The sequence below is a fragment of the Elephas maximus genome, chromosome 10 (genome assembly GCF_024166365.1).
Source record: "Elephas maximus indicus isolate mEleMax1 chromosome 10, mEleMax1 primary haplotype, whole genome shotgun sequence".
NCBI lineage: Eukaryota > Metazoa > Chordata > Mammalia > Proboscidea > Elephantidae > Elephas > Elephas maximus.
Genome location: NC_064828.1, coordinates 113,156,779 through 113,400,571, shown reverse-complemented (window position 1 = coordinate 113,400,571; position 243,793 = coordinate 113,156,779). Strand labels below are relative to the sequence as shown.

Genomic DNA, 243,793 nt, shown 5'->3' with positions numbered 1-243,793 from the left:
AGTAAGGTTTGCTTGCAAGTTTGACTCCACCAAACACCAGCTGCTGTAGAGTCCACGCAGATTCAGTGTGCTCAGCTACTAACCAAAAGGTTGGAGGTTCAAGTCCACCCAGAGGCGCCTTGAAAGAAAATCCTGATGACCTACTGCTGAAAAAAATCAGAAACTGAAAACCCTATGGAGCACAAGTTCTAGTCTGATACGCGCGGGGCTGCCATGACTTTGACTCCAGGCTCAGACAAACACGAGAAGGAAAGTGGAGATGTGACGATGACTCAGGAACTCTGATGACCGGTGGATGGTGAGGGAGGGGCAGCAGCTGGGTAAGGGAATAGACACCCAGAGACCCGAACCTCAAACTATCCAAGAAGTTGGACTATATGAAGAACGGGGCATCAGGATTGGAGCAAGACTCATTAACAACCTGCAGTAAGCAGATCACGCAACCTTGCTTGCTTGCTGAAAGAAGACTTGAAGAACTTACTGATGATTATCAAAGACCACAGCCCTCAGTATAAATTATACCTCAACAAAAAGAAAACAAAAATCCTCACAACTGGACCAATGAACAACATCATGATAAACAGAGAAAAGATTGAAGTTGTCAAGGATTTCATTTTACTTGGATCCACAATCAATACTCATGGAAGCAGCAGTCAAGAAATCAAGACACATTGTGCAAATCTGCTGCAAAAGACCTCTTTGAAGCATTGAAAAGCAAAGATGTCACCTTGAAGACTAAGGTGCACCTAACCCAAGCTATGATGTTTTCAGTTGCCTCATATGCTTGTGAAAGCTGAATGATGAATAAGGAAGACTGAAGAATTGATGCCTTTTAACTGTGGTGTTGACGAAGAATATTGAATTTACCATGGACTGCCAAAAGAAGTACAACCAGTGCTCCTTAGAAGCAAGGATGACAAGACCATGTCTCATATACATCATGCTTGGTAAAGTAGAAGGTCAGCAAAAAGAGGAAGACCCTCAACGAGACGGATTAACGCAGTGGCCCCAACAATGGGCTCAAGCGTAACAATGACTGTGAGGATGGTGCAGGACCAGGCAGTGTTTCATTCTACCGTACATAGGGTCACTATGAGTTGGAAGTGACTCGACGGCACCTCACAACAAAACAACAGCCTCCTAAATTGTGGAGAGTATACATTTCTCTTCGTTAAGGCCATCCACTTGTGGCATTTCTGTTATAGTAGCACTAGATAACGAAGATAGATGGATGTGTATTTTAAAAAAAGAGAAAACCTGGATGACCAACTTTGTGCTGTGTGATACCAGTGTGATTTTTGCATTTCTAACAAGTTCCCAGATGATACTAATACTGCTGGTTAGGGACCAATTCTGAGAACCACTGGTAGAGCAGTGGTTCTCAACATTTATTACGTATAAGAATCACCTGGGATCTTATTAAAATGTAGATTCCAATTTAAATATGTCTGAGGTGGAAATGCAAATTCTCAGCAGGGGTTTGAACCTGAACGAACTGGTTCGAAGTCCTGGATTTTTCACAGGCTGCGGTTTGGGAGCAGGACTCTTGGAGGACTGGAGGACAGGGGTCTTCAGATGTTTCTATGGCCCCCAAGCAGCAACGCCAGGTCCCAGCTCCTGCTCATTCACAAAGACCTCGACACCTCGAGGACACCAGCTGCCTCCTGTGTCCCAGGTGGTAGGGCACACAGCAGGGCCAGGGTAGGGGAGATCCTCAGGCTACCGTGCATCCACCTGCATCCTCAGCAGCCTCTTTGTGTTCGTGGGGGCAGTGGCGTCACCAGGGCTGCTGTCACCCAGTGTGGTATCTCATGGTATCACCCACTCCATGGACCTCCTCCTGTACCAGTCCATACAGGATCCTTAATAATGTTTTTGTACTAATGTCACCGATAAATCGTAATTCAGGTATATCACTCCTTCTTGTCCTTTAGTTACTACTTCATTCTCAAAAAAAGTTACTGATACTGGTTCACAAATACTAATTACCACAACACTGTACTGAGACACCAGAAAACGTGACGAAATCGGAGACTATAAAAACACCGGCAGCTACGAAAAGAGTGTGCTTGTAGCACGTGCAGACATAAAGCACCTGATTCGAAGCATCATTGTAATTGGGTAATAACGAGCTCTGACCTGAGCGCATTAGAAGGCTCAAAAAGTAAATCAGCGTAGAGTTTTAGCCTTGTATGTGTATTGATACATGTAAGCTGGGCTTACGAAAGATGTTTTTATTATTATAACTAACCTTTTTTTGGTTTTTATAGGGATATTTTTATATAAAATAATAAATTTCTGTTAAAACACTACACAAAAATTTGTGTAGTGTAGTGTACCAGCGTCACCTGGTACAGTGGGCACCTCCACACCCTCCGAGTGACACCACTAGGTGGAGACACCTCAGGAGGCAGGAATGGGCCCTTCACGTGCTGGCACCCTCGCCCTCGTGAGGCACCATACCTCATGACCCCGCCCTCCCGGCCCCGCCCACAGCCACGCCCCTCCCGGCCCCGCCCCATAGCCCCTCCTTTCAAGGCCACACGCGTGGCTGCCGGCCCCACCCCTAGCTGCCGGCCCCGCCCCTCGCAGCCCTGCCCCTCCCGGCCCCGCCCCACAGGCCCTCCTTTCAAGGCCACACTTGTGGCTGCCGGCCCCGCCCCTCGCAGCCCCTCCTCTCAGGCCCCGCCCCTCCCGGCCCCGCCCCACAGCCCCTCCTTTCAAGGCCACACTCGTGGCTGCCGGCCCCGCCCCTCACGGCCCCGCCCCTCGTGGCCCCCGGCTCAGCCCCCCGGGAGAGGCGCGGACGGAGAAGCCCCGCGCCTTTTGTGTCGGGCTCCGGCCGCTGCGCGCGCACTTACCTCAGCGGCCGCGGGCTGAGGGGCCCGCGCGGGCACTCACCTCAGCGGGCGGGGGGACGCGCTCGGGCACGCCCGGACCCGCCAGCTCGGCGCCCGGGCTGAGGGCCGCCCGCGCGCGCCCCCGCCTGTCCCGTCCGCGGACTCCGCGCCGCCGCGCGCTCGCCGGGGGCCGCCGCCGCGTCCGACGCCGACAGCGCGCGCCCCCCTCGCCGCGGCGCCCGGCGCGCGCGCACCCCGGCCCGGGCACGCGCGCCCGCCAAGATGGCAGGGGCCGGGGCCCAGCTGTCAGCCGCCGCCGCCGCCGACCCGCCCCGCGGCTAGCGGCCCGGACGCCGCCCGAGAAGATGCGCCCCCGCTGCCGCCCGCAGCCCAGCGAGACGCGGAGCCGCCGCGCCCGGGGCCGGCTCCCCCGCTAACGCCCGCGCCCCGCCGCCCGCCGCCCGCCCGGCCCGCGCCACCCCGGCAGCGACAATGAGGTGAGTCCGGCGGCCGCGCGGGGCGACGACCGGGGGGCGGGAGCCCGAGCTGGGGGGGTCCGGGGGCGCCCGGAGCCGCGTGGAGGGCGTCTGCGGAGATTGGGGGCGGCCAGAGCGCGGGAATGGCTTCGGGAGAATCGGGGGGCGTCGAGAACGATGGGAGGGTTTTGGGGTGTCTGGGTGGGTGGGTGCGCTGGCCTTCGGGGCTCGCGGGAGGCACTTCCAGGCAGCTCGGCACCGAGGGAGGTCGGGGACACCTACCCTCCGCAGGTGTGGCCGCGCGATGGCAGGAGTTGGCCGGAGCCCCCCGTCCGGTGCCTTTCAGCGCTGAGGGGGCCGGCTTGAAGCCCCTCTGGCCTTCCTCTCGGGGGGCTCTACCCACGGAGAAGCCGCGTGTTCGGGGTTCACAACATGCCCCGTTTCGGCTTACTCTTAAAGCGATAGTTTCTCCTGGATCTGAAGCTGCTCACCCCCTTTCGTCTCCCCTTTCTCAACGCCTTGTCCTTTATTCTTGCGCCTTGGTAAAGTGCAAACCCCAAAAATGTATCACTCGTTGATTTGTCACCCAGGCAGCCAGCACTGCGTGTGGGGGTATCAGGTCAAGGCGGAAAACGCCACCAGCCCCCAGCCGCCTCGGTGCCCTCCCACTCACCACACCTTAGCTCTCTCCCCAGGGGTCACCTGATCCTGACTTCTTGGGTCATCATTTCCGCCACATAGGCTATAAAAAATACAGTGTTTATAGTTTTATTTTGCCTGTATGTGAACTTCTCCTAAACAAAATAATGCAATGTATGTTCCTTTGTGCCTGGCTTCTTACACTCAAGATGTCTTTCAGATTTCATCCATTCTTTTATAACTATCGTTTGTTCGTTTTCATTGATCTGTAGTATTCTATTGTAGGAATACATCATAATTAATCACTTCTACTCTTGGTAGACATTTAGGTTGTCTCTAGCTTTTGTTGTTGTTAGGTACCACCGAGTCGGTTCAGACTCATAGCCACCCTGTGTACAACAGAAAGAAACACTGCCCAGTCCTGTGCCATCCTCACAATCCTTGCTATGCTTGAGCCCACTGTTGCAGCCAGTGTCAGTCCATCTCGCTGAGGGTCTTCCTCTCTTTTTCTGACCCTCTGTTTTACCAAGCGTGATGTCCTTCTCCAGGGGCTGATCCGTGGACTGATCCCTCCTAATTACATGTCCTAAGTATGTGAGATGTAGTCTCACCATCCTTGCTACCTTTTAGGTATTAAAAATAATGCTGATATGAATATTGTATGTCTCCTGGTACATTCATTTAAGTTGCGTATAGATCTAGCAGTGGAATTTCTATGTCAAAACTAAGAACATCTTCAACTTTAGTAGATAAATGCACATCTTCAACTTTAGTAGATAATATCAAACTTCCAGAGCGGTTGTGCCAGTTTACACTCCGTCAGCAAGTACACGCGAGTTCCTGTTGCTCCACAGCTTTATCAGCAGTTCGTATCGTCAGTCTTCTTCATTTTCGCCATTCTGGTGCGTGTGAAATGGTATTCGCTTGTGGTTTTAATTTGTAGTTTTCTCTTGACTAATCTTTTCATGTTTATTTGTATCCTCTTTTATGAAGCATCTGTTCAAATATCTTGCCCAGTTTTTTCTTGGGGTTGCATGCCTTATTCATTTTTAGGAGTTCTACCTTGAAAAAAAAAATTTTTTTTTTTTTTTACCTTGAAGTCAAGAAGATAGTTTCCTACAACATCTTCTGGAAGTCGTAATATTTGCCTTTCACATTAAGATCTACAGCCCACCTGGAACTGATTTTTGTGTAAGGTGTAAGATGAGTTAAATTTCATTCCCGTATGGATATCCAGTTGTTCCAGCAGTGTTTATGAAGGACCGTCATTCCCCATAGCCCTGCAATGCCACATTTGTCATCTTCTGACCTTCCACCTGAGATCATTTTCTTTCTCCCTGAAGAATACTCTTTCGTATTCCTTTAGTGCAGGTCTGCTGATGATAAATTCTTACGGTGTTTGACTGTTTGAAAATGTCATTATTTCTCTTGCATTTTTCTTTTCTTGAAAATAGCTTTATTGAGATATAATTCACATAGCATAAAATTCAGCCATTTAAAGTGTACGATTCATGGTTTTTACTATATCCACAGAGTTGTGTAACCATCGCCATAATCTAATTTTAGAATATTTTCTCCATTTTTGAAGTGTCTTTTCATTAGTTACAGAATTCTTGGTTTGCATTATTTTTAAGCACTTTATAGCTCATTGTCTTCTGACTTTGATTGTTTCTGTTGAGAAGTCACTTGTCAATCTGTTGTTCCTTTGAAAGTAATCTGCCTTTTGTCCGCCTCTCCCCGCCATCCTCCAGCCCTGCCCAGTCTGGCTACTTTTAAGATGTTCTCCTTGTCTTTGGTTTTCAGCGATGTTTCTATGCTGTCCGTGGCAGGGATTTCTTTTTATTTATTATTGGGGTTCTTAGGGCTTCTTGAACCTGTGGCTTCATGTCTTTCATTAGTTTTGGAAGTTCTCAGTCGTTAGTACCTCAGATATTGCTCTGCTCCATCCCCTTTCACCTTTTACTTCTGGAACTGCATGTATATTGTAGATCTTCTCAGTGTATTGTCTGTGTCTTTTAACCTTTCTCTTGTGTTTTCCATCCTTTTGTCCTTCTGTTTTTTTATTGTGCATATCTCCTACTTGTTTATCTTCCAGTTTACTAATTCTTCTGCTGTATCCAACCTGTTATTAAACTCACCCATTGAGTTTTTAATTTCAGCCATTATATATTTTTTGGGTTTTAGTTCCCATTTGGTTCTTTTTTAGTGTTCCCAGGTATCTGCCAAAATTATCAATTTTGCCTTTTTGAACGTAGTAAGCATAATTGTTTTAAAGTCTAATAACAGCAGTATCCGAGCATCTTATCTGTACGACGCTAGAAAGTGTCTGTCTCTGTTGGTTATCATTCATGTTGTCTTGTCTCCTTATGTGCTTGGTTGCTTTTTTTCATTGTATACTAGACATCATATTTGCAGAATTGTGTGTGGAAATAGTCTGAGACCTAAGATGGTGCTTTCTCTTTCAGAGGTAATTCTCACTTAAACCTGGGGTCACTTCAGTTTAGTTTCAGGGACTGAGATGTTTCTAAGACAGGCCATGGTCCTTGTGAGGACCTGTGAATTTTGTTCACCTTTACTCCTTGTGTTCAGCTTTTTGCCAGTGTGTTCACCCCAATCCCAATGCCAAGCTGTTTAGCATTCCCTTCAGAACTGGCAAGCAGCCCCAGTGGGAAATAGCCGTAAACACTGAGCTTACCTCTGTGAGCCTCTGATGCTCTCCCATGCCTTCAAACAGATGTTTATTCTCTCCACCACCCCTCCCCAGCTTTTCTGGTTGTCTCCAGCTGGAGGATTGTTCTGACTTTTTTAGTTCCTGATTACTGGAAATCTGAGTCCCTGATGCTTGCATTTGTAGGGGCAGTCAATATTCAGTTCTGGAGGAGATGTAAGCTACCGGGTTATGGAAGCTGTAGAGAACAATAACAACTAATTTATTGTGTTTCTTTTTAACTATAATGTATTGTCTTGTTGGAAACCCTGGTGGCGTAGTGGCTAAGAGTTACAGCTGCTGACGATAAGGTTGGAGTTCAAATCCACCAGGTGCTCCTTGGAAACTCTGTGGGGCGGTTCTACTATGTCCTACAGTGTTGCAATGAGTCGGAATCGACTCCGTGGCAGTGGGTTTGCTTTGGTTGGTTGTATTGTCTCATTTGTGAAATGCTCTTGGAATCAAGATAACTTTAAGAATAAATCTTTAATTTCTTTAAAAATATAATTAGTTAAAAATAGCAGTTTAGCTGAGGTCAGTACTGTGAAGTGTAAAGGGTTTTGGAGGCAGACGCTTTTCTCCTTTTTGTGTTCATTTCTTTCTCTGGTCTTCATTTCTTTAAATGTTTATTTGATTAAAAAAATTACCCTTTAAATGACCCTCTTGAATAGAACTTCTTTTTTTAATCAACAATAGCGTAATAACATTTTCCATTCCAACTCTTTTGGATCAGGTAAAAAGACATGGTTGTAGAAATGAAGGTTCTTAAATGATTATTCCAAAATGAGTCATTCGGTGTTTCTTTTTTCTCTTTTTCTTTTTAAGATACTTGGTTTTTTAAAACCCTGTTGACAGTTTAGCATAGTTCTCTGTTATAGACTGTTCATAGTTAAACATTTATATATACATGTACCTGAAGTCCTCAGCTCTTGCAGATGGTCTTAAATATGTCAAGGGGATCTATGTGTGATGAACACATCTTTCTGCCTCTGTTGTCAGCCTGGCTTGATTTGGGTATTATTTGTAAACAATTTGGTTCGATGATGAAAAAACACTTTTTTTGTTTGTTTGTTTAACCATGAATTTTTAAATGAAAGTAGCACATCATTTCTTTCTCCTGACTGATAATCTCATAGGAGTACCTAGCTATGACCAATTGATAAAGTCTAAAATGTATTCTCCAAGTCTTTGTCCCTTTTAGTGTATCTCAGGCAATGCATTCTAAAAAATCGACTGAATACTTGAGGCACATAACCACATATTTTAGCAAGAAAGTACAGGTAGTTCCCAACTTACGACATGATTCCATTCTGACGACTCTGATGTAAAATGGTTCTGGTGTAAGTTGAATACCTCATTTTTTTTTTTTTTTTTTTAGTTTTCATTATTATTGCCTTTTATTATCAGTGTCTTTATAAATCTGATCTTTATTTGTCTTTGGGGGCTGGCATGAGAATGATAACATCAGCAAATTACATACTGCAACCTTGTATGTAGTATATGTTACTAACTGTAAGATGTACCAAAAAAAAAAAAGGATGATCCTAAGTGCGGTTTGTCATAACTCGAATACATCGTAAGTCTGGGACTACCTGTACTTTTGAATCAAATTACTCAGATAATTAAGGCTGTGTCTGAGTTTTTCTTTATTTTCTAGACTATTGTCTGGTTTGTTTCCCTTTTCCTAACAGATCCTAGCGGATCATGTATTTTCATGTCTTCACTTAAAAAGCATTTTTTGAGGGGTTGCTGTTGCCTGGTACTGGACTAGGTGAGTAAGAAGGTTGGAAGGAATCAGATCAAAAATTTACTAGGTCCATTTCTGCACCTACTTTATAAAACAACAACAAAAAAGCCTCACCCACGCATATACAATATGCGGTGTATTTCTACTTATATAGTTTAGTCATTTTATGTATTGGGAACTTTCTCTTCTATGAACATTTTCCTTGTCTGCATTTTATTTTTTAAAGATTTGATTTATAGAAGTTTAAAATTTTTATGTCATTAAGTCGTCTTTTTCTTTGTGATTTTTTTGTATCATTTTTAAAATTTAGGGTAGCATTCTTCAAAATTGCTAATCAGTGACTTGACTATGACAGGAGTTTCTACGACGGGATATCAGCAGTGTTTTCTAGGTTGGATGCCAGTGCACACACCTGAACCCCAAAATCCTCTCCAGGGGTGACCAGTTGCAGATGGTAAGACCTGAATGAGTGAGGATCACCTCCCATCTTGAGAAAGCTTATCTGCCACCATCAGAACAAGTCTTGTGTATGAAAAGCATGACCAGTTGTAACGTGGTGTTAGAAGCCATCTGCGTTCATGCGGAGAAAAGAGAATCAGGATAAGCCCAAAGCTAATTCCTGTGAGGTAGAGGTTAGAAATACCTCCATGCTCCAATTTTTTCTCCTTTTCTGTACCAGCAGTCCTCTCCATGGCACTGTCTATTTCTGCTGGGTTCCATAATTCATTGCAATGGCCACGTAGAACTCACAGGCTCTACTCATGATTGTGTAGTTTTTTAGGGAAATAATAGGCTATTAGTGAAAAACAAGGCTCCAGAAATTAATGGAATATCAATTGAGATGTTTCAGCAAACCTTTGCAGCACTGGAAATGCTCACTTGACTATGCCAAGAAATTTGGAAGACAGCTGCCTGGCCAACCAACTGGAAGAAATCCATATTTATACCTATTCCCAAGAAAGGTGCTCCAACCAAATGTGGAAATTATCAAACAATATTGTTAATGTCACATGTAAGCAAAATTTTGCTGAAGATCATTCAAAATCGGCTGCAGCAGTATATCAACAGGGAACTGCCAGAAATTCAGGCTGGTTTCAGAAGAGGACGTGGAACCAGGGATACCATTGCTGATGTCAGATGGATCCTGGCTGAAAGCAGAGACTACCAGAAGGATGTTTACCTGTGTTTTATTGACTATGCAAAGGCATTGGACTGTGTGGATCATAACAAATTATGGATAAAATTGTGAAGAATGGGAATTCTGGAGCACTTAATTGTGCTCACGAGGAACCTTTACATAGATCAAGAGCAGTCATTAAGACAGAACAAGGGGGTACTGCATGGTTTAAAGTTAGGAAAAGTATGCGTCAGGGTTGTGTCCTTTCACCATACCTGTTCGATCTGAATGCTGAGCAAATAACCTGAGAAGCTAGAGTATATGAAGAAGAACAAGGCATCAAGATTGGAGGAAGACTCATTAACAACCTGTCTTATGCAGATGACACAGCCTTGCTTGCTGAAAGTGAAGAAGACTTGAAGTGCTTACTAATGAAGTTCAAAGCCTACAGTCTCCTATATGAATTACACCTCAACATAAAGAAAGCAAAAATCCTCACAATTGGACCAATGAGCAGCATCATGATAAATGGAGAAAAGATCGAAGTTGTCAAGGATTTCATTTTACTTGGATCCACAATCAACAGCCATGGAAGCAGCAGTCAAGAAATCAGAAGATGCATTGCACTGGGCAAATCTGCTGCAAAGGACCTCTTCAAAGTGTTGAAGAGCAAAGATGTCACCCTGAAGACTAAGGTGCGCCTGACCCAAGCCATAGTATTTTCAATGACATCATATGCATGTGAAAGCTGGACAGTGAATAAGGAAGACCAAAGAATTAATGCCTTTGAGTTGCGGTGTTGGAGAAGAACATTTAATATACCATGGACTGCCAAAAGAACGAAAAGATCTGTCTTGGAAGAAGTACAACCAGAATGCTCCTTACAAGCAAGGATGGCGAGACCACATCTTATATACCTGGAACATGTTGTCAGAAAGGATCAGTCCCTGGAGAAGGACATCATGCTTGGTAAAGTACAGGGTCAGCTGAAAAGAGGAAGACCCTCAACGAGCTGGATCGACACAGTGTCTGCAACAGTGGGCTGAAGCATAACAATTGTGAGGATGGTGCAGGACTGGGCAGTGTTTCGTTCTGTGGTACATAGGGTCATTATGAGTCAGAACCAACTTGATGGCACCTAACAACAATGACAACAATAGGCTACAACTTGTGATCAGGATCAACTTGGAAGTAACAGGATACAGCTCAGTTTGGCCATCAGGACAGCTTGCAACCAAGACAGCTCTTAGCTTTTTCTTGGCCGTGCCCACAGGCAGACAGGCCTTGTCTTAGCCATGTCTGCAGGGGGCCATCTCTTGGCTGTGCCCTGCTTGGGCAAGTGTTAGAGCTCTTTACCTCTGCTGACAAGTGCCTAAAGGCACCCTACTCCACCAGAAAGCCTCCTGCCTGTAGGTGCTCAGCTCTCTCTCTCCCTATGGGTGGGCAAGCCCACTGCAGCTGCCTCGTGCCGACCTGCTGCTTTCCAGTACAAGGTGCTGCTTGTACTGCTCCTGCCATTCCTTTGGTGCTGAGCTCCGCTGTGGTTACCACCATCTCATGCCATCTCCAGTGTTACAGCCTCTATCACCTGGGTCTACGAGGTTCTCAGCACAGGGACCCTGGGTCCAAGTGACGCACTCTGCTCCAGGCTTTTTTTAATGGTAGTGAGGTATGCCCTTCACACTCTGTGCAATTAGCCCTTATGTGAACATTTCCCTTGTCAATTTCAAGTCATGGCCCTCCCACCAGACCATGACTTGACCAATCCCCTTGGTAGGCCACAGTCCCTTAATTTGCTTAGTAATCAGCCAATTCCCGCAAGGTCATCTAATCCTATTGAGTAGTTTTATGCACTCTATTTATTTTTTTATGCTTAGTAGACTGACCAATCCCTACAAGGTGCATACAATAGACCAATCACAGGTCAGGTGCAGCCCAACCAATTATTTTTGGCAGAATGATAAACCCAAGGCCAGAAAGGCCACATGTAAGAGAAACCCATTGCACGGCACCAGTCTAGCATGTAGCCAGGTCTGCTTGTGGAGCAGGAAACCACCTCATGTGAGCCAAGGTCATTTGATCAATCTTGTTTATACAATATGCACAGCCATTGTGGGGTACAGAGAGTCACAAATGCAGTCCTTGTTTATCACCCTCAGTCTGTACTAGCTAACACAGTGGGATCCAAGTACGTTTTTTTTTCCATGAGTAGAGTTTTGTTTTTTTAGCTGTGTTTAAGTGAAAGTTTATAGCTCAAGTTAATTTCTCGTACAAAAATTTGTACACATGTTGTTATGTGATACTAGTTGCAGTCCCTACAATGTGACAGCACATCCCCCCTTTCCAACCTGGGTTTCCCATGTCCATCCAGTCAGCTCTTGTCCCTTCCTGCCTTCTCGTCCTGCCTCTGGACGTGCATTTGGAGCCGTGCGTTTGGTCTTGTGTATTTGCTTGAACTAAGAACCACACTCTTCACGAGTATCATTTTATGTTTTATAGTCCAGTCTAATCCTTGTCTGAAGAGTGGGCTTCGGGGATGATTGTAGTTTTGGGTTGACAGAGCATCCGGGGGCTATGGCTTCCGGGGTTCTTTTAGTCTCAGACTGTTAAGTCTGGTCTTTTTGCGTGAATTTGAGTTCTGCCCTGTATGTTTCTCCAGCTCCGTCTGGGACTCTCTCAAATACATTTCTGAACTTAGTGCTGCAGAATAGGGGGAGGAAAGCATTCCTCCAGATGTCTTTGAAAGTCATGCCAAGTAGATCAGCTCTAGGGCCCATGGGACTTTTCCTGTCTGTGTGTCTGTGTGTCTGTGTGTGCCTTTTTAGGCTCTGCTCTTCTGCTGTTCTGTATGCCCATTTTTAGCCCAGTGCCACACCGTGTTTATCTTGTGGACGATGGTTTAATTTGAGCAGCATCATCCTTCTATTTAAAGTAATGTCCTTTTGCCTTTTACTGTTTTTGTGGTTTTGTTTGTATTTATAGGTTTGTTTTGCTTACTTAGTTATATAGCGCAAAGAAATTCAAACTAAGTTTTATATTTGTACCTGTATAAGTTTTTAAGTTGTGTACCAATAATTTAAATCAGCATTGTTTCACACACACACACACAAAATTCCCTCTAAAGGGGATCTGTATTACCCAAGTTTGAGAAGCCTTGCAGTAGACTGTAGGCTTGACGAAGGAACAATGAGTTGTTAAATGGATACGTCCTAAGTGTTGTGGCAAAGTACAGAGTGATAGTGACTAGAGAAAAACACTTCCAACTAATGTCAAGGCTGAGGTGGAGAGGGATCTGGTCCCATTGTAAACAACTGTGAATAGAGTGTTTTCCCATTCCTAGACAGAAAGAATATCAACGTAGAAGTAATTTCTGGTTGCAATTTTCTCATACTCCTTTTAAAATGTCTTTTTTTTCTTATTTAAATTTGGTATGTGTTGAATGTGGAGAATTTGAAACATAGATATAAATAAAAATCAGCAGATCCTACTTTTTAGGATAACCACATTAAACACATCTTTTTCATGGTTAAGTGTAACATTTTTACAACATTGCTATTGTACTGTATGTTTGTGTGGGGCATTTTATATTTAACATATATACATTCCCTCCTCATTACATATTCTTTGGAAACATTTTAAGTAGCTGAATAATAGTGTATCATATGATATATGGTAATTTATTTCCAGCTCCCTAATTCGGAGGCAGTTAGGTTGTTTTTAAGGAGCCCTGGGGGTGCAATGGTTAAGCACTTGGCTGCTAACAGAGAGCTCATTGTTTCCAACCCACCAGTCGCTCCACCGGAGAAAGATGAATGTCTGTTTGCATAAAGATTACAGCCTGTGAAATTCTATAGGGCAGTTCTACTCTGTCATATAGGGTTGCTGTGAGGTGGAATCCATTTGACAGAACATAAAAACAGCAGCTTGTTTTGAGTATTTCATCATTGTAAAAAACACTGACAAATATCTGTGTGCATGCATTTTAGAGTGCATTTCTCATTATTTCCTTGTAAGTTAGCAAAATGCTATTACTGGTACTAAAGTATGAAGTATCTATCTATTGCCAGGATGTTAATTTTAAACAAAGAAAAGGGAAAGAAAGAGATAAAGTTAATAAAAGGAAGTTTAAAGCTTGTCTTAACTTGTAGCTCCCCCCTCAAAAAAAAAAAAAAAAACAAAAACCCAGTGCCGTCGAGTCAATTCCGACTCATAGCGACCCTATAGGACAGAGTGAACTGCCCCATAGAGTTTCCAAGGAGCGCCTGGTGGAATCGAGCTGCTGACCCTTTGGTTAGCAGCTGTAGCACTGAACTACTACACCACCAGGGTTCCCCCACTACAAAGGCAGGGCTAAAAAAGGTATCTGAACCCATTGCTGTCAAGTCAACTCTGACTCATAGCGACCCTATAGGACAGAGTAGAACTGCCTCATAGGGTTTCCAAGGAGCGCCTGGTGGATTCTAACTGCCGACCTTTTGGTTAGCAGCCATAGCTCTTAACCACTGCGCCACCAGGGTTTCCAAAAACAGCTGGTAGGTTCGAACTGCTGATCTTTTGGTTAATAGCCAGCTCTTAAGCGAAGTAAATGGATTATTTAAAAAAGCGAAGTAAATGGATTAAGGGGGGGAAAAAAAATCACAGTAGTCTTCTTAGAAACGGTGTAGTTCCACCTGCTCACCAGTGGAGGGAACCCTGTTCCCGATTCCGCTCTGGCTGTTGTACACGAAGATGGACTGTCTTTGTCTTCAGGGCTGCGTGAAAGGCATGTTCTGCTTTTGCGTTTGGCGTTAATGTAGGTATGGGAATGAACTTTTTAAAAATTTTGAGTCAGGCTACGTTTTACCTCATGTGTTCTGAGCAGCTGAGTTTCAGAGTCAGGCACCCCGGGATTCTGCCCTGCTTACCAGCCACCCCTTACAGCCGACTGAGTGAATTACCCTTTGTGGGCCTCGTCTTTCTCAGAAATACGTGAGGATGATCCCACCTCCTTCACTGTGGTGTTGGCAGGATGAAATGAGAATATATGAAAAGTTCTTAGCTTGTGATAGCCAGTAAAGGTTCATGACCTATCCTCTACCTCCTTTTTCCTGGTGATTTGTTGTATCTGTGATGAAGATTGGGAGCCCTGGTGGCGTTGTGCTTAAGAGCTTGGCTGCTAACCAAACTTGGCTCCTTGCAAACCCTATGGGGCAGTTCTGCTCTTTCCTATAGGGTTTCTATGAGTCAGAATCAACTTGATGGCAGTGGGTTTTTAAATGATTAAGATAAACCTTGGAAAATCTGGGACAATTCCGATTTCAACTAATTTGCCGTCTTGTCAGATTGGAAACCTTGGTGATGTAGTGGTTAAGACCTATGGCTACTAACCAAAAGGTCGGCAGTTTGAATCCATAAGGCACTCCCTGGAAACCCTATGGGGCAGTTCTACTCTGTGCTTTAGGGTCACTCTGAGTCGGAATCAACTTGATGGCAGCGAGCTTTTTTTTTTTTTTGATTGTCAGATTACTAGATAACGTATCTACCACACGGGATGATTTTATGGTGTAGAAACCGTAGTTGGTATTGAAGCTTCACCTTCTAAAAAAAGATTCAGGGAAGTTCTCTGTAAAAGGCAGAAAATAGGACTGTTGAAATAAAGACATAACACGAGCCGTATTGGAAACCCTGGTGGCGTAGTGGTTAAGTGCTATGGCTGCTAACCAAAAGGTCAGCAGTTTGAATCCGCCAGGTGCTCCTTGGAAACTCTATGGGGCAATTCTACTCTGTCCTATAGGGTTGCTATGAGTCGAAATCGACTCGACAGCACTGGGTTTAGTTTTTGGGTTAGGAGCCATATTATTTGGGGGGTAGGGAAGGTAATTGTACCAGAAAACTTAAGTTAAAAAATAGTTTAGCTGTGAAATTCATGGAAATCCATGGCAAAAACAAAAAAACTTGAGCCAGTGTGTGCTTCTTATTATGTGGTAAAAGAGAGACATGAGTTTTGTTTGTTTGTTTGTTTGTTTTTTTAGCTCTAAAGACATGTTTTCTGTGTATCTTTAAATAAGAGACTGTGGACAGCTTACCAAAAGCTTGTATTTGACAACTTTTTATACACCTTTTCCCTTGGATCTATTTGCCCAGGGCCCCCTCCCTTTGTTAAAAGCCCCCTGTGCCCTTAAACATCCTTGGGCCTCCCCCGACTCTAGTACTCTCTTTATTGAGCAGATTTCATTGTTCTCATTTTCTCTTTTCCTTTCTCTCTAAAAGAACCCTTAAATTAGAAAACATCTGATGAACATGTCACAGGAGCTTAAAATCTGACCACTTCCTTTTCCTCTTTACCTTGTCAGCTTCTTCACCTTGCAATTTTAGTTCAGGTGTCAGTGCCTCAGGGAGATAATCCTTGACCCCTAGTCTAGCCATGGACCCTTCCCTATTGTCTGCTGCTGTGGTATCCCATATTTCCCCTTCCGTAACTCTGTATAATGACTTAATGATAAAATTTTCCTGCTACATTGTAAGCTTCGTAAAGGCAGGGATTATGCCTATTCTGATCTCTGTTGGATTCCTAGAGCCTAGCACCGTGCCCGGCACTTGGTAGATCTTAATGAATATCGGCACCACCAGTATACCTGAAATGGAGAGTATACCATGGCATTCATGGCAGCTTGGCATGGATCCTTCTCACTACAGCCTTCTAGGCAGCCACCCCCAGAGGGTAGAAGCTGGCGCTCAGGATAGAAACTGTTGCGGTATGTGCGTAAAGAATTAACCGACGGCTGGGGCGGCAGTGCCTTTAGTCCGTTGTTTCCTGCTGCTGCTGTGAGAGGTGATTTGTTTGATGCTGTGTGGGCAGATTTTTTTTTCCCCCCGTGTTATTTCTTTGTAAGGACATGATCCCTTCTAACTCTCAGCATTCCACTTGCTTCTCAAACTTAAAAGTGCATAGGAATCCCTGGGGGAAGGGGTATGTGTACCTGCCCTTGCAGAAATGCAGATCTCAGGCCCCATGCTCAGGGATGAATGGATGCTTTTTAAAAATATCTTCGTCCTTTCTTTCTAATTAATAGGCTTTGTTTTTTAGAATAGTTTTAGATTTACAGAAAAATTGAGCAGATGGTACAGAGAATTTCCACATCAGTACGCTTCCCCTGCGCCCCAGGTTCCCCTATTATATTATCTTACATTAGTGTGGTACATTTATTACTGTACCAATATTTATATGTTGTTATTAACAAAAGTCCATAGTTTATTCATATTTCCTCAGTTTTTAAAAGTCCCTTGCCAGAGCCCTGGTGGCACAGTGGTTGAGAGCTCGGCTGCAAACCAAATGGTTGGCAGCTTGAATCCATCAGCTGCTCCGTGGAAACTCTGTGGGCAGTTCTACTCTGTTCTATAGGGTCGGAATTGACTCCATGGCAAAGGGTTTGGTTTGGCTTTGGTTTTCTCACTCCAGAATCGAATGCAGGACACCACATGACATTTAGTTGTCATGTCTCCATAGGTGCCACTTGTCTGTGAGAGTTTCTCAGATTTCCCTTATTTTTGATGACCTTGACTGTTTTGAGGAGTCCTGGTCAGATACGTTAGAGCCTGCCTCTCTCTTGGGATTTGTCTGATATCTTTCTCATGATTAGACTAGGGTTATGGGTTTTGGGGGGGAAGATCGTGGAGGTGAAGTGCCATTGTCATCCCATCATATCAAGGGTATGTGCTACCAACATGATTTACGACTGTTGATGTTGACCTTGAGCACCTGGCCGAGGTAATAGTGTTGGCCAGCTTCTCCCCCCTCCATACCGTACTCTTTGGAAGAAAGTCACTGTACACAGACCGTACTTGAGAATGGGGGAGTTATGCTCCCCTCCTGATGCATGTTTTTCTAACTTAATAATTATGTATTTATTTTCATATGTATTAGAAAAATACTTAGCACATCAAATCCATGGTGTTTTAGCTGGGTTCTTCAGAAGCTGTACCTGAGGCAGAGGCTTATGTGTGAAGACTTTTGGAAGGCAAGTTACCCCGGGAGCAGGAAGGAGGGGGGAGGAAGAACCAGCACAGGCGCTCATTGTTGTTTAGGTTTCCACCACAAGCCAACTGGCTGCTCAGTTTCCCAGGCCCTCACATCTGAGGAGAAGAAGGGAGACGTATGTACCCATAGGCTGCTGTTGCCGTTCATGACAGGATTGCCCCACAGGGCACTCCCCCACCTAGCTGTGTCCATGTGTGAGTACTGAGAGGGCTCCCATGGCATCCCGCTGGGGTGGCAACAGAGAATCCTGGAGCGGGCTTGCAAAGGCTGACCTTGCCAGCTAGAGGGGAGCAGGCCAGAGCCCGGGTAAAACTGTTGCTTAGAGGGTGACTGGAGTAAAGAGACAGCTAAGGCCAGGAGGAGCTGAAATGATGCAGAAGAGGTGTTTAATACGTGTGGTTTTTGTAGGTATTAGTACTAAATAAAAAGTAAATACATTTCATTATTTTTCAGTTTTTTTCCTTTATTGCTCTCGATTTTCATTCAGAGCTGAAAAAGTTTTCTCCACTCTCAGATTGAATTCACCCAATTTTTTCTTGTACTTGTGTGGTTTCTTTGCTTTTTCAAATGTCTAACTCTCTGATCCATTTGGAATTCAGCGTATGGTTTGAGGGATTGACCCACTTCTGTCCTTTTCAGTCTGGTTATTCATTATCTCAACCACTTATTAAAAAGTCCGTTTTCTCCCAGTTTTCTGAGTATCATCTTTTGTCGTATATAATAAATGGGATATATTTCTGTATTTTCTGTTCTGGTCCACTGACCTATATTTATTCATGGGCCAACATATCACTTTTAATTAATGAGACTCTATGTTTTAATATTCGTGGGGCTAGTCTTCTCTTCTAGGAGCCCTGGTGGCACAGTGGTTAAGCACTTGGCTGCTTACCAAAAAGTTAGCAGTTCAAACCCACCACCTGGTCGGTGGGAGAAAAGACCTGGAGATCTCCTCCCATAAAGATTGCAGCCTAGGAAACCCTATGGGACAGTCCTACTTTGTCACATGGGGTCACTATGAGGTGGAATTGACTCAGTGGCACACAAGAGCACAATCTTCTCCATTGTTCTACTGAGTTGATTTTAAAGAAAGAGTTTAAGTAAATGATAGCACTCGTGTTAAACGGAGCTGCTGAGCATCACGACCGACCAAAGTACGGCAAACGGTGCTTTAGTCCAAAGGAACGCATCCAGAATGGTGTGGGTTAGGCATCTCTGCACCCTTTGGCGAGAGCTCCCATTTATGGCCCAATGCATGTGGCTTTTGAGCATGAGTCTCCAAGGGGGCGTGAGTGTGGCTAGAGGTCACTCTCAGGCAGTATGACTTTTCAGGATAGGATGTTAGCACAGTTAAGGCAATCCCTTCTCCCCTGTCCCCGATCATTCATGAAACCACAATTTATTTTGGAGATTTTTAAAAATTGTAGTGAAAATGTACATAACAAAACATAACACCATCTCAGCAACTTCCACATGTACACTTCAGTGACACCGATGACATTCTTCAAGTTGTACAACCATTCTCATTACCCTTTTCATTTTGGAGATTTTTGACCTGTAAAAAATAGCCATTTTTAAAACCACCAGAGGCTAGATTCAGAAACACGGGGCCATCCGTCTAAGTACAGAGAAACATCAAAGGGGCCCTCCTCCCCTCAGAGGGGGCCGGGACTAGACTCTGGTTAAGTTGGTCTGGGGTAAGGTTTTGTTTTGTTTTTGTTTTTAAACCTCCATCTTATTTAAATGTGCAGTCAGGAATAAGAATCACTGATGTAGCCCAGAGGTCAGGGCTACGTCTGGTTCGTTCAGCCTTGTGGTCTCAGCACCTACTGCAGTATACTGGGCGTGTAGAAAGTGCTCAGTAATGCCGTTGAATGGTGACCGCATCCCGTTGCTTCACAGACGGGAAGACAGGCATCTAGACTCTGGAGAAATCACTTGCTCAGGGCTCTCGAGTCAGTGGGGTAATTGGGACATGAAGCCCAGATTTCGTGTCCCCCAGTTCTGGGCTTTTTTGCTTTCCTCCATCCATATGTTCTCTGTCATCACAGGCCAAAGTAGGCCAGGGCACGTGCTGCCTTGACGCATGTGTTGTCCGTTTTTATGACCTCAATCCTAGGTCCTGCTCTGATCAGAAAGGAAACACGAGAACGAGCCTTAGACTTGGTAGTAAGATATCTGGACATGCTGACAGTTCACCCTCCAGGTGGGGGCTGGGGGGGGACAAGAGAGAAGGAGGCATGGGAACAAGGAGCATGTAGTATCCCTTATGTATCGGCCCTGTACCAGGCTCTGTACTTAGGGGCTGACAGTTGTTATCTTATTTTTTGGAGGGAGTGTTGCCCCTCTAATTCATAAAATTTATCTAGTAAAGTGTGTTAGAATTTAGATTAGGGTGCATGAAAATGTTATTTAAAAAAAAAATTTGTCAAAAATATACACAGCAGAACATAACACCCATTCCACAATCTCCACATGTACAATTCCGTGACATTGATTACCTTCTTTAAGTTATACAACTGTTCTCGTCTTCATTTTCTGAGTTGTTCTCCCCCATTAACTCACTGCTGCCTAAGTTTCCTTTCTAAAATCTCTAGTTGCTGTTGTCAGTTTGATTCCAAAGAACACAACACAACACTCAAGGCAGACATTCTTTACTAATTAAGCTAAACTATTTTTTGGTTTAAAGAAGACTTCAGGGGCTATTTCATCCAGCCCCCATGGCTTCAGAAAATCTGGATTCCATGAGAATATGAAATTCTGTTCTGCATTTTTACCTTATGATCGGGGTTAGCTTATAAAATCTTTGATCAAAATGTTTACTAATGGTAGTTGGGCACCATCCAGTTCTTCTGGTCTCATTGCAAAGGAGGTACAGTGGTTCCTGGAGGCAATTAGACACACATTCTATTTCCTCCTCCTATTCCTGACTCTCCTTTCTCTGTTGCTCCAGGTGAATGGAGACCAATTGTCATACCTTGGATGGCCACTTGCAAGCTTTTAAGACCCCAGACACTGTGAAACAAAGTAGGAGGTAGAACAGAAGCATGAAACACAATATTAGGCCAGTTAACTGGGATGTCCGATGAAACCATGACCCTAAACCTCCAAATCAAGAAAACAAATCTCACAGGGTGTTTTGTTTTACATAAGCAGCCTCAGCAGCTGCTCTTTTTTTGTTGTTGTTGTAAATATCACCGTCACACATTTGCCAATTCAACTTTTTGTAGGCGTGGAACTTACTGATATCGATTTCATTAATTGGCTGTGTAGCCTTTATCCTTAATCAGTGCAATTTTTCCATCACCAAAAAGCAGAACTTAGTGCTTCATAAGCAATGTTGTTGTTAGGTGCCATCAGGTTGGTTCCAACTCATAGTGACCCTGTGTACAACAGAACTTCCTCACCAACATTTCTTATTTTCTGTTTGTTTGTTTTTAATCTTAACCATCCTAGTGGGAGTAAAATGGTATCTCATTGTGGGTTTGATTTGTACCTCTCTGATGTTTGATGACTAATGACATTGAGCATCTTTTCATGTGTTTTGTGGCCATTTAAATCTCTTCTTTGGTGAAATGTCTATTCAAATCATTTGTCCTTTTTTGATTGGGTTGTCTTTTTGTTGTTGAGTTGTCGAAGTTTTGTATGTATTTTGGTTATTAGGTTCTTATTGAATATAGGGTGTCGTGGATTGAATTGTGTCCCCCCAAAATATGTGTCAACTTGGTTAGGCCGTGATTCCCAGTATTGTGTGGTTGTCCTCCATTTTGTGATTGTAATTTTATGTTAAAGAGGGTTAGGGTGGGATTTTAACACCCTTACTGAGGTCACATCCCTGATCCAATGTAAAGGGAGTTTCCCTGGAATGTGGCCTGCACCACGTTTTATCTTACAAGAGATAAAAGGAAAGGGAAGCAAGCAGAGATGAGGGGACCTCATACCACAAAGAAAGCAGCACAGGGAGCAGAACGTGTCCTTTGGACCCAGAGTTCCTGTGTGGAGAAGGCGGAAGTCCAGGGGAAGATTGATGAGAAAGACCTTCCTCCAGAGCTGACTGAGAGAGAAAGCCTTCCCCTGGAGCTGACGCCCTGAATTTGGACTTCTAGCCTACTAGATTGTGAGAGAATAAATTTCTCTTTGTTGAAGCCATCCACTTGGGGTGTTTATGTTATAGCAGTACTAGATAACTAACACATATGATTTCTGAAGATATTCTCCCAGATGGTAGCTTACCTTTTCACCTTTTTTGGTAAAGTCTTTTGATGAACAAAAGTTTTTAATTTTTGTAAAGTCCTATTTATTTATTTTATCTTTTGCTGTTTGTGTATTTGTTATCATATTAGACAATCCATTGTTAAAAGCTAGGTCCAACAGCCTTGCCCCTGCATTTCTTCTAAGAATTTTATGGTTTTAGTTTTCACACTTAGGTCCTTAATCCATTTTGAATTTGTTTTTGCGTATGGTGTGAGGCATGGGTCCTGTTTCATTTTTCTGCATGAGAAAATCCAATTTTCCCAGCACTGTTTTTTGAAGACACTCTTCTTTCTCTATTGAACGGACTTAGCACCCTTGTCAAAAATTAATTGACTATAGAAGTTATGAGTGGTTTATGCTAGAAAGTTCCCTTCTGGTTCGGTTTTAAACAAAAAGCTGTGAGCCTGCCACTTATCCTCGTGTATATTGTCATGGTTGTAAACATCTTTGTTTATAGTCCAGTACTGTGTAGCTTTTAGTTTGGGTCAGAAGAGAAATTGGAATGATGATCACAGACTTTTAGAATTTAGAACTGGAAGACACCCTAGAGATCAATACTTTGACCTTACAGTTTTTATCTTTGAGAAAAATGTACACTGGTGTTGGTTTAGACAATGTAAACACACATGAATCTTATTTATACAATGAAGGCAGTGTGATGGTTAAGATTGTGCATCAACTTAGTTGGGCCATGATTCTCAGTGTTTTTGGTAGTCGTATAATTCTGTGATCCCTTCCCTGTTGAGATTTGATATAATCACCCCCATGATGGGAGCTGCTGTGAGTAGCCAGTCAGTTGAAAGGGAGTTTCCTTGAGTGTGCGGCTCGCATCCAAACATAAGCTGACATTCTGGCATGGCTCAGGGGCTGTTGTTCGTTCTGGATCCTGCAGCTGTCTCCTGTTTGTCTGACCTCTGGTTCTTGGGACTTGAGCTAGCAGCTTACTTGGGGTCTTGGCTGCTGGTCTTGGGATTCATCAATCTTCACAGCCTGTGAGCAAGAGCCCTGCTCTCTGACCTGCCCATCTTGGGATCGCCAGCCCCTGTGACATGAATCAAGAGAAGCCGCTATCCTGATCCACGGACTTGGGACGTCTCAGCCTCTATAACCACATGAGCCACTTCCTTGATATAAACTTTTCTCTCTGTATATATTTATACACTTTACTGGTTTTGTTTCTCCAGAGAACCCAGACTAAGACAGGTGGTATTACATATTTATGTAAACATAATTTTAGTAAATGTGAATACTTTTTTAAAGTGTAGACTCATTTTGTACTATAAATACATGACTACTCTTATTTATCTGTTTTCATGTGTCGTATTTGCTTAAGTTCTACTTGACAGATATATTTTAAGTACCTATTATATGCAAGACAGTGAGGTTAGGGGATAAGGCTACAGAGACGAGTGAGAGTTGAGCTTCAGAGAGAATATAGCCAAGACAGAGCATGGGGCATCTGAGATGAAAGTGACAGAAAAGTGGTATGAACAGTACAGATTTTGGTGGGGGGGACATAGGGCAACTGGCAGGATTTTGACTGAGCGAGGGTATAGTATCTTCCGTTCTGGCTGTTCCTTTTTACACTTCATTAAACAGTGGTCTTCAGGAAGTCTTACCTTTTCTTGGTTAAATGTTCCTGGTTCTTACGGCCATTCATAACTTATCTCTAATTAGTGGCCCTTTGAGGGTCTTCCTTACACTGAGCTCTGACTTGGTGAAGTCTATTAGTAGTTTCGATTCTTTAACTTTGGCTTGAACACAAAAGATATTGGGCCTGGCACTGAAGCCCTAGTGTAACCTTTACACAGAATGGAGGCCAGGGGTTCAAACTGGTTCATTCTGCTTCGAACCCCTGCTGAGAATTTGAATTTCCACTCCAGATATACTGAACCAGAATCAACAGTTTAACAAGATCCTCAGATGATTCTTATGTATAATAAGTTTCGTGAACCATGGCTCTACTAGTGGTTCTCGGAATTGGTCCCTAACCAGCCTCAGTAGCATTGCCTGGAAACTTGTTAGAAATGCAGATTCTCAGCAGGGGTTAAAACAGGAACTAACAGGTTCAAAGCCCTGACAGAAACAACCACATCTCAGAACCTATCTGCAAACAGATCAAAATCAAATGTACCCACTGGCACTACTTCCTTGTGCCAGCTGAGATTTCTAACTGAGCAGCTTCAGGGTCCTGTTTATAACACTTCCTTTCCTTAGAAAAAGGAAAATACTCTCTTCAGTTTGTGTCACTATGCAAAATAGAACTGTATGCAACAGAATGAATCAGATAAAGAGAGACTGAGTCCCAAATAGAGGAGAAGCTCTAGAAAGAGAACCAGCTGGTCGCTTCATGAGAGCAGATAGGGGTAAGCTTCAGAGTGTCCAAGTCTTTGAGTGATGAGGCAGCATGATTGTCCATTGCACAGATGGGTAGTAATTCATTCACCATTTATTGAGTTCGAGGTATTGATCCCTGGGCCAGTAGAAAACATGGTTTTGTACACATGTAGCTTACTCTCAAGGAGATAGGGCACAGCTACCTCAAATTCAGCATATCTAAAACTGGTAATTGATTTTTGACAACCATGCCAGGACCTTTCAATAGGAGAATAGTCTTTTTCAACAAATGCACTGGGACAACTGAATCCCTACGTACAAAAGAATGAAGTTGGACCTCCTACCTCACACCACACAAAAATTAACAGAAAAGGGCTCATCAACCTAAATGTAGAGCTAAAACTATAAAACTCTTTGAGGAGAAAATGTAGGCGTATGCCATGGAAATGTCTGGCTTATGCCTGTTCTGCCATTGTACCTTTGGAAGCAGGTAACTTGTATTCTAGGTTTCACAGATGATGAATTTTTGGATTTTGGACTTAGAGTTAAGACTTTTGCTATGATATGATGGGATGAATATGGTTTGCATGTTGCAAGACATGAATTTTTGGGGGCGAAAAGGTGGAATGTAATGGATTGAATTGTGTCCCCCCCTCAAAATACATGTCAGCTTGGTTAGGCCATTTGTGGCTGTCCTCCATTTTGAGATTTTCGTATGTGTTATAAATCATAATCTCTGCCTGTGGTTAAAAGGATTAGGGTGGGATTGTAACACCATCCTTATTCAGGTCACCTCCCTGTTCTAATGTAAAGGAAGCTTCCCTGGCATGTGGCCTGCACCATCTTTTATCACTCAAGAGATAAGAAGCAAGCAAGAAGCTCATACCACCAAGAAAGAAGCGCCGGGAGCAGAGTGCGCCTGTTAGGCCCAGGGTTCCCGCACAGAGAAGCTCCTAGTCCAGGGAAAGATTGATGAGAAAGAGGTTCCTTCAGAGTCAACAGAGAGAGAAAGACCTCCCCTGGAGTTGACACCTTGGATTTGGACTTTTAGCCTACTTTACTGTGAGGAAATAAACTTCGCCTCGTTAAAGCCATCCACTTGTGGTATTTCTGTTATAGCAGCACTAGATGACTAAGACACACTGGCACAACTGAATCTTTTCATGCAAAAGAATGAAGTTGGACCCCTACCTCACACCACACAAAAAAATTAACTCAAAAGGGATCATAAACTTAAACATAGAGCTAAAACTATAAAACTCCTTCAGGAGAAAATGTAGGAGTAAATCTTGTGACCTTGGTTTCTTAGAAGTGTCACGAACAGCATGAACAACAAAAGAAAAAATAGATAAATTGAAGTTCATTGAAATTGAAAACCTTTGTGCTACAAATGATACCATCAAGAAAGTGACTAGACAACCCAAAGAATGGGAGAAAATATTTGCAAATCGTATATTTGATAAGTGACATGTATCTAAAAAAAAAAAAAAAAAAAACTAGTAGAGTATACAAAGAACTTGTACAACTCAATAATATAAAGATCACCCAGTCAAAAAATGGGCAAATAATTTGAACAGACACGTCTGCACAGAAGATATACAGGTGGCCAATAAGCACATGAGAAGGTGCTCAGTGTCACTGGTCAGAAGAGAAAAGCAAGTTAAAACCTAGTGAGATACCACTTCACATCCACTTGAATGGCTACCATAAGAGAGGGAAGCTGGCAAAATTGTCACGAAAGGAGAGACTGAAAGGGCTGACTCAATAGGGGGAGAGCAAGTGGGAATATGGAGTAAGATGTATGTAAACTTATATGTGACAGACTGATTGGATTTGTAAACGTTCACTTGAAGCTTAATAAAAGTTAATAAAAAAAAACGGATGGACAATAACAAGTGTTGGTGAGGTTGTGGAGAAATTGTAACCCCCTTTGAACAATCTGAATGTCTGTCAACAGATAATATGAATGGATAAACCAAGTGTGGTCTGTCCATACAATGCAATATTATCTGACCACGGAAAGGACTGAAGTACAGGCCACAGTGTTGGTAAACCTTGAAAACACTGTGCTAAGTAAAAGAAACCAGTCACAAGGCCTCATATTGTGTGAGTCTATTTATGTAAAATGTTTATAGGAGTCAAATGGACAGAGAATGGTGGTTGCTTATGTGTTTATGGGGGGGAGTGAAAATGGGGAGTGACTGCTAATGGGTACAGGGTTTCTTTTTAGGGTGATGAAAATGTTCTGAAATTAGATTGTTGTGATGATTGCCCAACCCTGTGGATATACCAGAAACCACTGAAATGTACACTTTGATGGGTGAATTTTATGAAATGTGAATTATATCTCAATACAGCTGTTGTGGGGGGGAACTGAACTCACTGCTTTCCTTCCCAGACCTGTATTCTTCCAGAATTCCCAATCTTGGTGAGATGTACTGTGTGACCCAACATAGAACCGTGGGAGGCTTGATGGAGTCATTCAGTCCTCTCCTGCCATATCCAGGAGGACATGACATCACCTTCAAGCCTCTTGTGTCTGCCCCCTTCTCCATAGTGCCACGTCACTGATAAGTCAGGTCTTGTTGTCATGATTAAAATGCCATAATTACATTCTGCTTTTGTTCTCTACCTCTTAAAACCTTTCTCTGAATTTTGTTAAATTGTTCACACAGGTCTTCCTAAATTCTTTCAGGATGAAGTAGCATAGTCTGTAAAGCCTTGCATGATCTTACCTCTCCATATTAATCTCCCCTGACTTCCTTGTTAGGAGGAATCCATTCTCACGTGGTTTTTATGATCCACGACCGCACATGGGGACCTCTTCTACCTGATGGGTTCCTGAAGACCCAGCTCCAGTTTCCCTTCTGTCCTGGCACGCTCTGTGACTGCTGCTGGCCAGGTCAGCCATTCCCTCTCATCGGCTGCCCAGGCCGCTGTTAGAGCGCGTGTCTGAGAGCTCCACGTGTGCACCGGAGCTTTTGGGGGGCTGGGGCTGCTCTGTGCCTGCCTTTAACCCCAGAGCCTAGCACAGGGCTTGTTTGTTTATTGGATCTCTGTAGGTGTTTGTTGACTGAAGCAAAGCCACAGAAAGAGGAGTGCAAATGACGTGTGGCAGAGTGATAAAGTTTGGAGCAAAGTTTAGGTTTCGCAAAACAAAACAACAACACAGTAGTCCCCTCCCCAGGGCAGAACTGCTGCATTAGGTTGCCAGGCTGTGATCTTTACGGAAGTGAGAAGCCACATCTTTCTTCCGTAGAGCAACCGGTGGGCTTGAACTGCCTGCCGACCTTTCGGTTAGTAGCCGAGCGCTTAACCACTGTGCCAGCAAGGCTTCTTTTAGGCAGATACTATTATTCCCTTTTACAGTTCAGGAAACTGAAGCTCAGACACAAGAGATGAGCCCCAGACAGCAAAAGTAGTATTTGGGTTAACCGAGCATCCTACCTAAAAGCAAGTTGTCATGTGTATCATAGTCCTAATTTGCAAGGAATTATACTCATTTAAAGATTCCTATAAAATATTAAATTTTGAAAGGGTGTTCTACCCAATATAGACATCTGCTTTATAGCAATAAATGGCCCTTTTATTTTATAAAAATAAATTCCACCCGTGCACTCCTTACCTCCCCTATTCTGTTTATTTTTCTCCGTAGCCTGTATTTTATCTGACATACCGTTTACTTGTACTTGTTTGTTGTTGTCCTTTGGTTATTAATGGCTGGCATAGTAAGCACACAGTAATTATTGTTGAATGACTGAATGTAACAGTGGGTGTTATCTATGACAGTCTGTCCCATGAGGGCAGGTACTTAATTTTGTTGGCAGAGCTGCACTGTCTAATACAGTGGCCGCTAACCACATGGGGCTACTTAAATTTAAATTAATGAAAAAAAAATTAAAAATACAGTTCTTCAGTTGCACTGGCCACGTTTCAGGTGCTCAACACCCACATGTGGCTGGTGGCTATCCTGTTTCCATCACTGGAGCAAGCTCTGTTGGACGGTGCTGGTCTAGATTAATGTCTGGCATGGTAAGCACTCAGTGAATATTTGTTGAATGGATAAATGCAATAGTAGCTGTTGTCTACAGCAGGCAGCCGCTCAGCTTCTGTTTTAATACTTCCAGTGGGAAGATGTTTGCTGTGTCCTGAGGCAGCTTATTGGATCACTAAACCAGCCGGGGGTCTCTTCCTTCTGGTTATACGTAGCCAGTATTTGTTTCTGTGAAGTTCCTACTGATCCATCCAAGTTCCATGTCATCCAGTCCAGCGCCCAAGGTGTTAGAATATGACAGTCATTCCCCCAAGTCTGCACTGCCGTAGGTTAAACGTTTTGCTCACTTGGTCAGCAGGCTCCAGTTTGTCAATGATTCTTATGAACTGTGGAACCCAGATACGGTCAGGCCACTGCAAAATCAGGACTCTGTCGCCCCTCTTTCTGACACCACATTTCAGTTTATGCCAGCTCAGTTGTTAGAGAGCCTGAGTATCCAGCACAAGGTTCAGCAGCCAGCACGGTGCCTGGCCCAGTGAATCAGCCTTGAATGAATTTCAGACTTTTTAAGCTTTTCTGGGAGGGCATAAACCGCTACTCTAGAGTGTTTTCTGCTATTGAGTTTGTGGTTAAGTAGATCCTAATCGTCCTTAACTCAGACTGCTTCCTGCTTCACTGCTGTTAAGGCACCTCTCTCTCTCTTTCTTTTTTCTTTTAATCATAAAAATACTTGGTCATTGTATAAAACTTAAAGAATATGAATAAGCAAGAAAAATAGAGGTACCCATTATCCTAGCACCCAAAGATAGTCACTGCTGGCCTTTACGGTGCGCCCTTATTCCCCCACACACGCGCTTTTTAACAGAGCGCATCTTGTGGATTCATGCTCTGTGTGCTGCCTCGTAACCTTTTCTTCTTATTTACCCCAAAACATTGCATTTCGTGGCACATTGTGTCATTACGTAGTCTGCTAGAGCTTAATTTCTTTTAGGGATTCTTTATGAGAATTTTCAAACTCAGAAAAATTGAATGAATTATCCGGTAAACACCTATGTACCTACCATGTTTCACTGTATTTGCTTTATCGCTTCTCTATCCATATACCCATCCCTCTCTCCATCTATCAACTCATCTTTTTTTGTTTTTTAATAAGAATTTAAAAAAAAAAAAAAAAAAACTCTGGTACAACCACTTTGGAAATCTATCTGGTGTTATCTTAAACAGTTAGAAATAGAACTACCATACAACCCAGAAATCCCACTCCTCGGAATATACCCTAGAGATACAAGAGCCTGCACACAAACAGATATATGCACACCCATGTTTATTGCAGCTCTGTTTACAATAGCAAAAAGCTGGAAGCAACCAAGGTGTCCATCAACGGGTGAATGGGTAAATAAATTGTGGTATATTCACACAATGGAATACTACGCATCGATAAAGAACAGTGATGAATCTGTGAAACATTTCATAACATGGAGGAACCTGGAAGGCATTATGCTGAGTGAAATAAGTCAGAGGCTAAAGGACAAATATTGTATAAGACCACTATTATAAGATCTTGAGAAATAGTATAAACTGAGAAGAACACATACTTTTGTGGTTACGAGGAGGGGAGGGAGGGAGGGTGGGAGAGGGTTATTTACTGATTAGTTAGTAGATAAGAACTACTTTAGGTGAAGGGAAGGACAATACTCAATACATGGAAGGTCAGCTCAACTGGACTGGACCAAAAGCAAAGAAGTTTCCGGGATAAACTGAATGCTTCAAAGGTCAGTGGAGCAAGGGCGGGGGTTTGGGGACCATGGTTTAAGGGGACTTCTAAGTCAATTGGCAAAATAATTCTGTTATGAAAACATTCTGCATCCCACTTTGAAATGTGGCGTCTGGGGTCTTAAATGCAAACAAGCGGCCATCTAAGATGCATCAATTGGTCTCAACCCACCTGGATCAAAGGAGAATGAAGAACACCAAGGTCACACGATAACTATGAGCCCAAGAGACAGAAAGGGCCACATGAACTAGAGACTTACATCATCCTGAGACCGAAGAACTAGTTGGTGCCCAGCCACAACCGATGACTGCCCTGACAGGGAGCACAACAGAGAACCCCTGAGGGAGCAGGAGATCAGTGGGATGCAGACCCCAAATTCTCATAAAAAGACCAGACTTAATGGTCTGACTGAGACTAGAGGAATCCCGGCGGTCATGGTCCCCAAACCTTCTGTTGGCCCAGGACAGGAACCATTCCCGAAGACAACTCATCAGACATGGAAGGACTGGACAATGGGTTGGAGAGAGATGCCGATGAAGAGTGAGCTACTTGTATCAGGTGGACACTTGAGACTGTGTTGGCATCTCCTGTCTGGAGGGGAGATGGGAGGGTAGAGAGGGTTAGAAACTGGCAAAATTGTCACGAAAGGAGAGACTGAAAGGAGGGAGCGGGCTGACTCATTAGGGGGAGAGTAAATGGGAGTATGTAGTAAGGCGTATATAAACTTATATGTGACAGACTGACTTGTAAACTTTTACTTAAAGCGCGATAAAAATTATTTAAAAAACAAAACAACTCTGTAATACCTTGATGGATGGATGTATCTAGATGTCATAACCAATCCTCATTCTTGGATATATGGGTTATTTTCCATTTATGAACAACGCTGACAAGCATCCCTATAAATGTACCTTTGTATCTAATTATTTCTTTAGTTTACATTTCCAGAAGTAGATTTGCTAAGAGAAAGGGTATGCAAAGTGCTAAGGCTAATGATACATATTCACAAGTTATCTTCCAGAACATTTTAGTAGTTGTACATTTCCACCGTGGGTGCTTGTTTTACCAAATCTTCCTCAATACCTGATGGTTAAAAAAATTGACAGCATGATATATGACAAATAATACCTTGTTGTTTTTAAATTGCATTTCTTCGAATACTGGGAAGGTTAACATTTTTTCAACTGTTTATTGGACATTTATATTTTTCAAGTGAATAGCCTATATGTCCTGGGCCCATTTTCCAGAGGGGTGTTGTCATTTTATTGTTTTTTAAGAACTCTTTATTCACTAAGGTTATTTCTTATCATATACACAGTAAATAATTTTCCCAGTAGTTTGTCAGTTTTTCTTGAAATAAGGTCTGTGTGTCCATAGTCGATAACAATAAATAACTCTAAAAGATATATTTGAAAAAGTAGCAGTCCCCTGTTCTCTGTTCTCCTGTTTTCTTCACCAAGAAAGCTGATTAAGCGTTTACTTCCGTGTGTCTAAATAATATGCCTATAATACTACTTCTTTATTTTTTTAATTTAGATAATAAGTTTTGATTTCCCAGTATGGAAGATGAAAATGTAGTGTCCTTTCCTCCACTTCCCTTAATTCGTGTGTTTCTTTCCCATCCCTACACCTTCCCGATAGAATTAATTAGGTCATGATTTTGATCAAATCAGCATTTGGTGTTTAGAATGTCATGAAAGTATAAACAATTTTTAGAGTGGGATCATGTAATAAACTTTAAATACCTTTCCTTTCCTTTTCTCTCCCTTGGAGCCATGGTGGTGCGTAGTTAAGAGCAGTGGCTGCTAACTAAAAACTCTGCAGTTTGAATCCACCAGCCACCCCTTGGAAACCCTATAGGGTAGTTCTCCTCTGTCCTATTTGAATCAGAATTGACTTGACCGCAACGGGTTTTGTTTTCTTTTCTTTTCTTTTCCCTGGAGTTTGTACTTAAGTTGTTGGTGGTGCTGCTGGTTTAGTTCCTAAATCTTCTCTCATGATGTTCAGATACCTCAGGTATTTGATGAGTTTCGCCTTCCAGAAGAAGCTTTCTAATATGCTCTAATCTGGATTGCTTACCTTCTATGGCTGGTGCGAATCTCAATCTGGACTCTCCTTCACCACGATCCTGAGGACTCCCTTCACCTCTCTGCTGCAATGAAGCTGTTATTTTCTGTTTCCCGTGACCTCCTTTTTTTTCTCATTTTGGTGAAACATCTCATCGTCTCCTGAGAAAGGAGGTAGGAGGCATGCCATTTTGGGTCCCTGCATTCTGAAATTCCTTCAGAATTTTAAGAGCATCGCTCCATTACTTTTCTCGTTTCCAATGCTGCTGTGGAAAAGTCTGAAAATATCCCGATTCCTGATGTTTAGTATGTGATCTGTTTTTTTCTCTCTGAAAGTTGGTAGAATTCTCTCCTTATCTCCAGTATTCTGAAATATCATGATAACGTTCCTTGGTGCTAGTATCTTTTGCTTCGTTGTGTTGGGTACTTGATTTGGAAAGCCGAGTTCTCCATTTCTGGGAAATTTCCTTGAATTATTTCACCGATTATTTCTTCCCCTCTATTTTTTTTTTTTTTTCTGGAAATTATTGGAATTATCAGACTTGTTGGCTGGTCATCTAATTTTATTCCTGTTTTCCGTTTCTTTTTCTTTTTTCTGGAAGATTTCCTCAACTTTATCTCCTAACTCTTCTACTGAGTTTTTAAAAAAAATATTTTCTTTTGTTGTTTTGTGCCATCTAGTCAATTTTGACTCATAGAACTCTCCCATAGAATTTCCTAGGCTATAATCTTTATGTGAGCAGATTGCCTGGTCTTCTCTCCCGTGGAGCCACTGGTAGGTTCAAATCACCAACCTCTTTCCTAGCAGCTGAGTGCTTAACCATTGTGCTACCAGAGCTCCTATTATTTTATTTCATTTCCAAAAGCTTTTTTGTTGTTGTTGTTGTTGTTTCCCAAATATTCCTTTTTTAATAGTATACTGTTCTTGTTTCCTAGTTATAACAAATACTCTTATTTCTCTGAGGATATTATAGTTTTCTTTAAAACTTTATTTTCCCATTATAATCTTCATTTGCTCTAAGTGGCTTTTTTCGTTTGTTTATTTTGGTCTTCCTTTGCTCTAATTTAAGAGTAGAGAATTGAAAAGCTGATTAGGCTCTCAGTAAGAGGGACTTGTTGCCTGAGAGCGTCTCTTTAGTATGGTCTGGCTGGGCTGTTTAGTAGGAAAATCGCCAGTGTGGTATCTTTCAGTCTCTTCTCTTGGATTGGTCAGATTCCACGGGAAAAATCTACCAGTCCCCCACCTGAAAGATAAGACCCTGACTGCCAGTTGTCTGGGAGAAGATGCCAGGGGTTTTAGTGTCTCGGAGGCAATCACTGACTTACTTCCCACTATTTTCAATATGGTACTTCTGCTTTCAACTCTGCCTGGTATCCCCAGACCGTGTTTTAGCCAGTGCTCTCTCCTTTGAAGTCAGCGTTCCCTGGGGGGAATAATTTAATTCTTTCCTGTACTTCTTGAAAATGTGATTAAATGTGAACTTCAAGTTCAAAATGCAGTTTGGTAAAAAGACGTGAACCCTTTTTTTCTCAAAGAATGCCCTTAATAATAACAGCACCTTATATTTATGGAGTATTTTTTACATGCCGTGTACTCTTCTAGGCACCTGGTGTACATTAGCTCATTTCATCTTTGCAGCAACCCAGGAGATAGGTACTATTCTACGCCCTTTTTAGAGCTGAGGTACCTGAAGCGCAGACAGAGAAAGTGCCTTTCCATTTTGCCTGGAAAGTGGGGACCCCAACAGATCCCAAGCTTGGGAGTCAACGCACTGCACTGCACTGCTCAAAAATTCCCGGCCCAGGACTTCCAGATGCTCTGGGTTCGTGGCTTAATCTGTGATTCGGGCCTTCTGCTTGCACAGGATAAATTTCCCCATCTTTATCTCATTTATTTTGTCTTCATCACTTGCAAACATACTTGTTTGTCAAAGTGTGACTTCTTTGGTATTTCTCATATGACTGACTTAGATATCTGGTCTCTGGTTGAGAATTTCAAGCTTGGAGGAAGTTAGGAAGCCGGACGGAAAGGATAATGTAGATGTTTAGTCATCGCAATGCAGTTCCTTTTGTTCAGTGGCTATTCTTGCCCAAAGGGCAGAGCGATGACCGTCCTAGCCGTAGCGATCAGCGTGTAGGCGTCCTTTAGGTAGTGGGCAGGGCGATGACCGTCCTGGCCGTAGCAGTCAGCGTGTAGGCGTCCTTTAGGTAGTGGGCAGGGCGTTGTCCATCCTGGCCGTAGCAGTCAGCGTGTAGGCGTCCTTTAGGTAGTGGGCAGGGCGATGACCGTCCTGGCCGTAGCAGTCAGCGTGTAGGCGTCCTTTAGGTAGTGGGCAGGGCGATGACCGTCCTGGCCGTAGCAGTCAGCGTGTAGGAGTCCTTTAGGTAGTGCGCAGGGCGATGACCGTCCTGGCCGTAGCAGTCAGCGTGTAGGCGTCCTTTAGGTAGTGGGCAGGGTGATGACCGTCCTGGCCGTAGCAGTCAGCGTGTAGGCGTCCTTTAGGTAGTGGAAGTTGGGGGGGGTTGAGGTTTTTACGGCCACAGTTGGTCATATACTATATGCCCAGTGTCCTTGACCAGGATACATGGCTTTGATTCTGGGGGAGGGAAGGATTAGGACAGGGAGAGTTTTGGGAGAGAGAAGGGAATAGGGTTGTTGTTAACTGGAGGCAGATTTGAAGTCAATAAAAAGGAGCCCTGGTGGTGCAGTAGTTAAGCTTTCAGATGCTAACCAAAAGGTCGGTGGTTCAAAACCACCAGCCCCTCAGGAGGGAGACCTGGCGATCTGCTCCTGTAAAGATTACGGCCTAGGAAGCCCTCTGGGGCAGTTCTGCTCTGTCCTGTAGGGTCTCTATGAGTCGGAATTGACTGGATGGCACACAACAATTTGAGGAGTAAAATGAAGAGAGCCTTGGCCTTGGATTCCGGGAGCTTGGTGATTCTAGGCCTGCTCTGCCTGAGCTCACCGTGTGACCTCGGTAAATCGTGTTCCTTCCCTGAGCCCGGTCATTACCATCTGTTCGTGAAAGGAGGGGATTGAACTAAATGATCTCTAAGGGCCCTTTTGGTTTGGTGACAGGCCTCTTCAGGTACTGGACAATCAAAACAAGGACAGAACTAAGTCATGTGAGGTGACATGGGGTCACCATGAGTTGGAATCGACTCGAGGGCAACTAACAGCAATCCACAGTTGCCTTTCTGTAGTCAAGCGTGGTTGGAAATAACAAGGTTTGACTATGATTAAGTCACTTAACCTCTTGGATCTTCAGTTTCCCATCTGTAAAATGGGGTAGTAATCCCTGCCTTGTCTACTGTGGTAGAGGATTCTTTGGCCATAGGAGACAATGTGTGAAAATGCTTGAAAAGAATTCTCTAAGTGTTATCTATTACGAAGGTGCCGCATAGTAGGAGCAGAACATGCAGCTTATGTAAGAGTTTCAGCTGGTGGCACATCAGGCAAGTGAACGCTTCTTCCTAAATAGCTGGAAGATGTAAGGGTCCTCGTCTTTATCGTTAGAAGAAAACAGCACAGGCACTCAGCACTTGGGCCAGCTAGCGCATTCGGTGCTGTAGCAAACGAGAGGCTAAACGCCCAGGGCTTCTTGGGAGGCAGATCAACTCAAGGCAGACTTTATTTGCAGGGATACAGGGATTCCGGCTGTTCTGGGGAAAGTCGAAAGCTCAGTAAGTCATTCGTAATTAATAAAGTCTGAATGTTGGCCAGATTTTAAAGGCTACCTGAGTTTAGTTTGTTAGACCCGAGAGGCTGTCAAATAAACTGACAAAAAAACAAAACAAAACCCCACAATAATCATAGTCCTCCTATTTTGTATCCTATACAAAAAGCTTTTGCATAATTATCGCGGTATCCCCTGAGGTAGGTAAATATTACTCTCATCTTATAGATGAGAATACTGAGGCTCAGAGAAACAACTTGTCCAGCATCACACAGTTTGTCATTGGGGTAAACTGTCATGGGACTGGGGAAAAGCAGAACTAGCTTTTATAACACTTTCGCTAAATGCAAACTGCCTCCACACTTACTGTCTCATTTAATCCTTTTACAGTCTTATGGGAGCCCTGGTGGCACAGTGGTTAAGCACAGGGCTGCTAACTGAAGGGTTGGTAGCGCAGACCAACCAGCCACTTCTCGGGAGAAAGATGTGTCAGGCTGCTTCCATAAAGATTACAGCCTCAGAAACCCTACGGGGCAGGTCTCCTCTATCCTACAGGGTTGCTGTGAGTCGGAATCGACTTGACAGCAATGGGTTTTTGTATTTATAGTCTTACAAAGTAGGTACTATCCAATTTTATAGATGAGGAAACTGAGAATCAGAGGAGATAAAACTAATCAGTTCAAGGTTAACAGCTAAGAAATGACGGAGCTAATATTTAAATCCAGCTCTCTTGGGCTCCGAAACTCCTACTGCTGTGCTACACTGCCTCTCGGTGCGTTCATTCAGCAATATTTATGATCTGCCTGGCTGCTTCCAGCTCTAGGGTCTCCCTCTATCCATCTTGCTCTTTCTGCTTCCTGTGGATCTGCCATTTGCGATATTGGCTAGACATTGCTCTAATCACTGGGATAGAGAGGAATGTGTTCATGGTGTCCAGACGTTCTCATCTGTGTGCTGGGAGGACATATGTATATATTTTGTAAAAATCATATTTATTATAAAAATTGAGTAATAAAGAAAAATACAAAAAAGTACAAATCACTTGACATTCCCTGGAGATAAGCATTCTTAGCATTTTGGCTAATATGCTTCAAAACATCTCTTTATGCGCACATATACACATACAAAAATGTATAATAATAATGATGGACCGGTATGTTTACCAGACCAGTATGTTTATCGGCTCTGGGCTGAGCAGCTTTACACGTATTTTATCATTTGATTCATGCACACACACACATACACACACACACACACACACAACAACCCTGTGAGATAAGTAATGTTGCTCCGTGTTACTCAGGAGGAAGCTGATGTTTAGAACAGTGAAGTAATTTGCCAGGTCAAGGAGTGGTAAGGTCTGCCTGAATCTAAAGACCACGCTTGTAGCCACTGTGCTGTGTTGCATCTCATATATATGATATTGCATAGTGAGAAAACAGTGCACAGTCTGTGCTTTTCTGTAACTTGGTTTTTTGTCTGATTTGTGGAGGTGGTTATTATACAACAATAATTAATAGTTTATAATAATCCTCTGTAATGTTTTATTCAACAGTGGATCATGGGACTTTGTCTATGAAATAAATGTAGGTTTATATTTATAATGACTGTCTGGTGCTCCGTGTGCTGTATTTGACCAATCCTGTGTTTATAGTTAGTTCCGGGTTTTTGCTATCCTGTGTCACAACAGGAATAAACATCTTTTTGCTCTTTTGGGGTTAAGTTGTAAAGAGAACCATGTACTGTAGTGGTTACGTACAGAGTCTGGAGTCAGGCAGCCTGAGTTTGAGTATGATCCGTTCTCACATTTTTGTGTAATGTTGGGCACATGACTTCACCTCTCTGTATCTCAGTTTCCCTATCGGTAAAACTGAAGAAGTTTTGCAACCTAACTCCTAGCCATTCCCCCAAGGATTAAATTATTTGATATATGTAAAGTACCTAGAGCAGTACCTGGGACATAGTAAGTGTCCAGTAAATGTTAACCCTTATTTATGGGTGATGGAGGTGGCCGTGGTAGGAACTCTTCATGGAGGTTCCATGGATCGCTGCTGGGGGGAGCTGTCTGTGGGTCCTAGGCCGTACCTGCCCTGTGAGACCATTGGCATGAAAATTTGTATTTTCTCAGATCAGCAAATATCATCAGGGAAAAAAGGGCTTTATCTGCTCATTTACCTTTGAACCCTTGTTTTTCTCTTCAGTTTTAGTCTAGTAATTCCTTACAGTCTTGACAGCAGTTTGATGCCTTAGAGGCCTGGGATTTTTTGGTTTGTTTAACTGTTTACCTGGCTTTTTTGGTTTTTTTTCCACTAGAAGCATAAAATGCATGGATCTGAAAAACCTGATCTGTCCATCATTACTGCAAATGGAGTCACTCTGACGATAGATTTTGTTTTGTTTTTAAAATCAGTGATGCTTTCTAATCTTTAATCACATGCAGTACTCTGGAAAATAAAATTTGTGTGGCATGTTGAGGAACTAGATGTCGCTGCCTGCAGTAGGAGTGACTGGCCTTGAGGGCTGGGGTTCTGGCCTCACAGCTAGCCGAGGAATCAATACGTCAGGTCACCTGAGCCCTTGGAAGCACAGCGTTTCACTCAGAGAAGTTTCAGCCAGTTCTTCCCTCCCACTGAAGGGAGTGGGCACTTTTAGAGAGGGAGAGAAACATTGACAACTTTTCCTTCTCTCTCGGGGCCCTGGTGGTGCCAGTGGTTAAGTGTGTTCGACTGCTAACCAAAAGGTCGGTAGTTTGAATCCACCAGCCATTCTTTGGAAACCCTGTGGGGCAGTTCTACTCTGTCCTATAGGGTCGCAATGAGTCGGAATCAACTCCCCAGCAACGGGACTTTTTTTTTTCCTTGATTTCCTGGTACAGGTGTAGAGCAGGGTATCTTGACCTTTGCACAGTTGACGTTTGTGCCAGATCTTTCTTTGTTGTAAGACCTGTCCTGTGTATCATCGGATGTTTAGCAGCATCCCTGGCCTCTACCCACTAGATGCCGGTAGCACCCTCACTGCTTGCCACAACCAAAACTGTCTCTGGACATTGCCAATGGCCTGTAATGGGGCAGACTCACCCCCAGTGAAATCTCTGGCGAGAGCAGGCCGTGGTTCCCAAACTTCAACATGCTTCCCAGTTACCTGGAGGCCTCGTTAAAGCACAGATGGCTGGGTTCCATCCTGGCGCAGGACTGGGCAGGGTTTCATTCTGCTGTACGTAGGGTCGCTATGCGTCGGAACCGAGTCGATGGCACCTAACAGTAACAACCTCCCAGAGTCTTCGATCAGTAAGTCTGGGGAGGGGCCTGAGAATTTTCATTTTTCACAAGCTGCCTGGTGATGCTGATCCTACTAGTCGAGGACCTAACTTTTGAGAACTGGTGGAGAAGAGAAGCAGTGGAGTTAGAAACCAGGAGACTTCAGCCTGACCCTGCCTGTGAAGGTTGCTGTGGGAGGCTCGGCAAGGCGCTGTGTGTTTCTCTTTCTTTGCATAAAGTGAGGAGATTGTGCCGCCATTTTTGTTAGGTCACTTACCACATTAATGAAACCTGTGGAACCCGTCAAAGTGCATGTTCTTCTGATGTATTACAGCGGTGCTCAAGGCGTGCGTCACTCAGTACCTGTTCTCATGTCTGAAGGCACGTGGCCTTTTTGCACTTCTTCTTTCTTTATTGCATGTTTGCTCTGGGGTCTAAGGAAGGTAATATCGTAGGAGAGTTGAATGGTTTGAGAATGCAGCTTCGGAAACAATCAAGTGCTCAATGTTTTCATGTTAGTGAGAAAATATCCTTTAAAAAGGAACTGCAGCGTCACGTAGTCAGCTACCTCACAAACCCCAGCATGACATTAGCAACCCATGGGAAGGTCTTAATCAGTTTGCACTCAGACTGTTAATTTAAACACCATGGTTGTAGGTCAGGTGTTGGGGCCTTTCGTAAGGAGCAACATGCCAAGACTCCTGAGATGACAAGAACCCTTTTGGAAACTAAGAAGCAGTGCTATTTTGGATGAGGAAAAACACCGCCTTGTACGTGTTAGTAGGAAATCAGAAATAGGCCTGATTATCAGAGATGGAATGTGAGAAAGAAAAACTAGCTTTTTGAAGGAACAAAACACGTTTATCTAATGCAGGACTTTTCAAATGACAGCTCTCTTAGGCATATATTTGTGTGGTTTCTTTGTCATTATCTCTGCTTCCCGTCTAACTCCTTCTTTGATCAGAACGTGTGTTAAGTGAAGATTTTCCTTCTAGTGCTTGCACATTAGGAAGGGGCTTCATGTTCAGATTAGGCGCCGAGACTCCAGACCGTAGGTGTTCAAAACAGGGCCTACTACTCTCTTCGAGGGCAGCGTAGCGTGGCCTGGCTTCAGATGTCCGTATTTTATACCCTGCCTTTACATCCTTTCCTTCAGAATAAAATATGCTCGTTCCTGCCTTGCCAGTAGGTGCTTGACATTTCTACACTGTTCATTCATTTGATCTCTATTTCTGAAGCACTTCACTGGACTAACCCATTGATGTCAATTCGATTCCAACATGTGGAGACCCTATAGGATGGAGTAGAACTGCCCCATAGGGCTTCCTGGATCTGAAGTACCTATCTTTTGGTTAGCAACTAAGTTCTCAACCGCTGTGCCACCAGGGCTCCTTTACTGAACTACTCCCCAGCAATTCCCTTCCTCACTCAGTTTCTTAAAAAACACAACAAACACAGCAAAGCCTTGGGAATCCATTCATTCTTTTACTTCATTTAGTCCATTTAATTAATTTGTTTGTTCATTCATTCCAATTCCCTAGCCTCTTAGAAAATGTAGATAGAAACAAGATATTCTCTGATTTGTAGATTCTTTGTTAGTTGTTGTTGTTAGGTGCCTTCGAGTCAGTTCTGACTCATAACACAACAGAACAAAACACTGCCTGGTCCTGTGCTATTCTCACAATCGTTATGCTTGAGCCCATTGTTGCAGCCGGTGTGTCAGTCCATTTCATTGAGGTTCTTCCCCTTTTTTTGAGGACACTCTACTTTACCAAGCATGATGACCTTCTCCAGAGACTGGTTCTCCTGATTATATGTCCAGATTACGTGAGACGAAGTCTTCTCATTCTTGGTTCTAAGGAGCATTCTGGCTGTACTTCTTCAAGACAAATTTTTTCATTCTTCTGGCAGTCCCATGGTATATTCAATATTCTTCACCAACATCATAATTCAAAGTCATCAATTCTTATTCAGTCTTCCTTATTCATTGTCCAGCTTTTGCGTTCATATGAGGCGATTGAAAACACTATGGCTTGAGTCAGGTGCACCTTCGTCCTCAAAATGACATCTTTGCTTTTGAACACTTCAAAGAGGTCTTTTGCAGCAGATTGGCCCAATGCAATGCATCTTTTGATTTCTTGACTGCTGCTTCCATGGGTGTTGATTGTGGATCCAAGTTAAGTGAAATTCTTGACAACTTCAACATTTCCTCTATTTATCATGATGTTTCTTATTGGTCCACTTGTGAGGATTTTTGTTTTCCTTATGTTGAGGTGTAATCCATACTGGAGGCTGTGGTCTTTGATCTTCATCAGTAAGTGCTTCAAGTCCTCTTCACTTACAGCAAGCAAGGTTGTGTCATCTGCATATCGCAGGTTATCAATGAGTCTCCCTCAAATCCCAATGCCCGTTCTTCTTCATATAGTCCAGCTGCTCAGATTATTTGCTCAGGATACAGATTTAATGTATTTGATTTCATATTATTGTGCCTATTAGTGTGGGTTGTATTTATTTATACCTCTGTTGCATTTGGTTTGTGACTTCCAAAGACTGTTATATTGGAAATAAAGGGATGGCAGGGGTGGGTTTGAAGACTAGAAAATTAAGGTTAATTATGGTAACTGTGGCCAAATCATCAGAGCCTCCGGCAGAAGGGTGGTTTAGGAAGCCTGGGAATCTGATGTTGCATTTTTATCTTTAAGGAGACCCACAAGTGAGACAGTTGGAGAGAATTTGGAGAAGCACTAAGGTCTCAAAGTTCTGGAAAATAGGATCCCCTGAAACTCTAGGGTGATTTAACCTAAGAAGACTAAGCAATAATTTAGAATGGACTTGAATTGTTTGAGGAATTTTCACAAATAAGGAGGATGTGAATGAAGCATAAGCAAAAATAGACCAGATAGGAAAGAACTTCTTATTAATCAGTTCCCTGGAATGGTTAATAAGCTGTGAGTAGGTATTTTAGAAAAGTTATGTAAAACTTGGAGAAAAGGCAAAAAGATTATTGTGAGTGCCCTTTCAGTATTACTCAAGAGCATTTGTCTAGCAAGCTCGCACTGGGACATCTGACATTCTTGGAGAAGGGAACTATTTGACTGACTTTTGATTAGGGTCCAGACTCTGTAAAGTTAGATATTAACTTGTAGAAAATTGATGTTACAAATAGTTTTTGTCCAGTAGATGCCTACATGATTTCTGTTCCGTAGAAAAGATAACCCCAGAAGATACGGTCTTCTTGCTCTATAGGCCATTAACCAGTTTTGTTTCTAACTTCAAAAAATTATTACATTATCCTTTTTTCTCCACCGACTCTACACGTCTCAGTTCCTTGTATTACCTTTGAACAAGCTTTGTCATCATGCTAGTTCCTTCATTAGTGAGTTAAATCTTTGACACATGCATATTATATAATTATATGAGCCATGTTTTTAGCTTTTAAAAACTTATGCTTTGACAAAAATGAGTACATATTGAGGATTTAAGCATCTTATATGGTTCAGAAATAGGGTTTTGACTAAAGTAACTTTGAGGTCCTTTCAGCCTTGCATTCCTACAATTATGGGTGTTTGTCTGAATTTTCTTAGTCATTTGGATAGTAAGTAGAATTTATGGATCACCTACTTACATGGTGTTATGGATAGAATTGTATCCCCCCAAAAATATGTATTGTAAACCCTAACCTGTAGATATAATCCCTTTTAGGAATAGGGTTTTCTTTGTTATGCTAGTGAGGCCATATCAGTATAGGCCATATCAGTGTCTTAATCCAATCACTTTTGAGATATAAAAGGAGAGATTAGGCCCAGAAGCAAGCAAACAAAAATAGGGAAGATAGGCATCACATGGAGGACCGACACCAGGGAATACAAAGAACAACACTGGAGAAGCTGAGACAAGGATTTACCCTTAATTAGACAAGGAGAGCTTTCCCCTAGAGTCAGTACCCTGAATTCAGATTAAACTGTGAGAAAATAAACTTCTGTTAGTTAAAGCTACTTTAACAAACACCCACTTCTGATATTTCTATTATAGCAGCACTGGGAAACTAAGACACATGCTCTGGATGAAGACTTAAAATTGCTGCCTTTTCAAGATCTCAGATGGCACAAAGTGGAAAGGAATAACCTCTTTTGTTAATAATAGTACTGCTATTGATTTTTATAGCACTTACAGTTTACAAGATACTGGCTTACCTGTTACTGCATTTGATCCTCTCACACTCTTTGTGAGGGAGCAGGACCAGAATTATTACTCATGTTTCATAGGTGAATAAACTGAGGCTCTGACGGATTAAGTGACTTGCCAAAAAGCACTGTGCTGTTAAGGAGGGGAGCTAGGACCAGAGCCCAGATATTCAAATTCCAGGATCAGTGTTCCATCCATTCAACAACTGCATGATGGAACCAAGATTCAAGAAGATGTTGGAAAGAACAGTGAGTAGAAGTGGGGGAAAAAAATGAATATTAACAGAGTAAATATAAAACTCTATCATAGCTTCGTATACCTTGCATATTAAAAATCTTTACTGATTATCATTTAAATTATTTTGAGCGAGTGTGCGGTATTTCTAACTGTGTTTTAAGGGCCTGAACTGTGTCTTAATCTTCTCTGACCTCCCTCTCCTCCCAAGGAGAGAACAGTGGTAGACAGGTAGCAAGTGCCCAGTAAATATTTGATGGAATACATGAATTTGCTTTACATGCCTTTTATCTTCTTGATTCTCTCCGTTCCTGGAAAGACTTCCCTGACAACGTTCTGCATATCAGGGTGACATTGGAGCAGCTGCACTGTTCGTTCAAAAGGATAATCTGTCCTTTTATTTGATGCTTGTACCAGAAGGAGCACTGGTGACTTAATCCGGTTTCATCTTCTTATGAAACCTTCTCTTTGAATCCACAAACTGTTGATTCATTAAGTCAGCAAGTATTTATTGGATAGTTCTGGGTACCAGATCTTGAACTAGAATGGCAAAGATGAGGCAAGGTCCTTGCTGTCATGAATCTTACATGCCTTTTGGTATGTGATCCTGGAGCTGTTCTTAGTATTTCAGTGGAAATATTTTCAGTCTTTGCCCTCTTTCATTGGTAATCAAAGAACCACAGATAGAACAATTGAGATGTGAGAAAGACTGTCTCCAAAATGTGTCAAATCCATCAACTTCTCTCTTGTCCACTGCTACCACCTGAGTCCATTCTCCATCTTTTACCTGGACCCCCTAGCTTCTAACTGGTCTCCTAGCTTCCATTTTTCTTTCTTTCTTTTAATGTAATATTTTTAATCATTAACTCTTTGGCATAACTCTAAAGAATTTTTTACTCTAAATTATTATGGCTACATACTCTTTGATTATGTCCTTTTTTTGGTAATAGTTTTATTAAAATACAATTCACATATTATACAATTCATCCATTTAAAGTACTATATAATTCAGTGGTTTTTGGTATATTCACAGTGTTGTGCAGGTATCATCATAGTCAATTTTAGAACATTTTCTTCACCCCAAAAAGAAACGCTGTGTCCTTTAGCAGTCACCTCCCATTTCCCCACTGTCCCCAGCCCTAGGCAACCAGTAACTTACTATCAGCCTTTATACATTTGCCTATTCTGGACATTTTATACAAATGGAATCATAAAATATGTTGTCCTTTGTGCCTGGCTTCTTTTACTTAGCATGTTTTCAAGGTTTATCCATGTTTTGGCTTTTATCAATACTTCATTCTTTAAAAAATTTTTTTATTTTAAAATGATTTTAGAATTATGGAAATTTGCAAAAATAATACAGAGAGCTTATTTATAGCCTTCACTCAGCTTTCTCTAATGTTAACAGTTGTCATAACAATGTTCAAAACCAGGATATTAATGTTGGTACAACATGGCTAAACTATGGACCTTATTCGAATTTGACCAGTTTTTTACACTGATAGCATTTTTTAAAATTTGGTAAAATATACATAATAAAACATTTGCCATCTCAACCATTTTTATGTGTACAGTTCAGTGACATGAATTATGTTCACTAATTATTAATTATGTCATTAATATCACAGAAGCAAAACTTTGCTGAAGATCATTCAAAAGCAGCTGCAGCAGTATGTCAACAGGGAACTGCCAGAAATTCAGGCCGGATTCAGAAGAGGACGTGGAACCAGGGATATCATTGCTGGTGTCAGATGGATCCCGGCTGAAAGCAGAGAATACCAGAAGGATGTTTACCTGTGTTTTATTGACTATGCAAAGGCATTCGACTGTGTGGATCATAACAAATTATGGATAACATTGAGAAGAATGGGAATTCCAGAACACTTAGTTGTGCTCATGAGGAACCTTTACATAGATCAAGAGGCAGTTGTTCGGACAGAACAAGGGGATACTGATCGGTTTAAAGTCAGGAAAGGTGTGCGTCAGAGTTGTATTCTTTAACCATACCTATTTAATCTGTATGCTGAACAAATAATACGAGAAGCTGGACTATATGAAGAAGAACGGGGCATCAGAATTGGAGGAAAACTCATTAACAACCTGTGTCACTCACATAGCACAACCTTGCTTGCTGAAAGTGAAGAGGCCTTGAAGCACTTATTGCTGAAGATCAAAGACCACAGCCTTCAGTATGGATTACACCTCAACATAAAGAAAACAAAAATCCTCACAACTAGACCAATAGGCAACATCGTGATAAGTGGAGAAAAGATTGAAGTTGTCAAGGATTTCATTTACTTGGTTCTACAATCAACACAAGCAGCAATCAGGAAATCAAAAGACGCATTGCATTGGGCAAATGTGCTGCAAAGGACCTCTTTAAAGTGTTGAAGAGCAAAGATGTCACCTTGAAGGTTAAGGTGCGCCTGACCCAAGCCATGGAATTTTCAATTGCATCATATACATGTGAAAGCTGGACGATGAATAAGGAAGATGGAAGAAGAATTGACACCTTTGAATTGTGCTGTTGGAGAAGAATATTGAATATACCATGGACTGTGAAAAAAAAACCAAATCTGTCTTGGAAGAAGTACAACCAGAATGCTCCTTAGAAGCAAGGATGGTGAGACTGCATCTTACATACTTCGGACGTGTTGTCAGGAGGGATCAGTCCTTAGAGAAGGACATCATGCTTGGCAAAGTACAGGGTCAGCGGAAAAGAGGAAGACCCTCAATGAGGTGGATTGACACAGTGGCTGCAACAGTGGGCTAAAGCGTAACATTTTGAGTGTGGCGCAGGACTAGGCAGTGTTTCGTTCTGTGGTACATAGGGTGGTTATGAGTTGGAACCGATTCGACGGCACCTAAAACAACAACAGTTATCGTGGGACCATCACCACTATCCGTCTCTGAGGTTTCTTTTCACCCTTAACAGAAACTCAGTGCCCCTTAAGCAATAATTTCCCCTTTCCCTCTCCTACCTGCCCCGGTAACCACTAATAAATTCTGGTCTCCATGCATTTGCCTGTTCTGAATATTTCGTATTAGTGGAATCATACTGTATTTGTCATTTTTTGTCTGACTGATTTCACCATTTTTCTTTTAAAACTGAAAATCGGGTTGTGTTACTCTCCTGCCTAAACCTTCCAGTGGCTCCCTGCTTACTTCTCCGTCTTCATCTCCCTCTGCTCTCTCCTTACCTTCTCTACTCCAGCCACACTGCAGGAGAGCCCAGTGCCAAGCCTGTTCCCTTTTCCCACCTTGGGTCTTCCTACAAGTTATTGCCTCTGCCGATAATGATCTTTCTCTGATATTTGTACGGTTGGCCCCTTCTTGTCATTCAGATCTCAGCTGAAGTGTTTCTACCTCAGAGAGGCCTTCCCTGTCACCCATTCTAAACTCGTTGTTGTTGTTAGGTGCCACTGAGTTGATTCCAACTCTTAGCGACCCCATGTGACAATAGAACTGCCCCATAGGATTTTCCTAGGCTGTAATCTTTATGGAAGCAGATCGCCAGGTCTTTCTTCCATGGAGCATGGCTGGTTGGGTTTGAACAGCCAACCTTTCGTTTAGCAGCCAAACACTTAACCATTGTGCCACTAGGGCTCCTTCATTCTAAACTTGTTGTTGTGTGTGGTCAAGTTGTTTCTAAACTTAATAACCCCTAAATCACTCTCTGGTATATTGCTATATTTTTATTCTTGTTCGTGTTCATTTAGTATCTGAGTTTCTTTGTTAGAACTTCACCACTGTGAAATTGAGGGCTTTCTCTGTAGCACCTAAAATGTCTAGCATACAGTAGCCCTTCAAGTATTTGTTGAATGAGTGAAAGGATAATTTCAATAACCTGGCACAGATATTTAGAAAGTGCTTCTTTGATGAGGGATGTTGATGTAGACTGGAATGCAGATATAATTACCAGTAAAGCCTACTTTTTGAGTAGTGGTAGACTGGAGATGTAATTGTGTTTGCTTTATGGTAGACTGCCTCTTTTTGGTAGCTTTTAGTTTAAATTGAATTCTCAACATAGAGGTAAGGTATGGGTTTATTTAAAACTTAAAGTGAAATAGCACTGTAGAAATTCTGTTAAATTATGTAATTTGGGGGAAAGACCTAATTCAGTGTGTAGAGCTCAAATTTAAAATTTCTTATTGATTCAACAGGATTTTTTTTAATTTGGTTTTGTTTTAATTTTTGGAATGGTTATTTCAACTGGAATGAAAGAGCATCCAGTAGATTCAAAAACATTTTCACTGAAGACCTCAGCTGTGCCTAAGAATGTGCTGTACCTTGTGAGGCTTAGAAAGCACTAACAACAACGGTTCTTGCCAGCGGGCTTGCCACAATTCCACACGGGAGAATATGGGGACGATGGCCCAAAGCTGAGGTCCTGGGTGGCTCAACCTGCTGGTGCAAAGGTTCAGCGCTCAGCTGCAAACCAAAGCAGTCTGCACCTAGCCAGTGGCTCCAAAGGAGTAAAGTCGTATCTGCTTCCATAAAGATTACAGCCTAGAAAACCCTCCGAGGCAGTTTTACCCTGTCGTGGGGGTTGCTGTGAGTCCCTGGAGGACATACAGCAGCAGGTGGCCTTAAAGGTCAGTCCTGGGTACTGGCCTTGCGTTGCGCTGGGTTTATCTTGAAGCTGCGTTTGCGTAGCAAGCATGCTGTTGTCACTCCTATCGTATGTGTATTTCTAGGGGTAAGGACTAGTGTCTGATGAAGGTTATGGGGATCTAAACTGCACGCCTCCCCTTGTCAGCCCCTTTAGTCCCTGTCCCCAGTGACTCTTACCTTGCTAGAGCCTAAGACATGTAAGTGGACAGAGGTTACTCAGCACAAGCAATGCGTAAGATTTTTAAGTGGTCATTGACGATCATAGGCATTCCGGGGCCTTAAAGACCGCTCTAGGCTGGTCTGGGTCAGGGTTTTGAAGCATAGGCGCTAATATCAGCTCCCATCTATTGTGGTCAATGTGTGCCAGGCATTTCATCCCCACAGCATCCCCACTGAGTAGGTGCTATCTTTCCCACATTAGGTTGAGGAAACTGAGGCTTAAACTGGTAAGCATTTGCCCAAGGCTCCTCAAGTGGGTAGTAGTAGGGCTGGTTCAGAGCCATACCATTCTATCACTGCTTGTGGAGAGAAGGGAGAAAGCACTGTGGACGGGGGGACAAGGGGATCCAGAAATGGAGGTGGGATGAGTAAGTGTGCCAGGGCTCAGCGAGGAGACAAGCCTGGCCACCAGAAGATTCTGGTTGGCAGCTGTGGAAAACAGACTGAAGCATAGAACAGGTCAGTTTGTGGAGTTGCTGAGTGCCAAGCTGAGGGGCTAGATGTTGTTCTGCAGACAGTGAAATAGACTGGTGGGGTTTGAGACTGGAAGGTGCCAGGGCAGGTGACCGTGTGCAGGAAGGGAGTCAGACTGGGAGGGAGACCAGGTGGAGATGGGCAGGGTCTGCGTTAGAGTGGTAGAAGTGAGACTAGAGAGAAGGGGACTGAAGTAGGCCATGGAGGACCCTGTGGAGTGCTTCTTGTCCCCACTCAGTCCCTGCTCATTTGAAAGATCCTTGGTTGGGCCATGAGAAGAGAAGAGTGCTTTTAGTCATGAATGTGTCTGATCTTCAGGTAGGACTTCTACCATTTCATCTCCACGCAGCCCTACAGTGGATGTGCATAGCTAGAAACATCACGAGCGTTTGAACTCTGGATTCTGCTCACACACGCTCAGGCTTACTGTGCTGCACACGCATCATGGATGAGTTCCTACAACCCAAAAATAGTGGGAGAGGAAAACAGGACACAGAGACTTAAACTCCCAGGTTGTCGGTCTGCACATCAACTGTAACGGGACTCATACCAACAAGCTATAAGTGCCCTTTCTTGGAAAACTGACCATTTTATAAGAAAACAGGAGCCCTGGTAGCACAAGAGGCTAAGAGCTCAGGCTGCTAACCAAAAGGTTGGCAGCTCACATCCACCAGCCGCTCCTTGGAAACCCAATGGAGCAGTTCTACTCTGTCCTGTAGGGTTGCTGTGAGTCAGAGCCAACTTGATCACGGGGGTTGGGGTTTTTTGGTTTGATATGAAAAGACATGTTGCTTGCAAAACTAAGGTACATGCTAAGCTAAGGACACTTGTTTCAAATGTTCCCAGTTGTCAGTGACCTAGGGTCCCTCCACGTTAATGACTGTGCTTTGTTCAGTATCTCCATGTCTGTGTTTTTCTGAGAAGCCTCCGGAAGTGTGCATGTCCAGTACTTGCAGTAGGGGAGTGTTCTGCCAGGTCAGCAGGGGCAAGTCAGGAGGCTTTTATTCTTAGGAATGAGACTGGAAAGAGGAAGTGGACCTAGATTACCCAGGGTGAGCATGCTGGCTTTAGCTCTAGAGCCCCACAGAGTATCAGTGCCGGCGGGACCACTGGAGTCATCTGGGCCAGGTGTTCTCAGGCAGACTCCAGGTTTGTCTCTAGTGGAGAGTGGAAAGGCCTAGCAGCAGGGGCTCTGTGGCTCTGCCGCCCCTTCTTCAAACAGAACCATCCACTGTCATCAGTTTTATGTATTGAGGTTCCAGGTAGCTGCTATCTTAAAACACAAAAGGCTAAGAAGTGAATATCTGGCTGTTCCTTCCTGGTAGAAAGGGAAATTAAGTCCCAGAGTAGGAACCTATTTTGTCTGAGTCCTGAGACATTGAAGATGACCTTGAACGACTTTTTAAATCATTGTGTGGTGATAAAAGTCCTTTATTGGGCCTTATTCTGGAGAGGAGTGGAGCTGTCAGGCATCATGGACCCTCATTTGTGACACCCCGGTTTCTGACCCTTTGGTGTTACCAGTAGTTGAGATGTCAAGGATCTGTCTAGTCTTGGAAGCAGGCTGTTTTCCCATCTGGTCCCAGCCCTGTCTCAACTCTTATTTCTACCCCTTACTTCCTGGGGCAGCTGAGGTACTTTTTCAGCCTTTAGAGGTTTCTTGCCTGGCTGTGAAATTGGGGATTAGACAGAGCCAGCTGGATAAAATAGCCCAAAAGGTTCACAGTATCCCAGCCCCTTCTTGGGTCACAGGCTGCCTAACAGTCTGTTGTAAAGTCTTCTTTTAGAGCCGGCCTGAGACAGATCATTGGTGTTAGGATGCCAGCGGGACACAGGGGTCCTGAGGCACTGCTCTGCTAGAACACCTGTATGACTTTGGGCGACCACTTTGGCCTCTGTGTCCTTATTAGCATATTGGGGAATCTCTAAAATTATGTCTAAATTGCTGCTGGCGTTTGGAGATTTTTCACCATTTCTATCAACTCTCCTCTCTATTAGGACCTTGTGAATTGCCTCAAAAGGTATAACCAGCTCTCCAAGAGGAGGTTCTTGAGTCACTGGTGAAAGACAGGCATGGACTAGAGGTTCTCTGTTCAACTGGGCCTTCCACTACACTGGGCCTGCCTCGTAGGCACTGGCAAGGCCTAAGCAGATGAGAACAGTTCCCAGCAAAGCAGTTACTACCCTGTCCTTGAGTTTGTGAAGTATTGGCAAGGTGATGCCCTGGTATCTTCTTTCCCTCCAGATGCTTATGTCTGGTTGATGTCCAACTGCCCCTTACCCATCCCACCTATGACTATACCCAGGTAAAAACCAAAAAACCAAACCCAGTGCTGTCGAGTCGATTCCGACTCATAGTGACCCTACAGGACAGAGTAGAACTGCCCCATAGAGTTTCCAAGGAGCACCTGGCAGATTAAAACTGCCGACTCTTTGGTTAGCAGCCGTAGCACTTAACCACTACGCCACCAGGGTTTCCATACCTAGATAGTTTACAAATAAAAATATCATATAGTTACGTTTGGTCTGGCCAACTGCTCTTGCTAACTCTTGGGTAATCTCTACTGCTTTTTGTTTTTTAAACCTAGGATTTAGGACTGGGACTAGACATGATGGATGGGTGGATGGATGAGTGGGTGGGTGGATGGGAGTGGATGAATGAGTGGATAGGTGGATGGACGGGTGGGTGAGTGGATGGGCGGATGGATGGATGGATAGATGATCTCCCCTTTCCTGAGAATCACAGCACAGAAATATGTTGCTGCCCCCCAAGATGGAAATGCACTACCAATGAGCAGATGGACACTTCAGTGAGGAAGGGGACCTCACCATAAAGAAGAGCACCCAGAAATCAGGGCTGTTCAGCGAGAGGCTGTCTTGTGAGATAATAAAGACCATGAGGAATGTCTGTGTAGCTTTACTTGCCTGATAAAGAACTTCCAGCCATCTTGTGAGAGAGGTGTGGCCAGTGTAACCCTTATTCCAGTTTCACCTGTGCAGAACCCAGTGCTCAGAGAACTTAAGGAAACTGTCAGCAGTCATGGAGTTTGTAAGTGGCAGACCTGGGACTTACAGCCGGGCTATTTAATGGCTCCGAGTCTCCCATGTTTTCTGTCATATCAGGATTCTGCCAAGAAGCTGCTGTCACTAGACAGTCTCAGGCAGACACCTGTCAGGAATACTGGCGAAGGCATTCCTCCGTCAGCTTAGTCGATGATTGCTATATGGTTTGCGGGACCCCAGGATTCCCCAAAATGTCTCCCTCACTAGCCAGTCTGCCTCCGTTTGCCTTTATGACTTCGTTTCTTTGAGTCAAGCTCCAACGCTAGCTTCTCAGAGAGCAAGCGAGCGAGCTGGGTGGAGAGGGCGTGTTCACCCGGAGCACCTTCATGTGAGTACATGTGCTAGGTCAGGTTTCCCCCGGATAGAAAGCAGGGCAAAAAGAGGCACACTCAGGAAACCTTTTTAAGTAACTCTGCTTTGTCGAGGCCTGCCCAAGGCAGTGGGAATACAGAAATGAATCTCACACAGTCCCTGCCCTGACAGAATTCGTGGATCTGTGGGGGAGGCAGAGAGAGTGCTGTGATCGGTGCAGTTGGACCAGAGAGGAGTGAGAGCGGCTAACTGTCCCTGGGACTCCTCCGGGCCCTGGGCAGGAGCAGGCAAGGGACAGTGGGCAGCATGGGGGAGCGGGGGGAACGTGGAGCAATCTGACCCAGGTGGCCCAGGCACCCAAGAAACGGAGTCCTGGCATATTCTGGGATCTGTGGATGTCTCATGAAGAATTTTAATGGAAGAAAGAGTAGGAGAAATCCGTTTTGACTTCATGGGGGCGCCAAACTAATGCAGGGCTCAAATGGGGCGGGGGATCAAGGCCAAATTTAGGACAACTGCTCAGGCAGAATTTTCAAGAAGGGACGCCAGGAAGAAGACTAGGAAGGAAACTGAGACATTAAGTGAGAAATTTTGAAGATATGAGCTGAGGCAGTTGGGGTGGGGGCGGGCAGGACCGGTTCAGAGGAGCCTTTCTGAGACAGAATTGGAGTTAGTGACTGGTTATATTTGTAGTGTGAGAGAGAGAAAAAAGAGACAAGATGACTCACGGGTTTTTATTTGAGATTTGTCTCCCTTGTTTTATAAAGATTTGCAGCCCAAGTGCTGGAGAATCTCCGCAGTGGCAGGTTTCGGAATACCTCCTCAGCCCACTGCCAGATCTGGCCAGCTTGGGCTTCACAAACTGATAAACATTGCTCTCTTTTTTGGCTGACATCTCAGTTCCTTCTTCTTAACTTCTGTTCTGAAATTATTACAGCAATTACTGCACTTCAAGGAACTGTTAAGAGCCCGGTACACATTCGACACTCAGTAAATGAATAATCAAATAAAGGAGACACTAGCTCTGAGTGACAGCCAAGGTCATGTTATTCATGGTAAAAGTGGGGGCGTAAAATGTGACTTTTGTGATCCTGAAGCATCTTAGGCGTTTGTGCAAAACAATGTTTGGTAGAGGGACGGTAAGGTGCCGAATTTTAAAGACTCTCGCCGTGAGCTGCCTTTCCATGTGGTGCAGCCCAGGTTTCACTGTGTACCGTTTGTGCTTACGATGTTGGTCATGCCTGATCATTACAGCAGCCGCCACGGGAAGATGAGGTAATGAGGTCGACCACAATGGAACAGGTTGCCTCCTCGTTTCTTTAAGCTGCAGAATTCTGGTGGGGGGAGGTGGGATATCTTACCTGATTTAACCAGGATCCCGGCATGCCCAGGTCTGGCCGATTTCCCTGGACTAATCCAGCTCCCAGCCTGGAGTCTAGGCATACACTGCATTCATCAGACTTGCTGGAATGATCACATGGTTTTCTAGCTGCCTCCCCTGTTAGCTGCCGCTTGTCAGCAGCTGGCGGAGCTGGAGGCTGCAGGCCCCTGTCTGCAGAAAACCTTCTACTTCAGAATATTGGGGGGTGTGGGAGCCCGCCTCTTTTTTCCGGCACTTCACCCCATCACACTGACTAAATGGTTGTCCTCCGTACCAACAAGGCTGCCAGACAACCCGAGGAAGCTGTCTCTGACTAGGTCATGTTTGCATTTGAAGAATTCAGGTACGTTCTGGGGTTTCTACATCAGTGTGCTGCTGGGTTTTTGTTCTCACTGGGGTTTTGCTGTGTAATGATGGACAGCTTAGGCTCTGGTTGGTTCTCACAAAAAAGGGGTTTTCTCTTCGGCATTTGGTGGGGTGATCCTGATTGTGGGAGGTGTAGAGGTGGGCCAGGTCAGGGATGCTTACAGCATGCAAAAGTGCAGCATGGATAACTGGTTTTATCCTGTGCAGATTTGCCAAGACCCCACCTTGTGCCTCATGGAGCTGCTGTTTCGGGTGTGGAGTTACGAATACAGAATAGTAACTGTTTATCCAGAATGAGTCTCTCGCTATCTTTTGTGTTTCTTCCTTTGTCAAGCTCACGGAGTCTGTTGCCCCTTGTAAAAACGCCCATTGTAACAGTGAAGGTGAAATGTTCCGTAAGTCTGTCTGCAGAGTTGAGATGTGCTTTTGGCTCTGATTTTCCCCGTTATTTTTAACAACAATCTAGCGGCTGGGTGGTTTTCTGGGACGTGCCCTGATGATGTTTTGTTAACAGGGTCCTTTGCTGTTGCAGGTCTTTCAGCTGCTCTAACTATTAATGCCCCAAATTAGAGCCTTTGTGAATCTCACCCCTCCCGTCTCTTTCTTCTCTTCTGCTGGAGTCCGTCCCTGGGTGTGAACGTGGGAAGGGATGTTCCAGCAGAGATAGTTTCTAAGAAATGAAAATAGAGGAGGCGGGATAGGAGGGCGATCAGATCATCCCTGTTCACGTCTCCATCTCTTTGGAGCGTATGCACCTGCGTCTGCTTCCGACCTCTGGCAGCTTCTCGCTTTTCAAATAGAATTTCTGTACCTTTTAGAACTGAGCAGAAATACCATATTGATGGGCAAAGAGTGATCGTGCAGGAACCTCGGTTCCACCTCTCCGGGCCCTCTTTGTTCCCTCCAAATGCTGCTGCGGTAAGACATGGCGATGATAATAGAATAACCACCATTTATTATTTGTAAGAGGAAACTGGAGCCCTTTTAATCGATCGGGGCAGTAGATGAGCGGACGGTTTGGTTTTCTAAAGTAGGGCTGTAAAGGTTGTCCCGCCCTTTTCTGTAAACTTGGTGCTCCGGGCCCAGGAAGTTACCCTTGTCTCAGAGTAAGCCTCTGCATTATTTCCAGCAGACTGGGATTGTGAAAAGGAAATGCTTTCCATGTGGCACCATGGTCCAGTGACGTGGGGCCTGTGCCCTTACATAGGATCATTCCATTAGATAATTAACAATAATTTATTTCCTGCCTGCCATGCTACAGTGGCTAGGCTCTTGGGGAGTGAATCAAGAGTCCTGGGTTCTAATCCCAATTTCAGAAGTAGCTTTTCTGATCCTTGAGTGAGTTATGGAAGAGTTTTGTAAATGTTGGAAGTGGTAGCGATTGTGAGGTTCATATTTCATTGTTAGCATTTATTTCCAGACAGAGTAAGCTGTAGCTACCTCCTTAAAGACAGCTTGGAACCTTTAATTTCATAGTTGGGGAAGAGGGCATATGTATTAACAAACCCATTCCTATTGTGGCGGGGTCCTCGCCTGAGAGCCAAGAGTGGGCCTGAGGGACTGGAGAGGGTAGAGTTAGAGGCCACTGAACAGGTGAATTGAGAAAGAGAGGCCATGGTTGTGGAAACTAGACTCAGAAGGGGAGGTCTGTTCCATCCCCAGCTGTAGGCCTCTGCTTAAGTTGGCCCTAAGTAACTTTGCTGAGTATGCTTATATTTTGTGACTGCAGCATGGTACCAGACAAGTGGTTTCTTCTTTAGTCGTGAGGTTTGTATGCATGGGGCCAGGTGATCAAGGTGGGAAACATAGGGGCTGTGTAGGAGCTCAGCTTGTTAGCTTCAGTCACAGTGGTTCTCAAGTGTTAGCATGTGTCACAGTCCCCTGGGAGGCTTGCTAAAAGTCATGTGGCTGGGCTCTACTCCTGGACTTTCTGATTCAGTAGGTCTGGGGTAGAGCCTGAGAATCTGCATTTCTTTTTTTTAATTTTTATTGTGCTTTAAGTAAAAGTTTACAAATCAAGTCAGTCACTCACACAAAAACTTATATACACCTTGCTACATACTCCCCCTAATGAGACAGCCTGCCCCCTCCTTCCACTCTCTCTTTTCATGTCCATTTCGCCAGATTCTAACCCCCTCCACCCACTCATCTCCCTCCCGGGAGGAGATGCCAACATAGCCTCAAGTGTCCACCTGATCCAAGAAGCTCACTCCTCCCCAGCATCCCTCTCCAACCCATTGTCCAATCCAATCCATGTCTGAAGTGTCGGCTTTGGGAATGGTTCCTGTTCTGGGCCAACAGAAGGTCTGGGGGCCATGACCACCGGGGTTCTTCTAGTCTCAATCAGACCATTAAGTCTGGTCTTTTTACGAGAATTTGGGGTCTGCATCCCACTGCTCTCCTACTCCCTCAGGGGTTCTCTGTTGTGTTCCCTGTCAGGGCAGTCATTGGTTGTAGCCGGGCACCATCTAGTTCTTCTGGTCTCAGGCTGATGTAGTCTCTGGTTTATATGGCCCTTTCTGTCTCTTGGGCTCGTAATTACCTTGTATCCTTGGTGTTCTTCATTCTCCTTTGATCCAGGTGGGCTGAGACCAATTGATGCATCTCAGATGGACGCTTGCTAGCGTTTAAGACCCCAGACGCCTCTCTCCAAGGTGGGATGCAGAATGTTTTCTTAATAGATATTATTATGCCAATTGACTTAGATGTCCCCTGAAACCATGGTCCCCAAACCCCTGCCCCTGCTACGCTGGACTTCGAAGCATTCAGTTTATTCCGGAAACTTCTTTGCTTTTGGTTTAGTCCAGTTGTGCTGACCTCACCTGTATTGTGTGTTATCTTTCCTGTCACCTAAAGTAGTTCTTAACTACTATCTAATTAGTGAATACCTCTCTCCCACCCTGCCTCCCTCCCCCCTCTCATAACCATCAAAGAATATTTTCTTCTCTGTTTAAACTATTTCTTGAGTTCTTATACTAGTGGTCTTAAACAATATTTGTCCTTTGCAACTGACTAATTTCACTCAGCATAATGTCTTCCACATTCCTCCATGTTATGAAATGTTTCACAGATTCATCACTGTTCTTTATCAATGCGTAGTATTCCACTGTGTGAATATACCATAATTTATTAATCCATTCATCCGTTGATGGGCACCTTGGTTGCTTCCATCTTTTTGCTATTGTAAACAGTGCTGCAGTGAACATGGATGTGCATATATGTTTGTGTAAAGGCTCTTATTTCTCCAGGATATATTCCAAGGAGTGGGATTGCTGGATCTTATGGTAGTTCTATTTCTAGCTTTTTAAGGAAGCGCCAAATCGATTTCCAGAGTGATTATACCATTTGACATTCCCACCAGCAGTGTATGAGTGTTCCATTCTCTCCACAGCCTCTCCAATATTTATTGTTTTGTGTTTTTTGGATTAATGCCAGCCTTGTTGGAGTGAGATGAAATCTCATTGTAGTTTTGATCTGCATTTCTCTAATGCCTAATGATCGTGAGCATTTCCTCATGTATCTGTTAGCTACCTGAATGTCTTCTTCAGTGAAGTGCCTGTTCATATCTTCTGCCCATTTTTTAATTGGGTTATTTGTCTTTTTGCAATTGAGTTTTTGTAGTATCATGTAGATTTTAGAGATCAGGGGCTGATCAGAAATGTCATAGCTAAAAACTTTTTCCCAGTTTGTAGGTAGTCTTTTTACTCTTTTGGTGAAGTCTTTGGATGAGCATAGGTGTTTGAATTTTAGAAGCTCCCAGTTATCTAGTTTTTCTTCTGCATTCTTAATAATGTTTTGTATACTCTTTATGCCATGTATTAGGGCTCCTTACGTTGTCTCTATTTTTTCTTCCATGATCTTTATCATTTTAGGTTTTATATTTAGGTCTTTGATCCATTTTGAGTTAGTTTTTGTGCATGGAGTGAGGTATGGGTCTTGTTTCATTTTTTTGCAAATGGATATCCAGTTATGCCAGCACCATTTGTTAAAAAGACTGTCTTTTCCCCATTTAACTGTTTTGGGGCCTTTGCCAAATATCAACTGCTCATATGTGGATGGAGTTATGTCTGGATTCTCAAATCTGTTCCATTGGTCTGTGTATCTGTTGTTGTACCAGTACCAGGCTGTTTTGACTACTGTGGCAGTATAATAGGTTCTAAAATCAGGTAAAGTAAGGCCTCCCACTTCATTCTTCTTTTTTAGTAATGCCTTATCTACCCGGGGCCTCTTTCCCTCCCATATGAAGTTGATGATTTGTTTCTCCATCTCATTAGAGAATGTTGTTGGAATTTGGATCAGAATTGCATTAAATGTATAGATCACTTTTGGTAGAATAGATGTTTTTATAATGTTAAGTCTTCCTATCCATGAGCAAGGTATGTTTTTCCACTTATGTAGGTCTCTTCTGGTTTCTTGAAGAAGTGTACCGTAGTTTTCTTTGTGTAAGTCTTTTACATCTCTGGTAAGAGAATTTGCATTTCTAACAAGTTCCCAGGTGATTCTGATGCTGCAAGCCTGGGGATCAGGCTTTCAGAACTATTGGCTTAGGAAACTCACAGACAGATTGATTGAGATGGAAAGTCTAAGGCAAAGGCAGGATGGAGGTACAGGTAGGAAAAAAATCAGGGTCAGGAAGAAGCAGTTCAAGTACAGGCAAGTGGGCCAGAGCCAGGCATGATGCCCAAAGGAAGGTTAAACCATGACCAAGTCAGTTAGATGCTACAGCCCATCCTCCTGGGAGGGCCTTGCAGAGCAGTAGAAAGGGGTATTGGGATGAGAATCAGAGAACTTGGTTTATAACCCTGGTTTTGCCATGTACTGCCTTTGTGGGCTTGGCAAGTTTCTTGATCTTTGTTTCAGTTTTCTCAATTGAAATATAGGGATAGTAATTCTTGCCATGTAAATCTGTATTGCTCTTCATTAAATGAGATCCCCCCTCCCTCCCCCCCCCAAAAAAACCAAACGTGCTGCCATCTAGTCAATTCCTACTCACAGCAACCCTTCAGGACAGAGTAGAAGTGCCCCATAGGGCTTCCGAGGAGCAGCTGGTGGATTCACACTGCCAGCCTTGTGGTTAGCAGCTGAACTCTTAACCACTGCACCATCAGGGCTCTGTTTAAAATGAGATAATTATTATAAAAATTGCTTTATAAATTATAACAGTTCTTCCTTCATGACTATAAAGGGATGAGAGGAGCCTTGGGGCCAGCTCCATCAGTTTACCTCGCTGGTGCTTACAGACCTCGTGGGTAGATACACTGCATACACACCCTGCCTCTGAAAGCACACTATGCAACATCTGTTTTAGAAAGGAAGTCTCATTTTGACATGGACACGTTTACATGGCTTCATTCCTTTTGGATTTTGAATTTCTTGAGAGCTTTTGTGAACCATGTTTGTTTTTAACTGTGTTTCCTTAGTGCCAAGGGCTGCTTGACACATAGCCAGCGCCGTCGAGTCGATTCCGACTCCTAACGACCCTGCGGGACAGAGTAGAACTTGACACATAGTAAGGCTTTAATAAGCAGTTGACATAACTCATTTAACGAGGTTTAACAAGGAAGGAAACGCAAGCTCTCTGGCTAGCTGGGTGCAGGCCTGTGATGGGTGCCATGGGGCAACCTCGGCCATTGACTGGGCTGCTTCAGGAGAGCCTGTTGAAAAGCTGACAGCTGGCCTCCTCAGAAAAACACGAAATGTCCTCAGCACACCCCAGCTGCTGGAGTGCGTGAGAACTCCTAGCACGTTTCTCGAGGAATCTCTGCGTGAGCTCACTCTAGAACGTGTGGATGATGGTAGTGTGATTTGCTGGTAACCGGGGCCCAAGCTAGAGAGTTACAGAGTCCCGAGAGCCTGAGAGGCTGGGCCAGCATTCTGCAGCTGGTTAGGGGTTTTTTTTTGCCTGCCATTGACTACAAGACTGTATTGTTCTAATACCAGGCAAACTGTTTTAGAGGGCTGTTGTGGTGGACACACTTCACTTCTGTTTTTGCCTTTTTTTTTTTTTCAGCTTTCTTAGACAGAGTGTGTACTGAACGCTGGTGGGTTCAGTAAACATTTACCTGTTACTTCAAACTCCAACTAGCTTGCTTTCTTTATTAATTCAAATTCATATCTAGTCTTGGGAAAAGTGATGATTTTTCTTGTCCCTTCACTGGAATGTTGTTAAAAACAAGTGGTACTAGGGAAGACTTGATATTTGAACACCTCAGGAGCCAACCCAAGTGTCAAGACCACAAACCAGCCTTGTCTTTCTCATTCCCCAGAGCTCTGCAACCCCTTGAAGAAATGTTTAAGATACATTTGACTTTCACACTGTGGTGAGGAAATCAGCCTCAGATGAACAGGAGATAGAAACTGGGCTGGGTGGGGAAGGGGAAGGCTAGAAAACTTGATCACTGAATACCTCCTATGTACCAGCCACTATTAGTTGTTTTGCCTGTGGTAACTTTAACCTAAGGAGCCTTGGTGGCACAGTGGTTAAGAGCTCATCTGCTAACCAAGAGGTTGGTGGTTCGAACCTGCCAGTCACACTGTGGGGAAAGACCTGGCGCTCTGCTTCCATAAAGATTACAGTCTTGGGAGCCCTATGGGGCAGTTCTGCTCTGTTCTGTAGGGTTGCTATGAATTGGAATCGACTTGACAGCAGCAGGTTAACTTTAACCCACATAACGTCTTGTAAATAAATGAAAACAGAGGCTGAGAGTCATCGATAACCCCATAACATACACCTCCAGCCCAGAAGAGCCTGTTGAACTCTGGTCGCTTCTATCCAGCCACTTAACATCTCTATCTGGAGGTCTAATAGGTATCTCCAACTTAGCATGTCTAACATGTTGCTCCTGCTGTTTCCCAGACCTGGTCCTTCTACAGTCTTCCACATCCCAGTGAATGGCAACTCTTTCCTTCTAGCTGTTTAGTCATCGTTGTCTCCTTTCTTTTTCTGTACCCCAGATCTAATCCATCAAGGAAAGTCCTGTCAGTTCCACTCCCAAAATATACCCAGATTCCAACCACGTCTTAACATCTCCAGTACCACCAGCCTGATCCAAGCCACCGCCATCACTTACCTGAATTACTGCAGTAGCCTTGTCTCTGGACTCCAAGCTTCCTTCCTGGCTTCCCGTATTCTCAATTTTTCACCAATTTTCTATTTTAAAATGTAAAATCATATCACTGTGCCTAAAACTCCCAGTGGCTTCCCATCTCACTGAGGGTAGAAACCCAAGCTCTTCGGTCGCCGTCCCAATCTCATCTCCGACGGTGCTCCCTCTCCTTCATCCCACTCGAGCCAGCTGGCCTTTTTGCTGATCCTTGAACATGACAGGCTCTTTCCTTCCCCAGGCCTCCACACTGGCATTTCTCTGCCTGGAAGCTCTTCCCCAGATGACCACGAGCTTGTTCTCTCATCTCCTTCTGGTCTTTGCTCAAATGGCACCCTGCGCTCTTGTTTTAATATGCCCGCCCCATGCGTACCCCCTCTCCCCTTATCTGCTTTATTTTTCTCCATATCACTTGTCACCATCTACATACCATAGATTTCAATTTTGTGTTTGTTTACTGTTTTCCCCCTTCAGAATGTAAGAGCCAGAAGGGTAGAGTCTCTTTTTCGTAAATCTGATTTGTTAGCTGCTGTATTCCTAGTACATAAAAAAAAAAAAAAAAGGTATCTAATAATTACTTGTTAGATGAATGAAAGAAATGAGGCCAGAGGCTCAGAGAGGTTAAGGAACTTGCGTGAGATCACCCAGCTGTTAAGAGGGTTCAGTCGGTTTCAGCTCAGCCCGTCTTCCCCAGATACTCCGTACCTGAAATGCCATTCTAAGAACTGACTTTATGTCTTCCAGACAGCACAACTTTCTGAGTCTCTCCTGTGAACCCAGCCTGTCCCCACAGCCTGTTGTAGTGCCTGGCACGTGGCATATGCTCCATGTTTGTGGGAAAAGGGGAGAACAGAGGAGGGGCAGAGGGTCCCCTAGGGTAGGATGGTTCCCGCAGCTCTCCCATCCCATTTCCTTGTCACTGCGCCACAGGGCTCTGGAAGCTTAACCGATTAATGTTCATTGGTGCAGGTGCTACTTTTAAAACAAACCCACTGCTCTCGAGTCAGTTCTAACTCACAGTGATCCTACAGGACAAAGTAGAACTACCCATAGGATTTCCAAGGCTGTAATCTTTACAGAAGCAGACTGCCACATCTTTCTCCTGTGGAGCGGCTGGTGGGTTCAAGTTGCCGACCTTTTTGGTCAGCAGCTAAGCACTTAACCTCTGCGCCACCAGGGCTCCTTGCTACTTTTAGAAAACTCCTTATTGCCATCCACTTTCTTCTTTGCTTAGCATAGTAGTCGTCTCTTATGTTAAAGAAAAAGCGAAACAAAACTAAGAAGAGAATTCAACTAGCGTCATTACGTCCAAAACCAAACCCATTGCTATTGAGCCGATTCTGACTCATTACCCAGAGTGTAAACAGGATACCAATGAGGGCCTGACTCTTGCTAGCTACTTAGGATCATGGCCAAAGGGCCTCTAGATGGTGTAGCTTCTAAGAGCTCTGTGTATGTCTCTTTGGGGGTGGGGAGGCTGGAGGGCCCTTTTGCTATTAAGATAACCATTTATGGAACACATACTTGATGAACATCTACTAAATAAAAGCCGCAGTAGAAAATCCAAATATGTGCAATACTTGATCCTGCCCTCGAGGAGCTTACTCTCCTGAAGAGGTGCTGAACAAACACTCCAGTGGGGAGGGAGGTGGTTAAATATAAAACCAACACAGGGACCAGCGGGATAAACTCCATAGGCGATGCGGGGGAAGTGCTGTGGGACGGGAAGAAAACACATTTTGCTGTGCTCGGGAGGAGGCATGAGGGAGTCTTAGAGAAGGTGCCAGATTCGGATGGATGGAAATAAAGGGAAGGGCTGTTGGTGGGAGCGCCGGGGCCGAGGCCTGGAGACAGGGCATACTCGCTGCACAGTGAGTACTCCAAGCCACGTTCAGCTGATAGAACCTGAGGAGAGAGATTGTTCTCATTCTTATTAGGGAGACCCAAGTCCGTTTTGTCTTTTCCCCGTGACTGGTAACTTCTCTCTGCCCTGAAGTTCACTCCTTTGCAAAGGTAAACATTTTGTACTTTAAAGGATATGTCTTATTATAGGAACTACTGCTAGATGTTTTACAGTGCTGGCACCATTTACTTTTTCTGCCAGTTTGGTTACTTTGGGCACGTTACTTAAGCTCTTTGTACCTTAGTTTCCTTATCTGTAAAATGGGGATATTACCTATCCCTGTGAGTTATCGTGTTGCTCAAATGAGATTACTTATATAAAGTATCTGGTGAGGTGGTGGCGTAGTGGTTAAGTGCTACGGCTGCTAACCAAAGGGTCGGCAGTTTGAATCCGCCAGGCGCTCCTTGGAAACTCTGTGGGGCAGTTCTACTCTGTCCAACAGGGTTGCGGTAAGTTGGAATCGACTCGACGGCACTGGGTTTGGTTTTTGGGTTTACCGAGGTGCCTAGCACTTAGTAGATACCCAACAAATCCATTCCTTTAATTTACCTTAAGCAGTAGAGCGCTTAGGTAGGCCCTTGTCCTCGATTAGAGATTACACAGGAGCCAGGGGCCAGGCCTGACAAACTGTAGGCTGGAACACTTCTGCCCCTCCTCCCCAGTGCTCAGACTCAGGATGCCAGAAATCAGCCCTTGGAAGATAATCCTGTTTGCTGCTGAAATGTTGACGGCACAGTGAACCAAACATGATGTGACTCACCAACTGAGGGTGGTGAGTCTGGGCTTGGCTGACACACAGATTCACTGGTCTGAGAGATCAGTTAAGTTCCTTGCAGTTGACACACTGGGAATTTAGTGCTTTCTGGTCATTGTGGCAATCCAACAGGAGCCCATTGCCACGTGTTGACATTGTCCCTGATGCCTTTGCTTGTGTCCTTTCTGGCTACCTACGGCACTCTCAGTCCATTATTTAGTGTCGTTCAGCACCCTCTGTGTTGTAGCTCTTGATCTCCTGAGCCTGGCATAGTAAATCAATGTCTGTTGAACTAATTTGGGTTGAGTTGGACAGATAAGATGTGCGAGGTCTCTTCTGTGGGGGAAAGAGTGAATTACAAGTGAAAGCTTAGTGATGTGCACCCTTCCAACAGGAAGGACCTGTTGTAGCTATGATACGATGCATTCTGGGGTGGGTCAGCTGGAGGTCCGAAGCTCCTGAAAGAGTTTTCAAGGTTGACCTTAAACTTGGAGATCCTATGTACTGTTCTTAAGTGAGAGAGCACACTGAAATCTAAACACGTGTGTAGAGATTTTAGAAACAGAGGTGCACGCTGCTCCTCAGGCCCACCAAGTGCAGATCTTCCGAGGGTAGCCCAAGCGTGTGCATTTTTTAAGACTCCACTGGTGATTCTGTTGCAGGCTACTTAGAGTTGGTGGGAAGAGCCTGAGCTTGGGTCTAATGATACTGCATTACTGTGGATAAGTCACTTCAGCAGGACCTCGTGTTTCTACCTAAAAAATAGAAATTTTATTTACGGAGATGTGGTTCAGAGAGAATAAGTTAATGGCTGTGTGGAAGCTTTGAAAAGTCAAGAGCACTGCATAATGAAAGGTGCTATTACTCGCTTTTGAATTCACCTGGCTCCTCAGGTGGCAAATGGACCAGACGTGTTAGATATGCACAGCCTGTACAGATTGTAACAGCTGGTGTGGGACTACAGCTGTGCTAGTTCATGGTCTTTCTTGGGTTTGATACCCATATGGCTAGTCATTTGGCCATCAGGGGTTTTTTGTGGCTTTGTACTCATTTACCAGCAAGGGGTGTTGCTTCCAGTCAGCCAGTTCAGAGCCCGCGAATTGATTGACTTCACTGGGCGTTCCCTGAGACTAGCCTGCCCCTCCATCCTCATCAGCACACGCCTGGAAGAGAGAAAAGACAGCCTAGGCTCAGTTGTCGTGGGAGCCCTGGAGAAAACATGAAAATCTGAGCTTTGGCGTCTCTGAGGATCACTCTTGGCCTCTGGTGTACACGCTGCACACAGGGGGCCCCAGGAAGGAGGCCCAGCAGCAGGAAAATGGTGCCTTTTGCAGGGCTTCCCTCCCCAGTGTTCCAGAAGTTGTCACCCTGGTCTTCATGTTCCACAGTGTTCAGACAGCTGTATTAAGTCAAGATAAAGCCTTTCTGACGGAGATGGGAAGATGAATAGAACTGTGTGGTTGAGCGCATTTATATGAGCAGAAAAACTTGAAAGCAAACTCTGTGGTTTTAAAAAGTGTTGTCCTCAGTGATTGTCTTAGTCATCTAGTGCTACTGTAACATAAATACTACAAGCGGATGGCTTTAACAAAGAGAACTTTATTCTCTCAGTCTAGGAGGCTAGAAGTCCAAATTCAGGGTGCCAGCTCCAGGGGAAGGCTTTCTCTCCCTGTCTACTCTGAGGGACGGCCCTTGTCGAAAATCTTCCTCAGTCGAGAAGCTCCTCAGCTCAGGGACCCTGGTTCAAAACCTGTTGCTGTGGAGTCCATTCCGGCTCATAGCATGCTGTTCTCCTGGCTCTTACATCTTGGTGATACGAGGTTCCCCGTCTCTCTGCTCGCTTCTCTCTTTTATATCTCAAAAGAGATTGATTTAAGATACAACCTAATCTTGTAGATTGAGTCTTGCCTCATTAACATAACTGCCACTAATCCCAGGTCTTTAACATCATAGAGGTAGGATTTACAACATATAGGAAAATTACGTCAGATGACAAAATGGCGGACAGTCACACAACACGGGGAATCATGGCCTAGCCAAGTTGGCATACATTTTGGGGAATACAGTTCAATCCATGACAGTGATTAAATTTCTTTTCCTGGAGAGAGAACTGGCAACGTTTATCCACACAGAAAGGTCAGCCAGAGAGTCTAAAAGGACAGAAGGATAGATTTTCAAAGCTTTAGGGATTTACAAAAGTGTTTGAGGCCAGAAAAATGTATGGGAGTTTAAAAAGTCCTCATGTATTCAAATGAGAAGTTTCTGATTCTTATAAATTCAGATACAAGGTAATGAATGTGCAAGTGTACCCATAGATTCCAACCACTTTTGCTATCATGGTTAAAGTTTTCAGTAATCCTGTGAGGTAGGCATTGTTATTAGGACGTGGGTGGAGCAAATGATAAATGCACTCAATTGCTAACTGAAAGAATAGAGGTTCGAGTCTACCCAGAGGTGCCTCAGAAAAAAGGCCTGGCAGTCCGCTTAGGAAAAATCAGCCTTGAAAGCCCTCTCCACACATGGTATCATCGTGGGTCGGAGTCAACTCAATGGCCACTGGATTTTCAGAAGGATTTAAGATTCAGAAAGGTTAAATCATTCAGTCCAAGTCACACGACAACTTAAGTGGCAAAGCTGGAATTTGGATCTGAGTCTTTTAACTTCAGTCAGTGCTTGTTTTTATCATCCCACAGCAGCCTTCCACCCTAATTTTGCAAAACAAGGAAAATCAGTCGATCTCAATAAATTTTTTTCTTTTTTACTTTTAACCACCCTTTCCTCCCTTCTTCTTGCCCCTGGTCGCCACTCATAACTTAGTTCTCTACACATTTGCCTTTTCTTGTCTTTTTATATAAGTGAGGTCATACGATATTTGTCCTTTTGTGGTTAGCTTATTTCTCTCAGCATAATGTCTTCAAGCTCCATTCATACTTACTATGTGTATCAAGACTTCATTTCTTCTGCTGGCTGAGTAGTATTCCATTGTATGTATGTACCACATTTTCTTTATCCGTTCACCTGTTGATAGGCATTTATGTTGTTTCCACCTTTTGGTTATTGTGAATGGTGCTATAATGAGCATTAGTGTACAGGTCTCTTTTTGAGTCTCTGCTTTCACATTTTTTGGGTGTATACCTATGTCTTAGTTATCTAGTGCTGCTATAACAGAAATACCATAAATGGATGACTTTAACAAAGAGAAATTTATTCTCTCACAATTTAGGAAGCTAGAAGTCCAAATTCAGGGCAACAGTTCCAGGGGAAGGCTTTCTTTTTCTCTTGGCTCTGGGGGAAGGTCCCTGTCATCAATCTTCCCTGGTCGAGGAGCTACTCAGGATGAGGACCCTGAGTCCAAAGGACACTCTCTGCTCCCAGCGCTGCTTTCTTGATGGTATGAGGTCTCCATGTCTCTCTGCTCACTTCTCTCTTTTTATGTCTCAAAAGAGATTGATTTAAGACACAACCTAACTTTGTAGATTGAGTCCTGCCTCATTAACATAATTGCCACTAACCCTTCCTCACTAACATCATGGAGGTGGGACTTACAACACATAGGAAAATCATATCAGATGAATGAGGGACAATCACAATTCTGGGAATCATGGACTAGCCAAATAGACACACATTTCCGGGGGGACACAGTTCAATCCATGGCAACCTAGGAATACAATTGCTGGGTCATGTGATTGTTCTGTTTTTAAATTTTGTGGAATTGCCACACTGGTTTCCACCATGGCTGTACCATTTCTGCATCCCTACTAGCAATGAATAAGGGTTCCAATTTCCCCATATGCTCACCAGCATTTGTTTTTTGTTTTTTAATCTTAGTCATCCTATTGGGAGTGAAATGGCATCTCATTGTGGTTTTGATTTGCATCTCTCTGACAGCTAATGACGCGAGCATCTTTTCATGTGTTTGGTGGCCATTTGAGTGTTCTCTCGTGAACTTTCTATTCAAGTCCTTTGCCCATTTATGATTGGTTTGTCTTTTTGTTGTTGTCAAAGTTTTATGTATATTTTGGTTATTAGATTCTCGTTGAATACATAGTTTCCAAAGATATTCTCCCAGTTGGTAGCTTGCCTTTTCACTTTTTCGATAAAGTCTTTTGATGAACAAAAGTTTTTAATTTCTGTGAGGTCCTATTTATTTTGTCTTTTACTGTTTATGCTTTTGTTATTATATTAGATAATCCATTGTTGACAGTATTGTCCCTGCTTTTTCTAGGAGTTTTATGGTTTTAGTTTTCGCATTTAGATCCTTAATCCATTTTGAATTTGTTTTTGTGTATGACGTGAGGCATGGATCCTATTTCATTTTTCTGCATGCGCTAATCCAGTTTTCCCAGCACCATTTATTGAAGAGACTCTTCTTGACCCATTGAATGGACTTAGTACCTTTGCCAAAAATCAGGTGACCATAGATACGTGGGTTTATTTCTGGACTTTAAATTCTGTTCTATTGGTGTATGCGTCTATTGTTATACCAGTACCAGGCTGTTTTGATTACTGTAGTTGTATAAGCAAATCCATTACCATCTAGTCAATTCCAACTCATAGCAACCCTATAGGACAGAGTAGAACTGCCCCCATAGTTTCCAAGGCTATAAACCTTTATGGAGTTAGACGGCCACATCTTTCTCCCATGGAATGGCTGGTGAGTTCGTACGTGACCATTCGCCCAGCAGCCGATCACCTAATGTGAGTCCTCCTACTTTATTTTTCTCTTTCAACATTGTTTTAGCTATTCGGTGCCTCTTGCCATAATATATGAAGTTGAGGATTGGTTTTTCATTTCTGTAAAGAAGGCTATTGGAATTTTGATCAGGATTGCATTGAATCTATAAATCGCTTTGGGTGTAGTATTGACATCTTAAAAATATTAAGTCTTCCAATCCATGAACATGGAACAACTTTCCATTTATTTAAGTCTTCTTTAATCTCCTTCAGCAGTGTTTTATTGTTTTCATTGTATAAGTCCTTTACGTCCCTGGTTAGATTTATTCCTAGGTATTTTATTCTCTTAGACGTTATTGTAAATGGAATTGTTTCCCTAATTGCCCTTTCAGATTCTCATTGCTGATGTGTAGAAACCCAACTGATTTTTGTTTGTTAACCTTGTACCCTGCAACTTTGCTGAATTCCTATATTAGCTCTAGAAGTTTTCTTGTGGACTCTTTGAGATTTTCTATATACAGGCTCATCTGCGAATAGGGACAATTTTACTTCTTCTTTTTCAATCTGGAATACAATTTTTTTTTTTAGATAAAATTCACGTAACATAAAGTTCACCATATTAACCATTTTGAAGGGTACAGTTTGTAGTTTTTAGTATGTTCACAGTGTCGTGCAGTCACCATTCTCTAATTCAGGAACATTTCCATCACTCCAAAAGAAGGAACCCTGTTTCTCTCAATTTCTCCCTGTCCTGTCCCCTGGCAGCCACTCATCTACTTTCTGTCTCTTGGGCTTGGCTTTTGTGGACATCTCATGTACGTGGCATCGTACACTATGCGGCCCTTTGTGTCCAGCTTCTTTCACTTAGCACAGTGTTTTCCAGGCTCATGCACGTGGGTCACACGCATATGTGTATCAGTATCAGTGCTTCGTTCCCGTTTGTGGCTGAGTGAAATTCTGTCGTGGGGACGCACCGCATTTTGTTTAGCCATTCATCAGTTGATGGACATTTGGGTTGTTTCTACATATTAATCACTTATGAATAATGCTGCTACGAACATTGATTTGCAGGTTTTTTTGGGTGAAGAACTGCCAAACCGTTTCCACAGCAGCTGCACCATTTTACATTCCTACCAGCTGTGTATGAGGGTCCCAGATTCTCTAAACCCTCTCCAACACTTGTTACTTTTCTGTTTTTATTATTAAAATCTTCCTAACGGATATCTCACTGTCGTTTGATTGGCATTTCCCTGATGACTAATGAGGTTGAGCATCTTCTCATGTCATTTGTGTAACTTCTTTGGAGAAATTTGTACTCAAATCCTTTGCCCCTCTTTTAAATGGGGTTGTCCGTCTTTTTATTGTTGAGGAAACTGAGGGCTATACTGGTTTAATAACTTATCCAGCATCACACAGAGCTAGAATTTGAACCCAAGACCATCTGACCCTCAAATCTATGCTTTTGACTGCTCTCTGCTAAGAACATGGTCATATAGGAGACTTAATGTGAAAAAAAGTTCTGTGGTCAGTTATTTGAGGAAAATTGTCCACCTCACTCTCAAGCCTGGGGAATGACACTGCATCGAAGCTCTGAGAAGCCTTGTAGGGGTGGAGGGACCATTCCCTGCATGTCCCTCATGTATTTAGTGAACCTCCCTCAAAACCCACTGTAGTTGATTCAATTCAGACTCATAGTGACTCCGTAGGGTTTCTAAGGCTGTAAACCTTTATAGAAGCAGACTACCACATCTTTCTCCCATGGAGCTGCTGGTGGTTTTGAACCGTCGACCTTTCAGTTAGCAGTCAATCACTTTACCCGCTGCACCACCGGGGCTCCTTTATTTGAGGAAATAAGCTAATTTCCTAATACTTAATTTTTAGTTTACGCTCTAGAAAACACTGCTGTAGCAGAAGGAGAATTGAAGCCTGGGAATTAGAGAAGTAAGAAGATAATTTTCCATGCAAAATAAACAAATGGAAGAGGATAAAGCTAGCATAAATTTGAACTCTGCTCCTTAAATTTTCTTTCTGAATTGTGTTTTTGCTGGATTTTGCATTTTGAGGGTTTAATGAAGTCACTCAGTTGGAAAATCAGCAACGACATTTCTCTTATTCGCTTTGTTGAACCCCAGTTTGGACAGCTAAGGCAGCTTATTTTTGTACTTCTGACATGTTCCTGGCAGCAAGAGGGTTTTTTTGGACACTTCCAAAATGGCAAATTTCACTCAACAGTGTGTGTATATGTGTGTTGAATCTTTTTTTTTTTACACTGCTTATTCCTTCAGATGTGCCCATCTGTTTTTTTTTTTTTTTAAAGGAATTTCTAATGTGTCATCCTTTTCCTGCAGTTACTTTTGATGCTTTTCCGGTGAAGTCTGGCTCTTATTAAAGACTGTCAGGAAGAGAAACTTGCTGCCGTTCCGCATAGCGGTACACTGTTTACTGGTGGGAGAGCGCTGACATGCACAAGTGCGTTATTTAGCTTTTTACAAATAAGCCATGTGTTTTTTTAAAACACATGGCCAAAGAGACAGAGAGGAGTTTGAGGTTGTTCCAATAAGTAAGACGTTGCACACAAATTGAGAAAAAAGAGAGAGCGAGACAAGAATCCGATCATCTTTCCACACAGCTCTGCTAGGACAGCATTGCTACTCCCCAGAGGACCTTGAGCTGCTCTGCCCAGCAGCTCTTGTGGAGGGCAGGGCCTGGGTAGGAGGGACCCAGCCTTCTCAGCAGCACAGTCATCTGACAGGTCACGTGCTTCCTGTGGGCCTAACGCCCCAGACTCACCTTAGGGTGGGCAATCGACCAATGCCTGGACAGGCCAGACCTCAGGCCCTGGTTGTGGCGGTTGGTTTAAAGGCAGATTTGTCACCTGAGGTGGGCCAGCATCCTCCAGGGGACCCGGGCTGGAGCTGCTGGGAGAGATGCTGAGGATCAGGGCGCCCCAGCTCACTGGTAACCACCTCCCCCACCACACGGGGAGAGATTGCCTGATGACGGAGCCACGGAGAGGAAATGGAGCTCAATGATGAGGAGAGAGGCAGAGTCCCTGTGGTGTCGTCTGAGCATGCGTGTTCAGCCGTGCGTAAGCCAGGCCTACCTGTGCGCCTTCTCCCCCTCACTATCCACCCACTAAACCCACTGCCGTCGAGTAAAGCTAAATAAATGGCATTTTTTTCTTTGTTGGTATCTGTCACTTACAACCTAAAGAATCTTGAATAATAAAAAAAAGTGCAAGAAAAATGAAAAGCAGACTGGAACATATTCACCTCCAAGGGAGGGACTATCCCGGTTATCTTTAAAATTGTCAGTGCACATTTGTGGTGTTGTCTAGGTGCTTAATAGAGGACTTGGGGACTCTGGACCACATTCAGAAGAGCGAGAAGGATGTGAGCGGACTCAGTACTGTCTGAGGGAGTCAGTGAAGGACCTGGGGACGATCTCAGCAGTGTGGAGAAGAAGGGGCTCTGAAGAGACAGTCACAGTCCTGGAATCATGTCTCCAAGGTGCAGAGTCAGTGTAAGAAGCTGCAGGAAGTGGATTTCCGCTTGATTCAAGGGGAGCTTTCTGACAGTGGCCCGCTGCTGCTCAGCCCTCCCCGGCACAGCTAATCTCTCTTCTCTCACACTCTAAAAATTCCTTGCCCTACCTCTGTCTTACCAGCTCTTCTGTAACTGAGTTTGTCAGGCCTCATTTCTAGACGATGAGTTGCTGGGAGGAATGTATTAAATTGACGCCAGGCCTAGCTGGTGCCCAGCACACATTTTAAGACCTCAGGATAGAGACCGTTAGAGCTAAAAGGGCTTTAGGCACCCCCTGGTTCACAGCTCGGTGAGTCACTTTTTTGGACACACTGTTTACTTTTCACTTCCCTGAAGAGGACATGTCAGGTCCCTCGAGGCATTTCCAGTGGGTAACCAGGCAGTTGCCATCTGTCAGCCCCAGCTCATGGCCACCCCGCGTGTGCCAGATTGGAACTGCCCTCCACGGGGTTTTCAATAGCTGATTGATGGGAGGTAAATCCCCAGGGCTTTCTTCTGAGATACCTCTGGGTGGACTCGAATTTCCAACCTGTTAGCAGCCGAGCACGTTAACCGTTTGCACTACCCAGAGTCTAGGGAAGGGGAAATAATATTTACTGAACACACGCTATATCCCACGTAATATATAGTTGTCATCTTTCACTTATTCAGAGTTAGACAATAGGGATATGGCTGTGGACAGCTTCTGTTTATTTAGCTATTAAGTGCCAAAAGCTGTGTTTAGAGTATATTATTTGATTAACACCACCTACAACAAGTTAGAAATTTTTTTTTTTTTTTTTTTTACAGCAAGTTAGAAATTAGCTCCCTTTTCCAGAGAAGGAAACAAACCTAGAGAGGGTCAGAGCTTGTTATGGTTCACCAAGGTAGTTAGCAGCAGAGCCAGGAGCAGACCTCATGTCTACTATGTAATTCCTTCCCTTACCCTGCAGTGAGGGAGTGGTACAATCCAGGGAAGGCTGCCACCAGAATCAGCCCTGGAGGGATGCCAGCGCACAGAGAGCTGCAGGCAGCAGTGGCGTCCTGGATACCCCCAAGAAAGCTGCAGGTGCCGATGACCAGCTTCAGTGATTTTATAAAGCACCACGTTGGTCATGCCCTTTAGAATTAAGAGAAAAAAAGAAACTAAAATCTAAAGAAGTTGTGGCAAAGGGAGAGACCTGCTAAGCGTAGGCAGAGCACTTACAGCAGGTTTTAGACGAGCTGGTCCTGTCCTTCTCTGAACAGACTTCGCCGCTCTGCTGGGCTGGGAATACATCTGAGCTATCCTATCCGAGAAGAGTGGGAACGATGGGCCTAGACTGGCAGACTCTAGGCCAGCATCACCACTCCTTGTTTTCAATGCCCACATGATCTGAGTGGCCAGGGCTCCTGGTTCCGAATGGGATTACTGTCTTAACCTGGTCAGTGGGGCTGGGCCCCATTTCCATTGCACCGTTTGTTCCCTAACACTTTTTAATAAGCTAGTATTTTAATTGAGAAATTAATAACTATTCATAATAAACATATGCCTCATATGCATGTGAAAGCTGGACAATGAATAAAGAAGACTGAAGAAGAATTGACACCTTTGAATTATGGTGTTGAGGAAGAATATTGAATATACCACAGACTGCCAGAAGAATGAACAAATCTGTCTTGGAGGTAGTATAACCAGAATGCTCCTTAGAAGTGAGGATGGCGAGACTTCGTCTCATATATTTTGGACATGTTATCAGGAGGGACCAGTCCCTGGAGAAGGACATCATGCTTGGTAGAGAGTCAGTGAAAAAGAGGAAGACCCTCAAGGAGATGGGTTGACACAGTCGCTGCAACAATGGGCAGGATGGCACAGGACTGGGCAGTGTTTCATTCTGTTGTGCGTAGGGTCACTGTGAGTTGGAATCGACTCCAGAGGATCTAACACGACAACATAATACACACCTCAAGCGGAATAACGCTGGACTTTACTGCGATCCCTGAACTCTCAGCAGAGGCCACGCCTTGGTGGGAAGCTGTCTGCCATGGTCTTGTGTACAGTTTCTGGCCCTGTTTACCTGGGGATTTCTTGTGTGGGTATGAGTGTGCACTGATTCAGGAAGTGCTGTAAAGAGATAGTATAACTCTGTTTACCCAGAAAGATTAGACACTAAGCGGCAGGTAATGGGTCATTGGTTCCTTTTGTGACTTCCTTTGGGATCTTTAAATGTGTCCTCCCTGTTCGAGAAGCAGATAGATTCCACAAGAGCAAGGACTGTGTCTTCTCCAATCATTTCCCACGGGGCCTGGAACAGTCGCTTGCAAATAACTATTCAGAAAAGAAAATAAGAGTCGTTACCAGTACACCCAGTGAGCATGCAGCCTGAAGGGGGGAAAAGGGTGGTTAAAAAGACCATCATTTGAGCAGTTTAAAGTTTAAATCATGGGGGCAGGGACCCCACAAATGATAAACATTTTCAAACAAGATTCCTCATGTAACTATCCCATAATTTCAGTTCTTCTAGCTTTTTCACTATGGGCTGGTTACTTTCCGGTTAGAATAGTCCCTTTTAGGCTTCTTGAAGCAGAACTTTCAATAAACAAATAAATTGGAATGTACAATCTGGGTGAAAGAACTAGATGACTGCAGAGCTGAATATGCCACATGCAAGAATACCTGTAAATAAACTGTAACCATGAGGCCTGTCACCCTGCACCAAGGCGGTGGTAAGCCACCTCCTAGCCTGGGATCAGTCTGTGTCTTCACCCGCCTCTTTCCTCTGGCTTGTGTGTCACAGGTGGTCTAGCTGAGCCCAGCAGCCGAGCTGTTGTTCTCGGTGGTTTCCGGCCCTTTGTGTGCTCGCTTCTAGTACTTGGGCTGCCTCGGCAAAGACTCCAGATCCAACCAGCGTGTGAACAGCACTTTGCGGCCTCACCACACCTCTTCATGGGCTCCTTTTGTTTCTGTGCCCTCTCCCTCCTCCCTGTTTTTATGCACTTCTAAAATTTATTGCCTTTTTTTTTTTTTTTTTAACTCTTTTGAACTCTTTCTTACTCCTTATTCATATTCCCCTGTGTTGTTACCCCCCTGTCCCAGCCCCTGCATCCACTCCCTCTGGCCTTGGTTTCAGCCTCCTCTCTGGTCTGCAGGCAGCCTGCACCTCCTCTGTGTTTAGGTTCTTTCTCTTTCTCATTGTTTTTCCCACCTGTCTCAGTTATCTGGCGCTGCTGTAACAGTAATGCCGTAAATGGATGGCTTTAACGAACAGAGATTTTTTTTTTTTTCACAGTTTAAGAGGCTAGAAGTCCAAATTTAGGGTGCCGGCTCTCTGGGAAGGCTTCCTGTCTCTGTCATCTCTGGAGGAATGTTATTTCTTCTGAGCTTCTGCTCCTGAGTGATCTTCACACGTGGCATCTCTCTTCCCCATCTCTGCTTACTGGCTTCCTTGTTTAATTTAGTTTGTATCTCAAAAGAGATTAACTCTAGATACACCCTACACTAATCCTGTCTCATTAACACAACAGAGACAACCCATCCCCAGATGGGATTACAACCACAGGCATAGAGGTTTTGGGGGGACATAATCAGTCCATCTGAAGCTATAGGGTCACTATGAATCCGAATCGACTTGACGGCAGTGGATTTGGTTTTACTGGCGGAGCCCTGGGGGCACGGTGGTTAAGAGCTTGGCTGGTAACCAAAGGGCTGGCAGTTGGAATCCACCAGCCACTCCTTGGAAACCCTATGGGGCAGTTCTACTCTGACCTATAGGGTTACTATGAGTCGGAATCAACTCAATGGCAACTTTTTTTTTTTTTTTTAATTCAGTCCACAGCACCACTTTTTCACTTTAAACATTGGGGCAGAGAGGGGACAGTGTGACTGCTTACTTGCACCTCAGAAAACACAACCTGACTCCTAGGCAGTGAACACAGTTCACCTCAATAAACTAAATGGTTTTATGAACCTTCCTGTCCTTTCCCTTTTAAGTTTCCCCAACCCGCACTAGAGGGTTTGTTCATCAGTCGGGCACCCTCCCTGGGTCCCTGGGGCGTTAGCGACCAGGAGGAACAGTCTCTTCTCTGTGCCTCATCGCAGCATCACTTTTACCACATGTGTTCTCAGTGTGCCCTGTAGCTCTGACAGCCTGTAACAAAAACAGCAGGGGCAGTGCCTGACCTCCTCTAACCCCACAAAGGGGAAGGAGAATCAAGGCCAACAACAGCCCAAGGCTGATTCCTACAAGGTAAGGATTGACTTGCCTCCTCTCTGCCATCTCTACCAGTTCTGACACCAACTGTCCCTCCCACGGCACCCTCGACTGGGTTTGCTAATTCATGGCAGTGGCCACACAGAACTCACAGGCCATACTCACGATACGGGGTTCATTCGGGAAGTAACAGTTACAGATCCGGCTCAGGGACACCCAGGACACAGTTCTTCCATCGGGACAGCCCCTCCCCAGCTGTGCTCGCAGGCACGCCTGTCCTGGCCCTCAGTCTGCCCAAAGGCACTCAGCCGTCTGTCTCTGTGAGCCTCCCAGCCCACTGTACTGTCTCCTGCTGCCATTCTCTGTTTTCTCTGTTGCTGGGCCTCTCCTTCTTTGGTGGAGGGAAAAATCACGTAACTGTCCTGTGCCTCAGTTTCTTCCTCTTTCAAATAAGAAGAATACAGTAATAATTAACACATAAAATATAGAAAATTTAAGGGAAAGACAACACACAATACACGAGAGGTCAGCACAATTGAACTAAACCAAAAGCAAAAAAGTTTCCTGAATCAACTGAACACCTCGAAGGCGAGCGTAGCGGGGGCAGGGTTGTGGGGCCATGGTTTCGGGGGACATCTTATTTATTTGGCTTAATAAAATCTATTAAGAAAACATTGTGCATCCCACTTTGGAGAGTGGCATCTGGGGTCTTAAATGCTACCAAACAGCCATCTAAGATGCATCAATTGGTCTCAACCCACCTGGATCAAAGGAGAATGAAGAACACCAACGTCACACGATAACTATGAGCCCAAGAGACAGAAAGGGCCACATAAACCAGCCTGAGGCCAGAAGAACTAGATGGTGCCTGGCTACAACTGATGACTGCTCTGACAGGGAACACAACAGAGAACCCCTGAGGGAGCAGGAGAGCAGTGGGATGCAGACCTCAAATTCTTGTAAAAAGACCAGACTTAATGGTCCGACTGAGACTAGAAGGACCCCAGAGGTCATGGTCCCCAGACCTTCTGTTAGCCCAAGATAGGAACCATTCCCAAAGCTAACTCTTCAGACAGGGATTGGACTGGACTATGGGATAGAAAATACTGGTGATGAGTGAGCTTCCTGGATCAAGTAGACACATGAGACTATGTGGGCAGCTCCTGTCTAGAGAGGAGGTAAGAGGGCAGAGGAGGTCAGAAGCTGGCCAAATGGACATGAAAATAGAGAGTGGAGGGAAGGAATGTGCTGTCTCATTAGGGGGAGAGCAACAAGAAGTAATATAGCAAGGTGTATATATGTTTTTATATGAGAGGCTGACTTGGTTTATAAACTTTCACTTAAAACACAATAAGAATTAAAAATCTATATAGTAAATTCATGGTGCTGTTACTATATTAATAACATATAGTAATACATATTTAGAAATAGTTGTTGCATTATTGTTGAATGATTACTATTGACAATAAAGGTCCACCCTCCCATTTCTCTTCAATTCCAACCATTAATTTTAAAAGTAAGAGGTTATTTAGTAGAGTGGAGAGGGTACTTTTGAAAGGATAGTGAACTTTTTTCTCAGAGCTCCTAGGTGTGAGGTGGGAGCCCTGGTGGTGCAGTGGTGCAAGTGGCCTGGTCCCCTGCCAACCAGAAGGTCAGTGGTTCGAACCTACCAGCCCCCCTGAGGGAGAAGGATGGGGCAGCCTGCTTCCGTAAGTCTCTACAGCCTTGAAAACCCTGTGGGGTTGCTCTGAGTCAGAACTGACTTTGTGACAGTGGGTTTTGGCGTGAGATTGTTGCTCCACCATTACAAGTGGTGAGATGTTGGGGAGCTAACTTTGCCCTGGGGTTGGGCGCCCTCTTTCTCCTATGGCAGTTGACAGCTTCCCTACCCGCTTCATTGAGTAGTTCGGATGATTCAGTGATACAGTGGATCTGAAAGTCCTTCGTAGACTTTAAAGAGTGATGCGAACGTAAACAAAGACAGACTGTTGGCAGAGGGAGACAGGAGCAGAGTTGGCTACAAAGACCTGGGTGCAAGGTGCCCCGTCATTTACTAGTTGAGTGGCCTTGAGCTACTCTCTGAACTTCAGTTCTTTCACATTTAAAATGGAAGTAATGACAATAAGTGTAAACAGCCCAATACACAGTAGATGCTTAGTAAATGTCTTTTTAAAAGGCTTATTATTAGGCTTATATCCAGGATCTAACATTTTCAATTTGGTATTGCCAAATGGATGTCATGGTGTCTAGACTCTATAAAAAAATTTTCTTTTTTTTTTGCCTGTCTTAGTATATTTTTCCAGATACTTTTAGTGAACTGTTTTTTGTTGATTTGCCAGTGATAATACCTGATTCATAAGATCTGAAGCCCTGGTGGTACAGCGGTTAAGAGCTCAGCTGCTAACTAAAAGGTCGGCAGCTCAAATCCACCAGCTGCTCCCTGGAAACCCTATGGGGCAGTTCCGTCCCGTCCTATAGGGTCACTATGAGTTGCAGTTGATGGTGACAGGTTTTTTGTTTTTTGTTTTTTTTTTTAAATAAAATCCTGGCTGAAAGCTTTGCTTTGGATTTGCAAAGGATGGGTTCTTTCTAAGGTGGGAATTAGTCAATCACTGGTGGAAGACAGGGAATACTGCAGCACCACCCTCTGGAGCAGCTCCGTCCAGTGGAAACGTAATGTGAGCCACGTGTGTAATCTTAAAAACTTCAGGAGCCATTTTAAGAAAAGTAAAAAGAAACTAGTGAAATGAGTTTTTAATAATGTATTTATTTAACCCACTGTATCCAAATATTATAAATTCCACATATAATCAATATATAACTATTAATGAGGCATACTACTTTCTTTTTTTGTACTAAGTCTTTGAAATCTGCTCTGTATTTTACACCAACAGCACCTATTAATTTGGAAGCCACACATCAAGTTGTCCGGAGCCGCACGTGGCTCTCAGCCACGGTATTGGACGGGGTTGGACAGTACAGCTTTCAAGCCTTGATGCACTGAGACACAGAAAGTAACTAATGCAAAGACTCTCTGTTACATTGTTGCATTTAGCAAATGGACTTGAAAGTGCTGGGCCAAATAGAATTTCCAGATTTGTGCTGTATTCCTTCCTCTGTGTTAGGTTAGCATTGATATTGGCAGTTTCGAAATACTCTCTGAGTTGCTCCTGATTTCTCTGTTTCCCACAGAAGCACACTGGAGGTGCTGCCTCCTTAAAGTCACTGGTCTGTGACTCTGATCTCTGGCCAGGGTGAGCACACTGTGACGGTGCTTCCACAGCACCCGCTGGCTCGGTGTCAGCTCACGTGCAGTTTTTGGTGGGGTGGTCTTTTTTGGGGGATCACTGGCACCTTTGAGAAATTGATGAAAGTTATTAACACAGTCTCTTGAGAAGTAAAACATGTTTAAACCACAATGCTGCATGTAATTTCAGATGTTTTATGGACCCCTGAAACCCACCTGTGTACCTCAGGTTAGGAACCCTCCTTTCTATAAAGGTGTAGAACCCTATGTATAGTGGGTGCCATTTGTGAGGAAAAAAGTGGAGTGAGGGATTCACGAGGATGCAGAAACGTGCGTAGAATAGTTGGGAAAGAATATACAAGAAACTAGTAACAGTAATTGCCCCAGCAGGAGCTGGGATGGAAAGAGGACATTTTGCTCTCTTTTTAAATATTTTAATTTGTTATGACATGCAGTATTTCTTAAACACAGTGATTTTGGCTTAAACACACAGAACTACTGCTACTACAAACTCTTGCTCCAGAATTGCATGTTTAAACTGTCTAGAAAGCTTCATCCTAAGGCTGTAGGAAAACAAACATAGATAGAACACTTGCAGTCTTCCAGGCACTGAGGACGAAAGGTGAATAGACACAGTTCCTGGCGTCTGGGAGCCCACCGTGGAAAGAGGGCCCAGAAGTAGACCATTCCAATCATAATGTGATCAGTGCACGCCACGGGCACACCCAGGATGAGTGTGGGTACCTGGTGCACAGGGCCCGGCTGGGCGAGCCATGGACGGCTTCCTGGAGAAGACAGAGCTAAACCGAGTCCGCACGGACCTGCCAGCGTTAACCAAAGCAGGCGGGCACCCCGTCCTGAGTGGACAATGTGGAACAGCACAGAGTATACTTGGTGACCAGCTCCTCAGTGTGGCCTGCGTCATAAGGACGGAGGCTTGGCCAGCCTCAGGGGGACCACAGGAGGTCTTCACACCATATAACCTCAGAAGATGGGTCTGCTCTAAAGAGTTTTATGTGACATGGTCAGATTTGCATTTTATCTAGATTACTTAGAACCATGTGGAAGGTGTGTTTGAAGGAGATGTAACTGGAGGCAGGAAATCCAGTTAGGAAGTGTTGAATTAGTCCGAGTGACAACTGCTAAGCTTTGGCCTGGGTTATCAGTTCTTGGTGAACGGATGAAGACAGAGAGGAAAAGGGAAGAAGTTTCCAGATTGCCTGCCAAATGAACTGCGGTAGTGTTACGTCAAACAGAAAATACAAGAGGAAAAGCTAGGCGTAGGCAAGGATGAGGATCAGTGGCCTCGCCGCATCTCGATACCAGACTGGTCAGCACTCTGTCCCTGTCAAATCCTGGCCGCCCACGTGCGTTGGGATAGCCCTGCAGCCCACGTGCGTTGGGATAGCCCTGCAGCCCACGTGCGTTGGGATAGCCCTGCAGCCCACGTGCGTTGGGATAGCCCTGCAGCCCACGTGCGTTGGGATAGCACTGCACTCTGCAGGGTTTTCAGTGGCTGGTCCCAGATCACTGGGACTTTGTTTTGAGGCACCTCTGGGTGTACACAAACCTCCAGCCTTTTGATTAGTGGTCGAGTATGTTAACAGCTGTACCACCCAGGGCTCCCACCTCATCTTAGAGGTTATGAAATAGGCCCAGGACTAGAGGGGCGAAGAGTCCCGCTGCCACTAACAGGCACAGCTTGGGTTTGCACCCAGGTTGTCCGATTCTGGGGTCAGACTATTTCCATCATCATGCATTGTGCTTCCCCTTGAGTCACCCTTCCTCCTTCCCATAATCCTCCATTCATACAACAACGATGCGTGTCCTGTCCTTGTCAGGGCCTGGGGCTGCAGAGGTGATGAAAAACCCACCCCCTGCCTGAGAGTTCCTCACATTAGGCTGTGTACTGTAGAAGTGCGTGCATGGGGTTCCCAGGGTGCCAGAGGAGGGAAGGAGGGAGCAGCTCTGGACATGGCAGGGCAGGGTTTCCCAGAGGACCTGAGTGCTGTGGTAGAACCCTCCCATCAGACCACAATTCACAGCGTGGCAAATTCAACAAGTGCTGAGGAGTTTGGCATGGCTAGGTAGTAAGAGGAAACCCTGGTGGCGTAGTGGTTAAATGCTACAGCTGCTAACCAAAAGGTTGGCAGTTTGAATCCACCAGGTGCTCCTTGGAAACTCTATGGGGCAGTTCTACTCTGTCCTTTAGGGTCGCTATGAGTTGGAAGCGACTCGACAGCAGTGAGGTCAATGGGGTAGGTAGTAGAAGATAGACTGAGGACTTGAAGTCCCTGTGGCCCTGCACCCTGTTTGCCTCCCTGACCTTGAAAGTAAGTTTCAAAAGGTAGCCTGAGGCCATGTTGGGAAGGGCCTTGAACACTAAATTAATGGGTTTAATTTTATCTTATAGACACTGGGAAACCATTTAAGAGTCTGTGAGTTGGAATCAACACCCACGGGTTTGGGTTTGTTTTTTTTTTTAGATGACATAATAAACCATGTGGTGCAGCAGTTAAGCTTTCGGCTACTAACCAAAGATTGGTGGCTTGAACCCTCCAGCCGCTCCACAGAAGAAAGACCTAGCACTCTGCTGTCATGAAGATTACAGCCTTGAAAACCCTATGGGGCAGTTCTACTCTGTCCTATGGGGTTGCTGTGGTCAGAATCAACTCAGTGGCAATGGGTTTTGTTTTGGAAATGACATAATCAGATCCGAGCTTTAGAAAGATAACCTTGCCAGCAGCATGGCAAGTGGGTTCCAGGACATGAGAATGCCCAGGGCCTTTGGTCTCTGTGGGCTTACCCTGGAATTTAATAACTTCTATCTGAATAGATCATTGCTCCCTGAAGAGACCCTGCATCTCCATGTCTGCCTTTTGTTGTTATTGGGTGCTATTGGGTTCGAATCACCAACCTTTCAGTTAGCAGCCGAGTCCTTAGTCGTTGCCCCGCTGGGGCTACTTTAGCCACCTTCAAAATCTTATTCCCATCTTCTTGTCAAAATTCTTCCCAAACTTAATGATCTGGCAAAAATGCGTCCTCTTTCATAAAGTCTGCCTGGTCACTCTAATTGGCACTGATCTCTCACCTGTTCTGCTCATCTAGTACACAGTGCTTAGTGCGTAGCGGACACCAAGTATTTTGTTGGATGTTGATGGAATACGATGAAGGTCCTCCTTCTTGGTAACTCCCCAAGTGCGTTGGTGGTTCAGGGTTAATGAAAGCGTAGTGGAATTCCCATTAGGAAACAAGGCACACTGACATAGGCATTTGGGGATACTCACATCTCTGGAGCATTTGCTGTTGTTAATTTCAGGCTATCCCGATGCCTGACCTAATTCAGTCTCTTGCTATCACGTCTATGAGTCATGTCTCCACCACTTACCTAAGGGCATCAGGTCTGCTCTCACTGGCGTGTGCGATGTGGCCGTGGTGCAGGGCAGCTGGCAGCCTTAACAGAAGGACGCAGCGGGGTGTGTCTTCTCGTCCATATCCCTCTTACAGGGTTCACAGATAGGTCTCTTCTGAATCAGTTTGGGTGAGACCCTGATTAAGGACAAATTTTCCTGGCTCAAGATTCAAGTCAAGGTTGGAAAAAGAAACTGAGGTTGGGTGGGAAAAATAGAGGAGTTGGGTAGTACTAGCAGGAATTCTAGGAAGAGCTAAAATGCTTTGTGGCGAGCTGGAGTTTATGACTGTGATATGAAGTCTCTAAGGGCCTGGTAACTGGAGAAGCTGGATCTGTTACCATCAAGTGAATCAAGGCCAACAGCTTTGAGAAGTTTCAGCTGAAGGGTTAGATGAGTGACCATGCAAAGAAGGCAAAGTTCAGCTGATTTCCATGCCTGTTGTTAGTGTGGAAAGGTTTTAGCTGCAGACGTCAAAAACAAGTGCACGGGCTTATACATTCCAGGCCAGGATGATAGGATTAAACATTTTAAACCATAAACTCTGTTGTTAGCTAGATCCAGACTGATTAAAGCGAAGAGACGCTCAGATGATAGGAAGGTAAAGGGAGTCCCCCAAGCCAGGAAATGACTGTCAGATGTTGGCGTCACCTGTAGGACGCCCACCTGGAGTTGTGCAGGCTGCAATTCTACCTCTCGCACTAAAAAGTTCATGTTGCCTTACAAGGTAATGAGAATGATGGTGTTGTAGGGAGAACTTTGAACTGGCTTTGTGATGGGAAAAATATAACTGTTACAAACATTGATACTTCATAGAAATTACTTGCAGTGCAATTTTTTTGTACAGCTTTCCCTGACACTAGTGAATTGGAGTTCCTTAGTAGAGAACTAGTAAAAATCCCTGTGCGTGAGTAAACTGGCACTTGTATAAATGATCCTTAGTATTATTCATAAAGAGAAACTGGTAGGTTTCTCTGACAAGTGGCATGTTCTACTTTTCAAGATTCTTTCCCATTCATTATTTTTTTTGAGCTTTCTAAGCAGAGTAGAAATGCAGACATTGAGGCTCAGACAAGTTGAGATGTAGAAGAGCTTGAGAACCAGTGCGGGGAGAGTTCAGGTAATCAAGCCCTCAGTGCACAGATGAGGAAAGTGAGACTCTGAGAGGATGAGTGTCGTCCCCCCACCCCACCCCGAGACCCTAGAGCAGGCACAGCTCCGTGCTCCTTCCGCAGCCCCTGCCACAGCCATCTGTAAAGGCTGCCGCTGTCCCCGCCGTGGCCACCTCAGCCCCCCGGCCCTGAGAGCTCAGTGGTGGGCACACACTTCATGGAAATGTGTTAGCATAGAGCAAATGAAGTCAGGCATCAGCAAATGTGCTTGAAACAGTGCTCAGGAAATTTGGACAAAGTTTTTTGTTTTTTAAGCATTCAGTTTGTGAAAACTAATTCAGTAACAGTCATTGTATTTCCTCTCAGTCCAGCCTAAGAAGCGTGCTCTCCCAGCTGCCTTCCTAGTAACAGTTTTTGTTGGCCACACTGAAAGCAGCATCATTGGCTTCAGGAAAAGAGTGTTTTTAAATAGAAGGGAATCCTTGTTTAGAGCCGGGAGTGTTCTCGTGGTTCTCTCGTTGTTGAAATGGGCAGTGATGCTGTTCCCTGGTTGGGGCCCTTGCCCTGGGGCAGCCGAGCCCATGAAACGTACTCCAAGTCAGAAAGAGAGAGAAAGTTGACTAGGAGGTGACACCAACGGGAAGTCCAGCAGCAACGCAGGCTGTCTTTATGGAGCCCGGAAAGCAGTTTCTACATCACAGCTTATACACCATTTTTGCGAGGATTACAAAGCATCTTCAGGCATGCAGCCCACAGGTGGTCTGAGGAGCCCACAGCACAAAACAACTATCAGAAACTCTTTATTAAACTAAAGATGTGCGTGTCGGACACGGGGACTCTAATCCGTGTGTTTGCAGCAGGCAAAAAAAAGCTTTCATAAAAATCTCTCAGCTGGTGGAACTGGCCTGCCAAGTTTACTCTGACTGAGATAAGGAGCAAGAAGAAAGTTGCAGACCAAAAGCACCAGGCAGCCTTCCTAGCTCCACCTTGCAGGCTGAAGGCCATCTCCTAAGAGAACAAAGAAGAAGAGGGAGATCAAGGCCGCAGGAGCCAAGAAGGCCCTGCATCCCTTTGGAAAGAGCCCGGTGCAGCTAGTGCAATAAAAAAAGGACATTGAAAGTGAGAGCGTACAAAATGCCAAGCAAAAAGAATTTATCGATTACGTAGAATATCATTATGGTATTTGTTATGTCAAGCTCTCAATTGCCAATTTTGAAAAGGAGAAAACATGCTACAAGGTATTAGGGTCACAGTGCCCATAAAGGGCAGGCGACAAGGCTGACGTTACAGTGCAGAGCCCAGGACTGCAGAGCGCATCCCTGTGATGGGCTGTCAGCTTCCTCTCTGTTCCCACTGTGTCAGGTCAGTGTTGTTACGGGTATGCTTTGCCGGTCCTTCACCTGTTCCGCATGTTGTCTCAGTCTGTAGAAAAGCCCTTTTAAAAACAGAAACTATTGTTCTACCTCCATGGGCTGAAGGGGATTCAAGGAACAGAGGGTTGGCATTTGTCACTGGACTCCCTGAAAGGACCTTTGCATTTGAGTCCTGTCTCTGGTAGCAAAGCTCTGTGGCCTTGGGTAAGCGTTCCACTTTTCTAGGAATCACAAAAGAAGAATGTTTATCTTTGTCTAACCAGCTTGCTATCCTGGCTATTCTGATGATCCAATTAGAAAAAAGTGTGGAAATGTGAGTTGTTACATGCAGATCGCTATATAAATAAATGTTAAGGAGTCCTGATGGCAACAGTTAAGCGCTCGACTGCTAACTGAAAGGATGGCAGCTCAAACCCATTGTGTCTCCATGGGAGACAGACCCCAGACCCCGCAATCAGCTTCTGTAAGATTATCACCAAGAAAACCCTATGAGGCAGTTCTACTCTGTCACATGGGGTCACAGTGAGTCAAAATCGACTCGATGGCTCACAACAACATATAAATGTTATATCTAAGAGTCAAAAATGTACTGCTGGCTTCCCACTCCTTTCCTCTTCTGCTCTCCTCTCTCTTCCCTTTTCACTGTTCTAAATTTAGCATTGGAGCTCTTCTGTTAGGATTTGACCTTTTCCTGCAGCATCAGCCAACTTCCTGTCCGGCCAATCATCTCTCATGATCTTTTCTTATGCCTCCCAGGTATAGACTGCTGAGGGTGATAACCTGGAAACTCTCTCTGAGGTGCTGGGACACAGGAGACCTAGTGCAGGTTCCAGCCCTGTCGTGAACCTGCTGTGGACTTGTGGACTGGTCGCCTCCCCTCTATGGGCCTCCATTTCCTTTACAGCAGGCTTTCTCTGCCTTGGCTCGATTGACATTCAAGGCCAAGTAATTCTTTGTTGTATGAACTGTTCTGTGCAGTGCAGGATGTTTAGCAGCATTGCTGACCTTACCTCCTAGGGACCAGGAGCACCTGCACCCTTGTTAAAACAAGGAAAAATGTCTTCAGACGTTGCCCAGTGTCCTCTGGCGCGGGGGTGGGGGGGCGGCGGTGGTGGTAAATTCACTGCTTTATAGTACAATAGGGGTAATAATAAAAACAGTTCCCACTTCGTGGGATTCTTTGGAGTATTAAATGATATGATGTTGTTAGGTGCTGTCAGGTCGATTCGTACTCATAGCAACCCTGTGTACAACAGAACAAAACACTGCCCCGTCCTGTGCCATCCTCACAGTCGTTATGCTTGAGCCCATTGTTGCAGCCACTGTGTAAATCCATCTTGTTGAGGGTCTTCCTCTCTTTCACTGACCTTCTATTTTACCAAGCATGATATCCTTCTCCAAAGACTGGTCCCTCCTGATAAGATGTCCAAAGCATGTGAGATGAAGTTTCGCCATCCAAGCTTCTAAAGAGCATTCTGGCTATACTTCTTCCGAGACAAATTTGTTTGTTCGTTAGGCAGTCCGTGGTGTATTAAGTATTCTTCGCCAACACCACAATTCAAAGGCATCAATTCCTCTCTAGTCTTTCTTGTTCATTGTCCAGCTTCGCATGCATACGAAGTGGTGGGAAACACCCTGGCTTGGGTGAGATAGGAAGGACTGGAATTATCACTCCCCTATTACAGGTGAACTCACATCAGAGAGGTGGAGCCAGGACTGTGAACGTGTCTCGCGATGGTCTGCCGTAACACACTGCCCGCTCGAGGCACCCGGTGAGGGAATCCCAATAAACTGCAGTGTTACAGCCTCGTTTCCTGATCTCTATCCTGCCCTGGGTATTTTAGTAGGACTGAATTCATCAGTGATATTTGTTTTCCCCGTGTCTGTGTTTATGATTAACTGGCACAGTGAATTATGGAATGAATCAATGAATTCTTAGAATGCTCTGAGGCACCAGTGATCTTAAGTAGTCTTGACAGCCTTGCCCCCAGCCATATCCTGAATCTCATGAAAGCCATGTTCACTTCCAGCCTAACTAGAGCAGTAGGTCACCCAGAACAGCTCAGAGCAGAAATAAAATCTTTAGAAAAGACCTATTTCATTTGGTTTGATTTTTTTCCCATCTTGTCATTGAAAAAACGTGTTGAAATTTCATATCCTAGGATTCTTTTCTCTCCCAAAGGGTAAGAAAAACCCAGGGGAGGCAATGTATTTAAGAAGGAGGTATTGGGTTTTTTATCTTCAGTGAACACAATGTTGGTTAAGAATTTTGACAAACAATAGAAAGGAGTTCTTTCGAGGGGCTTTGTTTCCAAACCCCGTTGTGTAACTGCTGTTTTGAAACCTTGGGCAGACCTCTTTCTTTCCCATGGCCTTGGATTCTTCATGATAAATCAAGGCATTATATTCAAGGACAGTGTCTTCATTTCCTGGTGCTGCTATAACAAAAGATAACCCAAACGGGTGACCTTAAAGAACACACACACAAAAAAACCAAACCCATTGCCGTCGAGTTGATTCCGACTCATACTGACCCTATAGAACAGAGTAGAACTGCCCTACAGGGTTTCCAAGGAGCAGGTGGTGGATTCAAACTGCCAGCCTTTTGGTAAGCAGACATAACTCTTAACCACTGTGCCACCAGGATTCCAGGAATTTTATTTTCTCCCAATTCTGGAGGCTAAAAGTCCAAATCAGGGTCTTGGCTGTGTTGATTCCTTCTGTGGGCCTCTCTCCTAGTGTCTGGTGACAGCAGGCAGTCCTTGGCATTCCTTGCCTTGTAGATTCATCTGCTGTATTTGTCTCTGTGTCTGTTCTGCTTTTTTACACGACACTACTTGGAAGGGATTAGGTGTAGGACCCACCCTTCTCTGGTATGACCTTAATGTAACACAAGAACCCCCTGTTTCCAAACAGGGTTACATTCACAAGTACAGGAGTTAAGACATCCACATCTTTTCGGGGGGACACAATTCAGCCTGTAACAGACAGAAACAAGTCATTCGTTTAAAACAGTCAGAGCAGTTGGGCCATATTTGGCAACCATGCAAAATAAGGGTCAAAGCAAGTCATTTCATCCAATCTCCTACCTAAAGCAAATATCCACCTGCAGTTACGATTGACTGGGTGGCCTGTGTCAACCAAAATAGTCTTCCCTGTAGCTTCCCATCTGGAAGCCTGAAGCATATCTTATCCATCTCTGGACTCCCAGTACCTCATACAGTGGCTGATCCTAATTGTCCCCCTAGGGGTCACATAGAAGAAGCATTCTCTCTTTTCAGTGAGATTCATTTTGTATGTCAAGAGCTAGTACTCACGTTCTCCTTTTTTCGTCTCTTTAGGCTAGACAGCCCCATTTCCCTCAGCCAGTCCTGATATGTTATGATTTCTATTTGCCTTATCATCTTACAGTTTTTTTTTTCATCATTTTCATCACCATCTCAGAATGCATCCAGTTATATTGTCAAAAACTGATCTTAGTGTTTCATGTGTGATCCAGTCCAGTATGGATTAGATACTCCACAGCCTGTATCACAGAATAATTAAATCAAGTGTCCAATTCACAGTCTGAGTTAGCTCTGATTATGCGACAAGTATATGATACTAACAAGCTTGCCCTGTGTTTTTACAAGATGACTAATGGAGAGGTTGGACATTTGGGGAGAAAGAGACCATTAATGAAGAGACCTTTTCTTTGGTAACTTCCCCCAAGATATTCTCTAAGTACTCTTTCACTCTGTCTAGCCCTCAGTTGAATTGTCTGTTATATTACTTATTCATTGTTATTTTGTCATAGTCTTGCCTTCCCATGGTATTTGAAGCTCCTTGGGGATGAACATGCTGCCATATATTCCTCCCACTCCCTCACTCCTAGAAAATTTGTGGGCATAAAAGGTGCGCAATGGATATCTTACATTCAACTTATTAAACAGTGTGATCTTGGGCAAGTCGCTAAACCTCAGTCTGCTGCAAGGTGCTCAAATGCAAAATGTGCATAATAGTACCACCGCCATAGGGTTATCATGAAAATTAAATAATGTGTATAATGTGCTTAGGGTCGAGCCTGGAGCTTAATAAATGTTTGTTGTTATTTTTCAGCTAATACTTACTGAATACTTCCTGTGGGCTGGGTACTATGTAGGAATACAAAGATGAGTAATATACAGTCCCTCTGGGTACTGGAAGATATTAAGGAATTATTGCTAATGTTGTTAGGTAAAATAATGACATTGTGATTATGTTTTCTTTTAATTCCTGAATAAAATATTTGAAGTAAAATGATGTGATGTTTGGGAAATGCTTTAAAATACTCTAAGGAAAAAAAGAAGAGGAGGAGGAGAAAAAGCAGCAACAACATGTGTTTGGGGTTGTTGAAGTTGGTTGATGGGAACATGGGAGATACTATTGTTTCTACTTTTGTGTTTGACATTTTTCATTATAAAAAATATATAAAATATATAAAAGACGTAGATTAAAAAAAATGCTCCAGGCCATGCTCCACTCCAGTCTGGCTTCTGCCCATACTACCGCATTAAAATTGATCTTGAGAAAGTCCAGTGGGCTCTCCATGTCACGGAACTCAGCAGATATTCTTCAGTACCCATCTGACCAGACCTGTTCATACTAACATGGACTGGTTTCTCAGTGTGATACTTTCTTCCTTTGGCTTCTGTGGCACACTCTACTGGTTTTCTCCTTTCTTCTCTTCCTCATTCTCAGGCAACTTTGCCATCTGAGGCCAGAGAGCTCTTTTCTTCTCTATACTTTCCTTTGACATGCTATCATCTCCTAGAACTGGAGTTATCATCTAAACATCTAAACAACATCCAAATCCTTTCTTCTTAGATTCTCAGACTTTATATAGGTAGACAGATACAGAAGACCGTTCTTTAGTTGTTGGTTTAAAATGATTTTTTCTAAGTTTTTATAATTTTATTGCATTATTGTTGGAGAGCAGAGTCTGCATGAGATCAGTTCCTTGGAATTTGTTGAGGCTTCCTTCGTGACACAAAGCATGATCAATGTTAAGAATGTTACAGATGTGCTTGAAAAAGAATGTGTGTTTCATTCTGAAGTTTTCTGTGCTTCCATTACATGAAGTTTCTATGTTCAAAACTTGGCTTGTTTTTTTTCATGTGCTTGATTCATCAATATTTACAAGGGAAAATCTCCACTAGGAGAGGTTCTAGTTCTGGGTAAATAGAGTGAACAGTCTCCCCCTGTCTCTCCCACTGAATGCAACTCTAAGATGCATGGAACATCTGTTCAAGAGCTCTGAAAAGTAAATGGTAGGTGTATTGGGAAAGAAGACTGGAATTCAAAGTCCTGCCAAACCAGCAGTGAATCAACCATTTTCCCCTTTCTAGGCGTTTCTTTTTTTTAGTAACGCCTAGCTTGGACTCAGCACAGCCTGAAGCCTGGAAGTAGGTGCCTGTGCTGACAGAAAGAGCTCCAGGAGAAGCCCTATAGCTCCGACTTGCAGACCAGGGAGGGGGCATCCTAACATTCAGAGAGAGTAGAGACATTTTGTTGTTGTTGTTTTCATCTTTCTTAATTTTCTTGTGCCCCTAGCCCCAAGTAGGTCCATGGAAGTGGTGACAGCAATAAAGGTGGCAGCAGGGCCTTGCAGAAGCCAAAAACTCTGGGGGAGGACAACTTCCTTCTCTGATTGGAGAAACCGTGCTCCCAGGAGGGTGGGACAAACACCTATTGGTTTATGTTCTATCTCTGTCTCCCCCCTCAGATGCAAATGCCATCACAGGAAGTGCACAGCAGAACGCGCTAAATAAAGCCCCAGGTTTCTAGTTGAAGAACCAACAAAGGGAGACCCAGGGAACAGAAGAGTACCAGAGAGGGAATAAATCAGAAATATGATGAACTATAAATGCATATATGAAATCCTGTGCTTAAGCTGCCTGAGCATGGATCTGACCCTAAATAACACGCCATAAACTTTGAGAACTGAATTACACTGGATGACACACATGGGGACAGATCTGAATAGCACTCCGAAAGCTTTGAAAACAGAACTGACATGAAGAAGAAGGCTGCCCCTGAAACTGTGGCCACTGAGGCCCCTGGACGTTCTGCTAACCCAAAACTGAAACCATTCCCGAAGCCCACTTTTCTGACAAAGATTAGACAGGCCCCTAAAACAAAAAAATAAAACACATGAGGAATGTGGTTCTTTCTTCAACAAAATATACGAGACCAAATAAGCAGCTCCTGTCCAAAGGCAGGACGAGAAGGCCGGAAGGGACAGGAACTGGATGAATAGACACAGGGAACCTGAGGTGGAAAGAGGGAGCATGCTGTCACATTGTGGGGATTGCAACAAATGTCATAAAACAACGTGTATAAATTTTTGAATAAGAAATTAACTTGAGCTGTAAACTTTAACCCAAAGCGCAATTAAAAAAAAAAACAAGTCTGGTTGGAACTTGCACCCTAAACACAAGGAGGTCAATTGCCTGCTAAAACAAAAATATTAACATTTTCCATAGAATTTAAGCAAGACCAGAGTCGCATGACATAATAGTCAAAATGACCAAGGATACAGTACAAAATTACTTGACATATGAAGAACTAAGAAAATATCAACTTGTATGGGAAAAGACAATTAACGGGTGCCAGTACCAAGATGGGCACACACATAGCAACGACTGTGCAGATAGTGCGAGACCGGGCAACATTTTGTTCTGTCGTACATGAGATCACTGAGTTGGGTCAGCTCAACAGCACCTAACAACAACAAACATCAGCAAGTTGACACAGATGTTTCAATTATCTGGCAGACATTAAAGCAGCTACTATAAAAATGATCCGAGAAGGAAGACTGAACACTTGTGAACCAAATGGGAAGGTAGAATGTCTCAGCGAGGAAAGGGAAGGTATAAAGAAGCAGCAGATGGAAGTTTTAGATAGAGCTGAAAAAGATAGTAACAAAATAAACTCACCGGATGGGCTTAATGGCGGAATGCAGATGGCAGGGAAGTCAGTGAACTTGAATTGTTTTGTTGTTATTAGGTGATAGCGAATTGGTTCTGACTCACAGCGACACTGTGTAACACAGAGTGAAACCCTGCCTGGTCCTACACCGTCCTCACAATCATTGCTATGTTTGAGCCCATTGTGGCAGCCTCTGTGTCATTGAGGGTCTTAGTTTTTTTTTGCTGACCCTCTACTTTATCATCATTTCTTCCTTTAGCTTTAGCTACTCCACCTTCAAGAGCAAGTTTCAGAGTCTCTTCTGACATCCATTTTGGTCTTTTCTTTCTTTCTTTTCTTTTTAATGACCTCTTGCTTTCTTCGTGGAGGATGTCCTTGATGTCATTCCACAACTTGTCTGGTCTTTGGTCATCAGTGTTAAAAGCATCAAATCTATTCTCGAGGTGGTCTCTAAATTCAGGTGGGATATACTCAAGGTCGTACTTATGCTGCTGTTGACTTGTTCTAATTTTCTTCAGTTTCAACTTGAACTTGCATATGAGCAGTTGATTGTCTATTCCCCAGTCAGTCCCTGGCCTTCTTCCGATTGATGATTTTGAGCTTTTCCAATGTCTCTTACCACAGGTGTAGTTGATTTGATTCCTGTGTATTCCGTCTGGCGAGGTCCACGTATATAGTCACTGTTTATGCTGGTGAAAAAAGGTATTTGCAATGAAGAAGTCATTGGTCTTGCAAAATTATATCATTTGATCTCTGGCATCATTTCTATCACCAAGGCCATATTTTCCAACTACCAGTCCTTCTTCTTTGTTTCCAACTTTCACATTCCAATCACCAATAATTCTGACTGCGTGTCTGATCAATTTCAGACTGCAGAAGCTGGTAAAATCTTCAGTTTCTTCATCTGTGGCCTTAGTGGTTGGTGCATAAATTTAAATAACATTCATATTAAGCGGATCTCCTTGTGGGCGTATGGATATCATCCTGTCACCGTCAGTGTTGTACTTCAGGACAGATCTCGAAATGTGCTTTTTGATGATGAATGGAACACCATTCTTCTTTAAAGAAGTCCTCATTCCCAGCATAGTAGACCTTATGTTTGTCTGATTCAAAGTGGCTAATACCAGTCCATTTCGGGTCACTAATGCCTAGAATATCAATGTTTATGTGTTCGATTTAATTTTTGATAATTTCCAGTTTTCCTAGATTCATACTTCATACATTCCAGATTCTGATTACTAATGGATGTTTGCAGCTCTTTCTTCTCATTTTGAGTTGTGCCACATCAGCAAATGAAGTTCCCAAAAGCTCGACTCCATCCACGTCATTAAGCTTGACTCTACTTTGAGGAGGCAGCTCTTCCCCTGTCATCTTCTGAGTGCTTTCCAACCTGGGGGGCTCATCTTCCAGCACTATATCAGACAGTGTCCCGCTGCTATTCATAAGGTTTTCGCTGGCTAATTATTTTCAAAAGTAGACTGCTGGGTCCTTCTTCCTAGTCCGTCTTAGTCTGGGAGCTCAGCTGAAACTTGTTGGTATCTGAGTACGGGTGGCATAGCTTCCAGCATCACAACAACATACAAGCCCCCACAGTACAACAAACTGACAGACACGTAGGGGAGAAGTAAATGATGACGTAAAAGAACTGAAGAGAAGATTCCAAAGGGTGGCTCGTGAAGACAAAGTAGAGTATTATAATGACATGTGCAAAGAGTTGGAGATAGAAAACCAAAAGGGGAGAACATGCTCAGCATTTCTCAGGCTAAAAGAACTGAAGAAAAAATTCAAGCCTCGAGTTACAATAGTGAAGGATTCCCTGGGAAAAACATTAAACGATGCAGAAAGCATCAAAAGAAGATGGGAGAATACACAGAGTCATTATATCAAAAAGAATTGGTTGACGTTCACCCATTTCAAGAGGTAGCATATGATCCGGAATCGATGGTACTGAAGAAGAAGTTGAAGCTGCACTGAAGGCATTGGTGAAAAACAAGGCTTCAGGAATTGACGGAATATCAATTGAGATGTTTCAAAAAAGCAGTGCAGCACTGGAAGCACTCACTTGTCTATGCCAGGAGATTTGAAAGACTGCTACCTGGACAACTGACTGAAAGAGATCCGTATTTATGCCTATTCCCAAGAAAGGTGATCCAACTGAATGCAGAAATTATCGAACAATATCATTAATATCACATGCAAGTAAAATTTTGCTGAAGATCATTCAAAAGTGGCTATAGCAGTATATCGACAGGCAACTGCCAGAAATTCAGGCCAGATTCAGAAGAGCACGTGGAAGCAGGGATATCATTGTTGATGTTGGAAGGATCCTGGCTGAAAGTGGAGAATACCAGAAAGATGTTTACCTGTGTTTTATTGACTATGCAAAGGCATTGGGCAGTGTGGATCACAATAAATTATGAAGAACATTGCAAAGAATGGAAATTCCAGAACACTTAATTGTGCTCACGAGGAACCTGTGCATAGATCAAGAGGCAATTGTTTGGACAGAACAAGGGGATAATGAGTGGTTTAAAGTCAGGAAAGGTGTGCATCAGGGTTGTATCCTTCCACTATACCTATTCAGTCTCTATGTTGAGCAAATAATCCGAGAAGCTGGACTGTACGAAGAAGAACATGGCATTAGGCTTGGAGGAAGACTTATTAACAACCTGCATTATGCAGAAGACACGACCTTGCTTGCTGAAAGTGAAGAGGACTTGAAGCACTTACTGATGAAGATCAAAGACCACAGCCTTCAGTATGGGTTATACCTCAACATAAAGAAAACAAAAATCCTCACAACTGGACCAATAAGCAACATTGTGATAAATGGAGAAAGATTGAAGTTGCCAGGGATTTCATTTTACTTAGATCCACAGTTGACACCCATGGAAGCAGCAGTCAAGAAATCAAAAGACACATTGCGTTGGGTAAATCTGCTGCAAAAACCTCTTTAAAGTGTGGAAAAGCAAAGATATCATCTTGAAGACCAAGGTGCTCCTGATCCAAGCCATGGTATTTTTTGTTGCATCATATGCTTGTGAAAGCTGGACAATGAATAAGGAAGACCGAAGAAGAATTGATGCCTTTGAATTGTGGCATTGGCAAAGAATATTGAATATACCATGGACTGTGAAAAAAACGAACAAATATGTCTTGGAAGAAGTACATCCAGAATGTTCCTTAGAAGCAAGGATGGCGAGACTATGTCTTACATACCTTGAACATGTTATCAGGAGGGACCAGTCCTTGGAGAAGGACATCATGCTTGGTAAAGTACAGGGTCAGTGAAAAAGAGAAAGACCCTCAACGAGATGGATTGACACAATGGTTGCAACAATGGGCTCAAGCATAACAACAATCGTAAGCATGGCACAGGACCGGGCAGTGTTTTGTTCTGTAGTACATAGGGTTGCTGTGAGTCGGAACAGATTCGATGGCACCTAACAACAACAACTACTTTATGAAGCATGATATCCTTCTCCAGGGACTGGTCCCTCCTGATAACATGTCCAAAGTATGTGAGGCAAAGTCTCATCATCCTTGCTTCTAAGCAGCATTCAGGCTGTTCTTCCAAGACAGATTTGTTCGTTCTTCTGGCAGTCCATGGCATATTCAGTGTTCTTTGCCAACACCATAATTCAAAGGCATCAGTTCTTCTTCAGTCTTCCTTACTCGTCCAGCTTTCACATGCATATGAGGTGATGGAAAATACCATGGCTTGGGTCAGGTGTACCTTAGTCCTCAAGATGACGTTTTTGCTTTTTAACATGTTAAAGAGGTCTTTTGCAGTAGACTTGCCCAGTGCAGTACATTGATTTCCTAACTACAACTTCCATGGGCATTGATTGTGGATCCAAGTGAAATGAAATTGTTGACAACCTCAGTTTTTTCTCCATTTATCATAATGTTGCTTATTGGCCCAGTTGTGAGGATTTTCGTCTCTTTATGTTGAGGTGCAATCCATACTGAAGGCTGTGGTCTTTGATCTTCATCAGTAAGTGCTTCAAGTCCTCTTCACTTTCAGCGAGCAAGGTTGTGACATCTGCTATTGCAGGTTCTTAATGCGTCTTCCTCCAATCCTGATGTCGAGTTGTTCTTCATATAATCCAGCTTCTTGGATTTTTGCTCAACAGCATTAGTCTTTAGAAAAATGCAAATCAAAACTAAATAAGATGTCGGTACAGACTTGCTGTTAGGTACTTCTGACTCATAGTGACCCCACGTGACAGAGTAGAACTCCCCCGTAGGGTTTTCTTGGCCATAATCTTTACGGGAGCAGATCACCAGGTCTTTCTTTCACGGAGCCGGTAGTGGGTTTGAACCACCTACCTTGTCAGTTAGCAGCTGAGCGCTTAACTATTTTGCCACCAGGACTCTTCACACACGTTTTAGAATGGCTAAATTATAAAGAAACTAATGGCGATGAGAAGTGCTGGTGATGCCACAAAGCGACCGCAGTTCTCCCGCTTTGCTGGTCGAACCCAGAATGGTGCAGCCGCTCTGGAGGACAGCATGGCAGTCTCTTACACAGTTACCCGTGCACGTAATACATAACCCAGCAGCCGCAGCTCTCCCGCTTTGCTGGTCGAACCCAGAATGGTGCAGCCACTCTGGAGGACAGCATGGCAGTCTCTTACACAGTTACCCGTGCACGTAATACATAACCCAGCAGCCGCAGCTCTCCCGCTTTGCTGGTCGAACCCAGAATGGTGCAGCCGCTCTGGAGGACAGCATGGCAGTCTCTTACACAGTTACCCGTGCACGTAATACATAACCCAGCAGCCGCAGCTCTCCCGCTTTGCTGGTCGAACCCAGAATGGTGCAGCCGCTCTGGAGGACAGCATGGCAGTCTCTTACACAGTTACCCGTGCACGTAATACATAACCCAGCAGCCGCAGCTCTCCCGCTTTGCTGGTCGAACCCAGAATGGTGCAGCCGCTCTGGAGGACAGCATGGCAGTCTCTTACACAGTTACCCGTGCACGTAATACATAACCCAGCAGCCGCAGTTCTCGGCATTTACCCTGTGGAATGGAAGCACACAGAATCCTGTGCATGACTGTTCACAGTGGCTCGACGATTGCCAGATTTGGAAACAGCTCAAACGTCCTTCAACTAAGTGGGCAAACAACCTGTGTGGTGCAGCCATGCGATGGAACACTACTCTGCAAAAAAAACAGAACGAACTAAATGAACACAGCAACGTGGATGAACCTCAAAGGCATTATGCTGAGTGAAAGAAACCAGTTTCAAAAGGTTACTTACAGTAGGCATTATTTCATTAGTATGACATTCTCCAAAAGACAAAACTATTGAGATGGAGAACAGATAAATGATTGCTAGGGGTAAGGGAGAAAGGTCGGAGTCAGAGGGAGAGAAGGAGGGAGTTTTGCAGGGTAATGGGACTGTTCTGTCTTCCAGACTGTGGTGGCGATTACATGAATCTATGTTGTCGTAGTTGTTAGGTGCCGTCGAGTTGGTTCCAACTCATCGTGACTATTTGCACAACAGAACAAATCTATACAGCTATTAAAGTTATGGAACTGTGTACCCAAAAAGTCATCCTTACTGTGTGGTAACTTAGAAAACAAAATACCAAAACCAACCAAACAAATCAACAAAAAGTTCTGAGAGACAAACAAAAAAACTCCAGTAATTTGAATGACGGAAAATAGTTTCCCATTATTATCTTCCTTTGGATTTCTTTGATTGGTAGTTAACTGATAATGTGTCCTATTTTTCTTTAAATGCTCTTTAAAATCATTGGAAATCATTTAAAGGAGGCAGAAAATTTGGAAACATTAAAGGATTTGACATATAGCTTGGGATATGAATAGTTCTCAGGTCAACTTCGTAGAATCTAGGATTTGACTTGAAGCCAAAGAGCCCATATATTGCAACTGCTGCATTCTGGAGGCCTTTTTAGTCAGAAGTGCCTTTGCTTCATTTATTTTCTCTTCACGCTCTAGAAAGCTGAAATAACTTGAGGACTGCTACCCCAGATGAAGCACCTTCTGAGTAGTGTTTCCGAGGTGAGCCGGAATAATGGAATGGTTTTCTTCAGCAATCTCAAAGCCCCACTGCTACTTCATAACCCATTTTACTTAACTTATCAAATCTGGTTTGAAAGCATTAATATTTTCAGTCTACGTTGCAGGGTGGGGTCCATTTTTTGTATAACACCTGTTGTCAGGTGCTGTCGAGTTGGTTCCGACTCAGCAACCGTGTGGACGACAGAATGAAACACTGCCCAGTCCTGTGCCATCCTCACAGTCTTTGTTATGCTTGAGCCCATTGTTGCAACCACTGTGTCAGTCCACCTTGTTGAGGGTCTTCCTCTTTACTTCTGACCCTGTACTTTACCACCCCCATGTGTCTGTCAGTCTGTTGTACTGTGGAGGCTTGCGTGTTGCTGTGATGCTAGAAGCTATGCCACCGGTATCCAAATACCAACAGGTTATCCACAGCAGACAGGTTTCAGCTGAGCTTCCAGACTAAGACAGACTAGGAAAAAGGACCTGGCAGTCTACTTCTGAAAAGAATTAGCCAGTGAAAACCTTATGAATTACAGCAAAACATTGTCTGATATAGTGCCCAAAGAGGAACCCCTGAGGTTGAAAGGCACTCAAAATACTTTACCAGCATGATGCCCTTCTCCAGGAACTGATCCCTCCTGATAACGTGTCCAGAGTATGTGAGATGTAGTCTCGCCATCCATGCTTCTAAGGAGCATTCTGGTTGTACTTCAGTGTTATCAAATAATAGCTTTATTGAGATATAATTCCCATACCATACAATTCATCCATTTAAATGTACACGTCAGTGCTTTTTAGTATACTCACAGAGTTGTGCAACCACCACCATAATCGGTTTTAGAACTTTCATTGCCCCAAAAGAAGCCCTGTACCCATTAGTAGTTACTCCCCATTTCTCCCAAACCCTCCTCAATTCTAGGCAAATGCTAATGTACTTCCTATTTCTACAGATTTGCCTATTCAGGACATTTCATATAATTTGTGGTACTTTGTGACTGACTTCTTTCACTTAGGTAACGCTGTCAGCATTCATCCATGTTGTAGTATGTGTGCATCACTTTTTGAGATACTAAGTTGCGCAAGTTTTCTATCCTCTCTTCAAAGCAGGACTTACTTTAATCCAGTCCCCTTCAGGCAACACAGAGAGCTATAATGGGAGGAACACTGGACAGCAATAAATCAGAATTGTACATTTTCCTCACATAAAAACATTTTCCCCAGTTTTAATACTTTGCGTTAATCTTTGGGGAGAGAAAAGAGGGGCTTTAATTTACCTTCTGTACCTTTCTGTAGTTGGAATTTTCTGACTTTCAGAAAAATCAAAGCTACTGCCATTTAGTCGATTCTAACTCACAGTGACCCTATAGGACAGAGTAGAGTTGCCCTGTAGGATTTCCGAGGCTGTAAATCTTTACGGAAGCAGACTGCCATGTCTTTCTCTGGTGGGTTTGAACTGACAGCCTTTTGATTAGCAGCTGAGCTCTTTAACCACTGAGCTACCTGGGCTCCTTCCTAACTTTAACCATATATAAATAAATGTCAACAAGGATATCTGTGGGGGAGCTAATCCTCCTCTCTCTCTCTTTTTTTTGCTTTGTAACTCTCTAAAAAAATAAAAATAAAAAAACTAAATTCTAATAAGGCCCATGTATTTTTTAATATCTACTAGGATTATTTAACTATTTCTCTCCATAATTTGTGAGTTATTACTTTATATAGTCGAGGCTATATTGCATACATATATACTCGTAAGTATTCTTTTTACTACTGTATCTCTCTTGATCCTGAATCATGTTTTTGTTCTTAAATTATATTTGTCTGATGCTAAAATTGCTAACTTGGCTTTCTTTTTGTTTATACATGCCTCATAACTTTTTCCATTTCTTAATTTTCAATCTTGAAGTACCCTTTTGCTTTAACTGTCTTGTATAGACCACATAACTCTGGTTCTTGTTTTTTATTGAATTCATTAATCCTTGTCTATTGAACGGTGATTTTAACCCATTTGTAGTACAGTAAAGGAACCCTGGTGGCACAGTGGTTAAACTGCTTGGCTGTGAACCGAAGGGTCAGCAGTTCAAACCTACCAGCAGCTCTGTGGGGGAAAAGACCTGGCAATCTGCTTCTGTAAAGGTTACAGCCCTGGAATCCCAATGGGGCAATTGTACCGTATCCTTATAGGGTTGCTATGTGTCAGAATCAACCCGAAGGACACTAGGTTTGGTTTTTTTTAACCAATGGCACAGTAATTACTATTAAATTAGCATAGCAGTCTTCAAACTGAGGCACATTGATCCCTGAGGGTGCATAAACACTTCCTGGGAATATATTGGCAAGGTGAGATTTAACGGAATTCATTTCCTGAATCTCCCACTTCCACATGCATTTTGTTTTATTATTCATGAGTCTGAAAACGTTGCCTCTGGTCTGCTGGTTCTCCTTTCCCACAGCACCTTTTGTGACTGCTCTTCTCTCACGGTACAGAAGAAAGGCATATCAGGGATCTTTCTGAATATTACTGTGATTCATTGCCTCAGGGTAGGAAAACCTTCTGAGGACCAAACAGGAATAATCTGAGAACACTTTGGTCCTGAAGGAGCATCTCATGAGAACAAAGCAAAGAAAGCGTCTCTAGAAAATAACGAAGAAGGCAGGGCTTCACCCAGGCCACCAGCTCATGGGGTAGCTCCATGCCTTATCTCTCTAGTCATCTGTTTCAAAATTAAGAATTCAGAAGTGACATGGCTTTCACTGTGATGTATATAAACACGTTCGAGTTGACGAATTAGGTCAAACTTTTTCTAACAAAGTAAATCTGATTTGGTTGAATGCTTTGACAGCAGAAATTAAAAAAAAAAAAATTTTTTTTTCTTTTTTTAAATAGGCTGTGCCAATTAAGTTTCATGGCAGACCGTTTTCATAAATTGAAAGAGCTTAAGCTGACATTTTAAACCCCTTTTATAAATTTATTTAAAATATTTAGTATGTTTAAACTATTTAAAGCACACACGCCATATGTAATGTTTCTAAACATCACATCTTTTGCAAACATCTAAGCTTACCATGAAAAATTCTAGATGTCACCTTAAAAATATGCAAGTGGACACAGTTTTTCAAAATACTGTTAGGGAATAAAAAAAAATTTTTTTTTTTGAATACACAAGCAAAAAAAAAAAAAATCAGGAGCCCAGACAGTAAAAAAAAAAAATTTTTTTTTTTTTTTTTGCTGTCTTGTTCTGTATTTTCTATTTATCATGCTTTTCTCTTTGTTTTTTACCCATTTGCCTTCAGATTCGAACTGCCGACCATTTGGTTATCATTTTGCCTTCTAGTATATAAAATTTTCTTCAGTTGAATTGAAAACTGTCGGTTCTGTTTTTATTCTCCTGATAGTTATTGCTAATTTATTGTGGTCCATGCTTATGCTTATTTTTCTTTATTATTGTTTTAAAGCTTATCAATGTCTGTGTCTTCCGCAGTCTTTAATATACAAAGGCTTAGGACGCTGAACCACCAAGGAGTATGCAGAGAACTAAAAGCCCTTCCCACCCCTAGGAATGTAATGATTGGGTTCCCCTTTCCTCTTAGCTTTCTTTTTCTCCTTCCCTTTATGTGATGAAAGATGGATCTGATGACTTGTGTGATGAGAGGTTATTTCATAGTGTCCTCTTGGTCACAGATTTCAACGAAGAGCCATCTGGCATTGCCTCTCAGAAATTGCTCGGGTAACATCAGAGGACCTTTGGCCATTTACGGTTTCTTACCAGATTGTAGTTCTGGGAAGAAAGCACCTTCTGCGGGCAAGTCCCAGACTAAAAAGAGAGATTTGGAGTCTGGTTATTATACCTAAGTTTGTTGTCCTTCATTTCTTCCCCCTGGGATGAACACCATCTTTAGACAAGGCAGGCTTAGACAGGGTCTAGCAGCAAGCACAGGAACTGAACTGTGTGAATGAACTGGAAGAAAAAGGTACTTTTAGAATCTTGTGGCTGACTGAGCTGTCTGAGTGTAAACCCTCTCAAGAAATGCCTCTAAGGCAAAGTTGTTGAGAGTACGAGAATCTCCAAATCCAATTTCCATTCTGATTTTTGGAGCCATAGTTGAAATTCTAAGACTCAAATAATGACAGCACAAATAAAATATTATATCAAAAAGCCTGTGCAGCCTAGGCTAGGAGGATTTCATAGTGTGGCGGATGGTAACTAACACCGTGCAGCTGCTTCTCCAGAACACCGTCTCTTCTCTGTAACACAGATTCTCGGGAAATGCCAATGTTATACAAGCATAAGTGGTCTCTGTATTTCTTAGTCAAAGCCCCTTCAATCCTTAAACTTCCTACCAAAAGAGGGTAAAGTTAGTTTACAGAGAAGGACACCCAGGTCTACAGAAGTAGTAAAATGATTTTCCTAAGTCACACAGCAAGTCTTCCAACTAGATCTCCTAAGTAGAGTCTCTCTTAGTATGACTCCCTGATTTGTTTTCAGCCTGTTGTGCTTTCTGTTGCAGTCTGGACACATGGGAAGCACCTCTTTGAATTCAGCGCAGTTGTTGTTTATTGAGCATTCACTGTGTTCAAGACCCAGAGCCAGATGGCTGTTGTGTGAGCTGCAGTAGCCTTCTTCTTCTTTCATTCGTTCATGTATTCATTCATGCAGTCAATCAGCGTTTACCCTGTACCTACTATATCCCAAGCATATTTAGTGAGGGAGTAAAACGTATCCCATTTAGGATAGCTGAACTCTCAGGGTAACGTTATAAGGTGCTGCCTTAAATTGAATATGTTTAACTCCCTTGCTAAATTGCTTCTCAAGTGCCAACATATCTTACTATGTTTTTCCAGCATTTCCTATTGCCTTGACATGATTGATTAAGGAATTGGTGATATGCTGACAGTGCATGTTATTAATAAGGCCAGTCTTTGCATTGAACAGATGAGGGAGCCAGGACTGAGAATGGAGAAGTGAATGGCCAAGGACATACAACCATAGGGCTAGAACCCGTGTCTCGACGCTCTGGCTAGGAATCTTTCTACATTTCTTGTTCCTTCACATAATTTTACTTAAGTACCTTATTAAAGTTAGATGGTATAGTTAAAACACTACCCCCAAAAGATTTACCTCTTACTCATACATAGTGAAACCAGTAAAAAGCAGTAACATGTATGAAAGACAGAGGAAATGAGGGGTGAAAGTGAAAGGCACTTTCTTACAGTGAAGGTGTTTAGACTCAGGCTAACATCTTCAGGAAGTGCCCAGGAAACAAACATAAAGTCCTCTGGGGCTTCAGTAATCGTAGTCAGCTTCTGCTGTGGCCATGACAGAGTTACTGGTAGGGTACTTATTCTCTTGACAAAAACTGGGAAACTGAGCAAAGCATATGAAGTAACTGTTCTCACACACTGAAGAGGCTGCACAGGACTCTGGTTCTTGAGAGAAGAAACACACATGAATAAACCCTGCATGGCTCTGACTTTCTGCCTGAAGTTACATTTTGGTCTTGCCACAGAGTGATGGAGCTCAACTGAGAGGTGATCTTAATGAGCTGAGGAGACAGATACTGCAATTTCAGGCTACTGGAACAGCCGGACAAGGAACTAGTGAAGAGAGAGCCTTATGGTTGTGGCAAGGGCAGCAGAGGTCTGTGTACAGTTTCGCTTTGGCATGTTGGCTAAGGACTAACTGTGCACGTTCAGAGTGAGACTCTCCATGAGGCCTAGCAGAGTTGCCTGCTGTATGGCTAAGAGTTGAACAATGATTCCAGAGGTCATGCAGTGCTGGAAGATGTTGGAGATCTGGCTGAATCTGAATGAAGATACCTCACTGAGTTCCTCAGGCATTCAGTTGAGACCCCAGGACAGCCATACTCAGGAGTAAGGACCATGCCTTTGAGTAAGGTCCACACCCCAGGGCTAAGTTTAAAATGGAACTAGAACTTAAGAATTAAACCAAGTCTGACGGGACCAAAAGAATCTGCCAATAATTTGCCTGCCTTCCAGAACAAACTCAGCACCTTTAAAAGGAAGAAAACATGATCCAGACTCTCTGCAGTGTATCATTAACAAACCTAATATGTTGTTGTTGTTAGATGCCGTCAAGTCAGTTCCGACTCATAGCGACCCCATGCACAACAGAATGGAACACTGCTCGGTCCTGCGCCATCCTTACGATCGTTGTTATGCCTGAGCTCATTGCTGCATACACTGTGTCAATCCATCTCATTGAGGGTCTTCCTCTTTTCCACTGACCCTGTACTCTGCCAAGCATGATGTCCTTCTCCAGGGACTCATCCCTCCTGACAACATGTCCAAAGTATGTAAGACGCAGCCTCGCCATCCTTGCTTCTAAAGAGCATTCTGGTTGTACTTCTTCTAAGACAGATTTGTTCATTCTTTTCGCAGTCCATGGTATATTCAATATTCTTCACCAACAACACAATTCAAAGGCATCAGTTCTTCTTGGATCTTCCTTATTCATTATCCAGCTTTCATATGCATATGATGTGATTGAAAATACCGTGGCTTGGGTCAGGCGCACCTTAGTCTTCAAGGTGACATCTTTGCTTTTCAGCACTTTAAAGAGGTCCTTTGAAGCAGATTTACCCGATGCAACGCGTCTTTTGATTTCTTGACTGCAGCTTCCATGGCTGTTGATTGTGGATCCAAGTAAAATGAAATCTTTGACAACTTCAATCTTTTCTCTGTTTATGATGATGTTGCTCATTGGTCCAGTTGTGAGGATTTTTGTTTTCTTTATGTTGAGGTGCAATCCATACTGAAGGCTGTGGTCTTTGATCTTCATTAGTAAGTGCTTCAGGTCCTCTTCATTTTCAGCAAGCAAGGTTGTGTCATCTGCATAACGCAGGTTGTTAATGAATCTTCCTCCAATCCTGATGCCCCGTTCTTCTTCATATAGTCCAAGTTCTCGTATTATTTGCTCAGCATACAGATCAGATAGGTATGGTGAAAGAATACAACCTTGACGCACACCTTTACTGACAGAAACAATGCCGGAGATTGAATGATGGAATTTTGCAAGACCAACGACTTCTTCATTGCAAATACCTTCTTTTACCAACATAAACAGCAACTATACACATGGATCTCACCAGATGGAACAAACAGAAGTCAAATTGACTACATCTGTGGAAAAAGACGATGGAAAAGCTCCATATCATCAGTCAGAATAAGGCCAGGGGCCGACCGTGAACAGACCATCAATTGCTCATATGCAAGTTCGAGCTGAAACTGAAGAAAATCAGAGCAAGTCCACGAGAGCCAAAATGTGACCTTGAGTATATCCCACCTGAATTTAGAGACCGTCTGAAGAATAGATTTGATGCATTGAACACTAGTGACTGAAGGCCAGACGAGTTGTGGAATGACATCAAGGATATCATACATGAAGAAAGCAAGAGGTCATTGAAAAGACAGGAGAGAAAGAAAAGACCAAGATGGGTGTCAGAGGAGACTCTGAAACTTGCTCTTGAATGTCGAGCAGCTAAAGCAAAAGGAAGAATTGATGAAAGATGCCTAATATACAATAAATAAAAGTAGTGGACATGTAAAGAGTCAGAAATGTGGCCTATACTTAAGAACAAAAGCAAACAATAGACCCTGAGATGACCCTGAAGTTGGAATTACCAGGCAAGTACTTTAAAGCAGCTTTTATAAATATGTTCAAGGACTTAAAGGAAAAGATGGGTAAAATGAGTAAACAGATGGGAAATCTCAACAGAGAAATGGAATTTTTTTTTTAACAGATGGAAATTCTAGTACGAGAAATGAAATGAAAAATTCACTGGATGGGGTAGATTACAAGTGGATCATAGAGGGCAGAAAAAAAGGATTGTGGACTTGGAGACAAATCAATAGAAATAATCTAATCTGAAAAGTAGAAAAAACAGTATTGAAAAAAACTTAACAGAGCCTCAGTGACCTGTGGCATAATATCAAGAGGCCTAATATATGTGTAATTCAAGTCCTAGAAAGTACCTTCAAGAGTGAAGGCAAAATAAAGACATTTTTCATATATAGGACAATTTGTTTCCAGGAGAACTGCTATACAAGAAATGTTAAAGGAAGTTTTCTTCAGGCTGAAGAAAAATGATACCAGGAAACTCAAATCTTCAGGGAGGAATGAAGAGCACTAGAAAGGATAAATATATGGATAAATATTTAAAAAAAAAACTTTTTCCTCTTAATTTCTTACTGTGTGTGTACATATATGTATATGTATATATACACATATGTACGTTGTATATGTAGTATATGATGACTGTACAATAAAGAATGGGAATAGGAGATGAAATTATACAGTTGTAAAGTTCTTATATTTTACATGAAGTGGTATAATATTTTAATGATTTTGTGGGAAGTTAAGGATATATATTGTAATCTCTAGAAAAACCTCTAAAAAATAATGTAAAGAGGTATGGCTAAAAAGTCAACAGAGAAGTAAAAATGGAATTCTAGGAAGTGTTTAGTTTATTCAGAAGAAGGCAGGAAGGGAGGACAGGGGAACCAAAAACAGATGGGACAAACAGAAAACAAATAATAAAATGGTAGACCAATAGCCAGCTATATCAATAATTACATTAAATGTAAGTAAACAAAATACTCCAATTAAAAGATATTGTCAGACTGGATGAAAAAGCAGAAGTCAACCGTGAACTGTCTACAGAAGACACTTGTTAAATTCAAAGGTAAAGACAGATTGAAAGTAGAAGGACATATAGTGGGCAGAATAATGGTCCCTTCAAGGAAATCAATAATGCCAAGAGATGTTGGGAAACACCAAATATCTGGAAATTAAACAAAACCCTTGTAAATAGTCTATGCGTAAAAGAAGAAATCACAAGGGGGAATATTTTGAACTAAAAGAAAATGAAACCTATAATATATCAAAATTTGTGGTTTGCAGCTAAAACAGTGCTTAAACGGAAATTATCTTTAAAAGCCTTTTCATATGTATTTTCACCATTCAGGGTGCTTTTGGCTCCCCATTTAGCACAGATCTTTGTCCTGTGCTCTGTGTAGCTATTTCTCACTGTACCAACAGTAACATTTTAATGCATCTATTTGCTAACATACCGTCTCTTCCTCCCTAAAATGTAAAAGCTCTTTAAGGATAAGCACTGCCATTCTTTTCAGTTTTTGTCTCAGGTCTCTAGCTTGACTTTTAGTGGGTTCTAAGTAAATTTTGAATGAAAGTTTTCGGTTTTTGTCTCAGGTCTCTAGCTTGACTTTTAGTGGGTTCTAAGTAAATTTTGAATGAAAGAAGGAGATACCTGCATGGGAACCCTGGGAAGTAGGCAAAATAAGGATCATTGTCTCCATTTTATAGCTGAGGAAATTGAAACCCCAGGCTCACCTCATGAATAAGTGATAAAGCCACGTTTCCAGTGTCCCTCAAACATTTTCCTCTCAGGCTGACTGAAATATTACCAGTAGAGAGAAATGTCTCCCCAGTAGAAGTGCACGTTTTATACAAGAGTAAAATATTAGGCCGTTGTTGTTATAAGGTGCCGTCGATTCTGACTCATATGTCCTACCAGAACATCATCACATCGCCTTTTGTTCCCTGGAGGTTAGCGAAGACTCTTGCCAGTTCCTGGAGCTTTTCCTTAAGGCCTTTAGGAAATGGTCCATGCTGACCCTCAGCTTTCTATAACAGATGGAACAACCTACGCCCAGGCCACCTGAATGACCACGACTTAGACAGGGTTGTGTAGTGAGTTAGCAGTGAAGCCAGGACCACTACCTGACTGGGACACAGGAAGCAGGAAGCTGTCGAGAGCTTGAGGTTTCTAGCTTCAGGCACTTTAAGCCTGTGTGGTGACACTCAGCCTCCCACGCTGCTGGGGACTCTGCACTGTTAGCTCTTATTTCTCTATTTTCTACCCAAGTTTCAGTTTTTAACTTGGGTTTGTTTCCCCTTTGTCTTTGGTTCAGCTTCCTTTTCCTGTTTGGTTTTAAGTAGAGTCTAAAAATCCAGTTGCTGTCTTCAGAGGGTCTGTGGTCCTCTGAGCAGTGCAGCCTGGTAGGAGTAAAGGACTGGCCTTCTCAGGACACCCGTGCTAAAGCCTTTCCGCCATGGCCTCGGGGTGAGTACTGGGACCAGTAAGGGGACAGAGCGATGTCAAGAGGAAGCCTAGAATCTTAACAGTTTAGAGCAGAAGGGGCCTCAGAGAGCACCAAAACCCCCTTGTTATACTAATGAGGAAATCAAGGGCTGGGGCAAGGGACTGTGTGCCTCACCCAAGGTCACACAGCAGGTTAGCGACCGGCTCTCTCGTCATTCACTGGTCTTTCCATTACACAGGCCTGTGTCTTGATGCCTGTGATCTTTAATGGCTTCCGTGTCAAAAGTGCTTACTCAGAAGCTAAGCGCCTGCCTCAGATTGTAGGGAGGAAGGTCTGAACATCTAAAGGGACTGTTTTCTGGCCTCGGGTGTGCCTGATGGGCCTTGGTTCTTCCCTCCAGAATGGCCTGAAGCAGGTTGTTTTCTCTGAATACTGGGGAAAGAGGGAAGAAGTAGAGTTCCACTGAGTTCCATTTCTATTAGGAACTTCATGGATTATAACAGCAAGAACGCTGATTTTCTGCTTGACAGACTTGTGACTTCAGGCCATTGGTCCCTTACCCAATTGCTGCTTAGCATGTCTGTAAACACTGCAGATCTAGAATCTGTACGTATAATTTAAGTGCCCCTTCTAAAAATGAGATGGCATTTTGGAGATGACTCTTCCCTGCATCTGACCCCATGAAAGACTGTAGGGGATGGGATAGGGCTTTATCCTCTGAGATTTTTGACACTTGTCTGACTAACTCAGCTAACTAGCTTTGTGTCTTAGCATGAAAGAATAATCCTTCACCTTCAGAATTATTTCACGATTTCCAGAGCGCTTTCACCTCTTTTCTTGCTTGACTCTTTTAGTGACCCTGCTGGGGAGATAAGGAGGGATTATTACTCCCCTTTTTGTAGATAAGGAAGCTCAGCCCCTGAAAGGCTGTGGGACTTGCCCGGGTTCATGTGGCTGGTTGAGGACAAACTGGAGCTGGAACCACCTGGAATGGCCTCACCAAGGCTCTTTCTAGAATACTCTGCAGAAGTTATTAAAATTGACCTCACATGTCTGCCTTGAACATTATGCTCGTTTAAGATCTGCCTGTATGGGATCAAAGCGACAACAGCCAAGTCGAAAGACCAGATAGGAACCTTAGGGGGCAGTGAGTTTATGTTAATGGAGAAGTAAAGGAGGGTGAGAACGGTTGCCCAGCTTAAAGAATGTTATCAGTGTCGCCGAACTGTACATGTGGAAACAGTTGAATTGGTGTATGTTTTGCTGTGTACGTTCTCAACAGCAACATTGATTTTTAAAAAATCGACATTACAGTAAGTCCAGTGCTCCTTCTGCTGGGGCCTACCCTCACCTCCTAGTGCCATCTCTACTGAGCTGCTGGAATTCCTTCCACTAGGCCCCAGGTCTCACCGGCCCAGAGAAACTCACTGCCCTTTTTCTGTTGGCTTTATTCCCGCTCCTCCACATCCAGGTTCTATCATTTTAGTAGTTTTCGTTTAGCTTTAAATGATTTGTGGGTGGAACTGTGGAAAACAAAATGCTTTCCATTTCAAAGGCATGTTAACTGCCAACAGGGTTGGGACCCATTTTCAGTTGTAAATTCCATGGGGAAAAGTTCAGGCAGCTGACTCTGGCCAGTCAATTACTGATCGCACACAAATATCAAAAGTAAATGGGGGAGGAAACAAAGCAATTTTTTTAAAGGTCTTTTAGAATTATAGAAATCTTAGAAGTTTCCATCTTGAAAGGGCCCAGAGACCATGCGTAGTAGGTCATCCAGGTTAGTGTTGCTTTGCGTCTTGCCCTCCACATCAGCCAAAATAACTCAGCTTTTATCCCTTTTATGTGTTCCTCAGCATTTCACTGAGGAAAAAAAGTTGTTGATGATTTTGAAGTCTGAAAACTGCTTATCTAGCCCAGCTCTGAAGTGCACTGATCAGGAAACCGAGGCCCAGTCAGGGCAGGACACGCCTACAGTGAGCGAATTAGTGGCCTGCCCAAAGGAAAGCTCAGGTCTCAGGTTTTCTGATACCTCCCCTCCCTGCAAGGCCATTTGCACTCTACCACTGGCGCCTGATGTGGCACTGTGGTGACAGCACCGCTGGGAACCCTGTTAGTGGGGCTGCAAAGATAAACCAAAACCAAACCCTTTGCCATGGAGATGATTCCAACTCATAGTGACCTAGAGGACAGAGTAGAACTGCCCCATAGAGTTTCCAAGGCCAGAATCTTTATGGAAACAGACTACTACGTCTTTCTCCTGTGAAGTGGCTGGTGGGTTCTAACTGCTGACCTTTTGGTTAGGAGCCAAGTGCTTAAGCCCTGCACCACCAGGGCTCCTATAAAACCAAAAACCCAAACCCATTGCCGTCGAGTCGATTCCAACTCATAGTGACCCTGTAGGACAGAGTAGAACTGCCCCATAGGGTTTCCAAGGAGTACCTGGTAGATTCGAACTACCAACCTTTTGGTTAGCCGCCAAGCACTTAACCTCTGCATCACCAGGGCTCTCATAGTAGCGATAAAATCTGTAAACTTTGCATTTTTCCTCATGCTAATATATAGGGATATAGCACTGAGACTCCTGAGGTACCATGGTGCCTGTGTGGCGAGGGTGCCAAGGGCCTTCACATCATGAAAACAGATCTTTCCAGCCCTGGTTCAGGCCATCCATCAGTCAGGAGACATTTTCTGAGCACTTATTATGGGCTGGAACTGGGGACCCGCTTGAGCACATGACGGTGTACAGAAGGCTTTCACTGGCATCATTTCATTCAGTCCTCACACTAGTCCTGAAGGGAGCAAGTATTGTTTGTATTGTTTCCATTTTGTAGAGGAAGAAACCAAGGCAAAGAAGGAGTCAGTGACTTGACCAGAAGCAGAACCAGTAAGTGATTAATCCAGGATGTGAACTCATGTGTCCTGACCACAGATACTCTGCTCTTTGACTCTTGTGCACTGAGCTAGGCCTCGTGTTTGCCCTCAGGAGCATGGAGTGGAGTGGGGAAGACAGCACTCATAGAAAGGAAATGAACAATAGCATAGGCAGGAAGGGCAGCAAGAGCTGAGAGGTTGGGGGTTGTCAGGTAAGACTGCAAGGAGAAACTGGTATCCCAGGTAAGCTCTGAAGGATGGGGAGGACTTTATAAAAAGGGACCAAGCAGGCATCCCAGCGAGGTGGTCTCCCAGGGGCTGCTCTAGGTACTAGGGTTGCAGTCTTGTCCTGAATTTTAGTGGGGACAAGGTGGAGAAGGGAATACAGAAAAGAAATTACAGATATGAAAAAGAAAATTACAGCAAGGTGGTAGAGAAGGACTGGGCTTCTGCCCCCACTGATGCCGTCAGAGGGGATATTTGAGTTGAGACCTCATTGATGGCATGAGACAGCCATGCAGAACTCTGAAGGTGAAAACACAGGGGTGGGGATGGAGCGCAGCAAGTGCAAAGGCCTTGAGATGGGAACAGTTTAGTGGGTTCAGGGGTCAGAAAAGAACAGGGAGGCTGAAGCTACGTGAGTAAGGGGAGAGTGGAGGGAGCTAAGGCAGGAGATGGAGACAGGCCTTATCACAGGCGACCTGGTGAGCCGTGGCAAGCCGTGGTAAGAGCTTAGTATCAGACTGTGATACTGTGATGTGATAGTATGACTATGATACTGTGATATGATAGACTTCCAATAGAGGCTTAAGGAAGATCACTCTGGCCAACTGTGTAGATAGCGGTCCATAGTGTGACAACAGTGGAGGCAGGAACACTTAGCAAGCTATTGCAGTCCTCTAGACAAGAATGATGGCAGTTTGGACTAGCGATGTAGCAATCAGTGTCAGTGGTGAGAAGTACTTTAGAGGTATAGCCTCCAGGACATCCTGATGGATCAAACATGCGTGTGAGGGAAAGAAACAAACATGACTCAGGTGGATGGTTCCATTTGCCATGATGGTGAAGGCTTGATGCAAGCAGTTGGAGCTAGCTGGGGGAGTCGGTAGGGGGTTTTTGATCCTATGTAGGACAGGTTCCCAGCAAATGTCAATGGGCTGAACAAGACTGAGCTAAGCAGAAACTAGCTAATACTCCAGTGCAGCAGGAAAACCTATATGAATGAGTGATGTGTCTGACCCTTTCTGGTGAGGCCAGTTTGTTAATTTCAGTCTCTTCTCTAGTCTCTCCTTTTCCCCCTCCCCTAGAGCATTTATAACTTTCTAACATATTGTAAGAGCAATGGTGGTTCAGTGGTAGAATACTTGCCTTTCATGTAGGAGACCCAGGTTCGATTCCCAGCCAGTGCAGCGATCACCTGTCTGTCAGTGGAAGCTTGTGTGTTATGGTGCTGAACAGGTTTCAGTGGAGCTTCCAGATTAAGACAGACTAGAAGAATGACTTGATAATATAAAAAAAATCAGCCCTATGGATCACAACCATCTGACCTGTAACCAATCATGGGGATGGCACAGGACCGGACAGCTCTGTGTTCTGTTGTCCGTGGGGTCACCGTGAGTCAGGGGCTGACTCAATGGCAGCTAACGACAACAACAGCATGTTACGTCATTTACTTATTATTTTTATTATTTGTTGTCTGGCTCCACCCCTCTAGAGTACAAGTTCCGAGAGGGCAAGGATTTTTGTCTGTTTTGTTCACTGGTGTATCCTCCAATGCCTAAAACATTGCCTGACAATACACATTTATTGAATTGCTGAGTTTAACTACCTCGGATCTGTGGTACCAGAGATACCTGGGCTACCAATGCTGCTGCTCATGGAGTTGCCTGCTGTGGCATGTTAGAGAAGAGGCCAGAAAAGCAGACATTCCCTGTGCTCTCAGGTAATGAAGGATCCAGAGCTCCCTGTACAGTTGATACTAGGTTGGCTGCCTGGACCCAATAATTACCGCTTGTATCCACTGTCCCACACATCCTGAATATGTGGAGATGTAAAAGTATTGGGTAACCTGGGTCCACCTCACAGTCCCTCCTACCCATGCCTTTGCCTCTGAGGTGGGGTTTGGCAAGATAGTCACTAAGAGCACCTGGTATTTCCTTTGAGGTGTTGTCCTAAAAAGCAAGTCGTGTATCCTGTCAGACCACAGGGTACCTGCAGTTTCCAGCCCTCAGAGATCATGTAGCATAGCTGAATCGTTTGGAGAGCTTCTTGAAACTTCTCTGCCTTCCTCCATCCCGAAGGATCTGATATGCTACCAGCTGAGAAATATTACCATGATGATTATAGGTCATTCTGAGTGTGTCATGTGCCTCAGGTGTGCTGGGGCAGAAAATGGCTGAGAACTGGTCTACTCCAGGTGCTTCCTGTGATAATTAAACCCATAAAGCCAATTGCCATTGGGTCGATTCCAACTCATGGCAACCCCATGTGTGTCAGGGTAGAACTGTGCTCCACATTTTCAATGGCTGATGTTTTGGAAGTAGATTGCCAGACCTTTCTTTCCAGGCATCTCTGGGTAGACTTAGCAGCCGAACTCGTTAACCATCTGTACCATCCAGGACTCCAAAAACCAGTTGCCATCAGGTTGATTCGAATTCATAGCAACATGGTGGGGTGGGAGCAACATAGAGGAGAAAAATAACAGCTTCCCTTTTTTGAATGCTATGTGCAAAAAAAAAAAAAGATTTTTTCTTTTTTTTTATGTGCCAGATGGAAACCCTGGTGGCGTAGTGGTTAAGTGCTACAGCTGCTAACCAAAGCTTCAGCAGTTCAAATCCGCCAGGCACTCCCTGGAAACTCTATGGGGGCAGTTCTACTCTGTCCTAAAGGGCTATGAGTGGTAATTGACTCAGCGGCACTGGGTTTTTTGGGTGTGATGTGCCAGGCGCTATGCTCAGTACTTTGTATTTAATCCTCATCTGAGGTAGGTATTGTTATTCCCTTTTTCCAGCTAGGAAAACAAGGATCAGTAGAAGTTAAGTTACTTGTTCCAGGTCACACTGGCATCACATGGCACAGATGAAGGCCCTTGTGCCTTCAAAAGCTATGCTCTTATAGGGACAAAAGAGAAAGAAGGAATCCAAAGGCTCAGAGAAGAAACTAGTCTACGGGACTAGTAGTCTATGTGAACCACAGCCTCATCCACCCTGAGACTAGAAAAACTAGATGGTGGCTGGCTCCCATTACCAACCATCTGATCAAGGTCGCAAATAGATGGACCCTGACAGAATAGGAGAAAAATGGGGAACAAAACCTCAAATTCCTTTAAAAAAAAAAAAAAACAGACTTATTGGACCAGTTGAGACTGGAGGACTTCCCGAGATACTCTTTAAACCTTGAACTGAAACTACCCCCAGAAGTCACCTTTTAGTTAAATAAGAGATTGGCTCACAAAATAAAGACTATCACTTGTGAGTACTGTGCTCCTTTAAAAGGTCATCTGTATAAGACCAAATAGTCAATAATTACTTTAAAACAGTATGAGAAGGTAAGGGGACAGGGAAACTAGATTGCTAGAAAGAAGCAACCAGACCGAAATAATGAAAACGTTCATGCATTTTGAGGAATGTAACCAATGTCACTGAACGCTTCGAATGGAAATTTGAATGGAAACCTAATCTTCTGTCTAAACTTTAACCGAAAATATAATAAAAGATTATTTGTAAAAGGAGGGGTTGGGGAAGACCCTGTGTTATGGATTGAAATGTGTCCCCCAAAATATGTGTTGTATATCCTAACCACTATACATGCGGAGCCCTGGTGGCAAAGTGGTTAAGCGTTCAAATGCTAACCAAAAGGTCGGCAGTTCAAATCTACCAGCCACTCCTTGGAAACCCTATGGGGCAGTTCTGCTCTGCCCTTCAGGGTTGCTATAAGTCCACACTGACTCTGCAGCAATGGGTTCACAGGTTTGGTTTGTCTGGGTTTTTTTAATACATTTGGATGTAATCCTATCTGGGAACATGTTGTGATGTTAAAGGAGTTTTTTTTTTTTTTTTTTAAATCAGTGTAGGGTGTGCTTAAGCCAGTCATATTTGAGATATAAAAAGGGCGGATTAGGCACAGAGAAACCAGCACTAACAGAGGGCAAGATACACACCATGGGAAGGTCACCAAGGAACCAAGGAACAGAAGCTGGAAGAGACAAGGATCTTCCCCCAGAGCTGACAGAGAGAGCCTTCCCCTGGAGTTGGTGCCCTGAATTCAGACATCTAGCCTCCTAAATGATGAGAAAATAAATTTCTATTTGTTAAAGCCCCACTTCCCCCCACCCAAAAAAAAAGCTGTACTCTTAGCTATAGCCTCTTGAAGGAACTCGCCCAAAATTTCAGAGTCAAGACTAGAATCCAGGCCTCCTAATTGCCGTTGGTGTTATCTTTCGCTGTCGCTGTTATTTGACATTCTTACTACCACAAGAGACAAAGAGGTCTCCTCTTCCCTCCTATAGCAGCCCACGTCCAGGTACGTCCCTGTCAAGGATCTGTTCATTTACTGTCTCCCGTGAGGTCTCCAAGCTCTTCAAGAGCAGATGTTTGTCTTACTCGTTTCTGCCTGCCCCGGTGCCTAGTAAATAGTATGCACTTACTCAGATGTTTATTAAACTGAGCTGAATTGTTGTGCTGAAATCAGGAATGTTAGCTGGGGCTGAGCCAGAATCTCATTCCCAGGCTGGTAGTTTACCCTTAGAGATGAACAGCTGCCCCCATCCTTGGGCCCAGCCATAGCTCTGCGCTGTCTCAAGGCCGTGCTCAAACCAGTTCCGCTTCCACAAACGACCAAAATCGTGGACTCTGGTACCGCAGACTGTGGGACGCGGAGACAGATAGCAATTTATCAATGTCTTTGAGGTTCAGACAGTCTGCTGTCCACATGGCCTGTCAGGTGGGTCCCCAGGGAAATGGCTACATTAGTGGCCTTGAAAGAGAGTGTGGGAAGTGAGTGGGAGGCAGGTTCAGTCTAAGGATATGAGACTCTCTTAACAGTTGGTTGGAGTGTTTTTTCCAGATTCCACTAGACTTCGCAGAGAAGTGGAGACCAGCTGTCCAAGCATCTGGGATGGCGGCATTAGAGTAGAGAAAAGGCAAACATCTTGATTGCGTGTGACATGGCATTCTGAGCCTCCAACAACTTGGGTGGAAGAAAAGATGGCTGGGTTTATTTTAACACTGAGTTTAGATTTCATTTACCCAAAGCTTTTCTTGAATTCTAACACTCACAAAAATGGGGCCCTAGCAGTCACCATTTGAGTTCCTACATGTTAATACGTGCAGACCTAATTCACTGTTTTCATTACTGTAAAGCAGCAGTTTTCAAAATGTGGTCAGCAGACTGACCCTTTAGGACTGTGAGTCAAAACAGTTTTTACAATAATACTAAGACATTACTTACCTTTTCCGTCTTCTCTTACAAGTGCACAGTGGAATTTTCCAGAGGCTACGTGGTGTGTTAACACCATCACTGTGATAGCTAATGAAGTGTGTACTTGTGTATTCTTGTGTTTTCTTAAATCATCAGTTTTGTGTGTGTGTCCTTTAGATGAAGGTTTACAGAGCAAATTAGTTTCTCATTAAAACACGTTTTGTTTTATAACATTGGTTGCCAACCCCACGACGTGTCAACACTCTCCCTTCTTGACCTTGGGTTCCCCGTTACTAGATTTCCTGTCCCCTGCTGCCTTCTCATCCTTCCCCTGAGCTGGTGTGCTCATTTAGTCTCACTTTGTTTTATGGGTCTGTCTAATCCTTAGCTGAAGGGTGAACCTCAGGAGTGACTTCAGTACGGAGCTAAAAGGGTGTCTGGAGGCCATACTCTCAGGGAAAAAATTATCAGTTTTAATTTTAAATATGGTAAATATGGATAGATATAACCTACTTGAACAAAAGGCTATGGGAATCCTCAAAAAATTTTACGACTATAAAGGAGTCCTAAGACCAAAAACTTTGAGAACCACTTCTGTAAAACAGTCATATGAATATACTACAAAAGGTGTGCACAGAATGATAAACACCAAATTCAAGATGGTGGTTCCGACTGGCAGAGAAGCTGGGACGGGGGTCGGGGAAAAGCAAGCAGGGGCTTCACCTGAACCCCAAGAGGCTTTAGGACAGGTTGTTACATTTCCTAGGCAAGTAATGGAATCATGGGAACCTGCTTCTCACAGATGTGTAATATTTTATAATAAACCTTTGAAGCTTAGTACGTAACATTAGACCTGTTTCAAACCTGTTTTCATTGCAGGTGGGGAGTCATCCTATAGGGTTGCTATGAGTCGGAATTGACAGCAAGGGTTTGGTTTTTTGGTATAGATTATTCGGAGGTCTGGGTGGCGCAGTGGTTAAGCACTTGGCAGCTAACCATAAGGTCAGCGGTTCAAACCCACCAGCCACTCCTTGGAAGAAAGATGTGGCAGTCTACTTCCATAATGATTACAGCCTTGGAAACCCTATGGGGCAGCTCTACTCTATCCTATAGGGTTGCTATGAGTCAGAATTGACTCGATGGCAATGAATTTGGCTTGGTTTTATAGATTATTTACTAATTACCAAGAGGAAAATGTACCTTCCATTGGTGACATCTGGTGATCACTTTAACCATTCTTGGGTGGCAAATAGAAGCCAACCTAGCGTTATGTGCCCCCTGAAGTGTCAGAGTAATCATCCACTCTCATTATTAGTTTCCATCCAGTAGATTCAAACTCAAGGCAACCCCATGTCTAAAGCATAACTGCTCCATAGAGTTTTCAAGGCCATGACTTTAAGAAGCAGATCACCAGGCCCATTTGCCAAGATGCCTCTGGGTGGTTTTGAACTGCCATCCTTTAGGCTAGTAGCCAAGTGTTTAACTCTTTGCTCCCCAGAGACTCCCACTACCTACTGTCACCTACCTATATAGTGTTTTTGCTGCTTAACCTGAATGTAGTCACAAAGACTTCAGAATGGGCACAGTCTAAAGACAGTTGGCCTACACTCTTTACAAAGAGAGGTCAACATCAATGGAAAACAAAAAATGATGTTACATTCCAGTTTAAAAGAAAGTAGGCAGACAGTGCAACAAATGTAATGCATGAGTGGATCCTGGATCCAAAACAGTCAAAACATTTTTGGGAAAATTTGTTAACTTTTAATATAGACTTTATTAGTTTATATTAGTAAAATACCAGTCTTCTTAGGTATAATGGCATTGAAGTTATATATTAGGATGTCCTTATTTTCAAAAAATGCTAAAGTACTTAGGATTGAAGTATCATAATATCTGTAACTTTCAAATGGTTCAGGGGAAAAAAAGACATAGAAAGAGATAACGCACATGTGGTAAAATGTTAACCTTGGGCAAATCTAGATGAAGGGTACAGGATGCTCATATATTTCTGTAGGTCTGAAATTTCTCAAAACAGGAAGTTGGAGGGAAAATAACTTTGAATTAGTTGGAGTTGGAGGTTTTCTGCTTTACTAAGAAAAATCCCTATTCTGTAGCAGAAAGAAAAGCCTATATAGTCTTGTCCAGGCTCTACCACATATTAACTGTGGGGCACTGGGCAAGTCTCACTCTCCTTCTCTAGGCCTATTCCCCCTTCTAAAAGAGCATTTCAAAATGTTTTTCAGCTGTGACAAGGCTGTGATTCCAAGTCTCTGTTTCTCAATCACTGAGTTGACAGGACGTGATGACAATATCTGTGGTGTGGGCTTCCTCATTCCCCTTTAATGCATGTTGATGATAAGTCATGGGAGTCCCAGCGGTGATGGCTGAGGAGGCAGACCTTCTCCATCTTCACTCCCTCCGCCCGAAATGGCTCATTCCCTCCTCTTGAAAAGTCTCGCTTCTCTTTCGTGGGGCACATTCCTGATTCCCATGGATAGAATTAAAGGTGCCCTCTCTTGCCCCCAAGGCACCTTGCATGCCCTCAGACACAGCACTCCTAACGTTGTGTCATATTTGTGCCTGCACATGTGCCCTCCACATGAGGACAGGTCTTTTATTCAACAGAAGGTTGAGTTTCTTTAAATACTAGGCATGGTAATATGATCCATGTTCAGTACTCAGCAAATGGAGAGTTTTCTTGGTTTCTTTTTTAAGTGAGTGTAGAAAGAGAGAAAGGAAGCAAGGGAGGCCAAGTGAGTTATAGCCCCTTCTCCCCCCAAAGAAAATTATCCCTAAAGACTAAGAAATATGATACCCAGCAAAACTAGGCAAACTCAAAACTAAGCTCTTACTCAGAGATATTTAATGAGCAATCACTAAATCCCAGTTACTGGGACTATAGAGTTGAACAATATTTAAACAAACAAACAAAAAACCTGCCTCATGGAGCGTCAGTTCTCGTGGGGGAGAGAGAAAATAAACAGACCTCCAGTACCAGGCAAATGTGATAAGCGTTATGAAGAAAAGTAAAGCAGTGTGAGGGCTGGAGGTGAGAGGCCAGAGGCGGTGGGCATTAGCCTTCTTTTCAGTGGGCTCGCGGAACTGCTCTCCAGGGAGGGAAAGGCCCTAAGTTAGCCATAGGAGGAGGTAATGAGCAGAGTGCTCCAGTGGCCGGGCCTGTGTGGGTGGAGGGGGAAGTTGGAAATGTGAGGGTGGAACCCTTGGGGGCGTAAGACATCCAGACAGCGGAGGAGGGGCCGCTCCAGCAGGAAGAAGACAGCTCAGCCTGGGGTGTCTACTCCCTGTGTGACTTCAGACAAGTCTGTTAATGTGAAGTGGGGATAAAGGTAATAACTGCCCACGGCCCTGTGTGGAGGATCGCAGGAAGTCACGCGGGCTTTCACCACCAGGGTCTCCGGGACTAGCTGGTGATGTGCTTCAAAGGCAAAGACTCCTGTGTATTTCCCCCCCTTCTCCTTGTCTTGGGGTTCCGAAGACAAGCACTCACTCAGCCCTGTGCTGAGGAGCATCCAGGCAGGGTTTGTAAGCCCTGTGTTGCCAGGGTAGGCTGCTTTGCTCCCAGCTGACAGGCTTGCTCACTGGTGGTTCTCAGCCAGCTTTCCAAGTTCACTTTCACTGGTTGTCTGTTGAAAGTAAACAAGTCAGGACTTTACAAGCTTCCTATTAGAGAGTCTGGCTCTGGGAACATTTATTCCTAGCCAGTTCTCTCTAGACTCCCACTATTCGTTTACTCACTCATTAATTCATTCGGCAGCTACTGAGCCCATGCCTACTAAGTAGAAGGCACTGTGCCACACTGAGGTGGATGTAGAGGGGGATTTGATGACTCAGACACGGGCCTGCCCTCCGGAAGCTTACGGTCTCAGGAGGAAGATGATCTGAAACACACAGGCCTCAGAGTGGGGCTGAGGCAGAGGTCCCCCCTCCGCCGCTGAGCTCACCAGGTACTTTCAGTTGTCTTGTCTCAGTGTATCACCACAGAACAGTACGTGGGTTTTCATTAGCTCTGTTTTACAGATGAGGAGAATTATTCCTCCAGAACCACGTATTTTCACTACTACAGCACTATCATATACCCATTTTGAAATTGTCTACTTTTCCTGCTAGATTGCAATTGTCTTAAGGGCAGAGACTTGTCATGTTCATGCCCAGAGCCTAGCACAGTGCCTTAATATCAGTAGTTATTAAATAAATATTTGTTCAATGAATGAAGCTTAGGAAAGTTGTCATTTGTTAGGCCAAGGTCAGACTGCTAGTAAGTGGCATGACCGAGCTTGGAAACCAGCACCATCCAACTCAGGCTTACACTCTCTTACACCATGGTGCCAGCTAGTGAGAGTGAATGGGCAGGCAGCGACGTTTGACCTGAGCTCGGAAACCAGCACCATCCGACCAAGGCTTACACTCTCTTTACACCATGGTGCCAGCTAGTGAGGGTGAATGGGCAGGCAGCGACGTTTGACCTGAGCTTGGAAACCAGCACCATCCGACTCAGGCTTACACTCTCTTACACCATGGTGCCAGCTAGTGAGAGTGAATGGGCAGGCAGCGACGTTTTACCTGAGCTCGGAAACCAGCACCATCCGACTCAGGCTTACGCTCTCTTACACCATGGTGCCAGCTAGTGAGAGTGAATGGGCAGGCAGCGACGTTTTACCTGAGCTCGGAAACCAGCACCATCCGACTCAGGCTTACGCTCTCTTACACCATGGTGCCAGCTAGTGAGAGTGACTGGGCAGGCAGCGACGTTTGACCTGAGCTTTACAAACAGACAAGGTTCAGACTTGCAGCTCTGGGAGGAAGAAAGCACGCAGGCAGAGGAGATACCCTCCTTCTTAAGCACTTGAGCAATAGTAGCAAAAGTTGTTTCAACTGGCCCAGATGTCGGGGGATTGTCTTTGCTGTGAGACCTGGCTTTACCACCAGCCTGTGCATACGGAGCTGCCCTTCCTCAGTTCTCTGTGCCAGGCAGGGTGTGGGCAGCATCCGCTCCATGGAGAGCATGGAGGGAGGTTCCCTGGAACCAGCAGGGAAATCTGCCTTGTTGTCTTGGACCTCCAGAGATAAACTGGTGAGAGATAAACTGCGATCTAAGCCCTTGATCAACACATAGAGAAGCCTGTGTTTAAAGACATGGCCCTTGTCCTGGAGGTACTCCTCGCCCAGCAAAGGGGCCTGAGGTAGGCAGTTATTAGCAGGAAGTGCTGTGTTGGTGATGGGCGTAGGATGTGCTAATAGGGCTCTGAGAAGGACCACCTAACCCAGCCTGGGGCTTCAAGAAAGTCTTTCTAAAGGAGGTAGTATATATGGTAAGTCTCTAAGGATGAGTAGGAATTACTGGGTAAGCTAGACTGGAAAAAACATCCCAGGCAGAGGGAAGAGCATGAGCTAGGGCAGAGAGGCCATCGAGAGCAGACTCTGTTAAGGGGCCCATGAGCATTTCCATAAGGCTAAGCCTAGGCTGGAAACCCTGGTGGTGTAGTGGGAAGAGTTCAACTGCTAACCAAAAGGTTGGCAGTTCATATCCACCAGGTGCCCCTTGGAAACCCTGTGGTTTATTTCTACTCTGTTCTATAGGGTCGCTATGAGTCAGAATCGACTCAGTGGCAGAGGGTTAAACCTAGGGTTAGAGGGTCAGCTCTGGACAGGTAGGCAAGGGAAAGATGTCGAGGGCCAAGTGTGCCTGCCAAGGAGCTGAGATTGTGTCCTGTAATAATACTGACTCTTTTTTTTCAGCACTATTGGTACCAGGCTCTGCTCTAAGTGCTAACACATATTAAGCCTTTTAATTCTCACGACAACCCTCTGAGGAAGTACTGTTATCATCCCCATTTCACAGATAATGAAACTGAGAGTCAGAAAAGTTAAATAATATGCCTAACTAGATGGTGCCCAGCTACCACCACTGACTGCTTTGACAGAGATCACAATAGAGGGTCCTGGACAGAGCTGGAAAAAAATGTGGAACAAAATTCAAACTCACAAAAAAGGACCGATTTTACTGGTCTGGCAGAGACTAGAGAAACCCCGAGGGTATGGCCCCTGGACACCCTTTTAACTCAATACTGAGGTCACCCCTGAGGTCCACCCTTCAGCCAGGCCCATAAAACAAACAATAACATATGAGGCTCAACCACGTATACAAGACTAAACGGGCACAGCAGCCCAGGGGCAAGAACGAGAAGGAAGGAGGAGACAGGAAAGCTGGTTGAATGGAAATGGGGAGCCCAAGGTCTAGAAGAGGAGTGTGTTGACACGTTGTGGGCTTGGTGCCCAATGTCACAAAACAATATGTGTATTAACTGTTTAATGAGAAACTAATTTGCTCTCTAAACTTTCACCTAAAACACACACACACACACAAAAAAAACATTGCCTATGGTCATATAGCTAGTAAGTGACAGAGCTTCCGGTGAGGGAACAGGTACCATCAGGTCCATGGTGACATCGTGAGTCATGAATTAGGGGACAGGAGACTTGAACCCATAGGGAAGAAGATCAGCCAGGAGGCTATTGCTGTGGTCTGGATGAGAAATGACAAGGGCTAGGGCACTGGTAACAAGGAGGGAGAGAGAAGAACATATCTGAAAGGTATTTAAGAAGTGGAGCAGACGGCCAGTTGGCCATGGAGGGTGAGACAAGAGGAGGGATCTGAAGTGACTTCCAGGATTCAGATCTGGGAGATGGGGGTGGGTATTACTGCCGTTCACTGGAAGAGGGAAGAGTGAAAAGAGTGCTTTCTGTTTCAGGCAGGTTGAGTTTTGAGGTCTAGTTGGAAATATGGTTCCATCGCTTAGGAGAAAGGTCAAGGTCAGAGGTTCATCAGCATGGGATTGCCAGTATATTGGTGACCATGGACACCCAGCCGTGGCTAGGAGAGACGGTGAAGAGACTGGAGAGTTCGTGTTCCTCACGGTTTATTTCGTGTTGCCATTTGCCTCAGAATCAGCAAGGATGTGTGTGAAAATGCAGATAACCCAGGCCCTACCTGAGACTTACTGAATCAGAACTTCCTAAAGAAGGACCTGAGAATTTATGTTTTAAGAAATAACCTTAGCCTATTCTTACAGTCTACACAATTTTGAGAATCGTGTCTGTAGAGTGAGAAGAGAAGAAATTCTGAGTTTGTGTTGGGGAACACCAAGATTTAAGGTGATTTCAACATCTGTTTTGTTCTATTAATGGTGGTTGAAGAGTTTGGAAAGGAATAGTTGTCATAGTTGCACAACGTGATGAATGTCATCGGTGTCATTGAATCGTCCGCGTAAAAAATGGTGAATTGGCGAACACTTGTTATATATATTTTTACCACAATAACACAGTAAACATAAAGTCAGTTTGGGATCAGAGACCCCCCTGAGAGCACAGTGATACCTACCTGCAGGGAAAGGACGCAGGCACTCACACCCACTCGGTTCTGCAAATAACTTCAGAGGATTCTTAGACCATCTAAGCTTTTACGTGGACCCCAGCTTAAGAACCTCTGGCATAAAGGGTGAGTAGAAAAAACAAACAAACAAACAAAAAACCCTGTGAAAGAAGCTGAAAAGGAGTCACCAGGGAGATGATTGGAGGACCAGGAGAGTACCATCTGGGAGCCAGGAGAGAACTCCAAAAGTGAGAGTGTAGTCAGCAGTGTTTGGCCCAATGAAAGGGGTCAAGTGCTTTGAGGACTGAAAAGTATCCATTGGAATTGGGAAGTGTCAAGTCAGCATCCTTGTCTGGAGCTGCTTAAAGTATGTGATTGGGGACAGAAGCTGATGAGGGGGCTGGAAAAAGCAAGTAGACAAGCAGCTTGATGGAAAAGAAAAGGAGAGCTAGTGGGTAGTAGCTGGAGAAGGGAGTAGGCACCCACTCATATCAGCTTGTATCAGCCAGACTCACTTTCCTGTTTATCGGGTGCTTAACCTGTGGCGGTTATCGTGGTGAGAGAGAAGAAAGGCATTTCCGACTGTCCCAGTTCTAGCCCTGAAGGCCCTTATATCCCAGAAAACCTGTCAGTCCCGAGCACCTGGAACTGTGGGTCTCCCTGGTTCCCTGTCCTGTTGGAGAGACAAGATCAACCCTCAAGACAATCTGATACATTGTCCCCGCCTGAAGGGCATTGGGCCAAGCAGGACCAGTTCTGGGAGAGGGAGAGAAGGTGTGTATCCTCTTCTTTCCAGTAAGAGATCCCAGCAACAAAGACTGTGGCTCACGGCCGACCCTCCAGAGAGAGGAGCAGAGCACAGCCCCGGTTTTCCCAGAGGCGTGTGGCCCAGCTTCCACCCACAGGAGCTGGACTCTCTCTCACTAGGCCTGGGCCTGGGGTTGAGCTGAGATCCACTTTGAGAGGACTCTGCAGTCTCCCTCTGCTTAGCAGGCCCACCCTCAGAGTTGTGTTTCCTGACCCCGATCCTAGGCTGTTGTGAGACAGAACTCCAGTGCTAACCTGTTACCGATGCCCTTACTTGGCAGTTACTTCTCTCCGAGAATAAACGGAGCAGGGTCGTGACGGGTGTGCATAGACATGCTCACAGTCATGAAGTCACTAATTCAACAAAGAGTTATTAGCGTCTACGGCAGACGAGGGACTTCGGTGACAGAGGGGAATGCAGTCCCTGCCTTGAGGGAGCTACAGTCGACCGGGGCAGATGGAGACTTAGGTAGGACAAACTGGTAAGTGCTGTGGTAGAGGCAGAAACAGGCGCAGGCTGCAGGGGCCAGACTTTTCTGGTAGAGTGGAGGTGGGGGGGATGGAGGAGTTTGTTTTGTTTTTTTCAAGCTCAACCCTGGACTCATGTTTTCCAACAAGCCTTCCGTGGGAGTCCTGTTCCACTCTGTTTGCTTTTTGGCTTTACAGCCTTTTATGCATGCTTCCTGAATTTACACTCTGCCCTTCACAGTAAGTGCCTGGAAAAGGCCTGAGAGGGATTCGTAGGGTGGACAGGGATTCCAGGTAGACGATGCTTGGAAGGCTGTGACTAGGCAGGTGTGTCTGTGTAATGCTGTGTGTCAGCCTGGGAGGAAGCAGAAAGCCATTCTCGGCCTTGCAGGGAGAGGTGTAGCAGGAGCAGGACAACATGGGACCCGGAGCCTGCACTCGAGCGGATGGAGAGAGCAGGAGACGAGGCGTACCTACCGCAGGCCTCCTGCACCGGGGTGGGCCGCAGGTCTTCTCCTGTGTATGAGGTTTTTATCTCCCAACGCATTGGTGGTTTCGTACCTCAAGTCCAGGGAGATCCACAATTAGGTTTCAGAGTTATATGCAGAAAAATTGGGGTGTATTTTTCCTTTTTTCTTTTTAAGGGAGAGATTTCAACAGATACTCAAAAGTGGTCTGGGATCTCTGGCTTTAAAAAGTTAGCTGCTGAACCAGAGCCAGGACAGAGACTGTGCCTCCACCTTCTTCCCTCCTGTGCCCTGCCAGGTGCTGGCAAGGACTCACTGCTTGTCTGAGGGGCCTTTGTGGCCACAGTAGTCCTTTTACAGACAAGAGGAAACGGAGGCCCAGAGAAGCGATGTGACCCAGCCAAAATCACGCAGTCTTTCTGTGCTAAGCTCCTAACAAAAGTACAGTCTGAAGCTTTCTTCAGGGTTCATTTCTAACATACCACTGGGAAGGAAGTTACAGGCTCAGACTTTTTAAGTGCCTACAGGTACCTGTACACAGCCCAAAATGATGATAGCGCTGGACTCCTTGTTCTAAAAAAGTCTTCTCCCATGAGAGAAACTGGGTGTACCTACTGCTCAGAGCAGCCTGTCAGATCCCAGAAAAAAAAAACATCAGCCCGGTAATTCCACACCATACAGAACAAACCAAACAGTGTATTTTGACCGATTTCCCCCCCAACCAAGTGGTTGTTTTATTCATATAAAAAACAGAGAGACCAAAGTTTTATTAGTGGTTACCTGGGTGGGCGGAGGGGCGGGGGGGCATCCTCACTTAGGAAGCAGCGAGTGGCTGTTCATGGCGATGGGAAATTTGGCAGCAACTGTTGGTGCCACCACGGCATCCTTAAAGTAATTGATATCACAGGATGGTTCAGGAGTCCCTGGGTGGTGCAAACAGTTATTCGCTTGACTACTGACTGAAAGGTTGACGGTTCGAATCCCACCAGAGGCGCCTGGTAAAACAGGCCTGACGATCTGCTTCTGAAAGGTCACGGCCATTGAAAACCCTACTGAGCAGTTCTACTCTGCACACATGGGGTCGCTATGAGTTGGAATCAGCTCAGAACCAACTGACAACAAAATTGTACATGTGAAAAATGTTGACTTGGCAAATGTGTTACGTACACAGCACACACAGCAGGCTGTAAGAGTCAAGACCTCGTGAGAATCAGCCTTCTCTTTCCTGTCCAGCTCCACGTAGTTTGGTTTTCATCAGAGCCAGAGGAGGGTGGGGAGCGCTGAGACCACATCTACACAAGCCAAGCACAAATTATGTGGGGCCTGTTTTTGTTGGGCAGCAAGTGGGAAGTTTTTTTTTTTTAACTTAGCAAAGAGAATTTTGTGTGTACATGTTTGAAAAAAATAGTTTATTCATTCATTTATCCAACAAATAATTGTTATTTTTAAAGCAAGCATTCAGTGATCTAATTAAATTTCCTCAAATGGACAGACTAAGTTGACGATGCCCAAGGAGCGTATGTGTAGTGTAGTGTTTGTGATACAGTGTCGACATGAAGATGCCGAGAAGACAGTGGAGCTCAGAGGCAAGGTCTAATCTTGAGAGCAGTCGAGATTATCTAGAACAAAACAAAACCCCAAAGGGGGTACGGAGCCCAAATTAGCGAGACAAATCTTAAGTAGAATAAATGTGGTTTTTTTGTTTGTTTGCATTTAAGGTTCTATCAGTGACAAAATAAGCACACAAGTAGCTATTCAAATGAAAAAAAAAAAAAAAAAAACACAGTTTTTTGTTAACCACAGTTTAATTTGAGTCTAAAGTGTTAGAAACAATAACCAAAAAGGAACCTGTGGCTATAATTATAATAAGAAAAATAACGATTGGTTTTTAAGCATCTAGTAGGTGGCAGGCACAGTACTAGGTACTTGACCATCTCTGCTCCCAGCAGCCCTGGCAGGTCAGTGTGTGCTGTCCCAGGTTGCTCCAGCCCCAGCGAGTGTCCGCGGCTCCTTGCAGAGCTCACTGTGCTGCCTCCCTGTCTCCCTCTGCTCTCGCCATGTCCCCTCTGCCTCAGACCCCACATCCCCTTCCTGACTTTGCCTGGAGGTTGAAAGCCTTTCACCCGTAAGCCCACACCACATTTCCTTCAGAAAGCCTTCGCCAGCTCCCCCAGCACCCCAGCCCCCCAGGCAGGAGAAAACTTGTAATTCCTTGACTAGCTGTGAGTGCACTGAGGGCAGGGGCTGTCGTATTCATCTCTGTCTTGCTAAATGTTTTTTGACTCACTGCCACCTGTGTTTGTCGGGCTAAAAAAGCCAAACCAGTTACCGTCAAATCCGTTCTGACTCACAGTGACCCCATGTGGACCAGAGTAGAACTGGGCTCCACAGAGTTTTCAATGGCTGATTTTTTTTTTAAGTAGATTGGCAGGCCTTTCGTCCAAGGCACCTCTGGGTGGACTTAAATCTCCAACCTTTGGTTAGCAGCTGAGGGTGTTAACTGTTTGCACTACCCAGGGAGTCCTTTTAACCTAAGTAAGGCTAAAATATGGTGCCCAGTTCTAGGACCTAGACACGAAGAGAAAATATGGCAAATCGGGACCTAGGTAGAGGGCAGTGACTGGAACAGCAAGGGGACTTAGAGCTGTCATGTGAATTATGGACAAAGCAGCCAAGATGTTCCTACAGTTCTCCAGTGAACCATCAGAGGACATCCAAAAAACCTTTGTAACTCTAGAAGGGAGAGAGTGGAATGTCACTCTGAACAAGGAGGAATTGTCAAACAGGGAAAGCCATTTAACAAAATGGTCTGCTTTGGAAAGAGTAAGTTCCCTGTCACTGCAAGTTTTCACTTCAGGGTTCAGTGTCCACTTGTCCAGGCTGCGTTAGAGGGTGTTATGGATTGAAGTGTATCTCCCAAAATTTGTGTTGTAAATCCTAATGCCTATACTTGTGGATGTAATCCCATTTGGGAATAGAGATTTCTTTGTTATGGTGTTGAGGCCATTCCACTTGGAGTGTGTCTTAAGCCAATTACTTTTTGAGATATAAAAGAGCAGATCAGGCACAGGAAAAGCAAGCACAGATGGGAGAAGATAGATGCCATGCCACTTGAAGATTACCAAGGAACCGAGGAACAAAAGCAGAAAAGAAACAAGGACTGTAGCCACAGAGAGAGAAAGCCTTCCCCTAGAGCCGGCGCCCTGAATTCAGACTTCTAGCCTCCTAAACTATGAGAAAATAAATTTGTGTTTAATTGGGCACGATGTTTTAGTCTTACTTAGTTTGACAGGGAGTCCCTGGGTGGTGCAAAGAGTTAACGCCCTTGGCTGCTAACCAAAGTTTGGAGGTTTGAGTCCACCCAGAGGTACTTTGAAAGAAAGACCTGCCAAACTACTTTTGAAAAATCAGCCATTGAAAACTCTGTGGAGTCTCAACCCACCTGGAGCAAAGGAAAGTGAAGAACACCAAAGACACAAGGTAAAGATGAGCCCAAGAGACAAAAAGGGCCACATAAACCGGTGACTAGATCAGCCTGAGACCAGAAGAACTAGATGGTGCCTGGCTACCACCGATGACTGCCCTGACAGGGAACACAACAGAGAATCCCTGATGGAGCAGGAGAACAGTGGGATACAGATTTCAAATTCTCGTAAGAAGACCAGACTTAATGGTCTGACTGAGACTAGAGGGACCTTGGAGGTCATGGTCCCTGAACCCTTTGTTAGCCCAAGACAAGAACCATTACTGAAGCCAACTCTTCAGACAGGGATTGGACTAGACTATAAGACAAAATGATACTGGTGAGGAGTGAGCTTCTTGGCTCAAGTAGACACATGAGACTATGTGGGCAGCTCCTGTCTGGAGATGAGATGAAAAGGCAGAGGGGGACAGGAGCTGGCTGAATGGACACAGGGAATATAGGGTGGAGACGAGAGGCGTGCTGTCTCGTTAGGGGGAGAACAGCTAGGGGTACATAGCAAAGTGGGTATAAGTTATTGTATGAGAGACTGACTTGATTTGTAAACTTTCTCTTAAAGCACAATTAAAAAAAACTCTATGGAGCACAGTTCTACTCTGGCCCACACGGGGTCACCGTGAGGCAGAATAGACTCAACGGCAACTGGTTTGACTTTTTAGCCTGACAAGCACAGATGGCAGTGAGTCAAAAAACATTTAGTGATTCAGAGATGAATATGACAGCCCCTGCCCTCAGTGATATTTCTTTTACAGCAGCACTAGATAACTAAGAGAGCATTCCTGTCCTGGACATGGGATTGGACTGGATCATCTCTAGAGTTCTTTTCAGCTCTGAAATTCTACAACGAACATATATTAGACACCTACTTCTGGATCCAGAAGAGGACGTGAAATGAGAGATAACATTTTTAATGTCAGATGGATCTTAGCTGAAAACAGAAAATACCAGAAAGATTTACCCGTGTCTTATTGACTATGCAAAGGCATTCGACTGTGTGGATCATAACAAATTATAGATAACACTGCCCAGAGTGGGAATTCCAGAGCACTTAACTGTGCTTATGAGGAACCTGAGCACAAGTAAGTCATTCCAACAGGACAAGAAGATACTGGTTTAAAATCAGGAAAGGTGTGTGTCAGGATTGTATCCTTTCCTCATACTTATTCAGCCTGTCTGCTGAGCAAGTAATCTGAGAAGCTGGACTGTATGAACAAGAATGGGGCATCAGAATTGGGAGAAGACTTATTAACTACCTGTGATATGCAGGCGACACAACTTGGCTTGCTGAAAGTAAAGAGGACTTGAAGCACTTACTGAAGAAGATCAAAGACTACAGCCTTTAGTATGGATTACACCTCAACATAAAATAAAAATCCTCACAACTGGACCAATAAGCCACATCATGATAAACAGAGGAAAGATTGAAGTTGTCAAGGATTTCATTTTACTTGGATCCACAATCAACACTCATAGAAGCAGATATCAAGAAATTAAACAATGTATTGCTTTGGGAAAATCTGTTGCAAAAGACCTCTTTAACATGTTGAAAGGCAAAGATGTCACTTGGAGGACTAAGGTGTGCCTGACCCAAGCCATGGTATTTTTCATCGCCTCCTATGCATGTAAAAGCTGGACAATGAATAAAGAAGACCGAAGAATAAGTAATGCTTTTGAATTGTGGTGTTGGCAAAGAATTTTGACTATAGCATGGACTGACAAAAGAACAAACAAATCTGTCTTGGAAGAAGTACAACCAGAATGCTCCTGAGAAGCAAGGATGGCAAGACTTTGTCTCACTTACTTTGAACGTGTTATCACTGGAGGACCCTTCCCTGGAGAAGGACATCGTGCTTGGTAAAGTAGAAGGTTAGCGAAAAAGAGGAAGACCCTCAACGAGATGGACTGACACAGTGTCTGCAACAGCGGACTCAAATATAGCAATGACTGTGAGGACGGCGCAGGAGGTGGGGTAGGACCGAGCAGTGTTTTGTTCTGTTGCACACAGGGTCACTGTAAGTCAGACCCAGCTCCACAGCACCTGACGGTGACAACAACGGGAACTTGCATGAATCTTTTCAAGTCTCGGCCACACTTTCGTCGTCTACAAAGTGGGCATAGTAAATAGTTACTTCAACAGTTGTGAAGCTTAGGCGTTTTAATATATTATCTTATTTAACACAGTGCCTAGAATATTGTAGACAGTTGACAAATTGTAATTGCAATTCCTTTTCTATCCCATTGCCTTTTCCCTGAAAGCAAAGCTGTGAATCTTCCCAAGCTGTAGAAAGTTTTGGCACAGAGCCTTCTTTCCACTCCCCATGGGCTGTGGGGAATAAAAATGCGTCATCTCACGGGGAAGCCCTTCCACAGACAGTTGGGAGCTCTAGCAATTAGAAAGTTTCCTTATGTCAAGTAGCAGTTGGCCTCAGTTTCAGAAAAGGGCAAAGTCGGCTTCCATCTCTTGCAGCTGAGGCTGATGCTTAAATTTTTTCTCGCTCTGCAGTGAACAGAGTATCTGCCAGGCTCGGGCTTCCGTGATGGTCTACGATGACACCAGTAAGAAATGGATACCAATCAAACCCGGTCAGCAGGGATTCAGCCGGATCCACATCTACCACAACACTGCCAGCAACACCTTCAGAGTCGTGGGAGTCAAGCTACAGGATCAGCAGGTGAGTGCCAGGGTATCAGATTATAACATGGGCATATGACACATACACACATAGATACACACACACATATAGTGAAAACAGCTCAGAAACGAGGTCAAGATTTGGAGTCAGAGGTTCTAGGTTCAAATTCTACCTCCACTACTTAGTAGGTATGAGCCTTCTGGACTTCAGTTTTCTCATCTGTCAGATGGAGGCCATAATCACAGCCTACTTACTTCACAGGGTTATTGTCAGATAGATCTGAAACAACTTTGAAAAATATAACTTATTGTATAAATGTGTTAGTCTTATTCTAAACCTACATATTCGTATGTAATATAACTGTTAAGGTTTTTGGTCCATCGGCACCCTAGGTCCTACTTTGAAAGGAGTGTCAAGATGATCTGGGGAATCCAAGGTCATTTTTCTCCCTTATAGTATGTCCTGAACAAACTCAGATAAGGTGGTGTTTGTAAGTGTACCTGGTAAATACCTGTGCAAACACAAGATAACAACTATGCCCAACTATGTCATGAGTAGTTGTACATACATAACTAAGACAAAGTAGTGTGACGTGACCTAGACTAAAATAGAGATGTGGAGAAGGGGCTGTCTAGCTTAACCACGGTGACTTTTTGGTGAGTACTTTAATGCTCTCCCTCCACCTCTCTTTTTAGAGATTGGCAAGGACATTTTTAGCCATAAAGTTAGCAGATCTGTGGTTTCAATGCTTGTGAAAACTCCCCAAACAGCATCTTCTGGTAGCCTTTGTTGGTCAAGCCTTGGCTAAATTGAGCAGCATATTAGCTGCTATCTCTGCGAGAATCAGCACGTTAGCAATGAGAAAAGAGAAAACCGAAACTTCGGGCCTTATTTTTAGTGTGTTGTTACCTGTTGAATGGGTTGCTGCTATGGCCAAAATAGCCCTATTAAGTTTCCGATTCTTGTGGTGAAAAGGGACATCCCCACTTCAGCACTCTCCATAAAGGGTAGTCTGTCTGAATTTGAACTCTTGGTACCTCCAAAGATTGCTTTGCACAGATCTGTTTTCCAGCCAGTATAGACTACAAGGTCAAACATTTTAAGAAAAAAAAAACATTTAAGAGAGACAAAAATTACTTGGTACCTTTCTGTTGTTAATGAGTCTTAATGGTCGAAAGGTTTTTTCTAGAAACCTTTTAGAAGCTGCCTCCCTATTCTTCCAAGTCACTGGTTCTAGATCTGCCTTTCAGAAAAACAGGCCACACACTGCAGAATATGTAGTGTCCTTGGCCTCAATTATGGTCACAACCAAAAACATCTCATGATTTTCCAAAATACCCTGTGGGTAGGGGTGGACCTGGTTGAGAGCCTTTGACATAAGGTAAATTACTTAGTACAGTTCCTGAATCATAGTAGGTGTTTCCTAAGTGATTGCTTTCATTACGGCATACGGCAAGTTTTCCATTCCTTTCATGCCTTGTGGTCACCCTTCAGGGCACACTAGAAGACAATGTGGTGTGCTGGAAGGGGCGCAGGGCTGGGGAACTGGATTCCCTGAAACCCAACTGCACTCTGTTCTCAGGAGCCTCCTTCAGAGGAAACCACATGTTGGAGCCATTTGGGAGGGGACCTTTTTCCCCACGCAAGGAGAACTGGCAGGAGTCCTCAGTGAGTTCCCTTACAAATCCAAAGATACCATCTTGATTCTAATTTAGAGGTCTCCTGGAGTCTGACAGAGAAGTCACGAGCACAGCCTTCTAAGATGTGGTTGATACTGTCTCCCCAAATGGATGGGAAGTGTTAGTTAGGAAAATAAAAGGCATTCTTAGTAACCCAAGGCATCAGAGAGGAGGAATGACAGGAAACCTGGTTTAGAATAACTTTTAGGGACCTCAGGAGAAAAGACCAATTTTCACAAGTCTGTTTTCCAGTCAATATGGACTTCAAGGTCAAACATTTTAGAGAGACAAAAATTACTGATTTTGTAACCAAGAAGAAATACATTACGTGTGTAATGCTGCTTATGGTTTAGGGAGCACTTTTATGTCAGTTTCAGTCTCCCAGTACTCCCATGAGTACAGTGCTGCAGGAATTATCACTCTCCTTTCGACTCGATGGAAGTGGGTTTTTTTTTTTTTTTTTTTTAGATAAATAGATGAATGTAAAATTAGGTGATCATTTGTGGAGAGAAAGACTGACGAGATATAGTATCATTAGCCTAGGTCTAAGCTGAGTCTCTAAAAAGCAAAGATGTCACTTTAATGACAAAGATGTGCCTGACCTAAGCCATGGTCTTTTCAATAGCTTCATATGCATGTGAAAGCTGAACAATGAGAAAAGAAGACAGAAGAAGAATCTATGCATTCAAACGGTGGTGTTGGCAAATAATATTGAATATACCGTGGACTATCAGAAGAACAGGAAACCCTGGTGGTGTAGTGGTTAAGTGCTACGGCTGCTAACCAAAGGGTCAGCAGTTCGAATCTGCCAGGCGCTCCTTGGAAACTCTATGGCACTGGGTTTGGTTTTTTGGTATCAGAAGAACAAACAAAACCGTCTTAGAAGAAATACGATCAGAATGTTCCTTAGAAGCAAGGATGGCAAGAGTTCATCAGAAAGACCAGTCTCTAGAGAAGGACATCATGTTTACTAAAGTCAGCGAAAACAAGAGAAACCCTCAGTGAGATGAATTGACAAAGTAGCCTCGACAATGGACTCACATATACCAGTGATTCATGAAGATGGCACAGGACCAGGCAAGCATTTCATTCTGTTATACATAAAGTTGCTATGAGTCGGAGCCAACAAACTTGAATCTTACGCCGAGAACAAAAAAGCTAAAAGGTTTTTAGTTGAGAATGAGTTATGGCCATTCTGAATTTACAGTAGTAGAGTGTCCAGAAGAAGGGAGATTATAGATCTGTTCTGCTCTGCACTGCACTGGTCATACATTATCATGAATGTTGGGACCAAACCTGAGTGCCACAAACAGGAATCTCTGAGAAGAACTTCCAAACTGATACGCGGTCTGAAAGCAGTCTCATCTGTAGACAACTGAACAAGAGATATTTACCTAGAGAAAACTGTGGGGACGTGGCACAGTTTTCAAATCTTTGAAGAGCTGCCAGGTAGAGGAGAAATCTTACCTTTTCTACATACCCCAGAGAACAGAATTAAAAACACAATATGGATACTATAGAAGATTTAAACTCAATCAAAGGAAGAACTTTCTTACACATACACTGTCAAAGATGGACTGAGTTGCTTTGCAAGCCCGTGAGGCTTGATGGCCGGCCATTTAGTAAGAATGATGGGAAGGACATTCCATTATTGGGTCAAGGTTTGAATGAGATGACCTTAAAGGCCTTGCTTACTTGTGGTGTAGATGCTGTGGTTTTAGAACCAGTTGAGTATGTGGGATCAGACAGATAGTTCTCCAATATCAAGCTTTTTTTTGTAATGGTCACTTGACTGTTTTTACCACAATACTCAGAAACATGTCAAAATATGTTAGCATTTGGAGTGGCAAGGCCTTTTTTTAAAAGAACAAGAAAAGCACTCCCCCCTTGCTCCTACACTCCCCAAAATAAAACATATGCAAACTATTTAGAACAGCCACTTAAAAAATAGGCTTATCCTTTAGCAAGTATCTAGATCAGTCATGCCAAAGCATGGAGAATTATTTTTAAAACAAAGCTGGTAAGGAAACAGGTTGAAAATAAAAAGGTGGGAAAAGATAAACCGTACAAACGCTAATCAAAAAACTTTAAGGCAAGAAGTGTTACTAAAGAGGAACCTTTATAATGATGAATGGGTCAGTTGAAAAGGAAGACATAATCCTAAATTTGTACACATCTTTTTTTTTTTAGTAATGTATCTTCAAAATATATAAAGCAAAAATAGATATATCTAAAAGAAAAATAAACGAACCCAGAAGCATATTTGGAGATTTCAATCATACTTATAAGTAACTGACTGAACAAGTAGACAAATCAGTAAAGACAGTTTTAAGTGGCATTATTAACCAGCTGGACCTAGTTTACGTTTATGGAAACTACAGCCAATAGCTGTAGGATATACAGTCTTCTCAAGTGCACATGGAATATTTACCAGAATAAATGATATGCTGGGCCAGGAAGCAAGTCTTAACACGTGAAAAAGGATCAATATCATACCTAATACGTCTTTGACCACAGAGAGATTAAACTAGAAATCAGTAACAGAAGGATAACTAGAAACTCAAATGTTTGAAAATTAAGCAATATGCTGCTAAAGAAGCCAAGGACAAAAGGAAATCACCATGTAAATTAGAAAGTATGTTGAACTGAATAATAATGAAAATACTACATAGCAAAACTTGTGGGATGCAACTAAAGCTGTGAATATCGGGAAATTTTTAGCTATAAATACATATATTAAAAAAATGAAGCAAACTATATAGAATAAAAGCAAATTAATTCAATAAAAGTAGAAGGAAGGGGAGGAAAAAAAGGAACAAAAATCAATAAAATAGAAAGCAGCTAAACAATATTTTTTTGTTTGTTTCAAAGGAAAGCAACAAATCCAAACATTGGTTCTTTGAAAAAATAAGATAAAATTAATAAACTCCTAGTAAGAGCGATCAGAGGTAGTCTGGGTGGTCCAAATGGTTAAGCGCTCAACTACTAGCCAAAAGGTTGACGGTTCGAACCGACCCAGAGGTGCCTTGGAAGACAGCCCAGACGATCTGCTTCCAAAAGGTCACAACTTTGAAATTCCAGTGGAGCCATTCTAGTCTGCACATGTGGGGCACCGTGAGTCAGAATCAACTCAATGGCAACTAGCAACAACAACAAGAGTGATCAAGAAAACACAAATTGCCAATATCATGAATGAAAAAGGGCAAATCACTACAGATCCTACAGAGAATAAAAATACAGAAAGATAACATTATGAACAACCTTAGGGCAGTAAATCTGACAACTTAGATGAGGTGGACAAATTCCTTGAAAAGCACAATTTACCAAAAGTGACACAAGAAGAAATAGAAAATCTGAGTAGTTCTATACCTGTTAAAGAAATTGAATCCATAATTACAAACCTTCCCACAAAGGAAACTTTAGGCCCAGATTGCTTTACTGGTGAAGTCTTCCTAACATTTAAGGAAGAAACAATACCAATCTTGCACATACTCTTTCAGAGACTAAAGAAAGGAAGCTAACATAACCCTAATACAAAAACCACACGAGAATGTTACAGGAAAATTGCAGACCATCGTTTTTTTTTTAATTGTGCTTTAAGTGAAAGTTTATAATTCAAGTCAGTTTCTTGTACAAAATCTTAAACGCACATTGTTATGTGACCCTAGTTGCTCTCCCTGCAATGGGACAGCATACACCTTCTCTCCACCCTGTATTTCCTGTGTCCGTTCAACCACCACCTGTCCCCCTCTGCCTTCTCGTCTTGCCTCCAGACAGGAGTTGCCCGCATCATCTCATGTGACAGACCATTATTTCTAATGAATAATGATGTAGTAATTCAAAGATTTTAAAATATATTATTATATATTTAAAAATCCTGACAATAGGGATTTATTCCAGGAATGTAGTTTACCGGAATAAAAGCTATGTGTATAGGTTTTTTAAATATATATATATATACACACACACACCAATCTCTTAGGCATAGAAAAAGCATATGGTAAAATTTAATACCCTTCCATGATTAAAAACTAAGAGGAAACTAGAAATAAAAAGTAAACTTCTTAATCACATAAAGGATATCTACAAATATAAGAAAAAAGGAAAAACTGTAGCTAACATCATACTTAACATGCTTTCTTCCCTGAATTTAGGAATAAGACAAGAATATCCATTATTACCGCTTTGATTTAACATTTGGAAAGAAAGAAAATCATCATTAATTATATATGACTTGATAGTGTATCTAGAAAATCTAGTGTGAAAGAACCTAAAACTACTAGAAATAGTAAGTCAGTTTGGCATGGCCATTGACTACAAAGTCAATACACCAAAAAAAACCCCAAAACTATTTTTATATATTTTCAGTAATTAACTAGCAGGTGTTTGAAAAAGCATTAAAAAAAATTCAGTCCTTAGAACAACTCTAAAGATGTGCAAATCTTCCACGTTGAAAATTATAAAATATTGCTGAGATAATTCAAAGAAGACCCAAACTAATGGAAAGATATACCACATTCGTGGATTAGAACTCATTAAGATGTCAGTCCTCCCCAAAATGATCTATAAATTTAAAGTAATCTCAATTAAAATTCCAGCAGGTGTTTTGTAGAAATTGACAAGTTGGTTTTAAAATTTATATAGAAATGTAAAGGATTTAATATAGCCAAGATAACATTGAAAAGGAACAAAGTTGGTAGACTTATACTACCATATCTCAAGACTGACTATAAAGCCACAGTAACTAAGACAATGTGATGTTGGCATGTTGTTGTTGTTGTTGTTAGGTGCCGTCGAGTCGGTTCTGACACGTAGCAACCCTCTGTACAATAGAACAAAACACTGCCTGGGCCTGCACCATCCTTACAATCATTTTAATGCTTGAGTCTACTGTTGCGGCCACTGTGTCAATCCATCTCACCGAGGGTCTTTCCCTTTTTCGCCGACCCTCTACTTTGCCAAGCATGATGTCCTTCTTCAGGAACTGATCCCTCCTGACAACATGTCCAAAGTATGTGAGATGTAGTCTCACCATACATGCTTCTAAGGAGAATTCTGGTTGTACTTCTTCCAAGACAGATTTGTTTGTTCTTTTGGCAATCCGTGGTATATGTATATTCGGTATTCTCTACCAACACCACAATTCAAAGGCATCAATTCTTCGGTCTTCCTTATTCTTCGTCCAGCTTTCACATGTATGTGAGGCGATTGAAAACACCATGGCTTGGGTCAGGTGCACCTTAGCCTTCGAGGTAACATCTTAGCTTTTCAACACTTTAAAGAGGTCTTTTGCAGCAGATTTGCGCAGTGCAATGTGTCTTTTGATTTCTTGACTGCTGCTTCCATGGGTGTCAATTGTGAATCCATGTAAAATTAAATTCTTGACAGCCTCAGTCTTTTCTCCGTTTATCATTATGTTGCTTATTGGTCCAGTTGTGAGGATTTTTGTTTTCTTTATTTTGAGGTGTAATCCATACTGAAGGCTTTGGTCTTTGATCTTCATTAGTAAGTGCTTCAAGTCCTCTTCACTTTCAGCAAGCAAGGTTGTGTCATCTACATAATGCAGGTTGTTAATACATCTTCCTCCAATCTTGATGCCCCATTCTTCTTCATACAGTCCAGTTTCTCAGATTATTTGCTCAGCATACAGATTGAATAAGCATGGTGAAAGGATACAACATTGACACACACCTTTCCCAACTTTAAACCACACAGTATTCCCTTGTTCTGTCCAAACAACTGCAACTTGATCTGTGTACAGTTTCCTCATGAGCACAATTAAGTGTTCTGGAATTCCCATTCTTCTCAATGGTATCCATAATATGTTATGATCCACATAGTAGAATGCCTTTGCATGGTCAATAAGGTATTGGCATAAGACAGATAAATAGACCAATGGAACTGAAGACAATGTCTATATATAGAACCACACATATGTATATGGTCATTTGATTTATGACAAAGACACCGTTGCTTTCAGTGGAAAAAAATGGCCTTTTCAATAAATGATGCTGGAATAATTAGATATCAACATGAAAAAAAAAATGAATCTTTACCCCAGCTCACACCATGGATCATCAACCTAAATATGAAAAATAAATCAGTAAAGCTTCTAGGAGAACATATGGGAAATTTTCTTTATGACTTTGAGGAAGGCAGCGATTTTTTGAATAGGACACAAAAAGCATTGACTTTTTTTTTTTTTTTAATGTTAAATCAGAGTTCTTTAAAGTTAAATTTTCTTCATCTGAAGGGAGTGAAAAGGCAAGCTACAGACTGGGAGAAGATACTCAAAATACATATATATGATAAACGACTCCTATCCAGAATTATCCAGAATATCTAGTGAACTCCTAAAAATCAGTAAGAAAAAGACAGACAACCTCCTTTTAAAATGGACAAAAAGAATCGAACAGGAATTTCACAAAAGAGCAACAGAACAGAAGAAATGGCTAATAAGCATGGAAAAGGTGTTCTGTATTATTAAACCAAAAAACCAAACCCATTGCCGTTGAGTATTCCCACTCATGTTGCTGTTAGGTGCGGCGAGTCCATTCCAACCCATAGCAACCCTATGCACAACAGAACGAAACACTGCCAAGTCCTGCACCGTCCTCACAGTTGTTATGCTTGAGCCCATTGTTGCAACCACTATGTCGATCCATCTTGTTGAGGGTCTTCTTCTTCGCTGACCCTCTACTTTATTAGCAAGCATGATGTCCTTCTTCAGGGACTGGTTCCTCCTGATAACATATCCAAAGTATGTGAGGCGAAGTCTTGCCGTCCTTGCCTCTAATGAATATTCTCGTTGTACTTCTTCCAAGACAGATTTATTTGTTGTTCTGGCAGTCCAAGGTATTTTCAATGTTCTTCACCAACACCATAGTTCAAAGGCATCAATTCTTCTTCAGTCTTCCTTATTCATTGCCCAGCTTTCACATGCATATGAGGTGATTGAAAATACCATGGCTTGGGTCAGGCACACCTTAGTCTTCAAGGTGACATCTTTGCTTTTGAACACTTTAAAGAGGTCTTTTGCAGCAGATTTGCCCAATGCAATACATCTTTTGATTTCTCGATTGCTGTTTCCATGGGTGTTGAGTGTAGGTCCAAGTAAAATAAAATCCTTGACAACTTCAATCTTCTTTCCATTTATCACGATGTTGCTTATTGGTCCAGTTGTGAGGATTAGTGTTTTCTTTATGGTCCTTTGAGCCAGAAACGAACCAGCAACCCTATAGTGTAGAGCAGAACTGCCGCATAGGGTTTCTAAGGCTGTAATCTTTACAGAAGCAGACTGCCATGCTACATCTTTCTCCCGAGGAGTGGCAGGTGGGTTCAGACTGCTGACCTTTCAGTTATCAGCCAAGTGCTTAACCGCTGCACCACGAGGGCTGCTTTCTACATTATTACTCACCAGGTAAATACAAATGAAAAACCACAGTGAGATACTGCACACACACCGGAAAGGCTAAAGTTAAAAAGACTGACAGTTCTAGGTATTAGGATGCAGAGCAGCTGGAGCTCCCATATGCTGCTGGGGGAGTGTGAACTGGTACGGCCTCTTTAACTGTTTGACAGAACCTACTAAAGCTGAGTATACACCTACCCTGTAACCCACTCCTCGGTATGCACCTGAGAGAAATAAGTGACTACGTTCACTAAAGAGGGTGTTGGTTCAGCGGTAGAACTTTTGTCTTTCATGAAGGAGGACCCAAGTTCAATTCCCATCTGTCAATGGAGGCTTGATGTTGCTGTGATGCTGAACAGGTTTCAGCGGAGCTTCCAGACTAAGATGGACTAGGAAGAAAGGCCTGGTGATCTCCTTCCAAAAACCAGCCAGTGAGAACCCAGTGGGTCACAACAGTCCAGTCTGCAGCCGAACGCGGGAATGGCCCAGGGCCGTCAGCAGGAGGATGGATAAGTTATTTGTGGTTTATTAAAAAAAATGGATGCTATGTAACCATCAAAAATTTAAATACTAATACATGCAGTAACATGGATGGATCATGTAGACATCATGTTGGGTAAAAGAAGCCAAACACCAAAGAATACAGAGATACCGTATGCACCCATTTACGTGTAGTTCAAGGACGGGAAAAGTGGTCGATGGAGACAGAAGTTAGAATCGTGGCTACCTCTGTGGGGAGTGCTGGGAGAAGGGTTCCGAATGTGGACTCAGGGCGATGCAAATGTCCAGTTGAGTCCTCTGACTTGTTCTAAGCTAAGTAAACAAAGGAATGGAACCACGCAGTAGGTTCTGAGATTTTAGCTGTGAGGGCCTGAAGTGGACTGGGTAGGCGTGTCTGGTAGTTAACGAACACTAGAGATCTCTTGACAGATGGGCAGATGACATCGGCCAAGTGTCACCTGCACATATATTCAAAACACACTGCATTGGGTTTTCCTTTTGTAGAGGACAACTTAGCAGTATCTTTTCAAATATAAATTTTAAACTGGTCATGCCTATTGATCCAACAGTTCTGCTTATAGGAATATATCCCGTGGAAATACATGTTCACAAGGGTGTATGCCCAAGGATATTCATTGCAACATTATTTGTAGTATCGTCATTATTTTATTTGTGAGGAAACTGTTTTAGTCATGTAGTGCTGCTATAGCAGAAATACACAAGTGAATGGCTTTAACAAACAAGTTTATTCTGTCATAGTCTACGAGGCTAGAAGTCCAAATTCAGGGTGCCAGCTCCAGGGTAAGGCTTTCTCTGTCTGTTGGCTCTGGGAGAAGGTCCTTGTCATCAATCTTCCCCAGTCGAGGAGCTTCTCAGTGCAGGGACCCCAGGTCCGAAGAATGTGCTATTCTCCAGGCTCTTGTTTCTTGGTGGTATGAGGTTCCCCTCTCTCTCTGCTCTCTTCTCATATCTCAAAAGAGATTGACTTAAGACACAACCTAATCTTGTAGATTTAGTCCTTCCTCATTAGCCTAATTGCCAACAATCCCACTCATTAATGTTATAACCCAGTGCCTTCGAGTCGATTCCGACTCATAGCGACCCTATAGGACAGAGTAGAACTGCCCCACAGAGTTTCCAAGGAGTGCCTGGCGGATTCAAACTGCCAACCCTTTGGTTAGCAGCCGTAGCACTTAACCACTACGCCACCAGGGTTTCCCATTAATGTCATAGAGGTGGGATTTACAACACATAGGAAAATCATATCAGGTGACAGAATGGTGGACAATCACACAATACCGGGAATCATAGCCTAGCCAAGTAGACACATATTTTTTTGGTGGGGACACAGTTCAGTCCGTAACAGAAACCGATGGCAAAAACTTGTCTGCAGTTATTCAACTGAAAAGTAAAAAAGGAGTTTAATGGAGAACTCTTTGTCTCAAAACCTTCCAGTCTCTCTTTGTACCCAGTGCCACCATTGTTTTCACAGTAGTTTCAAAGCAATCGCGGTGGTTGGTGAGCAGGCCCAAGAGCGCCGTCAGTGAAAGGCCAGCCATGTGCAGTGAAGAACCCAGAAAACTTACAGGGCAGAGATGTGTCCTCTGGAAAGGCTTCAGTGCGCTCTCCCAATCTAATATCCAAAAGTCTCCTTCAGAAAGAAGTAGAGCTTCAGAGGGCGCCGTGAGAACCGGAGAGGGAATGATAGGAGGAAAGACTTCAGCTCCCTCTGCTGGCAGTAAGAAGCGGTGTAAGCCAGTGTAGAATCCTTGGCTGGGGCTTTGGCTTCTGCGTTCAGTTCTACCACAGCCTCACTCTGTCCCTTTGGACAAGCCACTTGTTCTCCCTGGGCCTCAGTTTCCCAACTGTGAAAAGAGAGGATTGAGTGACATAATCTCTGAGGTCCCTGCAGTCCCCTTCAGTGATTGCAGTGGGCACCCTTATTCTATATCCTCGGTAGGCATCAGCCTCCCCCCAGCTCCAGCACCCCTGATTCCCCCTCCAAGAACGCAGCCAACAGAGATTTCAAACCAGGATTCTAACTCAGCGGGCTCTCACTTCCCCAGAGCACCCCTCAAATATCTGGAGACGGTAGTCTCGATACACCTTTATCTAGCCTCCGTATCCCCCAAGCATTCTTGATAGAATGTGGTTTCCCGATATTCTTCCATTTAAAACATTTTCCCCTAACTTACTCCAGCTGGTTAATCTCCAATAAGTGTAGAACCAAAAAATAAATAAATAAAATCTGAGCTCAGCTTCCCTGGTATGGATTTATCAGGGAGGAATAGAGCAGGCTCTTATCTCCCTCGTTTTGGTCACTGTACCACTATTAATGTGTCCTCTCATCTTAACAGCCATTTTAGTCACACGTCGCTTTGCTAGTTCTTATCGTGCATATTGTCCACAAAACGCCCAGCCTTTCTTCTCAGGACCTAGAGCTAAACCCAGTTACCTCCAGCTCAGTCCCTGCGCTTAGCCGTATATATGTGTGTGAATCCGTATTACTGTAGTTGTTGGCCAAGATTTCTCAGTCAGTGTGTAGCAGTTAAGTTGTGAAATGATTGTTTCTTTAGCTGGCTTAGGTCTCTTTCTCTTTTTCCCCCTCTAGGAATGCTCACCCCCACCTGGCTAACACCTAGAAATAAGGTGTGCTGGATATTGCCTATGCTGGCCGTCCTCTGCTCTTACTTTCTCCAGGAGCGCAGTAGCATGGACAGAAAAGGAGCGTCAGCCATCAATCTGAGTTCCTGCCTCCATGCCCAGCCAGCTAGCAGGGTGTCTTGGCCATGTCCCATGTCCCTTTGCATCTCCAAAGCTTTTCCTGAGCTCTCCTTCATGATGGGGGGACAGTGGAAGGAGTTACCCCAGCCTCAGACCACAGAACCCTGGAGTCTCATAGCTGGAGGAGATCTGAGACCTAAACAAACCCTGTCCATCACATTGCTAAGAGATGGCCATCCACACCTTCCAGACTGCTTGCATACTTTCATTTATAGGGACCTTAGTATTTCTCAGTGAACACAGCGACTACCTACTGTGTGCCAGGATCCGGGTAAGGTCCCTTCACAACCTACTGTGAGGTGGTCATGCCATAGCCATCTAACTAGTAACTTCCATGGTGTTGGACCATGTGACTCCGAGCCAGCAGGTGACAGGGAACATGCCTCTTCTCCAGGCCTCCCACTGCCTTCCCTGAGCGCCGCCCTGGGATGCTTTGAAAGAAGTCCCCTTTACACACCGGAAAGAGCAGAAGTTGAGAAGTCAGACAGACCTGGCGTTGGACCCCGCAAGGACACCTTACTGTTGGGGTTCTGGCTCCCTCCGCTCCCTATCGTTCCCTATCAGCCTGGGCTTGTTCCTGGTGATCAGATGATGTTTGTTGACTCATTAATAGTAAAGATATGATAATGCTGTGTATTCGTGTGGTGCATTAGCTTTTCGAGTTATCCTTTTAGTTAATAACCCACTTATTAACGCATTCCAGGCACTGGATGCTGTGACAAGGGCTATGGGGAGCAGAACTCTGACTTAGAAAAGCCAGCAGTCCAGATAAGATATATGCCCCATGTGGATCCTCGCAGTAACCCCAGGAGGTCTGTAAAGCCAGGATGATTATCCCCTTTTTATAAGTGGAGGGTCTGAGCCTCAGACAGGCATGCTGACCGCCTTGGGCCACGTGGCTGGGGCAGGGCCAGGACCAGGACCCAGGGAACCTGACTCCAGCTCAGGTCTTCTCATTGGAGGTTGTGACTACGCAGCATTGTAGGCTAAATGAAACACCTGGTTTTCAAACTCTCACTGTTTTATCAATGATGGTCTGAAAAGCTGCCTGTTACAGCTGTCCACTTTTTCTAGCACCGCCCCCAGATCCCTGTCCTCTCGTAGCCCTGGGGGATACCATATCCTTGCCCCAGAGCAGCTCCCTCCAGCTCGCTTTCATTTTATTTATTTACACGTGCTTCTCTCTTTTCTACTCCAGGTTGTGATCAATTATTCAATCGTGAAAGGGCTGAAGTACAATCAGGCGACGCCAACCTTCCACCAGTGGCGAGATGCCCGTCAGGTCTACGGCTTAAACTTTGCCAGTAAGGAAGAGGCGACCACGTTCTCTAACGCCATGCTGTTTGCCCTCAACATCATCAACTCCCAAGAAGGAGGTAAGCAGGCCTTTGTCTTGGCCTGGTGCTCAGACCCTCACATGTCCTCCTGGCTTCCCACAGCTCTGCTCTCTAGTGTCCCAGCACTGCCACTACCTTGAGCCGATTTTAGGCTGGGCCCCAGAGGAACCTGCTGCCTGACTCTCTAGATTTAAACAGATATCCACAGTTGGAAGGGGGAGAGAAGGGAGTTTCCACCTTTGTCGTTTTTGAGAAGTGGATTTGGACTGGAGCCTCCCTAAAGCTCTGTATCCAGACCTGTTTTACGTTTGCCATGCTACTTCCGTGTTCTAGAACACATTTGACGGGGTGGAAGGGAACCAGGAACAATTTATTCTTGAATTCAGTTGTTCTATGTTTAACAAACGTCTGCTTTGTACTTGCTGAGTGTGAGAAACTGGCTAGGCAGCATAGATAGAAATGACTGGGATTGAGTCAGGCCCCTCAAGGCAAATTCGTTAGCAACTAACTACAATCAAGTAGGTGTTGCTCTAACAAGGGTGTGTGCGAGGCCTTGGGGAACACAGAAAAGGAAATGAACAACTCTGCCTGGACTTGGGCCACCCAGGGAGGCTTCGGCCACAGCGGTGATGCCAGAGCTGGATTTTTGAAGGGTGAGGAGCTCACAAGGCAGAGATGGGAGTGAGCACCCAGGCACAGGGAGGAGCACACAGGCATGAGAGCGCGTGGCTGGTGCTGGGAAAGTGCATGGTGCCCTGTCCCTGGGGCACCGGCTGCATGTAGGAAAGAGGTTGGGAGTGGACGTGGAAGAGGGGTGGGAGTTTCGTAGTGAAGGCCTTAAGTGTCTTGGCACGACTCTAGATGGGCATGATATTTGGTGTAGACAGCGGGAGAGAACCTCACGAAAAGTTTCTAAGCAGAGCAATTAAAGCAAAGAAACAAAGGTACACATGACTTTTGCTGGCAATTTGCAACATTGGCTCTAGATGGAGGCCACATCTTTCTGGGGTGTGGGCGTCTTAGCCACACAGATCTGTTCCTGCAGTTTGTTGGAGTGCTTCCCTTGGCAGAGCTCAGTGACGAGCCAGGTTTGCGGGCACTGCTGGGTGCACGTCCTGGTGTTGCCACATTCCAGCTGAGGAACCCTTGGGCAAATGACCTACCTTTCCTGTGCCTCAATTTCATATTCTGTGAAATTGTGACAATATAAGGTTGTTTTGTCATTTAAATGAGCTAGAAAGTAAAATGCACTATAGGCCGCCTGGCACATCATAATCACTCGGTATTAGTATTTATGTGTATTATTACTATCATTACTGCCATGGCTGCTACCAGAATTAAGGTGAGAAATGAGAAGACACAGTACTCCTGAGTGTACCTGGAGTGAAATGACTATTAAATTATCTGCTGGGCCTAGCATTTTGGAGCCTCTGGCCCTGATTTAAACGCTACGGGATTTTTTTAAGTAAATAGAGAACGTGCTTTGAGTATGCCTTCGCCCCGTAAGCCATGCACAGAGTGGATACTCATAGAGTGCTTCTCCTGCCCATAAAAGGCTCCGAGGATTGTGGATTTTCTGTTAGAACTTGGGATGCAAGAATAAGGACGCTTTCAAGCACACCTCTGTTAAGTGACGAGCATGGGGCCCGGAACAGCGTAGGCACCCAAACCAAAAAACCAAATCCATTGCCGTCAAGTCAATGCCGACTCATAGCAACCCTGTAGGACAGAGTAGAACTGCCCCATAGGGTTTCCAAGGAGCGGCTGGTGGATTTGAACTGCCCACCTTTTGGTTAGGGGCCAAGTTCTTAAGCATTGTGCCACCAAGCACCCAGTAAGTATTAAACTGTCTTTTTCCACCCAAGAGCCTTGTGCCTCATGGTAAAGTAAGCTGAGTTTAATGTTTCCTGTCTGAACTTACCTCCCCTGCCCCCAGGACTTTAGGGGTTAAGCCTCATTTTATCTATACATAGCATACATTGGGAAACCCTGGTGGCATACTGGTTAAGTGCTACGCTGTTAACCAAAGGGTCGGCTGTTCAAATCCACCAGGCGCTCCTTGGAAATTCTATGGGGCAGTTCTACTCTGTCCTGTAGGGTCGCTATGAGCCGGAGTTGACTCGACGGCACTGGGTTTGTTTGGATTAGGATACATTGAGGGGCCACAGACAGGTTTTCATTCAGACAACTAACTCTTTCAAAGCAACTGCTTAAATTAAATAAAAACTACTCTTTATTTTTATTAAATTCGGCCACAGAATCACAAGTAAATCAGTTAATCTAGACCCCTGGTTTTCAGATGAGAAAACTGTGACCCACCGTGAGGAAATAACCTCTCTGGCGTCAGATAGTAAGTCAGACTCAGACCCCAGATCTCCTCAGGGCTGAGTAAACGTGCCTTTTTTTTTTTCGGTGGGGGTGGGGCTACCAAATAGTTCTGGATAAACGGACACAATGTGAGAGGACCAATTTGAAATTTCTGTCATGAGTTGTGCCTGCCTGTCTTGGTTCAGCTGGAAGTGGCCTCACCTGCTTCCACATGTTGTGACCTTTGCGGGGATGGAAAATCCTGGGGCCCCTGAGGGTTAAATTTTTTTCAGCTGCGGAGTAGCCTGCCTACAGGACGAAGCACAGGTTAGAAGTCTACAACTTGCTGCTTTTTTTACAGCTGTATGTCCCAGGTACACCCCACCTAGCTCCTGAACCCCCTCATCCTCCCTTCCCCACCAAGGACAACTGCAGTGTCAACTTCTGTTACGACAGATGAGTTTTGCCTGGTTTTGAACTTCATACAAGTGGAGTCATATGCGGTGTCCTTTCTGTGTCTGACTTCTCTCACTCACCGCTGTCTGAGGGGTGCGTCCATGTGACTGTGTGCGTCAGAGGTCGGTTCTTCACTGTGGTGTAGTATCCCATTGTATCAACACCCCACAGTCTATTGACCCACCCTGCTATCCGTGGGAGCATTAAGCCCTTTGATCTTGTCCAGTACAGCTTCTCTACCACCCATCTTTGTCTACCAACTGCTACAAAGGGCATCTTGCTGCTAGACATAGTATTGTTTTCTGTTAAAGCCCCTCTGTATCAGGGAAAAGCCACCCTTACCCTTCAGGCCTCTGGTGGAAGGCAGCTTGGTGAGGTGAAAAAAGCATTTGTAGGAAGGCAGCTAGATCTTGCATTCAGTCTCTGCTCTGCCCTCTGTGTGACCTTGGGGTACTAAACCTTACTTCATAGGGTTGTTACAAAAGTTAAAGAGGAAGTATTTATAAAGCTTTTAGTGACAAGAGCTCAAATAATATTGGTTCTTTCCCTTTGGGTCTTGTTCAATTTGGTTATCTTCTCTAAGCTTCAGTTTACTTATTTGTAAAACTGGGATCACAAGACACATTTCACAAAGTTGTGGAGAGAATGCGAGGGCCCAGCATAGTGGCTGGTACCTAGTAAATTGTCAGCAAATACTCATTTCTTCCTCATTGGCGTGTCTTGTTCTGTGGTAGCTGTCGGGGTTCGTGAGGCTTGCCTGGGCCTACACTGCCAGTGCCTTCAAATACAGTCTTCTAGAAGAGTCTATGGCTCCTCGGGGCTCTTGCTCAGAATTTCCCGCCTCTCTGCACCTTGTGTGAGCAGACACTGGCGTGGCCTCTTCTGAGGTCTTCCAAACCTGGCAGAGAAGAGCTATTTAGACACAAAACCTGAAAGCAAATTGTATTTGCTCAGCACTTTATCCCGTACAAGGGGCCCTGGTGACACAGTGGTTAAACCGCTAGCTACTAACTGAAAGGTTGGCAGTTCAAACCCCCCAGCTGCTCCATGGGAGAAAGATGTGGCAGTCTGCTTCCGTAAAGATGACAGCCTTGGAAACCCTATGGGGCAGTTCTTCTGGGTGCTGAGTGACAAGGAGTGAGGACACGGGCTTAGCTGAGACTCAGAGTGGGGCTTCTTTGGCCTCGTTGGATGATAAAGAGGGTGGTTTGAAGAGACTTTCTCTTCAGAGTCTGTTGTTGTTGTTGTTATTAGGTGCATTCGAGTTGGTTCTGACTCATAGTGACCCTATACACAACAGAAGGAAACTCTGCCTGGCCTTGCGCCATCCTCACAATAGTTATACCTGAGCCCATTGTTGCAGCCACTGTGTCAATCCATCTCATTGAGGGTCTTCCTCTTTTTGCTGACCCTCTACTTTACCAAGCACAATGTCTTTCTCCAGGGATTGGTCCCTCCTGATAGAATGCCCAAAGTACATAAGACGAAATCTTGCCGTCCTCCCTTCCAAGGAGCATTCTGGCTGTACTTCTTCAAGACAGATTTGTTCTGTCTTTGGTCAGTCCATGGTATGTTCAGTATTCTTCACCAGCACCATAATGCAAAAGCATTGATTCCTCTTCAGCTTTCCATATCCGTTGTCCAGCTATCACATGCATATGAAGTGACTGAAAACGCCCTGGCTTGGGTCACATGCTACTTAGTCCTCAAAGTGACATCTTTGCTGTTTAACACTTTAAAGAGGTCTTTTGCAGCAGATTTGCCCAATGCGATACAATGTTTGATTTTTTAACTGCTTCTTCCATGGCCATTGATTATGGATCCAAGTAAAATGAAATCCTCGACAGTTCAAGATTTTATCCATTTATTATGATGTTGATGTCGCTTATTGGTCCGGTTTTGAGAATTTTCATTTCCTTTCTTTTGAGGTGTAATCTTCATCAGTAAGTGAGAAGTCCTCTTCAAAGTATAGGCTTTGTTATTCCCCAGGCTGCTTCTCCCACATACCCCTCTCTTATCTTTCTTAAGGAAACTGATTTAAAAAAAAAAAACCAAACTCCTTGCTGTTGAGTCAGTGCTGACTCATAGCAACCCTATAGGACAGAGTAGAACTGCCTGGTTTCCAAGGAGCACCTGGTGGATTCGAACTGCTGACGTTTTGGTCAGTAGCCGAGCTCTTAACCACTGTGTCACCAGGGGCCTCTTCTTAAGGAAAGGCCCTATTAACTAAATAGCCTAGAGGTGAGGGTCCAGCAGCCCCTCAGGAAGACCTTACCTGGCTAGGGAAGTCCTTTCCTTATGCTTTGAAGCATGTATAGATTGGCTTCCATTTCCAGTAGATAGTCAGGACAGCTACTGTCATACACATTTATTCAGATGGGCCCTGGGATTCAAAGGCGACATGTCTGCCAGAATCTTCAGTGGAGCCGAGACTCACATTTAGGGCCTCTGGGTTGAAATCCAGTGCCCTTTCTGCATCACCTCTCTGCACTGCCCTGCCTCGGCAGCCAGACAGGAAGACCATCACACTTGTGCTCCATGAGCTTGGCCCGCCCCACTGCCTTGGTCAGTCTTCTCACTCTGGGGATCACAGGGGCTTGGATGGGACAGTGAGTGTGGCTCCTGGCAGGATTACAGCCACTCGCAGAAGAACAGTTGAGAACACGGGCCTCAGCATCAGTGGGTCTCAATGTCACCAACTCCTCAGACTACCAGATTGCTGAGTCAATGCCGGAAAACCCCTCACATAACCATGTTTTGCTGTCTTTAGTAGGAGCACGAGTCACTCTGGCTAGAGACGGCCAGTGATCGGCAGGGTAACGAATGTTCACAGGCTGTGCCCTGAAACCCCAGCTCAGCTTGGTTCCTCCTCCCTGCAGTTTCGCCTCTTATCAGCTATCAGTTAGTCGCAACCACTGCTGGAGCTGGTCACGCCCCGTGAGAGTGCTAGAACAAGGGAAGTCCTTCTTTCCTTCCTAAGGGGCCTGGGTACAGGCCAGAGGCCGAGCAGTCACTGGATGGGTCAGTCCATTCTCAGAGGTAATCTATGTTCATTATGGAAAAATAGAAACTACTGACAAGCAAGGGAAAGCCAGTCTAATTCTATAAGCCAAAGGTAAAGGTAACAGCTCTAACATTCACTTAACCTTTCCCGACTCTTTTTCTATTCATACAGGAATGAATACCTGTTCTCTCAAATAGTCTATGGTACTGTGTGATACTGTAGACTATAGGACAGTGCTGGGTAATGCTATGGGACAGTGCTGGGTAATACTATAAGACAGTGTTGGGTAATACTATATGGCAGTGCTGTGTAATACTACGGGACAGTGCTGTGTGATACTACGGGACAGTGCTGTGTGATACTACGGGACAGTGCTGTGTGATACTACGGGACAGTGCTGTGTGATACTACGGGACAGTGCTGTGTGATACTACGGGACAGTGCTGTGTGATACTACGGGACAGTGCTGTGTGATACTACGGGACAGTGCTGTGTGATACTACGGGACAGTGCTGTGTGATACTACGGGACAGTGCTGTGTGATACTACGGGACAGTGCTGTGTGATACTACGGGACAGTGCTGTGTGATACTACGGGACAGTGCTGTGTGATACTACGGGACAGTGCTGTGTGATACTACGGGACAGTGCTGTGTGATACTACGGGACAGTGCTGTGTGATACTACGGGACAGTGCTGTGTGATACTACGGGACAGTGCTGTGTGATACTACGGGACAGTGCTGTGTGATACTACGGGACAGTGCTGTGTGATACTACGGGACAGTGCTGTGTGATACTACGGGACAGTGCTGTGTGATACTACGGGACAGTGCTGTGTGATACTACGGGACAGTGCTGTGTGATACTACGGGACAGTGCTGTGTGATACTACGGGACAGTGCTGTGTGATGCTACGGGACAGTGCTGTGTGATGCTACGGGACAGTGCTGTGTGATACTACGGGACAGTGCTATATAATACTACGGGACAGTGCTGTGTGATACTACGGGACAGTGCTGTGTGATACTACGGGACAGTGCTGTGTGATACTACGGGACAGTGCTGTGTGATACTACGGGACAGTGCTGTGTGATACTACGGGACAGTGCTGTGTGATACTACGGGACAGTGCTGTGTGATACTACGGGACAGTGCTATATAATACTACGGGACAGTGCTGTGTAATACTACGGGACAGTGCTGTGTGATACTACGGGACAGTGCTGTGTGATACTACGGGACAGTGCTGTGTGATACTATGGGACAGTGCTGTGTGATACTATAGGACAGTGCTGTGTGATACTATAGACTATAGGACCTTGCTGTGTAATACTATAGGACAGTGGTGTGGCATACTATAAGACAGTGCTGTGTAATACTATAGGACAGTGCTGTGTGATACTATGGGACAGTGCTGTGTAATACTATAGGACAGTGCTGTATAATACTATAGGGCAGTGGTGTGTAATACTACAGGACAGCGCTGTGTAATACTATAGGATAGTGCTGTGTAATACTATAGGACAGTGCTGTGTAATACTAAAGGACAGTGCCTATAATACTATAGACTATAGGACAGTGCTGTGTAATACTATGGGACAGTGCTGTGTAATACTATGGGACAGTGCTGTGTAATACTATAGGACAGTGCTGTGAAATACTATTGAACAGTGCTGTATGATACTTTAGGACGTACTATGGGGCATTCTTGTATAGTCGTTTATAGGCATGCTTTGTGCCTGTTCATCTTTGCACACTGGTCCAGTTATTTCCTTGGGCATGTTTCTCGGCAGATGATAGAAACATTTTTAAAGCTTTTGGTTCATCCTGCCCCAGAGCCTTCCAGAACAGCGGTGCTCCTTTCCACCCTGCAGTCACTTATGCCAGTGTCTCACTGCCTTAGCCTTCACCAGGGCTGAGGATGCTTAGGGATCTGCGTAAATATGAGAAAAAGGGAAAAGCTGTCATTTCAACTTGCATTTTTTGTTACTAGTAAGGGTGAATATTTTTCCTACAGTAATTGGCGACTTCATTTTTACGGTTATTTTCAGCAGTAGCTTAAGTTTAAGGGCAGCGCGTATGAAGCCGTGCAAACTCCCTGCACCTTTCCCACATCTGCATAATCTCCCGCCTCCAAAGTCTGTGTGCCCTTTAATGGCAATGGGGTCTTGTATTTTCTGCAACAAATTAATCCACTGTTGAAAATAAGGTCTCCATTTTAGGAGTGGGTACTGTCACTCATGCTCGTCTGCAGAGCCAGAAGAAAATACTAGCTCCTGTTCTCCTGATGCTCCCTGAACCTTCAGTCCTTCTCATGGGGTATCTGAAATCCTAGTGGTCTGTCGCAGAGGGATCGCTTGGGTGTGCCTTCCACTGGCTTCTTAAAGACAGGTAGTCTGGTCTAATGGAAGGAAGGCTGATCTGGGAGTTAAAAGACCTGGATTCTTCCAGAAACAGCAGCTGGAAGGCTGGGAGTTTTGCTCCATCGTGTAGGCTCTCACTCGCCCCACTCCTCTCTGGTTCTTGCTCCAGACTGCCGTTCTTACAGGACAGTTCTCGCCAGTTTACTCTGCCGCCTGCCTGCTGACCGGCACCACAGTCTTCCTGTAACCTGCTTTAAACGTGGACGGAAACCAGACAGGCAGGATTCTGTGGCTCTGGGGTCTGAGAAGGCTGGAAAGGTAGTCATTTTAAATTATCCCAGAGAGAGCAACAAGAGCGGCACACAGGAAGCCGTGTTGTTGAGCACACGTGCAGACAACAGCACACGGGTGCACAGCCGAGGACAGATCTAGAAAGGGCAGGGCGCCATCAGGGTTGGGTGCCACCTTTTCCGGTGATCATTTCCTCCCCCAGAGTGTTCCCTTACTGTCTCTAATTACAGGAATCCTTCCCAGCCTCTAGATCCTGGCCTGACGTGAAGCTTTCTCCTGTCCCTCCAGCGTCTTGTCTCCCTGCTCTGGCCTCCACGACACCTGGTTCCTGCGCTCTGACTGCATTGAATCATTTCCACTTCCTTTTGCTACTTACATACTTCCCTCTCTCACTGGAGGCCACCTTCTGGGAAGATTTCTGTGGCCTCCCTCATTGCCCCAGCCCCAGGTGGGTGTCAGGCCCTTTCTCTTTGCTCCCTGCATGCCCCTATCATCACATTGCCCACTCTCTAGTGTCCAAGCTGGATGCTGCCTTTTCTCCCCCACGAGGCTACTGTGAGGCCAGGGGGGATCCCATCTGACCTGTTCACCGTTGTATCCCTGGCTCTTCACAGCCCTGGCACGTCCATGCTCTCAGGAATGGCTGTGGAAGGCAATATGTATGTTCCTGGAGAACAGGACGCATACCCTGTCCATCCATATGTTCTTTGTCACAGAGTCCAGGGTCTGCGTGCTGTAGATTATGTATGTGTGTATGCACGTATGTGTGTTGGCACATATATATCTGGGTATGTATATGCATATGTATGTATGTGTATACCCTAAGTCATTCACTAAATCTCTGTGCTCTGGTCTGCTGAACTGTCAAATGAGAATGTGAGCTGTAGTACCAGGCCTCATAGGTTGTTCTGGGGATTAAATGCAATCACCCTGATAAAGTCCTTAGGACAGTTCCTGACACACAGTAAGTACTCAGTAAATATACACTGGGTTTTAAAAACTACTGTGACCTTTTTGGAGTCCTGGTGGCGCAGTGGTTAAGATCTCAGCTGCCAACCAAAAGGTCAGCGGTTAGAATCTACCAGCCACTCCCTGGAAACCCTATGGGCAGTTCTACTTTGTCCTATAGGGTCACTGTAAGTTAGAATCAGCTCAGTGGCAACGGGTTTGGCTCTGGTTTTTTGGTGACCTTTATAGTTGGCACTGGGCTGGTAAGGAGTACATAGTTGTTTGCCTCTGCGTTCACTGGCCCCGGGGTTCTCCTGTTTGTTACAGTGGGGGTGGTGATAGTCATGGTGGCTGTGTTGGAGCTGGCAGCAGTGTGGTGGAGATGGTGGCAGTGGTGGTGGAGGTAGTGATGGTGGTGAAGACAGTAGTGGTGGAGATGGTGGTGGTGGTAGTGGTGATGGTGGTAGTGGTAGAGGTGGTGGTGATGTGGTGGTGGAGATGATAGTGGTGGAGATGCTGGTGGTGGTAGAAGTGATGGTGGTAGTCGTAGAGGTGATGGTGGTGGCAGTGATGGTGGTGACGGTGGTGATGGCAATGGCTCTGGTGGTGGAGATGGCACTTGTGGTAGTGGTGATGGTGGTTGGGGTGGAGATGGTTGGTGGTAGGATGATGATGGTAGTGGTAGAGATGGTGACAGTGGTGGTGGTGGTAGAGATGGTGGTGATGATGGTGGCAGTGATGGTGGTGGTGGTCATCGTGATAGTGGTGGTGGTGATGGTGGTGGAGATGGTGGCGATGGTTGTGGTAGAGGTGGTGGTGGTGGAGATGGTGGCGATGGTTGTGGTAGAGGTGGTGGTGGTGGAGATGGTGGCGATGGTTGTGGTAGAGGTGGTGGTGGTGGAGATGGTGGTGATGGTTGTGGTAGAGGTGGTGGTGGTGGCAGTGGTGGTGGTGATGGCGGTGATGGCGGTGGTGGAGATGGCGGTGTTGGTGGTGATGGTGGTGTAGATGGTGGTGATGGTTGTGGCAGTGGTGATGGTTGTGGTAGAGGTGGTGGTGATGGTGGAGATGGTGGTAATGATGGTGATGGCAGTGGTGGTAGAAATCTTCCTCTCTGTTAAACTCAGCCACAACCTTTCACTGTTGATCAGATCCCTGGCTTTAGCTGCCCCCTTTCATATTTGATTAATCAGTTATTGTTGTGGATGGTATTGTGTTAAGCCTGATTTATTTCATGGCCGTGCCTCCTAATTAGTGAATTTGGCCACTTGGTTTATTTGTGAAAATTCTGAAGAACATGGATTCTCTCCACACTAATGTGAGGACCCCAGGGCAGAACCATCCCCCGGTATCCCAGCAAGGTACAGTTTCAAGGCTGGGCAGAATCTTCTTACCTCTCTCTTCCTCAGTCATTTTTCCCCTTTTTTCATGGGACTTTTTTCATAAATGTTGTAAAGCTCCCAGTGTGTTCGGGATGAGATATCTATGCATTAATAATAATCACTATTTAGAGCTTTCAGGAATCTAGGTGCCCCTCTGAAAAAGCGTTTTCCCGAATGACTCACTAAAGTAACATGAAAAACAAACATGGCTATTCCATTGTCAAGATCACGTGGACAGACAAGTAGTTCCTTCACTGAGCTGCGTTTAGAAATACATTTAGAGGTGGGGAGGATCTTAGAAACATTTAGTCCAGTTTGGTTTTTTTCCCCAAAAACTGTTTTTTGACCTGTGGAGCTACTTCTCTGGAGGGAACGATAGAGGGGAGCTCTGTGAAACTGCTGGGCACCAGAAAGTTCAGGCCCTGCGCTGGTCTTGCCAAAGCCGAGGCCTGCACCCTTGTTGCTGTGCCCGCTGCCTCGTGTTTGGGCAGCTGTGGCAGCACCCTGGCCCTGCACGTTCACTCCAGTGTAAAGCATTGTTGTTGTTGTTTTTAGGTGCCGTCGAATCAGTTCCAACTCATAGCGACCCTATGCACAACAGAACGAAACACTGCCCGGTCCTGCACCATCCTTACAATCATTGTTATGCTTGAGCTCATTGCTGCAGCCACTGTGTCAATCCACCTCATTGAGGGTCTCCCTCTTTTCCACTGACCCTCTACTCTGCCAAGCATGATGTCCTTCTCCAGGGACTGATCCCTCCTGACAACATATCCAAAGTATGTAAGACGCAGTCTCGCCATCCTTGCTTCTAAGGAGCATTCTGGTTGTACTTCTTCTAAGACAGATTTGTTCCTTCTCTTGGCAGTCCGTGGTATATTCAATATTCTTCGCCAAAACCACAATTCAAAGGCGTCAGTTCTTCTTCGGTCTTTCTTATTCATTGTCCAGCTTTCCCGTGCATATGATGCGATTGAAAATACCATGGCTTGGGTCAGGCACACCTTAGTCTTCAGGGTGACATCTTTGCTCTTCAACACTTTGAAGAGGTCCTTTGCAGCAGATTTACCCAATGCAATGCATCTTTTGATTTCTCGACTGCTGCTTCCATGGCAGTTGATTGTGGATCCAAGTAAAATGAAATCCTTGACAACTTCAATCTTTTCTCCGTTTATCGTGATGTTGCTCATAGGTGCAGTTGTGAGGATTTTTGCTTTTTTTATGTTGAGGTGCAATCCATACTGAAGGCTGTGGTCTTTGATCTTCATTAGTACGTGCTTCAAGTCCTCTTCCCTTGTCACTGTGCCCGCTGCCTCATATTTGGGCAGCTGTGGCAGCACCCTGGCCCTGCACGTTCACTCCAGCGTAAAAGCATAGCTTTATTCAGAATATCTCTGTGGTGCCTACTTCCTCCACTCGACCACTGGTCCTGTTGGTGGTAGGAGTGTACAGGTAGTCTTGACTTACAACAAGGTTCCGTTCCAACAATTCCATCCTCAGTCCATTCTGACGTAGTCGAATATATTTTTTTTTTAGTTTCATTATTCCTTTTATTATCAGTATCTTTATAAATCCGATTTTTATTTGTCTTTGGGGGTTGGAAACATTACATGTGAACATCTGAGAATGATAACATCAGCAGATTACACACTGCAACAGTGTATGTAGTACATATTAGTAACAATAAGATGTACAAAAAACAGGTGGTCATAGTGCAGTTAGTTGTAACTGAAAAGTCATGAGTGGGGGAATTCATTGTAAGTGGGGGACTGCGTCGTAAGTGGGGGACTGTGTCGTAAGTGGAGGACTACCTGTGTTGTCCCCATCAACTCTGCTTCCCCAGCACCACTGCAGGCACTCACAGCGGGCACTCAGGAGACGTGTGTTAACTGTACCAGCCTTTAAGCCTTCTAATCTCAGCAACCCTTGAAGGAACAGAGACCCCTGGTTCTGTCCCTCTGGCCTGGGAGTCAGGAGGCTTGGCTCCGCCATTTGCTGACTGTGTGGCCTCCATCAGGTCCAGTGACCTGTGTGGGCCTCAAGTTCTTCATCTGAAACATGGAGCCTTCTACCTGGATAGGGGCTGAGCGTAGGCCCTTTCTCTAGGGACCCAGGTGAGATGCTATCTGTCGGTGATTAAGCGGCCACGGGGTGGAGTAGGGCAGGCACTTGTGGGGTTAGGAGACCTGGCCGGGCCACTTACAGACATGTGCTTTGGGCAAATCACTTCCTTGTTCTGGACCTCGGTTTCTTCATCTATAAAATGGGATTCTACGTGGCATGTCTACTGTGCAGCGTGAGGGCCCAGGTGAGGTTAGAGGAGGACCCCGAGGGCCTGTAGCACAGCACTGAGAGGAGGGGCTGCGAGGGCGACTAGCTTTAGGAGCAGCAGCTCTGCCAGGTCCCGTTTTACCAAGTGATATGCCTCCCCTGCCACAGTGCCCACAGGTCTTGGGGACGCATGCTCCTCTTCTCACTCTGCAGATGGTGACAGCCCCGTCACTGGGAGCCCTTCTGAGTCAGTGGGAAGAACTGGCCTGGAAGTCGGCATCTGGGTCTGTGCCTCAGCTCAGCTGCCTGCCTGGGATCTGACTTCAGCCATGTCTTCTCTAGGCCTTGGTGCTTTAGACCTGAGATGGCAGTGTTGACCAGACACGTAGTTCCCAACAGAGACAGCATGGAAATAGAGAGGCCGGGTGGGTGAGTTAGCAGCCAGAGGAGCGGGGAGTGCTAGGCACCACACAATGCGGGGCAGTGTGCAAAGTGAAGAGTTGTTTCCTATGGGCCACCAAACACGTGGATGGGGAGACTTATTTTTAGTTATGTGAGCCAGAACTTAACTCTGTTTTAAGAAAAAGCACTTTTTTTTTTTTTAACCATTTAAATGTACACCGAACTTCCCGGAAACCATGTGCATCAAAAGAAAATTACACTTTATTTTGTTTGTAAAGACTGTAACTCCAGCATCATCACTTGCGATCCTTTCATCACCCACAAACTCCCCTTCCTCCAGGACATGTGCACGTCGCATTCCCAGCGGCCCTGTGGGCTGGTGCAAGCATCCAGCTGATGGGCTGGTGCAAGCGTCCAGCTGAGTCTGTCTCCTGAGGTCGTTGCCCTGCTCCCTGACCCGGAGCCTTTGCATACTGCGGTGATCTTACTATAAATTGCTTCTCTTGTGTTGCTCCCTTATAGTCCAGCTAGAGAATTCTGTTGATTTTTCTCTCATTTATGTAGATGGCTTATATAATCTATGAGTTTCATTTTAAGATTATGCAGGGAGCATCACTAAGTATTATAAAAAGGGGGCCATTGGGTCTGAAGAGATTGAGAGCTACTGGGCTTGAAGTTCTTTAAAAATCAGACCAGTTCCCTCTTGAAGCGCATCTGTTTTCTCACCTGATTGTCATTTAACAGCGCCAAGTACCATATTTTTCATAAACAATGTGCCCATGTAAACAATGTACCCACACATATAACACACATAGCGCACCTAGGAAAATAACGCACTTGGGGGTTGAGTGGTTAGCAAAACGGTGTAATGTGTGCGGTGTTTGTGTAGCTAGCACGATGTCTGCTCCCATCTCACAGCTGAGAAAACTGGGCCTCAGCAGGAGGATGGAGTACTTGGCCCAAACCACACAGCCAGTCACTAGGTTCAGAATGCTGCTCCCCCTGTCACCCAGAGACAGCGAGGGCTAGTGGAAGCGGCGTGGTGTAGTGGGAAGAATGTGTATTTTGGAGCCAGGCTACCTTGGGTCCAAATATTATTGTACTCCTTACAAGTGGCATGACTCTGAGCAAGTTACTTCATCTATAAAATGGGTTTAGTAATGCCATCGATTGTTGGGGAATTACGAGAGAATACCTGTGTAAGACACTCAGCACATGGTAGGTGTTCAGTAAATAAAACTTCCATGTTCTTCAAACCTGTTTCTCCCTCTGCTTCACTCTGTCCCCAGATGCAGCTCTTCCCTGAAACCACTCCTGCTTTATGGCTTTCTCATCATCTCTCATTATTCCAGTGGCCCATGAAATGAGGCCCCAAGCTGGTGGTTGATAGCCCCCTGGTGAGAGTGAATTTACGAGAAAGCCTTGCTCCTCAAAGCCTCTGCCAAACGGGAGGCAGACGGTCAGTCTTGACCAGGTGGCTTGTCGTGGTGTGAGGTTGGGCCTCATGAGTGGGAGCGGAAGAGGGAACCTCAGCATCGTGAAACCGAGCTTTGCGTTTTGCAGATGACAACACCGAGACCCAGTGAGGGAAGGGACGTGGGCAAGGTCGCACAAGTCAGACAGAGCTGTGATGGAACCCAAGGTTATTCCCACTATCCCAGGTGACCCAATGTTATACAACCATTCCTTCCTAAGAAAGAATTTTCTCCAGGACCCTAGGACTGGGGTAGGACTTTAGAAAGAGGGCTAAGGTGCGTGAAAGCACTGCTCAGGAGTGCCGGAGACAACTTGAATTTGTCTGTTTTCCCCCCTTTTGGTTCTCTCTAATGAAGTCCAGTCAGACCTTCCCAGTGGGTAGAGCAGCCTGCCCCTTGCTGGCGAGTTCTCCACTGTTTTGCCTTGAGGAGCCAAGATGTCCTTCAGCTTACCTTCCCATGGCCTCACCTTTCTTACAATCAAATCAGGACAGAGTAGGGAGACCCTAAACCAAAAACAAAAGAGTTCACTTCTCAACTCCCCCTAAAGGCCCAAGGCACCCTTTCTAAGACCTGGCAACCACCAACCCATCTCAAAGTCGTAGGCAATCCCAACGAGCCAGCTGAGCAATGAGGGGAGCTGAACTTCATGTTGTAACTGACCCTGGGTGTGTCAAGGGAAGAGTGGGAAGAAGGCCCAGAGAGACCACCTGGGCCCAGGGCTCATGACCCCTCTAGTAGGCAGACTGTTGCCTCCAGAATGGCGGAAGAGCATAACTCTTTGGACCCTCCTTCCCCAGAACCTCAGAACTTCTCCTCTTGGTGACTGGAGGCTCCTTTCCCAGAACCTCAAAACTTCTCCTCTTGGTGACCAGAGGTTCCTTTTGCAGAACCTCAGAACTTCTCCTCTTGGTGACCAGACGCTCCTTCCTCAGAACCTCAGAACTTCTTCTCTTGATGACCGAAGCCTCCCTGGGAGGTCTTTTTTCAGCACTGTTGGTGTGTCACAGTGCCTGGGCCGCTGTAAAAGTACTGGCTGATGGGCATCAGGAGTTATCCTGCAAGGTGCTAGCATGATGAACTCAGGGTAGAAGTCAGGAGCAGCCCTGCTGTTGCCAATCAGCCATTTGTCCTAAGACCTTTTTTCTTAGCCTCTATTTCCTCTTCTGTAAAGTGGGGTGGTAATACCTATCTCACGTGAGCTCGTGGGGGTGAATGTCTTTGTGTACAGTAAGGCACAGTGCTGATGACAGGAGCTCTGAGGACTAGTTGGATAGGAGAACAAGCTACCTTAACACTGTGCCTGAGAGTTACCAGTTATCGACTCGCTGTCCGGCTCAATATGGAGATACGAATTTCCTTCAAAAGCCTCAGGCACAATACGAGCCTGATACCATAAGCGAAGACACAGGAATGCCTCCAGGTGTGAACACCTGGTGTGGAGGGCTGGGCAGAAGGTAGAGCAGAAACACGTATAGTCCAAGACAACTTTGTCTGCAGTTTGGGGGTTAAATGCAGTGGACTTCCAACTGCTTTTGTTTGTTTTGTAATTTTGAGGAGTTCCAGGGGTCGGCTGAGGTCCACCAGGGCCCTCATCCTGATCCAGCCAGAACAGTGTCACTTTATCTATCTTATGCATAAAAAACCAAACCCATTGCTGAGGAGCCAATTCCGACTCATAATGACCCTATAGGACGGGGTAGGACGGCCCCACAGGGTTTCCAAGGCAGTAATCTTTACGGAAGCAGACTACCACATCTTCCTCCCATGGAACAACTGGTAGGTTCAAACTGCCGACCTTTCTGTTAGCAACCAAGCGCTTCACCACTGTGCCACCGGGGCTCCTTACCTTACACATTAGGACAGTGGGGAAAAAAAGGAAAAAGTAAACACCAGTAGCTTAACAGAACTCAGCATGGGGTGAATTAAAACACATGACAAAGTGCTTCTTTTCATTCATTGGCCTCTGGGAACATACTACTGTACCTTTTCTTACTTGGTTTGATTGTAAATAACATCTTTGGGATACTTTAAGATATGGCTGTCCTGGGCTGGATGGTAAATGTGTTCCCAGCCTTCTATCCTCCCGTGTCCTTGATCAGTGCCCACCGCCCCACTGGCTGCAACACCAGCACAGCCGTGGGAAAATGCCCAGGAAAGGGACTTCTCCCAGTCAGACATTCTCGAAAGAACAAGGCCCCCTCCCCACCGTTTCCTCACTGGAGCCCCCATACATTGCTAAACCTCGTAGCTTCCCAGAGTTGGAGCTGAATTTTGCTTCTCATAAATCTGCTATTACCTACCTTCTTTATCTCCCTGGCTGGCTGCTGAGGCTGTTGGCATTTTCTACCATACCTAATGCATTCTGGGCTTAGCGAACCAGAAAGTGGGCCCAGGGTGGCTCCTACTTGGAAAAGTGGCATCTGCTCCCCAGGCTTCAGGCCTCCAGGCCTTCTGCTGCCTCCTGACTGCCCTCTGGTGGCCACTTCGGGAAAACCACAATTGTCTGTTTTCTGTCCAGCTCCCTCTTCTCTCAGGACGATTATGCCCAGAGATCACTGGCTCTCAGATCAAGCAGGCCTTTGTGCTCCCCCGTGCTCACATTTGCACGCGTCACGTCGTCACACTTCACTCAGGCTGTCTCCAGCCTGGATGGACATGTCTTTCTTCCCCCCTCACTTCCCTTCAAACTGTTCGACTCCTTGTTGGAACCTTCACCAGCCATCGCGATGGGAGTATTCAGTCCTCCCCTGTACCCCCACGGGCTTTATTTTTGCCTCCGTTACAGCACTTAGTACCCAGCAGCATGTGGTGACGTTCACAGGGTGCAAATCCGACTTTCCAGCCAGGGTGGGAATTCAAGTGTCCTCTTTGGGCTCCCCAGAGCCAGCACACGACCTGACCTGCAGGCTCGTGGCACATCAGCGCGGTGGGACGAGCAAACCGAGACCCAGGGGCAGTGGGGCCTGGAGCCCCGTCTCTGACTCTCCACCAGGCCCCAGCGCAGCATTGGTGCTGTGGGGGTGGTACGAGGGTGTGCACTGGGCCTGCCTTGGGGACCTCAGACCCCTCATTGTCCCCCTGGCTCCACCTCAACCCCACACCCTCACCGTCTCTCCCTGAGTGTCGTGACAGGACTCTGATGAGTCTGCTCTCTCCCCCCTCCAGCATCCCCCCTGCTGGCTGTTCTGACATGACCTTTCCCAGAGCCAGGTCCAGTGCTACGAGCCCCGTTGTGGTCGGGCTCCTGCCTCGCTTAGGTTCTCTGTACCTCTCACGCGTCGGAGACACCAAACCCCGCCTGGGGTCCCACCTCTCAGTGCCACTGCCCCGCTTGCAGCTCCTCTGTCTGCAATGCCTGGCCCGTCCGGGGCTGGGTCAGCCTTCACATCAACGGGTTTGTGAAGGCTGCAGGCCCCCTGGAAACCTCAGGGGCTCTTCCCCACCTTCTGTGGCATCCCGAACCCAAAGCTGTTGCCCTACTCCATGTAACTGCCTGGGTTCTTGTCTAAACTTGGAGCTCCTTGAGGGTAGGCCCCTTGTGTTCACATCCACATCTCCAGTGCCCTGAGGGAGACAGACTGGCATAGGGTCCAAGAGCCCCCCGTGGAGGAGTGTCTGAGCTGGGTGTGTCCTGTAACCCAGCCTCCCTGCCGTCTCACCATCACACCGTGTTCTGCAGACCAGCCCTGCTCTGAAGCCTGCGACCCTGGGCTCAAGGTGAGGGGTGCTATCTGTGATTGAGGGACATGGTACATAGAATTGTCTCACACAGAAATCGCACCCGTCTCCTTGGCCTGCTTAGCAACACCCCTCGACAGAGGAGCACGCCTTCTGCAGCAGCAGCCATGCGTCCTCACACCGTCAGCCGTCTGCAACTGCAACTACGAAGGAGCATCATCAGGGGTCGGGCAGATCTGGGCCCAAATGCAGCTGAGCCGAGAGTGTGCCCTTGAGCAAGTCACTTCACCTTTCTGACCCTCAGTGTCTGCCTCTGTGAAGTGGGTTAGTACACCTAGCTCACAGGGTTGTTGTGAGGGTAGCATGAGGTGACGTTTGTGAAAGTTCTTTGTCACCTGCTTTTTAGTTAAGTAACAATATCAGCTTCCTATGCGGGTGCCAACAACCGTGCTTTGGGAGGCCGAAGGAGGCAGGCTGCTTGGGCTGGGGCAGCTGGGAAGGCTTCTGTGGGCAGTGGGGGTGAGCTGGACCCTGCAGGGGCAGATGGGGAGAATACTAGGATAGGGAGGATGGTGGCAAGGCAGGTCTTGGTGGTTTGGGAGTTTAAATCAAGGGTCCCAGGGGAAGCTCTGCCCCGCTTTGGGTCTCCCTCCACACATTGTCAGGCTATGCATCCCGCCAGCATTGCTTCCTGTGAAGAGCTGCCACCTTGTTCGCAATGCGCATCCTAGAAAGGAAGGACCCCGCCTCACCCAGCCCCGCCTTGTCTCCCCAGCGCTATAGGAAGAATTCTTTGGGGCTCTTAGTATTCCACAGTACAGCCTGAAAGCCACATGCCCAACCAGGTCTTGCGATTTCTATGGGTCTATTTTAAGTATTACCTCATCAGGGCCTGCCTACTATGCCTCCCAGTGGAAGGCTGTCCAGTGGGGCGTGGTGAGCTGCCAGCTCCAGGGAAGCAGCCTGTGGCTGGCATATGTGGCTGACCACAGGCTTTGGAGGCAAATGACAGCATGTCAGGCTGTAGGTCCAAGCTCCAGCTCCAGACCCGAGTACAGGTTGTAGCTGTGAAAACTTGAATGAGTCATTTCACCATCCTGAGCCTTAGTTTCCTTATCTTTACAGTGAATATAACAACTACCTCACAGACGTGTTTTGAGGCTCAAATGATGAAATCAATGGGAATGTGATTTGTCAGCTGTAACGCCTCATAAGAATACAAGTTGAAGTCGTTCCTGGAGCACCCAACCCCAAGACAATGTCCTGGGATCTCATCCCTCAATAATGGCCAGAGCCACTCCAAGCTGGGAAGGGGGAGAAGCTGGGACGCCCCCAAGAGCTAAGCCACATGCTCCTCAAGGAAGCAAGCATGTCTTCTTTTATACACGCCACGCCTCACACGCCTCGCATGGTATTTGAACCTCATCTCGCTGGTCATCGCAGCGTCCTCCTGAGACTGTCAGCTCAGGCATTACTGTCTCCATTTTAAGGAAGGGAAAGTAGCTCACGGCAGTTGAGTAACTTGCCCACGCCACACTGATGAGTTACAGAGCTAGGACTAGGACATAAAACCAAAAAACCAAACCCATTGCCATCGAGTTGCTTCATCTTAGCGACCCTATAGGACAGAGTGGAACTGCCCCGTAGGGTTTCCAAGGAGAGGCTGGTAGATTTGAACTGCTGACCTTTTGGTTAGCAGCCAAACACTTAACCGCTGTGCCACCAGGGCCCAACTAAAAGCCAGGTCCGCTGATTTCCAGTCCAGGTCTCTGCCCATTGTACCTGATTCCCTCTCAAAACACACACTGGTCACTGGGGAGCCTCGGAGCTTCCTCACTCAAGCCCCACATGATCGTGGGTTGATGGTTAAAAAACCCATTGCTGTCGAGTCAATACCGACTCATAGTGACCCTATAGGACAGAGTAGAACTGCCCCATAGCGTTTCCAAGGAGTGCCTGGTGGATTTGAACTGCTGGCCTTTTGGTTAGCAGCCATAGCTCTTAACCACTACACCACCAGGGTTTCTGGGTTTATGGTTACGGACATTTAATCTGGCCCATCTTTAGAGCCAGATACCCACATCTTCTAAAATAAGTCAGGAATTCATTAAAATCCATTTTCTTTTTTGTTACACAACATATACTCTCCTTCCTAAAGAATGATAACAGGTCAGCCTTCTGCCAGCATGGCCTGTGTAGGATAGTAACCAGCTCAAATATTTTAGTAAATTACCATCCCAGTGCTGAACTGGGGTACAACTTTCCGTTTGTAGAGTGGGCAGGATGTAAGGGTTGAGGCCCTGCCCCTAACTGTGTGTCTGCTGGCTGCCATCATTCATACCCTCAACAAATGACTTGGTTTTTACAGCAGCCACTTAGTTGATTGGCCTGCTTCTGCGCGCACTCTGTTGCAGTTGTTTTCCACATAGCAAGCACATGGGTATTTTAAAATGTAAGTCAGTCAGGTCAGTCCTCTGCTCCCAACCCTCCAGGGACTCCCATCCCACTCAGAATAAAACCCAGACTCCTTTCGGAGGCCTGTGGGCCTGCTGTGCCCTGGCTCTGGCTGCCTTTTTGAGTTCACTTCCTCCCCACTCTCCACCTCGCCCACTTCATTGCAGTCACACTGGACTCCTGGCTGTCCCCAAACATGGCTCCTTCCCTCACTTCATCCCAGCCTCTGCTCAGACGTCCCCTAACTGGGGACTCAGCCTGCCTTCAGTAGGACTCACACACCTGCCACCTGAGTCCCTTACCCTGCTGTCCTTTTCTTCTCAGCCTTTTATATTGATCAGTGGCCTATCTCCCCTCTCTAGAATGTAAGGGGTTGTTGTTGCTGTTAGGTGCTCTCGAGTTAATTCCAACTCAGAGCAACCCTGTGCACAAGAGAACGAAACACTGCCCGGTCCTGCGCCGTCCTCACAATTGTTACTATGTTTGTGCCCGTTGTTGCAGCCAGTGTGTCAACCCATCGCGTTGAGGGTCTTTCACTTTTGCATTGACCCTCCACTTTACCAAGCATGATGTCCTTCTCCAGGGACTGATCCCTCCTGACAACATGTCCAAAGTATGTAAGACATAGTCTCGCCATCCTTGCTTCTAAGGAGCATTCTGGTTGTATTTCTTCCAAGACAGATCTGTTCATTCTTTTGGCAGTCCGTGGTATATTCAATATTCTTCACCAACACCACAATTCAAAGCCTCCAGCTCTTCTTCGGCCTTCCTCATTCATTGTCCAGCCTTCACATGCACATAAGACAATTGAAAACACCATGGCTTGGGTCAGGCGCACCTTAGTCCTCAAGGTGACATCTTTGCTTTTCAACACTTTACAGAGGTAATTTGCAGCCAATTTCCCCATGCATAGTGTTTTTTGACTTCTTGACTGCTGCTTCCATGGGTGTTGATTGTGGATCCAAGTAAAATGAAATCCTTGACAACTTCAGTCTTTTTCTGCGTTTATCATGATTTTGTTTATTGGTCCAGTTGTGAGGATTTTTTTTTTTTATGTTGAGGTATAATCCACACTGAAGGCTGTGGTCTTTGATCTTCATTAGTAAGTGCTTCAAGTCCTCTTCACTTTCAGCAAGCAAGGCTTTGTCATCTGCATAATGCAGGTTGTTAATGAGTCTTCCTCCAATCGTGATGCCCCGTTCTTCACAGAGTCCAGCTTCTCATATTCTTTGTGCAACATACGGATTGAATAAGTACAGTAAAGGGATACAACCCTGATGCATACCTTTCCTGACTTTAAATCATGCAGTATCCCTTTGTTCTGTTCGAACGACTGCCTCTTGATCCATGTACAGATTCCTCATGAGCACAATTGTTACGGAATTCCCGTTCTCCACAATGTAATCCATAATTTGTTATGATCCACACAGTTTAATGCCTTAGCATAGTTAGTATTTGCTGCTCTACCCCAGTGCCTAGAACAGTGCCTGGCACACACAGGCACTTGTGTGGCGGATGAACCTCCTCTGGGCCAGGCCCCAGCACACAAAGACGAGGACGGCATGGTCCTATACTTACAGGGCTCACAGCTGGGTGAGGGTAAGTGCTATGTAGGGGGGAGGACAAGGCCCACGGGAGCCTAGAGAGGAGGCCCAGAATGGCCTTGGTGAGGGCTGAGCTATGGGGAAAGCCTACAGGGACAGGCATGGCTGACCTGGTCTTGAAGGACCAGTAGATGCTTGCCAGCTAGGAAGGAGAGGAGATCAGTCCGGGGAGAGAGAGCAGCCTGTGCAAAACCCCTGGAGGCCCAGGGAGAGCAGAGGTGAGGCTTGAATGGGCAGGCTTTAAGGTAGAATATTATCGGGCCTGGACTGCAGCTGGAGGCTGAGGCAGGAGCCTTCCGGGAATCCTCTCCCTGCCAGGCGAGTCCCTGCCCTGGAGCCATCTTTCTGCTCCAGACACTTAGAAAACCTGCCAGGACTTGGAGGGCTTGTCCTGCAAAGCCCCAGAGCCTTGGGCTCTCCCTCCCCCGGGGAGCTGCATCTGGGCTGCAGTGGTGATTTCTCTAGATGGAGTTGATAATGGTCTGCCTTGGTAACCACTATCTTCCTGTCTCCCGGCTCCTCAGGAACACAGTGCCCTATTTTGAGTAGCAAAAGGGTGTAGCTGAAAGAGCTTTGTAGACAGCCCTGGATTTGGCCTAGTTTACCACCTATTAGGAGGGTGAAGCCAAGACAGGTGATTTGTGCCAAGAACTCGGTCTCCTTACCTGTTAAATGTGTTGTAAAGACAACTTGCCTGATGGCTGTGAGAATCAGACAAGGTGATGTAGAAGCATGTTTCTAGTCTGCAAGGTGCTCACGTCCAGCAGGGGGCGCAGATGAGCACTCACACAGCTCCAGCAAAGGGGGCACTGGTCCAGGTTATGGGACCGATGGCAGTCGTAAGATGCAGAGGCAGAGAGGCAGAGGGTTTCCTGTGAAGATGTTCACAGGAAAGGCTTCATGGAGGGGTCCCTGGGACTGGGATGGGCATCGCAGGCAAGGGGACCACCAGAGCAAAGACAGGAGAGAAACACTTTCAGGTAGCCTGCTGAAGAGCTGCAAAGGTTACGCAAGAGAGCGGCTGGAGGCCAGGCCACAAGTGGGAGTTGATGGTCGCCCCCTGGGCCAGAAGCTGCCTCTCTTGCAGGCCGGGGTGCAGGATAGCCTAGGGACCACCCCAGACTCCAGATGCCTTGGAAGGCCACACTAGATTGTAAGTATCCACGCAGATGTCCACCCTGCCCCGTGACAACCTGTGTGTGTTTCAGGAGAGAGCACTTTGAGTCAGTCACTGGCAAGTAGAACCATTGCTCCAGAAGAGTGGTCCGTGTCCACCCTATTTCTCCATGGACCTCCAGAGCAGCCATCTGTGGTGTTGGGGTGCCCATCCCCCAGCTGGAAGGCCCTGCTCAAGGCAGGGGAGCCTATTTCACGTTTAGGGGTAGAGAGTGGCCTGGTCTTGGAGCAGGTGCAGGACTGGACAGCACAGGAGAGACCACTGGCCACCAGGTTCAACCTCAGGGACACAGGCACAGCTGGAGATCAGCCAGGCCAAGCCTAGTTAGCAGAATGTTCTTGCGTGATCTAGCCTCGAAATGACTTCCCTCTGTTGGTTTCGTCCATTGGAGCAAAAAATTGGGGATAAATACTTGCTGAAGAACCAAGTAGGTTTAATTAACTATAGTTTATAGTCTTTGGTATCAAAAAGGGCCCTGTGGGTCATAGCATCCAAGACTCTGGTTTTATAGGTGGAGAACCTAGCTCAGAAAGTCAAGCTGAGCAGAACTAGGGCTCAAATCGAGAACTTGTTAGGTATTCACCTGGCTGTATTTAATAGCCCACGTCCCTCCTGATCCTTCTTGCCAACTCTGGGACTGAAATCCAGTTGCTCGCCCCCTGGGGATGTAATAGCTAGAGGGAAGCAGGGAGAGCTGGGCCAGGGTCTGCGCCCTGGTGGTGTGGGCACCACCCCCCTGGGAGAATGTGTGAATTGCGGGGGGTTCTATCCACAAGTCTTGTTGAGGTGAAAGTGATGGAGAGACTCAGGCCCAAACAAAACTAAAAATATGGATCTTCTGAACCCCAAACCTAGAGGTTTGGTTAAAACTCACCTTAAGTTTCTCCACTGCTTTCTCCCAAGATACATGGCTTTTTTAAGGAGAAGCAGCCCATTTCTGGCCTAGTAAGTCAGCTGGGGGACTGGCCACCAAGGAGAGAATCTGACCCTGGAGGCGGCTCTGGAAGGTCTCTCGTATAGGCAGCTCTCGTGATGTGACCCACCACAGACAGGGGAGGGCCCCTGTGGAGACGGTGAGCTTGGATGGAAGCGCATGGGGCCTGGAGCTCTGGGACCTGGGTTCTGGCTCAGACTCTGCTACTGACTGACTTGATGTGGGCACATTTTTCCTCTCTCTGGGCATGCCTCACTCGATGGAGTAATGATAATACTCTTCTTGGTTCCTTTCTAGGACATGTTATGAGAATTTCATAAATAGCAAATGTGAGATGTTAACCACTGGTGATTCCTAAGAAGGAAAGAACCCAGCCTCCTTTGAGGTGCACTGTGTCAGACACCAGGCCGGCACTAGCATGTTCCTGATCTGCAATCCCGAGACTAGTGGTACTATTCTCATTTCTCAGACAAGAAATTAGAGCTAGAGATTCAATAACCTGCCCAAGGTCAGAGAATAAGTGACAAAGCCAGGACTCAGATTTATAGCCAAATGACTTCAAGTTTACATGCTTCAAGTTCCAGCGCCCCGAATGTCGTTGGCACTTAGTAAACGGTGGTTTCGTTATCGCCACCATCATCAGTGCCGTGCTTCCTCTCTGGTTCAGCCCCTGCAGGTGGAAAAATTAAATTCCAAAGGAGGAAAGTGCCTGGGCCAGGGTCACAAAGCCCCTTGGACTCAGTCTCTTAGCCATCAGGGGGAGCATTGGATAGGCAGGTGAGGACCACAGCAAGGAGGAAATAGAGAGGGGATGAGGTGCCAAGCTTCAGGGCCTCTCCTGGGCAGTAAGTCCGAGGTATATCCCAAATAAGGCTTCAAACCGGTTCAGTCCAGTTTGAACCCCTGCTGAGAATTTGCCTTTCTAACACGTTCTCTTCTGAGAGTTTGCATTTCTACCCCAGGTATACTGAATCAGAATCTACAGTTTAATAAGATTCCACAGGTGATTCTTATGTATAATTTCCTGGGAACTTATTAGAAAGGCAGATTCTCAGCAGGGGTTTGAACCAGAAGGAACCAGTTCAAAGTCCTGATCCCTGTCCCTCTGCAGCCTAGCATTGTGCCTTGCACATGCTGTACATATTTGCATTCTGCTCCAGGGAAGCAAAGAGGGAGCAGCCAATGCCCACGAGGGAAGACAGGGCCTCCATGCATTCAGGGATGGGGAGGAGTTAGGTGTGCCTGGCGCCTGGCCAAAGTGGGGGCCTAGCGGAGGCTGTCTGAGACCAGGCCGGGCATGTGGAGCGTAAGAGGCCTCAAACCCCGAAGAGGATTTTCTGTTTGAGTCCCTGGAGGGCCACTGTAGTTTCTTTGACTGCGGGAGGGTAAGGAAGTGCTTTCTGATGTTTAATCTGTAAGCTTAGATTCAGGGGACAAGGCGGAGAGGCTGTTTGGGAGCTCCTGGGATATCCCCAAGTAAGAGACAATGAGGCATGGTTGCAGGCAGGGCAAAGGGTGGCATGAGAGGCAGCATCCCCTTGAGGCCAGGTAGGGGCAGTGAGGAGAAACCAGAGCGACTGGAGGATGGCATCCTGGTGAGAAAGTGGGCACTTGGCATGATGCCAAGCTTGGGCATGTCCACGGATGTTCACTGCCTGCTGTGTTTGGGCCTGGCTGAGGAGTGCTTTACATAGGACACATGCAGAGTAGTCCTGCAGGGCAGGAGGAACACTCCCCGCAGGTGTCAGGGATGCCACAGAGACACCACACCATAAGCTGCTTCCAGGGGTCTGCCAGTCTGTGAGGTGCAGAAGGAACAGTCATTGTGCCCACAGGGTGCCAGCACTCAGGGAATAGCAGGAACATGTGGGCCCATCAGGGCAGGGTAGGCCCCCGGGGCACTGGGAGACAGGGCTGCTTGCTGACAGGGTGGACAGAGGACTGGCTTCCTGCAGGCAGGAAAGAAGCAGGAGGGGCAGGAGTCGGGCAGAGGGCAAGCAGAGATGGGGCTGGGAAAGGAGGAACAGGGAGCCTGGAGGAGCCTGGGAAGGGCAGGGCTGAGGTGGACCGGGGAATTTGGCTGATCACCTGTTCCCTTCTGACTCAGCACCTAGCCTTTCCCAGCCCATCGCCTCAGGGGATAACGACAGCCACAGTGGGAGGTCTCTTGTGACAGACACCTGGTGACACTGAGGCCTGTGAAGGGGACTCCCATAGGGGTCTAGACCGTTCTCCAGGGCCCCTGGAGCCTGCTGGGATCAGGTAGACAGGAGGGCTCTGATAGGCCCACTGGGAAGTTCATTAAAGATTGAAGTGGTGAAGCCCATTTGACAGCTGGGCGGCATATCAGCTTCCCACTGCATAAGCCAGGCAGCCGAGGAGGAAGAGGTAAGTGGCCAGGATGCGGGAGGCGCGCCTCCCAGGCTGTGCCAAGGGAGCAGGGCCCGTGATGGTCAGCAGGGAGTGGACCTTCCACTGTTTCTGCTTCTGCCACTGTGACTGCACCGTGCTTTTCAGAGTGAACTGTAGGTGACTGAGCTTCTCCCTCTCCTTCCTGCACCTCCTGGGCCTCTTCCTTCCCTCCCAGCTGCTCCTGGCGGGTGGGGGTGGGAGCTCTGCATTGGGGGACGTGCCTGTCGTTAACTGATGAGCAGGGTCCCAATGCTGGTTTACAGTGAGATCTTGCAGAAGCGGCAGGGTAGATGGCACACGTAGACGAGGCGTCAGGAAACCGGAGTCCATCCCAGCTGCACCATTCCCTCCAGGTGCCTATGGCCTTGGACAAGTTGCCTGTCCTTTCTGAGCCTCAGTTTCTCCATCTATAAAATAGGTTAGTAGGCCCAGCCTCAGATAATTGGGCAGATTAATCACAAAAAGATGTAGAGGGTTCTTGTAAGCAATAGAGGTGGGACAGACTTTATTCTGCTTGAGATTCTTTCCAAAGTACGTTCCGTGTCCTCAGTGGCTTATTAGGAGAGGGAGGACAAATATTTTGCTAGGGAAACGGTTAGCCTGACGACTTGGCTGGAGGTGTTCTGGCCTGGAAGCGGGAGGCCTGCCTTTTCACCCTGGCTTGGCCACTGGCTTACAACATGACCTTGGGCAAGTCACTGTCTTTCCCTGGGCCCCTGGGTCCCCATCTACGCAATGGGCGTGCAGAGGGGGCCGGTAAGTCAGCCGCTCACAGCGTCCAGGACAGCAGGGCCAGGCCTCCTGCCGCCATTTGTCAGAAGAGCAGAGGGCTGCTCCGGGTAATTGCAAGGGCTGGTCGGTGCTTCTTCCCACGTGGCCTGGGGCCGTGACCTCCTTCTCTGACTTCCAGTCTCTCCGCCTGCAAACCCGTTAGACCCTGACCTCTTAAACGCAGCTTTAACCACCGGAGTTGAGCACAGCTGGTAGGCCCACAGCCCCGGCTCGGGTACGAGGGTCTGTTACAGGACTTTAGCGGGTGATAAACCCACTGAATCTGGTGATCTGATTAAAACAACAAAACAGAACTGCCTCACCATGCGCCTGCCATAAGCCTAAATCCATGCAGTAAAGACCGGGCAGGAAAAGCACCACAAAATCCCCACAGGGCTCCTTGAAGCAAGCAGCTAAACTGGTGTTGAAATTGAGAGGGTGGCAGCAGGTATTTGTCCACTGCTAAGCCAAGCTTGGGAGGGGAGGTTTCTGAACGCAGAGGATGGGGAGGGACTTATTTGGGCAGAACCCTGGGCTGGGAGACGATTGTCTCGGGCACTGGTCCCAGCCCTACCACCAGTTCCTGTGTGCCCTTGGCTAGGGAACTCTAAAGATAGTGGCCAAAGCAGGGCTTCGCCCAGATCACAGATCCACCCCCATGAGGACACACGCCTCCTGGGCAGCAGGAAGAGAAGAAGGAGCCTGGAACCGGGATGGGCGTGCTGGGGAGGCTTCCCCCAGTCTCAGTGATGCTCTGTCATTCCAGAAGTGGGGACCCTGTGGAAAAAGGAGAAGGAGCCAGCAGAGAGGTGGCAGAGGGAGAGGGGACACAGAAGGGCTTGGGACGCTGCCCAGCCTGGACCAGGTGGCTGTTATCTGCCAACCAGAGATCCCATCCAGCATCACTGAGCAGGCGCTGGGTCCTTTGTCTCTGGCATGCCTGGGCTCTCAGGTTCCATCTTTTCAAGAGGCCCAGAGGATGCCTTTCCTATAGTGACTGCCTGGAAACCTAGCCTGTCCCTCTGTCCCAGAGGAGCCAGGGGCTGGCGCCCCAGAGTCTCATCAATGTTAATGGTGGGCAGGAGGGAGGCCCTTGTTGAGAGGAGGTGTCGGCAGTAGCTAGCCCACCTGCCCACCTGAGGCTGGATAAATGGAACGGCAGTGTCTGCACGAGGGCTGCAGCAGCCCCACTGCCCCACACCAGCCAGACCTCCCTGGGGACAGGGTCTCCAAGGCAGGGCTGTCCTCTGCAGGGACTCTCAAGCACGTGTTTACTTATCACAAAGGTAACGCTTGCTACTTGCAGGTAATTTGGAAATTCAGAAGGAGAATAATCCCATTATCCAGAGATAGCTATGACTGACCATTTTCTCTTTCCTTCTTTGTTCTATCCGTTGTGAAGACTTAGAGCCAGATGAGGCCATCAGTTCCATCCTCACGTTATAGAAACTGAGGCCCAGAGAGGGAGGGACCGCTCCCCAAGGCACTTAGCTAATGAATGGCAGAAGTCCAACAAGAGCTTGGGTCCCCTGACCACCAGTCTCCTGACTCCCAGTCCCCTCTGCAGGGGCTTTGTGTAAACTAGAGCCGTGCAGAGAGATCAGCCAGGAACCAGAGGGCCTGGAGACCAGGGAAGAGCAATGGCAGGCCTGGCTGTCTGCCCTCAAGAAGCAGGGCTAAGGGGAGCACGAATACTGTTCTCAGCTGCCTGAAGGCCACAGGCATCTCTTGAAAGACCACCCTGCTGGCCCTGACAGAGGCCGAGCCAAACCACTGGGAGCAGCCTTCTAGGAGAGCGTTCAGCCCACTGAGGAGGAAGGCGCCCTAACAGTGAGGACACCGCGCTGGGACAGCCCCGAGTGTCTCCTTGTAGGGATGTTTCAGCAGATAAGACAGGCTGCTTGGTGGCCTGTCCCCGCAACACGGAGAGGCTAGAGGGGTTCCCGAGGCGCTGCTCTGAGAGCCTGTGATCCGGATCTTTCTCTGGGCTCCGAAGCACTTGTCGCACACCTCTCCCTGGTCCCATGTGGCCAGGGGCGATGGGCAGGAGGCAGGCCCAGTCCCAGTTTTCGGGGCAGTGGGTGTTGACATGCCCTCCTGTCTAAGAGGAGTCAGCCAGGGCTCCCCAGCAGTGGCTCCCCTGCTACCGGCCCAGGCACTCGCCTTCCCCTCTCTCTGGGCCTCTTCTCTTGCCCTCTTCCTCTCTTCCTCCCCAGCAGGCAGCCCTCCTACTCCTCTCTAGGGCCCTCCTCTCCTCCCCTCCCACAGTTTCCTCCACCCTTCCTGGGAGGGAGTTCAGCAGGGCTTCCTGTGCACCTCAGTCATGACAACCAGTGGAGAGCATCCGCTTCAGACTCCTCCATTCCTGGGTTTCAACCCTGCTACTGACTTGCCAAGGAGCCCTGGTGGCACAGTGGTTAAGCCCTCGGCTGCTAACCAAAAGGGCAGGTGGTTCGAACCCACCAGCCACTCTTTGGGAGAAAGACCTGTTGATCTGCTCCCGTAAAGATTACAGCCTAGAAACCAAATAGGGCGGTTCTACTCTGTGCTACGGGGTCACTATGAGTCGGAATCAACTTGACGGCACCCAGCATTTACCTGCTAGAGGCCGTGAGGATGCTGTTAAGTCCTCCTACCTCAGCTTTCTTAAGGCTCCTGGAACCGCGTGAGGATTACATAAATAAGGTGTTCTCCGGGAAGTCCGTGGCACAGGGTGCTCACTCAGTTTGCATCTCTTCCTCCCCAGCCTCACCTTACACTGCTGTTGCCTTGTCCAAATACCGCCACCGTTGGTGACCTGCTGTCTCGGGCATCTGAGGCGCAGTCCCGGCTCAGCACTGGCTTCCCAGCTGTGAGGGCTGAGACCATCGGACTTCTGTTGTCTTTGAGGATGTTTCACCTGCTCTATGTCCGTCATTGATCGGAGGGCATCAGACAGCTTGCTTGGTGCCTAGTCACTCATTTATTCAACAAGTATTTATTGAGTGTCCACTATATGCCAAGAACTGTGTTGAGTGCTGGGAACATCAAGGTGAACAAAGCAGTTGTGGCCCCAGAGATTAAAGACCAGACTGTTTCCTGACTTCCCTGGCGTGCACAGCTTATGTGATGTATCTGAGTGTGTTAAGGAGCCCGTCACGAGCAGAGACCTCTGAGCAGGTGCCGTCTGTACAGCTCCTGCAGACGCGCAGCCGGGCCTGACCTGACCTAGCATGCACAGTGTGTGTGAAGTATTTCAGTGAGCTGAGGGGCCCATTGTAAGCAGAGACCTCTGAGCAGGTGCTGTCTGTATGGCTCCCGCAGACGCACAGCTGGGCCGGGCCTGACCTGACATGCACAGCGTGTGTGATGTATCTTAGTGAGCCAAGGGGCCCATCGTAAGCAGAGGCCCCTAAGAAGGTGTTGTCTGTATAGCTCCTGTAGGCGCTCAGCCGGGCCGGGCCCAACCTGGACTGTCCTGGTACTTGCCCATCTCCCAGCACATCGGCCAGTGGCCCAGGGAGGGTGTGGCCCACACCTAGGTCACTCCCTACCCTGATGGGGCCTCTTTCCAGCCCACCCTGCATCCTGGCAGTATGCGGCTTGGGCACTTCCCTCTCTCTCATCTGCTCCCCCTTCTGTTAAACAAGAACCACTTTGTTGAAGAGGAGGGGGCCTGGCGTTGGAATCCATTGTCGGATCCTGCATCAGAGACATAAGATGTAAAAGCCTTTGTAAGAGTGCCATACAAGTGCCAGGTATAATCACAACTCATCCTCGGAACAGCCCAGCAGAGGGCATTTGGTGACCATCAGCGTTCCTGCTTACAGATGAGAAGCTGGGTGGCGGGGATGACTTACCTGCAGTCTGCTGTGAGCCCTAGACTGCTGCTGCGGTCCAAGGCCACTCCCTTCCTCTCTGGCTGGCTGACCTCCTCACCCTCCTTCTCCCATCTCTTCCTCTCAGCTGGGCCCATGGCTGGGGGCTCACGCAGCCTCACCCTCTCTTCTGTGTTTTCTCCTCTGTGCTTTCCACCTCATGACCCCCAAGAGTAAAGGACCTCCTCTGGGTCCCTACAGCGTCTGGAGGCATAGGTGTTGGATGGAACTTAGAACTCAAGCTGGAGTGGGGCCTCTATGAGGGGAGACCTTAGCCCTTCCCCAGGAAGCATACTGGTCCAGGGGCTTCAAGCAGACAAGACTGCCCCTTCCCCTGGTCTGTGTGCAAACAGGCGGCCACTCGGCTAGGGCCCATCTAACCTTCCCACCCTCTGCCCCGATGGCTACCAGGGCACAAGCTCCGCTGTCATGGGTGTGTGCTACAAAACGTCAGCAGTTCACAGCTCTCCCAGACCTTTGTTTGACGTTCACTCCAAGTTCCCTTTCTCTTTTTTACTTTCCTATAGTGTGAATAGGGGCAGGTGGTTCAGTGGTAGAATTCTCACCTTCCATGTGGAGACCCAGGTTCGATTCCTGGCCAATGCACCTCAGGCTTAGCTACCACCTGCCTGTCTGTGGACGTGTAAAACATGTTGCTGTGATGGTGAACAGGCTTCACTGGAGCTTCCAGACTAAGGTGGACTAGGAAGAAAAGCCTGGCGATCTGCTTCCAAAAATCAGTCTATGAAAACCCTGTGGATCACAATGGTCCAGTCATCAACTGATCATAGGGATGGCACAGGACCAGGCAGCATTTCTTCCCATTGTGCACCGGGTCGCCATGAGTCAGGAGTTGACTCGACAGCAGCTCGCAGCAACAAGACCAGAGTATGAACAGGCTCTTGATTTTGACTCTAGCAAAACACATCTGAGATGAGTAAGAGAAGGGTGAGATCGCCTTGTTGGAGGCCCCAGTGGGTGGGCCATGCCCTGCCTCTTGACGAGATCAGCTCCCAGGCTCAACAAGGTTGCCGACACCAAGGTAGCCTCTGAGCCAGAGCCCCCCACCACTCATCCTGCATGCCTCACAGGGCCGTGGTGGGGCTGGCTGGGGAATGAGGGGGCAGGCAGAGGACTGCGGGGAAGAAAGCACCCCATAAATTGGAGAGCGAGGTGCCTTTTTAACAGTACAAGCAAATCAGATCGGGGCTGAAGGGCCATTTAAGTTTGCAAGGACACAGGCAGCCCAGTAATTAACAAGAAATTTTTGGCCCCGTGGAAAGGTCACCCAGAGAATTTGCTGTAAGTAATAATGAAAACGAACATTTCCCAGGGCTTTTATGGCTGCCAAGCGCTTTTCCATGCAGTTCACTTGTTCCTCACTGCAGCTTTGTGAAGTACTGTTACTATTATTCCTCCCATTTTCTAGGTGAGGAGCCCTGGTGGCGTGCGCAGTGGTTAGGAGCTCGGCTGCTAACCAACAGGTCGGCAGTTTGAATCCACCAGCTGCTCTTTGGAAACCCTATGGGGCACTTCTACTCTGTCCTAGAGGGTCGCTATGAGTCACAATCGATTCGACGGCAACGGGTTTGGTTTCTAGGTGAAGAGCACATTGATTTGCCCGGGATGCACAGCCATGTATCACCCCAGGCTGCCTGGCCCTGATCAGAGCCTTACGGGGATAAGGCAGGTCGATGTGGTCCTTAAATGCATGTCCGCCGTGCATGTACCTAGAGGAGGGTGGCAGCACACCATTGCAGGAGATGACAGCGGAACTCTGTGACAGCTGCGCAGAGCTGGTGTCCTCTGGCAGAAGCAGGTGTGACATGTAGCGCCCATGGCAAAGGCTGCAGCCACGGCCCCGTCTTAGTCTGGCCCCAAGGCCTCCGGTAAGCAGTGGGCAAGGGGCTGCAGGGAATCGGGATCTGCCTCCTCTTGGAACAAGCATGAGTTCCAGCTTCCTGCTAAGCCAGGCAGGCGTCTCTGTGGCTCGTCTCTTCCAGCTGTATTTTCTTCTGACCCAGCTCTGCCCCTTCCTTTGCCGGTGCTCTTTCCCCAGAGTTGGCGACCATGAGATCCCAGTAACCTCCCCAACTCAACTCAGTAACACACACCAGGTGTCTGACGTGAGCCAGGCCCCAGCCCAGAGTGATGAGAGGCTGATGCCTGCCCTCAGGAAGCTCAAAGTCTAGTGAGGGAAAGAAGACCTGCCCTGAGACTAATATTAGCTGGAAAGTTGTGTGTTTTCTGAGAGGCACTTGGGCATTGAGTGGAGAGGAGAGTAAGAGCTTAGGAAGCCTTCGTGGAAGAGGTGACTTTGCAGTTGGGCCTTGAAGGCTCAGCAGGTGAAGATGGCAGGGGAGGAGGTTGTCCTGGTGGACTGAATAGACAGACAGACAGAGGGGGCAGGCAGTGCATGTGCTTGGGGCTCAAGGAGCAGACACAGAAGGCCTGCAGGCTTCCAGCAGATTCCTTCAGGTTTGAACCCTTGCGGAGAATTTGCATTTTTAACAAGTTCCAGCTGATGCTGCTGGTTAGGGACCAAGTCTGAGAAGCACTAGTAGAGCAGTGGTTCTCGGAATTTATTATACATAAGAATCACCTGGGGGTCTTGTTAAACTGTAGATTCCGATTCAGTATATCTGGGGTGGAAATGCAAATCCTCAGGAGGGATTTGAACCAGAATAAAGTGATTCAAATCCCTGGAAGGCCTGCCTATGGGACACGTCACAGAGGAAGAAGGCACAGGGGAGCTGGGCCAAAGCCTGCAGAGCCTGAGTCTTACTCAGGGCGCTTGCACCCAGCCTGTTTGCAGGAGCTCACTTGGGCTGCATGTGGAAGATGAATGGGTGTGGGTGAGGGATGGTGGATACAGAGCCCGTGGCCCAGGAGGGACACTGAGGCAGCCACGTGAGATGGAGAGTTTCAGACGCAGCCTCAGTGGGACTCGGTGACAAAGGAGCCGTGGGAGGGGAGGAGGAGGAGCTGAGACCCCACCCTCTCCCTCACCCGGGCTGTGGCTCCGAGACCCTGCTGTGGCATCAGAGACATCAGGCTCCTCCACCCTGGCTTCTCACTGCATCGCACAGCAGGTCTGAGCCCACTGCAGGCCAGGACAGACTTGCATCTGATTAATCGGGGCCCAGGAAGGCTGCTCACCTGAGGTTTCCCTCCACACGGGCTGCTGCCTGGGCCTCCCAAGGGCTCGGAGATGGCTCTGGAGAAGAGCCCCTTCCTCATCTGTCTTCCCTGCCCCACTGGGGCAGCTGTGGCGGGGGATGGGGCTAAGCCACCTGCCAGGGGTAAGAGACAGTAAAAACCCACCTGCTACAGATACCTTCGTGCCGCTAGACAGACCCCTTCACCTCGCTGGGTCTCAGGTCCCTTCTCTAAAACAAAAGGACTGTACTTCGTAGTATTATGGACCCTTATAGCTAAAAAAAAAACTTAACTTTTTCATTTAAGAAGAGTGGAAGGCCTCGTGCCACCAAAGGCTATCTCGTCCTCCTCTGAACTAAAATTCCAGCTGCTTCATTTTGAAATATGTCTTCTTGCATGGGCTGGGGCTCCTGTGGGGCACCCCACTCTCAGGAGGAATGGGCTGGCTGAGGGTGTGGGGGGAAGCCCAGTCCAGCAGGCAGACGAGGCATGCAGCACACGGCCACAACAGACCCCTGTGTCCACAGCTGGCCGCTGTGGGGGCAGCGGGACTGGTGGTAGGGTGGAAACAGTGAGAGTGACCCAGGCAAGGCCAGGCTGGCAGACTCAGAAAGACCTTTCAGCACCAGCAGATCACAGGCCTTACAAGTCCTTGGTCCAAGGGAGGGGACTGGCCAGAGCCCTCCAGCCAGCGTGCTAGACAAGGTCAAGGGCAGATCAAGGGGCATGGTGAGGTCAGAAGCCCGATTTCAGAGGGTCGAGGAGACAGCACAAGTGAGGAAGCAGAAAGAACAATTGGAGTTTGAGGAGGGAGGGAGGTAGAAGGGATGGTTTTAACCATGTGAACATGTGATCGTGTTTGTTGATTCAGAGGGAAGAGCCGTGAGAAAGGGAGAGAGATGGGGTAGGCATGCCGGGTGAGAGGACCAACGTTTAAAAGAAGGCCGGGGATGACTCTCCTGTGACGGGGCGGGTGGGCAGCGATGGACACAGTCACGGGTACATCTGTCCGAGGCCTGGCGTCCTCCGCTTTCACCGACCACGGTACTTCTCTGTCCACAGGCCCCTCCGCACAGCGGCAGGCGCAGAATGGCCCCTCTCCCGATGAGATGGACATCCAGAGAAGGTAACGAACACCCCACCAGGCAGACTAGTGTGGCAGCCCCCCCAGTAGGTGCCCACTGCCCAGAGCACCCTCAGCAAGCAAGGGCCAGGGCTGCCAGAGACACAGACGGGCTGGGGAAGCAGGCCCAACAGCGGAGAGGGAGCAAGCTCACTGCCGTTTGTACTGGAAGTCAAGGTCAGGAATGACTGAACGTCTATGCTCTTAACTTCGGTATTGCATGATCAGCCAGCAGTGTCCCAAGCGCTGCTCAGACTGTTCCATTCGCCTTCCCAAGTGCATCAGTCCCCTCTACACACGACATGGGTCAGTCAGGTGCCAAGGCCACCCTGCTGGATCTGGGCAGGGACAGGCTGGCCCAGGTCCGCCTGCTCCGAGCCCTGGTCCTGGCCACCACCCACGCTGCCTCTTCTCTCCTTCTGTCCTGCTCCTGCCACTGCCATTCTGGGTGCCTGGGGAGAGTGACACAGCCCCTCCGGGGAGCCCCTGCCTGCTCACCTCCTGGGTGGAGGCCCTGAGGGTGCTCTGTGACCTGTAGGTACTTTTACAGTGTGGCCAGGGCACTGCCCCCGGCATGGTTGGGCCCAGCCTGTGGAGGGGGCATCCCATGGGGCATGGTCTGAGGGCTAGGGAGCGTCTAGGCTGTGGTCCTGAACTTCTAGAGGAGCAATGGTGGCTCAGGCAGGAGGGGCCTCCCCAGGTCACATACTTGGAAGTGGCAGGTCAGGGCTTGAACCCAGCCTGTCATCTGCAGGGAGGGTCTCCACCTCATCTGATGGGTCGGTGGAGCTGTGTCGAGGGAGAGCAGGCACGGGCCAGTCCACCCTGACCCCATGTTCTAGAACGCAGGAGCAAAGCTCCAGGGCTCTGTAACTGGACCCCAGTAGAGCCGGCCTAGGAGCCGAGAAAGCAGACTACCCCCACCCCCGCCCTGGTGCCATCTCTCCAGACTCCTTCTCTTCTCCAGGTTCACTCTGACGATATAAGAAATGAATACCTCAGGCCCCTTCTAGCCCTGACGTTAGATTTTATGACCATTACTGCTCTGGACCTCAGTTTCCCCATTTTAAAGAACATTGTTAACCCTTGTTCTGCCCACCTTAAGCAGATGAGGCAATGAGTGGAAATATCCTTCAAGTACAAGGAATCCGCTCTTATTCATTCCTGTGTTTACTGACCCCATAGGAGTTAAGAGCTTTACAACTGACAGTGGGCTTTTACATGCTTTGTCTCCTTTTAACACTCGCCCTAACTCTTAGGGGCTGCTGTTACTGTCACGGTTTCTTAAATGAGCAATTGAGGCTCAGAGAATGGAAATGACTTGTCCAAAGCAACCAGGGAGTTAGAGGCAGGTTCAGGACTGACCTCAAGTCTGAGCTCATCTGTCTTCACCAGGCCCAGTACCATCCCTACCCAGAGCAGGGCGCCCACCAGGTCTGAGCCGTAAATGTCCAGCAGCAGATAGGTGCTCGACAGAGCTTCAGTTGTTTTCTCAGAACTGGTCAAAAATGTCCAGACTGCGTTACTTCAGCTCACAGCCCTAGTGCCCTGGGGAGCTGGCTGCAGAGGACGGGTCAGTTTTGCCTGCGGAGTCTGTCCACGGACTGAGCGGCCCCTGGTGGTCAACCTGTGAGCCACAGGATTCACAGGCAGTGAAGGCAGGGACCCATGGTCCCAGGGAGGCTCATTCACACAAGAGGCTGGGGAGCTGTGGCTCACTTGGGGGTTACACAGCAAGTGGGTGACTCCACGCACAGGAGCCACCTTTTCTCACGCACACAGCAGCATCAGTGCCGATCAGACTTCCCCATTTTGCCATGGGTTTCCAAGCATATGCATCCTGTTGGGGAGGTCAGCGTTTTGGGTGCTGCTTCAGCAGTTTGGATAGAGAAGCTAACGCAGATGCGGCGGCATCGACAGCATCCTCACAGAGCCTGGGAAACAGACGTTGCGGGGCTGATCTCACACACAGGAAACTGAGGCCCAGCGAGGAAAAGGACTTGCCTGGCTCACAAAGCCATTAACCCCAGAACCGGCACAGCAAAGCTAGCTGCCTCTAAATGCTCCTTGCAGTAAACTTCGGGTCCCAGTTTCCCTAGCTCTAAGATCACACCAACTCCATGAGGCATTTACTGAGCACCAGCTGCATGCAGACACAGGGTCAGGCACTAGACAAACAGCTTGCCCTAACTCCAGGCTGGAGATGCGTGGCCAAGCCCTGTGCTTCCCTGGCCGCCCTCCCCACCATGGCAGCCATCACTGCAGGCCTCCAGCATGCTGTCCCACTGAGCCCAGTTCTGGCCTGCTGCCACCCCTGGGCTGGGTAGTTTGGTTTCTTAAGTCTCCTCTTGCTCCAGTGATTCTGTAGACGTATTTGTGGGTGATGTCCTCACCTTTAACTGTCCCGACCCTCTCTGTCATGAGAACCAGGCCATTTGCACCCACCAAGGCACCCGTAGCTTTGCACTGAGCACACCGTGTGACCCTATAGATGGGGGCGGCCTGCACTAGGTTCTGTGGGATCAGGGATGGAGACATGCAGCCCCAGTGTCCGTCTCTGCCACACCAGCAGTGCCTAGAATTGTCCCGGGCACTTAGCCAGGTGTGGGAGCAAGGATGGAGACATGCAGCCCCGGTGTCCGTCTCTCCCACAGCAGCAGTGCCTGGGATTGTCCCGGGCACTTAGCCAGGTGCAGGGAGAACTGGCCTACCTGGGGCTGCCGAGGCCCTAGCCCCGCAAAGCCAGGCACACTCATCAAGCCTGGAAAAGTGTGGCCATGTTAGTGAGCGAAGTCAGATTGTCCCGGTGGTCGTTGGAACCTTCTCTGAGAGCCTCCCTGTCCAGGTGTGCACCGAAAATCAGGAGACTGCCGGCACTCACTTTTGGGAACCTTGGTCCAGTCACATTCCCTCGGGGGTCAGCAGGCTCTGCCACTCGAGGCCACAGTCGGGGGACAGGCCCTTCAGGGTCACCCAGCCCCACGCACAGAGTAGGCTCACAGGCAGCATGGAAACCTGACCGCAGCTTGGGCTGGGGACAGAGGCGTGTTTTCCTGGGGCTCAGGTGGACGTTCTTTTTCAGACAAGTGATGGAGCAGCAGCAGCAGCGTCAGGAGCCTCTGGAGAGGAGAACCTCGGCCACAGGTGAGAGTGCCCACCTCCTCTGGGGCCGAGTCCCGGCCCCTACGCCCAGTGGACAGCCAGGTGTCCAGGGGCATGCCGGCCCTCTGCGAAGAGGTGCTGATTGTGTAGGTATCCAAAGCACGATGGTCACTTCAGAGTGAGGGAGGGGACCAGGGAGCAGAGCCGAAGGTTGAGAGTTCACTCGGCGCGGTCTAGCCCACGTCAGGCACCGTGCTAGAAGCCGGGGACGCGAGATGGGCAAGACGGACACAAACCTGCCCCCAAGGACCTCACTATCCAGTGAAGAAGACAGACGAAGTGACACTTATCCTATCACTTAGTACACATTGTGACCAAGCCACACGCAGGGCACTAAAGCCACGGAGGAGAAGACTTCCCCGAGAAGGTGTTGGCTAAGCTTCGGTCTGACGCTGGATGGAACTTAGCACATGAGAGGAGGAAGAAGAGAGGGTTTTCTGGAAAATGGCAGGCTTGATAAATAAGTACCAGGCTTTATCATAGACTCGGTACTTTCATAGCCTTGGTCTTGGTCTCTTACACACCCCTGGAAATGAGCAGGTGACTATTACCTTGTCTAACTGATGAGAAACTTGAGCCCCAGCTGAAGACAGGCGCCCTATTGTGAGAATGCCGCCTGCTGCCATAACCTTGCCCCCCAGGCACCCTGCTCCCACTGGGTTGTTCTCTGCACTGGGGCCACATGACTGTTCCATGCACGCTGGCCCGTTGTGTCGTTGTACCACCCCTTACCTCCCCACTTCTCCCCTCTCTGCACTCTGGCCTCCCTGGCCGCCCTCCGTGAGATCCTCTGTGCCTCCTGTCCCAGTGCTGTCGGGCCTCTGCCCGTCACCCCTCCACCTGGAAGCAGCCCGCCTCACCCAGCTCCGCTCCTGCTGCGCACACCCAAGCTCAGGCGTCGCTTCCCTGAGGAAGTCCTCTGTGCATTTCTGGCCAGTCAGCCCCTTTCACACGTCAGGATGGCACCAGGCACCTGCTCTCAGTAGCATCTATCACCTTATCACCATTACCATTTTGCATTCACAGTGTGCCTGGTTGAGTGTTTCCCACTCGGCAGTGAGCACCATAAGCCGAGTGCGGTGGCTGTCTTTGTAACAGTCCCAGCACCTGGCCGGGCCTGACCCACACGGGTGCTCCGTCACTGTTGGACACAGGGTGGCTGGACACATGGATGGTGACTGGCAGACTCTCCTCCAAGAGCCCAGTTGCCTATCACAGGCACTCAGCATTGTTCCCTTACATGTGACCCAGTGACCAGGTAGCCCATGGTTACCTGCCACAGTCACAGCTGGACCTCGGGAACCAGCGTCTACCGATGTCTCAGATGGTGCCCAGTACTTAGAAGGAACAGAAAAGAAGAAAGGGCACAGTTTGTGCCACAGAGAGCTTCCTCTCCACTGGAGAAGCGTGAGAGGAACAAGGGAAAGGTTGCTGAACTCCAGGAGCGGCAGCCCGTGTGTGGCCTGTGGGTCCAGCGACCCCGGTGCTAAGGAGGCCAGCAGTAGGGAGGACCTGGAACAGAGCCCTTGAGAGCAGCTGCCCTCTGCCCTCGCCCAGGGACCCAAGAGCACAGCCAGGCGGGCCACGGCAGGGGCTGGGTCTGACAAGGCCGCTGTTGTGTTCCAGGGCCCATCCTCCCACCGGGGCACCCCTCATCTACAGCCAGTGCGCCCCTCTCCTGCAGCGGGCCTCCACCCCCACCCCCACCCCCTGTCCCGCCCCCGCCTCCACTGCCAGCAGGAGGAGCACAGGGGTCCAGCCACGATGAGGGCTCCGTGTCCGGACTGGCTGCCGCCCTGGCTGGGGCCAAGCTACGGAGAGTCCAGCGGGTAAGCTTTCCAGGTCCGAGGCCAGAATGGGCGTGGAGGGTAGGTTCACGTTGTTGGGGGTCAGATCTCTCACCCCATCTCCAGAGACTCCCCTTTAAAGATGAAACAGAGAGGTTTGCCCTCTAGCCCCCATCTCCTGCTGTGAGTCCTTTGTTCTCGCCACTCTGCCAGGTCGTGTTGTGGAAACTGGTTCCGTTGGTGCATTTCCTTCTCTCGCCCTCAGCGGATAGCCTAGGATGTGGGCGTCTGGACTGAGCTGTGAATGTGGCTCCCACAGGAGGAGCATCTCTGACCTTGGGCTTGAACTTATTTCCTTCCCCAGAGACCTGCCCCCTCCCTGCCATGGCTGGTCTTGGAAAGGACGCAGACTCTAAGCCTCAGTTCAGGAAGGTGTCTGCTAACTGCTAGCCTGGGGCTCATTCTTGTCCCCCTGGGTTCTAATTTTCTCACCTATGAATTGGGGGAAATTGGACTCAGTGACCCCTCAGGCCTCTTTTCCCGCTGCCATTTTAAGATTCACACGTACACACACGTACACTCACACTCACGCATAGGCCTTTCTCCCCTTCACATCGGCACTGCCTGTCCCACCACGAGCACCAGGGTCTGAATTAGCACCTCCTTTTCCTTTAGCCAGAAGATGCGTCTGGAGGCTCCAGTCCCAGCGGGACCTCGAAGACTGACCCTAACCGGGCGAGCAGTGGGGGTGGAGGAGGAGGCCTCATGGAAGAAATGAACAAGCTGCTGGCCAAGAGGTGCGTCGTCCCCCAACTCTACCCAGCTTACTTGTCAGGTGGCACTGCTCCTCGCCTGTCACATGAGCTTAGCTGGCAGGAGAGTGTTCATCAAGTTTTCCCTTCTCAAGAGGGCCATTCTGAGGCATCAAACCAAAAGAAACCTCCAGCCTCCAGAGCCCTCATCTTCCCAGTTGACTAAGTGTTCATTGAAGTGTCTACACTGGACCAGCCCTGTCTTGAGCAGAGATAAATTTGGTGATAACTTCAGAGGGAAAGGAGGAACGGTCCCCGTGCCTGTGAGCCCAGAATGAGAGGATCTGGGCCCAGTGCTACTCACAGGACTCTGGGCAGTGCTGTGGTGAAGGGTCCCGCCCTGTGGGCTCATCGTGGGGGGCCCCAGAGGACCAGGCCCTGAAGAGACGGCTCCATCCATGTCCTGGGTGGGCTCTGGACCCGGGGCTCTGTCATCTGGGCCAGAAAAGAAGCCATTTCTCCATCCCCATGGGGAGGGCAGGGTGTGGCTCAGCTGGCCGATGGCCGTTGTTGTCACCGTGCCTGTTGTCCCCATGAAACCTGAGCAGGTAGACGATCAAACTGCCTTTCTCCGCTGCGTGCAAAGCTCATGCTTTATTTTCCATGTGGCCTGGCAACGGGAATGCGCTGACACAGATCAGTGCCTGCTCACCTGGCACCAGATGGCCAGGAGCCTGGCCCTTTGGAGCATGCCCTCGGCTAAGAGAAGCCTGGCGCACATGAAGCCATGCGGGCCCTGCCCCACCCACGACCCACCTGCCCTTTCCCGGGACCAGGGCATCTACATCATTGTCCTGTTAAATCTTGTTCAGTCCCGGCAGCAGACAGGGCCCCAGCTGAGCTTCTGAGCACAGGTCGGTGGGCAGACAGAGGCCAACCCCAGGCTGGGCAGGGAGGAGAGCGTTCGTGGGAAAACAACAGCAAAGGTGAGGTCACGGGCGTCCAGACGATACACAGAGGCGTTGGATTCCATCTCAAAGCACTTGGGTGAACAGGGGCCTTACGTGAACATAAAAAATATTTGTGGAAAAGAAAATATTAAAGTTTTCCCCAAATCCAAAGCCAGTAAGTTCACAATAACGGCTCGGCCTTGGATGGTTTAGACCGAACCGAGAGGAAGTTGCTTCCTCTCTGAGAACAGGAATGGGTCAGGGCTGCCAGGAGCTAGGGAGACGCCCAGATCCAGTGGGACAGCCAGGCCGACCAGGAGCAGACACCAAGGGTTCCACAAGCGTTCTTTGAAATCCGCCAGGTGGAGCCGATGGGGGTGTCTGCAGTGAAGCTTTCTCTCTGCCTCTCCCTTTGGGGCCGTGCTACTGAGATAAAACTCAGAGGTAGACTTGACCTTTGGTGTTGGGAGGAAGGAGGTGGTGTCAAGGATCATCCTGAGTTTCTGGTCAGTAGCCTCTCCTCCTGAGATGGGAAGTCTAAGGAAGAAGGCCCCTGGTGTGCTGAGGAGGTAGCCGTGTGGGCCCCTTCATTTAGCGAGTGGCAGCCACACCGCCAGCTGCGACACCCCCCCAGGCAGCACTCCCGTCAGCGTATGAGATCACGTGCTGTGGCAGCCTCACAGCGCTGAGGACCCCCAAAGGCGTGTATGTGTGAAGGGTCTGCTTGTGTAGAGGAGCCCTGGTGGCACAGTGTTAAGAGCTCGGCTGTTAATCAAAAAGGTCAGCGGTTTGAATCCACGAGCTGCTCCTTGGAAACCTATGGGGCGTTTCTACTGTGTTCTGTTGGATCACTATGAGTCGGAATTGACTTAACAGCAACAGGTTTGGGTTTGGTTTTGCTCGTGTAGATTTGGGAATTAGCCAGATATAGGCGACCACTGGGGCAAAAAAACACGAGTGCCTTTTTAAAAAAAAAATTAGAGCGTATGAAAAGGGCATCAATTCAGGCTATTCAAAGCCTTTCCTTTTCTGGGCATTTCCAGGTTTCAGCAGTGGTTTACACTGGGGGGAGGGGCTGCCGAGGTACTAGAGGAGAAGCTCTTTCCTCCCACAGGCTGTGGGTCAGCCTGCCCCGACAGCCAGCCTGTGGAGGGACAGGGACAGCTCCCCCGGGCCTGCCCTCTCTCCCCTGGGCCTGCCCTCTTGTCCTCCAGAGCTGGGGACAGATGGGGCATGACCCAGAGAGGCTACGAGCATCCTGGGGGTAGAGACCCTTCAGCCTGGACAGGGAGCAAGCCCCCCACTCTCTGCCAGAACCTACTCCATGTCCTGGGTTGGGGGACAAGCACTCAGTATGAGTCCAGAGGCCTGGACCCTAACCCGGCCTTGCCACTGGCAGATGGGACACCTGGACAGCCGCCTTCCTGCTGTGAAACAGGGCCCACAGTGCCCATGTCACAGGATCGTCTGGGGACCCGTGGGTCTGGCAAGGAGGCAGTGTACTGGTTCGGTCTGAAAACCTCAGGAGCTGACTTGTATCATCTTTTTTCCCTGTGTCCAGGAGAAAAGCAGCCTCCCAAACAGACAAGCCGGCTGATAAAAAGGAAGATGAAAGCCAAACGGTGAGCAGCCCCCGCTGCCCACCCCTCATGCCTCCCACTGGTGTCAATGAGCCAGAAGGCGTTCTGGCCCAAAGCTGGGCCTCCACAGCCCTGAGGTGCACTGGTTTGGGGTCACAGAACTGTGAACGGGGCGAGGGGGGGGCCTCTGCAGCAAACACACGTGCACACACACACCCGTGTCTCCCCTGACCAGTACCCTCCATGAGCCACTCCTGCTCAGCCCCAGGGGCTTGGGCTGGGGGAAGACAGAAGGAAACAGAGCCAGGATGCCCCTAGGTGCTATGAGGGAAGCACAGCCCTGCAGAGCCCAGGAAGGGGCCTCACCTGCCCAGGGGAGCTCAAGGACAAACCACCTTTACAGGGTGCCAGCCAGAGCATTATCAAGGGATGGGGTCGGAGAGGTACTTCCGGCAGGTGGAGAGCTTTCTTTTCCTGAGGCTCCGTCAGTGGAGCAGGAGCCCGCAGACTGTGCCCTGGGCAGATGGGCTGTAGCCGGTCCAGCCACGGAGCACCAAGCCCCTGCGTCCACTTGGCTTAGCTAAGCCACTGTTCCTCCACATTAAGCTTTTCCTACACAGACTCCTCCTGAAACTGCTCCGTTTAACCTCAGCTACACGTGGTGTGAAGGGGGCCTCTGCGAGGCAGAACCACAGAAGAGAGGCACGGGTGGCTGCACCCACACAGGCTGGTTGTCAGCCCTGCAGATCCCCACGCCATGCACACAGGCTGGTTGTCAGCCCCGCAGATCCCCACGCCACGCACACAGGCTGGTTGTCAGCCCCGCAGATCCCCACGCCACGCACACAGGCTGGTTGTCAGCCCCGCGCATCCCCACGCCACCCACACAGGCTGGTTGTCAGCCCCGCAGATCCCCACGCCACGCACACAGGCTGGTTGTCAGCCCCGCAGATCCCCACGCCACGCACACAGGCTGGTTGTCAGCCCCGCGCATCCCCACGCCATGCACACAGGCTGGTTGTCAGCCCCGCACATCCCCACGCCACACACACAGGCTGGTTGTCAGCCCCGCAGATCCCCACGCCATGCACTGTCGTACCCACCTCAGGGCCTTGGCATAGCAGCTCACTGTGCCTGGAGCCTCGCCAACCTGCCAGCTAACTCCACAGCCTTCTCTGCTTAGACACTGCTCTCTAAGGAAAAGGCCCCCCAGGCTAGGTGGACACCCTGCTCCCTGGCACCCAGCACCTTCTCCGGAGCCACTGCCCCTCCCTCCTGCCAGATCTAAGTCTAAGAGGACAGACAGACCCTGTGTCCTCTTGTTTCACCCAGGGTCCTCCAGCTACCCTGCCACGAATTTCCAAATGGCAGAGGCCCACCTGGTCAGGAGCAGCCGGTGACCGCTGCCATTCAAGCACTATGGCCTCGTCTTTGCCAGCAGCCCCCAGCTGCAGTTAGCCCTAGCTTTTCTGCTCAGCGCTGGCACTCCACAGGCGCAGTCCCTTAATACCCCAACTCTCCCCTCAGCTGGCACAAAGAGGAAGAGAGCATTTCAACCCCAGGGGGCTACTGGGAGAGAAATACATTGAAGCCATAGACCTCAAGAGGGGACTCTCTTCCTCTGGTTCCCCACTCTCCCCTTCCTCGTGTTTCATCAGCCTCCTTATCACTCTCACCTCCTGTTCGCCCTGGTCCTCCTCATGGCCAGGAGTTTCTTTTGGCACCCACAGTTGGCCCCTGGAAAGAGCAGGGCTGGGCCAAGAGTCCTTACCTCATGGGCCTCCGTGAAGCAGAGGAGAAGCAGACAGGAAACAAAGTAGTGACAAGAGCAGAGGGAGAAGCCCTAGACTGCCCGGGCTTCTAGGAGAAGCATGTGCACCGAGCCTTGAAGGCTGGGTAGAGGCAGGAGCTCAGGGTATGCTGTGGGGGGTACCCAGGGCGGTGGAGCTGCAGTGGCCAGCTCCACTAAGGGCTGTTCCCTATGAGCAGCAGGGTGGCTCTGGAGACCTCGAGCAGACGAGCAATGAGTCGGGCCTGGGCCTTAGAACACTCATTTCGGCAGCAGCATTGAAGAGCCTGTGGGCTGGCTGAGGACACACATAACTTCTAGAATGGACCTTACCACTCCCTCCTTTCTGCGACAGCCCATGTCTTAGCAACCTGTGTGTGTGGGACCCCAGGTGCCTCTCCCATACTCAGGTTTCCAGGACAAGGACTGTGCCCTGGCTTGCGGTGTAGGAGCCACACCCATGCGGCCAACCCACCTGCTTGGCACCCACACACCAGCCCTGAGAGGCAGGGCCCCGCCCAGCAGAGGAATGCATGGGGCCTGGAGCCCAGGTGGGGTTGCTCAGGTGGGCGCAGTGGGGGGCCCCTGCCACTCTCAGGGCTCCCTGCTGTGGGCGGGTCAGCTGAAAAGAGCAGCCACCCCTGGTGAGCCTCAGCAGATACTGCACACAGGGCCTGCACACCCCCAGCAAGTCACAGCCCCAAGGCAACAAGTGTTTCACAGCTCCTCAGCGCTCCGTCCTCAGGAGAGCAGTGGGGCCTGAGGAAACTGTGTCTCCCTCCAGTCTCCCCTCCCTGACTCTGTCCAGGGGCGAGATAACTCCCCATGGGGATGTAGGGTCTTCAGTTTTCGGTAATATTTACTGTTTTGCTGGTAATGAAAGGAATATATGTTCTCCTAGAAACTTTGGAAAACTGAGGCTTTCTGAATGACTCTGGTCCCTGCACTTGCCCCAAGCAGCCTTTCTCTCCATTCCAGGAAGATCCTAGCACCTCTCCATCGCCAGGGACCCGAGCAGCCAGCCAGCCTCCTAACTCCTCAGGTAAGGGGTGCTGCTCGGACCCCCCATGGTACAAGGTCTCCGAGCTGGATGGCCTCATGAAGACATTAGTCTGATGCAGCCTCCTCACTTTTCAAATGAGCTAAGAGCCCCAGGGGCTTGGCTGTGCAGTGGGGCTCCTCCAGGGGCATCCGTCAGCTGGGGCCTCCGCACCATCTCAGAGAGGGCTGGGCAGGATCACCCCAGGGGGCAGCTGCTTTATAATGGCAGCACTGTAGCTTGTCACACACCAGGGCCCCAGGCTCACACAAGGGGGAACTCACCTAACAGCACAGAGCAAGTCACCGGAAAACTGGCCAAGGTGAGGCTTTCAAGAGTTATGTTGGAGTGCTGAAATTCATGTCGCCCTCTGAAAAGCCAAATGTCACCCTCTGAAATGCCAAAAGTTGGCTGATTACAGGATTGGTGATCAGTCTTGCTCCATCAGAAAGCCCTTTTATCTGCTAGGACTTGTCCCAATCAGTCTGTGATGGAGGAGGGGTGATGAGGCTTTTCGGGGGAAGGAGAGGCTGGGGTCGGTCACTCAGTCACTCAGCAAACACTGGCTCCATTTCTGCTCTGTGCCCAGCCAGTGCTCAGGAGCAGAGGGGAGAACAGCGTGAGTCTGTCCAGCTGCCACTGCGGCAGAGGGAGGCTGGCCAGCTGTTTGCTGTCTCTGGGGCCCCGTGCCTGCACCAGCCCCAGTGTTGTTGTTGCCCCATGGTGTCTGCCTCTCCTCCTAGGACTGGCTGTGGCATGTGGAGCCTCTGAATATTTGGGGAGTGACCGCCTACAATGCTCCTTCCAGCCACCCAGGGGTAGAGTGCTCCCCAGTTAGGAAGTGGGGTTCGGTGGGGTTACGTACTCTGCTTAAGGGCACACCCTGGAGCTTAGAGTGGCCCCAGGCCCATGCCTGCAGACACAGCACTCATCCCAGAGGAGGTGTGACCTGCTGACAGCCTGTAGCCTAGGCTGGGCTTAAGGTTGGTGGCCTCCCCTCGGCCCCTGGGGACTTTCCTTCTGCCTGTCTACTCATCCTGCAAAGTCAGCAGATTCCATTCAGTCCAACAAATCCTCTGAAGGAAAATGAAACGTAATTGTTGGGTCGATTCTGATGTTGGTGGCCTCCCCTCAGCCCCTGGGGACTTTCCTTCTGCCTGTCTACTTATCCTGCAAAGTCAGCAGATTCCATTCAGTCCAACAAATCCTCTGAAGGAAAATGAAACGTAATTGTTGGGTCGATTCTGACAACTAAAAAAACTAGGACCGCTTAAATTTAAAAAAGAGAAGCCAGCTTTCAGGCCCAGTATGAGACGGGGCTAGATGGCCTGTGGGGGTGAGGGGGCAGCGACTAAGGAGCGGTCACCAATAGCAGGCACTGTGGGAGCATGGATCCCCGAAAGAAACGGGAACACAGGGCTGCATTGAGAGCATCCTGGAGGGGCGTCCCAGCCCTCGGCCATTGCTGTGGTTCTCTGGTCAGCTGTAGAAGTCATATTCGAGAGGACCCTTGACCAGCTGGGTCATGTTCCAAGGAGAGGCCCAGCATGGTGAGGCCCACAACCAGGTCACAGCCAGCAGTATGAAGGGTGGGGGCGTGGGTCCTGGAGCAGAGAGCACTGGGGCCATAGCAACACTGCCTACCACCTGCAGGACTGCCCCAGGACAGGGGCGGCAAATACTGAGCCAGGTTTGAGCTCAGCACCAGGCCAACCTGCCTCAGGCCGGGGCTTTCTGCTCGGGTGCGTAGGGGGTTGGGGGCTGCCACTGAGGGTTCTGCCAGCTCTGACTCTTCACCCTGCCATGGTCCAGAGGCTAGCCGGAAGCCCTGGGAGCGGAGCAACTCGGTGGAGAAGCCAGTGTCTTCCTTACTGTCCAGGTGAGCCGGTCCGGGGAGGCCATGTACGTCTGGTGGGTGGAGGCAGGCATGGGGTCCGATTTACATATCTGCTTCGTTCCATCGCCCTAGAACCCCGTCTGTGGCAAAGAGCCCTGAAGCTAAGAGCCCCCTTCAGTCACAGCCTCACTCTAGGTACCGACAGCCCTCTGCCCACGTGTCCTCCAATCTCCAGGCACCTTTGTCCCTACCCCACAACTAACACCCTCATGCCCTGCCTCATGTCTTGTCATTTAACAGCGTGCTCTGGGCGAGGGGGGTCTGTTTTTCCCCGAGACCTGGGAAACTTGGAGCTGGAGGGGCTTTGGGGTCATGCAACCCAGCTGCTTCCTCCCAGCTCTGTGGGGTGGCGGGGGCGGGGGCAGGAGGAGATGGAGGCCCAGGGAGGTGACTTGATCAGAGGAAACGAAGAGAGCCCAAGGTGGAGCCCCGGACCTGGATTCACGATTGATGACATTGGACGAGTTAGGACACCTCCCCTAGCCTTCGTGTCCCCCTGTAAAGTGAGGTCTGTTAACTGCCTGCCTCCCTCCGCCCCTACCAGGCGATATGTGGCTAACTGTGTGACCAGCTTCCGGTGCCTGGCATGTGCTGGGAGCACCCTGGCCCCCTCAGCTCTGCTGGTCCCGGGGCTGGCCAGCACCCTGGCCCCCTCAGCTCTGCTGGTCCCGGGGCTGGCCAGCACCCTGGCCCCCTCAGCTCTGCTGGTCCCGGGGCTGGCCAGCACCCTGGCCCCCTCAGCTCTGCTGGTCCCGGGGCTGGCCAGCACCCTGGCCCCCTCAGCTCTGCTGGTCCCGGGGCTGGCCAGCACCCCGGCCTCCTCAGCTCAGGCCTGTCACCTCAGCGGGCAGCACACACAGCTCATTTTATCTCTAAACATACCGACCATATTTCCCAAACCAAAAGTTGTGTGACAACAGGGTAAAATATTTGGAACTGAGGTTGCCCAAAAAACCCGAGACAGACAGCCACACAGTAACCATCAGCCCAGTGTGGCCTGACTATGAAGGCATCTAGAACTGGTAGCAGCAAATGCCTTTCTGGCCCAGCACCAGGAGAAAGGAAGCAACTGGCCTCAGGGCAGGTGACGGTTGACCTGGTCTTGAAGAATGAAACAAGGTGAAGTGCAGCCTGGACACTGGAGAAGGAGTGCCTAGCCAGCCAGGCTTGGCCGAGGGCTGCTAGTCAGCCGGGTTCCGCGCTGGGCCAGTCCCCGCCAACAGGGGCTGCTTTTCTGGTGGAGGGCCTGGTTCAACACTAAGTAAGACCAACAGCCAAGTTCTGGGGGGTGCTCTGAAGACAGTCTAGCAGGGGGAGTGGGGGTAACAGAGGGGCTGCAGCGAGGGGAGGGGAAGGCCTCTCCCAAGGAGACACATGAGCTGAGGCCTAGAGGAGGAGAAACATGAAGGTCAGTGGGGGCAGCTTTCCAAGCTGAAGGAAGAGTGGGTGCCAGGGCTCTGAGGTTACAATCGACTTGGCAGATCCAAAAACTGAAGGCAGCCACTGGAAACGGCACAGGGGAGGTCAGCTGGAGGGGTGGGAAAGTCAGGTGGTAGGAAGTCTGGGTTTGGTCTGTGTAGTGGGCCCCATGAGGGGGTGGCACTGTGTGAGGTGGGCAGCACTCTGGAGATCTCGCTGGGCTGTGGTGGGGAGGAGCCGTGGGCGACCAGGGAGGAGTCAGGCACTCCTCAGCTCCCCACCCCCTTTGTCCACCCTACCCAGCCTGCCCCTAGGCCAGCACCTCCCTCCAGTGTCTATCCCTTGTCTCCTGGCTCTGAGACAAGGCTGTCTTATTTCCCAGAGGGTTCCGGGGGGTGGGTAGTAACAGCCCCTCCCCTGCAGGGGCATTGCAGAGCTCAGGAAGCAGCTGCTGTTGTCATCAGGTATGGTTTTCAGTAGGCAGATGGGGAAACTGAGGCCCAGAGAGGGGAAGCAGTTCGCCCAGGTTCTGGCAAATTATTGTTGGACCAGAGACCACAGGAAGGCATGGAGGACCCGGGGTTCAGATGGACCTGGTTACTCACTGGGGCCCAAGTGACTCAGGAACCTATCCGAGTCCGTGCGTCTCTCTGAACTTCATACAGGAGGGGGCGGAAGCACTTCTTCACCCTGCTCCCTTAGTGCAGGGAACACTGGCCCCCTCACACCAGTGGGCGCCTCACCAGTTGCGCTGGCCCACCAAGCAGCCCACCGTGTGTGTCAGCATCCTCCCTCACAGCCCATGTGCCTGGACTCAATTCCCTGAGACCACAGGCTCCAACCACAATCCTCGCCATGACTTCACCATCCACAGAGCAAAATCAGGTCCAGAAACACATGTCCTCAGCACCGTGAGAACAGTTGACAAGGCCAGGAGGCCGGAGCATTTTGCCAAGGTTCCCAGGCGTGGACATGCTTTTTCAAACCAGCTCAGCTGTGCTCAGAAGCTTTTCGAGAAGCAGAGTCCAGGACTGGAGCACCCCGAGGCACACCTCGCTGGCAGCTCTTCCACACCGCACTTGAGCAGGGGCAGAAGCACTGGGCAGTTGATGGGACCTGTCTGCCTGGGTTGTGAGCTCTCAAATAGAACACAGTTCCTTTGGGAGACCCTGAGTCCCAATTCTTGGGTTAGGAAATATGGTCACAGTCTCCATGGAGACCCTCTTGAGGTGGAGACTGGTCATTAGAGCCCTCCAAGTCTCTGAGGAGCGGCCAGAGGTTAGAAAGCTGACAGGAGGGGGCGCTCAGCCGTGGAGCAGGGTCAGGCCCCGGTGCCAGATTTCCTGTGAAATCACTCCCCAGCAGAGTGGGTGCCGCCAGGCCCCACCACCCACTTTACTGCCCCCACCCTCCCCTCCCCAGGATGAAGCCGGCCGGGAGTGTGAACGACGTGGCTCTGGATGCCTTAGATTTTGACCGGATGAAGCAGGTGAGTGTGTTCATTCCCAAGAAGCTGTGAAGGTGGCCATTCCTGGTCCATGTTGCCAGGTAGGCCCAGTGGGACCCATACTCAGCCACCAAAATGTCCATCAAGGAGCTACCAGTGGAGAGGAGGGGTGCCCCGTGCCCTTCTAGGCACGCCCACTCAGCCCACCTCTGGGGCTCCCCGCTCTGCCAGCCCTCAGCCTCATCAGGGCACCCCTAAGGTGGTATAGCAGGACCTGCCAAGGCACCATCACCCCAACCCCATGCCTGCCTTCCCCCCAGCTCAGAAGGGGCAGCTGAGGGGCCACATGGGGCTGGGTGAGGGTGAGCTCTGTGGCTCTGGAGGAGGCCCAGTTCCCTGTCCCCTGCCCATCACCCACTCTGCGGCTCTGCTCCTTCACAGGAGATCCTGGAGGAGGTGGTCAGAGAGCTGCACAGGGTGAAGGAGGAGATCATCGAGGGTGAGTGGGCCCGTGGGGGGTCACAGAGTGACAGAGGTCGTGGAGGGTGAGGGCATCGAGGGTGAGGGGGCCCATGGGGGGTCACAGGGTGACAGAGATAATGGGGGGTGAGGGCCCGTGGGGGGTCACAGGGTGAAGGAGGAGGTCATGGAGGGTGAGGGCCCCATGGGGGGGGTCACAGGGTGAAGGAGGAGATCATCGAGGGTGAGTAGGCCCATGGGGGGGGTCACAGGGTGACAGAGGTCATGGAGGGTGAGGCCCCATGGGGGGTCACAGGGTGAAGGAGGAGATCTTCGAGGGTGAGTGGGCCCATGGGGGGTCACAGGGTGACAGAGGTCATGGGGGGTGAGGGCCCTGTGGGGGGGTCACAGGGTGAAGGAGATCGTGGAGGGTGAGTGGGCTCATGGGGGGTCACAGGGTGACAGAGGTCATGGGGGGTGAGGGCCCATGGGGGGTCACAGGGTGACAGAGGTCATGGAGGGTGAGGGCCTGTGGGGGGGTCACAGGGTGAAAGAGGGCTTTGGAGGGTGAGGGCCTGTAGGGGGGGTCACAGGGTGAAGGAGGAGGTCATGGAGGGTGAGGGGACCCGTGGGGGGTCATAGGGTGATGGAGGTCATGGAGGATGAGAAGCCCATGGGGAGTCACGGGGTGAAGGAGGAGGTCATGGAGGGTGAGTAGGCCCCACGTGGCAGGGAGCCGGGGCCACGTGAGGTCCTCGGGATTGGGAGGAGTGAGGGCCAGGCCTGAGAGGAGGCTGCCTGTCCCCCAGGGCTGCAGGACAGCATTCTTTCTTGTGGCAGCCCCATACCATCTCCCCGTGCGCTAGTTGAGGAAATGGAGGCTCAGAAAGGTTAAGGACTTGCCTAAGAATACACACCTTCCTGGTGTGATGCCTGGGTCTGAGCGCTTTCTGATCCCCCATGCTTCTCCACAGAGGCCTCCAAAAAAAATAAACCAAATCTGTCTCCGTGAAGTCGATTCCGACTCATAACAACCCCACAGGACAGAGTAGAACTGTCCCGCAGGGTTTCCAAGGCTGTAATCTTTATGGAAGCCAACTGCCACATCTTGTCCTTGTGGGGCTACTAGTGGGTTTGAACTGTTGTCCTTTCGGCTAGCAGCCAAGTGCTTTAACCACTGTGCCACCAGGGCTTCCTCCGTGGAGAGTTAGCCGTGGTAAATGTTGGAAAGGGAGAATGATCTAGGATGCATGCGAGAGGCATGTCCAGCAGACGCCACTTGACTTGTCCGCTCTTTATTTATCTGTTGGTTAAAATGCCTCTGCGACACCCCCTGCAATCACTGATTTGGGACTCTGGGGAAGGGCAGCTGCTCAGAGCACCTGACCAAGTTCACAGCTGGCTTGGCCCCAGGCTGGGGGAACAGGCACCAAGCTTCCCCAAAAGAGCCGCTGGCTCCAGCCCAGGCTAGGGGCCTTGTCACAGTGAATCACGTCTGTTCCGGTCCCCAGCCTTCATGGAGCTGCTCAGATCTGGAGCCAGAGGAAAAGGAAGGGCCGGGTGGGGCAGTTCAGCCCAGGAACATGGCAAGAATGCAGCTCCCACCACCCCACAGGCCTGACCACCCAGAGGCAGCAGAAGGAAGCTCCACACCTGGGGGTTATCAGAGTGACCTGGGCAAGAGTGGTCTCCATGTATAAAAGGGCGGGGAGCTGAAGGCAGAGGGCTGGCTGGTCTGATGGGAGGGGGGCAGGCCGGGAGCCCCAAACCTGGCCTCCTCCCCAGCCAGCTGGCGCAGGGCGAGTATTGCTGTAGGCTCTCCCATGGGTGCAAGGACCGGGCACACCACTACCGGGGCAGAGAGCACTGGGTTCCTGTTGGTCCAGTTCCCCTGAGGCCTGGGCTGGGGAGATAAGGAGTTAATGAATGAAGAGGGAGCCAGAGCCTAGAGGCAACACCAAGGCCAACTATTAACCTGCTTTATGGCCGGCACCCCCCGCCCCCCACCCAGGTCAGCAGTCAGGCCTTCTGCGGTGTGCACATGGGGATCTCCAGCCTCCACAGGGGTGGGCACACAGAGGGGTCAGCCCCACCCCTCAGTTCAGAGCCAATGACAGGCCCTTTTTCCTCAGCTTCTGGCCTCTAGACCCAGTGGGGTCTGTCCAGGAAAAGGGGAGCCCTGGGGAAGGCCTGAGCCGACGGGGGAGAGCAGCAGAAGGCCCCGGGGAGGGGGAGCAGCTGCTTCGGGGTTCAGACGGAAGAGGGCACGCTTGGCAGGAAGGCGTGAGAGGGGAGGAAGAATGGCAGAGCAGACCACATGTGCCTTTACTGTCACCCGGAAGGTTCCTTCAAACACCACACTACTTTGGTCTCTGTCCTCTCTGGTCCCTGATCTCGGTGAGCCTGGGTGGGGCGACCGAGCAGGTGATGACGCCAAGAAGTGGCCACAGCTGGGATATGGGGCAGGGCCTGAGCAGGAGCCAGTCCCAGCTCAGCAGTGTTTGTCGCTGCAGCCAAGCTGGTTCCGGTCACAGAGAGCAGATGAGGGGCCCTGCCGCCCCTGCTCCTGAGCCCCCTCTCCTGTCCTGTCCCCCAGCCATCAGGCAAGAGCTGAGTGGGATCAGCACCACATAACACAGGGTCCTGCCGCTGCCACCGGCCGATGACCAAGTCCAGCTGATGGAGGACAGCGAGGAGCCACGGCCGAGCACACACCAAGCAGACGTGCTTCGTTTAAAGTCTTAATCTGTGATAAATACTCAAAATGAGGAAAAAGTTCAATTCCTGGATTTTTTTAGATTCTACCTGACACAGAACGCCAGGCCTCCTTGTCTCTTTTTGTATTTTATATTTGCTTATTTAAGTGTACATTTTGTTTGTTTATAGAGAGGGAGCCCCCAGATTACAGGCTTCATCAGATGGTTGCCGAGTTTTCTCCTAGTGGGCGCTCTGTCCCTGCCGTGTGGCATCACCCGACACGCACAGAGCTGTCCGACGCTGTCTTTCCCCAGCGACCCTGTCGGTCACGCGTGCGTGGTGTCTGTGTTCACATGGTAATAAACTGTCCGCTGTCCACTCCGTGTGCCTCGCCTCCTGCTCTCGCACCGGCTCCTGACGGGCATCTGGCTGCCCCTGCCTGGGACAGCAGCGTCACAAGGGGGTTGCAGACCTCACCAGGAGACACTATCAGAGGAGGTGACACCAAATGACTGCCTATGAAATTTTTGTGCAGTGTGCCAGCAGAAATTTACTATGTTTCTATAGAAGTATTCTTGTAGTTAGTTACAACAACAAAAACATTTTTCGTAAGCCCATCGGCTAAGACTATGCTGATTTACTTTTTGAACCGTCTGACGCTCTCAGGTCAGAGCTGTGGTCATTGCCCAGTGACGGTGACGCTTCGAGTCACGTGGTTTCCCCTGCACGCACTACAAGCACAGGCTCTTGCTTTCTTTGCTGCCGGTGTTTTTATCGTCGCTGCTTTTGTCACGTTTTCTGGTGTACTGTGGTAAGTAGTATTTGTGAACCTCAGCCAATAACTTTTTTGAGAATGAAGTAGCAATGAAAGGAAAAGGAGGGATACACGGGAACTATGATTCCCAATTAACAGTACAAAAAGCATCGCTAAGGATTCTGTCTGGTCTGGTACAGGAGGCGGTCCACGGGGGTGGTGACGCCATGAGTTACCACACGGAGTAACACCGACCCTAGTGACGCCACTGCCTGGGATGCCCCTCCTCGGGGAGGCCAGAGCCTTGGTCCCCAGGAGTGGCAGGAGAGCACACAGGGCCTTCAACGGTGGCAGTGATGGAGGTGGAGAAGGGGTGTGAGGGGCAGCTCAGGCACCTCGGGCTGGGTGCTCCAGGGCTGGGCCTCAGGTCCTACCTTTGCAAGCCACCCTCCATGGTGACCCCCAGATAGGGGGCCTCCAGATGTAGCCCAAGCAGCAGAGGGACCCGTGCAGTCCAACTGGAACAGGTCTACCATGAGGGCTGGTAGTGAGGCCACCGCGTCAGACAGCTGTGCCTAGAGCCCCCGCAGTGCAGAAATGAGGGTACCTCAGCTTCCACTGCACCCGAACCCTCCAGGGAAGACCACCCACCACCCTGGCCCCCACCCCGTCATTGCTGCCCACTCACACAGCCCTTACTCCAGCCAGGCTGACCGCTGGGGTCTCCAGCCTATCTCCCCAGAACGTGCAGCTCCCAGGGTCACCAGCGAAGGCCTGACCCTCGGCCTCAGCAGCCACTGCCGCGGGAGGTCAGCCCACAGCCAGCAGGCAGGCCTTGTGGGGACCTGGAATCCTGGGACCATTTCTTCTCCAGGGGTCCCACACAGCCTCCCCGGACACTGGGCGATGTGCCTGGCCCAGGCCTGTGGCCCTCTGAGGGCCACGGAGGAGGGAAAGGGGTGCCTGCCTCTTGGGCCCCAGTCTAGCTGACACGGGAGCTACTGTTTCTGGCCAGGCTTAATCCCACTAAATCCTTCCAGCAGTCCTGAAAGATTGTTTAACCCATCAGGTGAGAAGACCAAGGCCCAGGGCTCCCAGCGGCTCCTCTGCAGACCCCACAGCCATGGTCTCCTGCCAGTGGCGCCCAACCCGTCACCCTCCGCATAGCTGTGCTGGGACAGCTGGGGTCCCCCCGTGACCCTGCGGCCTCAGCCTGGCCCATCCCCCGTCCTGGGCATGTTGTGAGGCTCGAAATGCCCCTTTACCTCCATGGGGCCGATAAGGGGACAGAGATGTGGAGGAGCACTGAGCATGGGGTGGGCCAAGCTGGCCCTTGCGCCCTGTGTGCACAAGGTGGGGCAGGGCTCAAAGTTCTCCATAAGGCTCCGCTTCCTGCACAGGGCAAGCCCAGGGGTATCTGGCACGCCAGAGGCCCCTCCCCCGGGCAGCACCTGGCTCAGGCCCGGCCTGGGCTCCATGGCCCTGCCTTCCAGCCTCCTGCTCCTGGGTCAGGAGAGGCAGAGGGAGCCCAACCCACCACCCCACCTCTGAGGTGGTCCTTGGGCCTCAGTCTGCCCTTTCCTCTGGCTGCTGTCCTCTCTGGCAGGAAGGACCCAGCCCAGGTTCCCCTCCTTCCTTCCATCCATCAACCTGAGACCAGGACTCCACCCCGGCTCTCCTGGGCCAAGGGGCTGGTGTGGAGGAGGCCCCTACTTCTCAAATGTGCTCCAACCACCTCTACAGTCAGGACAGACAGAAGCCAAGGGACTGCCAGCTGCTCACTCGGGGCCAAGGTCCCCTGAGCTCCCACCGTCTACTCATCTCTTGTCCACCCACCTGTCCACCTGACCTCTGGCACCTGTTCTGTGAGAAGCCCCTCATGTTGCCACTCGGAGAAGTCTGAGCTGCAGAGGGAGATAGCCCCCGGCCTCAGGCTGAGCCCCATCAGGGTCAGGGAAGGCTCCACGGAGGCAAGGGCTTCAGGTGGAGCTGGAGGTGGCCAGGCCAAGGTAGGGCTGGAGAGCGGGGCAGAGCACCAGGGGGACAGACTGCAGAGCTCAGAGGGGTGGGGAGGATGAGGGCTAGGAATGGGGGCTATCTGCTGCGCTCCCACCCCCCCCCCCCAGGGGCTGGCATCCAGGGCCTCAGGAGGAAGTGTACACCTGCAAGCATGGGAACGGGAGCAGGGCAGAGGGGGCTACAGCTTGGGGCCGTCTCAAGGCCACAGATTCTGGGGCCTCAGAAGCAGGCCACTCCCTCTAAGCACAGTGCCAGGGCTGTGAAAACAAGCACTGAATTTAACGTGGGCCTGGAACACCAGAGAACGGGGCCTCAGGAGGCTGTGGACATGGGGCCTCGGGAGGCTGTGGACACAGTGCCGGTCAGCCGAGCAGACAGGGTCGGCTTCATCCAGGGCAGCATGTCCTGCAAAGCCCGAGGTGCCCCAGACAGTACTGGGGGTTCACAGGGGACTGGAGCAGCGGCCAAGGACGCAGGAACAAAATGCAGCTAGACCAGTTCTGGGGCACTGGGCCACGGGAGGGGGCAGCCAGCAAGCCTCAGTCCTGCGCCCATCACAGGCCGTCCTCCGCCAGCTTGCACACCCGCTTCACCCTGGCATAGGGCCCCAGCGAGTCCTCGAACACAAAGTCCCAGAGAACCTTCACCCATGAGTGGTGCTGCGGCAGGTGGTCATAGTACTCAGGGGCTATCTTCCGTACCTGCAGCAGGGGTGGGCGGCGGTCAGTGGGCTCCCCTCAGTCTGGCCATCCCCTCAGCCTCCCATCCATGGCCCCTTGGGCTCCCAGGGAGAAGGTGAGGGCAGCTGTGCCCAGGACCCTAGGGGAGTCCATAAGAGCACTGCTCCCCAGCCTGCCCCCCTGCAGCCCGCCCTGGGGTGACTGGCGCAGGAGGCCCACAGTGGTCCCACAGCCAGGGCACAGCTGGCTGGAGCCCTGCCGAGCCAGGTTACACACACGCTCCTCAGCCGGCCTTGGATGTCCTTTCCTGCCCAGGCTCTCTGGCTTTGGCACCTGCCATGCCCTTACCTCATCACCCCCTTCTCTGCAGCCTCAGCACTGTGGCCTCCCTCCTCACCCTACAGCACCCCCTGCAGCACCCCCACACCAGACCACCACTCACCTCAGGAAGCACTTGGGCCCCACCACCCAGCGCCTCAGCCTTCCCTACTCTCCAGTACCGTATCTCCTTTATAGCTGACACCACGGCTCAGAGACCAGGGCAGGCGTGCGCAGGAAAGCCCCTTGCTCCCTTCGGGGGGGAAAAGCTCATGGTTGACAGCAGGTATGTCTGCAACTGACGCAGCTTAGATTCTGATCTGTCACCACCTGAGGGGCTGCCCCTCTCTGAGCCTCTGCCTTCTCCCCTGCAACGTGGGAGGTAGACAGCCCCTGCCTCGCAGGCTCCTGGGTAGGGCTCAGGGACACGTGGCACCAGGCGGGACCTCAGGACTGTCAGTGGGAAGGGGACTCAGGGGGCACGGGCCAGGGCACATGCACGCACGCACAGGCAGGTGAACACGTGTGCACACACAGACACCTGCACACACACAAATGTGTACACATGGGGCACACTTAGACGTGCGAATACATGCACGGACCCAAACATATGCACATGTAAGCAAGTAAACACACATGTACAGACACCTGTGCATACAGACCCACACGTGTGCACATGCATGCACAAACATGTACATGTGTGGCACATGCCCAGACATGCTAACGTGTACACATTAGTACATGCACATGCGAGCAGGTGAACACGTGGACATACAGACACCTGCACACAGACCTCCACACATGTACTCACATACACAAATGCGTGCACATAGGGCACGCTCACAGGCACACATTAGCATGTGCACACAGGTGAGTGCACACAGAGCCTTGCATTGTACACTCAGGCTCCTGGACGCCATCCCTGCCCCTTTGCAATGGCCATCTCAGCTTCCTGACCAACCCGACGCTATGGAGGTGCGGGACCTGAACTGCCCAAGCTGTTTGTCGTGTGTTCGGTCATGGCCAAGGGTCTTTTCCTCCCCCTTCCTCCTCTCTCTCTGGAAATTCTCCAGCCCATCTCCCAAAGCAGAGGCATCAGCCCCCATGGCTTCTGCTCCCCAGCACTCAGGCTGAGCCATGAGGGCCCCTGGAGGGTCACAGCAGGGCCACGGGGGCAGGAGACAGGGAAGGGTTTTGCACACAGTACACTAAGGCCACCCTCAGGCCCAGGCTCTGCACAGAAGAGGGAGCTGAGGCGGAGGCAGGCGGTGTGCCCAGGACACAGCCAGTGAGCGTGGAGCAGGATTCAACCAGGTTTTCAGGAAACCAAGGGGCCGGAACTGTAGAATGCCTCTGGGGACCCCACCCCGCCTGAGCCAGCCGGGCATTCACCTACCTCTACCATGTGAGTGCGAGTGACCAAGTGGCCACTCCACAACCAGCACAAAAAGGCCCCCCATGCCCACCCACCCGCCAGCCTGACATACCAGGGGCAGGTTGCAGCCAGGGATGCTAGGGAAGTCATGGTGCTCCACGTGGTAGCCCACATTGAAGGTGATCCAGTTGAGGGGCCCATAGTAAGAGTAGGTCTCGTGACCCTTGAGGAACATGTAGTGCTCAGCCACGAAGTGGCCTGAGATGGGGTGCAGGCCCAGGCCCAGAAAGGAGCTGGCCAGCAGGTAGGCCATGGGCTTGAGCCCCCAGAGGGCAAAGATGGCAGCGTCCACGGCCAGCTGCAGCAGGGCGTTGAGCACCTCCATGCGGGTCACGGTCTTGGGGTTCACACAGAGTGGCCGCAGCGAGTAGAAGAAGGGCTGCAGGGCCAGCCAGAGCAGCTTGCGGGCCGGCGTGCAGAAGAGCCAGCCCTCAAAGTGCGTGGGCACATCCACGTCCAGCCCGTCGCCACCCAGGTAGCGGTGGTGGTCCACGTGGTACTTCTTGAAGGAGGAGGCATAGGGCACGCCTATGGGCAGGTTGGCAAAAATGGCAAACCAGCGGTTGTAGGCAGCGCGGCATGTGCCGAAGGCGGTGTTGTGGGAGATGTCATGGATGGCCAGTGTCAGTGAGTGGTTCACACAGCCGCCGAAGGCATAGGCCCAGAAGAGTAGCCAGCGCCAGGCCAGCCCACGCACCAGGTAGCAGGCCACAAACTGAGCCAGCACCATCCCCAGCACCGTCCACTTGAGGTTTGGGTCCGGCCGCATCAGGGTCTTTATGGCTGGGTACTTGGCTGTGGGCGAGACCAGGAGAGAAGGGGGTGAGGCGGGTACCAGCCCCCAGCTACATGCCCCCCACTGCCTTTCCATTTGTCTATCCATCTTCCATCTCTGTTCTTTTTTCCATCCTTCATCCTTCCTCCCATCTGCTCCTCTTCCTTCCCTCCCTCCCTCCCTCCCTCCCTCCCTTCCTCCCTCCCATCCCTCCTTCCTCCCAATAATCCTCTAAGCCCCAGACAGTGAAATCAGCCCTGCCAGCACCCTCCCATCCCCACCTCAAGGTCCTAGAACAGACAGATGGACACTCAGCTGGAAGGAACAAGTGGACACCCATCTAGAAGGGACAGGTGGACACCGATCTGGAACGGACGGGCAGACTCCCATCTAGAAGGGACACTCATCTAGAAGGGATGGGTGGACACCCATCTAGGACTGGGCACTGTGCTTTCAACAGTCTCGGCCCCATGGGGATACAGAGGCAGGTGGACTTGCCTCCCCACCACCTGAAGCGTCTACGGAGACCCCAGAATGGGAACATCACCTGGCAATCACACCTGGTGCCCAGCACACCGCTGTGTACACAGGCTCGGCCAGCCGTCAGGGCTGCATGGGCACAGGCTCGGTCAGCCATTGGGGCTGGGCACTGACAGAGGCCAAGTGGAGCCAAGGGTGGAAACTCAGACTGGATGTTGAGGGGGAGGGGTGCCGGGGGGGCACTGTGGAGGGCCCCAGCTTTGTCAAAAGTGTCCTCATTCTTAAAACAAACGAGGTCTGCAGGAACTATGATAAAATGTTGAATGCGGTCATTTTGGGTAGTGGGTGCTTTGTTATAGTACCTTTTGTACTTTTCTGTGTTTTTTTGTTTTTTTTTTTTAACAGAAAAGGAAAAAACAAGATGTGTGGGAGTTGGCTGAGCAGGGGGCGGCTTTCCAGGCTGAGAGGAAGCCAGACCCTGCCAGGAAAAGGCCAGAGGAGCAGGATGGGGTGTCAGGGCCTGAAGGGGGTGAGCTGTGGACGTAGAGGCCTTGGGGGCCAGGAGCACTGGACACAGGGGCAGGGCAAGGCAGCTGTGCCTTCTAGAACCCTCTGTACCTGCTCAGTGGGAGGGGGCTGGGGGTCTCGCTCCAGGTGAGAGGTGGATGAGGAGGCAGGTGCTCCATCCAGGGTTGGAAGGGACAGGGCGCAAGTCCCAGGCTCCCAGGGTACGAGCGGACAGACCCTAAGTAATGGACCCAGCATCATTATGTACAGATGGGGAAACTGAGACTAGCAAGGGCAGGGGCTTGTCTGAGGGCACCCTCAGTCAGTCAACACTGGCACCCAGGGTCTGCAGCGTCTCCTCCCCTCTCCTGCCCAGTGGCCTGAGGTCAGCTGGGTGACCCCGGGTTTGCCCTCCCCAATGCCACCCAGTGAACAGGGTCTCCCAGGACAGCGGCAGAGGCGGGCACTCCAGCAGGGTCAGCCAGGCAGAGGTGGAGGTCCAGCCAGCCCTTTCCAACCAACAGCTCGGGTACCTGGTGCACAGGATGGAGGGGACTGGAAGGATGTGGTATGCAGGCTCAGCTGGCCGGAGGCCCCACCAACCAGGCCTCTCATGTCCTCACAGCCCAGGAGGGCAACCAGGGTCCCATTTACAGATGGGGAGACTGAGGCTAGGGTGATGGCTGCCCAGGGTGATGGCTGCCCAGGGTGAGGCTGGGACTCAGCCTGACCTGATGGCGTATCCCTGCCTCTGCCCGAGAGATGCCCTTGGAGTGAGGCGGCTCCTGTAAGGTGTCAGTTACACCTCTTCAGAGGCTGCAGACTATGCAGTGTGTTGGGCTCCCACAGCCTGGCCAGGGCGCACCATCAGTCAGCCCATCACAGCCCGTGCTGTGGCCGGGGGAGCACCATGGGTCGGCCCATCACAGGCTGTGCTGTGGCCAGGGAACACCATCAGCCTGTTACAGCCCATGCTATGACGTTTACAGCCCATGCTATGACGTTCCTACCTGACACAGGGAGCCTGCCCATGGGAGCTGGTGGGGCTGCCCAAGGCCTTATTGGAAAGCAAGTGATGACTCAGCCCCAGGAGGACTTCCAGTCACAGCCACCCAGGAATGGACCAGGCTCGTCAGAGGTGGTGAGCTTCCTGTCTCTGGGGGCACGCAAAGAGGAGCACAGCGTGGGCGAGGGGATTTTGCCCCAGGCAGTGGGGAAACTCGAATTTAAACCCTCCTTTCCAGCTGCCCAGCACAAGCATGGCCTCAGGGTTGGCCAGACCTGCCTGGAATCCTGGCGGGCCCCGACCTGGCTATGTGCACCCCCACCCCTCTCTGAGCCTCAGTTTCCCCAGTGTAAGGTGGCAAGAGCATGATGTGCCTCACAGGGTATCTGTCCCCACCGAAGGATCCTGGCCTCCAGAAGTGATACAGCCGACGGCTGCTGGGAGATGCTGGGAGGGAAGACGGCCCCCGCATCCTGTAACCGCGGGCCTCTCTGACTGGCAAGCCAACAAAATCCCCCAGGTAATGCCGCAGCCATGGAGCAGCGTCTAACTCCGGCTGTCTGCACACCAATGCTCCTGCCAGGCCTGCGTCTCATCTTGCAGTGACGGTAGTTTTGGCTCCAACCAACTGGGCAGCCGCCCCACACACCTCTGAGGACAGGCTGGTGTCAAGTATGAACTGAACCCCACAGAAGCCAACAGAGGCGGCAGACCTGAGATGCCGGGCACCCCCTTCTCCCTACACAAAGGGGTGCCTTGGACCACTGCCACCCAGCCCCCACACTCCCAAAACCACCTGGCCCGTTGACCACAAAGTTCCTGTCCCAGGAAGCCAGCCAAGGAAATTGCCCAACGAGATCCACAGGGCGGTGGTCACAGAGTATGTGGAGAAGCAGAACTTTGGAGAGCTATGGGCCCACCCAACAGGAACACGGGGACCGCAGAGTTGGAGTGGGGGGCGTTCAGGGTGGGCTCAGATGCAGGCTAGCCAGGGTTCAAATCCCAGCTCCCAGCTCCATTTCTGCACCATGAACGGTGCACTGGGAGCATTAGTGAGGTGAGGCCTGAGAAGGCCTGGACCACATAGGCTCAGAGCCAGCGCCCCCATTAATCACCCGCCACTACTGCTGCACAAGAGACCAGCCTGTGGGTTAAGGGCAGATGGCAGGAATGCTGCCTGCAGATGTTTACAGCTGTGTAAAGTGCGTTACAAGAGCTAGAAGGTGTGGGAACGATCATGATGGAATATGAAGGTGGCAAATTAGGGTGATGAATTGTTTTTCTCACGGCCCTGCCCACATTGCCTAAACGACTGCCTGTGTGATGGGAGGGGACTGTGGGGCTCCAGGTTGGCCCCATGTGTCCCAGGCAGGCCCAGAGGTGGGGACAGGCCCAAAGGTTCTAGCACTTTAAGCCATGAGAGAGAGCCGTTCTCATGATGAAGAAAGATCTGGCAACCACAGCAGGCACCACCTGTGGGTTCATCGTACTGTGGTGGTTTGTGGGTTGCCCTGATTCTGGGAGCTATGCCACCAGTATTTCAATTACCAGCAGGATGGCCCATGGTAGACAGACTTCAGCAGAGCTTCCAGACTAAGACAGACAGACTAGGAAAAAAGGCTTGGTGATCTACTTCCAAAATCAGCCAGTGAAAACCCTACCAATCATATGGGATCAAAACAACAAAAGCAATCCAAGACGTTAGATATAGGAACTTTAGGGGGCGGTGAGTTTATGTTACCGGGGGAGGAACAACTCAGAAAAGGAGGGTGGGAATGGCTGCGTGACTGGAAGAATGCCATCCACAGCGCCGAGCTGCACAAGTAGAAACAGCTGAGTTGGCATATGCTCTGTTGTGTATATTCTCAACAATAACAAATTTTTTTTAAAAGTGTTAGTGTCAGAGTTAAGCTCTGACAAACTGCAGGTGGCCCCATCTAAGTGATTTAACGTATCTGTACCTCAGTTTCCCCTTTTGAAAAATAAAAGCGTTTGAACTAGATTATCTCTAGTTTTTTAGATGATAAAAATGTTCCAAAATTGACAGTGGTGTTGGTGGCACGTGTCTGCGAAGATACTAAAAACCACTGAATTGTACACTTCCAACGGGTGAACTGTATAATATGTGAATGATATCTCAATGAAACTGTTAAAAAAAAAAAAACTCTATGGATCACAACAAAACATTGTCTGATATAGCACTAGAAGATGAGGCCCCTAGATTGGAAGGCACCACACAGTGGCCAAAACAATGGACTCAAGAATACCAGTACACAAGGGGACGGAGCAGGACCTGGTGAGGTCTCCTTCTGTTGTACATAAATCTGAGCTAATTGGACAGCAACTGACAGCAGAGACGCCTACCTTCTAATCCCTGACCTGTGACTACGTTACCTGAGAGCTGGGGGAGGTGGGTGGCGGGCATTAAGGCTGCCATTGGAATTAAGATTGTTGATATAGCCGACTTTAAGACAGGGAGGTGGCCCTGAATTATGTGTGGACCCAATGTAATCACAGGGTTCTTAACAGTGGAAAAGAGGACAGGACAGGAGGTCCCAGTGAGGCCATGTGAGGAGGACTCGAAACACCACACTGCTGCTGGCTTTGATGATGGAGGAGGGGCCAGGAGTCCAGGAATGTGGGCGGCCTCTGGAAGCTGGAAAAAGCAAGGAACCAATTCTCTCCTAGAGCCTCCAGAGGGAAAGCAAGTCTGCTGACACCTTGATTCTAGCCTTGTAATTCTCACGTCAGACTTCTGACCGCCAGAACTGTAATAACTGGTGTTGATTCAGGCCACTCAGGTGGTGGTAGCTTGTTACAGCAGCAAGAGGAGACTCCTACAGCCTGGCCTGGTAGTGAGGAAGCAATGGGGACCCTGCCAGCCCCAGAGCTGCTGGGAGCCAAGTCAGGGAGCCACCATGCCTTGTCCTCCTCCCCTCACCTTCCCCAGCCAGTGCTGGGCACAGAGGGTTGTCGGGCTCAGCCCCCAGTTGCCAGCATGGCACATGCCCATCATGGCCCCACCTGCAAGAGAGACAGCCTGGGAGGCTGACATATGGGTCACACACGTGCCTCCACTGGGGAGGGATAGATGGGGGGGGCCAGTGAATGGGGAGGGTGAGTTCAGGGACAGCCTCGTCCCAGCTCCTGCTTGCCCAAAGAGGGCCAGATAAGTGGCCCCGCTTCAGGGCAGTCCCTCATTCCGCCCGGGAGATGATCCTCCCAGCCTGGCGGTGGGGAACCAGCAGCCAGCAGCAAGGTGGACCAGGGCAAGAAGGAACCTGCCAGCAGCCTGGGCACAATGCCAGGGAAACGGCATGCAAAGTCCAAGTTTTTGCATACCTGGCCCTGGGCGGCTGCTACCACCTCACCAAGGGCAACCCCAGCCCAGCCTCCCCAGCACTAGGAAGCTGCTCAAGCAAGGCCACCAGCTTAGCTACACCACTCCCCCACCCCCTCAGGAGGTCAGTGGCCCCTGCTTCCCCTTGGAAGGAGGCCAAGCCTGGGAGCAGAGGCTCCCGGGCTGGCCACACCTGTGCCAGAGGAGCTGCAGAAAGGTGAGTGCCGGAGTGGTTGGTGGGAACTGGCCTGTGGTTCTTGGCTTCAAGCCAGCACACGCCAGCCACTCCCATGCCTGGGAGGTGAGGGCAACAGCAGGGCCTGGCAGCTGCAGCCTTGGACAACAGGCCTCGGTTTTCCCATCTGTAGAGCATGGATGATAATAAGTCTTACCTGTGGGGCAGGATGTGGGTGGAGCAAATGAGAGCACACTGGGGGACCAGGCACACGTGCCCTCCTCTCCCACCGACCTGCCCGACCAACCTTCAGGGAGCCCCGCACCCCCTTCTCCTTTCCCCAGCATTTCCCACACTCGGCTGCCCCCAACCCCACCTTCTCTCTGGTCACTGCCTGGGTCACCTCAGCAGCCCCACCCTGGACACCAGACAGAAAGAAATACGCAGCAGAGAAGGAAAGCCCCTACTCTGCTGGTCCCACCCCCAGCAGGGAACCGGTCCTGTCTCCCCAGGACCAGGCTCACACCACCCCCCTGTCCCGAGGCTGCCCTTCTCAGGCTCCACGGCCACATTGCGGCCAGCCCACCCGGCACCGAGCCATTACAGACCCCACTGATGACACTGGGCAGATTCCAGCTTTGCCTTGTTCCAGAGAAAGCTGCTGCGTGGAGCAGCTCGGGCCTGGGTGCCCACCCCACATGCAGGCACATCCCCTAGGCTGTCCTAGCACAGGCACCGTCCCGTGTGGCCTGGACAAGCCCTGGCCCCACTGGCTGCCCACCCCCTCCCGCCTCCGTCTCCTCACTGGGAATGGGGTGAGGCTTCCCTATGCCCATGGGGCTGTGGTGAGGCTGATGGCGGGCCTGCACCCAGGGCACAGCACTCAGGACATGAGCTGTTACCGCCATCATTAGCTTTCCAGTCCAAGAGTAAAAATGCTCCATGTCTGGCTTCTGGGGCTGAGGACAAGCTGCTCTCGAAGGGACGGTTGACACCCAGGCTGGTTTTGACCCATGAGAGCAGCCCAACACCCAGGCCACGTGGGAGTCACAGGCCCAGCCAGGCCTCCTGCTGGAAACAGCTACAAACTGGGCGGCGAGACGAAGCTGTCTGGACACCGAACACAGGCTCATAGGATGTGACCCCTTCTGCCTGGAGGCACTCTCTGGGCCCAGGGCAGGCAGGAGGAGCCCCAGAGAACCCAGCAGCCTAGTGGAGCATGCAGATGGGGTTTGGGGGACAGAGAGGAGCCCCAGAGAGCACGGCAGCCTAGTAGAGCACACAGATGGGGTTCAGGGGGCAGAAAGGAGCCCCAGAGAGCACGGCAGCCTCACCAAGCATGCAGATGGGGTTCGGGGGGCAGAGAGGAGCTCTAGAGAGCAGCGCAGGCCCCTTGGGGCTCTGGCTGGAAGCACATGCAGCCAGGACCCCATGAGGCCTCTCAAAGAACAGCAACCTCGGAGCTGGGGGCCCAAGGGAGACCCCAGAGGTGGTCCAGGCTGGGAGACACAGGGCCGTGACCCGCCGGAAAGGAGACTTCCCCAACACCTGAGCCTTCTTAGGGGGCTGCCCTGGGCCTGTCCCAGCCACCTGCAAACAGGACCGAGCTGAACCGTCGGCAAATCAACTCTCTCATAGAAAACTAAAATATCTAATTTCCAACTCCAGAGCTTCCAGGTGCATGGTGGGAGTGGGGCCGGGGGACGCCCAGGGAGATGCCGAAGGGCCACTGGCCATGCAGACAGAAGCTCACAAGAGGCCAAGGTTACTTTGGGCGGAACAGTCAGGATGCAGTGGTAACGGATGCCTCAGGCTCAGAGGTGTCCAGTCACTGGGGGCCAAGAAGAGTCATGGGCAGGAAGGTGGGAAATCACCCACTGGATTTAGCAGGAGCCACCTCAGCATGTCGGGGGTCAGGTGGCACAGAGATGAGGAAGGGAGGGGTGGACACAGCAAGGGGGCAGGGAAGGGGGATGGGACAGCAGGAGAGGATGGAGATACCAGAGAGGGGTGAGGGAGATGCAAGGAGGTGCTGGCCCTGTAGGAGGGAGCCTCTTCCAGGGGGTCGAGGTCAGGAAGACAGGGAGGGCAATGGACCACAGGAGAGCCGGAAGGCCCGAAGAGGAAGCAAAGGAAGAGGAAAAGGGAGAGAAACCCGCGCAGCCTGATGGAGGTCCCTGAGCCACTGGGCAGTGCAGCAGAGCCTGAGGCCCTGGCCAGACATTTGAACCTGGCCCAGCCCAGTCAGCCTCTGGGTTGCTCAGGGTCTCAGCTGACCTTGGCTGTGACCTTGTCCCACAAGCCTCTGAGTGTCAGATGACAGCAGGAGACGAATGGGTCTGGAGGGCTCAGCTCAGGGCCAGGGGACAGCCACCGGGACCAAAGACAGACCCATGAAGGTGGATCTCCAGCAGTGTCCCTGAGGGGGCCCAAGGCTGGAGGCCACTGGCCATGAGCACAGCCATTGCCGGAAGTCACCCTGTCCCAGTTTGACACAGGAAGGGGTGCTGCGAGGTCCAGGGAGGCTCAAGGAAGGGCCCAAGATCACACCAAGGACGATGGAGCCCAGGCTGAACCGGGAGCTGCCATAAGGCCTGCAGCAGACAGGGCTGGATGGGGGTTCTCCTCCACCATCGTGTGGTGGGCGGGACATCTGACACACACTCTTCAGGTGGCCCATGGGATGGGTGCACCCCAATTTTAGTGATGTGGAAACAGAGGCTCCACCAAAGATGAAGCAAGCTGCCTGCCTTCCACCAGCCACTCCAGAGATGAGGAAGAGGCTTTGAAGAGATGCCGCAGCCCCCAGGGAGCCTTTTCCTGGAGCTGGGCTACTGCAGACAAGGCCTTCAGAGAAATCCCAGGTCTGAGTTCAGGAGAGCCACACCCAACCCTGAGCGGGATGCTGTGTGCCCTGAGGCAAGCCTCCACTCCCTCTGGGCTCCTTCCTTCTTCTCACTCTAAGGTGCCTGCCCCCTCTGACATCAGGTGGAGGTAAGGTCCTCCCTTGGGGCTGCAGACACAAGGCCCCACACAGGGGCCCCTGGGTGAGGCAGAGAGAGGAGGTGGAAGCTGCTGAGTGGGGGGCACCCTTAGCAGACGTGTTCACAAAGGCCCCAAACAGCAGAGCAGGAGGGGGACCTGCTGGGAGTGAGGGCACTCAGACCCCAGCCCAGAGAACATTCCCACCATCCTTTGGCTCTGAAGGATACTTGGCTTTGCCAGAAATTGTCAGAATTTCTCAGAAAAAATTTGTCAGAAACTCTCCTGACAGAGTTTTCTGTGCCAACAAGGGAAGGTGGCAGAACCAGGCAGCCAGGCAAGGAGGCTGCTGGCCTTTGCCTATGCAGGTGGCAGAAGAGGGTCCCAGGGCAGCAGGCTCTTTCTCCCAGCTGCTGGGTGTCCCACCCCAGCCCTATCCCAACTGGGTGGCGATAAAGTCACTTCTCTCTTGTCTTGGGCAGAATTCTCAGGAGCACATTGGACTCTTTATCACTTCTACTCTGGACCCCTCCATACCCCTAGGCCGTGGCACTATCTAGGGTTGGACATACCCACAGCTTTCCCACCCATTGCCATTGAGTCAATTCCAACTCATAACAACCCCATAGGACAGAGTAGAACTGTCCTATAGGGTTTCCAAGGCTTGTAAATGTTTATGGAAGCAGACCGCACATCTTTCTTCTGCAGAGTGGCTGGTGGGTTCAAATTGCTGACCTTTAAGTCAGCAGCTGAGTGCTTAACCACTGCGCCCAGAAGGCCTACCCATACATACATACCCATTGCCATCCAGTCAATTCTGTCTCATAGCAACCCCATAAGACAGAGTAGAACTGCCCCATAGGATTTCCAAGGAGCAGCTGGTGGATTCGAACTGCCAACCTTCTGGTTAGCAGCCAAGCTCTTTAACCACCATGCAACCAGGGCTCCCTAGGAGGCCTCAGGAGGCCAAATGCCATCACATGACAATTACTCACTGGGTACAGGGAAGGGAAGTTGTCCTTGCCATTCCTTTTCATCACCCAAATTTCAAACATTCCACCCCATACACCTAGTCAGCTGACCCACTCACAGCTGCTCACCTGCTCGCCTGCTCACCTGCTCATCTGCTCCCCAGCTCCCATTTGACCCAGTTTGGCCACAAAGCTGCTCTGTGTTGGTAATGCCAACTGGTGGCTGAAGAAGGAAATGCTTAGATACAACACCCACCTCAAAGGGATCAGGCGCCCAGTGTTCTTTTTCCTCACATTTCCCTCACCCGTGGTCAGGTAACTTTACCTCTGGCAAGCCTCACCTCACAAAGACATCCAAAGCCCTCTTAATCCCCTCCTTCCTAAACATCTTTCTTCCAGCACTGTCCCTAATGCTTTGGTCAGCTGCCTTCCCACAGCCCATTCTTTCCCACCTCTTTTTCAGTTTCTGAGCCAAAAGATAAGCCTAACCACATCTAGTCAGTGTGAGAGACACTTTGAGGACCCAGGTCGACAAAGAAAAGATAGAAAGTGACTCAAAGTGCCTTCAGGGGCCACTGTATGCCACCTCCTCATCTGTCTCTGGCTAAACCTGCTATTCATTCTACGGAAAAATGTTTGCTGAAGGTCTGTGAAGAGCCAGGCACTGGATCACATAGACAGGAGGGGCTCCCAGGCAGAGCGGGAGTGGGGGAGCGGCGCCATACCTGCAGAGACACATCACAGGGTGTCCAGGAGCCGAGAGAGGGACACACACACACACAAGTCCTGTGACATTTTAGCTGAAAGTTGAAACATGAAGAATTTTCTTATAAGAATATGAAGGCGGCTAGGGTGGGAATGAGAAGAGACTTGGAGAGGTCATGAAGGACCATTTGGGGTGATGGAAATGTTCTAAAATGGATTACGGGAATGGTTGCACAACACTGTCTACTAAATATCACCAAACCGTACCCTTAAATTGAGTGAATTCTATGCTGTGTAAAGTATACCTCCATAAAGCTGTTAATAAATAAAAGGATCAATGCAGCACTTTTCACAATAGCCAAAAGGTGGAAGCAACCAGAATTGTCCATCAACAGATGAGAGGATAGACAGAATGTGGCAAGTAAAAACACACATGGAATCCTATTCAGCCATGAAGAGAAATAAAGACCTGACACACACCACAACATGGGCGAACCTTGAAAACATCATGCCGAGCGAGAAAAGTCAGTCGAAAAAGGAAAAGTATCATCTGACCTCACTTGTGTGAAATAACCAAAGGCTATTAGTGGTTTTCAGGGGTGGGAAGAAGGGGGAGAGGGGGAGCTTTTGCTTCAGCGACAATAAATGGATGTTAATGGTGACGGAATGGTTTAGGAAAGAAGAGAGAGAAAAATGTAATCAATGTCACTGATTGTACAATGCACGCAGTGTTGAAATGACATGTTTCATTATGTATATATTTTCACCACAATTAAAAATAAATAAATAAAGGACAAAGGGTAAAGAAGTGCCAGGTGGCAGAAACAACACACACCTCGATATGCGGGCTAGAACGACTGAGAAAAAAGGGGGCACGAGAGCAATCAACTGCATATGGGCATGTGATGGGAACCAGAGGATGGGACAGTGGCGCTCTTCAGGTATTGGGACAGAGAAGAAAGTCACAGAGAGGCATGGCACAGTGCAGCAGTTAACAGCAAGTACTCAGTAAAAGACCGTGGATAAACTAGGGAAGATATTTGTTCCATGGAGCAAAGGGTTAGTATAAGTAATATATTTTTAAATCCTTATAAATCAAGAAAAATAAATATCCCAATAGAAAAATGAACCGAGGGCATGAATAGAAATTTCACAAAAGAAGAACAGTGAAATTAAAACCCAGACCCAGTGCCATCGAGTCGATTCCAACTCCTAGCGACCCTACAGGACAGAGTAGAACTGCCCCGTAGTTTCCAAGGAGCGCCTGGCGGATTTGAACTGCCGACCCTTTGGTTAGCAGCTGTAGCACTTAACCACTACGCCACTAGGGTTAAGGGAGGAATATTCAGCCTCACAAATCAGGTTAGAAATACCCATGAAAACGAGATGTTTTCAACCTATCAAATTGGCAAAGTTTAAGCTGCCAGACAGCAGTGGGGCTGACAGGTCCCTGGTCCCACTCGGGAGGGAAGTCTGTGCAACAACGTTTGTGGCAGTATTTGACTGGAAACAGCAGCTTTGTGAAGGTGCCTGACCCCCAATTGGTTCACTCAGCCATCAAGTCGCTGACTGTTTACCAAGGAGCCGCTGTGTGCCAGACACTGTGGAAACAGCCATGGTCTAGGAGGTCCTGCCCCCACCCTCAGGAAGCACAGAGTTGGGTGGAGGAGTTGGAAAATTAGACCAATCACCACACAAATCTATACAGATGGTGGGGTGGACAACAGTGCAAACGCTCTGAGGTAAAACTCCACGGCATTCTGACGAAGAATAGAGGAGGAGTTTAAGTGGGGGATCAACTTGATGGCAACTGAAAAAAACACTCAAGGAGGGGCGGTGAGGTGTGGGGTCAGCTCACATCAGCCCCAAGAACCAATTACGTGCATCACTTCCAACCCCAAGCTCAGTGACACACATTGGAGCTGGAAACCAGCCATGATGGAAGAATTTATACCACGGAAATTGGCCGGCGCTACTAAGCAGGGCTTTTTGGTCCCTCCAGAGAGGCAATTGTTAAACATTTACCAGCATGTCACTAATGGGCGTGGGTGTGGGTGTGTGAGAAAAGAACATTTAAGCTGAGACCTGAAGGAGCGTAGTTCAGTAGATGAAGAGTGGAGGGAAAGAATGCAAGCAGAGGAAGCAGCATTTGCAAAAGCCATGAAGTGGGAGACGGGAAGATGGCGGTGCATCCCACCAGTAGCTAGAGGGTGAAGAGTAAGGAGAAAGGACTAAGGGCACCCATTAGCCAGGGCAGGGACTGGGATTTTAGCAACAGAGGCCCTCGGAGAATCTGAGCAGGAGAGGGGGTGATCAGATCAAGAAAGGGTCCTGGAGAAGCCCCCTTAGGGATCACCTCTTTTCTGTCCTGTGTACCAGGCACCCCACCACCCCTTCCCACCCAATTTAGGGTCATTGTTCCTTTTCTTTTCTTGGAGAGCGACTGTTCTCTGCTGTAATCATGTGATGCTGTGGGGCCTGCCCATCAAAGCCCCCTGCCCCTGGAGAAAACCAAAAAAAAAAAAAAAAAACCAGTTGTCATCAAGTCAACCCCAACTCATGGGGACTCTAACCCCCTGTGTGTCAAAGTAGAACTGTACTCTGTAGGTTTTCAACGGCTGATTTTTCATAAGTAGATTGCCAGGCCTTCCTCCCAAGGTTTCCCTGGGTAGGCTCAAACCTCCAACCTTTTGGTTAGAAGCCAAGCCCGTTAACTGTTTGCACCACCCAAAAAAACTCAAACAAACTAGGGGCCGTCAAGTTGATTCTGACTCATGGCGACTCCGTGGGTGACAGAGTAGAGCTTGCTCCATAGGGCTTTCTTGGCTGTGACCTTTATGGAAGCACGTAGCCAGATCTTTTTTTAGCAGAGTCACTGGATAGGTTTGAACCCGCCAACTTTTTGGTTAGCAGCCTATCACAAACCTCTTGTGCCACCCAGGGGAGCTAAATCCCAAGTCTGGTTAATCCCAGGACTCGTAGCTCTGGCCAGAGAGTAATCAGTGCAAGCGGGGAAGTCCCATTGCTCAAGCCAGGACATTCAGGGCTCTTCCCAGGGCAGGAGGGGAGCAGGGCTCGTCCCAGGGCAGGAGGGGAGGGGAGCACCTCTCTTTGCTCTTGGATCCGATAACTGTGTCAACACAGGCCTGGAGCTGCCTGCGGGAGGATGAGGTGGATGTACTGACTGCAGCAGGGACAAGCAGGAACAGACAGAGTGGTCCTGTGACCCGCCGGCACCCCACCCCTGGACCAACATCTTCCCCTCGAAGCTTCGGCGGTCCTGTGCAGGCTTCCACAGCTGGCCACAGCCAAATTCCCAGCCAGGCCTTTCCTAAGCAAATAATCCAACCGCAACAGCCTCACTTCCCTGTTCCAGCTTTTGTTTTCCTTTGATTATTTGAATGTTTTTACCATGTACGCGTCTTACTTTCATAATTCAAAAAAAAAACAAAATCACAAAGCTCTGTCTTTGAAAGCCAAATCCCAAGCCCGGTTTTAACTCTCCTGGCGGCACCTGATTTAGTCTCTGATGGGACCAGAGTCTCGCTGGCTCCTTTCCTGCCCTCCTAGGACTGGGAGCCTCGGCACTGGCCTGGACGACATGGGCCTTAGGGGCTGCAGTGGAAACCCATTTTCCTAGGACCCTGTGCCCTGGGGAGCCTGCCCCACCCCAGCCAAGCCTGGCCCTGGACTTTGGCCCTGCCCACGGAGCACCTGCAGCCAGCTCTCGCACGTACTGTCTGGGTTCTGACTCTGAGATTAGGATCTTCATTGCAAATTCATGGTCCACAGGAGACTGGCGTGGGCTGACCAGCCACCTGGGTGGGGCTGGAGTTCATCCTGGTTCAGGCAGGCATCAGCTCGGAGGCCCTCAGGCTGTGTGGCCCTGAGCAAGTCGCTCCCCCTCTCTGAGCCCCACTCTCCACCCCTGTAAAGAGATGTTTGCAGTTAACCTAGGATTTGTCTTTGGGCTGGGGACAGCACGGGTGCCAAGACAGCAGAGCTGGACAGGCCGTCCTGCCCTGGGGAGCCCCTGCCTGTCTGAGCGATCATTACCACTGCAGAGACATATTCTGAGCCCTGGGTGGTGCACTCTGCTGCTAACTGAAAGGCTGAAGTTTCAAGTTCACACAGAAGCACAGGAGAAGAAAGACCTGGCAATCTACTTCCAAAAACTCAGGCACTGAAGACCATGTGCAGCACAGTTCTCCCCCGACACACACGGGGTCACCACGAGCTGGGGCTGACCCAGTGTCACCTGGAGCGGGGCCAAGCACTTTACACTTGACCTCATTTAATTAGCATAACAACTCCACAGGGAAGTACTATCATTAACAACGTTGAACTTGTCCACACCTCCATCTCCTCATCTGTATAAGGACCTGCCCAGGGTCACATAGCTGGGGATGACCCACAGGAATGGGTGCTGGGGTTCTGGCCAGGGAGATGGCTCCACAGCCAAGCTCTGGACCTGTGCAACCTGCCCCACTGAGACAAGAGCCGGGTGGGCTAGGGCATGGAGGGAAATGCAGAGAAGGGCCCTCACCCAGCCTGGCCCGTGAGGGCAGCCAGGAGGGCTTCCTGCAGTAAGTGGATGTGAACCAAGCCCAGGAGGACTTGGCAAGACTGAGCAAGGCAGAACAGGGAGGAAGATGTCCAGGTGGGAAGAGCTCTTGCACATGCCTGTGAGGGAGTGAGAATGCAAATTCCAGGATCCGTAGTTCAAAATGGGGGGGGGGGGACAGCACCAGATGGAGATGGGGCATGGGCCACACTACCTGAGAGCCAGCCCCTGAGAATCTGTGCTGCCTTATCCCGGGCCCCAGAGGAGACCCTTCCCTCACCTCCAAGTCATCCAATCCTTCCCAGCCACCACCTCCAGGAAGTCTCCTGGATTGGCTTCAGTACCCCAGCATCTCTCTAGAGAAAGATCCTTCCTCACATCCTGGACTGCCAGGTACCTCACTGAACACCTTCCCATTCAATATCTCATTTCATCCTCACACCCACTCTGCCAGCCAGGGTTGACTGTGCCCATTTTGCAGACTGGGACAGTGAGGCTGCAGCCCAGAGTATCTGGACCTTTCAAGTGTCTGGCTCTGGGGTAGACCCAGACTGCTGCTCTGTGGACCACGAGCTCCTGGAGGCCAGGACTCCGGCTGCAGTGTCTTCTCTCCCAGCCGTCTCCTCCTGGGGCCAGGGGCAATGAGTCCTGCTAGGCGAAGCCTGCTGACAGCCTGGGGCAGGGAAGGAAATGTGGGCAGGTCTGCAGAGCCCCCTGCTCCAGCCTCAGCCCTTTCTTGGACCTGGCCTCCTCATGTGGTATGTGGGAAGAGGGGACCACTCCCAGGAAGTTCCCAGGTGTAGGGGCAGGAATGCTACTGCCCGTGAGACCATAAACAGTGCTGGGTTAAGGCTCACCTAACAGGAGAAAACCAGAAAGCTCACAAACCTACTCAGGATTTCCAGCCCCGGAAGCCCAGTTCCATCTAGTTACAGCAGTGCTGACCCTTAAAGACATTTCTTGTTTGAAATATTTAAATGGAATAGGGTAAATATTTCCATGGTCTTGGGTTGGAGCAGGAAGACACCAAAGCACAAAACTATAAAGAAAAAGGCCAATAAACGACTGCATTAAAAAAAAAAAAGCCACTGTGATAACAAAAGAGAAATTTAAACAAGGGAAATATTTGCGACATATAGGACAGACAAAGGGTTAAAAACCTCCTGTACAAAGGGTTCTAACAAATAACAAGCAAAAGAAATAAACAAAAGGGGCCAGTTAAAGTATGAAAGGCAACCACCAAATAAATGCAAATCAAACCCACAATGAAACAGTCTCGTTTAGTCAATCTGACTGACTAAGATTAAAACGTTTGCCAACGCTGGGTGTTGGCCAGGGCGTGGGGAAACCCGGAACGTGTCCACGAGGAGCGCGTCCCACGACGCTGGGAGCAGGCCTGACGAAGCCTGTGCAGGGGCGACTTGGAGGCATCTCTAATAAACGCAGTTCGTCTAATAAAAGTGTGAGCCCTTTAACCCCATAAAGCCGGGTAAAGTCCTGTGCCTGCTGGGCGGATCCCGAGAAATAACCAGCTTGTGGGTTAGTCAGGCCGCCCACCAGAACGAGGGTGAATTCGCAGAGTGGGTGCCCGTGGAGGTAGAGATGGCCTAGCGGGAGCATTTAACGACACGCGAGGCGGCCACCACGTGTTGAGCTATAAGGTACATGACGGAATGCACAGAATTCTTCGGTACAATCTTGTTTAAAAATTAAAAAAAAAAAAAAGTGCCGCCTTTGCTTCCTTCTCAGCGCTCACCGCGCCTGGAGCTCCCCAACTGCCGATGGACGTGGTGGCATCGCCGCCTGCCTGGCGCGGGACCCAGGAGCTCCGCACACAGCAGGCGCCCAGGCGCTGCGGCTAAGGACCCGCCGCCGACGAGCTGTCCCCGTGGGCAGGGTCGGCGCGTCCGGCACTCGGACCGCGTCCCCGGAAGCCTCTCCTGCGCGGTCGCGCATCCGCGCCCGGAGTTCACTCCCCGGTCCCGGGCCCCGGCCCCGGGAGTGGCCCTCTTCCCACTACCAGATTGGAGCAGGCGACACGGGCGCCCAACGCACCCTGGCTGCTCGGGTCCAGGCTCGGGGACGCGAGGGGTGTCAGACCCGGGTGGTGAGTCCTGGGGTACCTCGAGCGGGCACGGCGCGGATCCTCCGTGCAGCGGGCGTGGGCGTGCCCTTCGGCACCAGGACGACCCCGGTTCCGGCGCGCCCAGACCCTGATGGCCCCTGGCGCCCATGCCCCGTGCTCGCCCAGCATCATGCAGCCCCCGTTCGGGCTCGCTCCGACCCCGATGGTCCCTGGCGCCCCAGCCCGCACTCACCCAGCATCGGGCGGCCCTGGCCGCAGTTCGCCCGAACCCCACTGGCCCCCGGTGCCGGCGCCCACGCTCACCCAGCATCTCCTTGCGCCGCTGCGTGTGCGGCTGGTCGGTGTAGACCCACTCGAAGTCGCTGCGGCCCGCGCAGTTGCCCATGGCTGGGCCGGCGGCGTGGCGAGTCGGCGCTCCACCTGCGGAGGCCCGGCGCCGAGAGTCAAGTTCAAGTCGCTGGGGCGGGCGGGGCCAGGTGCGCCCGAAGCGCGGAGGGGGCCGGGCTCCCGGCGGGCGGGGTCAGAAGCTCGGGCGCCTCCCGGCTGGACTGGGCCGACCTCTCCGCAGCCTCGGGGTGCCCCCGATGGAAAAGGGGTGAGAGCGCTCCCGGGCCGCGGCGGCCGCGCGGGACCTGCCAGAGTCCGGGCTCCGTTTGCGTGGGGAGCAGCTGCCGCCTGCAGGCCGCCCGGCTCCACTGAGGCGCCGAGGCTGCCGAGCGCCAGCTCTCTGCTCGGCCCAGCCCCGCTCGCGGTTCAGCCTCGCTGACAGAGGAGCCGGCAACTCCCACTCGGGAGAATGGGGGTTAAATAGATGCGACAGTGGCGGTAAACAGAAGGTGCTCAGGAAACGTTCCCTGCAGCAGTTCTCCCTCCAGTGGTCCCTTTGCTTCAACCCGTCCTTTCACGGAGCAACGCAGAGGACAGGTGATGCGTCTGTGACAACCACGTTCCTGACTGAACACAGGGGTGTGTCAGACCCACCACTGCCTCCAGGGAACTGGAGGGCTCTGTGGGGACACCAGGAGGGATGTGGTCCATTATGACTCAGGGTGGTGTATGCTGTGACAGGGGGTTGGCCTGGAGCAGCCAGGGTCCAGGAAAGGGGACTTTTGTGTTGGGCCTCGAAGGATGTAGGAGTTCACCAGATAGACGAGGAGGGAAGGTATTGATGGTAGAGGAAAGAGCAGGTGCTAAGACTCAGAGGAGGCTGAAAGAAGCCACACATTTTCTGAATGAAGAGTTGGGTTTTGGGGAGTAGGGAAACAGGGCTCCCCACCTCCACCTTCTCAAGGATTCCTTTCCCTTCTTCCCCTCTTCTGGAGCTTTGGAGGGTGCACCTGGTGTGCCTGAGGACAGGAAACCGGCCTCTGCTCTGACGAGCTACCTGGGCAGCCGCTCACGGCCAGGCCCTGGGCTGGCAGTCCTGGGGAGCCCCCCTCAGCCCCCTGGAAATGTGTGGCCCTGGGTGTGGTGCTCCTGTGGTAGGCACTGCAGCAAATGGAGCATCCGGCTGTAGGGCGCTAACAAGGGAGCCTGAGTGTGAGTGCGAGGGAGCCCCGCGGCCTAGCTGCACTACAAAAAAAAGCACTACAGTTCTGGAAATCTAAATGTGTGCTAAAAGCGGTTCAAAAAGTAAGTGAATTTCAAGTGTGTGAGTGCGTGTGCGCATGCGTGCGTGTGTGTGTGTGTGTAGTCGTTGTTATAGCCCTAACAGGGCTGGAAAACGGGGATTCTTGTGGACTAGAAAACAGCCACTCTTGACTCCTCCGCGTTCTCCCACACCATCTCCCCTGGGCTGGGCAGCGGCTTGGAGGGCTTGCTGACTCTCAGGAGGAGCCCTGACTGGGTGCCTTTGGGTCAGAGTGCCCAAGTGTCTGCAGATGCCTGGAGGAGTAGGGAGCACCCACACCCAGAAGTCTTAACAGCAGACGTTTGCTGCCCCAGCAGAAAGCCCTCTTCTGCTCTGTGTTTGCAGAAAACAGGCCAGAAGGCATTCCACCCTGCCCCTCCCCGAAATCAGTAGTCATGGCGCATGACCCAGAGACAGCAAACATGGGAGGGAAGTCAACCCCATGCAAGAAGGGCAACCAACCCAAAACTCAACACCTGAGAAAACAGAGCTATTGGAGAAAGCAGAGGTGGCTTTAGGAATGAGAATAGTATTTCCCGAGACATACAAAAAGTTATTTCATCCATTAAAAAAAAAAGAATAAGCTAGACAATAGGTGTCCAGAATTAATAGGTGGACAATTAAAATTGTTTATTACAAAGCAAAAAAGAAAGGTCCTCTATCGAAATGAAGCGTACCAAAGAGATACGGAGGACAGGTTCCGAATCCCAACCTCTGTGTAATGAGATTATAGAGGGAGGGGATAGAGAGAATGGGTGCAACAACATTAATCCCTGCCTGCCTTATTTTCTTCATAGGAGTCATCTCTCACTGAAATTATAATTATAATTTAATGACATGTTATTACAGTTACCCGTATCTGAAAATTATTATAGCATGTGTTTATTTGCTTGTTTATTGCCTGTTCCCTCCACTAGAATGTCTTGTTCTCTTGTGTTCACTCCTGTTATTCTCAATGCCTAGAACAGCTTCTGGCACAAGAGATGCCCTTAATAACTATTTTCTGAATGAAGAAATATTAATGAATTACGTTAAACAAGTAATAAGCAGGCATTCCCCAGAACAGAAGAGGCACGGGTCTCTGTACTTCAGGCTAAACGGTGTCAACGAGATCAAAACTTGGTTCAACCACTGTGGAAAACTCTTCGTCAATGTCTACCAAAGCTCCACCGACATCCGCCTTATGGTCCAGCAGTTGGTGGGGATGCAGCCAAGAGAAATGAAAACACAGAGCCGCCAAAAGCCTTGTGCAAGAATATTCATAGCAGCTTTATTTGTAAGAGTCAAAAAACTGGAAACAACTCCAATGTCCAACAGGAGGATAGATAAGCAGATTGTGGTACAGCCCTGCACTGAAATACTGTACAGCAATAAAAACAAACAAAAAAATCAATTACTCCCAAAGCCAACCCTTCAAACAGGGATTGGACTGGACTATGGGATAGAAAATGATACTGGTGAAGAGTGAGCTCCTTGGATCAAGTAGACACATGAGACTATGTGAGCAGCTGCTGTCTGGAGGGGAGATGAGAGGGCGGGGGGGGTGTCAGGAGCTGGCCAAATGGACACAAAAATAGAAGGTGGAGGGAATGGGTGTGCTGTCTCTGTAGAGGGAGAGCAACTAGGAGTATAGAGCAAGGTGTATATAAGTTCTCGTATGAGAGGTTGACTTGGTTTGTAAACTTTCACTGGAAGCATGATAAAAAATTTTTTTAATCAATTACTGATACACAATCCAGCATGCATCAGTCTCACAGATACAATGCTCTTTAAAATAAGAACACACCCAACTTGACCTACAGATTCAACACAATCCCAATGAGAATTCCAGCAAGCTATTTCATAAATATCGAACAGACCGATTTTAAAATTTATATGGAAACACAAAAGACTTAGAATAGCCAACAATACTGAAAAAGAGCAAAGTTGGAGAACCCACACTGCCCATTTTGAAGACATAACCATAGAGTAATCAGGACAGCACAGTAATTCATGGACCCCAGACTTTTTGGAGCCATGGAGACTGGATGGCTCCCCAAAACTATTGCCTTGAGATAATCTTTAAAACTTAGACCAAAAATATCCCCTGAATTCTTCCTAAAACCAAACAATAGTTTTGCTTAACTAGTACCAAGTGTCTGCCTTGAGCATTGTGCTCTTTCAGGATCCATCTATATGGGATCAAAGTGACAACAGCAACTCTCAACAGATTAGACAGGCAACTTAGGGGGCAGTGAGTGTATAATGGGGAAGGATCAACTCAGAAACGGAGGGTGAGAATGGTTGTACAACTTGAGTGTAATCAATGCCACTGGGTTGCACATGTAGAAACTGCTGACTTGGTGTATGTTTTGCTGTGTATATTCTCAACAATGACAACAAAATAAATAAAAAAATGTTTTAAAGACAACATGGTATTGGCAAAAGAATATAGATCAATGGAACAGTTTAGAGAGCCCAGATATAGACCCACGTAACTATAGTCAACTGAATTTTGACAAATTCATAAAGGCAATTCAATGCAAAGAGGGTAATCTTTTCTCTTTTCAACAAGTTGTGCTGAAACAGTTGAACGTACATATTTTAAGAAATGAACCTCGACAGACCTTACACAAAAATTAACTCAGAATGGATCATAGACCAAATGTAACATGCAAAACTTTAAAACTTCTTGAAGAAAATCTAAGAGAAAAATCTATGTGAACTTTGTTTTGGTGGTAAGTTTTTAAATACAACATCTATTGTACAATCTAGGGGGAAAAAATATAAGTTGAACTTTTTCTTAAATTAAAAACTTTCGTTCTGCAAATGACACAGACGAGTCACATATTTCGAGACGATATTTGCAAAACACATACCTGATACAGGACTTGTATCCAAAATATACAAAGAATCCTTAAAAATCAATAATAAGAAAACAACCCAAATTAAAAGCAGAAGATTTCAACAGGCACCTTATCAAAGAAGATATACAGATGGAAAACAACATCATTCGTCATTGGACTTTTTGGTGCTCTTAGGTGCCCTGGAGTCGGCTCCAACTCCATGACCTATGGACAACAAAAAGAAACACTGTCTGGTCCTGCACCGTCCCCACAACCTTCCCTATGTTTCAGCGCATTGTTGCAGCCACTGTCTCAATCTGTCTCATCGAGGGTCTTCCTTTTTCACTGACCATCTTCTTTACCAAGGATGATGTCCTTCTCCAGGGATCAGTCCCTCCTGATACCATGTGTAAAGTACGGAGACAAAGACTCACCACCCTCGCTTGCAAGGAGCATTCTGGCTGTACTTCTTCCAAGGCAGACTTGTTCATTCTCATGGCAGTCCATGGTATAGTCAATATGCTTTACCAACACCATAATTCAAAGGCATCAATTCTTCTTTGGTCTTCCTTATTCACTGTTCAGTTTTCAGATGCATATGAGGCGGTTGAAAATATGGCTTAGGTCAGGTGCACCTCAGTCCTCGAAGTGACATCTTTGCTGTTCAACACTTAAATGAAGTCTATTGCAGCAGATCGGCCCAATGCAACATGTCATTTGATTACCTGCTGCTGCTTCCATGGGCATTCATTGTGAATCCAAGTACAATGAAATCCTTGACAACTTCAATATTTTCTCCACTTATCACAATGTTGCTTATTGGTCCAGTTGTGAGGATTTTTGTCGCCTTTATGTTGAAGAGTAATCTATACTGAAGGCTGTGGTTTTTGATCTTCATCAGTAAGTGCTACAAGTCTTCTTCACTTTCAGCAAGCAAGGTTGTGTCATCTGCATAATGCAAGTTGTTAGTGAGTCTTCCTTCAGTCCTGATGCCCCATTCTTCACAGAGTCCAGCTTCTCATATTATTTGCTCAGCATACGGATTGAATAAGTATAGTGAAAGGATACAACCCTGACGCATACCTTTCCTAATTTTAAAACACACAGCATCCCCTTGTTCTGTTCAAATGACAGTTTCTTGGTCTATCTACTGTTTCTGCATGAGGACAATTAAGTGTTCTGGAATTCCCATCCTCCGCAGCATTATCCATAATTTGTTATGATCCACACAGTCAGATGCCTTTGCATAGTCGATAAAACACAGGTAAACATCTCGCTGGTATTCTCTGCTTTCAGCCGGGATCCACCTGACATCAGCAATGATATCCCTAGTTCCACGACCTCTTCTGAATCTGGCTTGAGTTTCTGGCAGTTCCCTGTCAATGTACTGCTGCAACCATTTTTGAATTGTCTCCAGCAAAATTTTACTTGCGTGTGATATGAATGTCACGAGGGAATTGTAATTGAGATACCATTATGCACCTACTAGAATGACTAAAATTCTAAAAACCAGTAATACCCACTACAGACCAAGATGTGGGCAACAGGGACTCACATTCAGTGCTGGTGAGAATGCAAAATGGCACCACCACTTTGGAAGACGGTTTGGCAGTTTCAAACAAAACCAAACAAAGCGTTGCCATATGATCCAGCAACCGCACCCCTAGGTGTTTACCCAACTGATTTAAAAACTCATGTCCACATAAACACCTGCATCTGAGTGTTTACAGCAGCTTTACTCATAATCACCCAAAACCGGAAGCAACCAAGATGTCCTTTAATAGGCGAATTCATAAATTGTGGGGCATACATACAATGGAATATTATTCAGAAATTTTAAAAAATGAGCTCTCAAGCCACAAAAAAGACAAAGATGAACTGAAATGCATATTGCTAAGTGAAAGAAGTTTATCTAAAAAAGCTACATAGAGTATGATTCCAATTCTGTGACATTCTGGAAAAGGGAAAACTAGAGAGGCTGCAAACAGAACAGTGGTTGCCAGGGTACTAGTTGGGGAAAGCGAGGGGAAAGGGATTTTTTTAGGGAGATGACACTATTCTAGATGATACTACAATGGTAACTATAAGACATCAGCGTTTACCAAAGCCCATAGAACTTTATGGCACAAAGACTGAAACTTAATGTATGTGAATTTTAAGAAAATATTTAGGAGGTTGGGGGATCCCAGGAAGGAATGCAGGCTATGACAAGAGAATGTAAATGTTTTACAAATATATGAACCAACATCACTGAAGAGGGTGGGGGGAAATGGTGTAAGTAACTCTGGAAATGAGTGGAGTCCTAAAGACTACAGGCAAAGGAACTGGACATAAGCACTGCATTCTAGTTGATAAGCTTGTTTCCCATGTGCAGTGCAAAAGATTGCTTTTATATGGCCTTCCTTGACGCACTCTTGTAACTCCCACCAAAAGACTGAGCAGGACTATGCAAATGAGGGCTTGTGGCCCACCAGGGGGATTAGATAGCTTGCTAATAATGTAAATAAAGTACATGCCACCCTTGTGGGAATGGGACCATACAAATAATGTGTATGGAACCCTAACAAGGGGATTGGTCAGTTTTGCCATCCTGCTAGGCTTCAAAGAGAACTGATTCCAGAGCAGGGAGGGGACCTACTACCACTGAGAAAGAAGAGCTAGGAGTGGAGCACATCCATTGGACCTGGGATGCCTGTGCTGAGACGTCCTAGACCCAGGAGACACAGAGAGAAAGAACTGTAACACCGGAGACAGTGAGAGATGGTGAGAAGCAGTGGCAGAGAAATGGCGGAAGCAGAGGCAGCCAAACCAGGAGTCCTGCAGGGAACAGCATGGTAGGCTTCCTGGGCCATGGAGCAAGGCGACTACAGTGGGTTTGCTGACCCATGGAGCAAGAGAGCCGAGCGCCTTTGAGCAGGAGTCTTCCTGGCACAGTGGGGTCCCCCCAGGCACTTGGTGGCAGAGCTAAAACACCTTTGTAATACTTGCCTGAACAGGGCGGAGGCTGAGGGGTCAGAGAGAGGCATGCCTTTGGGCACAGCTGAGAAAGGCTGTCCTGAGAGAAGAACTGTATCCTGAGCTTTTCTGAACTTGAACTGTAACCTATTACTTCCTTAATAAACCCCATACTCATGAGTATTGTCCGTGAGTTCTGTGTGGCTATTGCAACAAATTGTCAAACCCAGCAGAAAAGTAGAATGTTGTGGGGAAAATGGTTGTTGTCAAAATTAATGAAAATTGATTAAAAAAAATTAATTAAAAGGTTGGAGGGTCAAGGTATGTCTGACCTCCATCTCATAGGAGTCAGCCTTGGGCTGTTGATCTTGATTCTCCTTTCCCCTCGTGAAGTTAGAGGAGGCTAAACGCTGCTGCCACAACATTTTTCCACCATGGCGGTACAGACGAACCATTCTGGAACCACTGGACATGTCTTCTGGGATTGACCAGTTAAGTAAATGGATGGCAGGTGATGGGAGCCAGGGCTCTCAGTGTTGGAGTGGGAGGCTACGGATAAGCAAGAAAAGGAGTTTAGAATAATACATGTGACAATAGATTAAAGTTGGAGACATCAATGTAAACTTATGTTTAGCTTAATATACATACTGGTGGTTACACATAGAAATGTTCACGGATATGTGTATATACAGAGGTTAGTATACATATATCTCTCTCTTTGCTGTGTCATCTGAGTCTAGAAGCAACATTTCAGTAGCAACGATGACACCACAACCCAGATGTTTGGTTCTAATACCATTCTCTAATAAAAGGATCATGTGTGGATCATAACAAATTATGGATAACATTGCAAAGAATGGGAATTCCAGAACACTTAATTGTGCTCATGAGGAACCTTTACATAGATCAAGAGGCAGTTGTTCATACAGAACAAGGGAAACTGATTGGCTTAAAGTCAGGAAAGATGTGCGTCAGGGTTGTATCCTTTCACCATACCTATTCAATCTGTATGCTGAGCAAATAATCCGAGAAGGTGGACTATATGAAGAAGAACGGGGCATCAGGATTGGAGGAAGACTCATTAGCAACCTGCATTATGCAGACGACACAACCTTGCTTGCTGAAAGTGAAGAGGACTTCAAGGACTTACAGATGAAGGTCAAAGACCACAGCCTTCAGTGTGGATTAAATTTCAACATAAAGAAAACAAAAATCCTCACAAATGGACCAATAAGCAACATCATGATAAACAGAGAAAAGATTGAAGTTGTCAAGGATTTCATTTTACTTGGATCCACAATCAACACCCATGGAAGCAGCAGTCAAGAAATCAAAAGATGCATTGCATTGGGCAACTCTTCTGCAAAGGACCTCTTCAAAGTGTTGAAGAGCAAAGATGTCACCTTGAAGACTAAGGTGCACCTGACCCAAGCCATGGTATTTTCAATCACATCATATGCATGTGAAAGCTGGACAATGAATAAGGAAGGCCGAAGAAGAGTTGACGCCTTTGAATTGTGGTGTTGGCGAAGAATATTGAACATACCACGGACTGCCAAAAGAACGAATAAATCTGTCTTGGAAGAAGCACAAACAGAATGCTCCTTGGAAGCCAAGATGGCGAGACTGCATCATCTTACATACTTTGGACATGTTGTCAGGAGGGATCAATTCCTGGAGAAGGACATCATGCTTGGCAGAGTACAGGGTCAGCAGAAAAGAGGAAGACCCTCAGTGAGGTGGACTGACACAGTGGCTGCAACAATGAACTCAAGCATAACAATTGTAAGGACAGCACAGGACTGGGCGGTGTTTTGTTCTGTTGTGCATAGGGGCGCTATGAGTTGGAACCAACTCGATGACACCTAACAAAAACAACAATAAAAGGAACAAGGGCTTCTTGGGGAAAATAGCTGATTCTAGGACTGGGACAGGAAATAGACAAGATGAAATTGGAACATTTTATAGTGCCAGAAAGTTAAAATGTGCTTAACAGGCACACATGCAATGATGAGGGTATGTCAAAGTCTATGGGATGTAAGAGTCAGTTAAAAGAGCTCCCAATGGCCAAAACTGGGACATTTTGAACAACAAAATAAATAGCACTGTATTATAACCCAAAGCATAAAATAAATATTCACGTGTCTATGTTGTTGCTAGGTGCCACCGAGTCATTTCCAAGTCATAGCAACTCTGTGTACAACAGAAAGAAACATTGCCCGATCCTGCACCATCCTCACAATCATTGCTTTGTTTAAGCCCATTGCTGCAGCCACTGTGTCAGTCTATCTCATTGAGGGCCTTCCTCTTTTTCACTGACCCTCTACTTTACCAAGCATGATGAGCTTCTCCAGGGATTGATCCCTCCTGATAACATGTCCAAAGTACGTGAGACGAAGTCTCTCTAGCCTCACTTCTAAGGAGCATTCTGGCTGTACTTCTTCCAAGACAGATTTGTTCGTTCTTCTGGCGGTCCATGGCATAGTCAATATCCTTCTCCAACACCATAATTCAAAGGCACCAATTATTCTCTGGTTTTCTTTATTCATTGTCCAGCTTTCACATGCATATGAGGTGATTAAAAATACTATGGCTTGGGTCAGGTGCACCTTAGTCCATGAAGTGACATTTTTGCTTTTAACACTTTAAAGAAGTCTTTTGCAGCGGATTTGCTCGATGCATTACACCATTTGATTTCTTGACTGCTGCTTCCATGGGCATTGATCGTGGATCCAAGTAAAATGAAATCCTTAACAACTTCAATATTCAATATTTCCTTTGTTTATCATGATCTTACTTATTGGTCTGGTTGTGAGGATTTTTGTTTTATGTTGAGGTGTAACCCATACTGAAGGCTGTGGTCTTTGATCTTCATTAGTAAGTGCTTCAAGTCCTTTTCACTTTCAGCATATGTTTGTACTGATATTTATTATTTATAAATGATTGGATAAATAAATAAATGGGTGAGAATAGGCAAGTCTTCTGTGCAGAAGAATTCAAAATCATTTATATAGATACTCCATTCTTAAGGAGATGGAGTGTAACTTCCTGCTCCTTAAATGTGGGCTCCACATGGTGACTTCTTTCTAAAGAATCCCATATAGGAAGGCATGGGGGAAGTAACTTTGCGGTGGAGAACTTGATAAACACTCCTCAGCCAGGCGATCAAGGTCGACATCAACAGTGATAAGTCATGCTGGTAGCATGGTATTCTTGGTATGACGAGATGAGAAAGGCACTTTACCACTGTGGACATCCTCCCAAACCCATAACCCCAGTCTAACCATGAGAAAAACATCAGACAAATCCCAATTGAGCCACATTCTACAAAACACCTCACCAGTACTCTTCAAAACTGTCAAGGTCCTTAAAGCAAGAAGAGTCTAAGAAATTGTCACAACCTCAAGGAGTCTAAGGAGACATGATGAATAAATGTAATGTAGTATTTGTATGTGATCATAGAACAGAAAAAGGACATTAGGTGACAACTGAGAAAATGTATTAGTAATTAATGAACCAATATTTATATATTATTACTAACTAGAGGCCATACTTCATTAGAACTAATGTACCATATTAATAACAGGAGAAACTGGGTGTGGCATATATGGGAACTCTCTGTACTATCTTTGCAATAATTCTGCAAATCTAAAATTGTTCCAAAATAAATGCTTATTTAAAAAATAAGTGCACAAAAGCATGCAGATGATATGGTTCCTTTTATATGAAGTTCAAGAATAGGCAAAACTCAACCAATGGTGTTAGAAGTCAGAATAGTAGTTTCTTTTGGAGATAAAAAGGAGCCTGCTGGGGCTGGAAGTGAGTAGATCTGGATCTCAGTGTTGGTTACCTGGGTGTAGGCAAATGCAAATTTTCATTAGGCTGTATTCTTAAAATGTGTACATTTTATGTTATTCTGTAAAAAGTGAACACTAAGCCATACAACAATAACAATTTTCTAAAGTCCTAACATCACCACCTAGAAACACTGTAGAGAAAATTTGGAGTACCCACAATGAAGAGAAAAATCTCAAAAGCTTCAAAGAAGAGACAGAAAAAATTTTGCCTGCAAAAGAACAAGAGTCAAACTGACTGCAGACTTCTCAACAATGACACTGCACACAGGAAGACGATGGAGAAGGGTCAGTGATGCCCACCCCAGCGCGGCCTCTCCATTTCACTCCCTGTATGCGCCCCCAGTTCACTCTGTACAAAATGGCCCAGACTATGAACAGCTACACCTGACCTCCAATGGCACCCCCACACTCTCCTCCACTCTCTCCTTTGTATTTCCAGATCTCTCATGAGTCGGAATCTACTCAAGCGCACTGGGTTTTTGGGTCAACCTTGCTCATGCTCTTCTCTCCACCTGGCATGCCTTCCCCATCTCTCTCCAATCCCTCATGCCAAGCCCAAGTGTCACCTCCTCCCAGAAGCCTTCCTAATTTGTCAGCCTGAACCAATGGCCCATTCTTCTTGCTCCTTCTCCCCTAGACAGCAGTCACTACCTCTATGGTCTTGCTTAATTCTTCATCTTTCCTATAAGGCCTGAGGGGCAGGGCAACCTCTGGAGACATACTGATCAGCTGGGCCTCTCACCAGCTGAGCGACCTTAGGCAAGTTGACTTCATCTCTGTGTTGGTCTTCTAGGGCTGCCATAACAATGTGTCACCACCTAAGTGGCTTATACAAAACAAAGAAAAATCAGTGCCGTCAAGTTGATTCCAACTCATAGCAACCCTATAAGACAGAGTAGAACTGCCCCACAGGATTTCCAAGGAGTGGCTGGTGATTTGAACTGCCAACCTTTTGGTTAGCAGCCAGGCTCTTAACCACTGCACCATAAGAACAAAAATTCATTGTCTCACAGTTTCGGAGGTTGGGAGTCCAAATCCAGGGTGTTGGCAGAACCACATTCATTCTGAAGCTCCAAGTAAGACCCTTTCTTGTCTCTCACAGCTTCTGGTAGCCCTAAGCGTTCTTTGGTGTTAGATGCATCTTCACATGGCTGTCTTTTTCTCTCGGTGTCTCTTCTCCTCTTTTATAAGGACACCACTCAGACAGGGTCAGTATTTACCCTATTACAGTGTGACCTGTGTTAATTGATCTTATCTTCAAAGACCCTGTTTCCAAACAAGGTCATGTTCACAGGTCAGGAGTTGTTGTTGTTGTGTGCTGTCAGGCCAATTCCAGCTCACAGAGACCCTATAAGACAGTAGGATTACCTTATAGGGTCTCCTATGCTGTATTCTTTATGGGAGCAGATTGTTGGTGGGTTCAACCCACCAAACTTTAGGTTAGCAGCCAAGCCCTTAGCCATTGTGCCGCTAGGACTCCTTGGTACAGGGGTTAGGACTTCAAGATATCTTTCTGGAGGACACAATTCAATCCATAACAACATCCAAGCCTCAGTTTCCTCACCCATAAAGTAGGGATGACTACCCTACTTCCTTGAGTGGCTGTGAGCAGGAGCCTGTGTGTAGAGCACCCAGGACCTCACCTGGCACATTGCGGGCTCTCAGTCAACAGCAGCTGTCAGGCTGCTGAGACGGGAACCCACGTGGGAGCTGTCAGTGGGTCGGCGCTGCCCAGTGTTCACAGGTGTTGGAAGCCTCCCTGCGGGGCCTGCTGCCTTTTGCACAGAGAGCCAGGCTCTGAGCTCCCCCTTGTCTGTATTTAACCAGTGACACCTTTTTAAGTCATTTTCAAACATGTGATTTAAGGATAAAATGAAAACCGGTTTGGGAAGTCTGCCCTGTCTCTGGGGGAAAAAGCCAAGCACACAGCCACAAACCTGACATTCAGGTGTGGGCATACTGGAGCACAGGTGAGCCAGCCCTGTGGGCCGACACCAGCACCCAGGGAAAGCAGGTCCTTCTTCAGATCGCACCACCATCACTCCCTGGGCCAGCAGGGGTGGCTCTTGTCCTCATGTCAGCTGGGAGCCATCATGATCCCCTTTTACATCTGAGGAAAAAGAGGCTCAGTGGGGATGGGAGACACAAACTGGGGCACTAACCCAGGCCTGTCTGGCATGTGCATGCTCCACGGGGCTGAGGCTTCCAAATCAAGGCTCTGGAATGTTCTTGGCCTCTGAGCCCAGGTTCCCAGCGTGACTCAACCTGGCAGCCAGGTAGAGGGACAGCCCAGGATTGCTGCTCCGCAGACCAGCCAGCTGAGGCAGCCCAACCCTCTTCCCCACCTGTCTCTGGGCACGGTCAGGACCCAAGTCTGTGGGGTCGCACTCCAGGACAAGGGTCTTGTGTGAGGTATGAGGTCCCTAAGTGCCTTCAATGCCCCATGCCACCAAATGGAAATGTCTTCCAGGCTTCAGCCTTGAGCGGTGCCATGGACAGAAGCTGCCAGGTTTGAATGCTGGTGGGGAAGCAGGAAACCTCCAGGCTCCCCGCCCACACACACCCACACACACAGTCTCAGGCCCGGGGATGCACCTCCCTCACAGAGCCTGGGACTCCCGTCGCGGTTGCTGGGGTGGCCTCCCCCCGTGTCCCCTCAGTGCATCCTCTTCCTGAATGGCTGGCCTCCAGAAGTCAGAAGCCTGTCTCAACCGGTCAGCTGCCCTGGAGGCTCAGTGGGCTGGTGAGGGGGGCTCGGGGTCACACCCTCCACTGGGGTACAGTGGATTTGAAAAGGAGAATGTCTCAGCCTTCAGCACGGTGGGAGAGGCAATGGTGAAACTGCAGAGTGACAGGGGTCCCCCGTGTTCAGACAGCCGGTGATCCCAGAGTAGGGAGGGGGCCCCGGAGCCAGGAAGCCGGCACAGCCCAGAGCCCTTGAGCTGCAGGGAGGAAACCCTCTGCTGAGGTCTTCAGCTCAGCGCCATTACATGTTCAGAGGATGGTCAATATTTGTAGCTGACACAGATTGGAGGGCCCCAAGGACTCGGGCGTGTCCCTCAAGGATGTCAAGGGTCACTCCCAGTCCAGCTGCTCGCCTTGACCTCGCTCTTGGCTTTGCCCTCGTGGCCCCAGGCATCTTCCTGAATCCCAGCAGTGGGCGGTACCCTGTGCCCATACCCCACTCACCCCATGGCCACCACCCCCATGGCCCTAACAATGCGTCACCAGCCACGAACCATCTGGGTATGCACAGCCTGGCATATGGCAACTTCCGTGGGAGGGAGTGCCTCATTCATTCACTCATTCAGTTGTCGACATATTAATTGAGCACCTCTCACGATCAGGTTCTGTCCCAGGTACTCTGGACTCATCAGCGCCCAAGAGCACAGACCCTCCTGCCGAGGATGGCCTGGTGGCTTCGTTATAGTCCAAACCCCAGGAAGCGAGGCGCCCCCAGTGGGGAACAGGTGTGGTGAGCTGCAGAGCACTACGGAGCAGATGAAAAGGACTGAGGGAAAGGCCCTGGCCCACGGGGACGGAAGGGAAGATGCCTTTGATTAGGTGGAAACCGGCTCAGCCTCACCCAAGGTGTTTGTAGCGTTACAGGGAAACCCGTAAAATCAAGCTGGACGTCAGCTCATCACTGGAGACATGTCTGACTGAACACGCCCACGCTGCAGAGCACTCTGCCCGGCCGCTTCACGTCACCAAAGTGTTTCCATGTGTCTCAGCAAGACTGTGTGCGTGCCTCTGTGTGTTTGTAAGTCTGTGTGTGTGTGTGTGTATATCTGGGTATGTGAGTGTATCTATATGTGTCAGTGAGTGTATCTGTATATGTGTGTCTGTGTGTGTACCTGTGTGTCTGTGTGTATCTGTGAATATGTGTGTCTATATCTGTGAATGTGTGTATCTGTGTATGTGCATGTTTGTGTATGTCTGTGAGTGTATCTGTATGTTTGAGAGTGTATATCTATGTCTGTGTGAGTATATGTAGTGTATGTCTGTGAGTGTGGGTACCTGTGTGTGTTTGTGTGAATTTCTGTGACTATGTGTTTGTGTATATCTTGGTATACATGTGTGTCTATGAGTATGTGTGTATTTGTGACTGTACATGTCTACATAAGTCTCTGAGTGTATCTGTGTGTATATCTGTGAGAGTGTATGTCTGTGTCTGTGAATGTGTGTGTCCATGTGTGTACCTGTGTGTATGTTTCTGTGTGAGCGTGTATGTCTGTGAATGTATGTATCTGTGAATGTGTGTGTCCGTGTGTATCTGTGAATGAGTGTCTTTGTGTCTGTGAGTGTATGTGTGAATGTGTGTGTCTGAGTGTGTGTATGTCTGTGAATATGTGTCTGTGGATGTACCTTGTGTCTGTGAGTGTATGTCTATGAGTGTGTATGTCTGTGAATGTGTGTGTCTGAGTGTCTGTGAGTGTGTGCATGTCTGTGGGTGTACCTGTGTCTGTGTGTATGTCCGTGAATGTATGTGTCTGTGGGTGTACCTGTGTCTGTGTGTATGTCCGTGAATGCATGTGTCTGTGGGTGTACCTGTGTCTGTGTGTATGTCCGTGAATGCATGTGTCTGTGGGTGTACCTGTGTCTGTGTGTATGTCCGTGAATGCATGTGTCTGTGGGTGTACCTGTGTCTGTGTGTATGTCCGTGAATGCATGTGTCTGTGGGTGTACCTGTGTCTGTGTGTATGTCCATGAATGCATGTGTCTGTGGGTGTACCTGTGTCTGTGACTATCTGTGAAGTGCGTGCCTGCATATGTCTATGTCTGTGAGTGTATCTGTGTGCCTGTGAATGCATGTATGTGAATGTGTGTGTCTGTGTGTGTATCAGTGAAGTGTGTACCTGCATGTGTGTATGCGTGCATGTATCTGTGTGCCTGTGAAGGCATGTATGTCTCTGAAAGTGTCTGTGTGCGGGTGTACCTGGGAGAGCACATGTCTGTTAATGTTCCGGAAAAGGCCTAGAAGGGTGCTCCCACTCGGGAAGTAGGCAGGGGCAGGGCTGTGGTCGAGGATTTCGGTTGTGTTGCTTCTGCTCCAGGGGAGATGTACAGCTGCGGGTCGCTTAGAAGCACAAGACGTGCCTGATTGGTTTAAACAGTTGGCCCCTCCCGGCAAGTCCCAGGTCTTACCCTCCTCTGCGCCCCCTGCCACAGGCCTTCCCCAAGCTGCGAGACCCTGGTCTGAGGGGTGCCCCCCCCGAAACCGGCGCCAGGGAGCTCAGCCTCTAGGGCCGCTCCCCGCCCCGTCCACAGCCCCCGCGACCCTGACCCCCGGCACCAGCACAGGCATGTGCGTCCAGGACAGTGGGGTGGTGGCCGGGGGACCCAGCAGGTGACACCCGAGATGACAGGCCTCCAGGGATGGGCCCAGGGTGGGAGTCTCAGCGGGGCGGGAAACACATGGACGAACTTTCCGTTTTGTTTTTTAATATTTTTATTGTGTTTTAGGTGAAAGTTTACACAGCAAATTAGCCTCCTATTTAACAACTTTCATACAAATAGTTCTGTGACATTGGTCACAATTTTCACAACGTTTCAGCATTCTCATTATTTCCTGTTTGTCCTGTTTTCCTCCATCTAGCTTCCCTGCCCCTCCTTGCCTTCTCATCTTTGCTTTTGGGTAAATGTATGCAGCCTCGTTTTTAACCCCTCTTCTGTGGCTGTCATCCTGTCCTGGCCCTGTCCCCGTGCTCTGCACGCTGCCAGCCCCACCCAACCTGGGCAAGGAGCTGCGGGGAGTGGGGGGGCTCTAAATGCCACAAAGCCTTCGCCACTGGCTGGGGAGTCCTGAAAGAAGAGAGGGACGGGCACGGGAAGGTGCTGGTCTGGGCCCCCGAGGACAAGGACAACCCCGTTCCTGACCTGGAAGAGGAGAAGAACAAGGTGGCCAATAGAGACACCGCTGGGCAGAGCAGTGACATCACTAGGTGGGTAGGGGGGTGACACCAAAATGTCTATAAAATTTTTGTGCAGTGTTTCAGCAGAAGCTTATTGTTTTTTATAACAATGTCCCTGTAGAACACAGCAGAGGACCCCTGAGGGAGCAGGAGAACAGTGGGGTGCAGACCCCAAATTCTCCTAAAAAGACCAGACTTAATGGTCTGACTGAGACTAGAAGGACCCCGGTGGTCAGGGTCCCCAAACCTTCTGTTTGCCCAGGACAGGAACCATTCCCAAAGCCAACTCTTCAGACATGGATTGGACTGGACAACAGGTTGGAGAGGGATGCTGGTGAGGAGTGAGCTACTTGCACCATGTGGACACTTGAGACTATGTTGGTGTCTCCTGTCTGGAGGGGAGATGGGAGGGTAGAGGGAGTTAGAAACAGGCAAAATTGTCACGAAAGGAGAGACTGGAAGGAGGGAGCGGGCTGACTCATTGGGGGAGAATAAATGGGAGTATGTAGTAAGGTGTATATAAGTTTATATGTGAGAGACTGACATGATTTGTAAACTACCACTTAAATCACAATAAAAATTATTTTTTTTAAAAAATAACATATATCCCTGTAGTTAGTTATAACAATATAAACCTTTTTCATAAGCCCAGCTTACATGTGTCAGCATACCTACGAGGCTAAAGCTCTATGCTGATTTACTTTCTGAGCCTTCTAATGACTCGACGACAATTTGTTTGGTTTTTGTTTTTTTTAATATGCTCTGGGAGCCCTGGTGGCACAGTGGGTAAGAGCTCAGCTGCTAACCAGAAGGTTGGCAGTTCAAACTCACCAGCCACTCCTTGGAAACCCTATGGGGAAATTCTACTCTGTCCTGTAGAGTCGCTAGGAGTCAGAATCAACTCGAAGGCAAAGGGTTTGGGTTTTTTTGTTAACGGGCTCTGGTCAGAGCTGTCATACAAGGACACTTCGAATCACGTGGTTTGTCTGCACAGACTACAAGCATGCACTGTTGCTGGTGTTTTTATAGTCACTGATGTTGTCAAGTTTTCTGCTGTATTAGCTACAGTATTCTGCCTCGAAGGCAACAGGTTTGGTTTGTGTGTGCGTGTGGCAATTAGTATTTGTGAACCTGTATCCACAACTTTTTGAGGATGAAATGGTAATTAAAGGAAAAGGAGAAAAATGAAAAAGGACTTCCACTCTGTTACTGAAAATGTTGTAATTCAGTGTAGAAAGAGTTTACCAAACAATCTTATTGTTAGTGTTCATACAATCTAAAAAATATTACATTTAAGAAATTTACAACTATATGTCGTTGTTGTTGTTGTTAGGTGCCGTCGAGTCGGTTCCAACTCATAGCGACCCCACGCACAACAGAACGAAACACTGCCTGGTCCCGCGCCATCCTTACAATTGTTATGCTTGAGCCCATTGTTGCAGTCACTGTGTCAATCCACCTCGTTGAGGGTCTCCCTCTTTTCCGCTGACCCTGTACTCTGCCAAGCATGATGTCCTTCTCCAGGGACTGATCCCTCCTGACAACATGTCCAAAGTATGTAAGAAGCAGTCTCGCCATCCTTGCCTCTGAGGAGCATTCTGGCTGCACTTCTTCCAAGACAGATTTGTTCGTTCTTTTGGCAGTCCATGGTGTATTCAATATTCTTCGCCAACATCACAATTCAAAGGCGTCAACTCTTCTTCGGCCTTCCTTATTCATTGTCCAGCTTTCACATGCATATGATGCGATTGAAAATATCATGGCTTGGGACAGGCGCACCTTAGTCTTCAGGGTGACATCTTTGCTTTTCAACACTTGAAAGAGGTCCTTTGCAGCAAATTTACCCAATGCAATGTGTTGTTTGATTTCTTGACTGCTGCTTCCATGGCTGTTAATTGTGGATCCAAGTAAAATGAAATCCTTGACAACTTCAAACTTTTCTCTGTTTATCATGATGTTGCTCATTGGCCCAGTTGCAAGGATTTTTATTTTCTTTATGTTGAGGTGCAATCCATACTGACGGCTGTGGTCTTTGATCTTCATTAGTAAGTGCTTCAAGTCCTCTTCACTTTCAGCAAGCAAGGTTGTGTCATCTGCATAACGCAGGTTGTTAATGAGTCTTCCTCCAATCCTGATGCCCCGTTCTTCTTCATATAGTCCAGCTTCTCGGATTATTTGCTCGGCATACAGATTGAATAGGTGTGGTGAAAGAATACAACCCTGACGCACATCTTTCCTGACTTTAAACCAATCAGTTTCCCCTTGTTCTGTATGAACAACTGCCTCTTGATCTATGTAAAGATTCCTCAAGAGCACGATTAAGTGTTCTGGAATTCCCATTCTTCACAGTGTTATCCATAGTTTGTTATGATCCACACAGTTGAATGCCTTTGCATAGTCAATAAAACACAGGTAAACATCCTTCTGGTATTCTCTGCTTTCAGCCAGGATCCATCTGACATCAGCAATGACATCCCTGGTTCCACGTCCTCTTCTGAAACCAGCCTGAATTTCTGGCAGTTCCCTGTCGATATACTGCTGCAGCCGTTTTTGAATGATCTTCAGCAAAATTTTGCTTGCGTGTGATATTAATGATACTGTTCTTTAATTTCCACATTCAGTTGGATCACCTTTCTTGGGAATAGGCATAAATAGGGATCTCTTCCAGTCAGTTGGCCAGGAACTTGTCTTCCATATTTCTTGGCATAGACGAGTGAGCACCTCCAGCGCTGCATCTGTTTGTTGAAACATCTCAACTGATATTCCATCGATTCCTGGAGCCTTGTTTTTCGCCAATGCCTTCAGAGCTGCTTGGACTTCTTCCTTCAGTACCATCAGTTCCTGATCATATGCCACCTCTCGAAATGGTTGAATATCAACTAATTCTTTTTGGTATAATGACTCTGTGTATTCCTTCCATCTTCTTTTGGTGCTTCCTGCATCGTTTAATATTTTCCCCATGGAATCCTTCACTATTGCAACTCGAGGCTTGAATTTTTTCTTCAGTTCTTTCAGCTTGAGAAACACCGAGCGTGCTCTTCCCTTTTGGTTTTCCATCTCCAGCTCTTTGCACGTGTCATAATACTTTACTTTGTCTTCTCGAGAGGCCTTTTGAAATCGTCTGTTCAGTTCTTTTACTTCATCATTCTTCCTTTTGCTTTAGCTGCTCGACGCTCAAGAGTAAGTTTCAGAGTCTCCTCTGACATCCATCTTGGTCTTTTCTTTCTTTCCTGTCTTTTCAGTGACCTCTTGCTTTCTTCATGGATGATGTCCCTGATGTCATTCCACAACTCGTCTGGTCTGCGGTCACTAGCATTCAGGGAGTGAAATCTGTTCTTCAGGTGGTCTCTAAATTCAGGTGGGATATACTCAAGGTCATATTTTGGCTCTCGTGGACTTGCTCTGGTTTT

At 47.5% G+C, this 243,793-nt stretch overlaps 2 protein-coding genes across 6 annotated transcripts; one reads left to right on the top strand and one right to left on the bottom strand.

Annotated features, from left to right (window-relative positions):
- The first annotated feature begins 3,108 nt into the window (after positions 1 to 3,108).
- Positions 3,109 to 200,782, top strand: EVL (Enah/Vasp-like). Of its 3 annotated transcripts, none has more exons than XM_049899522.1 (14): positions 3,109 to 3,337; positions 131,512 to 131,680; positions 145,215 to 145,392; positions 181,366 to 181,429; positions 184,509 to 184,570; positions 186,215 to 186,417; positions 187,051 to 187,172; positions 189,639 to 189,699; positions 192,425 to 192,488; positions 194,298 to 194,364; positions 194,455 to 194,517; positions 197,224 to 197,290; positions 197,690 to 197,747; positions 200,304 to 200,782. In XM_049899522.1, the coding sequence occupies exons 1-14, from the start codon at positions 3,333 to 3,335 to the stop codon at positions 200,339 to 200,341; spliced, it is 1,221 nt and encodes a 406-aa protein (XP_049755479.1). In that variant the 5' UTR covers positions 3,109 to 3,332; the 3' UTR covers positions 200,342 to 200,782. The 3 variants fall into 3 exon arrangements, with proteins under 3 accessions (XP_049755479.1, XP_049755477.1, XP_049755478.1); XM_049899520.1 differs by lacking the exon at positions 3,109 to 3,337 and adding an exon at positions 52,892 to 53,724; XM_049899521.1 differs by lacking the exon at positions 3,109 to 3,337 and adding an exon at positions 107,214 to 108,123.
- A 27-nt stretch (positions 200,783 to 200,809) lies between these two features.
- Positions 200,810 to 223,736, bottom strand: DEGS2 (delta 4-desaturase, sphingolipid 2). Of its 3 annotated transcripts, none has more exons than XM_049899526.1 (3): positions 223,505 to 223,736; positions 205,663 to 206,405; positions 200,810 to 200,890 (listed from the first exon to the last, which is right to left on the bottom strand). In XM_049899526.1, the coding sequence occupies exons 1-3, from the start codon at positions 223,584 to 223,586 to the stop codon at positions 200,858 to 200,860; spliced, it is 858 nt and encodes a 285-aa protein (XP_049755483.1). In that variant the 5' UTR covers positions 223,587 to 223,736; the 3' UTR covers positions 200,810 to 200,857. The 3 variants fall into 3 exon arrangements, with proteins under 3 accessions (XP_049755483.1, XP_049755481.1, XP_049755482.1); XM_049899524.1 differs by having other exon boundaries at positions 200,838 to 203,878; positions 223,505 to 223,728; XM_049899525.1 differs by having other exon boundaries at positions 200,838 to 203,878; positions 223,434 to 223,512.
- Positions 223,737 to 243,793: the final 20,057 nt, after the last annotated feature.

Excerpts from the sequence above, each read along its gene's own strand:
- EVL (XM_049899520.1), top strand. The coding sequence starts at position 53,702 with ATGTTTGCATTTGAAGAATTCAG. Across the intron at positions 53,725-131,511 it reads TTTGCATTTGAAGAATTCAG|TGAACAGAGTATCTGCCAGG; the intron begins GTACGTTCTGGG and ends CTCGCTCTGCAG. Across the intron at positions 194,518-197,223 it reads CAGTCACAGCCTCACTCTAG|GATGAAGCCGGCCGGGAGTG; the intron begins GTACCGACAGCC and ends TCCCCTCCCCAG.
- DEGS2 (XM_049899524.1), bottom strand. The coding sequence starts at position 223,586 with ATGGGCAACTGCGCGGGCCGCAGCGACTTCGAGTGGGTCTACACCGAC. Across the intron at positions 206,406-223,504 it reads GCGGCGCAAGGAGATGCTGG|CCAAGTACCCAGCCATAAAG; the intron begins GTGAGCGTGGGC and ends TCTCGCCCACAG. Across the intron at positions 203,879-205,662 it reads CTGGCTGCAACCTGCCCCTG|GTACGGAAGATAGCCCCTGA; the intron begins GTATGTCAGGCT and ends CCCCTGCTGCAG.